At 41.9% G+C, this 241,020-nt stretch overlaps 2 protein-coding genes across 2 annotated transcripts; one reads left to right on the forward strand and one right to left on the reverse strand.

Annotated features, from left to right (window-relative positions):
- Positions 1-5,220: 5,220 nt before the first annotated feature.
- klf5b (Kruppel-like factor 5b) lies at positions 5,221-21,017 on the forward strand. The gene is made up of 4 exons (XM_034187031.1): positions 5,221-5,537; positions 14,588-15,530; positions 19,315-19,374; positions 19,703-21,017. The coding sequence occupies exons 1-4, from the start codon at positions 5,391-5,393 to the stop codon at positions 19,879-19,881; spliced, it is 1,329 nt and encodes a 442-aa protein (XP_034042922.1). The 5' UTR covers positions 5,221-5,390; the 3' UTR covers positions 19,882-21,017.
- Positions 21,018-34,382: 13,365 nt separating this feature from the next.
- On the reverse strand, positions 34,383-139,381 carry klf12b (Kruppel-like factor 12b). Its single transcript, XM_034187032.1, is given in 7 exon segments — positions 34,383-34,845; positions 38,971-39,063; positions 39,066-39,127; positions 59,129-59,264; positions 69,474-70,014; positions 89,650-89,732; positions 139,288-139,381. Coding segments are annotated over 7 exon segments (1,191 nt in total). The 3' UTR covers positions 34,383-34,663.
- Between the last annotated feature and the right edge of the window lie 101,639 nt (positions 139,382-241,020).

Below are 241,020 nucleotides of genomic sequence, written 5' to 3' on the forward strand. Positions count from 1 at the left end.
GTTAGCTGTGCCCACCACTGTTTGCGGACAACTTGTCGGCAGCTCCTGAATGTAACTTGTAATCTAACTTGGTTATCTTTAAGACTGAGTACTCAGAAAAGTAACTATTAGTTACTTTGCTGATTATTTACTTTGCTGATTACTCAATCTTAAGAGTAACCAAGTTAGATTACGAGTTGCTTTATTAGTTACATTACTTATTAGTTGCATGTTGTCAGCAGCTTCTAATAAAGTAACTGTATAAAGCAACTTAAAAAGTAACTAATAAAGTCACTTTTCAAAGTTACTTTGGCATCGCTGTCCTTGGCTGTCTCCAGTGACTGGAGTCCTCAACACTCAAATCAAATCAAATCAATTTTATTTATATAGCGCCAAATCACAACAAACAGTTGCCCCAAGGCGCTTTATATTGTAAGGCAAAGCCATACAATAATTACGGAAAAACCCCAATGGTCAAAACGACCCCCTGTGAGCAAGCACTTGGCGACAGTGGGAAGGAAAAACTCCCTTTTAACAGGAAGAAACCTCCAGCAGAACCAGGCTCAGGGAGGGGCAGTCTTCTGCTGGGACTAGTTGGGGCTGAGGGAGAGAACCAGGAAAAAGACATGCTGTGGAAGACAGCAGAGATCAATCACTAATGATTAAATGCAGAGTGGTGCCTACAGAGCAAAAAGAGAAAAAAACACTCAGTGCATCATGAGAACCCCCCAGCAGTCTAAATCTATAGCAGCATAACTAAGGGATGGTCCAGGGTCACCTGATCCAGCCCTAACTATAAGCTTTAGCAAAAAGGAAAGTTTTAAGCCTAATCTTAAAAGTAGAGAGGGTGTCTGTCTCCCTGATCCGAATTGGGAGCTGGTTCCACAGGAGAGGAGCCTGAAAGCTGAAGGCTCTGCCTCCCATTCTACTCTTAAAAACCCTAGGAACTACAAGTAAGCCTGCAGTCTGAGAGCGAAGCGCTCTATTGGGGTGATATGGTACTATGAGGTCCCTAAGATAAGATGGGACCTGATTATTCAAAACCTTATAAGTAAGAAGAAGAATTTTAAATTCTATTCTAGAATTAACAGGAAACCAATGAAGAGAAGCCAATACGAGTGAAATATGCTCTCTCCTTCTAGTCCCTGTCAGTACTCTAGCTGCAGCATTTTGAATTAACTGAAGGCTTTTCAGGGAACTTTTAGGACAACCTGATAATAATGAATTACAATAGTCCAGCCTAGAGGAAATAAATGCATGAATTAGTTTTTCAGCATCGCTCTGGGACAAGACCTTTCTAATTTTAGAGATATTGCGCAAATGCAAAAAAGCAGTCCTACATATTTGTTTAATATGCGCATTGAATGACATATCTGATCAAAAATGACTCCAAGATTTCTCACAGTATTACTAGAGGTCAGGGTAATGCCATCCAGAGTAAGGATCTGGTTAGACACCATGTTTCTAAGATTTGTGGGGCCAAGTACAATAACTTCAGTTTTATCTGAGTTTAAAAGCAGGAAATTAGAGGTCATCCATGTCTTTATGTCTGTAAGACAATCCTGCAGTTTAGCTAATTGGTGTGTATCCTCTGGCTTCATGGATAGATAAAGCTGGGTATCATCTGCGTAACAATGAAAATTTAAGCAATGCTGTCTAATAATACTGCCTAAGGGAAGCATGTATAAAGTGAATAAAATTGGTCCTAGCACAGAACCTTGTGGAACTCCATAATTAACCTTAGTCTGTGAAGAAGATTCCCCATTTACATGAACAAATTGTAATCTATTAGATAAATATGATTCAAACCACTGCAGCGCAGTGCCTTTAATACCTATGGCATGCTCTAATCTCTGTAATAAAATTTTATGGTCAACAGTATCAAAAGCAGCACTGAGGTCTAACAGAACAAGCACAGAGATGAGTCCACTGTCTGAGGCCATAAGAAGATCATTTGTAACCTTCACTAATGCTGTTTCTGTACTATGATGAATTCTAAACCCTTACTGAAACTCTTCAAATAGACCATTCCTCTGCAGATGATCAGTTAGCTGTTCTACAACTACCCTTTCAAGAATTTTTGAGAGAAAAGGAAGGCTGGAGATTGGCCTATAATTAGCTAAGATAGCTGGGTCAAGTGATGGCTTTTTAAGTAATGGTTTAATTACTGCCACCTTAAAAGCCTGTGGTACATAGCCAACTAATAAAGATAGATTGATCATATTTAAGACCGAAGCAATAATTAATGGTAGGGCTTCCTTGAGCAGCCTGGTAGGAATGGGGTCTAATAGACATGTTGATGGTTTGGAGGAAGTAACTAATGAAAATAACTCAGACAGAACAATCGGAGAGAAAGAGTCTAACCAAATACCGACATCACTGAAAGCAGCCAAAGAGAACGATACGTCTTTGGGATGGTTATGAGTAATTTTTTCTCTAATAGTTAAAATTTTATTAGCAAAGAAAGTCATGAAGTCATTACTAGTTAAAGTTAAAGGAATACTCGGCTCAATAGAGCTCTGACTCTTTGTCAGCCTGGCTACAGTGCTGAAAAGAAACCTGGGGTTGTTCTTATTTTCTTCAATTAGTGATGAGTAGTAAGATGTCCTAGCTTTACGGAGGGCTTTTTTATAGAGCAACAGACTCTTTTTCCAGGCTAAGTGAAGATCTTCTAAATTAGTGAGATGCCATTTCCTCTCCAACTTACGGGTTATCTGCTTTAAGCTGCGAGTTTGTGAGTTATACCACGGAGTCAGGCACTTCTGATTTAAGGCTCTCTTTTTCAGAGGAGCTACAGCATCCAAAGTTGTCCTCAAAGAGGATATAAAACTACTGACGAGATAATCTATCTCACTCACAGAGTTTAGGTAGCTACTCTGCCCTGTGTTGGTATATGGCATTGGAGAACATGAAGGAATCATATCCTTAAACCTAGTTACAGCGCTTTCTGAAAGACTTCTACTGTAATGAAACTTATTCCCCACTGCTGGGTAGTCCACCAGAGTAAATGTAAATGTTATTAAGAAATGATCAGACAGAAGGGGGTTTTCAGGGAATACTGTTAAGTCTTCAATTTCCATACCATAAGTCAGAACAAGATCTAAGGTATGATTAAAGTGGTGGGTGGACTCATTTACATTTTGAGCAAAGCCAATCGAGTCTAACAATAGATTAAATGCAGTGTTGAGGCTGTCATTCTCAGCATCTGTGTGGATGTTAAAATCACCCACTAAAATTATCTTATCTGAGCTAAGCACTAAGTCAGACAAAAGGTCCGAAAATTCACAGAGAAATGACCAGGTGGACGATAGATAATAACAAATAACAAATAAAACTGTTTTTTGAGACTTCCAATTTGGATGGACAAGACTAAGAGTCAAGCTTTCAAATGAATTAAAGCTCTGTCTGGGTTTTTGATTCATTAATAAACTGGAATGGAAGATTGCTGCTAATCCTCCGCCTCGGCCCGTGCTACAAGCGTTCTGACAGTTAATGTGACTCGGGGGTGTTGACTCATTTAAACTAACATATTCATCCTGCTCATCCTGCCCACTCAGGTACCTGAATGCTGGATCAAGCCCAGAGAAACATGCATCATGTCCAAAATGTGGTACCTGATGCCCCCTCACAATGCAAGTCACTCTCCCTAAGTAACCATTCAGTTTTTCCAGCGGCACCCGAGGATTGAACGAAGAGATTTAGTGCCAAAGACATCCAGATGCCACCTTAGGTCACTGGTTGACATCCAACTTTTAAACCATTGAGTAAGACAGGCTGCTGTCTTGGCCAGGTCACTCTTGGAAAAGAGATGTCAATCTCAATGAGTTTTTTACCTGGGTAAATAAAGGAAATGAAATGACAGGAAGCCTAAGCACCCTGAAGTCTTGGATGTGGGATCACAGATATCTGCATCTCAAATGTCAAAGACCCAGAGAGCTGAATGTCACTGCAGACATAAATGAATATTCAACTCCTTCACATCTTTGAATGTGAAAGATTCTTCAAGACGTATGACAGACTGCACTCTGTTGTTTGTTTGTTTGTTTGTTTGTTTTGGGGGGGTAACGTACTGAAACGGATACAATTTCACATCAAAATTGTATGAAGTTCTCTAAAACAACATACTTTTTCAAATTCAGTGTCACTTTCTACACTGTTAAACCGAACACTCCATTTTAATACAATAATTAAGTTAAAGTTTTGGGGCATTTCAAAAAATCTAATCCAAAATGTCATGCAAATTTTTTAGGCAGAAATTTATTTGTTACATTTTTTTTAATTGAAAAACATACACTAGATTTACATAAGTTTAATTAACAATAAATTCTTAATTTACTAAAACTTTAACAATTAAATTTGTGAAAATGATTTTATTTAAGTTGGGAAACTCAAATGGTTTGAGTTCAACTAACTCACTGTATTTTACAGTGTATGATGTGACTCAGTCACAATGTCAGACACGACAGAAATCATCCAGCTCGTCAAGCGTGAGGAGAAATGTGGATCAGTCTTTACGTATCAGCCGCCTAGTCCTGTCTTATTCGCATGTAATGACAGAACAAAATTTGGACCCATGTGGATTAAAATACAGCAACAAGACACGTGTTGTGTGATGACGTCATAGATGGTGGTGTGCTACACATGGCAGTGTTAACGTCATGGAGCCCAGGAAAGCGGCTGTCCTTTATTTACAACTGAAATAAAAAAAAAAAGAAAGGGAAAATGAGAAAGAACATCTTAAGATATTGTTATAAAAAATAATGACGTGATTTTAATGGCATTCTGAGCAGGTACTTGTGTTGTGTCAGGTTTTAGTAAATTTGGTAATATTTTATCAACTTTTGTCACTTTATGCATTTTAAAATTGTCCAATAAGTTTTCATGTTATTTGTTTTTAAACGCATTCTCATTTTATGACATCACAAAGACCTGTCTCTTCAGTTGGATTTTTGAGTCCTCGGGTGCTCCTCTCGTTCGATTATCGAGAATTAATCAACAAATAAATATTTCAAACATGCTCCCCCACCTTTGTTGACGCTTTTATTTATTGTGTGTCAAAGTAAATTGTTTCAGAGGTGAGAAAAAAAAGTGATTCGTGCGTCAGAAGTACAAATCATGCCTGAGTGAACTTCTTTAACCCCTTGTGGTTTCTGGATTTTTTTTTTTTTTTTTTTTTACACCCACGCTGTTAATTCCACTGGTGTTTATATTTTGGACACGCTCAGCCCCGCCCTGCTGGCGCGCGCGCTGCTCTCTCGCCGTTGCGTAATTTGACGAGCGGCGCAAAATGAGCAGAACGGCCGCCTGACAGCTGCCCGCGCGCTTGTGCACTTTGCATGCAAACAAAAATATACATGTTATGGTGACGTTATTTTTTTCTTGACACTTTCCCGACAGTTCCGTCTGCGTTTATGGCCGCTGCCGCCGTGAAGAATCGCGCGTGGGTCGCCCCGGCGCAGGACGCGCAGCTCCTCCACAGAGCGGACGGCGCGAGAGGCGAAGATCAGGTGCTGAGAGATGCCGTCCAGGGAAGTCCGTCCTCACACGACTACAGTCTGGTAGGACACTTCACTTCAGATTAGTGTTGCGTTGACGCCTTGGTTTTACGCGCGAGGCTTTGTCTCCACCACGCGTGGCGTGACTGAGGCTTTGAGCTGATGTTGACATTGTCTTCAGGCGTTGGCACAACGTTGGCGAAACGCTGCAGCCGCAACACAAACTTGTGAGGAAGGATGCGTGGCGCTGCACAGCAACTGGATGTTCCAATTTCAGCCACGCGTTTCCAAATAGCGCGCAAGAGGGGGGAGGGGCACATCCGTGATGCGCAGCGTGCACGAGTGCAGGACCCCCCTCTGATTCCAAATTTATGTGCACAGTTTAGGTTTGTGCTTGTTCCCCTCCATGGTATGATGCCTCAGAATATGAGTAGGTCCTCTGCAGGATCTGATTTTTGGATACGCACATTAAGGTATTTTCCCTTGTAGACCCAGACTTGCATCGGGAAGGCATCCGAAATAAAATGTGTCCAATTAATATGTGCATCATAAAATCAGAATTACATACCAGACCATGTGAGATGGAGTATGATTGGTTCTGGCAACAGAGTCTTTGTCCATAAAGTTCTCTTTTTTTAACCCTGCTCACAAAATATGGTCTGGAAGCATGTTTGTCACCATCCTGCTCTTACACTGACCATTGGGCAAGAATTGGAGAGTGCCTACGTCATCACTGCGATATTGAAGATGAGGATAAAACCAGACTCCATCACCAGTAAAAGAGTTTCAGCACTAACTCTCTGAGGTGTTTTTAGATTTGACCATACTTTCAGTAATTCCCATTTTAAGGAACTTTTTTAGTATAATGCCCACGTGTGTCATATCAAAATGTTCACAACAATCTCAGCTTTCAAAATATGTGTCACATTTTTGTCAAGAACACTGTATGTAGAAATATTTTGGTTCTAAATCTAAAAAGTCAAAAGCATTTTTTAAAAAGTCTTCAAAACTTTATTGAAGAAGCACCTTTTATTCATGTGGATGAACTGTTTTGGTTTAGAAACTGGTTCAAAGTCTTTAGCTCACAATAGTGTAATATATGAAGAAAATTGTATATATGGGTATATAAATGAAATAATAAAATTACTCACCATTTTCAGTTAGATGATTTCTTTCTTTATTCTATCCAGAAATGTCCATAACTATCAGTCATAGGGATGGGTATTGATAAGGTTTTATCGATACCGATGCCATTATCGATTCTGCTTATCGATCCGATTCCTTATCGATTCCCTTATCGATACCTCGTGAATTTTGTACTAAAAGTAGGCTTTACAGGTTTTCTATGTATTTCCTTGAGTCTTAAAGTAAATAAATATGAGATTAGTCACTGTATCCTTGATCTCTGGACATAAATAAAAATAAACAAAACTGTGTTTTGCTTTGAAGTTATTAATTTAGACTGAATTTCTATCGTTCTATCTTGACTTGTCAGAGAGCCGCGCAACGTTTGGAGCTGTGTGAACAGAACGGAGGACGATTCTCGTTTCTTTCTCGCAACGAGACAGGAGTCCCAGTTAGTAACTTTAATCCGCACAAAAGTGAATCACAACTCATATTCAGGGATGAAAGTGGTGAAAAACAAAAAAAAGCTGAAACCCAAAATTACCCCCCAACACCACCTGCACGAAAATGTTTGAACTCTAGAAGCTCTGAAATGCAATCTGGGACTATTCCAGACAATAAACTGGAGTGAGTGCTAAATCCATTTACGTGAGAAAAAACAAATACAACTTTCCTTATTCAAATTCATTCCAGTAGTATTCTGCTCTTACTAGGATGCAGCAGTTTTCTAGTTTGGCAGATAGTTCTGGAGGAAATCACTGAAGAAATTAACACATTGAAAATATGGTTTGACCGAAACAAACTGTCATTAAACTTAAATAAGACAAGGATGAAATGGAGGTGTGAGAGTCACTAGGTGTTCACAGGAAACATTTATTTCTGTATTTATTTATTTATGTTCATTGTTAATTGCTGTTATATATTTTCTGTTGTGTTTCTATTCATGTTCTTTTTGTCTCTTTCTCTAAAATTGTATATAATAATCATTAGATTATTAATATATAAGCAAAAAATAAATTTAAGGAATATTACAATTTGAAAACAAATGCACCCGAACGTGATGACGGCTGCAATTGCTAAATGCTAACTTTTAACATTGAAAATGCCATAGACATGCTAACGCGTTAGCATCGCTCCCGTTTTTAAGTCATAAAATACATCTATCAACTGTTTCAGAATACGATAACAGGTCGGTTTAACATAGAAAAGGTAAATAATACTCACAGGCGTATGCTCTTTAGGGTTTTAGCGGGGGAAAATTAAGCAAAAGAAAGAAATAAACGAAGCAATCGACCGAAGCATTGCTTCAATCTGCGAACCACGCTTCGATTGGTTCAAGGTTCAAAGCAAAGCCGCGCTGCAGAAAAGTTGATTAAGGACCCGCTGCAGGGTCTGTAATCAATGTAGAGAAATGATCATTTTCCTGACAAACACCCCCCCAAAACAACAGCCACTCTGAAGGACCGATAACAGAATCGTCAAGCACAAAGCTTATTGATGTCGGTGGATCGAATCATTTCTTAACGATACCCGAAAGGAACCGGTTCTCGATACCCATCCCTAATCAGTCATTGGATGAAAAGTGGAAAGTCCGTCACAGGGGAAAAAAATAAAACAAAAACAAACCACCCACTTGCTCCATTAGGGACCGCTTTGGGAGACGTGTAGATTTTAGAAATAGAAAATTGCTCAAGGACTAAATAAAAGTAAAAAGTGTTTTCAGTCTGACAGAAATATATTTATAGCATTTATGAGGGGGGGAGAGAGAGAGAGAGAGAGACCGTCTCTGGGCTCTAGGAATAATTTGAGGCAATGATTGTCTAGAACAGGGATTGAAACTGGAGGTGACACTCTGTAGTTTCTGGAAGTGGTCGAATGTGGTGTTCTGTCACTGATTTATTCATAAGGAAATGAGATGAATGTGCCGGTGCATCCATAGCTCTCCAAGGGTTTTAAATGAGAACATTTTGTGGAACAAAATTGAAATTTTCAGGATAGGTCCAGAAAAAAATGTGCAGAAACACACAACCCAGTCTCATGTTTTTGTTTTTGTGACAGGATTTTTTTTTTTTTAGCTCACTATTACTAGCCCTACTCCTTCCTCCAACCCCAACCATAACCACCCCTGATCCCCCACTTCACTTTTAATTCTGTGCAGCTGTCACTGAATGTATTAGAATGAATTTGTGCTCCCGTGACGAAAATGTGATGCTTTTCGTGACAATATCACGATCCAATAGATTAATGTATATTTCGTGCTGCTGAATCATGACATGCCGTGAGATATGGTAGGAAACACACACTAAAAGTCTTAGAAAATCCTAATTGTTGCTTTTTATTTATTTACTTTTTTATTTATTTGCCATTTTTGAGCTAATGCTCTTGTACTACATCAAAGACCATATGATTTGATTTGGATTTTCATCTGCAGCATTACAATTTTCTTCCTTATTTACATGAAGGAGTCACACTCTTTTATTGCCAGTATGATCAGATTCACCTTGTCTAGAAACAGTTAAGGATTTTAGCCCATGTGGGTTAAAATACAGTGGCAGGAAGCAATGACAGTCTTATCATGGTGACAAATTGGGAGTCAAGTTGCACTGCTATGCTGTTAGCATCATAGGGACAAATATACACAATAACCCATCAATTGTAACTAAAAGTGCTCAAAAAACATAAAAAAAACTGATGGAAACACATGCACTAAATAGATGATGACTGTTTTGCAGGAGGGCAGCACGGTGGCTTAGTGGTTAGCACTGTTGCCTCACAGCAAGAAGGTCATGGGTTGAATTCCCACCTGTGGCCTTTGTGTGGTGTTTATGTGGATTCTATCTGGGAGCTCTGGCTTCCCCCCACATCCAAAGACACGCAGGTTAGGTGTATTGGAAACTAAATTGTCCATAGGTGTGTGTGTGCGTGGGTGTGAATGTGTTTGTTTGTGTGTATGTGGCCCTGTGACAAACTGGCGTCCTGTCCAGGGTGAACCCCGCCTCATGCTCTGTGACTGCTGGGATAGGCTCCAGCCCCTCGCGACCCTTAATTGGACTAAGCGATTGAAGATGAGAGTGAGTGTGTTTTGAGGGATATTTGCTGGACAGTTAACAAAAAAAACTTTTAAAGGTCAACTATGTGAGTTGTCAGTGGTAATGTTAGTTAGGAACATTTTAATCCTCTGGGATCTGAGGGCATTTTTTGGACAGTTTACTCACCTGGCATAAGTGTTTTATTATTGCTGTTAACAGCTCTCCCTGCATCCCGCAATCAAGTTTTATGTCTCTTTTTTCAGGCCAACCTGTGCTTTCAGAATATACGAGGTCTATTAAACAATAAACCGACCCTTTTATTTTTTTTTAACTATATGGATTTGAATGACATGCGATTACACCAATCATGCTTGAACCCTCGTGCGCATGCGTGAGTTTTTTCACGCGTGTCGGTGACGTCATTTCCCTGTAGGCAGGCCTTGAGTGAGATGTGGTCCAGCCCTCTCGGCTGAATTCCTTTGTTTCACACGCTGCTCCAGACGGCACGCGGTTGCTTTATCAAAATTTTTTCTGGACCTGTGAGGAATATCCGAGTGGATACTATTCGAGAAATTAAACTGGTTTTCGGTGAAAAGTTTAACAGCTGATGAGAGATTATGGGGTGTTTCTGTCACTGTAAGGACTTCCCACAGAGCGGGACGTCCTGCAGCGCTTCCAGGCGCCGTCGTCGGCCTGTTTTGACCTGAAAACATCCTAATTTAAGGCTTAATTCACCCAGGACATCGTGAGAGAACAGAGAAGATTCAGAAGAGGCCGGCATGAGGACTTTATGCGGACATTCCACTGTTTAAGGACATTTTTTAATGAAAGACCTACGTGCAAATTCGCCGAGTCATTTCCGTGATGACTCGGCGAATCTGTGTGCGCCGCGACAGGAAAAACACCTCCGCGTTGAAAACCATTTGTAAAATTCAGGCGGCTTTTGATGGCTTTCAACAAGTGAGTAACTGAGAAATTGCTTAACAGCTTGGGCATGTTCCAACTTGCCCCTTAAGGTTTCCAACAGAGGTGTTTTTCCTGTCGCGACCCCCTGCGGTCGGGTCCGGCCCGACATGCGACTCTGTCCGCACATTCTTTCATTACAAAATGTCTGTTAACAATGGAATGTCCAAATAAACTCCTCATGCCGACTTCTTCTGAAAGTTCTCTGTTCTCTGACGACTTCCTGGGTCAACAGAGCCTGAAATGTGGAAGTTTTCAACTTGAAACGGCGAGACGCTGCCGCCTCGAAGCGCAGATCGCCGTCAGGCGCAGTGGGCTGTCCTTACGGCGACACTACCAGACCAAAATCTCTCATCAGCCGTTAAAATTTTTACCGAAAACCAGCTGAATTTATCGAATGGTGTCCACTCAGTTGTGCCTTACAGTTTTGAAAAAAGTTTGATCAAACAAAGCAGCAGTCTCTGAGCCATTCCTAAACAATGAAAAAAACGACGAGAGGGTGGGCGACTCCTCACTCAAAGACTGCCCACAGGCGAATGACGTAACCGACAGGCGTGAAAAAACTCTCGCATGCCCACGAGGGTTCAAGCATGTCTGATGTAATCACACGTGATTCAAATCCATATGGTTTTTGAAAAAAATAATAAGGTCGGATACTTTTCTAATAGACCTCGTATATGTTTTTGTTGTGTTTTATAAGTGTAATAAAGGTTTACAATCAAAAATAGGCAAGGAAAAAATAAAGCGAAAAATAATTTTCCACACACATTTATTCAAAACACACAGCAAACTATAATAAACAACTGTTTTGACACTTTATAAAGGTAATTTGAGGTTTTGTGTGAAAGACTGTACAACAAAAAGGTTCAAACAATAAACACAAATGCACATTTTGAACAATATATACAAAATAGTCTATGCGTTTTGTTGTCCATTGATATGGTAAACAGTGGTTTACACAGAGAAAGCAACAGAGTTATCCAGTAACATTCACATGCAAACTCGTGGAGCAATCCTGATAGTTACACACTCTTTGTTTGAGCACGTGAGATTGTCATCAGAGGCTCGCCGTCTGCTCCTGCTTTCACTGATCACTGTGCGTAATGGCGCAGGGCACACTATGTACTAATAGTATGTACTCATTGGAGCACACAGGGGGCTATTCAAAAGGGCCAACTAGTAACATATCACTCTCGAAAACGATCACTGGCATTTCACGTGAGGTGAATCTGCCCTACGATTGGATTTTGAAAAACCATGTGACGGTGAACCAATTCCGATTGGACACTCACATTGCGCATGTCATCACACAGCTTCTATGAGGAGTACAAAGATGGCCGATGGCTGGTTCGATAGTCCGCGGAGTTAACTTTTCAGCAAAAAAGTACGTTTCTATCTCATATCATTAAAAGTTATTTATAATTTAGTAAAGCTTGGTCTTAGCCATCGTATACAACGGCGTCGGCCCCAGAGGGTTAATGTGAGTGGGTGAGTGATACCAGTTTAAAGCCATGCTAGCAGCTAAAGGCCATATTCACGGTAATAACAAAGTAAAAAAAGAGAATACAAAACCAACCTTAAAACAACTGCACAGAAACAAATAACAGGTAAAAGTCAAAGGTAAAAGCATTAAAGTTGGCCAAAAAAGTAGCCACAGCTGAAACTGTTTAAACAGACCATCTATCCAGCAAACGCCCCAAAACATATTTTAAAGCCCAGGTTACACATAGACGGTTTTGTCGCCGGGCAGTACGTAGACCGAAGTTCGCGGTAGTTCCGGCTGTTTTCGCGGTGGAAAGGGGCGGAGCATTTCGCCGGTGTTTTGAGCGCTGTACTAGCCGCAAATACGCGGATAAAACACCACTAAATTCGCAGAATAAAGTGGAGTTTTGACGCCGTAGCATCCGGCACACGTCAGGCAACGGGGGTTAATACCCAGTTCTATCCTTTACACTCGCAGGTTAAGACACGTGTGAGAACGGCGGTGTTCTGCTGCCGCCGATAATGCCCTGTGTACCGCTGGATTTATCCAGGCAAATCCTGCGTTACTCCAGGAACTTTTGCATATAGGCACCGCCCCCAGAGTATAATAGGCTGAAGCAGCTGTCTTCTGAAGGAGCTTCTCTCCTTTTCCCCTCCTCAACGTATTGCTCCGTCTCCACTACAGGGCTACCCTCTGCTTCTGAACCAGACCTCTTGGTAAGTCCTTGCCGCTGCCAGTTTTATTTTAGGAGGCATACTGGAGCTTCTCTGCAAAAATATCTGGAGCTGGCCGCGAGTGAGAGACCTGCATGCAGCGCGCTAGCGTTTTTATACTGACCGCCACCTATCGGCCGTTTGGAATGCCGTTAACCGGGAGGTGGCGTTTAGAACAGCATACTGTCCGCTAGCGCCGCCGTTTTGTCTGCCTTTGTCGCAGGTTAAAATGCCTTTGAGGATGCCGATGTGGGCTCTATCGCCGTTTTACACGCCGTTGGTTAGGGATACAACGCCGGCCGCCAATTACGGCGGTGTAAACTGCGGCACTACAGGAAGGGGCGGGATGACACGGCGATTAAAAAGTATCAAACGCCGTTGTTCGCGTTGTCTCCGTCGTCAGGCCACTTCTCCGGGAGCGCTCCCGGAATTATTCGCCATGTTGAATAATTTTTTCGACGATTCCCGATGAAGCCGGAACCAAACCACGCCCCCGTGCGCCGGTGTTAACTACGGCGTTTGATCCTTAAGATGGCCCGGAGGGGGCAAAATCTCTGCCGGGACACTTCCGGGAGAGTTTACCGTCTATGTGTAAACGGGGCTTAACTATAAAGATAGCTGTAATTTTGCAATCTACTACAGGAATAAAAGTACTTTATAACAACTCTATTTCAACACGAAGCAAATTTTGCCTTTTTTGTGAAAAATTTAAATGAACTACACTTTTTTATTATTTGCACTCTCCAGTTTGGACATGTGTGTAAATTATACTGGTTTTTAACTGTTTACTGGTCTAACTGCTTTAACACTGACAGAGGATTTAAGAACCTGGATGTGACACAGCTAGCTAACATGAAAGTTACTTCCACTGAGAACTTTGTTTACTTCAGGTTTTGTGAACAGTGGTTTTGAAGTTCAAATGGTGTGGCTCTGGGTGTCGCGATATTGGCAGTGCTAAAGCTAACAGGTTAACCTTGGTTCTGATGTTTTTATTAAAGCATATTTTTAGACTACACAGTGGTTTTCGTAGCAGGTGGCTTGGATGTGGACATAAAAAATTCTTACCTAATACCTCAGTAACAGTGGAGCTAACGTCACAAAGCTAACCGACACCTGCTAATGCTGCTAAGATACAAATTAAATGACATAAAAATTACACTTGACAGAAATACTGGAGCACAGGCTTCTTAGATGGTAAGTTAGTTCAATTAACCGCACCCTAAGACATTTATTTGCAGATATTTGTAATAAAATGTTGATCCACAACAGCTAGCAGTCCCTGCTAGTGGTGCTCTGGACTCTTTTCAGCATTACACACTACCGGTCACTCAAAGCGACCCCGTCTCTAGTTATTATTCATAACTTTATGTCTTTAAAATATCTTTAACCGAAGAGTTACAGAATAATTCCCCACACACCCCTTACAGGTGGTCATAAAAAGGGAAACAAGCTGTAGAGACAAAAAGGCTCTTTTTTTTGTACCAAACTCTAAACATTTGTTTGTGCTTTGAAGTTGGACATTTTAACATTGGGGTGTATGGGAAGTGACAACCTTTCAAAACCAGGCTCAAGTGGGCAGTCAAGGAATGCAAGATTTGCTGTTTCAGTCATTGCTTCATTTAACCAGACTGGGGGGTCTTGAATGTGAATCACCGTTAGAGTTAAAATTTGCGACCGAAATGCTACCATGACTAAAGCCCTGCCGTGCTTTTATTTATTTATTTATTTTGCATTTTGGTTGCCATACATTAAAAAAAACATACATCTGACCTGATAAATCTGCTGTCTTTTTACTTTCAGGGTAAATCGGAGCTGGACTGCTACCTGTGTCCACACCCACCGGAAGTACTGATTTCCAAAATGCTGTGTAAAGACGTTCCTTTGCTGGAGCCAAATTTCAGCGAGGACTTGGCCTCACCTTACAGTTTAAACATGGGCGCGCTCTTTCCTGATGACACGCACACGGACCCTGGTCTCTGCAGCCCATTGAGGCCATTCAGGACCGAAGCCACCCATTCTCTGATGTGCCACACCCGTCAGGACAGCGGTGAACCACCAAGACTCCCAGAATACCCAGGTGGTGGTTGTAGGCCAGCAGAAAAACCTACTACTAATGTTTTCATCAAACAAGAAATCCCACCTGTAGGTTACCAGGATGTTCCCCTGTTTCAGCTTTTGAACTCTGATTCAGAGCAGCTTGTTATTGGTCCACAGATGAACTCAGATTTCTGCAGCAGCATCCCGGTGGCACCATTAAGTCTTCCAGGCCATGCACAGAATTCAGCTAAGCCTGTTTACAGGCCTCAGAACGGATGTTTCCCATTTACTCATCAACTGAACCATCGTTGGAAGCCAGTTTATTTGCCACCTTCTCCACCTAATTCTGAGCCCCCCAGTCCAGACAGGCGGAAGGACCTTTTTCACAACGTCTCTCCACCACCATCATATGAAGCCAGCATCGCTTCTAAATTAACATTTCAGATCTGCAATCCTGATCCGAAACAGATTCCCAGTCTGAATGAAATCCAAAACCCAGATCAGGGCTCTAATGAGAATTCTGTTGTTAGATCAGTGCAGAACCCAAGTCCTGGGCCAGTCCAGCGTCCAAGTCTGACACCACTTCAGTCAACACTGAGTACTGGCCCATTGTCCCCAGTGTTGGCACAGCCGGCTACTTCAAAAAATAATCGAAGGAATAATCCTGATCTGGAAAGACGGAGGATTCACCACTGCCATGTCCTTGGTGAGTTTTTGCTAAAAGTGAGGCTAAAACTGAATGAAGAAATCAGTAGCAAGTGAAGTGAATAATTCCTATTGACTGATCTTAATGGGTTTTGTCCAGTTAGGGTAGATGTTCTTCTCTTTACCATTTTAATGTGGTCACAGATGTAATGTCTTTCGGGTCCTCGTAGTGCATGATTTATGCCGATGACTTTGTTTTATGCCACACCAGAAAGATCAATTAAATACAACAACATGATCACAGACTGCTTCAAGTCTATCCTCTGATTTGGTCTGATCTGAAAGTGTCACGGACATTCAGTCTTCCAGAGTTGCCGCAGTCCAACTATCATAATCCAGAGGATCACTGTGGCTCTGAGCCTTGCTGGTTTGAATGTCTGCATGGTCATGTGTGAACCAAACATTCTGCCTCTGTGCAGCTGTAGAGGCAACAAATATCCCTTGGAATAGTGCCCCCCTCCACCACCACCACCCACCCCCAGCTGGGACAGACCACAGAACTAAACCTTCGGTTCCAAAGAAAGTGCACAAACTTAGGCTTTTGTTAAGAAAAAATGCTTATATAACCAGAATTTACAAAATAGCGCAAAGTACCATGTAGAGTTTCTGTTAAACAAGAAGTTCATTTTTTTGCAAAAATCCAGTTATATTAAAACATTATTTGTGGTCAAGCCCACTTGTGTTGTACGCTCCTGTGAAAGTTGTCACAGAAATCCCATTTTAAAACAAATGCTAAAAAGTTAATAGACGAAATGGGCAGTAGTGTTCTAAATCAACTCATTACTGTACTTTCTGAATTTTTTAAATTGCATAATATAGTTATTAATGTATTCTTGCATTTATAATTACTTAAAAATATATAGCTGGTAGTTTCTATATTTACTATAGGCCACATTTGCAGTAAACAAACTAACCGTAGCTAACTTTGGCAACTAAAGCACGGTTGATAAAAGTCAATATATTAGCAACAACACACTAAGCTTTGGTTTGAGTTGTGATTTGATAAATAACTGGAATTGAAGGTGGCCATATTTCTTTGAGTGTTGTATGACTAACATAATAATAATTGTCACAAAATAGGATGCTAACACTATTGAAGCGCCTTGAGGCAAACCTGTTGTGATTTGGCGCATTATAAATTAAAATTAATTGAAATTGAAATAAATTGTAATTATTGTATGATTTTTAAACATGGTGGATTTTTAACTATGTGAATGTCCCGTTGATTCTCAATCACTAATCATCAAACAGGAGTAGAGCACTTAGGCCTCATCACTAGTAATGGCATCGTAAATGTTTGTAAATAGTTTGTACAAGTCCTTTAAGAGAATCTCTCCATTCACAAATTTTATTTATTTATTTTGTAGGTATGAGCAAAATGTAAGCATCCTAGGACTCATGCAGTTATTCTGCTATTTTCCAAACCTAATAACTGATTAAATATTTTAGTAATTTAAAGCAGTTTTAGTCAGCCCAGTCTCACGCTTTTTTTTCGTGCCCTTGTCACGAAAATTGGGTGCTTTTCATGATGCGTTTTTTTTATTTTGCTATTTATAATCCTCCCCCTTCTCCTAACTCTAACCATAACGTAAGTGTCTCCTTTCCCCTAACCCTAACCATAGCCCCCCCAGCACCCCCATCACGCCCTGCATTTTGTGGCCCTGTCATGAAAAGCACCCCATTTTCGTGATGATATCATGAACCCATCGATTAATGGACTTTTTGTAATGCCATCGTGAGCTGTCGTGAGACTAGGTTGGTTTTAGTTTGAAAATCCTACATAAATGACATGTCATAATTTTAAATGTAGTATTATTCTAAATTCATTCATATAGCTTCGTAATACGGTTGATTTAAGATATGTCAATATGACATATTCCTTTTTTAGTCCTAGTACAAGGAAAGATGCCGTAATTACAAAGTTTACTCTGAGCACCCCCTGGAAGAGGGTGGAGAGTTTGGTACTCGGAGGTACGCGGGTCAGACAGGCTGTAGTCCAATCTGTCACTCGCAGAAGAGATGTTTCGAACAGACATGTATAGGAAACCCCCCCCCCCCACCACTGGACCCCAAATTAATCCAAACATCGCACACTGCGAAACTGCTAATGCCACATAATAAGTCATTCATCTCCCAGATGGACATTTATTCGTGACCCTCTTCCATGGAAAACCATGACAGTCTTGGTATAACTTTCATGTCAAACAATTTCCTTGTTGCGATGGAACAAGGATGGAATCTGGTTCTCAGGGGATTCAACAGTGACTGCACTCGTTATTTTCCCCCATTAGCAGATCACTTAATTCCTTTGTGTTTCTCTGATAAAAGTATGGTATCTCCAGTCCCAGTGATCTGATTGGACACCTTATGTGTAGATGGATGGATGGATGGATGGATGGATGGATAGCTTGATTATCATTGTCATTACAACAACGAGATTGCCACACTCACATTCCACAGACAAACAGCAATTAATCCACAATTCATACTTGTTTACCGTAATAATGGCACACATCAGAATTAAGACAACACATATACATTTGACATTGTTTATGTGCACTAAACTTGAACCAGTCCATTTTCCAAACTGAGGCGATGTGAGTGTGTGGTAGCCGCTGTAACTGGAGTCGCTGCCACCAGCTTGGGAAGAACGGGGGCCTGCCACGGGGGGGGGGGGGGGGGGGGGCAGGAAGAGAGGTAAAGGGAAAAACTGGAGCATGCTTCAGTCCATGTGTAAGTGTGTCAGTTTATTGTCTTTGTGAGTTGAGATAAGAATGGAGCCGAATAATATCACCAAGGCCTGAATAAATTCCTCTGGAGGTAAACAGTGGGCAATTTGTCCTTGAGGCTAGATAAGCCTGGAATGTTGTAGCTGAGCAGTGAAAAACACTTTTAACCGTTCCACTTGAACAACCAAATCCCAATTATGAATTAAGAATATCCACCGGCCTCTGAAACCTTCAGCTTCAACTGCAAGGCACGCATCAGCTCCAAGGTGTCATTCAATTTGTGTCTGAGTTCAGTCTGAGAATGCACTGCCTTGCCAACCTTGTTAATTATCATGACGGACAAGCGAGGGCCCGTGGTTCTTGATGCCGCCGTCTTGCCAATTTTCCGGTAGATCAGGGCAGCACATAAGCCAAAAAGTACCAGCCCTGCTGCCATGAGACCAAAAATGAATAAATCCTTGATGTCCTCAATGGAGAAAGGCACCAAGCATGCATCATGCCAAGATCCCCAGGAGTCGAGGACATAGCCCGCAGGATATGTTCCATCTGGGCAGGTAGGATCCCCCGGTCCTGACCTTCTTGTAGAAAAAATGGTGTCAATAGCGTTCAGAGACCAGCTGATCAATTCCATGGTTAATCCAATAGTAGTCCAATAGATCCAGAATCCAATATAGTTTTGAGGAATTCATAGTCTGGTGAAGTAGGGACTTGAAGGTTAAAGGCAGAGATAAGGGAGAGTGGAGGAGATGCGACTGCCCTCGTCGGAGTCCCAAGCTTTTTAGGCGGGGTACATAGCCTTATTTGGTGTTTTTGGAGGCTTTATTTATGCAAATTCACTGTTCTTGTGAACATGTGGTGATTTACGTAAAGGCCGCAGGTTTACACGTGTTATTTACTCAATTCTCTGGATTTATGATTGTTTGCTGAATCTGGTGTGCACACTCATGAAAAAAGTACAAGAAATTTGAGGTGACTTCACTTGACTACATTAGTTAAAAATAATATTACATGAACTTATAGTTTCCTGATCTCAAGGTCCCTTCTTGTGTTTTGCAGGATGCAAGAAAGTGTACACAAAGTCTTCTCATTTAAAAGCTCATCTACGGACCCACACAGGTAAAAGCTCCCGCACATTTAAACGAAGAGTTTGTGAAGATGCACCTTTTATTTTGGGGGTTTGAAGTTCTTATGTTACTGGGCAGAAGAATGTACTTGGCTTGGAGATGCATTCTATCTGCTGGCAGGCCCCGCCCACATCTCTGCTGTCAAATCACATAACCCCTGTAGCTGTCATAAAGGCCGCAGTGACACATACAATAGAAAGCCGACTGATTAATGGCTCTCAGTTTAGACACACGTGACTCGTTTGACGACCTTTTTATAGAAAATATTAAGTATTTACTGCACACTGTTGAGCTAAGCTTGTTTTTGTGTTGTGCCGCAGGAGAAAAGCCGTACGAGTGCTCATGGGAAGGATGCGAGTGGCGCTTCGCTCGTTCTGATGAGCTGACTCGCCATTTCAGGAAACACACGGGGGTGAAGCCTTTCCAGTGTGGAGTGTGTAACCGCTGTTTCTCCCGCTCCGATCATCTGGCCTTACACATGAAAAGACACCAGAGCTAGAAAATACTTTGTCTAATTCCACTTCATTTGGAAAAAAAAAAAGAGGCACTACTTAAGCATATTTTTAAAAAAATAATTGTTGAAGCTCTTATAGTAGATATGAGGTTTTTGTTTTTGTTTTGTTTTTTTGTTTGTTTATTTTTTTGGTGAGTTAGGCACCCTTTGGATGTATTGTTAACACTACTGACCCACAGCCACATTCGTGTTATTTTTAAAACATAAAGATGTTACAATTTCATTATTTATGCCCAAATGTTTGATTTTTTTTTTTATTTTTTTTTTTGTCAAATGTAAATATTGAATTTATTCAAGACTATATATTTTCCTTACATTTGATAAATATATTGGGGTTTTTTGTTGGTTTCTTACCAAAACCAGTTTTTACAAAACTTGGTAAAAAGGTTATTTCTGACTTAGAATAGAAACTGCTACATTACAAGGAAATTCTTTACAAAGAATGGAGCCTGGAATGTTCACTTAAAGTGATTATCAAGGAACATGGGTTTGATTTTCTTTTCTAATTAACACATTTAACTAACTATCACTTTGTTCTTATAGCAATAATTTTAGTCTTTTAAATTTCATCAAAGTATGAAGACTTCAGTTTCATAACCTGTTTATTCGAGGAACAGTGGAAGGTTTTTTGTTTGTTTTTTTATTGTCTTCATTGTGTTTGTTTGTTTTTGTTTTCCCCCCAATACTCATTAAATGCTGTTAAAGGACTTTGAATTGTATAATTCAGTAGTTAAAATTCCTATAAAAAAATAAAAATTGTTCTTATGACCTGTAAATGTCATTGACAATATCTCATTTTAATGTCATTATAAAAGAAGTGATCAGAAATTTTTAAAACTTTCTTGAAGCTGTATTTGAAAAACAGACTGTAGATTTTCATCATTGGGTTTTCCTGAAAAAAAGTCGACTAGCATGTTTTGGGGTTTTGTTGTCTTGAGTTGAGCACCTGTTGTTCTGATTTCGGTTTCATGTGATAGTCATATCCATGTGCTCATCAACCTTCTGAAAGTGCCTTTAACTTTTCTTTTTCTTTTAATGAATAAAAGCTAAGCTGCCTTTTGGATGTTTCATGAGGTAGTCTGCAAAAGTACTCTGCTCGTAAACTTCTGTCAATACGACAATTTCTGCCTAATAAAATTATTTTATTTTTGACCAAATTTCTTTGTAATTTGAGTTTTATTTCCGCAGAATTATTTCAACTATACATAACATGTTACACTGAAAAAAGAGAATCAGTGGACCATCAAGTGCTTCAGTTAGGGCCCCTTCACACACAGTGCGAAGTCTGGACGAAGTGCACACTTAGTGCACATGATGCAGGAATCGTGTGCATACCATGTAATGTCATCCCTGCCGCCAACGCCTTGTACACCTGTTGCTACAACTATTTTCGCACACAAGTGCCTGAAAGACAAAGTGTACACTGTGTGAACCCATCGCACCCTCTCACGGCAGGTACCGGCCAAATTCCAGGTGACACGCATGAACTTCTAACACCACTTGCATGGCACTTATGCATGAACTTCTAACACCGCTTGCATGGCACAAATGTGTGGCCAGTGTTCACACAACAACAGACTGCAGACAATCACTGTCGTACTGCTGTGAAATTTGTCTAAGTTCACCATGAGTGTGACTTTGCAAACACACACACTGACACGTGGGTGTGTGCGCTCCACTCACGGAAGGTGTGGCTTCCGACAGAAGCAGCTGTGGAGATCTGTCATTCTGGATATTCCAACTACACAACACCTGCTGTGTTTGGACAGTCATGGACTAACAACTGTCCACTGTGAGGCGCGTGTGATTGCTGTATTTACATGGACATAAATAAAAATATATCGCCGTGGTAGCGACAAGCTGCAGCAAGTGAGTGCGTGCAGTGAGTGGACACTGACAGCCCCCCAGGTTGAAACAGACCATCAGATCAGAACACGCAGCAAGAGAGCTGATTGTCACGACACCCACGTGAGCTCTGTTCCACATGACGCAGTGTCTGCTGTGGTACGCTGTCCACAAGACATGCATGTCATGCAGAACACATGCGGCTGACTGGACTCACCTGACCAGTAGATGTGGACATGATCAGAGCACACTGCTCTCATTCATGTCATTTCATGACAGTATGTCTGTGACCATGGGTCATCACCAGAGGAACAGACAGATCATATTCGCATTGCTTGTTTGATAAATGTGGTGTTTTTATATGGTGTGGGATTTACATTTTTTTTGTAATACTTCCATGTCCTTCCTGACATGAGGCAGCTTCCCGTAGCTTTCAAAGAACAGCTCTGTAACTTAGTCATAAAATCTCTGACTGGTAATCAGAGATTTTGAAAGGCATGAGTTCGCGTCCCAGGTGGTGTTTTTTTTTTTCCTTTTTATTATTTCACATAAGCAGTGCCAAGTGGTGCACCTGGCACTGTTCCTGCTCGATGGACACCGGTGCGTGCACGAACTCTCGCAGCAAGTTCGTGCACACCTGCCCATCGGCACAATGGTTCGTGCGCTAATTTCGAACTGTTTTGCGCTGTTTCGCTGTTTTCATCCAAACACCATCCAAACTTCGCAGTATGTGTGAAGGGGCCATTAGCAACACTCAAATGAATTAAGTTGTTCCAAATTTACATAACTATTATTGGACAAACTTAAATCATTATATATGTACACTGGACCAAATCTTTACCTTGGCCTGTTACATTGACTTTTAACTGTTTCCGCCACCCTCCAGAATAAAATCACTTTGTACTTGGCTGACCCTCAGTCATTCCACCAAGTTTGGTCCATACCAGATTAAAACTCTTCAAATCCTTATTCACATACAGACCAAAACCAATACTCCACATGCTCTGTGCACCAGCATAAAAAACAAACAAAAATAAATTGTGTCAGAGGAGCTGCCAAAAGGTGACAAACCACAGAAAGTGATTCAACTTGTTCTACCAGAAGACTCAGCTTCTTGAACAAAAGGAATTAATTATATAATGTTATAATGTACAATGTTCATTTTGGCCTTGGTCCCCATTGCGGAGTGGGATGAGCACAATGTCACTCGAATCCCGCTGATGGGGGAGGGGGGGGAGCCCATCCTCCCCAGCAGACAGGGAGCAACTGGTAGCGCTGGGGAGGTGGTGGGAGCGTTGGACAGCAACTGCAAAACAGAAGGAAGTAAAATGAGGAGCTTTTAATGGTGAAGCCTGCACCATATTGGTTCCCTGATGTTAATCTGAGGCATCTGTTTCGGATTAAAGTGCGCAGCTGGATTCAATTAGCTAAATTAGTAAGGAGCTGATTTGAGTTTTCTGCCAGAACAAATGTTAGGCTTCATTTCTCTTTCTGAGGAATTTCCTTGTTTCAATTGTAAAAGTTGTTGTAATGTCCCTTTTTGATTTGCTTTTCTTCTTCTTGCTCTGGTTGTGCAGTCACAGCTACAGTGTTGACTTTCTTAAGTGATAAGTCAACAAAGTAAAATATTTTACATAGCTGAGACTGAAGCGTTTTTTTGTTGTTGTTGTATTAATTATTTGCTGTTGGACATAAATGTGTATAAAGTATATGTGGAGTTTTTTGTTATTATCTTACTAGCGTGGTGTGAAAGTGCACACTTAGAAAAAATAAGATGTCATTTGACATTTAAGCGTAAACAGCCATGGGATTTCTGATACTGCTCATTGAAATTGTAGAAATTATTTATGTATTTTAACATGTAATTGTTCTGGGGAGGTGGGTAAGGTTAGACCTAACCCTTGTGAAGTACATGGAGGTAACTTATGATTTGGCACTATATATGGGCCCCTTCATACGTAACACAAAAGACGCAGAAACCGGAAGAAAATCCACAAACTAAACACGAAATGGGGAACCACGAAACATTCCACCTGCTGTTGTGAGGGATGCACGTTCGCATAGGTGTACACAGCACACCAGCAGCAGTTTCGTGCACGAAAACAGTATGAGCAGTTGGAACATGTTGCACCACATCGCGCCGCCGTTGTGGAGAAGAAAAAATAAAAACCACACACCATAAAAAAAACCACAGCATTTTATTGAATCCCACTTATCGAGTGGACAATACAAGTATGATCCGTCTGTTCCTCTGTAGATGACCCATGGTCATAGACGTACAGTCATGACATGACATGAATGAAGCAGTGCACTCTTATCATGTCCACATCTGCTGGCCCAGCGCGTGTCCTGTGGGTGGTGCGGTGAGGGCAGACACCGTGTCATGTGGAACAGAGCTCACGTGGGTGACGTGACAGTCAGGTCACCCGCTGCGTGTTCACATGATCTGACAGTCTGTTTCACCTGGGACAACCTGTTAATGTGCATGCCGTGCGCTTGCTCACTGCTGCCCATCGCAACAGCGATATGTTTTTATGTATGTCCACATTAGGCCAGCAAGCACACACACACACTCGCATCACAGTGGACAGTTGTAAGGCCATGTCTGTCGAAACACGGTAACACGGTGTTTCCCAGCCTGTGACATCCAGAACCAGAGATCTCAACAGCTGCTGCTGTCAGCGGTCACGCCCTCTGTCCATTCAGCGCACATACCAACGTCTCACACTCTGTTTCTGTTATGTGATAATTTTTTTTTAGTTATTTGTTATGAAATTGTATATGTAGTTATTGTAGTACTTATTAATATACCTATCTTGGCTGTGGTCTCTGTTTTTAATGTGACAGGTCGTATGCACTGAGCCGTCATTTGCAGCTGTCAGTGAGTCTCTGGTCAGTGATCAGCTGGGAGGCGGCTCGCTGTGCTGTGTGCGCTCAGACGTGGCTGGCCAGTCCCCATCTCTACATACATTTCAGCATTCCATGCAAGTGTCCCCCCACCCCCGGCACGCCACATGTGTTGCGGAGGACGGGGGCATGCGAAACACATGTACAGCACGTGTTGTGGGGGGGAGCGGGGGGCGGAACACACATGCGATACACACACATGGCACAGGTGTTGCTTTTTGCAACACCAGACTCATGGGGGCACTTAGACAAATTTAACATCCAGCTCGAAAGTGGTCATCTGCTAACTATTTTTCATGCTAACAGCGCGAATGGCCACACATTTTCTAAGTGTCCAGCGAGCGGTGTTGGATGTTCATGTGTGTCACCTGGAATTTGGCTGGCACCTGCTGTGAGAGGAATCGAATGGGCTCTCACAGGGCACTCTCTGCCTTTCAGCCGCTGGTGTGCGCAAATAGTTGTAGCGACAGGTGTATGAGGCGTTAGAGGCAGCTCTGATTTTTCATGAATGGGATGCAATTTCTCCTTCGTGCGCTAGTCGGCTTCAATCGTTGTTATATGTGAAGGGGCCCTTAATAAATGGAATTGAAATTAAACTATATGATCATTTGAAACCTGTTCCGACGCCTGAAATTTTCTGAGCAGTTACACATCACACAGTCCCTGATAGGTTCTGAATTAACTTTATGGGGAAAAGACCGGATGAGGACAAACAAGATGACAGAATTCTCCTTTCCCTCCAAGAATTCCTGTTTTGGCTTTAGTTTATGATTAGTCTGACAGTTAGCTAGCTGTTAGACAATTACCTTTGATTTTTACCCGATGGCCCAACATCGGAAGACTTTGCATCCGTCCATCTGTCCGTCTCTCTTTGCTCAGCATAACTCCATTCCTATTGCTGCCAGGTTCTTCAAATTCACAGGGAACATTCTTGGGGCACAGATCTTGGACAAGTTCAAAGATGGCTAACCTTGACCTAGTCTAATGGGTCAAAAGGTCACATTCTTTCTACACACTCTTTAATTGATTGCATGCTCATACAGCCGAGGGTATTTTAGCATTGCATTATATATAGACAAGGTTGGGTAGGATTACTTTCTTTCAAAGTAATCCTACCCAACCTTGATTATAGATTACCTTCAACTTTTGTGTATGCAGTTTTTTTAGCTTGCATATAGACTCTTGTCCGGCTTTAGTTTATGGTTTGACAATTTCTTGACAATTATCTTGCCATTAGACATTTATCTATCCTTTTTAATTATGGATTAGTTGTACCTTGTTTAGGTTGTGACTAAACTATTTGCTGGCGTGCTCAATCAGTCAATTACTGTCGACTAGTCGATCGCATGAAAAAAAAATCTCATGTGGTTCTTTCTATCTCCGCATGCGCATTGCCAAAAGGGCACAAGAAGCTGCAGTGGAGTGAGTGGATACCACAGTGATGGAAGCTAAAAAAATCTGAGACATCAAATTCATTCAGAGTGGGAGAAGGATTATTTTTTCATTTATTTGAATGCCAAGTCTATCTGTCTTTTCTGCAGTGCAAATGTGGCTTTACTGAAGAAAGGGAATTGGGAGCGGCATTTCAAAAGCTATGATGCAAACTTCCCGGCTAAATCAACTCTGTGCACCTGAATTATCCAGGAATTGAAAAGTCGGCTCGCAGCACAATGGTCCATTAAGATGTGATGGATGTGGCTAACAAGACTGCGTGTTCTTTTTGGGCCAGGAGTCGGAGGAGGTGATTATTCCATGTGCAGCTGGAGGAGATGTGCAGAACACACAGATCTACTGCTGTACAAACAGGTAAATTTCTGGAACGGTTTTCTGAGTTGTTGGCCCAATTTAAAGAATTTCTGAAGCATTCAAACTATGCTGACTATGCACAGCTAGAAGACAGTCAGTGGCTCTTGGATTTAGCCTTTATTACTGATCTGACTGACAATATCAAGGACAAACACATCACAAACATGATCAGCTCCATGAACACGTTGAAAAGCAAGTTACACCTGCTATCAAAAGTGTGACCTGCAGAAATTTTCACACATGGACATAGAAACTAAGACTGTGCAGAGCTTGAGAGTGCACATTATGATGATCAAGTGCAGAGCATCTTGTCATAATTTAACAGGCGCTTTACTGACTTTGCATCCATTGAGCCTTTTGTCAGTTTTCTCTGTTTTCCATTTGGGGAAATACAGATGTGGATCGTATAACGTCCAAAGTGGCATCACTCTTCAACCTGGATATCGGTGCTATTGAGAATGAGATCCTCACACTGAAAAATGATATTGAGCTGAAATCCAGAGCAACACCTGAAATGAATGTCCAATTCTGGAATCTAATGCAGAAAGAGAAGCACCCCGACCTCAGACAAACTGCACAGAATTTGACTGCACTTTTTGGATCAACATATTTGTGTGAAAATATATGAAAATCATCAAGTCAAAATACAGATCCGCTATGACTGACGATCACCTTGCAGCCTGCTTACAGCTGGAACTCAGCTCTTACTGTCCGGACTAACAGAGACTAACTGCCTCCTCTCAGTGCTAGAAGTCCCACTGAGGTAGGGAACAACTTTTCCAACTTGAATTAGGCAATTGTATTATCTGGGTTGTTTGGTGTTGTGTTGTTATGGGCCAGTCCAAGGCGTACTTGTGCTTCTTCTTTGCACCATGCACATTTACTTCAATAATGTATTATTATTGCTAAAACTTTATCTTTGTGCTAGAAAACTGTATTATTATATTGGTGCACAATAAATTGTGGCTACACTATGGCTTTCGACATGGCTTGGTAATCTCAAAACACTGTCAACTTTTAAAGTAGATCTTGGTTCAAAAAAAGCACCCCTGAGCTAGCCAGTAGATATTTATCTTTTTAATTATAGATTAGTTGCAACTTGTTTAGTTTTTGGCTAGGCTATTTGCTGAGAACTAGCTAGCCATTAAACATTAATCTTTGCTTTTAATTATAGATTAGTTGCAACTTTTGCATTGGTAACTGTTTATTTTGAGATGAGACAATTCCTTGAGAATTTGCTAACTATTAGACATTTACCTTTGCTTTTACAGATTAACATCAACTTTTGCATAAACTCTTGTTTAGTTAGTGACCGGTCTATTTACTCAGAATTAGTTGTCTGCTAAACATTTCTCTTTGATTTTATGGTTTACCTTCAACTTATTTGGGCACCTGTCTTTGGCTTTAGTTTGCAACTCGACTGTTTAGCTAGCCACTAAATAATTACACTATGTAACACAATTTTTGTTCTAAGTGTTATATTTCAATGGCTTATGTCTAAAGTCTATGGAAAAATGACTACATTCAGCACAAACTTTGATTTTTATTTTTTTTAATGTTCTAGAAAGTTCTAAAAGTTTCTTGAAATTTCTAGATAATTCTGGAAACTTCTAGAAAATTCTGGACAGTTCTAGCAGTTCAAGAATATTCTAGAAGACTACTCAGTAGTAGTGAAGGTGAATCGAGAATATTCTTGAAAACAGACAAATTGCAAAATATCATTGTCCTGATCACAGAAGCAAAGTTTCTGTGGAATAACAGCTATTTTCTATTTATTGAAGGCATAACAGGTTAGGAAAACACACTGTGTACCCAGGAACAAAATAAAAATAAAAATTTGTTACATAGTGTTATTTTAGACTTTTGTTGCGCATTACCTTCCATTTTTGTGTCTACTCGCGTTTGTCTTTAACTACTAAGACTCTTTTTTTTCAGATGTAATTTCCTAAGTACACAAAATAAATGTGACAACTAAAATGAATAACACTGGTCAGTTTCCTGTCTGTTATAACCCAGTTACAGCTGCACACCCCCACTGTATGTGCAACTATCCTGTAAAATGTCTCTGCTAATACCAAGATAAGGTTTCGGAATGCTGGCGAATCCGAGTCCAGTACTCGGATGTCTACGGGACATCGAAACCACATGCCATCCATTTCATAGACAGTAACCAACTCCATACCGGACTGTTACATACAAAATGCAACTTTATTAACCTTCATGCCTCCATTCATTTTATTATACATGTATATGTTTCAACTTATTTTAATTTCACAGCTCCATTCATATGAAAAATACAGAGAAAAAGGCAAAACACTGACTGGATACTTAAACAGCTCTTGGAGAAAAAAAAGAAAACCATAACGGGGAAAAAGGACACCTGTTCTCCAACTTTTGAAAAATACCAGAATCTCAAAATTTCTTTTGCAGAATGTGGAATTCCATGAGCAGAATCTCCCTTTTGAAGCAATCACATTATTTATTTATTTATTTTTAAACGGTAAGAATGAAAAGATCCAAATATATTTACACTACACTCACTTTACATAAATACAGGAACAACAATTACTGTACGGAATATCATCAAACTTGAAACTTAGGCATTGGCTTCACTACTCAAAATTTCAAACCTGGGAAATCAAAAGCAGATGTTACACAGAAAACTAAATAGATACTTTAATAAAGGCGTCACTAAACACAGTATTATCAGCGAAAACACTGTGCTGAAGCGGAATCACCACCAGGCCTTCGGAACTCACTTTTGCATCCCTTTAAAGGGAACGATTTATTGCAAGCAAAATAATAAACCAGAATGTTATGGAAGGATGCTGCGTTTGACACAATGGCATAAGGCTCAGTGCAAAAAAAAAAAAAAAAGTTAGAGGTCAGACTTGCATAATGTTGTCTGTGCTTTTCCAAGATTCATGATTTCTCATTTGAAATGTATTAATTTGAGCACACATGTTGAAATCGAGACGCTGCATGGAGCAGCTGGTATTACAAGTGTGTGACACGAGGCACTATTCATCATTATTATTATTATTATTATTATGATTATTATTATTATTGCATAACTTTGACCCTGGTTACCGTTACAAAATTATGCTTTAAAAGGAGAGGAAAAAGATGCTGGAGGGGAAATACAATACACTCAAACTTCAAGTCCTAAGTCTCGAATTGTTCCAGAAATTGTTGAGTTAAGGCATGCAGAGTCATACTGTCGATACGTGGGTTGTTGATATGTGCTTGATCGATTCTTCTCCAGGTAGTAAAATAGCAAATACAGGGAGTCGAGTACCTTAATACAGTCAGTGTATATAAATAATTTGTTGATTATATCAAACACTGGTTCAGCCTTGTGAAGAAAACAAATCAAAAATTAAAAAAAAAAAAATTTGAACACAAACCGAAAGAAGCAAAATGTTATATGATCATTTACAGAGTGAACACTTTCAGCCCCATTTTTGCCGTATATCAAATTAGATAAATTACAGTCTCTGAAAAAGACTTTACATGTATAAATGTATCTCCTGCATCTACTAATCAAAAGCCCTATTTTTCCAATGTATATACAAGCTGTAGAACTTTGTAATAAGTTTCATCTTCACTATCACATATATTACAACATTTCAAAAGATCTTTTTTTTTACAGACAAAAACGTTATATGCAATAATGAAGTGCCCCTCAATCATAAAACATTTGTATACATTTATACGGATGATAAAATACACTGATGAGTATTTGTTTATAAATTGACATCTGAAATAAAATAATTTGAAAATCACACTAAAATAAACAAACAAGGTGCTGATATGCCAAAATGGTAATACGACTGGGCATAATGACATGTGCACAAATAATATATTTAAATATGAAAAACATACATAGTCATTCTTCATGACGTCACATACGTGTGTGTGGTGCGCGAGAGGAAACCACTTACTGGGTTTGGCTACTTACCGAAAGCGAGGATGGTGTGTGTGTGTGTGTGTGTGTGTGTGTGTGTGTGTGTGTGTGTGTGTGTGTGTGTGTGTGTGTGTGTGTGTGTGTGTGCCAATATCAGAAATGTCACCATATCTTTTACTGAGCTTGCCCCCCCTCAACAAAAACCCTCAAAAAAAAAAAAAAAACTGCATTCAGCAGCAACACAAATAATACGGTTTTTGCTTTTGGGTTTATGCCCACAGAGTTTGTGAAAAATGTATCAACAAATGTCTAAAAATTAATTTCAAATGTAACATCTTAATTTAATTTTTAGCAAATATACCAAGATATATAGCCAGGCCCATAAGTAGTTGAACAGTGACAGTTTTTGTAATGTTGCATCTGTACTCCAGTTATAGGTTTTTGTAGCTGTGATTAGAGAAGGTGTGCAGTGTAAGTGTTGTTTGTTGCATCACCGGTTATATGACTTTGTGGAGGAGTGACACAGAGAAGGCCTTTATCAAAAAGAAAGCAAAATTTCAGACTTGGAAAAACAGAATTGAGCCTAGATTTGATTGGCTTTCTTGTACAAAAATGTTTCTCTGTGCTACTCCACCATGAAACTGTAACTGGTGAATTCAACCGATGAAAGTCTCTCCAATCTCAGACCCTGAAGCCTGTAACTCCTTCAGGGTGGTCATGGGTGTCTGTTTGAATTAATGATCGATGTAAATGAAGTCCAAGACACATTAAAAGTGACTTGGAAACATTCTTGCGTCCATCCGCTGACTTGTTTGAAGAAAAATGGTTGTAAAAGTGATGTTTTGTATTAAAAATAATTATTGTATTTAGTTTGTCCAATGACCTGCGGACACTGAAAATGGAGGGACTTGGCATAAAAATGGCTTTAATGATTCCTAAAGGCTAATGGGATATTTTTGTTCAGTCCCTTGAGTTAAAGCTAAAACTCTACATGACAAACACATCTTGATTGTTTGCTTTCAACTTTGTTATGGTGGTGTGTAGAAACAAAATTACAAAGATAGTAACTGTCCAAATACTTATGGACCTTACTTTAAGATAATTGTATGTCTCTAGCAGTATTAAAAAATTAAAAAATAAAATTCTAGAATTTGTTTGTGCCTGAATGTTTTGTATTCCCAATGATGGATCAAATATAAATAAATTATTTCATATGTATGCTGATGATTCATTGCTGTACTGTAGTGTCTTTGTCCACTGAACGTGTTAATAACTTTAATATGAAGTGACACTCCTTCACAGTGATCCAAGCACAAAACAGTGATATATAATCTTTGCTTTTAGTTATCTTAGCTTCGGTTGAAAGGTTTTCAAGTGGTTTAAACCAGTTTTGTTACATGATGTCTTGAAAAAAAGAAAAAACAATCACAGCTGTTCCATTGAGGTGCATCAGATTTAATTTATGCCTCTGCAACAAAGTTCAGTCAAGTTCAACAATTAATGGTTGTTCTGCAACGCTGATCATTTTCAGATCAGACTCAAAATCATTTCACCATGCATGATTTTATAACTGCAATATGGCCCTAAATGTAAAAATGATGTAATATTGCATCATTACATTTTTATGCTGTGGCATAAAATTATATATATATATATATATATATATATAATTTTATGCCACAGCTTATAGCAGCCATGTAGCAACAAATACACTGACACCATTTTGTAGAATCGGATTTAAGACCCAGTTTATACTATAATTTAAATCACACCCACAACATTATACATATGACTGTTATGAAGACAGAGATATTAAATTATTGGGTGAATTCTTTGAAAATCTGCTGCAGATGTTTATTGCGTAGTCGTGTAATCATGCAGTCCAGCAAAATAAATATCCCTGTTATTATCAAAATTGCAAGTAGAATAAAAATAATTTTCCACGACACATTTTAAATTATCTTCTCAACAGTCAGAAATATATTTGTTAGCTTTAATATTCTATTATTATTGTATTCATATTCATTATTATTATTATTAACTGCTATTATTTTTGTTTGTTTATATACCACTACATTTACAAAGTACTCAGCATAATAAAACAACATCCTACATCCACAAGAACAGTTAAAATTAAATTATGAAGTACAAATAAAAATTTAGACAAGCAGGAATAATTAAGGGGTTTTTTTTTAAAACTAATAACAGAAAATAAGTACTTTGAACCTGAAATGGACTCTCTAATGTCAACAGGAAAACTGCATGTTTGTAACAGAAGAATACAATCCAGCTTCCTCTGAGATATTAAAGTAGATATTTTGTGTGTGTGTGTGTGTGTGTGTGTGTGTGTGTGTGTGTGTGTGTGTGTGTGTGTGTGTGTGTGTGTGTGTGTGTGTGTGTGTGTGTGTGTGTGTGTGTGTGTGTGTGTGTGTGTGTGTGTGTGTGTGTGTGTGTGTAGAAATTTCTACACTGGCACAATGTACTATTTTCCAAGAAAAATTCTAAAATTGTAGGTACTGCATGAGACTGTATGGAAAACATAGATTCATATACTTAAATTTAATTCAGAGGGGGCGCTGTTTTTCGCATGCTGTGAAGGAGTGTCACCTTTTTTAATAATAATAATAATAATAATAATAATAACAAAAATTTGGAACAAGTAATATTCTAATTTAGAGACTATGTTGGTGTTGTAAATGACATTTTAAAAAAAGGAAAATCAGATTTTTGCAGAGGTGTGGGTCAAAAACTGATATCAGGACATTTTTCTGGATAAAAAATTTTGACATAGTTATCAATTTAAACTTTCATCCACGTGTGTGTGTGTGTGTGTGTGTGTGTGTGTGTGTGTGTGTGTGTGTGTGTGTGTGTGTGTGTGTGTGTGTGTGTGTGTGTGTGTGTGTGTGTGTGTGTGTGTTTCAGCAACTTTATAACCAAATAAATCAGATAAACATCTGCTGAGAACAATTCAAGTGATTATCTATAGCTGAGACCAATAAATTCAAAATCATTTTGGAATAAATCAAACTCATGTTGCAGCTCGCAGGTGCAAAATCGCAGCCCGGAGCCACAATCTGATCCGGATCAGACAGACTCATGGTAGAAAAAGGTGAGAATGTTCCAATAAAAAAAAAAGCCCCTGTGTTGACATCAGCAAACGGAACAAAGAGGAGTTTTGCGTTTCCTTCTCGGGCCTTTTGTTCAGGATGTATTGCTCTTCTGTAACACTGCAGCCGGGGTCAACGTCAGCGTTAATCGAGTGCTGCTGCTGTGCAAAAACCACAAAGCAAGAATTCCTTTTACCGTCCAAACCAGCTGAGGAAACGGGAATAAGAAAGCGGGACAGAAAGCGTGAAGTCTGTAAGGTGCCTCTGTTGTTTTCACAGACTGGAAATCTCCACTGATTGTTTTGACTGTTTGGGACAGTGACAGGTGGCGTCTTTCCAAACCGAAGCAGAGCAGGCATAAACAATAACAAGATTCAACAAAAAGTCCTCAAATTATATTCATTGTTTCAGATTGCACTTTACTGATTGCTAATCACAGCACAAAATCCACCAAAGATTTTCTTTTTAATTATTTTTTTCTTTTTTTTTTCTTTTTTTAACAAAATGCTTCCAAGAGGCTCAACATAAAGGATAGCACTGATGAAACCGCGGGTTGTTCAACCCGTAAATGATGTATTTCTGTGTTTGCTGGTGTGATGAGATGCGGTTTGAAGTAAAGCGATGAGGAGGTGAAACAGGCAGGTTGTGCTGCATCCAGGAGGTTGTGGATCTGCATTTGAAATCCAGCCTTCTGATGAAGAAAACTATCCATGAGGAGGCAGCGACCTCTGCTGGTCAACATTCAGACTTGCAGGGAGGCAGAGCTCAGATCCAAAAAAAAAGGCTTCCTGTAGCTCCACCTGGGACCAACTCCTCTCCTCGGAAAATCCATCCAGACCGGGGTCTTTCACATTATGAATGCCTGAAAAGCAGCTGCTTTAATGAAAAGATACCAAAAAGAGTTGCTATTGCATTTTTTTTTCTTCTTTTGTGTCCAAATGATTTTATCTTAAAAATCTAAGTGGAACATTTACAAACAGTGCTGTAAAGGACAGTTCCCAATGACAATAAGAGATCCTGCCGTCTGTTCTTTCGAACCCGATGAGGATCCAGAAGTGACCCTGTTTTGTGCTCGCCTTGCCTTGTGACGCCCTTGTGAATGTGTGAATGGTCGTGTCCAGGCCAGCTGAATTTAACATTCATAGGGGAGATCCCGCTCCCCGCCGCCCTGGCGGCTTGCCCCCAACGCTCCGTCTCAGACCAGCATGTGTCTCCGCCGGTGCAGGGCCAAGTGGTCGGACCGGGAGAAGCTGCGGTCACAATCTGCGCACTTGAAGGGTTTGACGCCCGTGTGTTTCCTGTAATGCCTTGTCAGCTCGTCAGAGCGGGCAAACTTCCACGTGCAGCCGTCCCATGTGCATTTGTATGGCTTTTCCCCTGCAGAGGAAACAAAACAAATACAGAATAAACTCATTAGAAAATGACAGATTAAAGAGAGAGAAATGATGAAGGCTGGACGATTTAAGTCCAGTTGTGAGTCTTTATGGTGCTTTCTGTCTTACGGTATGATTATGAGACTTGGACACTAACCAGTTATCTAAGAGGATGACAAGATGTCTTTAACCCAGAGGGTTAAAGACAGTTTTAAAAAACTGTTTAATTTGCCTTGTTTAGTGTCCTTTTTTCAGCACAACTTCACCTGTGTGACTTTACAGTTTTGTTTTGTTTTGTTTTGTTTCATTCTGACATTCTATATTAACACAGTGAAACTAAATCCACACAAAAACATAAAATCCGAATAGGAAAAAAGTGAATTTACAGACTGGTGTTGCGGTCTGATTGGTCCCCCCATGTGATTGCTCCCCCCTGCCTTCACTGCACATGCGTCATTTTGGAGCATCTGCAGAGATTAACCGATTATTGCCTTGTTTCTGCTTAAAAAGGCACTTTAGAGGTTTTACTTTGTCATCTGATCTGTAGTTAGTAAATTCACTGTGTAGTGCAGCAGATAAGAGAATATTTAGAGTGGAATCCTGCAAATGGTGATTAAAAGCATCAAATTCGGCAGAAATACTCCTCAGACAATCCTCTTTTGAAAAAACCGATTGGCCACTTGAATTTTCAATCGGTGGTCAGGTAGGGGTCAATTGAAGAATTACACAGAGGTCAAAATTAAAAGATGGTCCAATGATATTGAAAAATATTCCACATTATTTGCCTGATTATTAAGATTCCAAAAAGGTATAGTTTGGACTATCTGTGACTGAATTCTATGGAGTTACAGGATAAAAACAGCAAGAATAGTGACAACGGTCAGTTTCATTTTGTACAGGGGTCAAAAGTTAAAGTTGCTCCAATTTTGGTAAAACATGATGTAAATGACTAGTTGAGTTAACACGGTTTTAAAAAGGAATAGTTTGGACCATGTATCATCCTTACTTATCACGTTATGGGGTAACATATGTCACATGTCACAGAATCCAATAAACATAGACCTTGTTTGACCTTTATTTTGGAGACCAAACATTCAACACTGTCAACACTATTCCATTTATTAGTCCTATTAGCTCAACCATTAATTTGCATCACTTTTTACCAAAACTGGAGCAACTTTAACTTTTGACCCCTGTACAAAATGACACTGACCTTTGTCACCATTCTTGCTGTTTTTATCCCGTAACTCCATAGAATTCAGTCACAGATAGTCCAAACTATACCTTTTTAGAGTCTTTATGATCAGGTAAATAATGTGGAATATTTTTCAGTATGATTCGAGCATCTTTTAATTTTAACCTCTGTGTAATTCTTCAATTGACCCCTACCTGACCACCGACTGAAAAGTCAAGTGGCCAATCGTTTTTTTCAAAAGAGGAGTGTCTAAGGAGTATTTCTGCCAAATTTGATGCTTTTATCACCATTTTCATGCTTGTTTCAGTTATCTGCTGCACTAGTGAGCCAGCTATTCTCTCTCTCTGACACTGTTCTCCATCCTGTGTTCTATGGCTATTACGCTTGAGAGCGCCCCCTGCAGGTTTGTAGCACTTCTGTTTATAGTGAGTGGTTATGCAGAATTTTTCATTTGCATGTGTTTTCTTGGTCCCCACCATTTGTGCTTTGCATCATTTATCTATTTGCAGCGCATTTGAGGATGATACATTTGTTTTTGTTTCCTCAACATATTTTTTGTTTTTTCATTTGCACCACCTTCCTCTTTTTGTAACTCATTTAGACTTGTGTTTGAGTTTGTGCTCTTTTCTCTATCTGAGATGCATTTGGCCGTTGCAGTGCGTTTGGCCCTTGTTGGCCACCGTAGGATACACCATCTGAAACCCAGAGACAGATTTTCATATTTAAACAGAGCATCTGAAGCTAAGACGTGCAGAGGGATAATGTGCGGGGAAACGAGTGAGGGTGTCACACACCTTGTGTATGCACCTCAGAGTGTGACAGTCGATTCAGGATACAGCAGGTGTGGAAGTATTGAGACTATTAAAAGAGACTTTGCTCATCGAGCATTATTGGTTGTAGATATCCAACGTGTGTTTTCAGAGTATGGTGATGGACTGTCATGATGTTTTAGTGATGTCATCATGATGTCACTCATACCACATAATGACAGTGATTAGCTGATTTGATATATGCTGCGTTTGATAGCAGGTCGGAAGTCATTCATCCTGAGTCTGTATTTCCGGCGTCCAGCCTAAATGCGCTCCAGTGGATCTGCTTGAGAAAAGGACATGGAGCTTCTTTATGTGATATTTTTGGTCTCCATCTTGAGAGGAGGATTGTCACGAGTTTGTGACCCAGTGCTGTATGGACATCATCAAGATCCACAACTCGTCAGGACCTGTCACATATGTTTACTGCATAATCCCATCAAACACTGCATACAAGTAAATATAACACAATGCTAAAATATCCTTGGCACATATGAGCATAAAAATGGGAAACAGAATGTGACCTTTTGACCTCTAAAAATAGGTCATGGTTAACCATCTTTGAACTTGACCAAGGTCTGTGTCCTGAGAAGGCTCCCTGTGAATTTGAAGACCCTGGCAGTAATAAGACTGGAGTTATGTTGAGCACAGACAGACGGATGGACAGACTATTCTGTTTACCACTCACTGTGTGCACCACTACATTGCTATGACATTATATTGACGACCTGTTTTCAGAAATCAAGTCCCAGTTTCGAACTTGGAATTCCAATATCACTGTATATTGTTGATGACCTCGACCACTAAACTTCACACCCAGCTGGGTTGGGAATGTATTTGTTATTTCTACCCGGTTCTTCCCCTTACCAAAAACCAAACCATTGTATTCCTCATTTTGAGTTTATTAAAGGTCACGTTAGAAACCAAGCCTGGGACCCTCACAGACAGTGTCCATCTTGTGAAAGGCCCCTAAAATGAGTCATACAACATTTTTTATATCTTGTGGGTGTTAACAATGGGTGTGGTTTAGTCTCACATTTCTAATGTTACTGACTCTCACCAACAGGGGGAGATCTCCTTGTGTGTGAAACTTGGACACATGATAAAGTAAAACTTAACTTATATTTCTCAGAACTTCCAAACAAACACCAATACTTGATTGCTAACATAAAACAAAGAATTAGCACAGATATTATCTAACATATTCACACACAAACACACAGAGGTGTTGCTTTATTCTCTGTACACACCACCATTCCACCACCAAGTCTTTACACAGAAAATATTTGTTGGCTGCTGTATTAATGTTTTAAAATTTCAAACATATGGTAAAAGGACTGCATTTATATAGCACCTTTCTATCTGCATCAGCTGCTCAAAGTGCTTTACAACAATGCCTCACATTCACCCCAGTGTTTGGCTGCTGCCATAGAAGGCGCTCACTACACACCAGGAGCAACTAGGGGATTAAGGACCTTGCCCAAGGGCCCTTAATGATTTTCCAATCAGGCTGGGATGTGAACCGAGGATCCTCTGGACTCAAGCCCAACACGTAACCACTAGACCATCACCTCCCCATATCACATAATATATCACATTAAAGTTGCACTTTACAGCTCAGTTTCTGCTGCAGCATCTTGGTACATGAATTATTGTCCAATCTGCATGTGCACGTGCTGTCAGGCGTCAATTAAACCAGATTTGGTGTATTTGAGCTTGTATCTTCTCCTTCTGCATTTTTCTTTGCTGCTATTGTGTTGTTGTTTTTTAACATTAATCATAGAGTGTGAATTCATGCCAGAACAAGAGGATGATGAGGAGCAGCCTTTCGTCCTCAAACGTAGAGATAATGTGGCTACATTTCAGATAAACCCTTTCCAACTGATTTTAAGAAAAATATTTAAGTTTGAATCCCCCCACCGACAAATTTATTTATTTATTTTACAAAATGTTACTTGAATACATTTTTTTTCTTCAAAACTGTAATTCACTTTTGTTAAAACAATCAACTGATTGATGGATTGATTGATTGATTATGATTGTGCCCTTAATTAAAACCATAATTAGAATCAAACCCCCTGGATTCGACCGATCACAGCGTATGAACACACAACCTCAGACTGACCTGTGTGCGTCCTCCGATGTGCTTTTAGGTGGGAGCTTTTGGTGTACACCTTATTGCAGCCATCAAAGTCACACCTGTGGATTCTTCTCTTTTGGAATCCGGAGACTCCGACCTCCGGGGGCGTCGTATGCTGTCAATACTGAACGGGGATATGGAACTGCAAGAAAAGAGTAAAAATCAAAACAGGACATCATTATTATGAACTTTTACCCCCTTTTGTTTTCATGTGAAATACACAGTGACAAGATTAATCTGGCAAATGCCAGGATTTATGGCAGTAAAGCAGTTTTACCAGCAGGTGGCACTGCAGCCCTGCTTTTGAGGAAGAAGGCCGAGGTAAAGAAGAGGATCCCAGAATTTCATCAACCAAACTGAGACTGTTCTATTTCTTCATGTTGTTTGAGTTGAACGGCTGCCAACTTATTGGGGTCATCGATAAAAGATGACGCGACTTTTCCTCTCTGATAAATTGTCAATATGACCGTGGATTGTGTAATTTGTCACCACTGACACACACACACACATACGCACGTACGCCCTGTGGGAAAGTGTTCATGTTTGTGCGCACAATTGCAGTTTTGTGAAGTCTGACTTTTGGACTTTTGATGTGTTTTCTGAAAACAAAGTACACTAACAGGAAGAAACAAAACCAAAAATACAAATAGGGTAATAAGGTCTTAATGTCAGTGAGTCTCATAAGTGTGAAGCATTTTGTGTACAGATGTGAACGTGTGAATATTTTATGAGCAATGATGTGACAAAGAGTTTAGGCAGAGAACATGAACATTTCTATTTTTGCAAAATGAGAGTTTCCCAGACTTTGGGTCTGTACACCAAAGCACCGAAAACTGACCTAAAACATCCCAAACCATGTGACCAACCAAAACTAGCAGCAAAAAATTCCTACTTAACAAGGGAAGAAATTTTATTTCACTGCTTTGTTTTGTGTGTGTGTGTGTGTGTGTGTGTGTGTGTGTGTGTGTGTGTGTGTGTGTGTGTGTGTGTGTGTGTGTGTGTGTGTGTGTGTGTGTGTGTGTGTGTGTGTGTGTGTGAAATGTAATAAATGTGATGTGCAATGATGATACAAGTTCTTGTCGTTTAATTGGAAATTGAATTATTGATCACGTTGCACTCTGATCCACAGCAACATCTGGTGCTTGTGCAAGGCATAGATGATGTACTCCATTATTTGTAACTAACTTCAGGGTGAACATGTAAAAAAAAAAAAAAAAAAAGTTTTTATACATAATGAAGAATTCATCTTTGCATCGTCAGTAAAACTCAACATAAAGGTCAAAATAAGTTCTAAACGCAGAACACATCACTGATGTTTGTTTACAAAGATATACTAAGTACAACAATTCTCATGTGGTGGTGGTTGGGGCGGAGGGTCATGCCCTTGCCCCCACCCCCCACCCAAGGATATCCGCCTATGCAACTGAAAGTGCATGACAAACTTTTGACATATGTGACAATGCAACATGAAAACGGAACCCAGTTTTGCGTGGAGCGCTGCTTTAACATGGCTTTGTCAGCAGTGTGGCAACGCTTTTGGTGGATGTAGAAAAACAGCCTGACATTGAAGAAGGGATGTGGGGAAGGAAGAGAGGAAGGAACAGTTCCCTCAGAGGAGCAGAAGCTGTCTGAGAAGCCCTTCAGTGGATTGTCTCCATCACACAAAACCCACTTCCAGTCTCCTTTTCTCTCACTCTCTTCCATCGAAGCTCAAGTTGCCAGACGCACATTCACAAACACGCACACATCATCTGCATACGGACGTGTACAGGCTGCACAAACACAGAAAAACGCGCACGCTGATCACCTGTTGCTCTTGGCCCTTTGCCAATCTGAAGCTGTACAGGAAATGAGCACATGGGTCAGAAATGAAATGAACTCCAGCTCCCCTCTTGTTTCTCCCGCTCTCTGTTTCCCTCGTTCTCTTGTTTCAGAAAATAGCACACAGCCGCGCAATGTCAAAACTCAATGTTTTCTACAAAGAAGTACACTCATGGTGCTGAAGGTGCACAATCAATCAATCAATCAATCAATTTTTTTATATAGCGCCAAATCACAACAAACAGTTGCCCCAAGGCGCACAGAAAGGTTATGTCTGAAAGGACTGATGGAATTATTGGGGCATCTACTCTTCCAAAGCCTTTTTTTCTGACAGCCAGCCTGGAACATCCTCTAGGGTTATCTAGGGTTGGGCTTCAGTGGCAGCAGGATAAGTAAGGTAGCAAGGCCAGTCCTTTCCACAGCCACATCCTCCATCTTTTCCTGGGGAATCCAAGGTGTTCCTATGCAAGATCAAATATATATCCATCCAGCATAATCTCTGTTAAACCCGAGGTCTCGGTCCAAGTGGATAGGTCAACGTGCACATCAATGTGGTAGCCTAATCAGATGTCTGAACCACCTCACTGGTTCATTTCTACAATGAAAAGTGGAGGTTCTACACTGAGATCCATCCACCCTGTCATGAGGGGTGAGTCTTGCTCATTGCAGATGATTATACTTGCAATTTTATTCTGTTGGTCACTAAACAAAGTTCATGGCCTCAGGCAAATCTAAGAGCATAGCTCGACTGGTAAATTTTGACATCTGTTTTCTCGCTTAGTGGCCTCTTCAACACAATGGTCTGAAGCAACACCCCCATTGTGCTGACGCTGACCCAATCTCCTTGTCAAATTTGCCACTCCATTTTGTGGAAAAGGCCCCAAGATACTGTATTTTTACTGGCTCCAAACCCGGAGGGACTAATTGAGCTGTTTCCGTCGAAGTGCCATGGTCTCCAAATTGGAGTTGCTGATTCTCATCCCGACTACAGCTGCTAACCTTCCCCAGTGAACACAGTTCCATTCAGCTGGTTCATTATCACATCCTCACAGTTTCCTAATTCCAGTTTCAAACCAATTACTAACAATTTTAAAAAGCTGAATTTGGTTTTAACATCTCGGAAAGAATCTACCCTAACTCCTGACTGCTGCTTCTAAATGTCACTTTCTAGCCCAGTCAAAAATATCTTACGTAGGTGTGTTGTAACACCGTGTGTGCCTTACTAGCATTGTGGCTACAATTATGGAGACTTAAGCCATGAAGGAACCTTGGAATATAGGTCCCAGAAGCAAAATGACCAGGACAAATCTTATGGAAAATTACTTGAGGTCTTTGGTACGCTGGAGATCAAACTGGGTGCAAAATGACGGCAGAAAGGACACGCCTGAATGCCGGAGCCTGAGTCTGAGGCGTGTGAGTTTGTGTCGAGGGGAGTGGAGACGAAAGGCAGGATTTACTGTGGAAAGAATCTGAACTCAGACATCGAACAGATCAGTCGGATGTTTACGTACTGACTTCATCCTTGAAGTTACTCCATGATTATGATGTAATTTAGAAAGGACTGAGTACAGCAGGTTCTCAAACATAGAATGAACAGTGAGTTGTTCATCATCGCAAATTAGTCCATTTTCTACTGTGGAACTGAATTTCTTCCACAGCTGGTCCTTTGGTGGTCATTAGTGCTCTCTGTTCCAACACCCAGTTCTACCGTTGGTTCAAAAGACTTTAAGGTGACTCTCTCTAGACAACTGATACATGCTTCCAATTACTGATATTCAGTCCTTATTGAGACATACTGAAATAAACACCTCTATTAAGTCCAGATTGCCTTCACTGAGTAATGGGGTTGTATTTCAATATTGCTTTTCCATCTGATGCAGATGTTCCAACTGCTTTGCAATGATGCCTTACATTCACCCATTCACACTCGGCAATTAAGCACATGCAGGAACTTGTGGTTTGAGAACCTTGCTCAAGGAAACTGAGTGATTTTCCTGTCTAATGGGAATCAAAACCAAGGATCCTCTGATGAAAAGCTCACCTCTTTAGCCTCTAGACCATCACCTCCCCAAGTGTGGTGTATAAACAGCAAAAATTGTTGAGGTCCACACCAGAGTGAACATTCCTACATATGCTGATGATTCAGTACTGTAAGTAGACAAAAGCAACACCCGATGGCAGCGCCAATAAACACTGTCATCAGCAACAAACAACAGAAGAAGATGCAAACTGTCTGGAGTTCATTGATGAGGAAAACGTACCTCTCTGATCATTAAATATGCTCCTAAACTATGAAGGCACCAAATACACATCCATGACTAATGTTGGAGATGAGCCACACACTAACCTTGACCTACAGCTACCCTGAATCTAACAACACAACCCTAAATATAATCTTAATCTAATCATACACTTAAAACAGTGTTGGTATTAAACAGAGTTTGGTTGGTTGGTTTTTAGAAAAACAAAATATTTGTCAGGATTGAAAAAACTAAAGTTTGAATCAAGAATCAAACTCCTGTTTTAAAAATAATCATTTCTTTACAGAACGGCTGAGCCAGTACAAGAGATTATTCAGGGTTTTCATGTATACCATAACCCCTTTCGCGCCAGAGAGTCGCTGCAGTCAAAACAACATAGAGAATCCACATGATGACAATTGTAATTGAATATTATACTACAAAAATGTAATTTTTTTATAGTTTTCATCACGGTAATAAGAGACTGCATGCATGATACCCTGAAAACTTGCTAAAACAATTATAACAAATAATCCATGTCTGCTACGTTTAATCTGCGTGGAATTTAATAAATGGAAACTGAATTTCAGACACATTATATATATATTAGTCTGGAACAAAGAGGACAAACAGTGTTGTAAAGAACAATAATCAAGACGTTAAAGAGCAAACTTCACTTTCTCCCAGAGCGTAGCTCACAGCAGCTCCCATTGAAAATAACGGAGAGACAGACTGTGATTCTCGCATGTTTACATAAAATAAATGCAATAACAACATCTATAAACCCAGAGAATATATTCATGAGAGTTTTAGCCACAATATAAAAATAGTTTTATGTTGCGATGTTAATGGTGTTGGCCGTGTGCAGCGGTTAAAGTGCAGCCCAATCAGAGCGTCTCAATGCAGTTCTCAATGTTACTGAGATCTCGCAGCACAGCAACCTCTCCAAAGTTTTGCGGGATTTGAAACCTGAAAAGGGTGGACAGCGTAAAGTTGGACACGTGATGTCTGTAAACACATTAATCCTCGTGGAATTTCGATAAAGCACATGGTTAAGTGATGTGGAATTGCCAATTAATTACGTCTGTTGCATTCAAGTCAGCTGCTGAGCTAGCTAGCTAGAGTATCCAAATATACAACTTTTAAACATATGTCAAATCATAATTCATACAGTAATTTAGCTCAGTAGTTATCCTGAATAGCACAAATACATAGCCTTCAATTGAATGATAAATAATTTTTCAGGTAGCTAACAAGCTAACTAGCTAAGTCAAGCAGTACAAAAACATGTGCTTCAATTAAATGTTAAATAATTTTTCAGGTGGTGGCCAAGCTAGCTAGCTAGCTAGGTTGGGTAGTACAAATCCATATCCTTAAATTAAATGTTAACTCAGAGGTAGGAGCTTGAGTACCTACCTTCTTAGCTTAGCCTAGCCAGCTGCAACACTAGCTCACCAAGCTAGCTTGGCTAGTTAGCATATTGTTATGATGAGCTTGGACTTCTCAGAATCACTAAAAACGTGAAGAGTGTTTGAACTAAAATTGTATTACTGAGAAACAAAGCTGTAATTGCTAATTGGTTTAAAGAACTGACATTTGAGACCAAAATATAGAACATCACACATATTAATAATGCCAACTGCAAGTGTTCTGTTGAGTTTTTACAGGGAAATGGTTTGACTATAATACAGCACTTTCTTGAGTTTGTGGTCAGTTTGCTGTGAAACCTTTATGAATTGTAGCTGTTGTGTGAACATTGACGGGATGATGTTTCTCGTGTGAGGCCAGGGGTCAATTCACATGGCCATAAACCCTGTGTCACCCTGGCATCACGACTGTGTGAATGAGTCTGTTTGTGTCTCCAAAAGCAGCAGAACAAAATAGGAAGTGCAGCTGAAAAGGATTTCAAACAGATTTGACCTCTGTTTTGGTCAGTTTGTTCCCCCTTTTTTCAAGCGAGAGAGAGAGAGAGAGAGAGAGAGAGAGAGAGAGAGAGAGAGAGAGAGAGAGAGAGAGAGAGAGAAAAGGGGTTTCCCACAATTCTGATACAATACTACACACATATTTTTCTAACTTCTCAGAGGAAATTGGGTTACAACAACAGGCTGTTTCAGCACAACATATTATGGACCTAATAGTGAAATTATAAGAAAACAGGAAAGTGTGAACTCTGTTATGTTGAATGTTGTGCCACAGACCCACGATTAATGGGCCTTTCGATGGGAACTATGAGCCCTTGGTTCCTGTCAAACAGCAACTTACAGTGCTGGGAAACTATACCAATGTGGAAGTGCCAACACCTGCAATTCCTTAAATGGCCACTTGAGGCTGTCTCCAAAAGTAAGTCAATTCCTACAGAAACCCATATTAAAAAATACAACTTTAAAGTGGAAATAGACATGTTTACAACCAGAGCTTTTCTTCGTTCATGGCAACTGTACGGGGGTGAATTTTTACAGAACTCACCCATTTCAGCCATAGACATATGAATAATTATGGGCCTGGTCATTCTGAATGACAGCTGGTGTGCTGGATCGAGGGCGGAACTGGCAAGAGTTGCTAGTTGCTGCAGGACTTAACTGTGTTTGTCCTTTCTGAGAATTTTATTACAATGATTTTAGATAAGATGGCTTGCTGTGCTGTTAATTGTACTAATGGACCACCTAAGAAGTCTATACTCCAGTATTTCCATTGAGTGAAATTTTGATATAATTTCATCTGTATGTTAGCACCATTAGCAGTAATTAACAGGAATCAATACCTGGTGATATTGTTACAGTGATAGTGCCAGGGTTACAGAGGCAATATGCTGACCGTAATTTTAATTAGGGATGTACTGAACCACATTTTTTTCCACTTCCAATCTGATCCCGATACCTGAATTTGGATATCTGCCGATACCAATACTATTCCAATACCGGAGCTCTGTTTGCTTTATTATTATTATTATCATTATTGTTGATTTTATGAGGATATTTTGTATCCCCAGTTATACAGCTTAATGATGAAGTGGTATAGAGGAAGATTTTCTTAAAAACAATACCTGAAAGTTCAACTACAATTTGCCAGAAGTCATGCCAGTCTTGCCCACAATCCACCTTTTTACCCATTTATGCATTAGCTGGGAGTTAGGTGAAGTCAGACACTGCCAAGATGCCAACATATGAGTTTCAAACCCCCTCTGTGGGTGACGTCACGATGGGTTTGTCTTTATCCAGTTTATGGTTCCCATATTATAATCTGTTCTACTTATCTTAGAAATTCTGATATTGGTCTACTAAAAAAAATATACAGAGCCTCTTCAAATTTGTATCCCAGTGATTATTATACAATTTGTTAATGAAATTAAAATATATGTGTGCACTGAAAAAGAGCCTGCCGGGCATTCCTGTACCTTTCCAAGAATGTTACCTAACCCTCGCCCCAACTTCCTCCACCTGGTCTGGTCCACAACCCAAACACCCCGGGGACCAGCTACACTTCTGCCCCAGCACACATACACACATCTACCTCCTCTTGCTCTTGTCTTTCTAGCTCGCTCACTGTCTTCCCACCGCCTTCACTTTGCTCTCCCACAATAGCCTATCCAGCAGTCCTCAGGGAAACGCATGAATATGGAAGAGGCTGCCCAACTAGCACATGACTCTCTCTCTCTCTCTCTCTCTCTCGCTCTCTTTTCACTCTTTTATTCATACCTGGATTGGACGCTGTAGGCACTCCCGTCCTCCACCCACACTTGACCGACAACAGCCTGATGACTGCTTGTGTAAATGTGAATGACAAATTTACATCTAGCTGTTCGTTATATGCAGATGATGTGCATGTTTAAATTCACAGTGAAATGTAAAATACACTGTTCATGTTGTTGTCTTGTTTTTATTTTTTTTTTAAATCTTCTTCTTGAAAATGTATATTTAAAAAAAATTGATTACGCATCCTTGTCCATAAATATTTGGACACAAACAAAGCTCAAGTTATTTTAGCTGTGTACGACAACAAGCAGCTGAGAGCAAATAATGAACAGACATCAGCCTTAATGTGAAGGTTTTGCATCCATTTTGGGTGAACATGTAGAATTTATTTTTTGTGAGGGATGCTCCTTTGCGACAGACCAAAAATAACTGGACAAATGGCTGTTTCATAGTCAAATGTGCATTATTTCATTTCATTGTCAACAGAACAAACAAACTTGACTTGTAAGTGTTGCCATTTGTGTGGCCTTTGTGCAGTCCTACTAGTATTAACTCAGTAGTGCCACGCAGTAATTACCCATGACACAGGAGATCTCATGTGATTTTCACAACTAACAAAAGTTCCATGAAAATAGAGAGAATTTTACATTGTTAGAGATTTTTACAAAACCTCTCATGAAGTAGTAACAATCCAATCCCTTGTTTATCACCCCATGGCACCACTGGGGTCTGTTGGAGCATCAACGTATGAAAGCTATTCTTGGAGTAGTTCCTCCTTATTAGGGATGTCCCGATCCGATCACATGATCGGAAATCGGGCCCGATCACATGGTTTCAGACTTGATCGAAATCGGATGTTGCATCCCGATCAGGAATCCAATATAGATTTTATCCCCATTATTTTGATCGGCGCTATTTCAAGCTCATTATTGTAGATTAATGAGCCTTTCACGCGTCAGAAGCATCAGAGGCGTCATGAGATGCATTGCTTGAGGCGTCAGAAGCGTTGCGTCAAAAGCCGAGCTAAAGCAACGCTTCTGACGGGAGTGCGCATTGCCGCTTGTCGGCAGGCTGACACGGTCAAAGTTCAACCACAATCTTTTTTTTATTATTATTTTATTAAATTTATTTTTTTTTATTGAACAAAAGAAAAAAACATAAGTTCAACCCAATCCAACTTTCGACGCTCTGAGCTGTGACGTAGCTTAGCGCTGTCCAATAGCAATGACGCATCGGGGCAAAACACGGAAGACTAGTGGCAGAAACCACTGATCTGTACAAAACAGAAACGTGTTACAGGACTGCTCATTTATAGAGCAGTTTTCTGAAGAAAAATCCTTGGAAATGTTTTGTTGTTCTTGTTGTTTGTTACCTCAAAATTTCTGATTACTGTTTAAAAAAAGTTTAGAACACTTGTACTTAAAATAGCTAAATCAATAAATGGTTCTTTAGAAACCTTTCATCTGTAAATTAAAACCACCTGTTATTTCAGATTAGATAATTTCTTGTTTAACATAAGGAACATTGGACATTTATTTTTAGACAAATAAAATAACATGGAAATTTGTACATTTTTTTAAGTCTGGTAGATTATTACTTGAGTGTTCAAGCTACCTTAAGGAGACGTGCACTGTTTAAGTGATAAATAATAAAATAAGGTGATTAAAATGAAATATTATATATTTAGCATTTGTTCATTGTTCATTCACCTTTTTAAAGTATTGGATTGGGACTCGGTATCGGCAGATACGCAAAAATCTGATCGGGACATCCCTACTCCTTATCTGTCTACATACATACAAAAGTAAATGAGTCCACCCACCACTTTAATCATATCTTAGATCTTGTTCTGACTGATGGTATGGAAATAGAAGACTTAACAGTATTCCCTGAAAACTCCCTTCTGTCTGATCATTTCTTAATAACATTTACATTTACTCTGATGGACTACCCAGCAGTGGGGAATAAGTTTCATTACACTAGAAGTCTTTCAGAAAGCGCTGTAACTAGGTTTAAGGATATGATTCCTTCTTTATGTTCTCTAATGCCATATACCAACACAGTGCAGAGTAGCTACCTAAACTCTGTAAGGGAGATAGAGTATCTCGTCAATAGTTTTACATCCTCATTGAAGACAACTTTGGATGCTGTAGCTCCTCTGAAAAAGAGAGCTTTAAATCAGAAGTGTCTGACTCCGTGGTATAACTCACAAACTCGTAGCTTAAAGCAGATAACCCGTAAGTTGGACAGGAATGGCGTCTCACTAATTTAGAAGATCTTCACTTAGCCTGGAAAAAGAGTCTGTTGCTCTATAAAAAAGCCCTCCGTAAAGCTAGGACATCTTTCTACTCATCACTAATTGAAGAAAATAAGAACAACCCCAGGTTTCTTTTCAGCACTGTAGCCAGGCTGACAAAGAGTCAGAGCTCTATTGAGCTGAGTATTCCATTAACTTTAACTAGTAATGACTTCATGACTTTCTTTGCTAACAAAATTTTAACTATTAGAGAAAAAATTACTCATAACCATCCCAAAGACGTATCGTTATCTTGGCTGCTTTCAGTGATGCCGGTATTTGGTTAGACTCTTTCTCTCCGATTGTTCTGTCTGAGTTATTTTCATTAGTTACTTCATCCAAACCATCAACATGTTTATTAGACCCCATTCCTACCAGGCTGCTCAAGGAAGCCCTACCATTATTTAATGCTTCGATCTTAAATATGATCAATCTATCTTTGTTAGTTGGCTATGTACCACAGGCTTTAAGGTGGCAGTAATTAAACCATTACTTAAAAAGCCATCACTTGACCCAGCTATCTTAGCTAATATAGGCCAATCTCCAACCTTCCTTTTCTCTCAAAAATTCTTGAAAGGGTAGTTGTAAAACAGCTAACTGATCATCTGCAGAGGAATGGTCTATTTGAAGAGTTTCAGTCAGGTTTTAGAATTCATCATAGTACAGAAACAGCATTAGTGAAGGTTACAAATGATCTTCTTATGGCCTCGGACAGTGGACTCATCTCTGTGCTTGTTCTGTTAGACCTCAGTGCTGCTTTGATACTGTTGACCATAAAATTTTATTACAGAGATTAGAGCATGCCATAGGTATTAAAGGCACTGCGCTGCGGTGGTTTGAATCATATTTGTCTAATAGATTACAATTTGTTCATGTAAATGGGGAATCTTCTTCACAGACTAAAGTTAATTATGGAGTTCCACAAGGTTCTGTGCTAGGACCAATTTTATTCACTTTATACATGCTTCCCTTAGGCAGTATTATTAGACGGTATTGCTTAAATTTTCATTGTTACGCAGATGATACCCAGCTTTATCTATCCATGAAGCCAGAGGACACACACCAATTAGCTAAACTGCAGGATTGTCTTACAGACATAAAGACATGGATGACCTCTAATTTCCTGCTTTTAAACTCAGATAAAACTGAAGTTATTGTACTTGGCCCCACAAATCTTAGAAACATGGTGTCTAACCAGATCCTTACTCTGGATGGCATTACCCTGACCTCTAGTAATACTGTGAGAAATCTTGGAGTCATTTTTGATCAGGATATGTCATTCAAAGCGTATATTAAACAAATATGTAGGACTGCTTTTTTGCATTTATGCAATATCTCTAAAATCAGAAAGGTCTTGTCTCAGAGTGATGCTGAAAAACTAATTCATGCATTTATTTCCTCTAGGCTGGACTATTGTAATTCATTATTATCAGGTTGTCCTAAAAGTTCCCTAAAAAGCCTTCAGTTAATTCAAAATGCTGCAGCTAGAGTACTGACGGGGACTAGAAGGAGAGAGCATATCTCACCCATATTGGCCTCTCTTCATTGGCTTCCTGTTAATTCTAGAATAGAATTTAAAATTCTTCTTCTTACTTATAAGGTTTTGAATAATCAGGTCCCATCTTATCTTAGGGACCTCGTAGTACCATATCACCCCAATAGAGCGCTTCGCTCTCAGACTGCAGGCTTACTTGTAGTTCCTAGGGTTTGTAAGAGTAGAATGGGAGGCAGAGCCTTCAGCTTTCAGGCTCCTCTCCTGTGGAACCAGCTCCCAATTCAGATCAGGGAGACAGACACCCTCTCTACTTTTAAGATTAGGCTTAAAACTTCCTTTTGCTAAAGCTTATAGTTAGGGCTGGATCAGGTGACCCTGAACCATCCCTTAGTTATGCTGCTATAGACGTAGACTGCTGGGGGGTTCCCATGATGCACTGTTTCTTTCTCTTTTTGCTCTGTATGCACCACTCTGCATTTAATCATTAGTGATCGATCTCTGCTCCCCTCCACAGCATGTCTTTTTCCTGGTTCTCTCCCTCAGCCCCAACCAGTCCCAGCAGAAGACTGCCCCTCCCTGAGCCTGGTTCTGCTGGAGGTTTCTTCCTGTTAAAAGGGAGTTTTTCCTTCCCACTGTAGCCAAGTGCTTGCTCACAGGGGGTCGTTTTGACCGTTGGGGTTTTACATAATTATTGTATGGCCTTGCCTTACAATATAAAGCGCCTTGGGGCAACTGTTTGTTGTGATTTGGCGCTATATAAAAAAAAAAAAATTGATTGATACATGTGTAGAACCCAACATCTATATGGCCTTCACTCTCATTCTATTCTACAGTTGATGGAAAAATGCTTTTAAATATGCTGTTTCTTCCACATCCAATAACTTACAGACTGAACTGAAATTGTCAGAACTGATCGAGTTTAAATCTATCATGAAGGATCAAGAGGAAAACTCCTTTGGTCAGTGACTGCTTTTAAATGTTTTTATGATGGTATTTTAGAAACTGTACCTGTATCCCATGCTGGCTGGATGCTGTGCTTTTATTTTATAATCCAGCAGGATTGAAACAAGTCATACAATTAATTTGACAAATTTCAGTAACAACTAATCATCAACGCAAGTGAGATATGACTCCAAATGTGTTGACTGTAGTTATGTTGGAAGATTTAGTAAAAGCTGACATGATGAACATCCATAAAAATTGATTAGAAACCGCTCACGCAACAACATATTATGTTCTCCACTCAGATTGCAATAGCCAATCACGGATTAGCCTTTCTGTCCATCATTTACCTGTATTTTGGCATGCTTGGCGCCAGAAAGTTATGTTGGATCCAAAAGGATCCAAAAAGGCTAGGACCCAAAGTTATATTGGATCGGTTCTCACTGACCAATACCGTAAGAGCTTACTGCCAACAGCTAGCCAGTCAGAGCACGGCATACGAAGGTCAGGAACTAGCTGACAGACACTGGTTGAAAAAACGGCAACAAACATGTCAACAATAGCAGAAAATCGTCTGCCAGCGAGGTTTGCTGAGTTCACAGAGGAGGAACTGGTGGAAATATTGAACTCCAAGGATGCCAAAAACACTAAGAAGGTAGACAAGCACGCTACTGATGTTTTAGAAGCATTCATACGACGTGTAGCCGAGTCCAATATAACTTTTCTGAATCCAATATTATTTGTATAAAGATTAGTCATATTTTGCATGGTTAAATACACTAACTCTGTAATTTGTAGCTAATGTTAGCAGAGAAAATTAGCAGTTAGCCAGATGAAAAGGAGAGTAGTGTGTTTAACCAGACTTTAGCATATTTTTGATGACGACTGGAGCACTGGAGATGTGGATCATTAAACTGCACAGTCTAATCCTTTTAAAATAATCAAGCAGCTGTGAAAACAAGTAAAAATATCCCATTTTTGAGAATTCTGTTGGTAGTACTCCACATCACATTATCCTCTGCTTTCCTCTTGTAAATGATGAGATACAGCAATACAATCATCTCACAGTGGTACTGTAGGCTTCTGTTCCCCTGCAGATGTCCAGAGAGCGCATGTGTTGTGTCAAAACAGAACGCACGTTCTTCCTCTGTGTGGCCAAACCAGCATGTAACTCAAGAAAACTACAGACTGCTTTGTTTTTCACGGACAAACATGCAAGTCTGTGTTCCTGTTGACAATGGCTGACCTCCTTCTACAACCAGCTGTTCGGTCCACTGTGCCGGAACACGTGCGTGCACATGGCGCAAATACATGCACGCACACACCGGCGTGTGTATTCTCATGCGCACACAGGTGCACACACACATTGGTTTCCACACAGCTCAGAGTGCACTTTCCACGCGGAGAAAGTGAGTGTGTGGGAAGGCCCTGGCGGGGCATTGCTGAGCCTGGCTGGCGATTTATCTCCACAGTGAAAGCTCGGCCAGTGGAAGGTTGAATCCTGCCAACCCCTGTTCTCCTCTGACCACCCGGAGCCCACGTGTGGCACTCAGGGGTGCGCCTGTCCCTTTCAATAACCTGCACCGAAACCTGAGTCCTCCTGCTTGTGTGTGTGTGTGTGTGTGTGTGTGTGTGTGTGTGTGTGTGTGTGTGTGTGTGTGTGTGTGTGGTGTGTGTGTGTGTGTGTGTGTGTGTGTGTGTGTGTGTGTGTGTGTGTGTGTGTGTGTGTGTGTGTGTGTGTGTGTGTGACACACACTTCCCTAGAGCACAGTGACCTCAGGGGCGGTGCAGGATTTACTAATTTAAGTAGAGTGCTGTGACCAGTTTTTATCGCAGAGGCACCCCTGCAAAAATACTGATTGAGTACTACATAGTACATACATTATATAATACATACGTAATTATAAGTTAACTATGAGGATGCATTTCAGGGATCTGTGTCTGTCACTGATTGTTGTGTGCAGCTCTACACAACATGCAGCAGAAACTGGTGTGACAGCAACCACACTCTGAATAGTGAGTTTGCACTCGGGGTGGCCACAGTAGATCCAAGGTGGATCTGCATATTTGATTTGGCATAAGTTTTACCCTTCCAGACACAACTCCATGTTACATGGAGAAATGTGGCAGGGATGGGGTTTGATTGATTTTTCTTTCAGTGGCATTACTGGTAGCGCACTCTCTGGCATTTTTTTGTTTGTTTGTTGTTGTTGTTGTTGTTGTTGTTGTGTGTGTGTGTGTGTTCAAAAAGTTGTGTGCCCCCCTCCCTGTTTTTCTGTTATTTTGTGCTTTCAAAAATTCATTTTATTTATACAGAGCCAAATCATAAGATGAGTCGCCACAAAGCGAAACCTTTCCTAACCCCGAGCAACCACATTTTCCAACAGTGGCAAAGAAAACTCCCTCAGGTAGTTTTTTTGTTTTGTTTTTTTAAATGTAATATATTCTTATAATATAATAACAACCCTCAAGCAGACCAAACTTGATGGGGTGAACATCTGCTTTGGCCAAACTAACAAAACAATATTCATTCTCAAGGCATGTTTTGTTTTGCATGATATACTACAAAAAGTTAAGCATTTCATGCATATTCCTATAAATTCCTGTGTACATGCACAAGAGAATATTCAGAAATGGGCATTTGCATTTTAATTAAGGTTAGAGATAGGTTTGGGGTTGAAAAGAAAAAGAAAACTTACTACTAAGATATCTCAAACAAGAGCAAACTGAGATTTCTGACATGCACCAGTCTGGATCCGGATCACCTCCCAAATTCAGCTGAGTCTTCCATGGCCCAATATCTATCTGTGGTGCAAATTTGGTGAGAATCCGTGAAGTATTTCTGTGAAGGCTCTCAGTTGTCCAGGTGGTTTCCATTGTAGAGTAGTTTGAATCTTCAACTGGACTGGGTTGCTTGATGCAAGGACATTTTGCTTCTAATCGCAGAAGCTTCCTCAGCTAAATTTCTTGCTCTGGTAGTCTGACTTCTGTGTTGACTGGAGTTGAAAAAATTTCGTCTCCAGCTTTTGCTGGCTTCTGTTTTTCTTCTCTACAAGAGTCAAGACAGAAGTCAGACTACCAGAGAAAGAAATTTAGCTGAGGAAGCTTCTGCGATTAGAAGCGAAACGTCCTCGCGTCAAGCAACCCAGTCCAGTCGAAGATTCAAGCTTCTCTACAATCCGTGAAGTAGTTTTCACATAATCCTTCAAAGCAGGGGTGGGCAATCATGTGCCATAAAGGGCCGAGACACTGCAGGTTTTCCGTGCAACCAGTCACCTCAGCAGGTGATTTCATTAATGATCAGGTGTCTCAGCAGGTGATTTCATTGACAACCAGGTGTTTATGTTCAGAGGAGAAGCTCATCAGCAACCCACCTGCTGAGGTGAATGGTTGCATGGAAAACCTGCAGTGTCCCGGCCCTCGATGCCCACCCCTGCTTCAAAGCCTATATAAAGTGAAATCTTGATCCATAATCTGGATCCGGATCACCTCCAAAATTCAGTTGAGTCTTCCATGCCCTAATATCTATCTGTGGTGAAAACTTCATCAAAATCTGTGCAGCAGGTTTGACATAATCCTGCTAACAGACAGACAAATAAATAAACGGTGGACGTAATCATCTGCATCTTAGTGTCTGTGGCACCATTTTTTCCCACGATTTTCCTATGAATTTTGTGTGAGAACAGGCTGGACAAAAATGAAACAATAAGATGAAGCAAAGCTACAAGGAACTGTCAAACATGCAGAGAAAGACAGCAGCAAGATACATATGGAGCCCAGAGATCACAAAGACCAGTGGCTCAAAAGACAAAGGAGATGAAGAAAGAGCCCCAAGAAAATGGGCTACAAATGATTAGTCAGGTGTTTGCATGTCATTACAGGGTTTTTTTTTTTTTTTTTTAACCACATGATGGTCCCTTAATCCACACTCGACACACTCTGCATGTCAAGCATCCCCCACATAGACCCAAATAAACAAATATTTTTAGGATTCTGTAGAAATAAAACTCCAGAGTGATGAAATAGGTTAAGGACAGAACAAGATCTTTTCAAGCACAGTTTGACTGAAGGCTCTTGTAGAAGACACTTTCTTAATTCTTGGCCCTTTAAAATGAGGGGAAAAGTACAAAATATTCAGTTCCAGAAAATTCTGAAAAGTGTACATCTATGGAGACATCCATATCTACTGCAAACAGTACAATCTTTGATCTACACTAGCTGCCACGTGCACTGCACTGAACCAGGCTGAAGATACGTACAACCCTTAATTTCAATTTTGGCAAGTTGGAATAGTTAAAATAGCAATCTTCTGTCTGTCTTTGTATCATTTGCATTGGAGATCAAGAGGCACCCAGAAAGCGCTCATGAAGTCACTGGACAGCATGGTGTGACGATTCCAATGCCTTTGCAAGAGAACGACCATCCAAGTCTTTTGGGTCATGGTCCTGCCTGTCTTATTGTGTGGTTGAAACTTAGACCTTCACCAGTGGCCTGAGGCAAAAACTGGATGTCTTTGGAGCAAGGTCTCTTTGAAAGCTCCATCTGGTACACCTGGAACGATTTAGTGTCAAATGAGCAGTAACTTATGGAGACTGAGGAGTAGATCCAACGAGTGGCACCATGACCCAACCAACCCCCCGATGGTGGACTGGACACCTGCGTGGACTCTCATCAATTGTTGTTGTGTTGTGTTCTCTATTGTAAACCTTTTTGGTAGAATGGCCTAAGCAGAGGGTTACCCCTTTGAGTCTGTTCTGCTTGAGGTTTCTTCCTCAGTATCATCAGAGGGAGTTTTTCATTACCACTATCACCTGTGTGCTTGCTCTATGGGTTGGTAAGGTTAGACTTTACTTATGTGAAGCACCTTGAGGCAACTTTGTTGTGATTTGGTGCTATTTAAACTAAATAAATTGAATTGAAATTGAGTATCTCTTACACTGCGAAGGAACGTTGGCCACCACATTTTGGCTATGTGGCACATTTCAATGAGCATGACCCAGCCACATAGGTGCTTCATTTTTGAGGACTCCAGTGGCTGAGATGGCTCATATTTCACCTCAGTGCGGCCGAGATATGCTTACTTTCAAAATACTGGGGTGGACCAGCTGTGTGCCTGGAGGGTTGCCATCCATGACCCAAGAAGGCTCTGTGGTGTGGTGAAAGGCAATGCAGCTCATGTGTTGGAAAGGACCACTGCAAAGATGCACAGTAACATTCTTTTCCAACACAGTAGAACTTCATATAGTCTAATAAGCAGAACACAAAACCCTGTAAGCTGTACTTTAACAACCAAAACACAGCCAGATTGTGTCACTACTGTGCAGACCAACCTTGTTAATGCTGGTACATGATTAGGAGCATTCTTGCACACAAGCAGGGTCCTGGAATAGTTTCCTAGCTGTTAGTCTAAATAATAGTCCTATGGGCATTAACTTGAGTCTGGCCAGGCTGCTCGTTCTGACTGTTCTTGCTTTATGGGAAGTACAGGAGGAGGCCAAATATTTCCCTGCATTTGTGCTTCTGATCAGAACATGCTGTCATCCACTGCAGAAGGAAATCTCTACACTCAACACACACACACAGCAGCAGCAGAGGACTTGGGAGGTCTTTAAACCGAACGAAGCATCCAGAGTGTTGGCGACGTACGCAGTTGGACTCATACATGCACCCGCACAGATGGAGAATCTGGGGCGGATCAAGCGTCGGGGTGGCCTGTGATCACTGGAGTGATCCGACGGCACGCTCCCCCAGAAAATCTAACAAATCTATGGCCTTTTTCCTGCATTTTAATGCAATATGTGAAGCTAAATATTGTCTCTCTGGTCATCATTTTTGATACAGAATATTAATGTTAAACACTGGAAATCTTCTTATTCTGCTGCAGCAGCATCCATCAATCAGCATTTGTTTATGTAAGATCTTTCCTATATTTACACCTTTGGTCAGTGGCTCAAGGAGGAGTTTCAACCCCCCCACCTCCAAATCCACTACATATCTACCTGATGGATTCATCAACATTTTAGTAAATCTCAAAAATATTTTTGGAACAAGTAACTGCATGCATGTGTATTTTTCTGACATTTCTGAGTGATGCAGTCAGTTTGTACCTGCATCATAAAATCTGCCTATTAACTTTTTATTACCCACCCACCCCCACTCTTCCTCAAATTGTAATCTTGAAATTGTATTTTAATACCTGATGGCTCACTTGGCTGGGTTTGCTGATTGAAGGAAAGAAAATTCACCAGGACTGTCTAGAAAAGAAAACAATCCCATCATATAGAATTTCATGACACAAAGTGTGTATTTTTACCAGGTATTGCAATATTTACTGGTGTTTATCGAAAAACTAAGGAACCCATTATCACCAAAATAATGAAATGCCATGTTCGCCATCACCCATGCGTTTGTTTCACCCGCTGTCGCTCTCCCATCTGCGGTTCTCTTCCCAGTACCCGGTCTCACCTGTTTCTAATCACCTGTAATCAGTTTGCAGCAGTCGTACGGCTCCTCAGCCTTCAGTCATCACCAGACTGCTTCATCCCGCCCTGTCAAACTCTCCAGCCAGCTGTTATCCAGACCAGAATCACATGAATGATCTCAAGCTGCCTTTGGACCGCCGTCTCATTTGCTTGCTCCTGGTTGGGTTTATCTGCCTTGTCCTTTGCCTGCCTCTGGTTCCAGAACCTTTGCCTGACTAACATTGCCTGCCTGCTCCCTGTCTGTTGGACTGACTTGTCAATACTGAACCATGGCTGTCTCCTCTTCCACTGATTGATCTTCTGCCTCCCTGAACTCATCGGTGTCCTTTCACTGCAGTTGGTGCTGAAAGCTGAGTCTCCCACAGAGGACTCCACACTTCCTCACCCCTGCTTGGGGTCTAATGGATTCCTGCTCTCATCTGTGGTGATGCCAGTGGTGACAACTAAAGCTAAGTTGAGTCCATGCTGATCAGTATTAGGATGTACACCACATTGAGAAGACCTGTAGAGAAGTCCCTGTATCTGATGGTTGTGAAATGCAAATTTCACATCTCCACAATCTCCTTTATGGGGTTTAACTTCTTGCAAGGAAGCATCTAGGTGGACCCAATCAAAGCATCTACAGTTGCCAAGAATTATTACTTATTAAATTCATATTTACATAATTATTGAAAAAATATTGGAGTGATTTTTTTTTTTTTTTTACTTGGTGAAAATCCCATTAACGTTTGGGGACGATCCACAGAAAGGACCAAATTCAACCATTCTTGAAATAATTTTTAGCATTGTAAGATCTGGCTGGACTTATATGTATGAATGACTGTTTGGAGGTATGAAGTCTTATAAGTGCATGCTTCCCCCCCCAAAAAAAAGAATCCCTCCAGTGCAGCTCCAGTGATATCTTATCTTACTTTGGAAAAGCAACCGTTTAAAGAAAATATTGCTTTTTAGAAGAATACAGTTCCAACACAGTGAGGGGCGCTGAACCTCCCAGAACACTAAAATTACCATCAGCCAATAATAATGAGTCAGTGTGAACAGCAGACTGCCTTCTCAGTCCTGTGAAAGACCGAGAGCACAAATCACAGCTTACGACAGACAGCGTGACTTTGTTATGAGACCACATGTAGGATGCGTAAAAGGAAGACAAATTAAACACACATTGTGATACTCACTCTTGCACAGCTCGGGCTATAGACAACGCCGTGGAGCCGGTCTCATTAACACTGTCCAAGGTCACGTTTGGCAGGTCGTCGTCATCGCTCTCACTTTTTATGTGCCTTGGCGACAGGCCGTTGGGGTCTGTGTGTGCTGCGGGGAGGGGACACCAGAGTCAGACACATGATACGGCGGCATGGAAACCTACGAGGCACGTTGAATCATGTTGGGTGCACTGGAAAGTGCATCCACACGTAATTTGACTTGTTCACCTTCATATGTTTCAACCATCTGCCTCTAGGTGGGTTTCAAAACAAGATATTTTAGTTTTAGGTTTGTCACTTATGTAGACAGTTGGTTGTCAGGAGCTGCCAGTCAAACTGTGCTCATCTGAAGGGCAGGATATCCTGGGCAAAGTCGAAAGCAAACAGGCGCACACCTATTTTTACTCCTTATCATCCTCCAGCCAACACCTTAGTGATAAGGAGCAGGGCGGAGCTTTGTTTTTGGTACTGTAACCATCACTGTTAGTACGGACGCTTCCTCGCAGGAGGTTAACAGGATTTTATTTATTTTTTTATTAGTTTTATTAAATGAGCTGTGTCTGCTTGCCTGTTTGCTTTGCGAGCTGCGTGAGGAAGCTACATCTATTCTACAAGTTGTGACAACTTCTCCCTTGGTCACCTCATTGGTTATATTGGCAGAGCCCGCAGCCATTCTGTCCTCTCGGTCTCCATGGACACAGGCCACGTGCATCTCAGATAACTCAAGGGATGAGTGTCAAAAAAATAAAGACCTGCCTGACACGGCATGTCAGAAAGAAGTCATTGGCAATTCCCTGGAATAAATTTAAAGAAATTATCTCCACCATGGAGGCTGTGGATTTTTTTGCCTCTATTTGCCTGTTTAATTTTAACTCCACAAATTGTGGTGTTTGTCTTTACGCAGGATTGTTCAAATTTCAGATAATCAAATCAAAAACAAATAATCCATTTTATGAAGCAGAACCCATTAAATTATGGGAATCATTTGTCAACATTGTAGAGAAAAACTTCTAAATCTGTAGAGACAAAAAATAGAATTTTTGCACACACAGATGTGTGGTTTATCAAATTTAATTTAATTAATTAATTTAATATAATTAGCTTATAATGCGCCAAATCACAGCAAAAGCCCTCTCAAGGCGCCTAACATAAAACAAGTCAACATAAAATTGAATAATTAAAAATGAATAAAAAAATTCAAATACATAAATAAAAACAGAAGTAAAAGAATAAAACAAATAAAAATAAAAACTATGCATAAGAAAGAGAATAAAAATAGGTTTTGAGTCTTGACTTAAGAATGTCCACAGACTCAGACTGCCTCACGGTCGCAGGAAGACTGTTCCACAGGGTGGGTGCACGATACGAAAAGGCTCTTTGACCTGCTGACTTCTTCTTCACCCTGGGAACACAGAGAAGTCCCGCATCCTGCGAGCGCAAAGCCGGGGCCGGCACATAGAGTTCCACCAGATCAGCCAGATAAGATGGCGCCAGTCCATGAACAACCTTATAAGTTAATAACAAAACCTTAAAATCTGCTCTCACAGAGACAGGGAGCCAGTGCAAAGATGCCAAAATGGGTGTGATATGTTCAGACCTTCTGCTATGTGTCAGAAGTCTGACGGCAGTGTTCTGAACCAGCTGAAGACCCCTAATGCTGGACTGTGGTAACCCTGAAAATAGAACATTACAATAATCTAGTCTAGAAGAAACAAAAGCATGAATCAGGGTCTCAGCATCAGCCATGGACAGGATGGGGCGGATCCTCGCTATATTTCTCAGATGGAAAAAAGCAGTCCTAGTAACATCCCTGATGTGGAGGTCAAAATGTGCCTACTTTATACCTTGATAAATTAGAAGAAAGAAAAAAAAAGAAAGAAAGAAGTCCTACATATGCCCTGATGCCAGCTGGTACCAGTGCCTACTCCCAGATTCCATAGTGTGAAGTGAATGAAAGTCTGCCACACCTCCAGATAGGACACCAGTCTGACACAGGTTACCATATTTACTGGAGTATAAATCAAACATTTTTGTTTGTTTGTTTGTTTGTTTCATTTCTTTATTTCTTTATTTGTATATGGTACTCACTTTTTAACAAAGTGTTTAACAAAGTGTTTCCCTGGGAGTGAATTTAACAATAATGGACAGGAACTGAGTAGTGCTTGTGCACCCCACAGCGTGTGCTGTTATTTGACATAAGGAAGCAAGATGTAAAAATAAACATGGTGTATATAAATATGGGTATTTATTCTTTTATTATTTGAGTTTATTTTGTTTAGTGCATTGATTCCGGGGAAAGCCTTGTTTAAATTGTTATCATCATTATTATTATTATTATTATTGTTGTTAATGAATGCATGATTTATTTATTTTTTTCCACATATATGTCACACCAGAGAAAAAGTTACAGGACCTCCCAAATTAATAATAATTAAAAAATCTGGGATTTCTACTCCTGACAATACAGTATTTTTCCAGGCAGACTTGGTACCCATTTACCACTGGGTGGACTAAGACAGTGCAGATCAAGTGTCTTGTCCAGTGGCACAAACAGGGAGTCTGTCTGGGAATCAACCTGCTTAATACCCTGTGACAAAGTGGGTATATAAAATGGATGGATTGTTAAGGTTGGAGTGTGTGATTAGAGTTTGTGATATTTTGTACCAAAGTTGTGGGGTTTGAAAAATGAAACGAAAAAAATGGAATTCTCCGATACCTCCACCTGATCTTTACACAGCTCTAGCTGCAAGCATCAAGGAGGAAGAAAAGCAGTGGACAAATATGATACAAACTACAGTTACAATTTTGGATTTTCAGGTATGTGTGTGTGTGTGTGTGTGTGTGTGTGTGTGTGTGTGTGTGTGTGTGTGTGTGTGTGTGTGTGTGTGTGTGTGTGTGTGTGTGTGTGTGTACATACGAGGTCTGTTAGAAAAGTATCGGACCTTTTTATTTTTTGCAAAAACCTGATGGATTTGAATCACGTGTGCTTGCATGAGCAAACCTTGAACCTTTGTGCGCATGCGTGAACTTTTTCACGCCTGTCAATTGCATCATTTTCTGGTAAGCAGCCTTTGTGTGGGACGTGTGCTGTGCGCTCGGCGGATTTTCATTTCAACGAAAAAGACGGAACGACTGGAGCAGCGCCACATCACATTTTGCCAGAAACTGGGCGACAGCCAGGTGGAAACCATTCGGAAGATTCAGACGGCAAAATTTGATGTGGCGCTGCTCCAGTCGTTCCGATACTTTTCTATCAGACCTCGTATAGAAGTATGCATGCATAGTGAACCCCTTTATGTAGGTGCGTCTGAGTATTGCAAGCTTTACGTAAAAAATACTCTACAGTTGACTTTTGACCTGGATTTTTGGTGGTCTGTAATGCAACTGCTTTCTGCTGCCACAAAAAATTAGTGCACATGGACTCATTATTTAAAGGGCTATGGATATAACATTTGAATCAGTTTTTCTGAATGTTTTTAGCTGATCTCCAGGACACTTGGTGGAATGGTAATCGTTGCTGACAGGGAAGACCTGAGGTTGGAAGATTTATTGATTTGAGCATTTATTAAAAGCTCAAATAAACTTTTCTAAAATGAACATATATATCAGTTGTAGTGTTGTGCACATCCGACACAAGTCAATAAAGTGAAATTTCATGTACACCCAAATCGAGATATGTTGCAGAGTTTATGTTAATGACATTTGAAAAAGGGGCAGCGGGTGTTGTTGTTGTTTTGTTTGTTTGTTTTTTTAATACATACATGCAATAATATTTGGTTAAATGCAAAATTATGCAATTGTTCATCCTGGTGGAGGAATGAAACAATACTTCAAAATCAAAGAAAATTTTATTTATTTTTATTAAAATGACAGTTTAAAAAAAATATTGGATGCCTTGAGTATCACTTTCTCTGTCATTGCAACATCAGGCACCTTTGGAATTTGCTCAGGAACTCCAGATTGTCATATCTGGATTTTGAGTGCGTGTACATTGCATTTTGGATCTTGCCTGAAATCCAGATTTGTCAGATTGCATGCACTTGAATGTCTGCTGTTCTGTTTGGTATGGCACACCACAAAGACTGCACGACGTGGACTTGACATGTCTCAGATCTTGTGATATTCTTGTTTCTTCAAGAGGAAATTGTCAGAAACACCGGCTCTATTGTCAGATAGTTTTCTGCAGCTCTTTGCAGCATCCCCCCCGTACGCCTGGTGCTTTTTGAAAGCCATCAGGATGCCACCTCCTCTGCCTTCTCAGCCGAGACCGTGGTCATAATGGTCCATAATAAGGGTCTAGAGAGCAGACATGGTGTTATTACTGGGGGGGACACACAGATAATGCTGCAACTCTGCTGGAGCTCATGCTTTTAAATGTTCTAAGCTGCTGTCGCGGCGCAGCACATGCAGAGCGGTGACCAGCTCGCCTACCCCACCAAAAACCTGTAATTAGTCAGAAATGCACTATATGTTGCAAAGGGGTATTTTGAGCGAGTGGCACAAAGGAGGAGTGGTGGAGAGGTGGGCAGAGCACCGGATTTCTTTCTTTCTCTCCTGTTGTTTCCAGTCAAGCCCTGTTTCCATGGCAACCTCCTGCCGGAGACAGAAGTGAAAGGAAGGATGCCCGCCCTCTCTTCAAGAGGATGGCCACCCTGCATGTGTGCGTGTTTACACTGTGTGCGCGTGAAAGTGTTTGTGGGTTAACGGCCGAATGTGATTCTGCACTTGTATTAAAAGTCCTTAAAACAAATGTCTAATTGATTATTTCCTGGAGCTTTCGAAGCATTTTTTACGTCGCGACTCCTACTTGAAATTTTGCACAAAAGCAAAAGTGTTGCCACTTTGGGGCGGGTGAGGCGAATCGGTTGTTGACTCTGTGATTCTTTGTTTGGTTTTGAAGCTTTTACACTCAAAAAACAAGATGAAGAAATGAGACAAAACTGGTTTTGCTGCATAAAAATACCAAATATTTGTGTTCGGGTCACGATTTCTGAAAGTCCATTTAAGTGCTTTTTAAAGTGACAGTGTGTGCAATTTAGTGCCACCTAGTGGTGAGCTTGTAAAATGCATGATTTTGCACAGTCTGTTTTCAATGCACTTTCATTGCACTGCTTCATGTCTGTATTGTGATGATGAGGGCTTTTTGGCGGGGGGGAAGGGTGGGACTTGCACCCCCACTTCAAACCACAAAAAGTAAAGGTCAAAACTGAAGAGTTACATTTTTATGTAAAATGTGCAGAAAAGGATTAACTTAAACACACAGAAATAAGATGCAGTACTGTCTTGTACAGTGTATGACACTGCCCCCAGTGGTGAACAAAAGGAAAGCAGGCACACATTTGTCGAAATGCTAAATTGCAGCAGCAGCGTAGTCGTAGAAATTTGAAGAAGATCCAGTCTGAATGATAGATTTATTCTGTTTTTTAGCCCTTTATGATATGTGGATGTTTACACTAAAATTTATACACCGAAAAATAATACCAGTTTGTACTAGTAATACTAGTTTCTAACACTAGTTTCAAATTCAACAAAGTCCTGTTAATGGCTTTTCATCAGCTAAAATATACAAAATATAGATCAAAAGGGGTTTTCAATGTTAAAATCACATATCCGCTAAATTCGCAATACTGATCAGATGCGGATCAAAGTTAGTCTATTCATTGAGAGTGCCAGTGTGCACCACATTATCACAAATGAGAGTGATTGAGACACATTTGACTGAGATATAATGCAAAATGTACATCAAATGGGCTTTTCAATATTAAATTCAAATGTCCACAAAATCCACAATCCAGATCAGATCCAGATCAAATGTTGTTAGGTGATAGTGAGTGCCAGTCTGCATCTCACTTTCAAATATGAGAGTGATCAGGGCACATTTAAGATATAATGTAAAATATACAATAAATTGGGTTTTTAATGTTAAATGGTCACAAAATCTGTAATCTGGATCAGATCCGGATTAAACATTGTCAGTTGATAAAGGATGCCATCCTAAATAATGCTCTCAAATATGAAAGAAATTTGATCTTTTTTGACAAAGTTATGAATTTTTGAAAATTAATTCAATATTGAATATAGGGATTTTTCCAATTTGCCAAGATTTTTCCTGACTTTGTCCTTTGACCTATGACCTTGAAAATTGAATGACTTCTCGTCCATCAGGATATGAATCCTCTGTAATAATTTCATAATGATATATGGAAAAAAATTGTGGGTTCCAGGCTGTTCACACACAAACAAACAGAGGCGAAAACACAGCCTCCTCCAATGTCATTGGAATGAGCCATTTACTGTGTAATATACAAGAAAACCTTTTACAATATCAGAAAAATATCAAGTTTAGACAACCTGGGATTTTTTTTTTTATGATTTTAAACATATTCAGGCAGACAGAGGAGTTTATTTCAGGTTATATATTTTTCATAAGTATTAGATTAAAAAAAAACAACAAGCCCAAACCCCCAGGATTAACTTTAAGTCAATAAATATGTCAACTCTACTTGCAGAAATAGTTTGAATTATTTAACAAACTGAAAAAAGTTTTTGGAATGTGGCATCATTGTTGGCTGTTTTGGCACAAAATGAATGTAGTGTGTATTTCTAGTAAAATCATGTTTCGCAGAAAACCAAAACATAAGTACAAATTCACTGTTTTTCCCACAGGAGGGCGGGGTGGGGGGTGGGGGGTGGCTACTGATTGATCGACAAGCGTATCAATCAGATTCTCTGCTAGTTGACCACTGAATTACTACAGAGAAGGACTTTAAATTTGAAGTCCTCCCAAATGTGAAATCACCAGGAAGTAAGAACACTACATTTCAAGGCAGAGGCTATCTTGTGTTTTTATTGGTTTATATCAAGAACGTAACACAGGGGAGGTGGTCAAGTGGTTAGTGGGCTTGGTTTCAGTGCTGAAGGTTGCCGGTTCAAACCCCACCCCTGCCTCATTTCTCCATGTAATGTGGCGTTGTGTCAGGAAGATCATCCGGCGTAAAACTTGTGCCAATTCAACATGCAGATCCACCTTGGACCTGCTGTGGCGACCCCGGGTGCAAACAAGGGAGCAGCCGAAGGGTCTTACTTACTCACTCTATATATCGATAACGTAGTATTACACACTGTTGTCTTTGGGCTCATTTTGTTCTGGAGAAGGTAATTTTCCATTGATATGCATACGTTACTACTTTGATGGAAAATACCATTTATACAAAACAGCAAACATGGTTTATAGGGTGCTCAGCCCGCCCCCAGGCCGCCCTGGTTTAAAGCAGTTAAAATAATGATACACCAGACTACCACCAGACAGTCAAATAGACCATCCATCTATCCATTTTCTATACCTGCTTACTCCAATCAAGGGTCACGGGGGGGTGGCTAGAGCTTATCCCAGTAGTCACCCTAGACAGGATGCCAGCCTATTGTAGGACCACATATAGACTTAAACTGTACCATGATGTGGATTTTTGGCCACACCCCCAACGAATTACAATAAATATACTTACACCTACTGAGGCACCCAATGTCCCCACAAAAATTATATCTGCCAAGTTGAGTAATCCTTGTGACAATTTGTTATTATTTTTATGACCCATTTCTTATTGTCCCACCAACAAAAATATATTCTGTCCACTGATTCTGAATTTTTATCCCAACATACACTAAATCCTGGAAATTTGTAGATATTATCATTATAAATGGGCCTGATTTTTTTTAAATAAAATTAATGAATATAAAAATTAATGATTTTTTTTTTTTTTTATGCCCATCTTGCAGTGTAAAAGAAAGTGGGGAAATCCTGGATGTGCCTCTTGATCCAGAGCTGCTTAAAAATTTGAAGTGATCTTTAACCCCTGCTCCACCCTTCAAAAAAGTTTCATGAAATCTATCCTGGTAATTTTTGCACGATGCTTCTGAGATTCAAACAGATTTAAACCCTCCTTGGCAGCTGCAGTGATGTTCAGCGTGACGCGCATTTAGTTGTGTTTATGTGCCGTTTGCTATCTATCCTTAGATTGTCTGTTCTGACCACACCCAGCGTGCACTCTGGCTCCTTTGTGCTCAATGCCTCCAGCGCCGGGCAGAGCTGATGCTGTACTATGAATATCTGTGTGTGTGTGTGTGTGTGTGTGTGTGTGTGTGTGTGTGTGTGTGTGTGTGTGTGTGTGTGTGTGTGTGTGTGTGTGTGTGTGTGTGTGTGTGTGCCACCCAGCCCGTGTCCATCCACACCCTCTTATGCAACGAGTCTTGTTTTTCCCATCCTTCCTCCCCTCGTGTCCTCAGGCGCAAACGCCCAGACTTTAAAAGGGCCCATTCTGAGGGCCACCACACCCATCAGGCTGCAGCACATGTTCTAATTACACCTCCCGTTTCAGCATGTACACACAGCACACACACACACGGGTGTGTGTCGAGTGTCGATCATTAAGTGTTTCTCTCTTGGCAGACAGAAAAAAAAACAAGACGCAGCGACTTTTACAGCCAACTCAGAGTTTCACCGCGGTGAACGGGTTCAACGACTGTCGCCTCGCTCCTGGTGGCCGGCAGTTAAACTGCGCCGACACAGAGATCCGTATAAAACAGGAGAAATGGGTCTGTTAGTCAAACTGGGCAAAGATAGTGAGTATCCGGCCTCAGACGTCTGGATGTCTGATCCAGATTGAAAGTAGCCTCTTTGTCGAGCTCATCTTCACTTTGACAAAAGCTGTCACCAAATTTCACCTGCACAAACAGCATGGGTTGACGGTGGGTTCATGCCACTCTGATTTTGATGCTTCCTGATCTTTACCACCCCACAACTGCAGGTGGCGCCATACACTGTTCTTCTTTGCACCTATTACTAAACAATACTAGCATGCAAGCATCATTCAAGTCATTAGCTTGATGACATTCACTGCTTATTTCTGATTTTTGTAGTGGTATTTGGAAAAATGCAATACCTCTGGTGCTTGCGTTTTATACTTTAGCATCAACCATGGGTTAAATTACTGGAGGTACGGGGGTCTGAAACTCCCCCTTCCCCCCCAAACTGACGGCGGCGCGACTCAGGGTTGCTGCGAGACCTTCACCCACTTGCCTCAATTCGGATAACGGACTTCTTCAAATTTAGTGCACATAAACAATGTCAAATGTTTATGTGCTGTCTTTAATTGTGATGTGTCCCATTATTAAAGTAAACAAGTAATAATTGTGGACTAATTGCTGTCTGAGGTAATTGGAGTGTAAACATAATTTCTCCACTGTGAGATCAATAAAGTATTATATCTCAGACTCTAAATAAGACAGTTTGAGGCTTTCAAAACAATTTTATATCCTTACCTGTAATTATAAACATTACAGTATTTAACATATTCGTGTCTGGAAAAATCATAAGATTTCAGACACCCATAACATGTACTGTACCATTTCGTAAAGTTAGGTGAACGTCTCGTGTGCTTGATTCACTTTCATAATTACAGTGGGTTATTTAAATCTAAGATCTAGTGGCTAGTGCTACCCAAAGATTAGTTTAAAATAGGTTAACGTAAGTAGCTAGCTAGCTTCTTTAATACACTTTGCTTTCTTACATTCTGAGGTACAGAATTAGATCAAGCGTTAAGTGTTGACTAATGAATGTTAATGTTCTAACTTTGGGCTTAAATTACATTTTGGTTAATGTGTATTATCTAGATAAAGCTAATGTTTAGCTAACTTATATTAGCTAATAACCCACCCACCCCTGGATTGTCACTGTTTGATCCACACACTGATCTCAACAGAAACTATAGCGGTTTTCCTGCCAGTATGTAGACCAAGGGGTAACTTTGAGGTAGCTGAAATTTCACATCTATTTAATTCAATAAATCCTCCCCTGTTTCACTGCATTATGACACAGACAAAAGTTGCACTAAGTCACAGCTGCAGAAGCCTGTATCTCCTTTAGAGTTGTCATGGGTGTCTTGGTGGCTTCCCTCACTGTGGTTACTCAGTTTTTTTTAGAACTGTCAACTCCAGACAGACTTATCATGCTGTTTGTATTTCTTAATAAATGATCTCTAAGTGAAGCCCAAGACGTAATTAGCAACTTGGAAATATTCATGGAAACAAAACTGTCTGAAAAAGCGATGATTTGTATTAAAAAATTATTTTTTTATTTAATTTGTCTGATTACTCGTGGGTTCTGTCTCCTGAGATTAGAGGGACTGAGTGTAAACGCGGCTGTGATTCCTCAGTGGTGAATGTGACATTGTTCTTAAACCCTTTGAATTAAAGCTGTCCAAATACTTATGGACCAGACTGTAGATCAGGCTGGTTAAAGTGCGAGGCAGACGAGTCTCACCTTTGCCGTGGTTTTTGGCTTTGTCCAGCAGAGGTAGCATGAGGGCGTTGTTGAGGCTGGAGGGCGATCGCACCGCAGTGGTGTACATGAGGGGCAGTGACTGCACCACGACTGGGATCCGGTGAACATGGCTGGTTAGTTTCCCGGCTCCCTGCAGGCTCAGAGGGCTGGACGGAGGTGGCGGCACAGAGTGCAGGATGTGCAAATACGGCTGACCTCTGACCCCTGAGCCGGGGGCAACCAAAGGGCCTGACGTAAGCACCGAGGAGGCTGAGGTGATAACCGATGGCGAGGAAGAGGAGGAGGATGATGACGACAAGGAGGACGGGGAGAAAGTGGATCTGAGAGGGGAGGAGGAGGTGGTCACGGAGGTGATTGATGACGATGAGGGGCGGGGCTTGTTGATTGACAGGTCGACTGGCTCGGTCTGCGTGTGGAAGTGCGGGTCATGAGCGAGCAGGTCTTCTGGAGGTTCGGGTTTAACTCGGCTGAGAAAGAAGGGGACGCTGTCCATCGCAGGATAACGGCGGACTTTAGGTGACTGTGGGAGAAAAAGAAGCACCCAGGTCAGACTTCACCTCCAAAAATTCATTTTCACTACTAGAGCAGTGCTTGTTAGAAATCTGTGCATCATTCCAATGAATGGAAAGCCAACTGCTAAAATTGCCAAAGGTGCCTCAAGAGGGAGCCACCTGCCATGTATGGTAACAACTGAAGAGACCATAGTTTCAGGAAAATATGTATTTCCACATTTTTGACATTATTATTTTTTGGATAAGTTACACATCATACATTTACCACCCCCGGTCCAAAAATTGCATAATGACAGCTGATGCATACCAAAAGATTCCTGGCAAAAATAGATTGGATAAGGAGAGATGTGAACAGACAGAAGGTCGGATAGACAGAAGCTCCACAGAATTTCATCATACAGGCATCAAATGTCAAGACAAGTACCCACTTTACATTTTGCCAAGATGTTACCATGTCATATGGGGGTTTTATTCCATAAAATGCACAAGTTTTCAGTCTTCCAGCCACACAAGAGTCAACACGGAGAGCAGCCATATTTTTTTTTGTTTTTACTCCCCACATTGGGAACAGTTGGGGCTGTTTGAGTTCACTATCATGCACAATGTGTAGACTCATGTACACACACTCACATGGTCACATGGTTTTGTAATACACAATACTGTACTTGCATTATAACGTATGAGGGGCGATTGAGAAGTTTTGAACCTGACCCAGAAAAAGTAAGGTGTGGTTCTCCATCTGTACCATTCTGAAAAACAAACATTTCTTGAGAATATGTGAAGTTTTTGACTCATTGGGTGCAATGTTGAGAAATGTCTGTTTTTAACTTTATCATTAAAAGGGAACTGCTTAATGCAAAATACTTGTATTAAAAAGGTCAAATGGAAAGTTCATAAACATTTCCCAGGTTAAAGTTTAAATTCTGCCATTTTTCAAAGTGCATATTTACCTTACAAAATACAAATTAATTTTTAAGATGAAATAATGATGATTATACAGTCAGTCACTGACCTTAGCCATGCCATCATCCAGTAGTACTGCTCGCCACTGCGTCATTATGTGGGGCTCAGTCTTACTGAAGGAGCCATTTACCTTCATAGAGATCTTCTCCACCCTAAAACACACTTTTAATGATATTTTTGCCTGTTCAGTTGCGAAAAGAAACTATTTCCTTTACACATGTTTAGCTTGCGACATCCAATATTATTGCTGCAACAATGTATTTGGAATCCATTTTGCACTGACTAATTTTATTTTTGTCACCGGTTAAAGGATGAACCATCAGTTCCCCTTTAATTATGAAGTATATGTTGACAACATTTCTAGTAATTATGTTGACAACATTTCTAGTAATCATGTTAAAATCAGTCATCCAGCGGTCTATCTAGTCAATATCGTGAAACGTGTATTACTGAATTTATAACCACTTAAATGATGTTATTACATCACTTTAAATGTTCCTGCCCAAACTGATGCTTCTGTTTTTCTCTGCAATTTGTTGCAGTGTTACTCAAACCAAATTTTTATGAAAGAATCCTTTAAATTTTGGTAATGATCTAAATCCAGATCCGGGATTTAATCATCCCATTCTCTGACTGTGCGACATGCACCGAGTGTCCAAATAAGATAATTTGCATGTTTTTTTTTTCAATTAGAAACACAAGAAGAGTACCCTATTTGGACACATTCTGATCATGGACAACCAATGTACATATTTAAATCATGTAAATAAAACAAACCTTCTTTTTTTTCCATATTGGAGACTTTTGGTTCTTGACAGAGGTTTGTGCTCTCCTTTGAGATTTTTTTTTTTTTTTTTTTTTTAATATGTGCTATCAAAATAGTACCCCCTATGAGTCATTGTCAGCCCAAGCTTTTGTTTAAACTACCAAAATAAGGGGAGGCTGTGGTTTAATGTTGTCAGTCCTTGCGGCGAGGGGGGGCCCTGCTGGCCTTGGGGGCCCAAGCAGTAGCCTGCCTCGCCTTTTGGCAAGTGGTGCCTCTGTTAGATCCAAAAGGTGGAAAGTTGAAACATCTGCATCAAAACTTGCCTTATTGACTTCAGAACCCAGACAGAGAGCACTGCTCTTTGTTTAGCATGACAGCACGGGCAGATGAAACACAGGAGCAAACATCTCGCCTTTTTCTCTTGCTTTCCATCGCTCCCACCAAAGCTCAGCTCTCTTGGCTCTCCGTGCATGTCTCCTAAATCTCTTTTGTGATGGTGGAAAAACATCATATGGGCTCAATTTCCTCTGTGTCGCTCAGCTCGGGGCCTCCTAAGGCTAACGCTGGTGGCTTGGCGTATCCCTCAACACATCTTTCACTTTACACCGCGTCGACTGTAACTCAGCCGCTCCATCTGTCTGTCTGCACACGTTTCAGGAACCTGTTTACTCGGAAAGCGATAATGCAGAACATACACAGAATGACACTGTTTGTCCAAACTCCAAACCTTTGGACTTTCTTTGAGATGAAATCTTTACCATAATGTCAGCTGAACTTTGTTACATGGCATAGGCAGCTCTATGGTGGGGGAGGGTGGGGATGAATTACAATACCCCAACATTATCCTCACCAGAAAATTAACATTTACTATTTCAAATCTGATATTTCAGCCTACTTTCTTCCAGTATAACTGTGTCTCCTGAAAATTAGACTTACACCAAAATACACAACTTCACGGACTGCCACGTTTATGAAGGGCAGGATTCATTCATGTATTTATTTATAATAGAAGGTGAACAATGGGTAACAATGGGTTGTTACTCTCTGTTGCATTTTTACAAATCTTGTTGTAAACAACCACTCGGTCAACACGTTGGCAAGATTAAGAGTTTTGCCTTCTGGAAAGAAAGTCCATCTGGAAAAACTGTGCATGGTGCAGCTTTTCTCTGTTGCATCTCCAGTTGCACAGTAAGCAGCTTTACAGTAGAGAGTCACAGAGAAGGATTTTCTAAAAAAAGATGTGAAATTTCAAGTACATTTTGCCAGAAGGCACATGGGAGACTGAAGCCTAGATTTGATGAGTTTATCCTAATCTGAAAAACCTTCTCTGTTCCACCCGAACAGAAGGTGGTGACTGATGGTGCAACTGATCATCTCATCACGGTCACAGAAGCCTGTACCTCCTTCAGAGTTGTCATGAGAGTCTTGGTGGCTTCCCTCAGTAGTTTCCGTTTTGCAGTTGCCTACTCCGCTCAGAATAACCCCAATGTTTGTCAGTGATTCATGCAAATGAAGTCCAAGTCCTATTCAATAACTTAGAAATGCGGATCCAAGCATACAGCGCCAGCTGGATGTGCACGACCCGTTTGTGTTTGTCAGGATTTATTTGTTTGATTCCGACCATCGAAATGGTGAAAGATATTTTCTAAACTGTTTGAAAATCTGAATGATTGCATTCCTATTCCCGTCACAGGAACCTCTGAGAAGCCTTTGGGGATTTACCCATCAAAAAAGTTCTGTATGTGCAGAAAGCACACACAGAAAGTTTCACTTGTGTTTAAAATTGATTTTACGAACTGATGATCTGATGAACATGATGATCTGAGGAGCCATGGTCGGCCAGTTTGCATTGTTTATTCTCCTCAATGTGCTTTTATTAGCATTATTTTCAAATAAAAAACGTTTCTTGAATAGAAACAGATTTGTTTTTCAGAAAGTATTTCAGGGCCGTCTTATACTCGGTCCAAAACTGTAGTAGGCAACATGGCATCGAGTCAAAAACACCAAAGCAATCTGGTGCCCCGGGTACAAAAAGAAGACGATAAGAGGAGGGGAAAATGGAAATTTTTCACCAAACTACTCCAAAATCTAATCACCTCTAGATATCTATTCAAATAAAAGTCCCACTAAGTTTGATTGATCTAGGCTTTTTTTGGTTATTGTGCTATCCAAATAAAGCTGTTTTCTCTGACTATATTTTCCTTGAACTTGACATTTGACCTTTAATCAAATAACTCCAAAATCTAATCACCTTTAGATATCTAGACAAGTAATATTCCCACCAAATTTGAAGGAAACCCATCCAGATGTTTTTGATTTATCTTGTCCACAGACACACACACGCACGCGAGGTGTGAAAAGAAGACCCTGCTCGCCGCTTAGCCAATTCACAGGGTAACAATATGGTAACTTTTGTCTCTGGCACAAAAATATACATTTGACTTTTGAACTTAACCTTTTAAAAATTGTAAAAATTTTAGTTTATGTCAAAAATGTCACTATATATTGTAAATTCTAAATACAATTATTGTATTTAGAATTTCAATTGACACTTTTTATTATGCTTTTCATCATTATGCGTTTGTTTGTTTATAATATAAAGAAAACATCAAAGATACAAGCTACACCTTTTCTGTGTGCCCATATGAACACAGTCAATAAATCCTCACAGACATTAAGGAAAAATATCTACTCGATGGCACTGTGGACAGTTTTGAAGGTTTCTGACAACATCAGACAAGGTGACATTTGAAGTATTAAAAAGCGTAGGCAGTGGTGTAGATGGAGGTGGTCTGTGGGGCCATCAAGTACTTCATAACAACATTATGTATAGAGGTCTTGTCCAAGTAGGCCACCAATGTTAATGGGTTTCTGTGTGTAGTTTTGGTTTAAAGTTATATCTCTCTTGAACTTTGGTGACGTGATCCCACGATTACCGGAGGTGTTGCTGTGTTTGTGCTATATCTGTTAGCTTTCAGAAAAGGGACATAAATATGGACAAAGTGAAAGCAGAGCAGAGAGAGAAGCAGAGTGTCCTGTGAGCATAAATGAGCCTGAACACATACGTTATGTGCATTAGACAAACTGAATGTGACGGCGTGGCTGAACTACTTTCTCAACAAAGCAAAGACCTAACGTTCAATGCAACGTAATAAACCATCTACAAGTAGTTTGCACAAATCCTAACAAGTCCTCCAGATTGCAGCACCTCTCTGTCGCCATGGGTAGAGATGTGGGCGATACCGGGAATTTTGGTATTGATCCAATACCAAGTAAATACAGGCTCAGTATCACCAGTATCGATACTGATACCAATACTTTTTCATATTTAAGCTTCATAGATCCAAAGGATCCAAAAGACCTAGGATAGAATTTCGCCAAACATTGTACGTGACAACAAAATACTTTGTTTATCACAATCAACATTTTTGTTTAAAAAATATCACTCAACACAACTTAAAACAAAATGTCCTGAGTTATAGGGCTGACCGGAGGAGAACACTGAGTGGGCGGGCCAGGCTGAGCCTACCTGCATGGCTGATGGCTGGCACCGCTGAGCCACGTGACAGCGCAACAACAAAAGACCAGAGGGGGGAGGGTGCGCTGCTCTGTGTTGTGTGACACAGTGCAGCACTGCTCTTACAGACAGAGAGTAGACTTTGATGAATCTGTGTGCGCAGCAGTCAGTGCGTGTGGGAGAGAAAATAAAGCTTGAGTATCGATCTTTTTACACGAGGATCGTTCAATATCAATACCAGTGTTGGCATCGATATTATCGATATTAGGATCAATCCGCCCACCTCTAGCCACGGGCTAATTGTTCAACTTCACTTGACACCATCAGTATCTTGTCTGGTTCTTGAGATGTGGTCATTAATGTATTTTAGACATTGACCTCTGATTTAACCTTGATCTTACACCGATGACCATGCATTGTGAGAAGACAATGCTCTTTGTGTTTTGAAGATATCGCCGCCAGACGTGGCCATTACAATACACTTTTTGTGCTTCACATCAAGGCTAAAAATCACATTTTTTTAAAAGTGTTTAGTATCAGATTTAGTATCAGACTGGTATCAGCCATCAGCCGATGCTCAGGTGTGTCTTAAAAGAGGCAAAAATGGGACTGGTATTGTACTTCCTTGTTCCTGTATCTTGAATTCTCATCCTCACTTTTGTTAAGACACATTTCTCTCCTCTTACGTAATGTTGGCTCAGAGTCCATGTGTGGTGAATTACAATTTGTTGCATGTGTGTGTGTTCATCTCTGTAGTATCACACTATTTTTACTATAGACTTTACAGGCACTCATTTTTCAGCCTGCAGGGAAATGTTATGATCCCATGAATCAAAGCTCCTCCTTTGCCAAAAAACAAACCCTGACCTATGAAATGTCACCTCTGTTGACCCCTGGACCTTTGTGGGGTTCAACTTAGAGTCGCTGGACTGAGGTCGAGGTTCAAGGCATATTATAGGCTCACTCATTCTCCTACCCACAGAGAATTCTCACTGGGATTTTCTGCACAGTCTCACTTTGTGTGGGAAAAAAATAATCCATTTGGAGAAAACTTTTACAAGAAATGTGTTGAGATTAGGACCAGAAATATTTGGACAATCATTGTTGTATGGCTGGGGGGGCCTGGCTGCCTTTTTGTTTCTGTCTTTTGTCCTGTCTTTTGTTTTTCCTTCCAGGTGGTGCGCATTTGGGACTGAGTGGCTGTGTAGCTGAGTTTATCAGGACCTCACCCTGATCACCTGAGGCTGATCACCTGCGGCTCGTCAGGACTCACAGCTGTGGTGCATCTACATGGATTGGAACATGGTGGCATTTAAGTCTGGAGTACACAGTGTGTATTTGCCAGAGACTCGACCTTGTGACCAGACGGGTGAGATCGTCGTCTCGGGAGCCATCTCATCATCAGTGGATGCAGAGAACGTCCAGGTTTGATGCAGGGTCTGTGAAAGAGGAGGGGGTGAGGTCTCACGCTCGTCAGCACACTTCCTGAGGTACGTTAGATTTTGTGACTAACATTTATAGTCAGTAAATGTGATGTCCCTCACACCTTATTATATTGAGCTGTATGTTGGTCGTGTAATCAGCTTCCACTGCAGTGGAGTTTTGTGAACTGGGTGTTCCATGCCTGCAGGGTGGGAAGCTGATTAGTAATTAAGCCAGGAAGTGTTTGCTGTTTGTGCACCTTTGAGCGTTCTCTCTGTGTGTAGAGTGTGGACTCACATAATGATTCCTTCTTTCACAGACTCGGTTTGTCGCGGCCACCTGGGGGGTGTCGGCGGGGTCCTTGGGTCCGAATTGGTTCTGGCTCCAGACCGTTGGCACTGCTGGGAGCGCACCGCAAAACCACCACGCCAGACCGCGCACTTTTATATTTTTTCACAGCACTGTTATGTTCATTAAACTCTGTTATCCTTTGTACCGTGCTCTGCTTATTTTATACTGAGTCCTTCAAACGCTGGTCGGTTCTCCGGGCTGCGTCCGACACATAACAATCATAAATGTATTGGAGCTATAGCTTTTTCTCTCTTTGATCTTTAGTTTAGGAGATAGGCTGAGCGGTATATGAATTACATTAATTTTTTTATTATTATTTTCAATCTGGTTCCCACAGTCTTTACATTTCACTTAAGTAGAAAGGTGTCTAAAAGTGTTGAATTTGGATTTGGAATCTGTTGCTGTTGAGTGTCGACATGAAGCCCGAGTTCTCACTGCCAGTGAAACAAGCTGCCATTGGGCTGAAAAACCAAATCAAATCAGAGAAATAGCAAAACATGGGGTCTGGCCAAATCAAGTATTTAGTACAGTTTTAAAAAGAAACATTTTAATGGAGGAAGTGCAAAGTGCAAATCAAACTATGAGTATCGGGTTGGAGGGGGTCTTATCTATCTGGTTGGTACTTAGCTAACATTAATTAGCTAATGTTCAGTAAATGTTAGCTTTAGTTAGCTAATGTTACATTATTAAATATGTAAAGCAGAACACTGGTATTTTACAACTTAATCTCCATTTTTAGACATTGCGGGGATCCGTTTATTTATTTGTCTGTCTGTTAGCAGGATTATGTCAAACCTGCTGCACAGATTTTGATGAAGTTTTCACCACAGATATTAGGGCATGGAAGACTCAACTGAATTTTGGAGGTGATCCGGATCCAGATTATGGATCAAGATTTCACTTTATATAGGCTTTGAAGGATTATGTGAAAACTACTTCACGGATTGTAGAGAAGCTTGAATCTTTGACTAGACTGGGTTGTTTGACGCGGGGACGTTTCGTTTCAAATCGCAGAAGCTTCCTCAGCTAAACCAGAGCAAGAAATTTAGCTGAGGAAGCTTCTGCGATTTAAAACGAAACGTCCTCGCGTCAAACAACCTAGTCCAGTCGAAGATTCAAGCTTCTCTAACAAGCTAGCTAGTTACTGTCACTGACCAGCAGCCGTATCCTATGGTTTGTGCCATTCTGGACCATAGATATAAATAACACATTTTAAAAATTAGAGTGTTTACATTTACAAGAAGGATTAATACACACTTTAACACAACGACCTCTAACTGTTGTTTTTACATCTTTTGAGGGGTCCAAGTCTTTAATGGGGGGGAGCACTCCCTGTAATTTGAATGTGTGTGTGTGGGGGGGGGGGGGGCCTTCCTAACAGCTGGCCAGATCAAGAACACTCTTTTGAGAGTCAATCAATAGACTTTGGCAGAGCAAAATTGGTTTTAACTGCATGTGATAAACAAGCTCTTCAAAAAAATTTTGTTTTCTAGTGTCGTTTTGTCAAAACAAATCATTTGAACATGCATATGTAAACAGACTAAAATACCAACGATAGAAAACAATTATTAAGATGAATAATAACTGCCCACTCACTCACTCATCTTCAACCGCTTTGGGTGGGTGGAGGCTGAAGCCCATCCCAGCAGTCACAGGGGATGAGGCAGGGTTCACCCTGGACAGGATGCTGTCACAGGGCCAATAATAATAATAATAATAATAATAATAATAATAATATGAGCATCAATCAATTATGAATATGACTGTAAGTGTGGTAACCAGATCTGCTTTGGTTTCCCAGATACTCCATGTTCGCCAAGTCTTGCCCACTTTGAAATAATCAATAATCTTGCATATATTCTGTTTTTACTAGAAATGCATCACAAAATTCCATGACACTACAACTATAGATGACTCTATGTGCAAATCTGACATTTAATGTTTCGGATTTCAATTGTGTTATGATACCAGTGACTCATTTGCCAGAACGGCGCTTGTGGTTGGTGTACGTAACACCATATTTTGTCAGTTATTTGTTTTTCACTTGTGTTCTGCCACCAGTAGAAGAAATTTTCTGTCGTGCAGAACTTTAGCCAAGCAGATGCACTTTAGAAGCACTTAGTGAGAAAGATTTCCAAAACACAGAAATCAGCCTCAGCGCAGCAACTGGCTTCAAAGCCTTCAGGCGGCGTAGCTCCGGGCAGCCCGTGACACTGACATTCTATAGAGAGCAGGCAAACGGCGAGCTCTTGCACAAACGCAACTGGATGATTGCCCGAGGGTCTGCCAAAAAAGGCTACAACAGGGCCTGATAAGAGGGAATTACAGCGAGCGTTTGATAGTATGAACGCGATAAGGCAATAATTATTTATGAAATGTTTTTCATCAGGAAGTATTTCCCAACAGATGAAATATATCCACTATACATCAGATATCCCAGAACAAAATCCAACGATAAGAACCATGAAAGAGGCCTGACCTCTGCTAACAAGGGGGGTTAACAGAGGGGTTATCTCCAGGAAATCTAAAGACAAATATGTTCCTGCGCAGTCATCAGGATATGAACTCAACTAACTCATTCACAACACAGTATACAAGAGTATTTATACAAGTCTGCAGCAATTAGATTTACAATTTATCAATCAATTCAAGAGCAACAGCATATGTGTCTCAAAACTACACACTAATAAACTGTGATCAAGATGGTCTTGGAACTTTCTTTTCTTGTTAACTCTTAAAGCACTGTAACCAAGAAGTAACATCTGGAAACAATGGTAAAATTGTGTAAATGCTCAAATTAGCTCAAATTATCTTGACGCTACACAAATAGTATATTCTACAATGGCTGTATTTTCAGATTACCTTGACATAGCCTCCAACTATGCAAATAGTTGAATTATAATGTTTATGAAACCATTTCATTTTCATTGCTGATATTTATTGTTTTTATTTATTATTTACTTTTTAGGCACTTGGTGCGTATTGGATTGTGGTGACATAAATCAAGTTGTAATTTAATTTAATAGATAAATACTGAGTGGGGTGGGGGAGTTTATCATATTTTTTCATGGATTTTTCCTTTTTGTATTTTCTTTGTTTGAAATAAATTCATTTGTTTGTTCATTCATTCATTCATTCATTAAATATTTTCAAGTTGGTGCATGCACTATATTATTTTAGTGTTTTGAATAAACTTACTAAATAACTGGATCCAGATCTGATTCAGATTAAAGCTACAGTGTGTAGGATTTAGGGGCGTTTATTAGCACAAATACAATATAGCACTTATAAACATCTCTTCATTAGCATATAATGAATGCAATGATTTGGTGTGTTTTTAGAAGTTTAGAATGAACCTTTCACATCCAAAAGAGCAGGCCTCCACGGTCAGAATAGTAAAGAAAAAGAAAGTAACCAGTGGCTGCTCCCCTATAGACTGTCTATGGGTACCTAGTGCAGGCTAACGAGTTTGAGAAAAGTAATTTTTGTGAAATGGAGGATCATACATATTACTCATCACAAGTGATGTCAAGGGAGCATGAAACCCCATCACAAAAAGAACGAAACCATGAAGGGACCCTTCATGTGGTGATCTTCAAAAGCTTATCCGGGATCAGGTCACGGGGGCAACTGCTCCAGTAGGGGACTACAAACTTCCCTTTCCTGGGCCACATTAACCACCACTGATGGGGGGATACTGAGGCATTTCAAGGCCATGGTGGACATATAATCTCTCCACCTAGTCCTGGGTCTTCCCCAGCATCTCTGTGCAGCTGGATGTGCCTGGAACACCTTCCTAGGGAGGTGCCCACAGGGCATCCTTACCAGATGCACGAATCACCTCAGCTGGCTCGTTCCAATGCGAAGAGGCAGCGACTCTACTCCGAGCTCCCCATGGATGACCGAGCTTCTCACCTTATCTCTAAGGGAGACAACAACCACCCTCCTAAGGAAACCCATTTTGGCCGCTTGTACCCGCGATCCAGTTCTTTCAGTCATGACCCAACCCTCATGACCATAGGCAAGAGTAGGATGAAGACTGACTAGTAGATCGAGAGCTTTTGGCACAGATTGCTGTTTGTCACAACAGTACATCAGAGCAAATGCATACCGTCCCTAATCTCACGCTCCATTGTCCCTCACTGGTGAACAAGACCCTGAGGTACTTGAACTCCTTCACCTGGGGCAAGACCCCATTCCCTACTCGGAGTAGGCAAGCCATCGGTTTCCTGCTGAGAACCATGGCCTCAGATATAGAGGTGCTGATCCTCATCCCAGAACTTAATACAAACTTATGACCAGCAATTGCATGATGCAACCTCACCACTAGATGACAGTAAATTGTACACACTGTAGTTTTAACATAAAAGATGTTCGAGACATGTTTGATTATAAGCATCAAGTTAGTTTACAAACATTTTCTGTATGGAACAAATGACCTGAGCATTTGGGCACAGAAATCTAGAGTAGTTTAATGTTGTTAGTTTTAAAGATGTAATTCACTGTGACCTGGTGATTCTGGAATCATTCCTTGATTCCAGTACTGGTGAGGAGTGCTGATCAGGCTAATAGTCTGTGGCACTGGAAGTGATCCAGAGGTTGAGTAGTAAAGGATAGGAGTGCTCGGCTGACTCTCCGGCCAAGGAGAGGCGTCTGTCCCAGAATTGTCTGTCCCAGAATTGTCTGTCCCAGAACTGCCAGCAGCCTCAGTTGATGTTTGCCAGGAACTCAGTCTATGTGGCAGCACAGTGTCAGATGGGGTAGCCAGCATTTGCTATATCTTGCCAGTGGACCAGGTCAACAGAGAGTTCCATGAAAGGTGGGAATTGGTTAGGCCATTCCATGGACTAGTTGGCTTTTGATCAAGGTCTTGCTTCTACAGTCAAGGAAAACCTCAATGACAAAATCCCCTTAACATCCTGATTTGACAGCAGCTAACTTGTGCTACAGTAAATAAATAAATAAATAAATAAATACATATCAAATTTCATTTATTTGAAACAGGCTTAATCACCCTGATGGGTAAAAAGGCCTATATTATACCTTAGATCCACTTGTCTGTGTGCTTGTCTCTGTGGAGCTAGCTCCCAGTGAATGTTGTCGTCCCTCATATTTTGATTGATATTGGTCCCTTTTCATGTCAAAACTTGATCTTTTCACCGCACTGGTAACAGTATGGCCATCAGGGCTTGTAGAGCAAAAATGCAGGTAAAAAAGCAGGTCATGAAGCTGAACTCTTTACACGGTGGTTGACTTCAAAAAAGCTAATATTAAAAAAAAGTTTTTGCCCATGTACGAGTAGTATCCTTGAGACATGTCTGCCACCTGTTGGATGCATTGCCTGCTTTAATGCAGCTAAAAAATAAAGCTAGCAACCACGGGGAGAGACACTATGCACACTAGGTGACCAAATACAGGATGGAAATTTATATCAAAATGGGAAAATAAAAGTGGAATTAAATAATGGATAGAATGTATGGCTAGGGATGATAGCAAATTATTGATGGCAAACTTGAAATACAGTTCTGCAATCTTTCAAAACCTTTGCAACACCATCCATACTGAACACTGTCACCTGCCTGAGAGGACAAGAATGTACCATATGTCCATATCAAATTATGAATTACAAATTGAAAGGCTACATTCGGTGCAGAGTTTGTGCATGCACTAGCACATATGTTGCTAGTGTACAAGTAAAACTCTGAAACTCTTTGGCGAAAATCCGCTTGTGACTAGCCGTCCCCACTATAATGTGCAGCATAATATAATTATTTATGGAGTGCCTATACGCCCAACCCTTGGTTCAATAAAGTAAATATGCGAGCATATACGCCCAACCACAACCTACCAAGGAGCGCACTTGTCAGTTCACTTCCGGTTTCACCACAGGGAAAAAGGGCAGATATTTTCTCACCGGCTGCAGGAGGGTTCGCAGCCCGCGGCGGGGCTGTGATCTAAAGCGGTTCTGTTTGGCTCATCACTCCCAGGGAACTGTGTCAAACTAACACCACCTTGCAGGTAACAAGCAGCATTTTATTCATGAAAACTGTTTCGTCGTTGTTAACAGGCTTCCGTTCAAAATACTTATGAAGTTTGTCTGCTTTCATCCATTGCTGTGTTTTTTCGCATTAATTAAGGACATCGCTGTTAAATGTGTCAAACATACGCCGCTTTCACACCGCAATAGAGCCTTAAAAAAGTAGTGTAAAAAAACTAGTTTAGATGCACAAAATGTGTCAAATGCACAGTCACGGTTGGGCGAATAAGGTAAGCCAATATATATTCGGCTGGGCGAATAGCCTTTGCCAATTTTTTAGAGAGTGGCCACACAACTCGTTTATGTCCAGGAATAATTACATTTTCATGTTATAAATGTTGAAGGAGACATTTAATGCTCTCTGTTGGCTGCATGCAATGGTGGACACAACTAACCTAAAAGTTAGCTTAGATAACTGCTAATCAGTTAACTCAAACAAAACTGTATATAAACCCACATAGATCTGTGGGTTTTGTGAATTGTTCTGTAATTTATGTCTGTAGCATGGCCCAGGCAGAGGGTCACCCCTTTGAGTCTGGTCTGCTTGAGGTTTCTTCCTCACCACTGCTGCTCTTGGGTTAGTAAGGTTAGACCTTACTTGTGTGAAGCGCCTTGAGGCAACTCTGTTGTGATTTGGCGCTATATAAATGAAAAAAAATTGAAATTGAAAAATATATGTAACAATACCCATATGGAAAAGAAATAGAAAAAACTTACAAGAAGTTACATCATTTCCAGTAATAAATTTTTATGTTTCGTATGTGTTGTGCTTATAATATAATATATGTCTGTTTGATATTACACATATCTACTAAGGATTCTTTATGTGGAATTACTGTCATATATTGTTCTTTTAAGTTCCCAATTTATATAAGTAACATATTGTACAAATTTACTAAGGCTCTTATATCTGATTTGACTGTCACATGTATTACTTACAAGTTCCAGTTGGAACAGATACAAACTTTATAAAATTTATCTATATCTTTTCCATATGGGTAGTTAGCTGAAAAGCTAATCCACTCATAAAATAGTTAGCTTCACTAATTAGCTGTTAGCTGAGCTGTGCCAGTTATTCAGAAAACTATTAGCTGGCTTTAAGACAGCTTCCACTAAATTTAGTTAACCTAATTGGACTGCTAATTGTTTTCAAAGTTACTTGAAAAGCTATTTCACTCAGGAAAAAGTTAGCTTCACTAATTAGCTGTTAGCTGAGCTGTTAGCGCCACTGCAGGTATGAAACTGTGTCATTTACTGGTTCCTTTAATGCTCCAAGTGGGAAATGTGAATCAGCTTCAACATATTCAGATCTCTGATAGTCTTACTGAGGAATTTAGTCCGTGTCAACATGTCAAATTGTCCAACTCTCTGCAGCTGCACACGTGAAAAGGAAAACATCTGAATGGAAAAAGTCAAAATTATGTGCTCAAAAACACAAAACAAACAAAGGTATTTGCATATTGGGCTTCAGTTCCCATGCATTTCTCAAGCAGCAGCAGTGGAAAAGTTAAACCACCCCCACTCTCATTTTGACAGATACCAACACACATACGTGCACAAACCTACAGATACTGAAACACGAGGACACGCTCCACCCCGGCCTGCCTCTGCCATTGTCTTTATTAGGGGATACTGGTTAGCAGGGCAGATTTTCCAGCCCCTTGCGGGTGAATTGTCTAACGAGGCGGACCATTTCCAGCAAGCCCTTGGCCCCCCGCCACCCAAATGAAGACCACATTTCTGCAGCAGCCTAAACTATCTGTCTGCTGTCTGAAAGGGAAGCTCAGTCAGTTATAGCGAGCTCGGATCTCGGCGCACTTCAAAGCTGTGTGGGCTGCAGCGTTCACATCCTGTCTGTGACTGACATCACTGCACGTATGGAGAACGCCTGCAGACCTCAGCCAATCGGTAGCTGCACCAGGGCGCAAACTTTAGAGTCACACGGGGAGAAATAACAGCCTACGACCTCCCTGCCTTTGTGCCAGATTCTGGAGAAAGATAGGATTTGGTTTTTATCAAGCACCTTCAGCGCCAAACAATTCCAAAAGAACCTGACAGGTTAGCGGTAGCTGCTGCTTCTCATATCCATCCAGCACGAACGTTCTGGGGTTCTTCTCGAAACAAACTGCTCTCTTCTTCTCCCGTAAAGATCGAGCAGTGATTCATCACAGCGCAAAACAATTATTGATACGCAAGGATTGGAAATCAATAAAAACTGAACTCCAGTTCATCACGACTATAAATATTAAGTGGCTTAAACCCACTGTGCACACAACTGTGGCACTAGCACAAAGCGCTAGTAACCTAGCAACAGACTCCACAACAAGACCACTTTATTTGTGTGTACGTCGGACCAGAGTGTACTTTCATGTGGGCAGGGAATGCATCAGGTACAAGAAGTCCATTTTCCAGGAAATAATCATCACTGAAATGAGTATTAATAATGTAAGTGACATAAATGAAATGTACTGCAAATCCAGAGCATCACTCACCTCCTCCTAACAGATACTACAACTCAGTATTACAGTTATGCCACACACTAAGGATAATTACCATACACTTTTAAAATAATGGACAAACCCTTTGTGACATCACCTGTGGTTTTTCTGAAGAGCTGGTTGTCGCCATTTTATAGCAATCCCTGACACTGCCTATCTCCAATCAATCCATACATGGGTAAAGGGGTGGAACTTGGAAAAGATGGCTGTGGTCTGGGTGGGATGAACATAGCCCAAATATGTCCACTTATTTCAAAGCTACCAAGCTAGCTAAGGCTATCAAGCTCAGTAACCTTGTGTTGGGTGATTGATTGACATATTTTTGAGGACTGAACGGTGGATCTAATAATGGCTGACCTGGATGAGAATATTAAAAACTATGACCATCATATACGATACGATCATATACGATCGATAACGATCAGTGTAGCTAACATGACCTACGTATGCTTGCTAAATAGTGCTAATGGAGCTAACATACAAATTTAAAAAAATGGTCAAAGTAACTGACTAAATGGAACCCTTTGTGCCCTGTGCCTTACTTTGCACTCAGATTGCATGCGGTCTAAATAAATTGAAGCAAGGCACACCCCAAATTCACTTGGGCCATGCACTCCAGATAAGCTATTCTCAAACTTATGCAACATGGCAGCCTTCCTGAAGGGTTCCACTGCCATGTGGAGGGCTTGTTCGAAACTCATGACAACGTGTTGATTAATAGTTGCAGGTAATTATACACTAATGAATAGATGGTTTTGAATGCTACATTTAAATTTTGCTAATAACCGTTCAAAACCCTGTACGCCGTCGCTTTAAGAGTGCCACGGCCCACTTTTAAATCCAAATGCCCATGCAAACATTTAATCACAATATTGCTTGCCCACCCACTGCCAACGACGAACTGTTCTGTCAACTATGATTCCCAACCAGTGACAATAAGTAAGATATGGTTAGGTGTTGACGTGATTAGTTTTATTAATTCTGATTATCCATCCACCAATTTTCTAAATCCGCTTGCTCCAAATTAAGGGTCATACTCTGATTTTGTTTGATTTAGGTGTATGTCATGAACCATCCATCAATTTTCCACACCTGCTCATTCCAATTAAGGGTCATGGGGGTCTGGAGCCTCTCCTAGTGATCATTGGGTGAGCAGTAGGGTACACCCTGGACTGGCCACCAGTCTGTTGCAGGATCAACACACATATAGACAGACTAACTCAGGCACACTCACACCTATGTTCAATTTAGAATTCAATTTAGAATAACCTATTGCCATTTTTTTAATCTCGCCCAATTGCAATAGCTTAAAGATATTAAAGTTGGTTATGAACATTCACTGCTGGTGTCCTCATTTTAAACTTAATAATAGCATCACAATTCAGTGTATTTTTTATTTAATATATATTTCACTAGGCAAAACATTAAGAACAGTTTCTTATTTACAATGTTGACCTGAAATGTTGTCCAAAATAAGCATAATTTTAGCTTATTTTGCAGTTACATTCAAATCATCAGAAGCTAGTGACCACTGCTCATAATTTTTGCTCAGCTGTTTAGATTTTGAATTTACTACCATGGTATATAGTAAGGTGGGATGACTAATGAAAATAATCCGTCGACTAGTCGGGTACCATTAGTCACGGACTAGTCGGTGACTAAAATTGACATTGAATGAATTAAGCCAATTTTGAATCTTCAAGGTAAAAATCAAATGTGACTTTTATTTGAACAAATATAAGCACACAATCACAAATACAAAGAAAAACAGCATTAGCACAAAGACAATACCTGCATTCATTTACTAGCCATTTGACTACCCATTTGAGCTGACTAATTCACCTGCCAAAATTCACACACTTTCTTCACTGAGTGAAGGAAGTGATGGCAGCTCCAACAGGTCTATTCTTTTAAGGGATAATGAACTTAATAAATGGTTTTGACTAATAAAGAAAGTGGACTAATCGGATGCTAACTAGTTGCAGTCGACTATTATGACTAGACATTACATCCCTAATAAATAGTGTACAGTAAACTCTATCTCCTCTCTTTTCTACCCCAGTGCCAGATTGTCTTTTGCCCGTGCAAAGCTCTCCAGCCATCCTCAAATCCAAAGGAAAAAAAAGAAAACTATTTGATGAAGTCCACTCCTCTCCATAGTGAGTACATTTTACACATTACTAAGTTCAGATGAACAATTCATACATTTATTTGCCTGTCAAAATAAGCTAACTTTGTCAAGAGTCATATATTCAGTGAATAAAAGTGAAATGCGATAGGTATCTTGTTTCAACAGGGTGGCTCATATCAACACATGTAACTGTTGATTTACGCCACAGGTAGTTCAACTTGACGAGGTAGCTCATCTCAACAGAACACCGGTCCCAAGTCCAGATAAATAAGCAGGGTAGAAGGAAGCAGGGCGTTAACCTTAAAGTTTGTCAAATCTCAGCCATGCGGGGTGTGCAGTCAGTACACTCTGAGTGCCAGTCCCAAGCCCGGATAAATGAGTAGGGTTGCATCACAAAGGGCATCTGATGTAAAACAAGCCAAAACAAAAATGCAGAGTACAAATCGAATTTCCATGCCGGATCGGGCGAGGCACAGGTACTGTTGCCCAACAGGGTGCTGGCAGAAATTGGGCCTCTGTTGGATGAAGAAAAAGAAGAGGAGGAGAACATGTCCACAGACAGCAGGAGAAGAGGAAGGAAGAATCTGAACTTTTAATGTTGGCAGTATGACTGGTAAAGGGACAGAGCTGGCTGACATGGTGGAGAGGAGAAAGGTAGACGTATTGTGTGTGCAAGAGACCAAGTAGCAGAGAAGTAAGAGCAGGAGCTAAGCAGGGGGTTCAAGTTGTTGCATCATGGTGTGGATAGGAAGAGGAATGGTGTCTGTGTCATTTAAAGGAAGAGTATGTTAAGAGAGTGTTGGAGGTTAAGTGAGTGTCTAACAGGGTTGAGTGTGAAGTTGGCAATTGAAGGGGTGATGATGAATATCATCAGTGCATATGTCCCACGGGTAGGTTGTGAGACAAAGGAGAAAGAAGATTTCTAGAGTGAGTTAGATGAGGTGGTGGAGAGTGTGCCCCAGCATGAAAGAGTGGTGATAAGTACAGACTTCAATGGGCATGTTGGCGAAGGGAACAGAGGTGATGAGGAAGTAATGGGTAGATATGGTATCAAGCACAGGAATGTGAAAGGGCAGATGGTAGTTGATTTTGCAAAAAGGATGGAAATGGCTGTTGTGAATATTTACTTTAGGAAAAGGGAGGAACACAGGGTGACATATAACAGTGGAAGAAGCGCACACAGGTGGACTACAGTCTTTGTAGGAGATGCAAGTTAAAAAAAATTGGAGACTGTAAGGTGGTGGCAGGACACAGTATAGCTAGACAGCATAGGATGATGGCTTGCAGTATGACTCTAGAGGTGAAGAGGAGGAAGAGAGTCAGAGCTCAACAAAGGAATATCTAAGAAGAAGATATATGGGCAGATGCACACAAAAACATAAAGAACATCCTCTGGCAGGATGAGTATTACGGGAAATCACTTGTGTTGCAAGTGCAACGTGTACGAGATCTGTGGTGATCTGTGGTGACATTTAACTTGAGTTTTGTTGATAACTTACAGACCATTTAAATGGGACATGGAGGTGACGGGGAGCGCTGCTGCACAGCGGGTGCATGCACGCGTTGGAGCGGCAGAGGAGGAGCACACGGTGACTCTGAGGGGACGAAGAAGAGAAACTGAAAGAACACACACAAGTAGATAAGATTTTCCCATGTGGCCTTCATCCCCAGAGCACTGACGACATCTGTGCACTCGCACCCAGCCGGCGCCCGCTGCACTCACCCAAAGCCCCCCAAATGCGTTCCTGCTCCAGCTGTGGCTCTCCTCCCCGTCTCCTCTGGGTCCTTCTTTTTCCTCCTCTCGCTTACTACCATGCTCTCCGACCACTCCTCTTAGCCCCATGCTCGCTCACTAACTCACTCATACGGGCCTGGGAGTGATTATCTGCCCATAGCCAGGAAGAGGAAAGAAGTGGGGGGGGAAAAGGGAATTGTCTGGAAAACAACTGCTCTCTTACCCCTTGTTCCGATTCCAGGGGCTCGGCTTTGACTCGGACTGCAGGCATTCCGTCAAGCATTAACATCCTGTTTGTTGGGCTGCCTGTGAAGGAACACAGAGGAGGTGTAAGGCGCCTGTTTTCGAATGACTAAGCAGGTACACATACCGATAATTAAGCATGCAACATCCTGCGAACATTTTTAAATAGACACAAAATCATATTGATGAGCCACAACGAAATGACAAACAAAACAAGCACATGTGCAGTGGCTTAGAACCACAGTCCGTCTCCATCTTCTGCTTTACTGATGACGCCTCATAATCTCACACTGAAACTGAAGTGATGCTTTTTAAAATAAATCTGTTTCCACATCTGTAAGAAATGACCCGTTTCTTTAAATGACAAGGAGCTGGTTGCCACGCCCTCTCTTCCTCACTCGGTAGGGCGTGTCTCAAAGCGGGAGTCCCAGGCTAGATACAAATTACACTCACCTCCAATGTGTGAGAATATCTACATAGGAGTTGGACACAACAGACTAGTGACACACAAGCCCCAACCTCTGGCAATCTGAAATGAAGCCTAACCAGAAGAAGTAAAAATTTCATTTCCGTGAATGCCTGCTTGAGGCTGGCTCCAAAACCAAGTTATTTCCCATAGAAGCCCATGTTAAAATGTCCAACATTATAGCAGAAATAAATGTTTACAGCCTAATGCAAAATCACCATCACCGTTTTGGACTCTATCGCTAGTTTCTCTCACCATGGGGGGTTGGACATGAATGATATGGCTTGTTGTGCAGTTAGCTGGCCTAACAGATCATCTATGAAGTTATCAAAGAAAGAAAATCAGTCCCAGGCCGATATGAATGAGTTACCATGGCGGCTAAGAGGAGTGATCAATTAGCTGTGCTAGGGGATCATCGAAGAGTCAGGTTTAGACCATATCCACCCTATGAGTATTCACACTGGCAACAATCAACCATCTATCGGCTGCAGTCAGTTAAAACGTGATCACCTTGTCCAGTCATTGAGCCCTCAACACTGAGGCACATACGTGCTGAATGATGCATAGAGAAATGCACTGCATGGACAAAATGTCGAAACTGATGTTCCCTCACCATGCAAGTGATAGCCCCCATCTTAGTCTCCTCAATTAACACAAACTCATTCCAGAGGTTCCCCAGGGATCCTCTGAAGAGATGAGAGTTTGTCGCAAGGAAAAACTCAGCTTTTATTTATTTTTTTTTTTTATTATTAAAAGGAGAAATGTTAAGCAGACCAGGCTCAGTGTGTGGTGACCATTTGCTTTTGTTTGACCAACACGGCAAAGCAAAAACAGAAGCTTGTCAGAACATGCAGTGACTTAAATGTTATAGCTATGAAACCATAGCAACCAGTGTTTTCAATGACGGATGGCTTGTGTTGATCAGAGTCCCAGTAGGATAGACTGGATTAGAAATTTAGTGATTTGTATTAATGTCAGATTAGTGATTGAAGCAGGACATTACGCAGTTCTCACCCCAACCCAATGCACCTCCAAACCTCCCACAAGATGCCACCACAACCCTCAAGTTCAAAGGTTCCAATCTCAATGCAGTACAGTCCCATTCAGCTGTGATGTAGCAAGATCTTACTCACACCTATTCATTATTTTCTGCTGCTTATCCGGGTCCGGGTCACGGTGGTAGCAGACCAAGACACATCCAACCAAAACACAAGCAGCATAGCATTTTCTTATCCTCACACACATCCTCTAGCTCTTCCTGGGGGATCCCAAAGCATTCCCAATACAGTTGGGAAATAATCCACCCAGTGTGTTCTTGGTCTTCCCCAGGACCTCCTCCCGGTTGGATGTGCCTGGAAGACCTCCCTATGGAGACAGTCAAGGGGCATTGTCACCAGATACCCAAATCGCCTCTGCTGGCTCCTTTAGAAGAGAAGAAGCAATGCATCAACTCTAAGTCCCTCCCGGACAGTTGATCTTCTGTTTCTGACTGTAAGACCAGATGTTTCTGACGCTTGTTTCCGACACCTTGTTCTTTCAGTCATTATCCAAACTCCTTGACCATAGGAGAGGATAGGAGCATAAATCGACTGGTAAGTCTAGATTCTTGCTTTGCTTCTGGCTAAGCTCTTGCTTCAGCACACAGGTCCAGAACAGCGTATGCAAAAATTCAGGTGCAGCCCCAATCCACCTATTGATCTCACACTTGAGCTTACCCCCACTCATGAACAAGACAACGAGATACTTCTTTACATTCCCTAATTCTTCCAGGGCTGATGCTCATTAGTGTGCCCCACAAATTCCAGTTACGAATGTGCTAAATGACAAAAAATACCTTTGTAACAGCTGGCCAGATGAAGAACACCCTCAAGAAGGTAAAAACATCTGGGCTAACTTCAAAAGTCAAGAAAAAAAACATCAAGAGTAAATACAGAGGGCTTACCACAGAACACTACAAACTATTGAAGAATCTCAAAAACGGGAATGCGAAACAGGAGAAATGGCACGTTGTTTTTATCATGTTGATGAAAGCGTAAAAATAACTGCTTGGATCTGCCCCTGATTCCAGGTCATGGATCCCATGTTATGGGTTCTTTTGTTGATCTGTGCCCCGTCAGTCTAAAGGCTTTTTGAGTAACACACTAACAGACGAACGAGCAGCGTGCCACTGTGAGGTGGCACCCGTTCCCGGCTCCTCTGCTCTGCGCTGCCACTTTACCACTGATACTCAGGCAGCGCCAATGACAACAATGCATGTTCCGTATCCCTCGGTTGGAACTGACCTGAGGTAACCCTCCCTCTTATTATTTTAACAGCAGTACATGGAGGAATGCAAACGCGGCAAATAGACTCTAAACATCTCTATTACTCTCCACAGCTGGCACCAGCAGCAGGATGTGCGGCCCGATCCTGTAGCCAGCAGCGCCGCCGCCGCCATCGTGACCACACGGCCTGTTATCATTCTTTAACGTGAAATCCAGCCAAGATATATGTGCTTCAGTCAAACCTTTCAATGCCACATATTGTTGCGCTGCCTCCTAGATACTCAGGCTGATCCTGCGTTTGTGTGCGAGCGTGGAACAGAAAGAAGGAGGGAGGATTTACTCCCCCCCTCAATTTCCAACCCCCCCGCCAGATCTCGCCTCTCAGGTCTAAGTCCCTCAGGTACCCTGGCTGTGCCGCTATTGTGTTGTTGTCCAGGATGTCCTTCGGCTTCAGGTCTTGGTAGGCCCAGATAGCGTTACCATAGCAACCATTGGGCGGGTGGAGCTGCAGCCCGAGTCCAGCCTGAAGCCATGTGTGGAAGAAAAGAAGACAGAGAAGCAGGAGGTTTGTCTTCTTCTTCTTCTTGATGACCACCATTCTGTCAGAAACATCCACTCCACCTCGGAGGAGAAAATTCACTCTTTCAAACAAAAATGTCAAGAAGAGCCAAAAACAAAGCCTCCATTCAAAAACTTCATCCAAAGTCAACCTCTATGCTAAATGCACGTTATTACTGAAAAGGTGGGGAGGAACCTTTGGTTATCCATGGCACGGTGAGGGAAGGAGGAAAGAACAACTTTTCAGGAAGCGGCAGACTTTCCAGATGTGAAGGAGTCCAGATAATCTGGCAGTTTGTGAACATGTTCTTAATAAACCGGCGTGCAGGCGACTCGTCATTGGAAATCAATAGCAAGGGCACCATTGTGAATGCTGAGTTAACGAGCTAACACAGCGGATTTATGCGCCGAGGAGGTCAAGCTGAAAAACTCGGACCAAAGTCGAGGGTTAAATGCGTTTGCTGGCATGAAAAATATTTCGACCGGTCCAGGACTTCAATCTGAAAGGATTAATTACATGCTTAAAGATGAAGAAGAATACGAACGGAGTCGTCATTTCAGTCAATCAGCAATAAAAAAAGTCTGATTATTCTCATGAAACGATTGGCGGAAAATGTACAAAACGTAATGCAAAATAATCCATATATAACCCACGGAATCATCAGCTGGAAAGATCTTATCACATGATTTTTGTTTTTGTCTTTGTTTTTAAGATGGCGGATCTTGTGACCAAAAAAAGGGGCAGGGAATTTTTTTTCTTTTGTTTTTAATTCTAACCCTAACTCTAACCATTGTTTCTGAACAATTATGATGAAATGCAGTTTGCACATGCGTGTGAAAATTTGTAGGATTACACAAAAATGATTATGCATAACTTTTTGTGACATATCATATGAACCACTTCATGAGAATGTGTTCTCATGTGCAGCTTCTCAGGGTGCTTTCACACAAAGATCATCTTCTCTCCACAAACTGTAGCATGAGTGGGATTCAAACCCAGGCAGACTAGCTCCTTATCCACTGAGCTACCTGCTCTACATGCTTAAAATCGTGATTCCCTAATAAGTGTTTTGTTGTTTTAACATTTCTTTTGTAGCATTTTCTGCCAGTGTTCATCGATATAAAGACCAGTTGGTCCACGTGGGACAGATCACCGGTGTGTCTCAGGGCTAACACATCACAACACACAGGTCACCATTATTTATACATATTTATTGGTGATATTACTGGACATTTTATACACTAAGAATCGATAATAAAAATAATCATTGGCTGCAGTTGAAGCCAACACATTTTCTATCACTGAATTTGATGTGCTGGTGGGAGGTGTGCGGCGGCATGCTGTCCATCAGCATTATGAGACTGTGTGTGTGGGAGATGGAGTGAAGGGGGCGGGGGGGAGGTTGGAGGGAAACAGGGTAGATTAAGATCACCTTTCCATTTGCTGCACTCTGAAATGAAATGGCCATCCCAGGTGTGAGGAGGAGATGGAAGGAGGGAGGAGGGTGGAGGAGTATTGAGGCATCTCATTCCTCCCACCTAACCGCCCGCCTGCCCGTCCCCGCCAAAAAAAACCCCACAAAGAAAAGGAGCAGGTGAAGAATGAGGCCGGATCCAGCAGCAGAAGTACTTGAAATATACATTATTCTCTCTCCGCTCTTCTCTTTGCATGTCTGTCTGAGTGGTACGCCCGCGCGCCCGCTAATGCATTTCTGGTTATGAAGTGAAACTCCCACCACATATCACTGTCTGTGACCTCGGCACTGCTAACTCACAGCTCGCTGACGCCTATCAGCTCTGTGCTGACGGAAGCAACAGCAACTCCAGACTGACAAGCCCCAATCACACCTGCTGGATCAATACCAGGTGACAAGCCTGTGTCCAATAGCCTCCTCTCAATCCTCATTTACCAGCAATCACACCTACGCACGACGATGCACACAAAAAAATTCAAAAGGACAATGTGAAAATTCAGCACCAAGAAAACCTTTCTGGCTCTTCTTGGTGCACCGTAACGTAGGTGCCAGAATTCAGAGGTGCTAATGTTGATAATGATGTGTTCCCTTTGTTAAGCATCATTCAGTTCTAATTACAAAGTGTTTTCACAGCTTTAAGTACGAGTAATTTAATTGGAAAGGATGTTAAAAAGTGTGTTGAGTGGGTGCGAACAAGGTTTGTTCTACCGCAAAGAGTTACTTTCTGTTTTGGGAAGGAAGCGTACATGGTTCATTTTGGAAGTAAAACAGATGGGGGTTTTAAGCCTGGTTCACGCTTTGCAGAAGAAAGAAGAAAGTAGAAGGGTACTTGGAGAGTCTAGATCTTTAACAACAAAAGGTCACCACCCACAATCAAAAGCGGATTTTGTTTGACTAGATCTGAACTTTAATCCATGCACGCATTAAATCCTAAACACTGATTGATATTATTAACAAGAAGTAAGTCCAGTATACGAGGCCCTGACGCTTATTGGTGCAGCTGAGAGTCGACGGCTCCACCTGAGTGGGGCTTCAGTCCAGCGGAGATTATTTCTGCAACCAAGTCCAGTACCAGTGGGCACGACCGGGATCAAACTCAGGTCTACATATTGGTAACCCAAGTACAGATTTTGAAAAGATCATGTAGTACTAAATCCTATATAGGTCCTAAATAGTACTTATATATCGTCACCTTCCTAAATGGCCTAACTCCTAAGTCATATTTTCCAAAACATGGCATTATTTTAGGAAGGTGACGATATTGAAAAATCACAAGTGTGTGTGTGTGTGTGTGTGTGTGTGTGTGTGTGTGTGTGTGTGTGTGTGTGTGTGTGTGTGTGTGTGTGTGTGTGTGTGTGTGTGTGTGTGTGTGCGTGTGCGTGTGTGTGCGTGTGTGTGTGCTACACCTCTTGGCAAAATTCTATTGTACCTGCATTAATGTTAAATGTCCACCAGATGGAGATATTGCTCTATTTCAAGAACCCTGGGACATGATGACCTGTTGCTTATAGAAGTTCATATATGAAAAAATATTAATACTCATGACATTGCAAAATTTAATTTTATGATATTAGAATACATTTTTAAAAATCCAGAATCAATAACATTCAAATTCAGCTGCTGGATGAAACAAAGTTGAATTGCAGTACTGCTTTCATTCAGCAGTATTTTATGACATCACCTCCATTTCAAATGGACAAAAGAAAAAAAAATGGCAGAGAAGTTTGAGCAATGAAATTGAGCACTTGACGGGGTGCAAAAAATTAAGGATGGGGAGAGTCTTTACTGGTATTTTTAAAAGCTGAGGTGCACGTGACATTCACGAAATGTATGGAGCAGCTGTGGCACTGTCGCTCTCTGCCGGCTGCTCAGCTCAGAGTCAGATGCACAACACAGCATGCGGTTTTCACTTTCAAAAAAAATTAACCCAACACAGCAAAAAGACTTCCTGGCATGATGTGCCGTGGCAGACACGGAGATATTCCCATTAAATAGACGTTACCCAACCCTGAAACTATTTTTACCACTTTTTATGCCGCCAAGTCTGTGGTTCAACATACACTGGCTGACAGGTAGTTTACTTCAAAAGGTGTTTTAATTATTTAATTACCAACTATGCAGTATGGTTCCTGCGGTGCCAGTAGAGGTGGGGGTGGGACTATCAGCTCAAAAATGTGATGTGCGTTGTTTTTTTAAGAAGGTCCCAGGTTCACTTCCAAACCTGGTCCTTTCTGTGTAGAGTTTGCATGTTCTCCCCGTGGTTGCATGAGTCCCCCCCGGGTGCTCTGGCTTCAACTCACTTCCAAAAACTTGCAGGTTACTGTCTGTGTTGGCGCTGCGATAGACTGGCAGCCTGTCCAAGGTCTACCCCGCCTCTCACCCTATGAACATTGGGATGGGTTCCAGCCCCGTGACCCTTGTACAAGTAGTGCAATTTGATATTACAATACATTGTGATTTATGTTTGGATCAATCTATTTTCTGCTACCTGTACAACTGAATATCTTGTGTTTTGTGTTACACATCAAATTGACATCCAAGTATTGTGCTACGTATCATATCTGCAGATAAGAGTCTTATCCCAGGATCTTATACCCGAGAATCAAACCTAAGCCTTCAAAATATGCCATCATCCTTAGTGTTGATGGATTACCATGATAATTGCTTGGACATTTTAACGTGGATGGCGATTAACTGGTAAATATCTAAAGGATGCCCACTGTTCACCTGTCTGCAGCATATGGATAGCTCCGTTTGAGAAGTGGGGTTGGTGGGGTTGGTCTGCATTAATCAGGACCCAGGATGGTTCCATCAAATGGTCAATGCAGTGACGCACAGCACCAGTGCATGTTCCAGAAGATGACCTGGAATAAAACCACACGTTTGGACTCATAAAGCTGATTGTCTTTCAAGCCTGCTGGAAACAGCATGCAGGAGTTCAGCCTGCAGCCAGGATCCAGTCCTCATACCAGTAATGAGGTAATGAGGAACTAGTTAGTGTGGTGGAAAAAGACTTCATGTAAATCAGTGTTCTCTCAGCACGTGCAACAGTGAAGACAAATTCAAATGAACTCAGTCTTTGCGTGCTAACTCGCAAACTGGGGAGATGATTTGCTAATGGCATTAAGGGAACTCATAAAAAGCTGTTTCTGCAGCTCTGCTGTTTCTCGTTCTTACTTTTCCTTGCATGTATTTGCACGTGTATGGATCCACTCTGAAACACGTGGTAACAAACCGGCTCCACCAATGCTTTGTTCCCATGTAGAGCGCCCAGAGCAACTGGGTGCATCTGTGCCACAGAGGCCGGACCTGCTGCCGCGGGCTGGGCTAGGACTGAGCGCAGGGGGGAGGGGACGCTGATACGGGAGACACATGAAGAAGGATTTCGGAAGGTGATAGCAAGAGAAGCGGGGTGGGGTGGGAGGGGTTGTACGCTGAGGAACACAGTGGAGTTACTGGTAGCAGCAGTGGTTCATGGAAAAAAAAGCAAGGGGACTTGAAGGGGTTGAGGCAGGGGACATTGGGTGGTTAGTGGAGACGAAGGAGGAAGGGTGGGAGTCAGAGAAGCGAGAGGCGGTACAGAGGGGATATGGAGCCCAGCCAAGGCCCGGTCGAGCGCAAAGCACACAGAGCAAGAATGCCAACAGACCCCCTCTCTCCTCGTCCTCCACCCACAGGAGGACAGAAAAGCCAAACGAGAAAGAACTGGACGGCTGCAGAATGATTAACTCCTCTGGTGCCGCGAGTGCAAAGGTGTTTCTTCAAAAACAGGACTGTGGGATCATCCTGTCATGGCCTCTGCCCGTGCGGTTTTCACTGGCGTGTTTGCTGCAGCTCACGTCCCTCTTCGGCACCCCCCCCCGTCCCGGTCAACCCCGCTCACAGCACATACTGGCCTGATAACAACACTGCTACACTTCTGCTCTTTTGACTAATCAACTCCAGGTGCAGCGCTGAGAGAGCTGCAGAGCGTGCGCAGACCTCGCACCCTCGCAAAACACCAAATAACGCTGATTGGGGTAACCTCAGATATTAAAGGTCTTTGGTGTTAAGTAAGAGATTTATTTTGTCTGATCGCAGTCTCAAAACAACCACGTAACAGCAGCTGAATCAGAGATGATCGTTAACCTCAACCTCAGTGTGTTTCATGTTAAGTCATGTCTGGTCACGACCTAATCTCATTGTACTCCTTCTGGTCTTGAGAACACTGTTTCAAATAGTTCCCCGCAGGGGTATCATTTAAGAGGAGTAAGTGTATCGCCCCAAAAATGGCTGCATAAAAGCTCCCACATTAGGCTTCTTATTCCATCCAGAAAAAAGAAAGAAAGGAAAAAATCCCACTAAGAATGCAAACAAAAAGGCTTAAATCTTCTGACACTCCAATTAAACCTTGCACAGGTAATATTCCTGCTGCTTGTCGTCTGTCAGCTCCATTTCTGTATGGACTAAGATGGACAGAGTCTTTTTTCAAATCATCCCTGGCACTCGGCGAATGGTCTCAGAATTTCCATTTCATAAGCCGTATTTTCCTTGGCAGCAAGTAAAGTCTTTGGGATGTTCTGGGACATTTTTGAACAAAGCTCAAGAGAGCAGAGTGCCACTACCTCGTAGACTTTGCAAACCCTGGACAATCACGGGCAGCTCACAAAAAAAAAAAAAAAAACACATTTTATGCATGCTGTCCTTTAAAGAAAGGTTCCCTTTAGGGTTAAAAAGCCCTTAGAGATGTACTCAGCTGATGCACTTTACCTTCAAACGCCCTGCCCTTTTCTACTGGGAATACATCATCTCCACAGAGGGACAAGAATACAGCTGGACACTGCTATTATTAGATGGAATAAATGCCTCGCGTCTCGGTTGTTTTCATGTCGGCCCAACGTGAGGAACTTGTTGGTTCTCAACAGTTTGCACTGAATCTGATAATCTGTGTCTGTTTTTGTGGATCAGCTGATCTTAATGTTCATAAGTGACCAATTCAGGCATGTAGAGAAGAACTCCAAATCCATCTACTGGTTCGGTCGCTTCAAAAACAACCTTGCCCAATAAAAATAAAGCAGAATTAGGTAAATGTGAATGAAATTACCATAGCTTCCAGAGTATAACCTTTGACACACACAAACACACATGCCGATGAAAACAATACCTTGCTGTCGCCACTTCGCCAACACACTGGGTAATTAGAAGATTTACAGTGTTTAAAACAAAAAGGTGACTACGGAGTAAGTATTTAGCTTCCCAGGATGACAAAGTAGTCCTGCACCCTGAGAACGAAAATACAGCTGTATTTTCTAAACTGCAGCAACTACATTTTTTTCCAAGGTATTGAAAATGTTCAGAATGACCGGTGCATGTTTAGAAGGGTCATAGAAGAGTGTAAAATTTAGAATTTTGATATTTTTAAAGAAAACCACTTGAAAACATTAGGTCAGACGACCTACATACAGTCCGGAATTGCCACATATTTAGTAACTTAAACTTTCTGGGCTTCTAAACACATCACCTCCAAAATTTAATGGGAGTCTTTCAAGGCCTAACACCAATGTGTGGTGAAAATGTCTTGAAATTCCGTTAAGTAGTTTTGACGTAATTCTCAAAAATCGACAAAGTGAAGCATACAAATTGAAATCCTGATCTAGAATCCAGGTCCGAATCACCTCCAAAATTCAGTGGAGTCTTCATATGTATCTGTGGTGCAAATTTGATGAGAATCCGTGAAGTACTTTTGACGTAATCCTTAAAAGGTTAAATAAAGTGACATATTGATCCAAAATCTGGATCTAGATCACCTCCAAAATTCAGTGGAGTCTTCCATGACTTAATATGTATCTGTGGTGCAAATTTTGTGAGAATCCATGAAGTAGGGTTTTTTTTTTTTTTACATAATCCTTCAAAGCCTACAAGTAAAATCTTGATCCAGAATCCGGGTCCCAATTCAGATCACCTCCAAAATTGAATGGAGTCTTCTGTGGCCTAATATCCATCTGTGGTTAAAATTTATTCAAAATCCATTTAGTAGTTTTGACGTAATCCTGCTAACAGACATAAATAAATAAATGTCGATGATTTTATTACATCCTTGAAAGACATAATAATGATGAATCTCCATCTTTAAGGCATCTTTAGACATATTTCTGACGAAGCAGATGAGCTGAGGTTCTGATTCTTCTTGTTTTGTGGATTTTTTTTCTCTGAGAACCTTCACTGGTATATGGAAAGAATTTATGTTGCAAAAGACCCTGCAAACAATGGATTGAGCTCGAGTTTTTTCAGAGGGTGAATGGAGACACTAAAGGCTGAATATTGATTTGATTGTTCAGAATAAAAACACGGCTCTGCAGTACGGAATAGAGCCTCGGTGCACATTCATGAAAGAGTTTTAGAGATGGTCCATCTTTGATTTTGATATTTTAAAAAATACATATATTTTATAACAGTTCTCAGTCAGTTAGTAGGTGGAGCGTTTTTGTCGGATGTGGAATGTGTGTCATGGTGGGCTAAAGGAGCTTACACACGGAAAACGGCTCAGCAACAACATGGTCTGCCAAAGTTTTTATCCCTGTAACGTGACCTTATTAGGTAAGTTCTTGTTCATATGTTAAAAAATACTCTTCTTAAAAAATCCAGAAGTGAATTTTCACCATAGCAACCAAAGGATCCGTCAGAGATTTGAGAAATACTCCCAAAATCATTTCAAATTAGCAGGATGATACTTATTAGAATGACACCAGATCCAGACGTCCCACTGGATCCAACTCTCTTCTTGCTGTTTGATGGATTTTAGTGGTTATTTTTTGGTGTAACGTTTTCTTTTCATTCATACGTGTCAAACACCAATACTTGTTCAGAGCTCTTTGGCATCACTATACATGTTCTAAGACATTCATTCAGTGACATCTGATTGGTTTTCTACACTGTTGCATGTCTTCTTCATCTCTGGCCGACACAGAGAAGGAAAGACACTTATTAGCATTGTGTCGTAGCAATTAGCGCACTTGCTTCCTAGCAAGAAGGTCCCAGGTTCAGGTGGTGCATTCAGAACCTTCGGACATTGAAAGACGCTTTTTAGCATTGATTGTGTCATAGCAGTTAGCACACTCGCTTCCTAGCAAGAAGGTCTCAGGTTCAGGTGGTGCGTTCAGAACCTTTGGACATTGAAAGACGCTTATTAGCATTGATTGTGTCATAGCAGTTAGCACACTCGCTTCCTAGCAAGATGTTCCCGGGTTCAGGTGATGCATTCAGAGCCTTCGGATATTTACTTAACATTTTTTAAAAAGCCTTTCTTTTGGAAAAAGTGCATTCATGAAACACTCTGTAATTTGAGTCCTCAACTACTTACCACAGTAGAGCTAGGCTAACATTATCTTTTGGGCTAAATTAAATTGTCAAAGACATTTTTGCTGATCTGTGGTGCTTTTAACTTAACTAATTGTGTATAGAATGTGAAAATATTACATATAGCAGTAATGTATTGTTAAAAATTCATTTAAAGATGCATTTTCAACATTAGTAACAATATTGTTGCAACAGCCGCAAAGGGGCCACCGTGGCTATGCCGTTAACTCGGGTACCTCCAAGCACAAATTCCACCCCGACATTGTGTTCAAGGTATTTTTCCCCAAGCTAGAGGTTAGAATCTTGAAATTCCAAGGGTTCTGAACGCAGCAAAAGCCCACCGTGATGTCCATTTTCCCTGTACATCTGGAGGGGGGCATCCTATGAAAAACTTGTGCCAAATCAACTTGCTGATCCATTTTCCTGAACAAATGGGAGAAGCCAAAGAAATCAGTAAAGGCTGTAGAGGCTGTTAGCAGTACGTCATCTCCGCTACACATCAAAAGGAACCGAGGAACCGAGTTGAGTTTATTGCAGCGGTCAGGCGTCAGAACAAAGCAGACAGATGAACATGGACAAATTCAAGTTCACAGGAAGCCTGGATATATATTTTTTTTTTTATGACAGCATGTTGTGCTAGGCTAGGCTAATAGGGTGAAAGCTAAATGGACTATATTTATATAGTGCTTTTTCATCTACATCAGAAGCTCAAAGCACTTTGCAAATTATGCCTCACATTCACCCGTTCACACAGACACACTCACACACCGATGTCAGGGTGCTGCCATACAAGGAGCTTACTACACACCGGGAGCAACGCAGGGATTAAGCACCTTTCCCAAGGGCCCTTAGTGATTTTCCGATCTGGCTGGGTTTTTGAACTGAGGATCCTCTGGTCTGAAGCCCAACACTTAATCACTAGACCATCACCTCCGCTGTTGTTTTCACTTCATCAGTTCTACTGCCTCCAGTGGCCACTGACAATGTAATGTGGGGAAACAGACATGCTATGGATGAAAATTCATAAGATTTTACTGATATCAATTCTAGTTATGGTACACAGTAAATTTTGCAGAGTAAAATTTATTCTGCTGGAATAACATTTGGTCCCAGACCAAATAGAGATAAATCAACTCTATCACAGTGTTAAATCAACTCTTATTGGAGTAGAAACACTTGATTTGACAAAACGGTATGGCTGATTTCATTCTATAATAGAGTGTATTTTACTCTATTTAGACTGGGACCAAATGCCATCCTGGCAGAGTATATTTTACTCTGCAAAATTTACTGTGTGCGATTTTCTGTATGGAAAGTATCGGCCTACACAGGACTTATGCATTTATGCAGGATGTTTGCTTTGTTGCTCGATGCAGTTTGATGTGTGTTTTTTGCAAAGTGGAAATGTCAGAAAAACATGCAAACATTGAAGACTTGAGTTGAGATATATATATATATATATATATATATATATACGAGAGAGAGAGAGAGAGAGAGAGAGAGAGAGAGAGAGAGAGAGAGAGAGAGAGAGAGAGAGATAGGTAGGTAGATAGATAGAAAATTCAAAATGGTACCTTCTCTTTATGGGAAAAAAATAGTTTTAAAAAAAATTGGGATCGGAACCCATATCGGGCTTATTATAGCTCCTACAAATAGAGGTTGTAACAGGACAGGGGTTTATTTTGTCTATCCTTGAGTATATGTGCGTGTGAAAGAGCAGTGTTGCCAAAAAATTTTAAACCTCACCAGAAGTCACTACTGGCTCTCTGAAATGTTGCTAAATGTTTCTAGATTACGTGGTGATGTAATTGCTTGTGTTTTGCATGTGGCGGGAAGCTGAATAACATTCTGTTCTCTTGAAGGTTGAATTTTTTATTTTAGTAGCTTGATTGATTGATTGATTGATTGGTTGATTGATTGGGGGAAATGGGTGTGGACGTTATGGCTGTAATTTATTTATTTTGCTGTTTATGTAATTTTATTATAGTAACTAACTATTTACAAACTTACCGGTTTGTGTGGATTAAAAGCTGCCAGATGTGTCAGTATTTGCCGGATAGGATTTTTAGTCCGTAGGTTAAAAAGTCACTAAATCTACCAACAAAGTCACAAATTTGGCAACACGGTGAGAGAGTGAGATAGAGAGAGCCGTGATCTCATGTCCTTTGTGTCGGAGCCTCTGAACTCAGCACCTGGGAGGAAACCCGCAACATTTACAGAGCTAATACTCATGTAAATACACAAAAAACACACTGTATCACAAAAACACTCACACACACGCAAGGCCAACACAAGTTCCTATATTCTGCTGGATTGCCCTTGGGTCCGATTGTTATTTCCTGCGCGGTGCAGGGGGATCCTGTGTCAGTAATCCAGTCGGGTTAAGGGGGGGATGAGGTTGCCGGATGCAGCTGAAGTCCGCCGCCTTCACTGGCTCACGTACAGACTCACAAGAAAATAACTTGCAGAAACAATCTGCTGAGTGGGCACTGCACTGAGACAGTATGTTCACCCAAACAAACATACAGTTTCTAATAAAAGACACTTCGACAGAGTAGGCAGGAGGGCTTCATATACTGTGTGAGGTTACTAAATAATTAGCAATTTTACGCACATGAGATTCACCCCAAATGGATGAGTTCACCGGGGTCATGATGTGCAAAATCCCTGCTTGATCTACCTTTTACAAACTTTCATGTTAAACACCTTCAAAGTCCCACAGTTTTGCACCTTTCTGTGCAGAAAACCTCCTGCTATAAGCAGGTTACTCTTCTCCAGCCAAGCTGCTCATTTACTGCCAGTTGGACTGGAATAAAATACAGATGAAATGCTTGGTTCAAGGACCCAGACTGCACCTGGAATCAAACCCCAGTCTGTGTACTGATAGTCGGACTCCGACAACACACAGCCACCTGCTCTGCCAACATTAATTGGTCATGTCAGGTCCAGGAGCATTCATTGATGCCACATGTCGCCACATCCACCGCACCATGAAACGGCCCCGGGTCCTGGATAATAACCATTCAGTGGTGATCACTTCTGAAAGTAGCCATATGTCTGCTGTAGTCAGATAAAAGGTGGGCATCCCCCTTGTCCTTTTCCAGTTGCTGGGTTTCTCATCCCTGAGGAACCTATGTACCTGTTCATGCCCAGAGAAAGGTGCCACATTACCACAATGACATATCTGATGTTCCCTCTCAAAGCAAGGGATAAACCTCCTCTGAGTATCCCAAAGTAACCACTCAGAGTCACTGCATTGGTACCCAAGGATCGTTTGAAGAAACCTAGCACCAAAGACATCCAGTTAGAACGTTAGAATATTGGACAGCACCAAAGTCTCACAGCCAGACAGGAAGCACCAGAGCCCTAAAGAACTTGGAATTTCATTCTCCCACGAAGATATCACCATCAGAAAAACCTCTGTTCAGCAACTTCATGACTCCATGAGATGTTCCCAGGAGTTGCTTGACGTCAGTGGCCGCCCATCTACACTTATAGATAAGCTATTTTCCCCTTCGTGTTTATCCCTCTGGCAATGATTTGTAAATTGTCAGCCAAATCTGGGTCCAGACTTAAATTTGTCATTTCTTTTCAAGGAAAATTTTGTTCACAAATTAAGCTATTTGAAATATAATGGTCTCTGTGATGGACGTATGATCGAGTTAGAATGTTTAAGGAAATCATTGTGCATATTTGATCCAAGAACAGCCAGAATGCAGTAGAACGTGTGCAGATAGTGATTTTTTTAGGAGTCCGATATCAATACAGATATTAGAGAGTAAAAAATTTACAATACTGACACAGCTACCGACATATACATAAAAAATGCCAGTGATTCCTAATGTTTCGTTATTAAACCCTTATGACAAATAAATGTATTTGAGGCTTGATGTTTTACAGTTTAAACATTAACTTTGTTATAAATAAGTATAATACAACCAATAATTAACCAATGTATATCATTCTGCCATCACATTGCCTTCACTTGGATTAGCATGTGCCATTTTGCGTTTCTCATCATTTGCATAAAATAGACTTCTCTTCTATTGTGGCCCCGTCGAGGTAAGAACATAGTGACCACTTGTCTCTTGTCACTGTAAAATGCCCACTCTGATTGAAAATGAATGGCGGCTGGTCACTGTTGGGCACAGCTCAGATAATCCGATAACAGATAATTATCGAAGCTAATGTTTTTGCTAGCAGATTAGCTTTTCAGATAAGTTTTAAAACCATCATCGGACCAATTATCTTCTGACGAATTTAGTTCCGATAACTTTTAGTGTGATAACATTTTTTTTTTTTTTTGCTGGTAAAGTGAGCAAAGTTTAACGCTCAAAAATGTTTGTAAACCCTAAAATCAAACATTTTAGTCCGTCTGTTGTGTATTTGTGGCAGACTGGCTGTCTGTTGCTTGCTGATGACGTCATCATTAAGCGCAAAATGTGATTGGCCGGTCTACGCAAGGAGCTTTGTGGGTAGTTTAGTTCCGGTTCACTTTGGACGTTACACTGTTACCATCCACTCGACACAAACAAAACGGCCTCATTTTAGCATTATTTTATTTTATTTCTTTGTGGCTGACGGGATAATTTAATTGCCAAGACTCGGTGGGAGACAGGAGCTCTCACAGTGCAGCTGTGTACAGAGGGACTTTTCTTCACCATTTAGACACTGTTTTGGTTTTTAAAAAAAGATGTTTTATTTCTTCAGATGAATCCCACTGAAACTAACAGGTAAATTACTATGTGTATTTTACTCTGCCAATCAATACATTAATGGACTTATTTCGGTTGTTTAAGCCGCAGGGTTGAAAGCGTGTGGAAAATGCAGCAGCTTTTTAGTTTGTAAATGATGGTGTATCTAATACAGAGATAAACTGTGACTTCTAATACTGTGTTTTACTGCTCTTAAAAGATGATGACAGTGTTTGGGGTTTTATTTTTTTATTCATTCATTTTTTGTGTGTTCTTATGTTTGTGATCCTTGAATTTACCCAGCAGTGAAAAGTGAAAGTGAAACTGGTTTATCAAAAGCCGACAGTGTAATCTGATGTGACCGTGTCTGAATCTATACTAAAAGTTATCAGTTATCTGTAATAAAGATAATTTTTTAGCAGCTTATCAGTTTAGCGTCATAAAAGATAACTTTTCAGTTATTGGATTAATGGTTATCAAAGCTAACTTTTTGGTTAGCTGTGCCCACCACTGTGGCTGGTTGCTTTGCCTCTGTCTCTTAATGTGACTAAGGGGTGATGGGGGTCCCAGCTATACTTGACAGCTTTGTTAAAAAAAAACCTTTCCTTCACCCTCTGCTGGACAGACCACACAATAACACTTTTTCCAACAGCCAAAGTGTGTTTTTTTTGTGTGTGTGTATTGTTTATTTTGTAAAATAAAAGTTTTCATATCAGCAAAAATAAAATAAAAATAATAAAACAGATACTGAAGGGCTCGTACCGCCTGATCTTATCAGCCAACCGATATCAATCAGGCTGTGGAATGCAGACAGATGGGACTATTTTAAATATACTGACTCCTTTCTATGGTGATATGATTAATCCCACAATTTAAAAAGTGACTTTTTGTTCACTGGTGTTTACTGAACTGTATGAATTAACCTGAAACAAACTATTCTTCTGGATCTACTGTGGGGAAAATATGAGTTTCTGTCTGTTTTGAAATCTGATTGCTTTTGCTGTTAAGCATGGAAATCGGTAAATTTTCAGAATTTCAGAAGTTGTGTGAAACCATGACTGGAACCTTTGACCACAGAAATGTAAAACAAATGCAAAATATAAACATCTTGATGGCAGGAATGGGTTTTTTTTGTTTTTCACCTTCTGTTCTGTGATTTTTTTTTTTTTTTTCCCTCGTTGTGAAAGCTCCCCACCTCCGCCATCTCCGCCTCTGTCCTCTTTCAGGTCTTGCGAAACTGCGGTAAATGAAGAAGCTATTTATTCCGAGAGGAAACACTCAGAGTGAAAAGAAGAGTCAGTCGCTGTCTGGTTTGTCAGTGTCTCCGTCTGCGTGTCGAACATAATTCTTCTAAAAACGACTTCCTGAGCCCCGGCTCTGTTCTCAAGTGTCACAAAACCTTGTGACCTCTGCCTGTACCCACAATGCAGGGTTTTATCTCACATTTAGAGGCCGAAGCGCGCTCGCAAATGAAAGAAGAACACGCTACATGCCCATTCAGTGAAACATCCACCCACACCTACAGCACACACACAAACACACAGTGCTCCAAAATGCTTTCAGGGAGAGGTAAACAGAGGACTCTGACATCCGATTGCATCATGTGCCTCAAATGCTGCAGAGAAACAGCCAAACAAGCCGTGAGCGTGACAGCTCTAAACTGAGGTGGCATTACCCAAGAGAGATTGGACGTAGAAGTCAAAACAATTTGTGACACCATTATAGACCGTTTATTTCCAATTGAAGATCGTTTTGATGTAATCACGACAAAGAGTAAGTTAAATATTCTGTGAGAGCGCTGGATAAAGGAGCTGCAAACGGTTCCGACGCAACAGTCCAACAAAATCCTCACCTCCTCTCTCCGCCAGCAGAGTCAGATTTGACAGGATTGCAGTGTCTTTTTTTTTTTTCAGGTTTACGTAGGTCGGTAAAGAATGTGTGCAAGAGAGGTTAGCTGTGATAGATCAATAGAAAAAGCACTCAGAGACTCGCTTATTTACTCTGAATGAGCAGGTCCTGGACTGAGGTGACCATAGTGCAGCCGGTAATGATCATCTCCAACTGACGGAGCATCGTGTGGACACTCTCACTCCTACACAGGCTTCAGACATTCGAAAGGAAATGGAGATTTTAAAATTAAAGTTGAAGCCTGACCAATCTTGTAAATGTCTTGTGTATTAATTGATCAGCTGTGCAGTGGCATCAGAAGACTTGGTAAGTAGGGGTGTGTTCATCCTCACTTCTTTGTTGGTTTATTTGTTAGACAGATTACACAAAACTGATTAAGTAAATTCAATATAAGTGGGTGGAGGCAAGGACCCAAAAGAAATCCAATGAATTTTGATGTCAATCTGGAATAAGGGACTGACCTAGAAAAAGTGGAATAGAGAGAGAGAGAAATGGTAAATGAACTGCATTTATATAGCGCTTTTCCATCTGCATCAGACGCTCAAAGCACTTTACAATTATGCCTCACATTCACCCCAATGTCAGGGGTGAATGTGAGGTACCCCTGACCCCGATACCCCGATCTCAGATATATTCTGAGATAAAGTATTTTCTAATCAAATCAGCAACCAGGATCAAAGCACAGTAATAAGGATGAAAGGCGATTGAGCAGGATCAAAGATAATCAACCAGTGCCAAAGGACAGCATCCTGAAGAAACTAGTATCAAAGGTCAGCAGCCAGGCTCAAAGGACAGCAATAAGGAGCAATGGCCATTCATCAAGACCAAAGCTATAATACGAGGATCAAAGGACATCAATCTAGAGAAACTGGGTAAAAGGTTAGCAACCTAAATCAAATGTCAGCAATTAGAATCAAAGGGCAACACTCAAGATCAAATTCATTGATCAGGATCAAAGATCATCAGTTAGGATAAGAACAGAGCAGTCTAGATCAAAGGTCAGCAACCAGAACCAAGATAAGCATTCAGGATGCACTCTTTTGGAGATCTTCTCCAAGTGAGCGTTTGGTTTTTGTTTTCAAGATATTTTCAAAGTTCAAAAGAAACTGTGAATCTAAAATTAGAACCTTCCAAATAAGCTCCCTCCCCAACTTACTATAAACTGAAGAAGTCATGTGAATGAACAGTAAAACATCCTGAATATCAAAAGAAGTGTATTTGTTTTTGAATTTTCATAAATTCATTGAATGATCTGTCACATGTTTAACACAGAATTAAAGTTCAGGTTTAGATTTGAGAGCAGGTAAGCACTAACTCAAAAACAATAAATTATATAATCTGTTAACTTTCTGAAATAAAAAGCACATAATGAAATTGCAATCAAGAAAAAGCATCTGTGTTTTGGCGATCATTTTAAAAAAATAGAATACAGTGGGAAAAAGATTTTTTTCCTCAGGTATTTCAGAAAGTAGAAATGTTATATACTGTAGACATTACATATTGTAAAATGTTTCAAGCATTTATTTGAGCTTAATTTAGATAATTATGGCAGACAAATCCAAAAAGGAGAAAATGCATATCCCAAATTATTGGAATATTTCAGTTTAAATCAAACTTTATGCAGTAAAGATGCCATGAATCTCTCAGTTTGGTTCAGTACACACAACCATGATCATGAGTAAGACTGCTGACTTGATATCTGTCCAGATGACACTCATTGACACCCTGCACAAGGAGGGTAAGATACAGAAGGTCATTGCTGAAAGGGCTGACTGTTTGCCGTATCAAAGCATATTCACAGAAAGTTGACTGGAAGGGAAACGTGTGGTAGGTAAAGAACAACAAGCAACAGGGATGACTGCAGTTCAGAGCAAAGTCCATTCAAAAACCTGGGGAAAGTTCACATGGAGTGGACTGAGGCTGGAGTGTTTCATTCCTGGTGTTAAGCCACTCCGGAACCACAGACACTGTCAGCAGTGTCTTACATGAGTTTAGGAGAAAAAGATCTGGACTGTTGCTCACTGGCCCAAAGTCCTCGTTTCAGATGAAAATAAATTTTGCATTCCATTTGGAAATCAAGGTCCCACAGTCTGGAGGAAGTGTGAAGAGGCACAGAATTAAAGTTGCTTGAAGTCCAGTGTGAAGTTTCCACAGTCAGTGATGATTCAGGGTACCATGCCATCTGCTTTTGTTTGGTGTTCTGCTGACAAGCTTCATGGAGATGCAGATTTCTTTTAACAACAGGACTTGGCGCCTCCTCATCGTGTCAAATCTACTAGTAACTTTGCTGCCTGTGGCATTATTACACTTGATTGGCCCCACAGACAGTCAGTACCTAATTGATGGTCTGTGGTATATTGCCAAGAGGAAGACGAGAGACACCAGACTCAACAATCCAGATGAGCTGAAGGCCACGATCAAAGCAACCTGGGCTTACATAACACCTGAGCAGTGCCACAGGCTCATCACCAGAATTTAAGAATGGATAGAATGCGTGGCTGGGGATAACCAAACATTTTTACTGGCACTGCAAATTAGTGATGGTAAACTCAAAACACTACTCTAGAACTTTTCAAAACCCATATTTCAGAACATTGTTCCACAGTCCATGTCTCAAGGGAGACAATACAGCTTCAGTATGTCATTAACACATTCAGTGTGTATGCACCAGCATGTGTGTTGCTTGTTTTTATATGAATGCTGCAAACAAGTCATTTGCTGCAACTGAAGGTTAGAGTTGAGCTTCATAGAGTGGAGTGGAGGTGGGAGGATGCATTGGAGCAACATCCACACAACAATTTGTACATTTCCATCACCACCACCTAAGATCTCTGTCTTCCCTGAGGGATGACTGCACCCTGCTGCCTTATTCGGAGGGATCCTTTGAGTGTATTTCGTTTGCATATATGTGCATGTTTCTCAGTGACCTCCTCCCCGACCCCCCCAGCATATGTATGTGCATAGTCTATTCATGGTCGTTTGTCTAATGCATGCAGCAAAGCACACGTACACACTCACATGTTGTATTCAGAGCCTGACCTCAGTGTTTGACAATAGCTTTGCATGTACTGACTCATCTACAGTATTGACTCACAGGGCGGGGGGGTATTCTCAATGCTGCCGTGCAAATGCACATACATGCATTGCCTACATGTTGAACACAGTCCGAACGGTCTCACTCTGACACTCTGTCAGCCCAGCTTGGTGCTGACACGACCAAATCCACCAGAGCACACTTCACGGGGAAATAGACAAAAAAAAACAGCCCAACCAAAACATTCCAGAGCACTGATGCTCGTTACAATGGCTATTATTGCTCACCAACTTTTTCCCCAGTTTGACCTATTCCAGAGCTCTAACAGCAGAAGAAATAAATAAATAAAAACTCACCAGCTGTGTTTTTCTCTAAAAATCATCTGTTCACGCCTTCAACTTTGATTATTGAGCCTCAGGGGAGAAGCGACATGTGATCACCTCATGTCTTTCGCTGTTAATAGGACAAAAACTATTTTTATTTTTATCTTGAGTGAGGTTTTGGAGCTCAAAACAGATCATTTGATTTTGGGGGAGTGTCTTCCTCGAGGGCATATCGTCCCGTTCTCTATCACCTGAACAACAGTCGCCCCTCAGAAAATTAAACATCTATTTTCATCACTTATCAAGGAACTAATTCAACCAATTTCATGCTCTTCTGGACTCTCGGAAACAGCAATAGGTTCTTACCCCAATTTTCTGACATGTTAGGGACAGAGCAGTATGTCCTATGTAGTTCCAAGTTTGTTTCATCACATCACCTCAGCAGGTTATTAAAATGATGAGCATCACATTGAGCTGAGGAGAGGACCGCTAGAAACGGCACTGTTACACTACATATGATAGTGTTAGCATCAACTTTGACTGACTGCGACAAACGCGTAAAATAAAGAAGAAAAAAAAACCGATGGACACAGCTAACAAACATCAGCCACCAGAGATCCTGTTGGGAAGAATCTTCACATAAAATCTGGACAAATTTTGCATGAAGGTTTTGTTGGATAACTGCTAGACAGGTAAGACACCACACACAAAGACCTACTGTGTCAGTAGAACACCTTTGCTTTTTTGGTTGGGTACTGTCAAGACCTTGCTCGTTTGTAGCACCTTGAGATGGCTTATGTTGTGATTTGGCACTGTATAAATTGAATTCTAATCCAATTACATTTTTCCACAAATCTGATTGGTAATCGTATGAGATTTCAGACGGTATAATATCGGGGTAACGGTGGCAAAATATTCGACTGTTTCACATTTGGATGTATTACTCTGCGCCTTGACAGGTGTTCTGACAAGATGTCATTCCTGTCGAACGTCATTCCTGTCCTCCGCGCAACTGCGCATGCACACACATGCACAATATTGGCGGGACGTGGAACTGTGGATTTATGCAACGAGACACACAATTCGACAGAACACCGGCTGCGAGCTGTTAGCGCTGTTAGCTGAGAGCAAGAGAACATCGCGTACTACCACCGCTGCCAAAATGGGTGAATTTAAGCTACCATACGAAAGTATTGATGTGGATTCTGACACAGAATTATTGTTTCACATTTGATGGATTTGATGGATTTTCACATTTGATGGATTACTCCGCGCCCTGACCGCTGTTGGAGCCACGCTGCCTCACGGTAAGCCTCGCCAACCAAATTACCTACAGAAAAATAAACTGTGCAAATGATGGAATTGGATTAGAATAATAACCCCCTTGTGTCTGATGATTTGCTGATGTTCATGCTGTGTTACAGTCGCAAATATCCGTTTAACTGGCTCCGCTAACGTGTCGCTGTAGAACTCCTTTTTACTGGCTCCACTGACGCGTCGGCAGTAAAGCTCAATTTGTGACCAATAACCAGCTTTATTCTACTCTATTCGGTGTTTCGCAGTTGTGAATCTCGCGTTGTCTGTCGACCAGCGACTCGCGCAAGAGATCAGTTTCAGCAGAGTTCCGGTGTCGACAACTGAACGGTCCCCCCTAAAAATCAGTCTGCCCTGCCTTCACTGCGCATGCATCATCAGCCGCGGTTCATGGATTATCACCTCGTTTCTGCTTAAAACTGCACTCCAGTCATCATCTGTCTCAGCGAGAGATATTTAAAGCTTTAATGCAACAATCATTTTCAGGAAGGCAGGCTGACTGGGTGACTGTGAGGAGGAAGCGTAGCCCTAAACAGAAGCCCCGTGTACACCGTCAACCCGTTCACATCTCTAACCGTTTTTCCCCACTCGACGATACACTCGCCGAGGATCAAACTCTGGTTATTGGCGACTCTGTTTTGAGAAATGTGAAGTTAGCGACACCAGCAACCATAGTCAATTGTCTTCCGGGGGCCAGAGCAGGCGACATCGAAGGACATTTGAAATTGCTGGCTAAGGCTAAGCGTAAATTTGGTAAGATTGTAATTCACGTCGGCAGTAATGACACTCGGTTACGCCAATCGGAGGTCACTAAAATTAACATTGAATCGGTGTGTAACTTTGCAAAAACAATGTCGGACTCTGTTGTTTTCTCTGGGCCCCTCCCCAATCAGACCGGGAGTGACATGTTTAGCCGCATGTTCTCCTTGAATTGCTGGCTGTCTGAGTGGTGTCCAAAAAATGAGGTGGGCTTCATTGATAATTGGCAAAGCTTCTGGGGAAAACCTGGTCTTGTTAGGAGAGACGGCATCCATCCCACTTTAGAGGGAGCAGCTCTCATTTCTAGAAATCTGGCCAATTTTTTGGGATCCTCCAAACTGTGACTGTCTAGCGTTGGGACCAGGAGGCAGAGCTGTGGTCTTATACACCTCTCTGCAGCTTCTCTCCCCCTGCCATCCCCCTATTACCCCATCCCCGTAGAGACGGTGCCTGCTCCCAGACCACCAATAACTAGCAAAAATCTATTTAAGCATAAAAATTCAAAAAGAAAAAATAATATAGCACCTTCAATTGCACCACAGACTAAAACAGTTAAATGTGGTCTATTAAACATTAGGTCTCTTTCTTCTAAGTCCCTGTTGGTAAATGATATAATAATTGATCAACGTATTGATTTATTCTGCCTAACAGAAACTTGGTTACAGCAGGATGAATATGTTAGTTTAAATGAGTCAACACCCCCGAGTCACACTAACTGTCAGAATGCTCGTAGCACGGGCCGGGGCGGAGGATTAGCAGCAATCTTCCATTCCAGCTTATTAATTAATCAAAAACCTAGACAGAGCTTTAATTCATTTGAAAGCTTGTCTCTTAGTCTTGTCCATCCAAATTGGAAGTCCCAAAAACCAGTTTTATTTGTTATTATCTATCGTCCACCTGGTCGTTACTGTGAGTTTCTCTGTGAATTTTCAGACCTTTTGTCTGAGTTAGTGCTTAGCTCAGATAAGATAATTATAGTGGGCGATTTTAACATCCACACAGATGCTGAGAATGACAGCCTCAACACTGCATTTAATCTATTATTAGACTCTATCGGCTTTGCTCAAAAAGTAAATGAGTCCACCCACCACTTTAATCATATTTTAGATCTTGTTCTGACTTATGGTATGGAAATAGAAGACTTAACAGTATTCCCTGAAAACTCCCTTTTGTCTGATCATTTTTTAATAACATTTACATTTACCCTGATGGACTACCCTGCAGTGGGGAATAAGTTTCATTACACTAGAAGTCTTTCAGAAAGCGCTGTAACTAGGTTTAAGGATATGATTCCTTCTTTATGTTCTCTAATGTCATATACCAACACAGAGCAGAGTAGCTACCTAAACTCTGTAAGTCAGATAGAGTATCTCGTCAATAGTTTTACATCCTCATTGAAGACAACTTTGGATGCTGTAGCTCCTCTGAAAAAGAGAGCTTTAAATCAGAAGTGTCTGACTCCGTGGTATAACTCACAAACTCGTAGCTTAAAGCAGATAACCCGTAAGTTGGAGAGGAAATGGCGTCTCACTAATTTAGAAGATCTTCACTTAGCCTGGAAAAAGAGTTTGTTGCTCTATAAGAAAGCCCTTCGTGAAGCTAGGACATCTTTCTACTCATCACTAATTGAAGAAAATAAGAACAACCCCAGGTTTCTTTTCAGCACTGTAGCCAGGCTGACAAAGAGTCAGAGCTCTATTGAGCTGAGTATTCCATTAACTTTAACTAGTAATGACTTCATGACTTTCTTTGCTAACAAAATTTTGACTATTAGAGAAAAAATTACTCATAACCATCCCAAAGATGTATCGTTATCTTTGGCTGCTTTCAGTGATGCCGGTATTTGGTTAGACTCTTTCTCTCCGATTGTTCTGTCTGAGTTATTTTCATTAGTTACTTCATCCAAACCATCAACATGCTTATTAGACCCCATTCCTGCCAGGCTGCTCAAGGAAGTCCTACCATTATTTAATGCTTCAATCTTAAATATGATCAATCTATCTTTGTTAGTTGGTTATGTACCACAGGCCTTTAAGGTGGCAGTAATTAAACCATTACTTAAAAAGCCATCACTTGACCCAGCTATCTTAGCTAATTATAGGCCAATCTCCAACCTTCCTTTTCTCTCAAAGATTCTTGAGAGGGTAGTTGTAAAACAGCTAACTGATCACCTGCAGAGGAATGGTCTATTTGAAGAGTTTCAGTCAGGTTTTAGAATTCATCATAGTACAGAAACAGCATTAGTGAAGGTTACAAATGATCTTCTTATGGCTTCGGACAGTGGACTTATCTCTGTGCTTGTTCTGTTGGACCTCAGTGCTGCTTTTGATACTGTTGACCATAAAATTTTATTACAGAAATTAGAGCATGTCATAGGTATTAAAGGCATTGCGCTGCGGTGGTTTGAATCATATTTGTCTAATAGATTACAGTTTGTTCATGTAAATGGGGAATCTTCTTCACAGACTAAAGTTAATTATGGAGTTCCACAAGGTTCTGTGCTAGGACCAGTTTTATTCACTTTATACATGCTTCCCTTGAGCAGTATTATTAGACGGTATTGCTTAAATTTTCATTGTTACGCAGATGATACCCAGCTTTATCTATCCATGAAGCCAGAGGATACGCACCAATTAGCTAAACTGCAGGATTGTCTTACAGACATAAAGACATGGATGACCTCTAATTTCCTGCTTTTAAACTCAGATAAAACTGAAGTTATTGTACTTGGCCCCACAAATCTTAGAAGCATGGTGTCTAACCAGATCGTTACTCTGGATGGCATTTCCCTGATCTCTAGTAATACTGTGAGAAATCTTGGAGTTATTTTTGATCAGGATATGTCATTCAAAGCGCATATTAAACAAATATGTAGGACTGCCTTTTTGCATTTACGCAATATCTCTAAAATCAGAAAGGTCTTGTCTCAGAGTGATGCTGAAAAACTAATTCATGCATTTATTTCCTCTAGGCTGGACTATTGTAATTCATTATTATCAGGTTGTCCTAAAAGTTCCCTAAAAAGCCTTCAGTTGGTTCAGAATGCTGCAGCTAGAGTACTGACGGGGACTAGCAGGAGAGAGCATATCTCACCCGTGTTGGCCTCCCTTCATTGGCTTCCTGTTAATGCTAGAATAGAATTTAAAATTCTTCTTCTTACTTATAAGGTTTTGAATAATCAGGTCCCATCTTATCTTAGGGACCTCGTAGTACCATATTACCCCATTAGAGCGCTTCGCTCTCAGACTGCGGGCTTACTTGTAGTTCCTAGGGTTTGTAAGAGTAGAATGGGAGGCAGAGCCTTCAGCTTTCAGGCTCCTCTCCTGTGGAACCAGCTCCCAATTCAGATCAGGGAGACAGATACCCTCTCTACTTTTAAGATTAGGCTTAAAACTTTCCTTTTCGCTAAGGCTTATAGTTAGGGCTGGATCGGGTGACCCTGGACCATCCCTTGGTTATGTTGCTTTAGACGTAGACTGTGTTTCATAATTATTGTATGGCCTTGCCTTGCAATGTGGAGCGCCTTGGGGCAACTGTTTGTTGTGATTTGGCGCTATACAAGAAAAAAGTTGATTGATTGATTGATTAATGCAACAATCATTTTCACATAAATTCAGCACTATTTCATCATAAAAGATGGAGGAAGTGATCAGAGTGTCGCAGCTACACGGGCTGCTAGCTGATGCGTTCACATCAAAGCGTTGATCATTTCAAAGGGTCCGCGAATATCGCCTCTTTTCTGCTTAAAACAGCCTTGTTTCTGCATAAAACTGACTTTAGAATGATTTAAGAGGTTTTACCTTATCTGATGGTTAATAATCACATTAATCCATTTGATCTCATTGCGTGGAGAGACTCTTTCTCAGACAAGCTGTTGACGCTCCGAAATTACGCATGCGCAGTGGAGGCAGGGTGGACCAATTTTTAGGGGGGACCGTTCGGTCTGCGACACCAGGGCACAAACATTGTCAAGTATGGACAACAAGACAACATCGGGGCACAGCAGAAGTTCATCACAGGTGTTACCTCCTCTAGCTAACCCTCTCAACTTGAGAGAACGTGTCATCATCATAATCACCCGTGAATTCGCTGAATCAACGGCGTCCACATCCTCGTTATCATTTGTTTACATGCGCTGTGAGATGCCGGAACTCTGCTGGCACCGCGGTGTATTCTGGGAAGCGCAGGGGGCCGCCATGAGAAACATTAAAGTACCGAATGCTATATGCATTTTTCCTAGTTGTAATTCAGAAACTCAGAGTTTCCAGTTTCCTGCTAATGCAGCATGAACTTCAAAACTTGCACATGCACACACGCGCTTCCTCCTCCATGTCATCTGCAAGATCTCACTGCACAAACTCATTATTTTTGCCATGGAGTTCCCCCCTTCCCACGATCAAAAATACTTTACCACCAATAAAATTAAATGGATTTTTGCAATATACCACAGAAATAATTATACTTTATAATAACTCTATTTCAACGCAAAGTAAATTTTGTCGACTTTGTGGAAAATCAGAAAGAACTACACTATTAAGCAACTGGAGCTAGTCTGAGATCTGATTAATTTGAAAATTTGACACAATGTAGGGTGTCATGATGGATCACATCTCCTCCGGGATCTGGGCCAAGATCCCATACAAGGTCTCAAAGAGCAGCTAACAGCTAACTGAGAAGAACTGCAGTCTGTAGCATGAAGCTACATTAGCATGACTGGCTGTGTGGCTGAATGAATTCCACATGTTGCTCACATCATTTCCTCTCCTCAGAGTTAACTTACAGCACAACACAAAAACAAAGATGTTAGTGATCCGTACACGATCTTCACACACAGACTGAAGCACGCCTGCTAAAGGCGCCAGGTGCTACAGTGATGTTAAACCATCTTCCTGTGTGCCTCAAAAAAGGTCAAGAAGCTGTTATTAAATGTTCTACTATTCAGTTTTCACTAGTTCTTCTTTTGCTGCTTCCTCCTGTGTAAAGATTTAAAATTAGCTAGTAGTGCAACTATAGATGCATCAAACTGATACAAGATTCAAGGAAGAAGCTCAATACCAGTCTGATAAATGCATAAAAGCTCTACAAAGTGCACAGTTTAGTCGATTAGCACCATTAGATTTTTTTCTGTAATGACACCATCTAGTCTCTGTAAAGTTAGGCTGCTGAACTTTAGCTACTAGCTTTTAGCATGTCAGCTAGCAAATGACTCAGGTCTCTGTTTTTATTTTGCCTGCTTTGACACACATGTAATCTGTAATGGACCTGCTGTGTTTCAATACATCTTTCAAGCAAACCTTGCTAATAAGATTTGTCTTTTTTTTTCCTTTTATCTTTAAAGAAAGCTTTCTGATGTAATGTTTTATTGAATTAGCTTCAGAGCATTCCTATCTCGGCATTTAGGGTTGCCAACCATCCCTTGAAAAACGGAATCGTCCCTTATTTGGAAATAAAAGTGTGCGTTCCGTATTGACCTGAAACGGGACGCAGTTTGTTCCGTATTTCTGTGAGAATCAAAAAGTCTGTAAAATGTCAATGGAATTGACTGGCGCTTTATATGGAAACTTGCGGTAAATTTGTTCCCAGCCTCTCTCCTGCTCTTCACCAATGAGCTGACAGACACGAGCTGACAATACAGAATCACTCTTATCTCATTGGTCGAGGGACATCTGCTCGCAAGAAGATCCCGGACGAGAATCATGAGCCGACGATAGTCGTCGGACGACCATAGCAGCATGGCTGATACCGACACAGACACCGACACTGGCATTGCAGATACGCCTACGAACATCAATGTCTGTAACGTCGAAAAAAACAAAACAAAAAAGAACGCAAAAATACATGGACAAATGGGAAAAGGTGCGCGACAACAGCTATAAGTATTGTTTACTTTTTCAGACTTTCACTGTTACATTGTTTTGGATTCTATTTTTTTTTTTTTTTTTTTTTGTTAATTTATACACTTTTATAACAATAACACGACAGAGAAAGATTTATTTTTTAAAGACATTTTTTTTATACTTTGAAGCAGGACAGGATGCTCATATTGAAATTGTAAGTGAAAATTTATTTTGCACTAAAAATAAATTGCTAAATAATAATTTGTTTTCCGCATGTTCATATCATAACAAATGCATGTGTACATCTACTTAAATTCAGGGTCAAGTCAATAGTCAAATGGTTAAAAATCGTTTCACACACACGCTGGGAAGGGTGAAGGCAGTGGTCAGTTGGCCGGTCCATGGAAATAGAGACTGGAATGGATGTCACGTGACTAGCGGCGTGCCCCACGGCGGCCATTACTGAGGGTGGAGAGAGACCTTGATCCTGTTAAACAGAAGCAGCCAGTGCTTCATCATCAACTGCACAAACCACAAAAACAAATTCTCCAATGCTAAAATGAACCGTACAAGAGCCTTAATGTAATTATGTAAAACAAATGTCTATTTTAAAGTCGTTATGCCGCAATTTAATGTCAATATACTGAGACTATATTTCGTATGAGATGAACTCAAAGATCTAAAACTTTTTCCACATACACAATATCACCATCTCCCTCAAATATTGTTCACAAACCAGTCTAAATCTGTGATAGTGAGCACTTCTCCTTTGCTGAGATAATCCATCCCACCTCACAGGTGTGCCATATCAAGATGCTGATTAGACACCATGATTAGTGCACAGGTGTGCCTTAGACTGCCCACAATAAAAGGCCACTCTGAAAGGTGCAGTTTTATCACACAGCACAATGCCACAGATGTTGCAAGATTTGAGGGAGCGTGCAGTTGGCATGCTGACAGCAGGAATGTCAACCAGAGCTGTTGCTCGTGTATTGAATGTTCATTTCTCTACCATAAGCCATCTCCAAAGGCGTTTCAGAGAATTTGGCAGTACATCCAACCAGCCTCACAACCGCAGACCACAGGTAACCACACCAGCCCAGGACCTCCACATCCAGCATGTTCACCTCCAAGATCGTCTGAGACCAGCCACTCGGACAGCTGCTGAAACAATCGGTTTGCATAACCAAAGAATTTCTGCACAAACTGTCAGAAACTGTCTCAGGGAAGCTCATCTGCATGCTCGTCATCCTCATCGGGGTCTCGACCTGACTCCAGTTCGTCGTCATAACCGATTTGAGTGGGCAAATGCTCACATTCGCTGCCATTTGGCACGTTGGAGAGGTATTCTCTTCACGGATGATGCGAAGAAGATGTGTTGCACTGCATGAGGCAAATGGTGGTCACACCAGATACTGACTGGTATCCCCCCCCCAATAAAACAAAACTGCACCTTTCAGAGTGGCCTTTTATTGTGGGCAGTCTAAGGCACACCTGTGCACTAATCATGGTGTCTAATCAGCATCTTGATATGGCACACCTGTGAGGTGGGATGGATTATCTCAGCAAAGGAGAAGTGCTCACTATCACAGATTTAGACTGGTTTGTGAACAATATTTGAGGGAAATGGTGATATTGTGTATGTGGAAAAAGTTTTAGATCTTTGAGTTCATCTCATACAAAATGGGAGCAAAACCAAAAGTGTTGCGTTTATATTTTTGTTGAGTATATATATACTGAAGAGATAATTTACAGGTGACTGCCAGCCCCATTTCCACCAAGTGGTTCGGTTCTGTGCTGCACTGTCAAAATCGTTCATTCTCACCGGCAGATTCTTTTTGATTGGCAGGTGGAACACTTATATTGATGAGCGTGCACGCACGGTGTCTGCGGCTTCTCCACTCCACACGGAAGCAAAACTGAGTATTTTCACATTATTTTATTGTTTTGTGGATTATGGGATCATTTCATCGTGTGCAGACTGAGACATTATGAGCAGATGAGGTGCTGCAAATCTTTCAACTTGCGGCACAAAGCGGACCGCGGTGGAACAAGAGGAGGCTCCGTTAACAGCAGCGACTCGAAACATCATGGACTTTTCTTCAGCCAGGACAACAAATTAAATTATTTTCAGACGTTTTCATCAGACTAAAGATGATCTCACTGAAACGGACTATATTACGACTACATTATTTATTCCTTGTGTGATTAGTTTTAATATTTAATAATAATGTGTTACGCTACTAACGTAAAGAACACTAACTGTATTTCAGAAGAAAACAATATTATTTTAAATATAGCTGATATTTTCAGTCCCTCGTGACCTTTTCCAGATTTGAATTGTAGGTACCCGTTTCTCAGAGAAAAAACATAAATAAAAAATCCACACTTCCTCGTCACTTTTTTTCTGATGTCACAAATACTAAAACTATATATACGTATATGTTTTTTTTTTAAATCAGTTGATTACAACCAAAGAGCTGACAAAAAATAAAAAGTTTATCATCTTCACCTGCATGCCGAAATCGCCTGCATTATTTATTTATTTTATAATCACCATTCTGTGTTCTGAACTCTGAAGGTTTTCCTCCAAGGTTGAGTCTTCGTCACTGTGGTCTAAATAAGGTTCAAAACCATAAGGCTGTGCTCCCCACTGCTGCTTCAGAAAAACCTTCAGACTGTACAAAAAAAAAAAGCTCCACACTTGGAAAAAAAAATCATCCGAAAACAGCTCGACCTCCGCCGTGTTTACAATTGATTTGGGCTTGACTCAGCAGGTCCCATTCTGGTGATGACATAGCAACAATATGGCCGCGGCTGAGGGCTGAAATAGAGCGCGGGCTTCCGACAGTGCTTGTTTATCCTTCACTTGTGCACTTATCGGCGACTTTTATTGTTCAGGATTTTTTAAAATATCAACATTTCGTAATTTTTAGTGATTGTGTGTGCACATTTATTTGGCGTCACCTACACTTTAAATGTTTTCATGCAAGTACTATGTGCATACATACTCAGCCTGTAAAACTGATTCAGTTTTACTGACTGCACTAACTTCAGAAGGACAGACACACAGACACACAGCCATTCCAACAGCCTCTTTTTACTTTGGGGCAATGATAAGAATATAAATTATGGTATAATTATAAAACTTTCTAAAAGGAGTATCTGGTTTTAAACCGGTCAAACCTGATTTATTGGCAATAAAACAAAAATCAGACATCTGAGTGTCTGGAATAGATGATTAACTCTTATCACAACAGTTGTTTATCTTTCCCTTTTTTTTTTTTTTTACTGATGGAGTAATCCACAAAAAATCCACCGTATGTGGATAATGAACACAAAGTAGAAAAGGAAAATTTCCTCCCACAGAGTTTCATTTCTTTTCCTTCTATCCTCTTTCCATTCTTGCGTGGAAACAACCTTAAATCAGGGTTTGGGGGCAAACTCCCATAAATGAGTCACTTCCAGTCAGCACTGAGTGTCCAACTTTAAGGATGGTGTCATTTCACAAAAAGAAAAAGGGAAAAACAGAGTTGGATCAGTATCCTGGTCAGGAAACAGCCTCCCTGACGTCTATTGTTTGATATCTTTCTTTTAATCCAATCTATTAGCTGTCAGAGGTTGTTTCAGCCGTAACAAAGTTGCGATAAGTTGGAAACACAGCAATGCAAAAAGAAGACCAGTGATACTCACGTTGTTGTTTGACATGCTGTAATAATCACTGGTAGATTGCACTGTTTTTGTCTTGAGTCCAGTGTTTGGATTATCTGCCTCAGACTTGCTGGATGTTGCACAATCCTTTCTGTGCTCTCTCAGTTGCGCGCAGATGCTCACTCAGTCACAAGCACACGTGTCTCAGTACTCCATGTACACTGATTTTGGTAAACATATGTGGGTTGGACTCTGGGGGTCAAAGGTTGATTCCACAAAAGAAAAAACCCACACAGGGAGGGAACATTGTGTCATCTTTGGACACAATGAAGTGACAGCACAGGCAGATTTGTTCACTTCCAAAAGTCAATGGATATAAAAGGAAAAATAATAAAAAATTCCAAAGCATGCAATCCAGAATGACACAAGTCTAAAACTAGAACTGTGTAAAATAAACACTGAGGAAATTTTAAACTTCTTGTCCCATTTATGTGGCTGCTGTCCAACAATATATTGTAATCCAGAATGTCTAGACCTCAAAATTGCACTTGTCGTGCAGCTCACTTGAGCTCCTATTTTTGCCAACATTTGGTTTGCGTTTTGGTTTTTGAGTTGTTTGGAAAATGTGTGTTATTTTTTATTTAAAAAATGGCAATATTAATAAAATGAAGAGTGGCAGGAGTGATTTGTGATACAAGGGTATCTACAAGTGTGAAAGGGAACATTTACAGGGCTGCAGTGAGACCAGGTATGTTGTATGGGTGAGAGGTGATGGCGCTGACAAAAAGGAGGCGGAGCTGAAGATGTTGTGGGGACGAGAATGGACGGGATTAGGAACAAGCATATCAGAGGAACAGCAAAGGAAGGACAGGTTGGAGACAAACTCTGAGTGTTTGAGAATGAGCCAAAAGAAGAAGACAAAGTAAAATCAGTAAAATCGGAATTACTTTGGATCCCCCCACCCCACCCTACATGCCCCTGTCTGCTTGGATCAGCAAATTTATAATTCTGTTTTATTTATCAGCTGTATTACCGGTTATTTATTAGCTTTATCCCTTAAATCAAATCAAATCAAATCAATTTTATTTATATAGCGTCAAATCACAACAAACAGTTGCCCCAAGGCGCTTTATATTGTAAGGCAAAGCCATACAATAATTACGGAAAAACCCCAACGGTCAAAACGACCCCCTGTGAGCAAGCACTTGGCAACAGTGGGAAGGAAAAACTCCCTTTTAACAGGAAGAAACCTCCAGCAGAACCAGGCTCAGGGAGGGGCAGTCTTCTGCTGGGACTGGTTGGGGCTGAGGGAGAGAACCAGGAAAAAGACATGCTGTGGAGGGGAGCAGAGATCAATCACTAATGATTAAATGCAGAGTGGTGCATCCAGAGCAAAAAGAGAAAGAAACACTCAGTGCATCATGGGAAACCCCCAGCAGTCTAAGTCTATAGCAGCATAACTAAGGGATGGTTCAGGGTCACCTGATCCAGCCCTAACTATAAGCTTTAGCAAAAAGGAAAGTTTTAAGCCTAATCTTAAAAGTAGAGAGGGTGTCTGTCTCCCTGATCTGAACTGGGAGCTGGTTCCAGAGGAGAGGAGCCTGAAAGCTGAAGGCTCTGCCTCCCATTCTACTCTTACAAACCCTAGGAACTACAAGTAAGCCTGCAGTATGAGAGTAAAGTGCTCTATTGGGGTGATATGGTACTATGAGGTCCCTAAGATAAGATGGGACCTGATTATTCAAAACCTTATAAGTAAGAAGAAGAATTTTAAATTCTATTCTAGAATTAACAGGAAGCCAATGAAGAGAGGCCAATATGGGTGAGATATGCTCTCTCCTTCTAGTCCCTGTCAGTACTCTAGCTGCAGCATTTTGAATTAACTGAAGGCTTTTCAGGGAACTTTTAGGACAACCTGATAATAATGAATTACAATAGTCCAGCCTAGAGGAAATAAATGCATGAATTAGTTTTTCAGCATCACTCTGAGACAAGACCTTTCTAATTTTAGAGATATTGTGCAAATGCAAAAAAGCAGTCCTACATATTTGTTTAATATGCGCAATGAATGACATATCCTGATCAAAAATGACTCCAAGATTTCTCACAGTATTACTAAAGGTCAGGGTAATGTCATCCAGAGTAAGGATCTGGTTAGACACCATGTTTCTAAGATTTGTGGGGCCAAGTACAATAACTTCAGTTTTATCTGAGTTTAAAAGCAGGAAATTAGAGGTCATCCATGTCTTTATGTCTGTAAGACAATCCTGCAGTTTAGCTAATTGGTGTGTGTCCTCTGGCTTCATGGATAGATAAAGCTGGGTATCATCTGCGTAACAATGAAAATTTAAGCAATGCTGTCTAATAATACTGCCTAAGGGAAACATGTATAAAGTGAATAAAATTGGTCCTAGCACAGAACCTTGTGGAACTCCATAATTAACCTTAGTCTGTGAAGAAGATTCCCCATTTACATGAACAAATTGTAATCTATTAGATAAATATGATTCAAACCACCGCAGCGCAGTGCCTTTAATACCTATGGCATGCTCTAATCTCTGTAATAAAATGTTATGGTCAACAGTATCAAAAGCAGCACTGAGGTTCTAATGGTTTAATTACTGCCACCTTAAAAGCCTGTGGTACATAGCCAACTAATAAAGATAGATTGATCATATTTAAGATCAAAGCATTAATTAATGGTAGGGCTTCCTTGAGCAGCCTGGTAGGAATGGGGTCTAATAGACATGTTGATGGTTTGGAGGAAGTAACTAATGAAAATAACTCAGAACAATCGGGGAGAAAGAGTCTAACCAAATACCGGCATCACTGAAAGCAGCCAAAGATAACGATACGTCTTTGGGATGGTTATGAGTAATTTTTTTTTTTCTCAAAACAGAGTCGCCAATAACCAGAGTTTGTTCCTCGGCGGGTGTGTCGCCGAGTGGGGAAAAACAGTTAGAGATGTGAACGGGTTGGCGGTGTACATGGGGCTTCTGTTTAGGACTATGCTTCCTCCTCACAGTCACCCAGTCGGCCTGCTTTCCCGGCTGCTCGGGATCTGCTGGAGGGGAACAAACGGCGGCTAAGCTACCTTGGTCTGCACCGACTACAGGGACCTGGCTAGCTGTAGGATTTTCCAAGGTGCGGAGCCGAGTCTCCAATTCGCCCAGCCTGGCCTCCAAAGCTACGAATAAGCTACACTTATTACAAGTACCATTACTGCTAAAGGAGGCCGAGGAATAACTAAACATTTCACACCCAGAGCAGAAAAGTGCGGGAGAGACAGGAGAAGCTGCCATGCTAAACCGGCTAAGAGCTAGTAGCTGCGCTAAGCTAGCAGATTTCTAAAAACACACAAAGTGAATAATGTGTAAATAATTTAGAGGTGATACAGCAGAGGGAGTGCTTTAGTTAAGGCACGTGAAGATTACACTGTGAAACAAATCGTTATCTAGGTAACTAGATCAATCTAACTGCGCAGATTAAACAGCTAACAGATACAGCAAAACATCGTTGTGCTCCAGAACAGGAAGTGATACAATACCGCAGTGAGAGCCAACCACCAGTTAAAGAAAGGGTGAGAAACTCGGCCATTCATGGGGAGGATCTGGTAAGGATGGCCCCCGGGCATCTCCCTAGGCAGGTGTTCCAGGCACGTCCAGCTTGGAGAAGACCCCAGGGAAGACCCAGGACTAGGTGGAGAGATTATATCTCCACACTGGCCTGGGAACACCTCGGTATCCTCCAGTCAGAGACTGCCCCAAGCGGTTAAACACCAACGCCCGCCCCCTAGAAACTGGGCTTAGGGTGGGCCAAGACATTCACGTGGGGCATACACATATTTCCACACGACTCCCAGTTACACTCCTGAGCGGGGATTTAACCCTTCAAGCCCCAGCACTGGTGGACACGGGGTCAGAAGGGAATCTGCTAGACAGCAGATGGGCTAGGGAGGTAAGGCTCCCTCTGGTGGCGCTCCCTTCACCATTGCAGGTGTGGGCACTAGATGGCACCCTTCTCCCTTTCATCACACACAAGACACAACCAGTAACTCTGGTGGTGTCTGGAAATCATCGGGAGGAGATCGAGTTTTTTGTGACTCCTACCTCCCGCATGATTTTGGGCTTCCCTTGGATGTTAAAACACAATCCCCGGATTGATTGGCCGTCTGGGGTGGTGGTTCAGTGGAGCGAAACCTGCCATCGGGTGTGTTTAGGATCCTTGGTTCCTCCCGGTTTACAGGCTAAGGAGGAGGTCAAAGTCCCTCCCAATCTGACGGCAGTGCCGGTTGAGTACCACGATCTTGCTGACGTCTTCAGCAAGGATCTGGCACTCACCCTTCCCCCACACCGTCCGTATGATTGTGCCATTGATTTGATTCCGGGCGTTGAGTTTCCGTCCAGCAGGCTGTACAATCTCTCACGACCTGAGCGCGAATCAATGGAGACCTACATCCGGGACTCATTAGCTGCCGGGCTGATCCGGAATTCCACCTCCCCGATGGGTGCAGGTTTCTTTTTTGTGGGCAAGAAAGATGGCGGACTCCATCCATGCATTGATTACAGGGGGCTGAATGAGATTACGGTTCGCAATCGATACCCGTTGCCCTGTTAGATTCAGTGTTCACGCCCCTGCATGGAGCCAAAATCTTCACCAAGTTGGATCAGTCAGGTGTCTTCTGCCACCGGCCTCTCCCCGTTTGGGGTGTCTGGGGTACCAGCCCCCGTTGTTTCCCGTGGTGGAGGGAGAGGTCGGTGTGCCCTCGGTCCAGGCCCACCTGCAGAGGTGCCGTCGGGTGTGGCGCACCGCCCGTTCTGCCTTATTGAAGGCCCGGATGAGGGCTAAGATCCATGCAGACCGCCGGCGGTCCCCGGCCCCTGCATACCAGCCCGGGCAGGAGGTGTGGTTATCTACTAAGGACATTCCCCTGCAGGTGGACTCACCCAAACTTATGGACAGATTCATTGGACCCTTCAAGATCATCAAAATCCTCAGTCCTGCTGCAGTGAAGCTCCAACTCCCGGCTTCACTGCGGATCCACCCTGTTTTTCATGTCTCCCGGATTAAACCACACCTCACCTCACCTCTCTGTGCTCCCGGTCCAGCACCGCCTCCTGCCCGGATCATCGACGGGGAGCCGGCTTGGACAGTGCGCCAGCTCCTGGACGTCCGTCGAATGGGCCGGGGGTTCCAGTATTTGGTGGACTGGGAGGTGTATGGACCCGAAGAACGCTCCTGGGTAAAGAGGAGCTTCATCCTGGACCCAGCCCTCCTGGCCGATTTCTACCGCCGTTACACGGACAAGCCTGGTCGGGTGCCAGGAGGCGCCCGTTGAGGGGGGGGTCCTGTTGTGTGGGCCGCCAGAAGAGGAGGTACTGCTGGCCCACCACCAGAGGGCGCCCTGCCTGAAGTGCGGGCTTCAGGCACGAGAGGGTGCTGCCGCCACGGACACAGCTGGGGGTGACAGCTGTCACCCCTGTTGTGGGTCCGTGTCACTACACTTTCCCAACAATCATATCTGCTTTGGATGCAGGAGGGATCCAGGTGCTGCAACACTGCTTGCAGAGGTTCGTGGAAACTCATTCCAGAAGGGCATTGTAGTTAGACTCAAACATTTCCAAAGACCCTCATATATAAAGTCTATATGGCATTACAGTCAAGGTCTCTCTGCAGACGCAGCCACAGAGTGCACTGCAGTAAATGTGTGGTCCCTACTGAAACTGTCTCTGCTGAAACTGTCTCTGCAACATACAGCTGAATCGGAGGTCAGTCGGTAAACCAATGGGTAACTCAGCTGATTAGGCGCTGTATAGGCTATGAAATAGTGAGCAAACATGTTGGTTAATGTGCATACTACAGCGTGGCAACTTCCCCTCAAAGATTCAATCTGTCATCAGGCACCCAATTTGAGTGTTGTGATCTGTGGCAGACAGATGATGTTTCTCGTGGGGGAATCCTGCTGAGCAATTAAACCTGCTGAGCCGAGCTGTGATGATGGACAGAAAGAGTCTGTCCACTGGTGATTGGCTTTTTAATTGAGTCCCCCACCTGCACTGATCACTATCATAAGCCCTTGGTTCTGTGTCTGGAGGTTGGGGGTTGCAACACTGAAGGAATTGAAGTGGCAGCGAGTGTTTGATGCATCTGTGAGTGATTGTACTGATTTGGACTCTGACCTCGGGAATTATTCATGTATTCTTGCAATGTCGGTTTTGTATAATTCTCATGGAGCTGCAACAAACAAGTGTGTATAACTAATTGATGCATAAAACAACTTTTCCATTGGTTGAGACATTTTAAAATATGTTAAAATTTGTTAGTTTTTATGTAAATCATTCTTAAAACACATTTAAATAACAAACATGGGAAAAACCGCTCTATGTAATGTGCTCACATGAGCTCACATGAGATACGTTACAGTTTACAGACTCTTTTTTGGTCAGTGAGCAACTGGAACATATATATATATATATATATATATATATATATATATATATATATATATATAATTATTATTATTATTATTAGCCCTATTTATGCATGTTTTTATATGTTAGAGACTAATGACCCTTTTTAAGAAAGTCGTTGAAAGAATTTTTATGTCACAAATTTTAGTCAACGACCATAACGATTTTATGTATTTTAGATCTACTATGTTACTCCTTATTTTGTTTCTTTTTGTATCTTGAATTATTTCTTTTTTTTATTCGGAAGACGACAACAGAAATGAGTTTTTTTTTTGTTTTTTTTTATTGCTTTATTGTGCTATCGTCATCAATGGTTCTTTTATGTATTTAATGCATGTACTTTTATTGGCAAATTAATCTAATCAGTGATGACAGATAGATAGATATCACAGTTAACAAAATAAAATAAAAGGCAATCTCCACCATATTATCAAAAATAAACAATTTACTCGCTCGCTCACTCACTCGCTTGCTCACTCATGGACATGTAGCGCTGACATTTTTCTCCACATTCATTATTCTTTTTCAGTTTTTCTGCATTAAATATGTAGTGTTGTATTCTGTTTTACTTTTTTGTCACGTATTCTTTAAAAGTACAATGTAAGTAAAAAAAAAAAAAAATCTAAAACGTATTTAGCTAGCTAGATATGTGGACTCTAAATGTAACTTCATTTCCCATCAGGCTTGTAAATTTTACCAAATCCCGTATGTGCCGACTCATTGGTCCATATAACCGTTCCATTTGCATTCTGGGATTTTGAGTTAGCATTGCTGCTACTGAGTTTATGTGTCACGAAATACATAAATCACTTAATCAAAAGAGATCTCTTGGTCGCGTCAAGCTTGATAGTAATGTCTAGTAGTAGTGTTTGTGTATTCCTGTTGATCAAATATAAGCTCAGCAATAAGTTTTGTTTTTTTAGATGACGTCCATCTACGGCAGCAAACTACAACCTCCCTGTTAGCTGCGCAAGCTAACGTTTGAAGAAATACAGGTAAAAAGTGGACTTTATGTTTTTCCTCCTTGAAAAACCTCAGCTATATTGTGGTTAATGTTGTTTGTTTTTGACATATAAAAATGTGGTTTCTGTCTTTTCACTACCCTTTACTGAAACAAAATCTTTCATTTTCTGAACATTGTGGTATTTTTAAAACATTGAAAAGCAGTTTTCAGATATGCTTGAAGACAATGTTGCTGTTATCGATTTTTCTGTACATTTTACAGTTAATTGTTGTAGTTGGGATTGTTTCTCTAATATCCTTGAGTTTGCAGTGTTCTATATCTGTGCAGGTAGAAACACTCACTTTAAGTAAAAATTTTGGCCTGAAATGGCTTTTTGACATCACTTCCATACGTCATAGAAGTCCATATTTTCACTAATGAGACACGCCCACAGGACTAGTTTTTCTTGTCCATGACACAACTCAGCTGTTTTTTTTATCTTCAAAGAGGGTGTGTGGTGGGCAGAAGCCATGTAGTGCAGTGGCTAAGAGAATATTTAGAGCAAAATCGTGCAAATGGTGATACAAGCACCAAAGTTGGCACAAATACTCCTTAGACATTACTCTTTTGAACAAACCGACTGGCCACTTGAATTTTCAATAGGGGGCCAGGTAGGGGTCAATTGAAGAATTACACAGGAGCCGAAATTAAAAATGCTGAAATCATTTTGAAAACTACACCACATTATTTGTCTGATTGTAAAGATTCCAAAAAGGTATAGTTTTGACTATCTATGCCTGAATGATCAGAACTTATGGGGTAAAAACAGCAAAAATGGTGACAAAGGTCAGGGTCAGTTTGTACAGGGGTCAAAAGTTAAAGTTGCTCTAATTTTGGTAAAAAGTGATACAAATTATTGGTTGAGCTAATAGGATTAATAAATAGAATAGCTTTAATTGTGTTGAATGTTTGGTCTCCAAAGTAAAGGTCAAACAAGGTCAACGTCCATTGGATTCTATGACATGTGACATATGTTACCCTGTAACATAACTAAGCATGATACATGGTGAAAACTATTTCTTTTTAAAACCCTGTTACCTCAACTAATAATTTGCATCATTTTTTACCAAAACTGGACGAACTTTAACTTTTGACCCCTGTACAAACTGAAACTGACCTTTGTCACCATTGTTGCTGTTTTTACCCCATAACTCCTAATCATTCAGTCATAGATAGCCCAATCTATACCTTTTTGGAATCTTTACGATCACACAAATAACGTGGTGTAGTTTTCAAAATTATTTCAGCATTTTTAATTTTGACCCCTGTGTAATTCTTAAGTTGACCCCTACCTGGCCACCTACTGAAAATTCAAGTGGCCAGTCGGTTTGTTCAAAAAAGCAATGTCTAAAGAGTATTTGTGCGAACCTTTGTGCTTGTATCACCATTTGCACGATTGTTTCAGTTATCTGCTGCACTAATGTGCCTTCCTCCACATTGAACCTAATAACACAGTGCACCTTTGTGTACATGAATGGCGTTACAGGAAGTGGAAGGTGGCTTTTGGTCACCCCAAGTAGGTCAACTCACAGGTACTTTGTGCCATTTGACTTCCAGTTATTGGAACTGTTGTCCAAACCACAACCCTTTCATCATCTGCTGTGAGACAGTGTCAGGTCAGCATTGGTAGGTTTGCTGCATGGAACCACTTTGGGTTTCTGGGTGGCAACCACTCAAGCAGACAACCAGTCCAAACATACCTCTTGAAAGTAACCAATTTGCTGCAACCACATAAAGCATGAGTGTCCCCATAGCCTTCTCAAGCCACTGTTCTTCAACACTCATGCATAGAAATGTGCCACGTGGCCAAAATGTTGTAGCTGACTTTGCCTCACAATGCAAGTGATGCTCTTCATCTCAGTCTCTCTGAGTAAACATTTGTTTGACACAAAGTCATTCCAGTGGTGTCCAAGGATCATCAGAAAACGCCTCGTACGAAAGACATCCAGTCATCACCTTAGGTCAACAAATCTCACTTTTGGACTGACGCAGATTTATTAGCGCTGCGTGTGCTGAGACAGCACACAGGAATCCTGAACACATGATGTTTTAGATTTTTTTCCATATATCACCATTGGTGCGAGTTCGATCTTTCGGTCTTACATTGATCTCTATATATTACTGGATAGCTCATTGAAGCAAACCGGCCACCATATTACCACGCCGATGTCCCACTCACGAACACTCTTTTCTATTGATCTTTAATGACGCATGCAACTAATTTTGTTAAAAAACACCTTCACAAACTGCACAAATCGCCAGACTGTAGGCTGTGGATGAACATTTCACCAGTGAGTATGATTGAAATGGGAAGTAATGAACAATAATTTGAAGAGTTCTATCCCTTATTCCAGCATATAGGCAAAGATGATAATAATAAGTGGCTTATTAACTCAACATGTGTAGCCACATGCTGAGTTTTGTGTTGGACGAGCTATTTTAAGACATTTATTAAGTCTACTTGTGCATAGTTTTGGAGCTTATGCGTTGTTGCTACGAGCTTTATTACTTAAATTAGGCTGAAGCTCATAGAGCTGTGTGTAATAAATGTTGTCATTGCAGGGAAAACTAACTCTACTGTAGCTAGTTAAGTGGCGTTTTATTCTTTTAGTGCAACTGTTTAAAAAAATCCACTATTTCTGTGTTATCCATCCACTTTTGTTCATGATATGGTACCAATACACACACACACACACACACACATATATATATATATATATATATATATATATATATATATATATATATATATATATATATATATATATATATATATATATATATATATATATATATATATATATATACATACACTCAACAAAAATATAAACGCAACACTTTTGGTTTTGCTCCCATTTTGTATGAGATGAACTCAAAAATCTAAAACGTATTCCACATACACAATATCACCATTTCCCTCAAATATTGTTCACAAACCAGACTAAATCTGTGATAGTGAGCACTTCTCCTTTGCTGAGATAATCCATCTCACCTCACAGGTGTGCCATACCAAGATGCTGACCGACTTGAGTGGGCAAATGCTCACATTCGCTGGTGTCTGGCACGTTGGAGAGGTGTTCTCTTCAACTCTATGCGAAGGAGATGTGTTGCACTGCATGAGGCAAATGGTGGTCACACCAGATACTGACTAGTCCCCCCCCCCCCCCCCCCCCAATAAAACAAAACTGCACCTTTCAGAGTGGCCTTTTATTGTGGACAGTCTAAGGCTCACCTGTGCACTAATCATGGTGTCTAATCAGCATCTTGATATGGCACACCTGTGAGGTGGGATGGATTATCTCAGCAACGGAGAAGTGCTCACTATCACAGATTTAGACTGGTTTGTGAACAATATTTGAGGGAAATGGTGATATTGTGTATGTGGAAAAAGTTTTAGATCTTTGAGTTCATCTCATACAAAATGGGAGCAAAACCAAAAGTGTTGCGTTTATATTTTTGTTGAGTATATATATACACAAGCTTGCTGGTGATTCCATAACACTTGTATAACTTTGGTTAAAGATTGATAATTTTTAGAATTGAGTATTTGTCCCAGTGAGATATGAGTAAGTGAGAATAGAAGGGAAGAAATTGTCAAAGTAATAAAAGAAAGAAAATAAATCAGATAGCTAATCATGACAGACATGGATTAGGAGGGATCAATATTACATTATCCGAAGAACAAAAATAAGTAAATGAGAGAATCAGCTCCGTTTTTACTTGAAATTGTTGACGGTCTAATAAGCCGTCTATGTGCGGTCTGCATAATTTAGGAGTGGCAAGATGGCTGCCAGTTTGCTTCAGCGGATTGTATGGAGTGTGTGTGTGGGCCAATGAGCGATCCAGTAATATTTAGAGATCAGTGGTCTTTCACTCCACATGAAAGTGGAGCTTCCTTAACACTCTTCTTCTCTGGCTTTCTATACATCATTTTCCGACACTGCCACCCAGTGGATGCATTAAGACCGGTACACCTTTGAAATGGAATCAATCAGACTTTTTCTTTATGTTGCCTGTGCACATCTGCATGTGCAGACAGTCGGAGGAGTCTGCAAAGCTCATTTTGCGTGTTCATGCAGTGAGAAGGCTCCGCGGTAAATGGATTTCAGTGAGAGTTTAAATGGGCACTAATCTCACTCGCTGAACATGCTGCAGCTGCAGGGGGTCTCACCACATATCCCCCTCCTCTTCCCCACTCTCTTTTTTTTTTTCCATCCTTGTTTGTCTGAACACACACATATCCAAACACACACCCTACGGGTGTCACATGGTTAAAGGCAGTGAAGGGCCCCTCCACATTGCAGGGGAAAAGTCACAGAGGTCAGTGTTCAGTTTCCACATCAAACCCAGGAGCAGAGGCTGGCCAGAGACTCACCAGCCCCCCCTCACAAGTTTCCTCACCTCACCGACCCCCACGTGCTCCCCTCCTCCTCACCCTCTTTGGATGTACGAATGCCTTTGCTGTCAGCTCTGCCCCGGTCCCCAGTAATTGAAAATAACAGCCAAGGGCCGGCCCCTGGCCGCTCTGCCCCTACAGCCTGGTGGCTCTGTGCCTCTCTGACAGCTACCCATCAATACCAATGACTATTACCGTGGAAGTGAGAGTGCTGCCGATGACATCCAAGACACCACCCCTGCAACACTCCCACACACATACACCTCCCACACCTACCGCCCCCCCTTCGGTGTCCTTCCTCCGCTACCCGAGCCTCCTAATGTTTAACCCATTGCTAACAGTGTTTGTGTCTCTATGCTGCAACATGAGGCAAAGAACACGGTCTCACACACAAATGACTAAAAAACACTTGTGCAGTGGCACTAAATATTGTGGTATTTCTGATCATTATGATTAAAAATGTCTTAGATAGACATTGTTTGGATGCTATATTGGAAATCACAAATCTGTTGTAAGTCACATTCAGTGAAGTAGAACTGAGGGCATGTGGGTGTTCTTCATTTCTGGAGAGTGCATATGTGTGTGTGTGAGAGAGAGAGATGTAATGCAAAGTTCATGAATCAGACATGTTTATTGCCTGTTTTCCTTGCATGAAGCTGAAGGATTTGAAAGTTTATCCACCAGAGGGCAAATTAGAGCTGAATTATCTCTGGCAAACAGTAGAATGTCATGCTGTACAACTGACTTTACCAGCAAACACAGTTTCTGTTCATAATTTACTGTTGTTTTTGTTTTGTTGTTGTTCCATCTATGTTTTCAATCTTTGTACTACCTTGTACTGCATACCTCCCACAGTTACACTGTTTCCCCAGTTATACTGCCCTCACAGTTGACACTGGAATTGGATTTCGTGTTTCTATTGCATGAACTTAAAAGAAGGCAGGATATGTTTTAATCACACGTGCTTCGTCGTGGTTAAGTATGTTAGAGGTTGAAGTCTACAGGTTGAGGTAGAGCCAATTTCTTGGTGCTTTGACCATTGTATTACTACAGCTATTGTTTTTTTCTATTGTGCTATTAATATATTTTACGGTGTTAGAATTTGGTCAGACTGAAAAGAAAAGCTTCATTGTACTGGTGGGTAAAGTCACTCAGTTAAAGGATTCTGTGATCTTTATTCGGGGTATTTACACTTTCGTGGTTTGCATGTCCACGGAATTCAGATAATTTTGACTTTTTATGCCCCGCGCGGCGCTTGGTGGGGCATATACCATTTGGGTTGTCCGTCTGTCCATCTGTCCGGCCGCAATTCGTTCACCGCAACATAGCTCGGCACCTATTGCTCATAAAAACTTCATGTTTGGTGGGTACATGCCTTGGAGGAGTACTTCGCATGGGTTTGAAGGCCGGTGACCTTGACCTACTTTTTAAAAATTACCAATAGTTGCATTTGTTCGAAGGCTACCAACTTTTTATGGTCACTGTTGGCCACATCCTCGAAATAAATATAATGTCAGTCTCGAATTTTTCCACTGTGTATCCCAGTTTACATTAAACACATGAGGGTTCAACCAAATACCTACCCCACACATGTACATATTACTGCACTTTACGTGGAAAATAGTACTGTGCGCGGGGCACTTCGTGGCGAATGTCTCTAGTTTACTTTAATTTATTATGACTTCACAGTCCTGCTGCTTCTATTTTACTGTGGTTGTGACCTTTGGATGCCAACCAGTGGTCAAAGATGATGACTAGACATCTTTAGTACTACTAGGTCTCTTCAGCGGATCCTTGGGCACTGCTCAAATGACTTTGTGTTAATCGAATCTACTCTGTTTACTTAAGAAGACTCAAATGAGTAGTGTCACCGGCATTGTGAGTGAGCATTGGCTGGTGGCAAACAGTGTTGAAGACCTCATAAACTTGGAAAGAGCAAGGGAACACCAAGTTTTATGTGACTGCGGCAGTTAGATGGCTGCTTTCAGGAGGTGAGGATAGATCGGTGGTTGTCATCCAGGACCCAAGGCGGTTCCATGGTATGATGGATTTGGCAACACGACGCAGCAGTGCATGTTTCCAGACCTGGCCAGTTTGTGACAGATCAGCTCATTTAGAGATGTTGCTTTTCCTTATTTCCATAAAGAACTGCCAATGCCACGATCAGCAGCGAAGCGGTTTATCTAATTTAGTGTGCTGGTTAAAGATACTGTAAATAAATATGTAGCTGTACGTGAGAACACAAATGACTGAATAAGTTGGACTGAACATTAAAAGGACTTTATCCTGCCAGTTCCCTCAGACAACATCTGTGTAATGTCTGATTGAGTCCATATGGGAGTTGCGCAGATCATTGTCTAGAGGATTCACAGTGAGAGAGTGGGCGGGTTGATGATGTTTGTATCATGTGATTGGTACAAAACTGGAAAAACACAAATAGTTTAGGGGGAAGAAGAAGGACCATTTACATGAAAGTGCCAATTAAAACATCATCAAACTAGAGAGATGATGAGAGTCACTAATGTCTGTCAGTCAGGGTTATTGCTGAAAGTGTCAGAAGAGCTCAAGTGCTGGTAGGAGCGCTTTATGTGATGGATTTTGCATCATGCACTTCCTATGATATGGCTGTATCCTATGAAGGTCTGGCCTTTCAAGACTTCAGAGGTCGGATCAGCTGTTGTGAAATGCTCATGAAGTATATTGCTATTATGTCCCTAGCTTTTCCTGCCCCCTCCCCTGGTATGCTTCAAAGCTGCAAGCGACAGGCTAGCGTAGCAGGCATAACACGTAGTTCAGTATGTTATATTATCATTAATTATTTACAGTAGCACATGTGGCATTCAAAATTGTACTTTTTAAAAATTTACCAACAAGTTTGTCTTGAGGGGAAAAAGTTAGTGGATTGTTTGGGGGAACAAACACTGCATTCAAGGACCCTTCGAGATGAGACAGACTAGTTACGCCACTGACGACGGAGCAGCCTATTTGCCGTACTGAATTATTTGTATACTGTTGATTCACCGCACGCCTCATCCCCGGCTATTTCCTGTATGTGGCTTAGCTCCCTTTTGGTTCATTTTGACTAATCCCATGGAGTGTTCATCATGACTTCCTGCTGTTTTTGCACTGCTGTTCCCTCTGCATTTGCTCAAATTATTTATTTTACTTCTATAAAGAAATTACAAGGCAAAAACAAGAAAACAAACATGGTTCTGTTTACATGTTGTGTGTGAATATTGGAATTCAGACAAACAATGATTTGATCTTTTCATGCAAATATATATATATATATATATATATATATATATATATATATATATCCTGCAAGATTCCATCAGTCACAAACAAGATATTACAATCCTTTTTACATGCTGGTGTTCAGACAGATCTCAGTTAAATTTACCACTTTGATTATGCCCCCCCATGCCACCTCATATAAAATTTTCTGCTGCCGCCCCTGGATTTGCAGAAAACTCTGACAAGCAGCGAACTTTCTTCCACTAAGAAGCGCTGAGAGAGGGAGCATGGTGCGACGCTGCCTCAGTGCTCGCTCTCACATTTGCAGGCATTCCGCCAATTATTCTACAACTAAGCTGGCATGTTTTGAAGTTGCTTTAAAGGTAAATAGTGATAGATGAGCGATTTGAATCGCTGCAGCCTGGATGCTGCTGGTGACTGCAGGCACTCTGTGGACAATCACTTTCTCCTCTTGTCATGACAGCTTCTGAATGTACATTTTAGACCGGTCTAGTCATCAGCGGCATGCGGTGACAGACAGCAAACACAATGCCACAGTGTGCCATAGGTGATCTGAGGTGTCATCTGCTTTAACGGAGCAATGACAGCTGGAGAGAGGAACACGGAACACAAACACAAAGCTGAAATAAGCACCGGAGGAAGAGGAAAATGCACAGACCTTGTCAGAAGCTGCAGAGCCGTGGAGACTATAGGACTCCTGTGCGTCTCCTCTCTGCTCCTCTCTCCCTCTGTGTGTGTGTGAGTGTGTGTGTGTATGTGTGTGTGTGTGTGTGTGAGCTCCCTCCCCTCCTGCCTCTCAGCTGCTCGGCTCAGGCAGTTCTCAGGAAATGAATGGAAGCTCACAGAGAACTGTTGTACTTGCAAATGACTTACCCCCAGTCACATGATCTGCTAAATGTAGGGTGGGCCAGTGGGTGGAGGCTTCATAAGCAAAGAGAAGACAATATACTCTAAGCTTTAACAGCATGCATCGAATTACACGGGGCCCCTCGGGGGAGGTTTTCGACGAGTCCGTTCTTCAGCCAGCCAGCCCGAGCGCGTTGTCTGACCCCTCCCGGAGCAGAGAGCCCCGGGCTGGGGGGTGAGTACCGGAGCGCCTCCCTGTTTAAAGAGGACAGAGACGAAGGTGTGCAGCCGATACAGTACTGGAACATACAGTCTTCGATACTCAGTCATTAATATTTTTTATCACATCCTCTTCTCCATTAACTTTAAAATAAATTGCATTTTGATGATATAAAAACTCAGTCGGGAACAAATGTGTAACCAGGGGTGTCCAGGTAAGGCCCCTCACCGACGCATTAATAAAGTCTACCACTGCAGTGGGTGTTGGGGCCAAAAACCCCATCATGGTTTATTTTAAACATCTGGTGTAGGAGTGGGTGGGACACCGGTGTCATCATCACCACTGGTGTAATAGTGTGTCACAGTATGGATTGTATAATAATGTCAACGCCATGAGAAATGGGGACAAGAAGAACCCCCACATTGATTGATTGACTGGTTGAATTTATTTAGTGTGTCAGTGTGCGTACCAAAGTATGTACATCAAACATACATGGATAACTCAATAAAGTGAAAACACTTATTTCCATTGTGGTCCACCAGCCCTTAAGTTTTCTTTTATTTTCGTAATGCTAACAAAATAATGAAATATAATGACAAATATCCACCAATTTGGGAATCGGTAATGTCATCAGCAGCTTGGATCAGTGCTGCTGCACTTTGGCTGTGATGATGATAGCACCTGATTGTGTTTTTATTCTTTTGTTCCTACTGAGCTTCACACATGAGTCAAAGAATACCTATTAAATTCTTTTCTTATCGATGTAACTGGCTATAAAGTCATTTTTAAGAAAACATAAATTAGCCATTATGGAAATACTGGGCACCACAATGGATTAGCGGTTAGCACTGTTGCCTCACAGCGAGAAGGGTATGGGTTCAATTCCCGCCTGTGGCCTTTCTGTGTGGAGTTTGCATGTTCTCCCTGTGTTTGTGTGGGTTTACTCCGGGTGCTCCAGTTTCCTCCCACATCCAAAGACATGCAGGTTATGTAGATTGGAAACCTTAAATTGTCTGTAGGTGTGCGAGTGGGTGTGAATGTGTTATATGGCTGGGGGGGGCCTGGCTGCCGGTTTGTTTCTGTTTTTTGGTTTTCCTCCCAGGTGGCGTGCATTTGGGACTGAGTGGCTGTGTGGCTGAGGCTGTCAGGACCTCACCCTGATCACCTGCGACTCGTCAGGACTCACAGCTGTGGTGCATCTGGATGGATTGGAACATGTTGGCATTTAAGACTGGAGTGCACAGTGTGTATTTGCCAGAGACTCGACCTTGTGACCAGACGGGTGAGATCGTCGTCTTGGGAGCCATCTCATCAACAGCGGATGCTGAGAACGTCCAGGTTTGATGCACAGTCTGTGAAAGAGGAGGGGGTGAGGTCTCACGCTCGTCAGCACACTTCCTGAGGTACGTTAGATTTTGTGACTAACAGTTATACAGTCAGTAAATGTGGTGTCCCTCACACCTTATTGTATTGAGCTGTTTGTTAGTCATGTATCAGCTTCCACTGCGGTGGAGTTTTGTGAACTGGATGTTCCATGCCTGCAGGTTGGGAAGCTGATCAGTAATCAAGCCAGGAAGTGTTTGCTGTTTGTACACCTTTAAGTGTTCTGTGTGTAGAGTGTGGACTCACATAATGGTTCCTTCTTTCACAGACTCGGTTGTTGCGGCCACCTGGGGGGTGTCGGCGGGGTCCTTGGGTCCGAACAGCTTCTGGCTCCGGACCGTTAGCGCTGCTGGGAGCGCACCACGCCAGGACGCGCCTTTTTGTTATTATATTATCACTGTTATGTATTAAATTCAGTTAGCCTTTGTACCGTGCTCTGCTTATTTCATACTGGGTCCTTCAAACGCTGGTCGGTTCTCCGAGCTGCGTCCGACACATAACAGAATGTGTTTGTTTGTCTGTATGTAGCCCTGTGACAGACTGGTGTCCTGTCCTGGGTGTAACCCACCTCATGCTCTATGACTGCTGGGATAGGCTCCAGCCCCCTGCGACCCTTAATTGGACTAAGCGGTAGAAGATGGATGGATGGATGGATGGATTTGAAAATGAAAACAGTCCCATTTAAACTCGTGCTCTTAGATTCTGATTATTATTTTTAAAGGGGGTCACATGGTGCAAAACAAGTAATAGTGACATAATCATGTTACTGTAAAAAAAAAAAAGTATTAATTTGAGGTATACTTGTGTGTGTGTGTGCAGGTGTTTTAAGCTGGTGAGCCTTTCAGCTCACCAGCTGTTTGCCACTGAGGCAGTGTGACATACAGTACCAGAAAGTGCAGAAGAAAACCAATTCAATTTGATTTATTTACTGTATTTTCCAGAGTGTAAGTCACAGTGGAGTATAAGTCATGAATTTTTCCTGTATTAAAGGATTGTTACCTGACTGTGAGGACTGTACAGGGAAATATCAGACTGACGTGTTGTCTGAAAAACACAGAGGTCTGATATCCCCATACAGACCAAGCATGTGAGGTTAATAATTCATTTAACATATGGCTATTATATACACATGTAAACTTCCAGTATCACCCGAATATGAAAGCTGCTGACGGCTCATAGTCCGACTTGTTCGCTTGACCTCCATGAAGAACTTGCTAACAGATGGTCCGGTCGTTAGCTGGTTAGCTTTCAATCTGTGTGTTTTTTCAGATGCTGTTTAGATATTTCTGGAGTACGTTCATGTCCGACTTGCTTTTTCTAATCGCACTTCTGGTTTGTAAAGAAAATACGCGTTTCGGACAGATTGTCATGGAAACTGGTTTAAATAAAGTCCAAGACATATTCAGTGTCTTGGAAATGTTCATGTATCCATCCCCTGACTTGTCTGAAAAAACTGGCAATAAAATTTATTTTTATCAAGTTGTAGAGATTTGTTTTCAGTTTGAGTTTAAGGGACATAATTTTACAAATTTTTATATTGAGAAACCTGATTTACTTTTTGTATTTGAAATGGCATAAATAAATTAAAATGCATGAAATACCAAGGGGCCAAATACTTTTTCAAGCCACTGTAAGCTCTAGTGTTCTTAATGATGGGATACTCGACAAGAAGAGTTATTTATTTGGTACACGAGTATCCGAAATCACAGTAATGCAGTCACAAGATGTCAGTACAACTGTGGGAATAGTATGAAGAAGTGCAAAGATGTTATACAGCTGGGGAAACAAACCCTCAAAGACTGAAAGTGTTTGACCATTTTTATGATAAACTATTTGAGTTTGTCCACAATCAACTGTTTGAAAGAAGGCGCCGCCTCCTTTCCCACAGGGCAGTGTGTGACATACTAACAGTGTTTACTACGAAGCTTTTTGATGGACTTATCCACTAGCATCCAACTTAATTACTGACATTGTTCAGCACAAAGCAAAAATATTAACATCATTGACTGACAGCCTGAGACAAAAATAATAGCTTCCCATTGAGTTGTTGATTTTGTTTTTGTATTATCTCACCTGTCAATCAAATGACAGCAGATTCTATTATTGTGTTGCTAAATAAACTTAATTGAACCGGGTTGTAGCAATTCTGCAAATACGGTGGCTATAAACAGTACACACACACACACACACACACACACGAGTGTGCACACACTTTTAAAGTGACATCCAATCAAAATAGTGGTGACTTCAGTTCAGCTGGTAGAGCAGGTTGCCCACGAAACAAAGGGTCATGGATTTGATTCCAGATTATAACTGACTGTTAAATTGCCACAAAGCAACACAATTTTTGTTGACAAAACAAATACACATATTAGTATCAAAACATTGAGGCTGAGCCCGACCGAGTCCCGCGGGAGTAGACCCGGCCACTAGGCACTCGTCTGTGAGCTCCCCAGGAGGAGCTATCTCTGTTCGGGGTGAGGTGACTCTATCCCTACTTGTGCCCATCATACATGGTCATAAAGATGGCCCTTTGCCTGTCTCTTTACCTGGGGCCAATTTGCCAAGGGTGGCCCTACAAGGAGTTAATGCTCCAGACACCACAGCTCAACCCAAACTCCTCCACTACCATAAGGCGGCCATCCAGGGAGTTAATTCAGTCATTAAAAAATGGCTGACCATGGTAAAGCTCTTGAAATGTATGAAATCTAAAGGCCCGGTCACACAGTGATAGCTGAACGAAGGAAAAAGTCACAAATTGTCAAGAAAAAGTGGACGAATGAGACTGTGAGTCCAGAGTGCATAAAAAAAACGAAACAAAACCGAAACTAACAAAAGAAAAATGAAGCGAACGTCAACCTTGATACTTTAAACAAAATCAAAACAAAACATTGATGATGCTGTGACTTGATAGTGGGTATCAGACCGAGCGCCAGCCTGTGATCATTTCTGCAGCCAATGTGCGCCCTCCACAGCACCTGTAGGTGCGAGAGTTGTCTTGACAACAGGTCTTCTTCACAAAAACAATGTGCGCACAGCCATTTGTGGTGCACAGCCGTGTGTGTGTGTGTGTGTTTGTGTGTGTGTGTGTGCGCGCACAGCCTCTCCAAGCCACAGACGGCATATCAACTTGCGCACAGCCATTTGTGGCGCACATCCGTTTGTGTGTGTGTGTGTGTGTGTGTGTGTGTATGTGTCTGTGTGTGTGTGTGTACAGCCTCTCCAAGCCACAGATGGCATGCGAACGTGCGCACAGCCATTTGTGGCGCACAACCTTTTGTGTGTGTGCACACATCCTTCCAGCCACAAACAGCTGGAACGTGTGTAAATAGTTAAAGTAGTTGATAAAACATTCTTGCTGCTATTGTTTCTGTATGACAACGTTGCTTTTCATCCCACACATGGACGAGTCACGTTAAGCTCGTCAGATCTTTACTTATTGATCTGTTCAGATATTATCAATGTTCGTGAAAGACATTGGATTTGGGAGGGTGGACGAAGTTGGACGACAGTCAAATGGAACGCTGATGGTACGGGAACTACGCAAACGATGAGGAACCGTCAAGACAGAAAGTAAAACGGAATACGGACGAATTGAAGTTGTCGTCGGGATTTGTTCACATTTTTCAACAGTTTGAAAATTCTGACGAAGCGCCAGCTACAGGTACGAAGCTGGACGACGGTTAAACGATGTCTCCGGAAGTCAACGTAAGTCCAGATTTCTTGTTTCATTGTGGCTTTGGTGTTCTTCGTTAGTGCCATGTAACGGGAGCTTAAGGTTTAGTCCAAATTATTGATAGAAAACTCAACACGTCTCCTTTTTTGTACCACTCTGTCATAAAGCTGTGAGAAGCACAGCAGTCGTTGTTGACTGCACAATCTCTTCAATCACAGTTGTAACTCCTTCAGTTGTCATTGTTATCTTGGTGGCTTCCTTCACTTGTTTCCTTTGTAGATGGTCACTATATATAGATTTATCATAGTGTGTCATACTTGTGCATAGACACATCATGATTGGTTTGATTGAATACTAAAATGAACTCTCGCAGTATATCGGTGCGCTTGTATCCATCTGTCTAAGAACTGTAAAAGTCATGAAAGGACACGAGCATTTATATAAAATATCTTTATTTAAATTTAAGCAATTTTGTAGAGTTTTTTTCACATTCACAGTTAAAGAACATCAAAAAAACTTACAAAGTAGCTGTAATAAATTTTTACACGGATTTAGATTATTACTATGAATAGCATTTGAATTACACACACACACATACACATACATATACTCCAATGTAAGTGTATCCCCAGTTCTCCATATTGAATCATAATTTCATTAAAAAGAAAACACCAATTTGGAATTCTCTGTCTTAAAATTTCTAGAATTATGCCCTTCAAACTCACTGTGACAAAGTGGCAGAAATTAATTCAAAGAAGGCGCTGATGGTCAAGCTTCCCCCGCTGGATGTAACTGAAACATTCATATGTAACTCATAATCCAGAAAAGGACGGACACATGCATACACAGATGCAGCACGATTCCATTTGGCCTAAAAGTTCACGCTGTGAGGAAACCTAGTATATGATGATGACATAAATGAATTTTGGAATCAGCTGGATGGAGGTTCGCTACACTGTATAGCTCTGATATAATGTATAGAGTCCACAGTGTTTTAAGTGCCTCTGTTGTAAAAATCCTGACTGATAGATGGTCCAAAACGTAATAGTGTGAGGAAACATGGTGTATGATGAGTCAGATCAGTTTGGGAACAAACTGGATAAGGTGTCCATAAGTTATAGTGTTGAAAATGTGATGCACAGATGGAGTGGTAAGGGGTTGGAAAGGTTAGACCTTAGTCATGTGAAGCACCTTGAGGCAGCTTTGTTGTGATTTGATGCTGTATAAAAGAAATAAACTGAGTGTAATTCCGTATCCCCTGTTCTGACATGATGCACACATGGAAGGACACATGCACGTGCAAACAAAGTGCGATTATCCCACTTCCCAGTGTGGCCGGAGGAGGATAATAGCAAAGCAGAAGTAATGGAATGCATATACGTATGGGCACCCTTTGGTGCTACGTGTGTCTGTCCAGAACAGTTCCTCTCTATGTGCATGAGTAGTAGTTCTGATATTTGCTCTGTTGCTGTTGAGGATTTCTATCCCTGAAATGAAACGCTCTCCATTTTGCCGTGGAGATGGTAACTTTGAATAACGCGCAGGAATGTTTCCTCACGACGAGTGCTCTTAAATTCCGCTCTGTATAATGCCTGAACCTCTGTACCTGTATCGGTTTTCCTCCTGGTGTTTTCAGGCTTGATAAAAGGCGTCTGTGTGGTATGAGAGGCTGATGCTGCTCGGCGCCCACAGACGATCCCCCGGGAGCTCTAATTAAGGTGAAGGAAGCAGGACTCATCTGCATGGCTGATGGAGCTCATCACACTTTACATGGTGGAGGCTTAGCGTGGAGCTGGAGAACCCTGATTACACAGAGCCGAGAAGGGGAGGGGGACGGGCACGACTATTTACAGTAGTACAGTGAGTTCAGTCCACCTGCTACCCACTTAATATTCATGCTGTTTCACTTCAGATATGTCTTCTGTTTGCCATGAATGGAGGATAAAACAGTCGGGTGGAGATGAGAGGATGGAATGGAGGGAAAGAAAGACTAGATTAATAGGCTTGTCTGAAGAGATGGAGGGCTGAGTGATTGTATGAAGGATGTGCATTATGATGTGGGAGTGGATGGTGGTGCACACTGTGGGAGGAAGAAGATGGATGGATAGACAGATGATGGATTCATGACGATGGATGATTGACGGAGAGATGATATGGATGTTATATCTTAGATTCCTGGATGAATGGATACCTGATAAATGAATGAATAGGTGATAGATGGATGAATAACTCCAGACTTGTAGCTTCATTCAGTTGTGGGCAAATGACTTAAATGGTGGTTTTAAACTTTTCCGGCCAGTCATGTCATGAATTTTGCAAAGAGGCAGATTTTTTTCTTTACTTTTATCCTATGTTGATCATCCATTCCATCCACTGTCTATACCTGCATACTCCAGTTAAATGGGGGGAGGGGGGGGTGGAGCCTATCCTAGCAGTCATAGGGCATGAGGTAGGTTACACTCTGGACAGGAACCAGTCTATTGCAGGGCCACATATACGAGGGCTGTCAATAAAGTATAGGTCCTTTTTATTTTTTTCAAAAACTATATGGATTTCATTCATATGTTTTTACGTCAGACATGCTTGAACCCTCGTGCGCATGCGTGAGTTTTTCCACGCCTGTCGGTGACGTCATTCGCCTGTGAGCACTCCTTGTGGGAGGAGTCGTCCAGCCCCTCGTCGGAATTCCTTTGTCTGAGAAGTTGCTGAGAGACTGGCACCTTGTTTGATCAAAATTTTTTCTAAACCTGTGAGACACATCGAAGTGGACACGGTTCGAAAAATTAAGCTGGTTTTCAGTGAAAATTTTAACGGCTGATGAGAGATTTTGAGGTGATACTGTCGCTTTAAGGACTTCCCACGGTGCGAGATGTCGCGCAGCGGTCCCAGGCGCCGTCGTCAGCCTGTTTCAAGCTGAAAACCTGCACATTTCAGGCTCTATTGATCCAGGACGTCGTGAGAGAACAGAGAAGTTTCAGAAGAAGTCGGTTTCAGCATTTTATCCGGATATTCCACTGTTATAGGAGATTTTTTTTAATGAAAGACATGTGGACGGGTCCGCGCGTCGGGACGCAGCCGGCGCGGTGCGGCGGCACAGGAAAAACACCTCCGTGTTGATAACCATTTGTAAAATCCAGGCGGCTTTTGATGGCTTTCAGTGGAGTGAGTATATGAGAAATTGTTTAACAGCTGGACATGTTCCAACTTGTCCTTAAGGCTTCCAACAGAGGTGTGTTTCCTGTGGCGGAGCATCGCGGCGGCTGCGAGCCGACGCTGCAATCCATCCGCACGTCTTTCATTAAAAAAAATCTCCTTTAACAATGGAATATCCGGATAAAATGCTGAAACCGACTTCTTCTGAAACTTCTCTGTTCTCTCACGACGTCCTGGATCAATAGAGCCTGAAATGTGGAGGTTTTCAGCTTGAAACAGGCTGACGATGGCGCCTGAGAGCGCTGCGCGACGTCTCGCACCGTGGGAAGTCCTTAAAGCGACAGTATCACCTCAAAATCTCTCATCAGCCGTTAAAATTTTCACCGAAAACCAGCTTAATTTTTCGAACTGTGTCCACTTCGATGTGTCTCACAGGTTTAGAAAAAATTTTGATCAAACAAAGCGCCAGTCTCTCAGCAACTTCTCAGACAAAGGAATTCCGACGAGGGGCTGGACGACTCCTCCCACAAGGAGTGCTCACAGGCGAATGACATCACCGACAGGCGTGGAAAAACTCACGCATGCGCACGAGGGTTCAAGCATGTCTGACGTAAAAACATATGAATGAAATCCATATAGTTTTTTAAAAAAATAAAAAGGACCTATACTTTATTGACAGACCTCGCAGATAAGCCAACATATTCATACCTCCATGCACGCTTACAGACAATACCTACGGAGAAAGCTGGCGCACCCAGGGAGAACCCACACAAACACAGGGAGAACATGCAAACTCCACACAGAAAGGCCACAGGTGGGAAGTGAGCCCACGACCTTCTTGCTGTGAGGCAACAGTGCTAACCACTAAGCTACTGTGCTCAACTTATGTCCAATGTAGAGTATAGTTATTTATGGATATTGGTTCAAAATTTCATGAAGGATCCTCATCATATAAAAACTGTACCGAGTTCTCAATATAATAATGATGTTTGAACTTTCTTTGACATTGCGGACTCTAGTGTTAGGCAGATGTATAAATTGGACCCAAAATGCAGACACAGACACTGAACTTTTAGTAAAAATGATGAAGTAATTTATTTTACAGAAAAGTGCAAAGTTCGGGGTGGCCCAGTGTTGGTTATAAGCAGAGTGATGGTGAAGAGCAAAATTATCTTTGAAGGCCAGCGGGTCTGAAGGCTCGCTGTGTGCAAAACAGGTGGCGAGGCTGAGCCTGACCGGCTTCGCAAAAACAGGACACAGAGATAAATTCAGTCTCAAAGAAATGTTGAATGTTAAGAGAACTAAGAACTAGAAGCAAGTGTACCACAGGAGGTAAGACGATGAACTAGCGAGGAGTGGATGAATGAGCCAATCTTTTAAACTGCACTGGCAGGTCAGCCATGCCCAATCTAAGGCCACCTTGACACTTGCATGAATTTAATCCCCGCACTACCGGGCAATTCGTCGTGCCAGTGCAACACGATTTGTCCCGCTGAATGCTGCGCTTTGTGCCGCTGGATACCGTGTTGTATAAAATAATTTTTTTGTAGCGGATAATACATTTGCTCTTGGAATTTCACTGATGAAACCATCTTTTATCGCTCCTGGAATCGCAGAGAACTTATCTGCAGCTTCAGTTTATCTCTTGCACATTGTGTGGTGGAAAACGCATTTGGAAGGATCTCAAAGGTAATTATTTGTAATATTCATATTGTAATGGCTTGATAAAACAGTTGCATTGTCATTCCTTCTTATGAGTTTGATAATGTATCTGTAAAATTGTGTTTATTGTGGATGGAACATCTCGTCATAATTGTTCAGATGTGCTGTGGCAGTGAGACACATTGACTCGCAGTGTCACACAGTGTTTTTGAATAGATTGTGTAGTTCACAAAATTAATGTGTGCCAGAGATTTTGAACATTTCAAAATTTTCTTTGCAGGCTTGCATGCAGCCACGCACAGCTCACACATAGTTTACAACAGTTTACAATGAGTGTGCTCTCTGGCACCCCAGATTGTGTGCCAGTGTGGGGATCAAATTCGTCCAAGGGTCAAGGTACCTTAAGACTCAGAAGACAGACATGCAGGGGGAGAACAGCAGAGGATAAATCCAAAATCCAAAGAATTTGGACATTCATATAATCAGTTACATTCCACTGCGGACTCTACAGGTTGACTCCTCCTTCTTCTTCTTCTTTCGACCGCCCCCGTCAGGGGTCGCTACAGCAGATTAGTCATTTCCATCTCACCCTGTCCTCTATCTTCCTCTGTCACACCAAACACCTGCATGTCCTCCCTCAGCACATCCACAAACCTTCTCCTCTTTGACCTCCCTCTTCGTGTCTTGTGTGGTGGCTCCATCCTCAGCATCCTTCTCCCTGTATACCCTGGGTCCCTCCTCTGCACATGTCCAAAACATCTCAATCTTGCCTCTCTTATTTTGTCTCCAAACCGTCCCACCTGAGCTGTCCTTCTGATATGTTCATTCCTAATCCTGTCCATTCTCGTCACTCCCAAAGAGAATCGCAACAGCTTCAGCTCTTCCATCTGTCTTTTTGTTAGTGCCACCGTCTCTAAGCTGTAAAACATAGCTGGTTTCATACTGTCTTGTAGACTTTCCCCCCTCAATCTTGCAGATACGCTTCAGTCACTCTGCATCTTTATTTTGGCTTGTTTTACACCAGATGTCCTTCCTGACACAACTCTCCTCATTTATCCGGGCTTGGGACCAGCACTTGGAATGTACTGGCTGCACACTCCATGTGGCTTAGTTACTCTACAGGCTGACTATGGCTACCATTTACTGTTCTGTTTTTTTCATAATTTTATTAACTTAAGGTGTCAATATGAATTTTATTCAAACCAGAAAAAAAAACACTCAGAATGCAAAAATCTATATATTAAAAGCCAAGTGGTCTCTGTACGTGTGCATGCAACTGGGGAGAGCTGAAATTGGCCTTTTGGTATGCTTATGTATTTTCGGTCAAGTATGAACGCCACCGAAACGGAAGGGTTGATAGCACGAATATTTTTGGAGAAATTAGGGATATTAGGTAACAACAGTGAACAATGAACGTTGATATCATCATTAATTAGTCCCTGGTAACCAAATAAGCTCTGAACAAAGGAAATATCTCAACCTTGCCACTTTTTGAGTGTGACAAAAGGCACCCTAAACTCTTACCTTAATCCCAAGGCAAATATTTTGTTGTATATTTTATTTAGCTAGTGCAAATAAAAAGAAAAGATTATCTTCGCCAAGGAGGGTATGTTTTCACCGGCGTTTGTCTGTTAACAGGATAACTCAAAAAGTTTTGAACACATTTGAACCAAATTTGGTGGAATGATGGGAAATATGTCCAGGATCAATTGATTAAAATTTGGTGATCATCTGGATTAAACTCTGGAATATAGCATAATGTATTAGTTTGCCCTTTTGTGAATCCACATCCTTCGATATTGATATGTGGTGTGGCGGAGCTATACGCTCTATTGCGTGCCCTTTTAGTTTTTAGGTTGCTTGAGATAGTTCAAAAAAAAAAAAAAAAAGAATGTGGGGAGGGGCTGTGTGCTGCCTGTCTGCAGCAGTGCTGTGTGAAGCTGTGTGTTAACTGCAGCATTACCCTAGTATAAGGCCAGGTCAGGTCTGGCGACGTGAACTGCAATTCATCCACCCCACTGTGGAATTATTCTGCATCCTGGATGCCAACCACCCAGGCAAACAACTGGTTCATTCACACCTCCCAAAAATAGCCGTCAATCAGCCTCAACCAGGTGAGTCAATCAATCAATCAATCAACTTTTTTCTTATATAGCGCCAAATCACAACAAACAGTTGCCCCAAGGCCGTATGTTCCCTTTGCCTTTTCCAGGCAACACTGTGAATAATCAACACTGAGGCACATGCATGTTGAAACATGCCCAAAGAAATGCACCACGTGGCCAAAATGTCACTGCCCTGTGACACACATTTACAGGCAAGACTCAAGCTCCAAGTCATGTCAGAGCCAACTTTGACTCAGTCTACAGGTCCTGTTATTGGCTGGAGTCTTAGATTTGTGGATAAATATTTCTGATATCCCTGTTCCCTGTTCCAGGGATTTTAGCAGAGTTACAGGACTTGGCAGAGGATAGGGAAGTGTGGGATGAGCTGTTTGCACTGCTGCCACTGCTACTCAGACTCGAATAAGTGAGTGAAAATGAATGAATGAATAGTTCTGATATCCAAGTGGACCTGAATGGAACTGAGTGAGTTACTGTCATTTTGGATCAGGTCCAGTAATTCCTTGATTTTTTTAAGTGCAGCCCCAGTTCTGGTTGTATTTTTTGTGGTTCCACTTTAAGTTGTTAAATAAAAGCATTTTAGACCAATTTATGGAAGACGCTGGACCTGTGAAGACACCTCAACTGTGTGTTGCTACTATATCTGTGCACAATGTAGCTATTGAAGCCAATCCAGCATTTTATTTTAGTTGCAGAATGTTTTCTATGCAAATGTCTCTCTGCTCAGCCAGGATTTTTAAATTACAGTAACTGTGGTTTAGACTTAAGACTCTGCACAAACCTACAGAATAACCCAAAGTACAGTCAAATTTCACACATAGTTGCTCACGTTATAGGGCTCGTGTGCATTGATAAACAAGAATGCTCCATTAGCGCTACTGACCGTGCTAATCTAAGAGATAATTGAGAAAACAAGTTTTACCTCGTCACTTGTGATTTCATATTCATTCCGATTTACGTGATAAGAGGGTTGGCTGGTTATTAGACAGTTTGAAGGCTGTGCGTCTCAAATGGAATATGAGGAATAAGACCTGGTGATGATCGTGATAATGATGTCCTGAGGAGATCGTACAGATGAAATCCTGAAAACTGTGTAACAAGCTCCACAGGAGTCCTGGCCTTTGTTGACGGGAGGCAGAGTCGAGCACAGACAGGCTCTCAGAGGGAGGGGACAAGACACTTTAAGAGAGCGTGTGGCATAAAGGCAAAGTTATGCTTTCCCTTGTGAGTGTCTCAAAAATTGTAAATTTCATCAACATTTTGCATCACAGATTGGACGCACAGGCTTCTGCGTGGACAGAAACGTGCCTGTAGTTTGCTGTGACCATACAAGTATGCAAGTGCTAGGAAAATTGCACTCAAATGTCAGATTGCATGAAATCAGGAGCAGCATTGTTACAATTAATTTCTGCACGAATACAAAGATGGCCAGTTATGTTCCAGCTCTGGGAATAAATTTCCCAACTGTGTGAAGCCATGACATTGTCTTCTGGCCACCGTCCTGTCTACTTTTCATGGAGTCACAGCCATTATCCCCGTACTTTACATAAAAAAAAAAATTTTTTTTTAGGGCGTTGAACTGTCACGGAAGGGGTACTGAGTCCTGTGTCAGTATGTGGTTTGTCCGGGATTGGGTTTTCCCATGTTGTCAAATTTTTTTTGAATGTGACAAAAGGCACTCTAAATCCCAAGGGCAGTGGTGTACTTCATGTGATAGCTTGCTTGACTTGTCAACAGTGCACTAACACCTCCTGTTTTATGACCAAACAGAATGAAGTCTGTCACCTGATAATATTTGTATCGTCTTGACTCTCAGTTCAATTCAATTTATTTATATAGAACCAAAACACAACAAAGATGCCCCATGGTGCTTCACATTGGTAAGGTCTAATAATACCAACACCCCTGAGCAAGCACATAGGCAACAGTGGTAAGGACAAATTCCCACTGGTGTTTTTTATTTATTTATTTATTTATTTTATTTATTTTTTTTGGGGGGGGAGGAAGAAACCTCAAGCAGACTAGACTCGGAGGGGTGACCCTCTGCTTAGGTCATTCTAACAGTAACAGAGAGCATAAAACGAAGTACAAATTAACAAAATGCAGACAAAAACCACATACAAAACATTCTAAAAAGTCCAAATTTTAAATCAAATAGTATCTTAGTAGCATCCTTCAGGCCAGCTGTCTCAGGCAGATGTGTAGTTGTCTAGTGGTCCAGCAGATTGTGACAAAAACCAGTTTCAGCAACAGCACCTCAGACAGAGAGAGAAATAAAGCAGAATCAGCCAGCCGGAGCTAACTGCACCTAAAGTACTAGTTCCCAGTAGTAAACCAACAGAGAAGCAGAGAGAGCACTAATGTGGTCGCGGCCACCTAACCCTTTGCTTCACTAACACACCCCAGAATTTAGATGTAATGAGGTTGAGACCTGCTCCATTGTTCATAACACAGTTTAAAAGGAGAAGGAAAATGATTTGATACCACACAAGTATGCTAGCCATATGAAAGGGAAAAGAGATGAATCTTGAATCTAGACTTGCATGACTCTAGAGAATCCGACTGTTTTATCTCAGCAGGCAGATTGTTCAACAGAACAGGTGCATGATAAGAGACAGCTCTGTGGTCTGCTGAATTCTTTTTAACCTTAGAGACACATAGTAATCCTGTGTCCTGAGAAGGCAGAACATGAGCCGGCATGTAAGGTTTAATTAGGTAGGGAGACGCTAGTCTGTGAAGGATTTTGTAAGTTAGTAGCAAAACCTTAAAATCAGACCTCTCAGTGACAGGAAACCAGTGAAGGGAGACCAGAATTGGGGCAATATGGTCAAACTTTGTCAAGGTTCTAGCAGCAGCAGCAGCAAGTTGAATCATTTGGTGACTCGGTGTGCAGTGGCATCAGTAGACAGGGCAGTTTCCCCCCTGACACCAGCGTCGAACTGTATTCATAACAGCACAAATGAAAAATGGATCATAATGATGCAAAAATGATCAAACCTTTCCATGAGTGTCCTCATGCTGTATGACTGTGTCCATGAGGAGAGGCTGCATTGTTCTATCCACTGAGTGTGGGCCATTGCTTTTCTGTCCTCTTTCCACACTGATTGAACTCCTGTGCCAACCAATATTAAAATGACAGTAAAACTAGCACAGAGATGTATATACTGATGCCAAAGAACTCTATCGAAACATTAGTATTTAACTGCAATTTAGGCCCCGAATGTTGTTTCTATGGTTACTTGCTATTGTGCTGTTGTTGTTTTCTGCTGTTCTTCTTCAGTGTTGCCACAGCAGGTCATTCATCTCATCTCGCATCCCCTGCATTTTCCTCTGTCACACCAAGTGCCTGCATGGCTTCTGTCACTGACATTGATAAATCTCCACTTTTGGCCTTGTTCTTCTGTTGCCTGATGACTCCATCCTCAGCATCCCTGTATCGATATACCGTGCATGTGCCCAAACCATCTCAGTCTCACCTCTCTCACTTTGTCTGCAAACTATCCTACTTCCACTGTCCTGATTCTTCACCAGCCACTCCACCCTGCCTGCACTCACTTTTTCACCTCTCAGCAACACTCGTAATTAAGCTACCTTGACACTCGCACGAATTGGATCCCGGCAGTGTCCCGCAGTCTTGCATGCCAGTGAGTAAACTCTTTGTAAACTGTTGTAAGCTGTGCGAGGTCCTGCGGGCAATGACACACATTGGCAAGCAGTGACACTCAGTGTTTGCTAATAAGATGTGCAATGTTCAGTAGTTCATGCAAGCAGCACGAAATTTATGCATGCCAGAAATTTTAAACATTTCAAAATTTTCTTTGCACACTACCACACAGCCTCGCACAGTTTACGACGAGTTTGCTCATTGGCACGCAAGATTGTGTGCCAATGCGGGGATCAAATTCGCGCAAGTGTCAAGGTGGCTTTACTTTGAACAGATGACCTCAAGTATTTAAAGTTATCCACTTTCACAGAACTCACAAAAACATACAGATTGTGCACTTTATGCATAATACCCTCAGAATTACCCCTTCATGTTTTGTTTTGCAAGTGAAAAATACCCTTTAAAATCAGCGTTCAGGGATGAAGATATCCCTTAAACAAATACCAGCAAATTTTGTCCTCTATGCCAGTTATTACATGGTCATTACCACAGTAGCTTTGTGTATGCCACAAAGCATGCAAAGCATATAAACTGTGCAAGCAGAATTTTAGTTCTGCTTTTGGCATGTCTGGTTATATTATAGCGCTCTGCCAGGATGCATGTTTGTGACTACATCATGCATCAGTGCAAGGATGTGAATCAGAAATGGGGTGCCCAATCACCACTTATTCTGCCACCCTCTGATTCATTCCCCTTCTCTCCAGTGTGTACCTCCACTTGTTGAAGCTTGGCTTGATCTGCTCCCTACTGTCACTACAGATCACAGTGTCATCGACAAACACCGTAATCCATGAAGACTCCTTGTGTGTCAGTCTGTTGTTCACTGTTGCAAACATGAAAGAGCTCACAGCAGTTCCTTGATGCACTTCTGCCTCCACCTTTACCAGTCCGTGTATACCTTACTACTGCCAGTCACACTGTCCGTCTGTGTTGGTCTGTTCTTTGGTTACATTGTAGACACTGAACTATGGATGTGTGGAACATACCGACCCAGCAGTCATCAACATTGAGTAAAATCACAAATGTGTGCACATCCTCTGGCTCATCTTCATCCTCTACCGTGTGTTGTGGCCATTTTGAAATAAAATCAAGGTTTGAGACAGAGAGGAGGTCACATTAAGGATTGATCCAATATGCCAGGGTTAATTAAACATCATATACATACAAGGCGCTACACCAATTGCATACAGGTTCCAAATGAACCGCCCTGGGCTGTGAGCAGTTCAAAGCCCACGTGGGTGTTTGGGGGATCATTCAGCGAGATGCATTGCATCACCTCACTTACTGTAACATTTCGATGTAAGTCTAACTCATTGCGTTGATGAGTTGCGGACACTTCTGTGCAAACGAAGCCTTTATTTAACTTGGCAAGAAAAGCGTGCACGTTGTGGAATGCTGAGTGTGCGACGTGATGCTCCCCGCCTGTTGTCTCTGGCTGAACTTTAGACTCAAAAGTGAAAGAACAGACATACTAGACGAGGAAGTAGGGCACAGAGAAGCTAAACGCAACCTGTTACTGCTCAGTCAGCGGGAACGGGGCGCAAACTGACGAAGAAAAACACAGGAAATGCAATATTTGATCTTACTGCTTGATTATACCAGAAAAACATGACATACAAATATGCATTTAATTACATTTGTCATTTGAGAAAGAAGAACACTGGGTTTATGGAGGGGGAAAAAAGAAGACATATTTAAAGCTTTTTTTGTAATAAGAAAAAGAAAGGGAGAGAGATAAAATTGGTAGGAACCAAACAGAAAAGAGAGAGTGAAGAGTCATTTTGAAACCTTGAAAGCAGAGCGGACAGGGATAAATTCATACTGTGAGAAAGCCCTGGTTTCTAGACAATAAATAGCTCACCACTGGAGCGTCTCTTCATCCCCTGCACTCCCACTCTGTTCCCACTGTGAATACCCCACACAATAGGGCCACACAGAGAAAATGAGTGCTTGCTCTCAGCTTCACATCTTTTTTTTTTTTTTTTTAATACATAAGTGGAATTGATAGATTGGCTGCAGTCTGTGTGTCCTTCTGTTATGTACAGTATCTTCAATATCATGATGTGAAATTTGGCAAATGGGACATTTTGCAGTCCAAATTGCAGTGATTACACCGATGAAGGTAGTATAACGCACTGTGCATTCTGCGTACGCTGTACACCAAAAACCTTTTTGTTTGTTTTTTAATTTGATGCTGTACACCAAAAACCTTTTTGTTTGTTTTTTAATTTGATGCATGGTGTGTCTTCACTGATGCAGCCTGCATGAACCGTAGCACGTGGTGCATTGCACACCTGCATGCAGTTTACTTTTCTTACGCACTTGTGATACACACTTATATTACAATTATTGCTGACTGACTGACTGACGAAGAGTCATCAGGCTTGTTTTCTTACAAAGTTCGCCATTCGCCTGTCTAGCTTCCACGTAAAATCGACCGAGTACTCCGTCAAGCATCCGTCTGTCATAAGTTTCAAAGTTGGGCGCATGTTCCTTTTCAGTGACGTACTTGCAAAACAGGTTGGCTGCTGACTGTGTATTTCTGCGGGTGTTCTTTGCATCTTTTTCCTGTAAAATTCATTTTAATTCAGCATCGCTAACAGACGCAAACCTGTCTTCTGCCATCTTGTCAACAAGCTGACAGCCAAAGTAGGTGTTGTATCGCATTATCTGATTGGTCGTTATCGATAGAAGGTGTCGCTCGATTAGCTAGCGCTACGCTGCACGCGAGGTGTACTCGTTTCGCACACGCGATCTACTCGGCTCCATCAGCGGTCAACTCGGCATGTGGTACAGCTCCGAAAGTGGCGAATGGGCCAATCAGAAGTTGACAAAATCTCAAACCATATAATAATTCCTGATATTAACCTGTTTATGATATTTTTTATATTAGCAGAAACAGGTGCATTAGTACCTTTAATATTTTTTTTATTGTGAGTAGAAAATGACAGTGATACACTTTGGCAACAATTGTTGCCAGTGGGGCAAAACGGGTTAATTGCAAACAATGATTTTTCACCATCAGTGTGTGTTTTTGTTTTGTTTTTTGACAAATTGATCAAAACTATTTATTTATTTATTTATTATTTATAACTGATTTTGACACAGGTTATTTTTTTATTTATTGATATGATCCATATTGAATTTCAATTTTTCAATTTAATTTCAATTTCAGTTTCAATATATTTTCATTTATATTGCGCCAAATCACAACAGAGTTGCCTCAAGGCACTTCACACAAGTAATGTCTAACCTTACTAACCTCCAGAACAGCAGCAGTAAGGAAAAACTCCCTCTGAGGAAGAAACCTCAAGCAGACCAGACTCAAAGGGGTGACCCTCTGCCTGGGCCATGCTACAGACATAAATTACAGAAAAATTCACAAAACGAAAATACAGGAAATGCTGTTTGTTTACAGGACAGGAGGGTCTCCAGCACAAATGCCACACCCATCTCTGGATGGAGCTGCACCTTTAAACAGATTCACTGTTTTCATCACTGAATTTTTTTTTATTTTTTTTTTATTTTTGTTTTTTATCGAAAGCTAAGTAGGGATTTTTTCCTGACACCCGAACTCTGTCCTTTGGGCAGAAACCTCTTTTTTATGTTGCTCTTGCAACATAAAAAAGAGGTTTTATGTTTTATGTTGCAACCAGTCCCAGCAGAAGACTGCCCCTCCCTGAGCCTGGTTCTGCTGGAGGTTTCTTCCTGTTAAAAGGGAGTTTTTCCTTCCCACTGTCACCAAGTGCTTGCTCACAGGGGGTCGTTTTGACCGTTGGGGTTTTTACGTAATTATTGTATGGCCTTGCCTTACAATATAAAGCGCCTTGGGGCAACTGTTTGTTGTGATTTGGCGCTATATAAATAAAATTGATTGATTGATTGACTGTTGTGTTTTTCACTCGCATGCAATGCAATGTGAGTCTCTGTAATGAGTGATCCGTCTGCCGTCGTCGTTATGCACGTGAACCCTACGTCAGGCACTATAGTTTCACTAAGTCTGAATATAAAGATTCATATGTGGCAGCATATTTTGTTTGGATGATTACTAAGTGATGCATTATTATCCTATGCCCATGCGTATTTTTGGGGTAAAAACCTGATTTTTGACTAAAAACTTTGACATTGGCTGTACTTTAATACTTTATGCAATACAGTTTTCATATTCACTGAAAGTATATTATTCAGTTATGGTCCTGTGATGATGAGGGCCTTGGATGTGATAGGGATGATACATAGTAATAAGTTTGTTACATGATATGACACGAGATATGACATGGTGATCCTGGATTAGTGACTTTGGGGGGGAAGTCTATTTTGAGAACTTTGATTTCACACTTTGAACATGTCATTCTGTGGAAGACAATTTAGAATCCAGTTATACCAATATTATTGTACCAATAACCATCAATAGCCACCCATGATTCAGATGTACCTCAGTTGAATGAATGAATGAATTTATTTATTCGGCGCACACAGACTCAAAAATAGCAACAACAACAAAAAAAAGCTCATAAAGAAAACAAATTAACAACATACCCATGTGCCTAAAAGGGTGTAGGCAGAAACAAAAGCTTATAAATACCCATCCCTTTAACCATAAAAATAAAAAAAGTATACATATGTATATATAATTATATGTATACCCATGATAACACAGCACACCTCTTTCACACGGTACACTTACGGACTAAATGCCATTGATGTAGATGATGAAATGGGTGGAAGGTTTAGTAATACAAACAAAAAATAAAAACCTTTTGAACTTATTCCATTTTAGAGGGATTTTTACCGTGATCCCGCCACTTTTTTCCAAGTGTATGTCGTCTTTTCCTGCGCTGCAGTAGATGCCGAGGGACTGCTTCTGGTACGATGTAATACAACCCCTGGCAAAAATTATGGAATCACCGGCCTCGGAGGATGTTCATTCAGTTGTTTAATTTTGTAGAAAAAAAGCAGATCACAGACATGACACAAAACTAAAGTCATTTCAAATGGCAACTTTCTGGCTTTAAGAAACACTATAAGAAATCAGGAAAAAAAAATTGTGGCAGTCAGTAACGGTTACTTTTTTAGACCAAGCAAAGGGAAAAAATATGGAATCACTCAATTCTGAGGAAAAAATTATGTAATCATGAAAAACAAAAGAACGCTCCAACACATCACTAGTATTTTGTTGCACCACCTCTGGCTTTTATAACAGCTTGCAGTCTCTGAGGCATGGACTTAATGAGTGACAAACAGTACTCTTCATCAATCTGGTTCCAACTTTCTCTGATTGCTATTGCCAGATCAGCTTTGCAGGCTGGAGCCTTGTCATGGACCATTTTCTGCAACTTCCACCAAAGATTTTCAATTGGATTAAGATCCGGACTATTTGCAGGCCATGACATTGACCCTATGTGTCTTTTTGCAAGGAATGTTTTCACAGTTTTTGCTCAATGGCAAGATGCATTATCATCTTGAAAAATGATTTCATCATCCCCAAACATCCTTTCAATTGATGGGATAAGAAAAGTGTCCAAAATATCAACGTAAACTTGTGCATTTATTGATGCCTTTACCTGACATGCAGCCCCATATCATCAATGACTGTGGAAATTTACATGTTCTCTTCAGGCAGTCATCTTTATAAATCTCATTGGAACGGCACCAAACAAAAGTTCCAGCATCATCACCTTGCCCAATGCAGATTCGAGATTCATCACTGAATATGACTTTCATCCAGTCATCCACAGTCCACGATTGCTTTTCCTTAGCCCATTGTAACCTTGTTTTTTTCTGTTTAGGTGTTAATGATGGCTTTCGTTTAGCTTTTCTGTATGTAAATCCCATTTCCTTTAGGCGGTTTCTTACAGGTCGGTCACAGACGTTGACTCCAGTTTCCTCCCATTCGTTCCTCATTTGTTTTGTTGTGCATTTTCGATTTTTGAGACATACTGCTTTAAGTTTTCTGTCTTGATGCTTTGATGTCTTCCTTGGTCTACCAGTATGTTTGCCTTTAACAACCTTCCCATGTTGTTTGTATTTGGTCCAGAGTTTAGACACAGCTGACTATGAACAACCAACATCTTTTACAACATTGCATGATGATTTACCCTCTTTTAAGAGTTTGATAATCCTCTCCTTTGTTTGAATTGACATCTCTCGTGTTGGAGCCATGATTCATGTCAGTCCACTTGGTGCAACAGCTCTCCAAGGTGTGATCACTCCTTTTTAGATGCAGACTAACGAGCAGATCTGATTTGATGCAGGTGTTAGGTTTGGGGCTGAAAATTTACAGGGTGATTCCATAATTTATTCCTCAGAATTGAGTGATTCCATATTTTTTTTTTCCCCTCTGCTTGGTCTAAAAAAGTAACCGTTACTGACTGCCACAATTTTTTTTCCTGATTTCTTATAGTGTTTCTTAAAGCCAGAAAGTTGCCATTTGAAATGACTTTAGTTTTGTGTCATGTCTGTGATCTGCTTTTTTTCTACAAAATTAAACAACTGAATGAACATCCTCCGAGGCCAGTGATTCCATAATTATTGCCAGGGGTTGTACTACGGCCACTGTAAAAGTAACCAAACTGAGTTTTGACTTTGAGTGTACGACATAAAGTCTACGATGACTGACACCAACCGGGGAGCTTTAAGTTCATAACTCCGTTGGGACGTGAACTCCGGATGTCACTGCATTCTTCAGTGAATGCTGGAGAACGATGAGAGTTAAAGTGCTGATCTCTACACAGATTTCTGTATGTACTTATTTTTGTCCATCTGTTGTTAAACTATAAATGAGTCATGATCTGATACATTAAAGCAGAGAAAAAAAAAACACAAGTACTTGACGTGTGTCTGTGTTTAGAAATGTAAAACTAGAAGGGGGCTATTGTTTAAAGCATGACATTTTAAAATTTATTTGGTAAAACATGCTTCATAACAACGTATATTAACGACTGGAGTCAAAATTCTAAATGAACAAACTGCAGTGACATTTCAGTTGATCAAAACTCAAGTAACAGGGTTGTTTGTGCAGCTTCCAAAAGGACATGATGATGTCTTAAACATGGGCAGCTCTAAAGTGAGGTTTGCTTGTTTCCCCAAGAATTTCATCACCAATACAAAAAAAATCCTCTGGAACCCCCACTAATCTAAAATTATTCTGCTGTAAGTAGCTGCATTGCATTTTTATTTATTAAAATATGTTTAAAATGAGGCATTTTATACAGTCCAGCATCTTGCTAGAAGACTTCATTTTAAATCATCCTACAGTTTATCAATGCATCACGTTAGAAAAGCATCTGCAAATGCAATAACATCCAAGAGACATCTGCTTCCTCCGGGGTCCTCCGCTGGTCCAGCGGTGTGCATGTGTGTTTGTCCAGTCGTCTGTACACCTGCACAGACTGAGTGGGTTGGCGTGGATCTCTGTGGGTCCCCCTCCAGGCCTGATCTCTGTCAGGACCTGCCAAGGTCAGCCTCCTGGTGTGTGTGTGTGTGTGTGTGTGTGTGTGTGTGTGTGTGTGTGTGGTGGTGGTGGTGGGGGGGGGGGGGGTTAGGGTTAGGGGGTTGGAGGATGCATGCTGTGTTTAATAGCAACCGCAAAGCTTTTGCTCCAACAGCCACATTCCGAGAATGAACTTTTTACAGTGGAGCACAAATAAAAGAAGCACAGACACATTTAGGAGGGGGGGCAGTATGCCAAAAAGACAAATGGTTTGGAATTCATCCACATAGTAATGATAACATGATCTTCAACGAGTGATGGGGTAGTTTCGAAAGTAACAAGGAGACCTGTGTGTCTTAAAACTGCTGCTTTCATTATTGTGTCCATTCCACAGCTATCCATTACCTGTATCGCTTTACTGGGTGGCTAAAGTCAGGGTGGAACCTACGACACTCAAGCCATGCAGAAATGCATGAGTCACTTATCTGCACAGGGACTGGGCTGGAAGTTAAAGAGCTTCGGAAAATATCAGAAAGCTTAGACGCTGAATTGAACTGTTCCTCGCTCGCTTTAACCAAACTTTTCATCCTCATCAACCCCCCCAGTGGGAACAAACATTTACTTTAAAAAAATAAAATATGTTTCATGTGTCCATAAACTGATACACTTGCTCTTAGTTTTCAAACTGGCTTGTTTACTAATCTGCTATTACCTTAATGTCTTTACATACTATATACAGTTGCATGCAAAAGTTTGGGCACCCCTGATGATTTCCATTATTTTTCTTTATAAATCATTGGTTGTCTGGATCAGAGATTTCAGTTAAATATATCATATAGCAGACGAACACACTGATATTTGAGAAGTGAAATTAAGTTTCTAGGATTTACAGAAAGTGTGCAATAATTATTTAAACAAAATTGGGCAGGTGCATAAATTTGGGCACCCTTGTCATTTTATTGATTTGAATACATTTAGCACTAAATTATTCAAACACAAAATTGGTTTGGTAAGCTCATTAACACTTGACCTCCTTACACAGGTAAATTCAATCATGAGAAAGGGTATTTAAGGTGGCCATTTGCAAATGTTTCCCCTTGTTGCATCTCTTCTAATGAGTGGCAACATGGAAGCCTCTGAACAACTCTCAAAGGACCAGAAAACAAAGATTGTTCAACATCATGGTTTAGGGGAAGGATACAAAAAGTATCTCAGAGATTTCAGCTCAGTTTCCACTGTGAGGAACATAGTGAGGAAATGGAAGATCACAGGCACAGTACTAGTAAAGGCCCGAAGTGGCAGGCCAAGAAAAGTCTCAGATAAGCTGAAGCGAAGGATGGTGAGAACAATCATAGTCAACGCACAGACCCGCTCCAAAGACCTACAACATGAGCTTGCTGCAGATAGTGTCTCTGTGCATCGTTCAACTTATACAGCGCACTTTGCACAAAGAGATGCTATATGATGCTGTAATGCAGAGGAAGCCTTTTCTGCGTACACGCCACAAACAGTCACTTAAGGTATGCTAAAGTACATTTGGAAAACCAGCTTCATCTTGAAATAAGGTGCTGTGGACTGATGAAACTAAAATTCAGTTATTTGGCATAACAAGGGGCGGTATGCATGGCTGAAAAATAACAGCATTCCAAGAAAAACTCTTGCTACCTTCTGTAAAATTTGGAGGCAGCTCCATCATGCTATGGGGCTGTGTGGCCAGTGCAGGTACTGGGAATCTTGTTAAAGTTGAGGGTCGCATGGATTCCAGTCAATATCAGCAGATTCTTGAAAACAATGTTCATGAATCAGTGACAAAGTTGAAGTTGTGCCGGGGCCGGATCACTCAACAAGACAACAACCCTAAACACTGCTCAAAATCTACTAAGGCATTCATGCAGAGGAACAAGTACAGCGTTCTGGAATGGCCATCTCAGTCCCCAGACCTGAATATTATTGAAAATCTGTGGTGTGATTTTAAGCAGGCTGTCCATGCTCAGAAACCAACAAACCTCAGATGTTTTGTAAAGAAGAATGGTCCAAAATACCTTCAACCAGAATCCAGACTCTCACTGGAAGCTATAGGAAGCGTTTAGAGACTGTTATTTCTGCAAAAGGAGGATTTACTAAATATTAATGTATTTTTTTCTGTTGGGGTGCCCAAATTTATGCACCTGCCTAATTTTGTTCAAAGAATTATTGCACACTTTCTGCAAATCCTACAAACTTCATTTCACTTCTCAAATATCACTGTTTGTCTGCTATATGATACAATGAGGAAAATAACTATTTGAACACCCTACAGTTTTGCAAGTTCTCCCACTTAGAAATCATGGAGGGGTCTTAAATTTTCATCTTAGGTGCATGTTCACTGTAAGGGACATAATCTAAAAAAAAAAAAAAAAAATCCAGAAATCACATTGTACGATTTTTTTTTTTTTTTTTTATCTCTGCCAAGGAGGTTATGTTTTCGGTCGCATTTGTTTGTTTGTCTGTTTGTCAGCAGGATAACTCAAAAAGTTTTGAACGGATTTTGATGAAATTTTGTCGAGTGGTTTGAAATGACAAGAGGAACAAGTGATTCAATTTTAGTGGTGATCCGGATCACGATCCGGATCCCGATGCTAACGTGTTAGCATGTCTTTGTGCAAATATTTGCTCTTTTTGAAATGGATACCTGCAGCATGTTTCCAAAAAGCTGGGACAGTGGTATGTTTACCACTGTGTGTTACATCACCTTTCCTTCTAACAACACTCAATAAGCATTTGGGAACTGAGGACACTAATTGCTGAAGCTTTGTAGGTGGAATTCTTTCCCATTCTTGCTTGATGTACGATTTCAGTTGTTCAACAGTCCGGGGTCTCCGTTGTCGTATTTTGTGTTTCATAATGCTCCACACATTTTCAATGGTCGACAGGTCTGGACTGCAGGCAGGCCAATCTAGTACCTGCATTCTTTTACTACAAACCCACGCTCTTGTAACACGTGCAGAATGTGGCTTGGCATTGTCTTACTGAAATAAGCAGGGACGTCCCTTAAAAAGACGTTGCTTGGATGGCAGCATATGCTGCTCCAAAACCTGGATGTACCTTTCAGCATTGATGGTGCAACTTACACACCCCAATACCATCACAAATGCTGGCTTTTGAACTTTGCACTGGTAACAGTCTGGATGGTCTTTTTCCTCTTTTGTCCGGAGGACACGATGTCCATGATTTTCAAAAACAATTTGAAATGTGGACTTATTCCAATTTTGCTTCTGTCCATTTCATATGAGCTCGGGCCCAGAGAAGGTGGCGGCATTTCTGGATGTTGTTGATGTTTGGCTTTCACTTTGCATGGTAGAGTTTTAACTTGCACTTGTAGTTGTAGCGACAAACTGTGTTAACTGACAACGGTTTTCTGAAGTGTTCCTGAGCCCACGCGGTAAGAGCCTTTACACAATGATGTCGGTTTTTAATGCAGTGCCGCCTGAGGGATCGAAGGTCACAGACATTCATTGTTGGTTTTCGACTTGCTGCTTACGTGTAGAAAGTTCTCCAGATTCTCTGAATCTTCTGATTATATTATGGACTATAGATGATGGAATCCCTAAATTCCTTGCAATTGAACATTGAGAAACATTGTTCTTAAACTGTTGGACTATTTTTTTCACACAGTTGTTCACAAAGTGGTGTTCCTCACCCCATCTTTGCTTGTGAACAGCTGAGACTTTTGGGGATGCTCCTTTTATACCCAGTCATGACACTCACCTGCTTCCAATTAACCTGTTCACCTGTGGAATGTTCCAAACAGGTGTTCTTTGAACATTGATGATGTAACACAGTGGTAAACACAAACATAATTTGTGTCTAGCTTGGCCCAAGCAGAGGGTCACCCCGTTGAGTCTGGTCTGCTTGAGGTTTCTTCCTCATAGGGAGTTTTCCTTACCACTGTTGCTCTGGGGGTTGGTAAGGTTTGACCTTACTTGTGTGAGATGCCTTGAGGGAACCTTGTTGTGATTTGGCGCTATATAAATGAAATAAGTTGAAATTGAAGAGTGGTAAGGAAAAATTCACTCCGACATTTTGTGATTGGTGGAAGGACACAACACGTCAGTGCCACACACACAGGATTCAAACCCATGACGATCCAATTTCTCTGTTGTAAAATTTTGGTACCACCCAGCATGGCCTGTTGAGGACACAGCGAACAGCAGCAGACAGATTAGCCTCCTCACATGTATTGTAATGTGGACACCTGAACAGCATAGCGGCATGGAAACAATTATGTGCTGCCACTCCTCCACAGCTGTCAAGCCTGTCAGATACTCTGGTGTTTGTGGAGCCGGGGCTCATCTGACACCAGAGCCCCCCAGAGTTGCTCTTTTTGTTGCTCTTTTCCCAGCCAGCAGCCCTTTGGTTTTGTGGAAGAGAGACCTCATGGCTGCTCCACCCCTCCCGGCCTCCTCCATCTCTGCCCCCCCACCCCCACCTCTTTCTCCCCTCACCTCCCAGGCGCTGGGTAGAGATGGAACAGCCAGTGCTCAACAAATACAAGGAGTGAAGCTGCCAGCGAGTCGTCATGGCAACAGCTTCTCTCTCGCTCGTCACTTCCCTGCTTGGTAAAAGAGTGTGGAGAATCATAGCCCCCCCCCCCCAACTCTCTCTCTTGCTCTCTCACAGCCCAAATTAGATGGGTCACAGTGTTTTTCTGGCACCCGTTTAAATAATCACAGAGACGGATGTATGTAGCGAGAGAGGGAGGAAGAAAAGGAGGTGAGGCAGGGGCATACCAAGGAAGTAGAATTGGGGGGGGGGGGGGTATTAATGGAAAAGACCCAGAGTGCCGCTCAACAAACTTTTATTTCGCCGCACATCAGGCTGTGGTGGGCGGAGACGAGGATGCTAGAGATACATGGCGACTTATCTCCATGAGCAGGAGCGCAGGCTCATGTCGTAATGATCTCGACGGCGTGCCAGCCGGAGAGGATGTGTGTCTCTGGGAGACGAGCTGTTGATGCGATTTCCTGATCGTCCTCTGCAACTTCTAATTTAGTGTCTGAACCATGGACACAAAGTACATGAACAGTAGTTTATCACACGTGGTTGCTGGCAGATGAGCTCTAGCACACTTTTTATGTTTCTATAAACTTCTGCGGCAGGCTGATGTAAAGCGCTTCCTCTGCGCCTGACAGTTTATGTAGCTTCCGAGAGGCGCCGATACTAAGAACAAGAAACAGCACAACGGAAATAGCTGAAATGTTTTCTTTTCTTGAGCTACAGCCACGGGCCTGCTCTGGCTTAATAGCACACTGGCTATTGAAAATTATTTAACCCTGCTTATTTTCTACTTGATTTACGCTGCGCGGGCCTTCCCTCATCAGGCCAGGGTTTGATATTTGGCCAAAATAAATCAGTTTCTCCTTTGAGCGATGTGTTGAGCCTGCAGCAGCAGCGAAAAAGAACAGCGGCAGGATTACATCACAGCTAAACTGTCTATTTTTACCCTGGCTAACGTTTTTCTTACTTTCAGGAATTTCCAAAACAGGATATAGCTGAAAGATTAAGCACATTGTTGACTAAACTGAGTTATGATGGAGTCATAAAGGTACAGTCAAAACAGGGACTTAAAGTGGTCTAAGTGTTTGAGTTACAACCTTCAGTAACGTAATCCTTGTAAAGGGAACTGCTTGGATGATTCTGATTGAATAAAGGATTTACTCATATCAGTGCCCCTGTAAATCTAAATATGGATATACTCGGATATTCTTCACATGCAACATAACTTGAAACATCTCTGATTTTGGTCGTACAGATGCTTTACTGTCTTTCCTTTGAAAAGAGTGTCGCGTCAAATTGTGAACCATTCAGGGTTTTCAGTTCAGTTTATGTACAGAACCAAATAACAACATAACCCACCCGAGATGCTTCACAAAATGGTAAATGGACTGCATTTATATAGCGCTTTTCCATCTGCATCAGACGCTCAAAGCGCTTTACAATAATGCCTCTCATTCACCCCGATGTGAGGGCGCTGCCATACAAGGGGCCCACTACACACCGGGAACAACTAGGGGATTAAGGACCTTGCCCAAGGGCCCTTAGTGATTTTCCAGTCAGACTGGAATTTGAACCAAGGATCCTCTGGTCTCAAACCTAACGCTTAACCACTAGGCCATCACCTCCACAAGAGTAAGGTTTAACCTTACTCACCTCTTGAGAAAGCACATTGGTACCATTTGTAAAGAAAAGCTCCCTCAGGCATCTTTTGTTTACAGGAAGAAACCTCAAGCAGACCGAACTCAGTGGGGTACCATCTGCTTTGACATCCTAGCAATGGAAAAATGTCAAATAAGCAAAGTGCAGATGTCAAACATGCAAAGACACCGGTGTCCCCCTCCCACCCTCCAAAACCCCCCAACCATTCATTCATTCATTCATTTTCTGCACCCACTTACACCAGTCAAGGGTCAAGGAGGTGGGGGGTGTCTGGAGCCTATCCCAGCAGTCGTAAGGCGTGAGGCAGAGCGCACCCTGTACAGTACGTCAATTTCATCCCAGGACCACATATAGACCGACGAGCACATTTAAACTCACATTTAAAATTCCCAATTCACCTAACAAATGTGGAGGAAGCCAGAGCACCCGGGGGGAACCCACATAAACATGGAGAGAACAGGCAAACACCATACAGAGAGGCGGAGGCAGGAAGCAATCCCATGACCTTCTTGTTGTGAGGCGAGTGCCGCCCAACCCCCAACCAGTCAAAAGCAAAGGTGTTCCTGTATTGATGTTTACAGGTGAAACAATTTGCAGATTTAGTGTCTTGGAACTGTGTTGTCCAGGCTTGAGGAGAAGCAAGTTGCAGAGGCCAGTGAACACCAAATCAAACAAATTTCACTGATGTGCCAAATGTGTGTCGTCATGAGGTCGCTAGACACATAGATGCCAATATCATTTCAGCAAAATGAAGATCTTAAGTCTTTAAAATAAGATATTCCTTTATTAGTCCCACATGGGACTAATTAGGGTCCTGCATAGAGTCCAGGACTTGAATTTAGGGTCCTGGTGCTTCCTGTCTTACCTACACGCTCAACTCATCACATTTTTATGCTCGTCAGTGCCCGTTTGCATTGCGCTGTGACCCGTTACGTAGCCCCTTTGTGTCATTTAGTGGCACGTGGAGAAACCTGAAGGGACGACCCAACTACTGCCATCACAAGGTGTCTGTCCACAGTTCAGGAAAGTTGTATCCCCTCCCTCAGTTTTCCACAGATTTCAGTTCTGATTGTTTTGATTGGAAGATCTAACATGGTCATTATTTGGGGAAATTTCCACAAATGAGCTTGTAATTAAGTTGATTTAACCAGTTTTTGATGCCTGTCACAAGAACTGTAACTCCTTCCTCAATTCTCTCTAGATTTCAGTTCTGATTGATACTTTAGGTAGCACTCCCCCTCAGGAACAAAACTTGGTCATTTGTTTGTTAATTTTCATGTTGTAAACACATTGTTTACAGCTTTATTTTCTGCAAAACTGTATCTCCTCCCTCAATTTTCATCTCCTTACTTGATTGTCATTTAGTGCGATTTTCTTTAACATGTCATTAAGGTAATTAGATTGATTTTATGATATTTTATGTGCAAGACCTCATGGGCCAGGATGAGCTACTACATCATTTGATGTTCCAGTGAGACATTAAGTCATAACCTAAGGCAACACCTAGTGTCACCAGTGTATGGAAGTAAATCTGTGCCATCAGTTTGAATTTTAATTTTTAAGGTTGAATTTTTTAGCATCAAAATCAGAGTTTGAAGTTGAATTTCTAAGGTTGAATTTGTTTAGGATCAAAATATTCAGCCTCAACCTCAACTTCAACCTAAAAAAACATTCAACCCCCCAAAAAAATTCAACCTCAATTATTCAACCTAAAAAATCAACCTCAAAAAATAGAAAAGCAGGGAGAAACAATTGATCACTGTCTCAATCATTCAACATTTAGCCAATCACATTTTGCTCCATTGGTCATGTGACACCGAAGCCAAATGGAAAGAAGACAACGTGATAAATTGCTGAACATTGGGTGATTGAGACAGGAATCAATTGCTTCTCCCTGTTTTTCTATTTTATGAGGTTGAATTTTTTTTTTTTTTTTTTTTTTTTTAGGTTGAATTTTTCAGGTTGAATTTTTTTTTTTAAGTTGAATTTTTTTAGGTTGAATTTTTTTGAAGTTGAATATTTTGATGCTAAAAAAAAATCAACCTTAGAAATTCAACTTCAAACTCTGATGGCACAGATTTACTTCCATACCAGTGCATGCTCACAGACCTGTTCCTCTCCACAAACAAGATACAATCTCCAGGAATTTTACATATAGAACAGATTGAGACCCAACATGTCCCCAAGAGCAAGCAGAAGACAATGAAAACAAGCAGTGGTGATGAAAGACTCCCTTTTAACAGGAAGAAAACTCCAGTGGAACCAGGCTCTGTGGAGGAGCCATGTGCTGAAACTGGTCAGGTGTTTTTGTGCAGTTTGCGAAATGTCTTCTCAGTAAGTAATGGAAGTTAACAGACGACTTTAAAATGATATCAAAGTAGCAAAACAACACAGTTGAACCTGAGGTGATGCATTCTTACAAAAAAAAAAAATGAGTTCATGCTTCTGCATCTGTTGTTTTAAACAGAAACACCCCTCTCTGAAGGGAGAAGTGCAAAGACATGATGTATGTTTTGAGTTGGGGTGGTGGCCAAGTGGTTAATGTGCTTGGTTTCTGTGCGGAACAGTACCGGTTCAAACCTGCACCCTTGCCACCTTTCTCTATGTGTAATGCGTCAGGAAGGGCATCCGGCATAAAACCTGTGCCAGATCCACCTTGGATCTTCTGTGGCGACCCCAAGTGCAAACAAGGGAGCAGCCGTTTAAAAAAAATAATTCAATTGCGGTGGAAGACGATGCAATGACTGAACAATCTGACGCTCTTCCACTGGCAGTGTGGGCGTGTCACACAAAACAAACAAGAATCACAACTACATATTGATCATTTCATTTCAACCCCTTTTATTGTGATGTTGAGAAGCAAAATTCCAAAACAATGACTTATGGAGCTGAGAAAATACAAATACAAATGTTAACTGTTCAACATGGCTGGAACCATTTAGATCTTTAACTGTCAGTATGAGCGAGTGGTGTAATCCAGGATAAGATGAAAACAATGAAACGTTCCATGAAGAAAACTGCTGAAGGTGCCGTTGGTCCAGTCACAGTCTGGTGGAAACACAGAACAGTTGTTCCATAACTGAGAACTGGCCCCGTACCAACCAGACACCAGCATCACAATGCTTCGAAGGAAACTCTTTAACAACAAATTCACTTATTATCAGCTGTTTTTGTTTTATGCTGTCAAACGAGACAGGGTGTGGGGAGTTTTATGTGTGTGTATGCAGGTGGGGCGGGGTGTGTGTGTGTAACAAAACAAGAAGTCCATTATATCACCGCAAAGATATTTTATGACTCCACCGGAGTAAATGACTCTGCATCAGCCAAGCAACAGACAGCTGCGTGTTTGCCGTTTGTGTCCAAATGGAAAAGGTGCGAAAGGTGACGTCTCCGGAGTATCTCACTTTGGGGAGGTGGGTATTGTGTTCGGGACTCTGAATGAGAGGTCACTGACTGCGTGTTCACAGGCTGGCCTGAACCTCACATTGTGTGTGTGTGTGTGTGTGTGTGTGTGTGTGTGTGTGTGTGTGTGTGTGTGTGTGTGTGTGTGTGTGTGTGTGTGTGTGTGTGTGTGTGTGTGTGTGTGTGTGTGTGTGTGTGTGTGTGTGTGTGTGTGTGTGTGTGTGCAGTTACTTGACTTGCCCACATTGATACCAGATGGCCCTTCCCATCATGGCCGATGGAGGAATTCAGCTGGCAGGACCCCTTCTTGTTCACGGTCACTTTGTGTGTGTGTGTGTGTGTGTGTGTGTGTGTGTGTGTGTGTGTGTGTGTGTGTGTGTGTGTGTGTGTCCCTCCCTTTGCTCTGCCTCTCCCACCACACTGACCTATTTGTGTTCTGGGCAGAGCAGATGAGGCTCCAGGCCCGCTGCCCCGCTCCCCCGTCCCCTCGGGAGGGCATCTGTGAGCCTGCACTGGACAGATAGGGCAGAACCATCATGGCAGCACTTTAAAGACCACCTCACTGCTCCGCAGAGACGGGCAGTGTTTGGATTTGTCCGCACGCTGTTACAGCAGCTCCCGCTCCGGGTCTTTGTTTCTGTTTGTGAACTCACCTGACTCGACTGCGGATCTGAGAACATTTGGACTTTAACTTTTCCATGAAATGTCTTGAAGGAAGATTTAAAAAACAATTGGCACTCAATAGAGTGCATGTTACACATATTGTCTTGCAGAAGGAATTTTTATTTTGCGTCCCATGTTGGTTAGCCAGTTTGTTTGTCAATCAGTATGCGTGTATATTTCTGATTAATTCACAAACTGATTTTCATAAAAGTTGGAGGAGGCGTTGGGCAGCGCCAAATCTATGGGTAGCTCCACTCTTTTTAATTTTTTCTAAGTATTGTAAAATGGGGGCCTTTTTAAGCATTTCCATCATTTTCTCTTAAAATAATGCATGTGAAAATATTTCAGAACTAGAGATTTGTAATATGATGCCTCTGCATAGCTATGCTAGTTGCTTGCATTGTATTTGTGAAGAAACACCTGATTAACAAACTGGTCAACCTCTGTACATCTCATTGACAAATATTATGTATTTTAAAAAAAATGTAAGCAACAAAAGTCCAACATTGAGTAGTGACAATATACTTGAGTATTTAAAACTAGCAAAAGTAAGCTATCTCTTTCAATGCAGTCATTAAAAATCTGCTGTTTAATGTGCGCTGTTGATGATAAATTCCTGAATAGTGTCTCTCGATGTCCAGCAGCACCACTGCCTGTGTTTGAAAATGCTATAAAGATAATAACAGAAACAATCATGGGACATATTTATCAATCTTGGCCATGTATGAATTGACGCAACAATCGTAGAGAAGCTTGAGTCTTGGACTGGACTGGGTTGCTTGACGCGAGGATGTTTCGCTTCTAAACGCAGAAGCTTCCTCAGCTAAAATTCTTGCTCTGATAGTCTGCCTTCTGTCTTGACTCTTGTAGAGAAGAAAAGTATTTTTCTTCACGAAACGTCCTTGTGTCAAGCAACCCAGTCCAGTGGAAGATTCAAGCGTCTCTACTATGGAAACCACCTGAACAACTGAGAGCCTTCACAGAAACAAAGATGCAACAGTCGTTAGTCAAGCGTAGAACTTCCTCTCCCCAACCCACGGCCACTGCAGGCCGCTCTGCTGATTGTCCCCCATACTCCAGCTCACCACACTCTGAAGAAGTTGCTTAAAAGAAAGAAAGCAGTCTGCAATGTATTTTAACTTTATCTTAAACTGTAGCCTGGCACCAAAATAACTGAGCAGCCAGTTATTAGTTTGGTTCACTAACCAATAACTAGTTTGTTCACATTTTGACATCATACTGAAAATATTAAATAACCTTTTACTGAACTTTCTATACCTGGGGAAAAACCTGCACACATTCATTCATTTCCAGAAACAGTTTATTCCAATTAAGGGCCACTGGCGAGAACATGCAAACTCCAAACAGAAAGCACCAGGATGGAAGCAAACCTGGGACCTTCCCGCTGTGAGGCAACACTTCTAACCACTAAGCCACCACACTGCCAACGCACACACATGGAAAAAAAAAAAAAAAAAAAAATATATATATATATACACTCAACAAAAATATAAACGCAACACTTTTGGTTTTGCTCCCATTTTGTATGAGATGAACTCAAAGATCTAAAACTTTTTCCACATACACAATATCACCATTTCCCTCAAATATTGTTCACAAACCAGTCTAAATCTGTGATAGTGAGCACTTCTCCTTTGCTGAGATAATCCATCCCACCTCACAGGTGTGCCATACCAAGATGCTGATTAGACACCATGATTAGTGCACAGGTGTGCCTTAGACTGCCCACAATAAAAGGCTACTCTGAAAGGTGCAGTTTTATCACACAGCACAATGCCACAGATGTCGCAAGATTTGAGGGAGCGTGCAATTGGCATGCTGACAGCAGGAATGTCAACCAGAGCTGTTGCTCGTGTATTGAATGTTCATTTCTCTATCATAAGCCGTCTCCAAAGGCGTTTCAGAGAATTTGGCAGTACATCCAACCAGCCTCACAACCGCAGACCACGTGTAACCACACCAGCCCAGGACCTCCACATCCAGCATGTTCACCTCCAAGATCGTCTGAGACCAGCCACTCGGACAGCTGCTGAAACAATTGGTTTGCATAACCAAAGAATTTCTGCACAAACTGTCAGAAACCGTCTCAGGGAAGCTCATCTGCATGCTCGGCGTCCTCATCGAGGTCTCGACCTGACTCCAGTTCGTCGTCGTAACCGACTTGAGTGGGCAAATGCTCACATTCGCTGGCGTTTGGCACGTTGGAGAGGTGTTCTCTTCACGGATGAATCCCGGTTCACACTGTTCAGGGCAGATGGCAGACAGCGTGTGTGGCGTCATGTGGGTAAGCGGTTTTCTGATGTCAATGTTGTGGATCGAGTGGCCCATGGTGGCGGTGGGGTTATGGTATGGGCAGGCGTCTGTTATGGACGAAGAACACAGGTACATTTTATTGATGGCATTTTGAATGCACAGAGATACAGTGACGAGATCTTGAGGCCCATTGTTGTGCCATATATCCAAGAACATCACCTCATGTTGCAGCAGGGTAATGCACGGCCCCATGTTGCAAGGATCTGTACACAATTCTTGGAAGCTGAAAATGTCCCAGTTTGTGCATGGCCGGCATACTCACCGGACATGTCACCCATTGAGCATGTTTGGGATGCTCTGGACTGGCATATACGACAGCGTGTACCAGTTCCTGCCAATATCCAGCAACTTCGCACAGCCAATGAAGAGGAGTGGACCAACATTCCACAGGCCACAATTGACAACCTGATCAACTCTATGCGAAGGAGATGTGTTGCACTGCATGAGGCAAATGGTGGTCACACCAGATACTGACTGGTATCACCCCCAATAAAACAAAACTGCACCTTTCAGAGTGGCCTTTTATTGTGGACAGTCTAAGGCACACCTGTGCATTAATCATGGTGTCTAATCAGCATCTTGGTATGGCACACCTGTGAGGTGGGATGGATTATCTCAGCAAAGGAGAAGTGCTCACTATCACAGATTTAGACTGGTTTGTGAACAATATTTGAGGGAAATGGTGATATTGTGTATGTGGAAAAAGTTTTAGATCTTTGAGTTCATCTCATACAAAATGGGAGCAAAACCAAAAGTGTTGTGTTTATATTTTTGTTGAGTGTATATATACACACACACACACACACACACACACACACACAATTTAATGAAACCCATTTCAGCAGCTGAAAAATATATCTTAGAAATGAAACCCTGAATCTTCAATTGTCCCAGTCTCTTAGTGCTGGTTGTGTTGTTCTCATCCATGCTGTCTTGTTTTTTTTTATCATTGTTATTGTTACTGTTCCATTTGGAGGCTTTGGGATTCTGTCTCGTAGCATCCATGATCCATCATGCCAACATGTTGATCACCAGACCTTTAGCAAGTGAAGGGACTATTACAGTACACTTGAACTTTGTGCGGATAATGTATGCATAACCCAAGTCTGGCCAAGGTGTGTTGCAAAATGACTTGTATGAAATGTCTAATCTTCCCTTGTGAGTGCAAAACTAACCTTATTTGCATGGTGTAGTCAAAAATCAATATTGTTGGGGTGGAAGATCTGAGATATTACATAGGCCAGAGAGTATGCACTGGTGTCGCACCCTCGAATTGGGTCCTGAATGGCAGACAACTGATTCATCGCCACCACTAAGAAACCCCATGTATCTTTATAATTAAATTGTGGGTGATCTTCCTTTCACAAATGATGCTTTGCAGAATCAATGGATACCATAATTTCACCACTTGAGAAGCTGAGTGAGGAATCAGAGTGTCGGGGTTCAGATTCAGGTTATATCTGTTTATGTTGAAAGTGAGGTTCACGTATCTCGTCAGTGACATACATGTCTCTGGGTCCTTTTTCTTTGAGATCGAGAGCTGCTTTGGAAGAGTTTATGGTGGCGTGAGGTTGGTAGATAGAGATTTTTAGTGATGTCGACAATGTTGCAGGAGAACGAAGGGCCAAGCCTTTAGGATCCTGGTCGTATTGTATGTTTGTGAAATTTGCATGCTAACCAGTGACCTAAGGAGATGACTGGATGTGTTGGTGGTAGGTCTCTTTGGAGGATCCTTGTGTATCTTGAGAATGACTTTGTGTCAAGTGAACAGTTACTTAGACTGAGATGAGGATCATCACCTGCGTTGTGAGGGAGCGTCAGCTGCAACATTTTGGCCATGTGGTATCTTTCTCTGTGCATGATCCAGAACACAGGTGCCTCACTGTTGAGGGTCCCAGTGGCTGGAGAAGACCAAGGGGATGCCGACGTTTGATGGATGATTTTTATTGGCAAGTGGGGACGGACCGGTTGTCTGTTTGGGCTGTTGTCGTCCAAAAAAGTGGTTCTGTTGTGTGGTAGATGCGGCAACATGCAGCACAGGCTCATGCACCCAGCCTTGACTTGATTGGCCAGGAATTAATGAGACCTTAAATGGGCATTCCCGCTGTGAACAGGTATTAACAAATATATCAGTTTAATTGGTATACTGCACACGTCACTAATGTTGGTCTGAGACGGTGCACGGTCAGCCCATGTGGGGTTTTTTGTGCATGTTTCTCATCAAACTTGGGGGTGTGCCTCATTTAAATTTACTCTAGCACCTCTGATAGACCTCTATATTTACCCCCTGTGCACCCCCCCCCACAGTCACCCTACAAACATTATTTGTTGACTTGAAGTTGTACACACTCGGAAACCCGCACGCACACAGAGGGTGGCGAGCCATAAAGGAATGCAGAGCAGTATAATCACAGCATCATCAGCTCCGTCCTCTGAGAGAGCGCTCCAATAATGCCTCTCTAATTGAATAACTTATCCACAGCTATTTCCCAGGGGGCCGAGTTGCAAGGCACAGTCGCGAAGAGAGGGGGCAGATGGCGCTGAACAGAACAGATCAGCATCTTCCAAAGAAAGGTGGAGCTATAGTCAAACATGTACAGTATCTTCACCCTGTGCACTACTTTTCCATTCCAGCAAAATGCAAGAATTAAACTTTTTTGTTCTCTTAATCTCATATTTCCATAAATTGACACATAAACCAACAATAGGCGATACACAGATTATGTACGCACTACATATCACTGCTAGTGTATCTGCTGAATAACCGAGCCCTGAAATCCTCTCCATAAAAGCACACAGCTCGGTCTTTGTTTCCTTAGTCTTTCAGCATTGTTGAATGTCTGAGTGTATGTGGATCAGAGCAGGACCGGTGTCTTATGTGAGGCTCAAAATCCTGCTGGATCCTCAGGCCTGAGGGTGAGGATAATTCCCCTTAAGACCTCCTTCTTCTGCCTCCTTGTTCAGCCACCCTTGGGCTCACTACAGGGGGTAACTATACATTCTGTTTCCTTTTCTCCCATCGGAGAGAATACCACACACACACAGGCTGCACAGAAAAGAAAGAACTTGGATCTCTTGATGCTCTTGAGGAAATAAATATCTCCAAAGCAGTGGGAAAGTGGTACACAGTGGGACACTGGTCGGTTATGCTTCAGCCCCTGCTTATGTACATAGTTTGCACTCCGATGATCCCATGTTCACAGCAAGGTCTGTAGGGTGGAACCATTCAAAATACTGTTAAATGAAGTCTACCATCTTGTCAAATCACATGCACATTAAATTTATTGGTGTTGATGAAGTTGATTTAACACTCTAGTCAAGTAGATTTTAAACTGATAGAGTTGATTTAACCATATAGTATATCATATGCGTGTGTCGGAATTCCACCCTCAACCATCTGCCCACTCCCTTTTTTAATGAAAGGTGCTTAAACTCCTCCCCTAATTTAAATTCAATTTTTATTCAAGTTAAACGCCCACCCTAAATTAAATTAAATTTGTGGCCCGACCATATTGTAAAAAGCAAAAAATTGAGTTTTCACAAGGTTTTTTTTTCATCACTTCTGTGTCTCATCTGTGATGATGATACCTGTTTTGTTAATTTTCTGAGTATGATCCCATTTCCACATGCCTCACTGCTGATTCACTCCACAACTGCACCAGGCCAAAGGGGCACACAGGTAACACCTGGCTATGGCAAGCCTGATAGTTGCTGTGTTTTCTTTTTTCTTTTGGGTGGATTTTTTTTCCGACTTGTTGGGCTGGTCCCATGACTTGTATTTCAAAGCACCTTATATCAAAAAATATGCTGCATTATAATCTATGTCCAAAAGATGGCACTATCTACACATGGGACAAGCTTCTGTAAACAGAAAGAGGATATGAAGGGTGCGGAAATGCTGGGTCTTAGAAAACAGGAAAAATCAATAAATCATGTCCTCAAACTGAAAAACAGTGATGTGAAATAAAGATAAAGAATAACCTTCACACTGTCTTGAATAAAAACAGAGAATAACTTTCATACTATTTGCCACTACACTTGTCTACATTTTATGGGACAGCCAGAACTGCAATGTGTATGATGGCTTGGCGAAGGTAATGCTGCATTTACACATAGGCAGGACGCATTACGAATGTCATTTTTCTGTCATTTGTGGGACATTCCTGACATTCTTAATGCATCTGAATAGGTTTCTTAACAGTGCGTGATATTCATGGAGCATGTGTTTGGCTGTCAGAAAATCTTCCACAAATGTCACGCACCACCCTCATTTCGCCTCATGTCGTGGAGCTCGCAACTGAGCGTGTTGATGCGTCTTGATTAGCAGTGATCCTTAATAGAGCATGACAGCAGTCATAGTGGTTCCTGTGATGGTTCTTGGAGCCCAAACTGTTACGTGTTGTTGCGAATTGACATGGAAACTGTTATACATGCCGATAACTGCTGGTAATCTCGTTCACATTAAATCCTTAGAAGATTGCCTTGCATCAGTGAGAAGTTGGATGTCTAAAAGTTTCCTACTTTTAAACTCTGATAAGACTAAAATGATGGTTCTTGGTCCAGTGAGACATCGGCATCAGTTTGACCAGTTAATGCTCAGCCTAGGCTCATGTGTCATACATCACACTGACAAAGTGAGGAACCTTGGGGTAATTTTTGATCCTACATTGTCCTTTAACCTCCACATTAGAAATATTACTAGGACTGCTTTCTTCCACCTGCAATATATAGTGAAGATTCGTCCCATCCTGTCTATGGCTGATGCTGAGACCCTGATCCATGTATTTATCTCTTCTAGATTGGACTACTGCAATGTTCTATTTTCTGGTTTACCACGGTCTAGCATTAGGGGTCTCTAATGGGTTCAAAATGCTGCAGCCAGACTTTTGACACGAAGCAGAAAGTTCGACCACATTACACCCATTTTAGTATCCTTTCACTGACTTCCTGTCCCAGTGAGATCAGATTTTAAGGTTCTGCTACTAGTCTATAAAATTGTTCACGGACTGGCACCTCCCTACCTAGCTGTCCTAATTAAACCTTACGTACCGGCCTGGGCTTTGCGTTCTCAGGGTGCAGGACTACTTTGTGTCCCTAGGGTGAATAAGAAGTCTACGGGACATAGAGCTTTCTCTTATCGTGCCCCTGTTCTGTGGAATGATCTTCCTGCGTCAATAAAACAGTCAGATTCTGTGGAGACTTAGTCTTAGGTCTCTGGTCTAAGTCTGGACTTAAGTCCAGACTTAAGACTCACTTATTGTCCCTTTTGTGTGGCTAGCATATTGGTATAGTTTTGTTTTACACTTTTTACTCTTCTAATTCATTTTATTAATAAAAGGAGCGTGTCGCGGCCTCAACTTGACCTAAATTCTGGGTTTCTTAGTGAAGTTTAGGGCTAGTGGCCGGCGAGCACCTTCGTATTTCTTCTGTTTTTCTTGTTGATTAATGCAAACAAATTATACAGTATTTCTTGTCTTTCTGATGCCTGATTCTGTTTTTTCTTTCTGTTTAAGGTGCAGCTCCCTGTCCTCCTGTCCTGTGCACCAACAGCATTTCCTGTATATTAATTTTGGGAATTGTTCTGTTTCTGTGAATTGTTCTGTAATTTGTGTCTGTAGCATGGCCCAAGCAGAGGGTCACCCCTTTGAGTCTGGTCTGCTTGAGGTTTCTTCCTCAGAGGGAGTTTTTCCTTACCACTGTTGCTCTCGGGGTTAGGAAGGTTAGACCTTACTTGTGTGAAGTGCCTTGAGGCAACTCTCTTGTGATTTGGCACTATATAAACGAAAATAAATTTAAAATTGAAATTGAATTGAAACTGTCAAGTTTTGACATGAATTGTAACGTGGCATCACATTTCAGTGCACACCACTACGAATCACTTCTCTCACGTGCACACAATTAAACCCTGCTGCACCACAAGAAGGACAGTGACGCCAAGTCGTCTAAGTCTCGTTCTAATGCTCCTCGGTGCTATCCTGCAGGTGTTCCACCCACTGTTGTGCCTGATGTTCGGGAGAAGGAGTATGAGCCAGAGGAGAGCCGTGTGCAACCAGACATCTGGCTCTCTCCGTCTCCTCCTCCTCCTTTCTGCACCACTCCACGGCACAGAGCCCAACTTAGCATGCAATCACAAAGTTCTTCTGTTGTGGATTCATCTGGCAACTCTGTTTTGAGAAATGTGAAGTTAGCGACACCAGCAACCATAGTCAATTGTCTTCCGGGGGCCAGAGCAGGCGACATTGAAGGAAATTTGAAACTGCTGGCTAAGGCTAAGCGTAAATTTGGTAAGATTGTAATTCACGTCGGCAGTAATGACACCCGGTTACGCCAATCGGAGGTCACTAAAATTAACATTGAATCGGTGTGTAACTTTGCAAAAACAATGTCGGACTCTGTAGTTTTCTCTGGGCCCCTCCCCAATCGGACCGGGAGTGACATGTTTAGCCGCATGCTCTCCTTGAATTGCTGGCTGTCTGAGTGGTGTCCAAAAAATGAGGTGGGCTTCATAGATAATTGGCAAAGCTTCTGGGGAAAACCTGGTCTTGTTAGGAGAGACGGCATCCATCCCACTTTGGATGGAGCAGCTCTCATTTCTATTAATCTGGCCAATTTTCTTAAATCCTCCAAACCGTGACTATCCAGGGTTGGGACCAGGAAGCAGAGTTGTAGTCTTACACACCTCTCTGCAGCTTCTCTCCCCCTGCCATCGCCTCATTACCCCATCCCCGTAGAGACGGTGCCTGCTCCCAGACCACCAATAACCAGTAAAAATCTATTTAAGCATAAAAATTAAAAAAGAAAAAATAATATAGCACCTTCAGCTGCACCACAGACTAAAACAGTTAAATGTGGTCTATTAAACATTAAGTCCCTGTTAGTAAATGATATAATAATTGATCAACATATTGATTTATTCTGCCTTGCAGAAACCTGGTTACAGCAGGATGAATATGTTAGTTTAAATGAGTCAACACCCCCGAGTCACACTAACTGCCAGAATGCTCGTAGCACGGGCCGAGGCGGAGGATTAGCAGCAATCTTCCATTCCAGCTTATTAATTAATCAAAAACCCAGACAGAGCTTTAATTCATTTGAAAGCTTGACTCTTAGTCTTGTCCATCCAAATTGGAAGTCCCAAAAACCAGTTTTATTTGTTATTATCTATCGTCCACCTGGTAGGTTACTGTGAGTTTCTCTGTGAATTTTCAGACCTTTTGTCTGACTTAGTGCTTAGCTCAGATAAGATAATTATAGTGGGCGATTTTAACATCCACACAGATGCTGAGAATGACAGCCTCAACACTGCATTTAATCTATTATTAGACTCAATTGGCTTTGCTCAAAATGTAAATGAGTCCACCCACCACTTTAATCATATCTTAGATCTTGTTCTGACTTATGGTATGGAAATTGAAGACTTAACAGTATTCCCTGAAAACTCCCTTCTGTCTGATCATTTCCTAATAACATTTACATTTACTCTGATGGACTACCCAGCAGTGAGGAATAAGTTTCATTACACTAGAAGTCTTTCAGAAAGCACTGTAACTAGGTTTAAGGATATGATTCCTTCTTTATGTTCTCTAATGCCATATACCAACACAGTGCAGAGTAGCTACCTAAACTCTGTAAGTGAGATAGAGTATCTCGTCAATAGTTTTACATCCTCATTGAAGACAACTTTGGATGCTGTAGCTCCTCTGAAAAAGAGAGCTTTAAATCAGAAGTGCCTGACTCCGTGGTATAGCTCACAAACTCGCAGCTTAAAGCAGATAACCCGTACGTTCGAGAGGAAATGGCGTCTCACTAATTTAGAAGATCTTCACTTAGCCTGGAAAAAGATTCTGTTGCTCTATAAAAAAAAAAGCCCTCCGTAAAGCTAGGACATCTTTCTACTCATCACTAATTGAAGAAAATAAGAACAACCCCAGGTTTCTTTTCAGCACTGTAGCCAGGCTGACAAAGAGTCAGAGCTCTATTGAGCCGAGTATTCCTTTAACTTTAACTAGTAATGACTTCATGACTTTCTTTGCTAATAACATTTTAACTATTAGAGAAAAAATTACTCATAACCATCCCAAAGACGTATCGTTATCTTTGGCTGCTTTCAGTGATGTTGGTATTTGGTTAGACTCTCTCTCCGATTGTTCTGAGTTATTTTCATTAGTTAGTTCCTCCAAACCATCAACATGTCTATTAGACCCCATTCCTACCAGGCTGCTCAAGGAAGCCCTACCATTAATTAATGCTTTGATCTTAAATATGATCAATCTATCTTTATTAGTTGGCTGTGTACCACAGGCTTTTAAGGTGGCAGTAATTAAACCATTACTTAAAAAGCCATCACTTGACCCAGCTATCTTTGCTAGTTATAGGCCAATCTCCAGCCTTCCTTTTCTCTCAAAAAGTCTTGAAAGGGTAGTTGTAAAACAGCTAACTGATCATCTGCAGAGGAATGGTCTATTTGAAGAGTTTTAGTCAGGTTTTAGAATTCATCATAGTACAGAAACAGCATTAGTGAAGGTTACCCATATTGGCCTCTCTTCATTGGCTTCCTGTTAATTCTAGAATAGAATTTAAAATTCTTCTTCTTACTTATAAGGTTTTGAATAATCAGGTCCCATCTTATCTTAGGGACCTCATAGTACCATATCACCCCAATAGAGCGCTTCGCTCTCAGACTGCAGGCTTACTTGTAGTTCGTAGGGTTTTTAAGAGTAGAATGGGAGGCAGAGCCTTCAGCTTTCAGGCTCCTCTCCTGTGGAACCAGCTCCCAGTTCAGATCAGGGAGACAGACACCCTCTCTACTTTTAAGATTAGGCTTAAAACTTTCCTTTTGGTAAAGCTTATAGTTAGGGCTGGATCAGGTGACCCTGAACCATCCTTTAGTTATGCTGCTATAGACTTAGACTGCTGGGGGGTTCCCATGATGCACTGAGTGTTTCTTTCTCTTTTTGCTCTGTATGCACCACTCTGCATTTAATCATTAGTGATTGATCTCTGCTCCCCTCCACAGCATGTCTTTTTCCTGGTTCTCTCCCTCAGCCCCAGCCAGTCCCAGCAGAAGACTGCCCCTCCCTGAGCCTGGTTCTGCTGGAGGTTTCTTCCTGTTAAAAGGGAGTTTTTCCTTCCCACTGTTGCCAAGTGCTTGCTCACAGGGGGTCGTTTTGACCGTTGGGGTTTTTCCGTAATTATTGTATGGCCTTGCCTTACAATATAAAGCGCCTTGGGGCAATTGTTTGTTGTGATTTGGCGCTATATAAATAAAATTGATTTGATTTGATCTTGATGTCCTGGGTGAGTGATGGTGATTCCCAGGCACTGGAAGAACTCCACAATAGTGACTGGGGAGTCACTCAGGGTAATGGGGGTGGCAAGGGATGGGTTCTTTCTGAAGTTAAAATCATCTCCACTGTCTTGAGGGCATTGATCTCCGGGTTGTTTTGTCTGCACCAGGACACCAGGTTGTCGATCTCACATCTATAGGCAGACTCGTCCCCCTCAGAGATGAGTCCGATGAGGGTTGTTCATAATCTTCAGAAATTTCAGACTGATGATTGGAGGTGCAGCTCTTGCAAGGAGAAGAGTAGAGGAGAAAGAACACAGTCTTAGGGGGAACCAATGCTGATGGACCATGTGTTGGAGACGTGCCCTCCCAGCTTCACATGCTGCCTCCTGTCGGACAGGAAGTCAGTGATCCACCTGCAGGTGGAGTCAGGCAAGCCAATCTGAGAGAGCTTGTCCTGCAGCAGGGCTGAGATGATCGTATTGAATTCAGAGCTGAAGTCCACAAACAGACTCCTTGTGTAGGTTCCTGGGGAGTCCAGATGCTGGAGGATGACATGGAAGTGCGTGTTGACAGCGTCATCTACAGACTGTTGGCTCTGTAGGTGAACTGCAGAGGATCCAGGAACGTTCTGACTGCATTTGAGGTGAATTCGTAGAGCATTTGAGCCACCTTCCAACCAGACTTTGGGTGGTAATCGGGCAGCAATCGAACCACACTCATACTGCATTCGGAGTACATTCTTAATATTCCTACTGCATTCCGACAGCATTCTGGGTGTTACTGCTGTGTTCCAACTACATTTGAACTGCATTCAAAGGCTGGTACACATGGCATTCTTACAAAACTACATGAATTTCTGTCTGTTTGAAATTCCCACCTCAATGTAGCACGAGTTTTAATTATTTTTTATTCCGGCTGATTCTGCTTGATTCCTGCTAATTCAGAATAAGTGTGCCGGGGGGTATTACTGCTGGTCCTCACATTGTTAATATTCAACATCAGTCAACGACTCTGAAGTAACAGTGATAAAAATTGCAAGGTGCCCACACATATATATGTGTGTGTGTGTGTGTGTGTGTGCATGTGCGTGTGTGCCATATCAACAGCTGTCTACAAATGGAATCTGATCCACATGTGCAACCAGATCTAGATCTGATAGACTTTGCATTCCAATGACTGTCCTGCTATTGTCTAATTTGTAAACTACAAAATGTGTCTAAATGTTTGTTCTTTTATCTTTAACGAGTATAAAAGACAAACAACAGTCAGATACATTATTTAAATTATTTCCTCCACCAGTGAAGTTGGAGGAGATAATGTTTTTGCCCCTGTTTTTGCCTGGAGCTCAGTTTTTCATATATCGTTATGAAAACTTTTACTGAAGATTCATATCCTGATAGGCAAGAACTGATTCAATTTACAAGGTCAGAGGTCAAAGTCAGGAAAAGCTCATAAAGCGCAAACCTCCGCGAACAATGGCTTCCAATTCCACAAAATTTGACCTTGGTAAAAATTTCAAGGTCAAAGTCCTAAGTCAAAGTAGCTAAATTAGATGTGATCAAGTGCCAAGAGTATGCATTTACTTCATGCACTTGAATCCAAGTACGTAATTCTTTTCCAGATAATTTGCACAGAACATTGGTTATCTCTGCTCTGCACAATTTCTCATTGCTTTTGGGCACTTGGTTTTCAACTGATAACTGGAAGATAGACAAACAGGCATACAATTGGGATCACTATCTAATTTTGGTGGTGTGAAAATGAGAGTGATTGAGGCACTTTTGATTGAGATATAATGCAAAATGTACACCAAATGGGCTTTTCAATATTAAATTCAAATGTCCACAAAATCCACAATCTGGATAAGATCTGAATCAGACTTTGTCAGGTGATAGTGAGTGCCAGTCTGCACCTCACATTCAAACATGAGAGTGATTGGGGCACGTTTGTTTAAGATATAATGTAAAATACACATTAAATAGGGTTTTCAATGTCAAATTTAAGTGGCAGCAAAATCTGTAATGATCTGGATCAGATCTGGATCAAACTTTGTCAGGCGATAAAGGATGCCATCCTACATAATGCTGTCATATATGAAAGAAATGTGATCTTTTTGGACAGAGTTATGAATTTTTGAATATTCATTCAATGTTAAAGGATAGGGATTTTGCCAATTTTTCAAGATTTTTCCTGACTTTGACCTTGAAAATTTAATCAGTTCTTGCCTATCAGGATATGAATCCTCTGTAAAAATTCCAGAATGATATATGAAAAATTTGGAGTTGCAGGTGATTCACAAAAACAAACAGGTGATAACATAACATCCGCCCAACTTCGTTGGTGGCAGTAGTAAGTTATTGTAAAAGTTTAAATATATTCCCGCCAGTATTCAGTCAGCCATCTGATGTATCTTCAGCATTCTGCACATGATGAAAATAAATCTCATTTGATCCACCAAAACAAAAAAAAAGAGAAAAGAAGCATAATAATGATCTGAATAAATGCAGTGTTTTTAAAGAAGTCCATCAATGTTTGTTTGTTTGCGTTTCTCGGCGTGACACATGGGACAACAACGCTTTGTCCCGTCAAGAGCAACCGAAATACATGACAGGCAAGACTGAACCTCATGGGGTTTCTTCTTCTATCAAGCTTATTGGTGGCTTGCAAACAGACATGGTGCAATACCGCCACCTGCTGTTTGGGTGTGGAGCATTAATGGAGTCTGACATCCTTACTGGGTCATTGCAAACAGAAACCATTCCAAGAATGACAACGATAACAGTACTACCTGGTTACCATTATTTGAAATAAAAGGTTCTGTTCAAGAACATAAAAAAAATCAAGTTTCTGGTTTTGTTTTTGTTCCACGAGCTGGTTCAAGTACAGGTGTGAAAACCACCTTAAATGAACAACTCTGGTCCGAACACGACACTGAAATCTGTGTTATGATTCAGTCTGGTAGATGTCAGCGTTATAGGAACCGGTGCCATAATGGGACCGGATGTTTTGCTGCCAAAACCTCTTCAGAAATAACTTTTAACAATGTTAGACTGGGTGTCGTATAAATTAAAACATAAAAGGTTCTGTCCAACCCTAAACAGAAACCGTGACGTTTAGAGGCAGAATTTCAATTCATGCCAATAAAGATCCTGGCACCCAAAATTGGAACAATGACTGATAAATTTATTTTTGTGTTGCATTGCTTCAGGAGTCATACAGCAATTGTGGCTGAAGCGTGGAGTTTTTACGAGGACGAGGGAAAAGAGAAACGTCATCTATTCTTCATCAGGTCGTTCTTCGACAGTCCGAACCACTTTATCTTTTTGGAGATGACAGTGGTCTCCTCAGTCTGCTCCTCACTTTAAAATCCCAAAATGTTGAGCTCGAGAGCAAAAATAAAGAAGACGGCTGAGTTGGAAAAAGTGGAAGAGTGGAGGCAAAAGTACACAGAGAGAGAGAGAGGTAATGAGGCCAGTGACTGGCTTTACACCTTGTCTCTGTGGAAACTAATTGGGAGAGAGCTGCAGGGCACTAATTTGAGCACTCTGCTGGGTAAATGTAGTGCAACGAACTATGAAGGGTAAATCAATGTAGTACCTCTCTATACACCTTGCTTTCTCGCTTTCTCCACCTCATGCCCCCCATTATTATTTCCTAATAAAAATTCCATTGACTTCAACTATGCTTGTGGGCATAAAGGTATCGACCCGTGCAGATATCGTGTGCTGATGAGGTACGGCTCACCAGAGACAAACTCAGCTAGTTAGTTTAAAAAAAAAACAAAACAAAACAATAGAATCACCATGACTGGAGATACATGTGATGCTTACAACATGCAGCTTTGTCATGAGCCATTGTTCTTGCAGAAGAAATACAACTGAGCACCATATGGTTTGGTACTTAAACTACTATGTTGGGTCTCAGCTGGTGACCTCCCAGATGGTCCTGAGGTCCAATATTTTCCTCAGAAAGTACCTGTTTTTCTGGACTATTTGTTGCACCAAAGTCTTAGTTGCATCTGTCAAAAAAAAAAAAAAAAAATCACAAATATGAAAAAAAAAAACATATAGTAAGTCGCATTGATCTTTAAGTTGCATTTATTTTTTAAACGTGGTGCTACCTCTTCATGCAACAACAACCAAAATTTAATTGGCACACTTATCTATTTCTAATGAAACCAATGTGTCAGAAAGCAGAAACTAATAGGCTATTTAATGTTACCGCACGAGGCACAAACACCTGAAGAGTGAACGGCTTCCTGTTAGAAAAGAAAAGAAGCTGAATGTGTGCATATTTACTGCACTAAATAGAAATAAACTTGAAAAAAATGACGATACATTTTTAAACAATTATAGCAGCCTTATGCTGCGTTTACACATAATGACGACAAGTCACAAATGCCATGAAGTATACATTCTTGATGATTTGGGGCAGAGGCATCAGGTGTCCTCAGATCAGGGTTAGGGGGCAAAAAATAAATAAAAAACCTGGCAACCCTACTAGTCTGCTAGTTCACTCCACTACTGTTTTGTATGTCTTGTCATATTATAAAAGTTGTGCACTTGGGTTTCCTGTTGGGAAAGTGTAGGAACACGGACCCACAACAGGGGGCGCAAATGAACGGACAATGGAGGAAGTCAAATAACAACACTTTACTGTTGTGAATAAGCACAACAAACACAGCAGATTACAATAATAGTCAATGAAGTCAATTCACAAAAATGTGTCGCGTGGGCAGGCTCGAAGATAAGAGATGTCTGTCCAAAGCAGAACCGGAACCACACGATTTCCTCCGCCACCGAACCCCGGGAATACTGGAGCCGCCAAGTCCCGAACTCCCAGGTGGCCACTGCCTCCACTTGTCAGATCTGGTACTGCTGGCGAGGAACAAAAACAGTTAGATGTGGGTGCGTCTGCACCCAGCAACACGTATGGTGGAAAACCACCTCCACCTCTCGTCGGAAAAAAGGAAACAAAATATCTGCTATCCAACACACAAAGTAACAGGTATTCTTGTCAGGAAGACAACAAAGTCGGCTGAGTACGTTACCTCCTCGGTAGAGCGATATCTCGGCAAAGAGGTGGAGATGTCGTCTTGCTGATATACCACTGCTGATCAGATGATTGGTGACAGCTGTCGTAGGCGATAAATGACAGCTGTCACCCCGGCTGCTCCTGTGAGGCGGCAGCGCCCTCTGGTGCCTGGAGCCCGCACTCCAGACAGGGCGCCCTCTGGTGGTGGTGGGCCAGCAGTACCTCCTCTTCAGCGGCCCACACAACAGGACCCCCCCCTCAACGGGCGCCTCTTGGCGCCCGACCAGGCTTGTCCGGGTGGCGGCGGTAGAAATCAGCCAGGAGGGCCGGGTCCAGGATGAAGCTCCTCTTCACCCAGGAGCGTTCTTCGGGTCCGTACCCCTCCCAGTCCACCAAATACTGGAAGCCCCGGCCCATCCTACGGACATCCAAGAGCCGGCGCACAGTCCAAGCCGGCTCGCCGTCGATGATCCGGGCAGGAGGCGGCGCCGGACCCGGAGCACAGAGGGGTGAGGTGTGATGCGGCTTTATGCGGGACACATGGAAAACAGGATGGATCCGCAGTGAGGCCGGAAGCTGAAGCTGAAGCTGGACTGATGACCTTAAGGATTCTGAAGGGACTGATGTAATGGTCCTGTAGTTTAGGGGAGTCCACTTTCAGGGGAATGTCCTTTGTGGACAACCACACCTCCTGCCCTGGCCGATACGCTGGGGCCGGGGTCCGCCGACGGTCTGCATGGGCTTTTGCCCTCGTCCGGGCCTTTAGCAAAGCAGAACGGGCAGCGCGCCACACCCGACGGCACTTCCGCAGGTGGGCCTGGACCGAGGGCACACCGACCTCTCCCTCAACCACCGGAAACAACGGGGGCTGATACCCCAGACACACCTCAAAAGGGGAGAGGCCGGTGGCTGAAGACACCTGGCTGTTATGGGCATACTCGATCCAGGCCAAATGGGTACTCCAGGCCGCCGGGTGCGCGGCCGTCACGCAGCGCAGGGCCTGTTCCACCTCCTGATTGACCCGTTCTGCTTGCCCGTTGGTCTGAGGATGATACCCGGACGAGAGACTCACCGTGGCCCCCAGTTCCCGGCAGAAGCTCCTCCAGACTTGCGTCGGAGACAATGTCTGTTGGAATCCCATGCAGCCGGACGACGTGGTGGACCAGGAGGTCCGCTGTCTCCTGGGCAGTTGGGAGCTTCGGGAGGGCCACGAAGTGGGCCGCCTTGGAGAATCGGTCCACTATCGTGAGGATGGTGGTGTTGCCCTGGGACGGCGGGAGGCCCGTGACAAAATCCAGGCCGATGTGGGACCAGGGGCGATGAGGCACAGGCAGCGGCTGGAGCAGTCCCGATGCCCTGCGGTGGTCAGCCTTGCCCCTGGCGCAGGTGGTGCAGGCCTGGATATAATCCCGGACGTCGGCCTCCAGGGACGCCCACCAGAAGCGCTGCCGGACAACTGCCACGGTCCTACGCACCCCTGGATGACAGGAGAACTTGGAGCCATGACAGAAGTCCAGGACTGCAGCCCTGGCCTCTGGTGGGATGTAAAGTTTGTTCTTCGGCCCAGTTCCGGGATCCGGGCTCTGTGCCAGGGCCTCCCGGACGGTTTTCTCTACGTCCCAGGTGAGGGTGGCCACGATAGCGGACTCCGGGATGATAGGTTCCGGTGGATCCGACAACTCCGTTTTGACTTCGTCTTCATGCACCCGGGACAAGGCATCCGATCTCTGGTTTTTGGTCCCGGGGCGGTAGGTGATCCGGAAGTCAAAACGGCCGAAGAACAGTGACCATCGGGCTTGCCTGGGGTTCGGCCGCTTGGCGGTCCTGATATACTCCAGGTTCCGGTGGTCAGTGAAAACCGTGAATGGCACGGACGTTCCCTCCAACAGATGTCTCCACTCTTCAAGAGCCTCTTTCACCGCAAGGAGTTCTTGATTGCCGACGTCATAGTTCCGTTCAGCCGGAGTCAACCTGCGTGAAAAGTAGGCACACGGGTGAAGTACCTTATCGGTCTCTCCGCTCTGGGACAGCACGGCTCCTATCCCTGAGTCAGAGGCGTCCACCTCAACCATGAACTGGCGGCTAGGGTCGGGCTGCACCAAAACTGGCGCAGTAGAGAACCGTCGTTTCAACTCCTTGAACGCGGCTTCGCACCGATCCGACCAGGTGAAGGGGACTTTTGGAGAGGTCAGGGCTGTCAGGGGGCTAACTACCTGACTGTAGCCCTTAATGAACCTCCTATAGAAATTAGCGAAGCCGAGGAACTGTTGCAGCTTCCTACGGCTTGTTGGTTGGGGCCAGTCTCTCACCGCCGCAACCTTGGCCGGATCAGGGGCGACAGAGTTAGAGGAGATGATAAACCCCAGGAAGGACAAAGACGTGCGGTGAAACTCGCACTTCTCGCCCTTCACAAACAGTCGGTTCTCTAACAACCGCTGCAGGACCTGACGTACATGCTGGACATGGGTCTCAGGATCCGGAGAAAAGATGAGAATATTGTCCAGATATACGAAGACGAATCGGTGCAGGAAGTCCCGCAAGACGTCGTTAACCAAGGCTTGGAACGTCGCGGGGGCGTTGGTGAGGCCGAACGGCATGACCAGGTACTCAAAGTGACCTAATGGGGTGTTAAATGCCGTCTTCCATTCGTCTCCCTTCCGGATCCGAACCAGGTGATACGCATTTCTAAGATCCAGCTTAGTAAAGATTTTGGCTCCATGCAGGGGGGTGAACACGGAATCTAACAATGGCAACGGGTATCGGTTGCGAACCGTAATCTCATTCAGCCCCCTGTAATCAATACATGGATGAAGTCCGCCATCTTTCTTGCCCACAAAAAAGAAACCTGCCCCCATCGGGGAGGTGGAGTTCCGGATCAGCCCGGCAGCTAATGAGTCCCGGATGTAGGTCTCCATTGATTCGCGCTCAGGTCGTGAGAGGTTGTACAGCCTGCTGGACGGGAACTCAGCGCCTGGAACCAAATCAATGGCACAATCGTACGGACGGTGCGGGGGAAGGGTGAGTGCCAGATCCTTACTGAAGACGTCAGCAAGATCGTGGTACTCAACCGGCACTGCCGTCAGATTGGGAGGGACTTTGACCTCCTCCTTAGCCTGTGAACCGGGAGGAACCGAGGATCCTAAACACCCCCGATGGCAGGTTTCGCTCCACTGAACCACCCCAGACGGCCAATCAATCCGGGGATTGTGCTTCAACATCCATGGGATGCCCAAAATCACGCGGGAGGTAGAAGGAGTTACAAAAAACTCAATCTCCTCCCGGTGGTTTCCAGACACCACCAGAGTTACTGGTGGTGTCTTGTGTGTGAGTAAAGGGAGGAGGGTGCCATCTAGTGCCCGCACCTGCAACGGCAAAGGAAGCGCCACCAGAGGGAGCCCTACCTTCCTTGCCCATCTGCTGTCTAGCAGATTCCCTTCTGACCCCGTGTCCACCAGTGCTCGGGCTTGAAGGGTTAAATCCCCGCTCAGGATTGTGGCTGGGAGTCGTGTGGAAATTTGTGTGTGTCTCACTTGAATGTTTTGACCCCGCCCTTAGCCCAGTCTCTAAGGGCGAGTGTTGTCGTTTTGGCCGTTTGGGGCAGTTTCTCTGTGTGTGCTCAGTTGAGCTGCAGAGAAAACACTCTCCACGGATCAGCCTCCCCATTTTGGCCCTGTGCGTTTCCTAACAACGTCAGCAGGGGGAGCTGTTGCCCCACAAAGCGCTGCGGCTGTGGAGCGTCGGGAGGGCGGCCCCTTTTCGAACCCGGAAGGGAGAGGGGCGGCGTGTATCTGGTCACGTCCTTCGCCTCGCTCCCGACGGCGTTCCTCCAACCGATTGTCTAACCGTATAACGAGATCGATAAGCCCATCTAAATCCCGCGGTTCCTCCTTAGCTACCAGCTGCTCCTTCAGAACCAACGACAGTCCGTTTATGAAGGCGGTGCGGAGCGCAACGTTATTCCAGCCGGACCTCGCAGCCGCGATGCGGAAGTTGACTGCATAAGCGGCTGCGCTCTCGCATCCCTGTCTCATTGACAGCAGCACAGTTGAGGCGGTCTCTCCTCTGTTAGGGTGATCAAACACTGTTCTGAACTCCCCCACAAACCCAGTGTATGCTGATAACAACCGTGAGTTCTGTTCCCAGAGCGCCGTAGCCCAGGCGCGTGCTTTACCCACGAAGCAGAGCAATCACATAAGCTATTTTACTAGCATCTGATGCGTACATGACGGGACGTTGTGCGAAGACGAGCGAACACTGCATAAGAAAATCCGCGCACGTCTCCACACAACCTCCGTACGGCTCAGGAGGGCTTATGTATGCTTCAGGGGATGGTGGGAGGGGTTGTTGAACCACCACTGGAACGTTTATATCCTGCACAGGGTCGGCAGGAGGACGAGCTGCAGCAGCGCCCTGAGCGCTCGCCGCCATCTGTGCGGAGAGAGCCTCCACTCTGCGGTTCAGGAGGATGTTTTGCTCAGTCATTTGATCCAACCGAGCCGTAAAGGCGGTGAGAATGTGCTGCAGCTCACCAATCACGTCTCCTGCAGACGCCTGCGCTCCCTGCTCTCCCATTGGTCGTTCAACAGCCGGGTGACGCCCCTCGGAGTCCGTGACGCTGGCCGAGATATCCTGTTGGGAAAGTGTAGGAACACGGACAACAACAGGGGGCGCAAATGAACGGACAATGGAGGAAGTCAAATAACAACACTTTACTGTTGTGAATAAGCACAACAAACACAGCAGATTACAATAATAGTCAATGAAGTCAATTCACAAAAATGTGTCGCGTGGGCAGGCTCGAAGATAAGAGACGTCTGTCCAAAGCAGAACCGGAACCACACGATTTCCTCCGCCACCGAACCCCGGGAATACTGGAGCCGCCAAGTCCTGAACTCCCAGGTGGCCACTGCCTCCACTTGTCGGATCTGGTACTGCTGGCGAGGAACAAAAACAGTTAGATGTGGGTGCGTCTGCACCCAGCAACACGTATGGTAGAAAACCACCTCCACCTCTCGTCGGAAAAAAGGAAACAAAATATCTGCTATCCAACACACAAAGTAACAGGTATTCCTGTCAGGAAGACAACAAAGTCGGCTGAGTACGTTACCTCCTCGGTAGAGCGATATCTCGGCAAAGAGGTGGAGATGTCGTCTTGCTGATATACCACTGCTGATCAGATGATTGGTGACAGCTGTCGTAGGCGATAAGTGACAGCTGTCACCCCGGCTGCTCCTGTGAGGCGGCAGCGCCCTCTGGTGCCTGGAGCCCGCACTCCAGACAGGGCGCCCTCTGGTGGTGGTGGGCCAGCAGTACCTCCTCTTCAGCGGCCCACACAACATTTCCAGTAACTTGCTGGATTTAACTGTTCAAACAATGGATTTATTGAAACGTGTCCATTATGTTCATCTAACTCAACAATGGTGGAATGCAACTAACTACATTACTAGGTTACTTTATGTGTACTTTGACTGGACTGTCACATTTCATTACACCAGCTGGCAAGTAGCTCAAAAAGGACTATCAAACTTTTATCCAACCACCAAAACACCATTTTTTCATCTTTGTGAAAAAATGACTTGACTTTGTGGTTAGGTGGTCAATTGTGTGTCATTTAACCAGCACAATATTTATAGAAAATGTATGTTGTATCACTCTGTTGTTTACACTGTAAAAAATGGTAGTAGTCATGCAGCGCCTTTCACCCAGATCTCTTTACATGTTTGAAATGTTTTTGGAAATTTGCTGGAGTTTTGGGGAACTTCTTTCATGGCCTTGTTATCACCAAATGTGATCTGTGTGTTAGGTAGGTAATATTGACCCCAAGAAGTCTATTGGCTTTGGGGTCAAAAGGTCAAGATTACTGCTTTGTATTTTGTAAAACACTTGAGTGCAATAACTTCTTTCCTAATTGCCTGATTGTCACCAAACTCGGTATATGTGTTTGGCATCATGACCCCAAGAAGCCTAATAGTTAGGGGGTCAAAAGGTCAAAGGTCAAACCACTGAACTGTACTTTGTAAGTGTTCTGCAGGAAAGTGTCACTTATCAACATTCAGCCAGGGTGCTGTGGGTTAGTGCGGATTATGTGCTTGTTAGACTTTTGATGCTGCTGTTTTTGTCATAATTATAAGAACACAGATTTTACTGAACAAGGTCTCTGAAAATCCTTGACGGGGGGGAACTGTACAGTTTGATTTTCAAATTCTGTGGAGCCCAAGGTGAAAATCCCAAATTGACTGTTGAAAACAAAGAAGGTGTTTTGAAGCGTTTAATTTGATTTGACACGTCACCCAGCCTGACCTCACGCAGACGGGTAACGGAGATGCAAAACTGGATTTGTATATGAAAATGCTGCACACTTGCAGTTTCCTCACATTAGTGTAGACAGAATTTCTTTCCACAAATACTAACATTATGGTGAGTGCACTCGAGGTAATATATTCTTGGCCTTGGAAGAGATAAATTTTGCTTGCAGGAAAACAAACACCTTTTTCTCCACGACAGCCCCCCCCCCCGGTCTTGGTGCAGAATCCTGGAGAGAATCTGGGTGAGGTGTCAGGACAGTGTAGTGCCTGCAAACAAAAGCCGCCCTGTCCACCCCAGACCCAGATGTTCCCTATTGATCCCCCTGTGGATTTGACTGAATGTAACCGCTCCAACGTTGCACGCTTTTCTTGTAAAAGCAGAGAATGAGCTTTTTTTTTTTTTTCCTGTGCATACATGTCCAAAGCTGTAAGTGTTGTTTTGCCTGTGAAGTTGCAAAGCAGCAGCCAGGAGTTTGGGCCTGTAATCACCCCCTGACTCGCTCCCTCTCTCTGTCTCGCTCTCTCCCTTCTGTCCATGATCCTGTCCTCCACGGAGCCCCTCTCGGCTGTTTCTGGTTAATAATGTAGCATGCTTCGCTGTCTGATGTTGCACTGGGTTGCTGTGGCACCGGAGAGAGGCTGACTACCTTTCAGGGAGACGCTGCAACTGGTTGCCAAGGAGTTGGTTTCAGGGAGGAGGGAGAGTGTAAAGTAGAGGTCTGGCACAGGCGGAGAAAGAGAAACAAAGAGAGTGAGAGAAATAGACCGGGAGGGAGTGAAAGAAAAGAACACGGAGAAACATGAGCCAGTCGTTCGCTCTAAACAGCCTGCAATGTTGAACAGCTTGTTCACGATGATAAAAGGAAGCAGGACAGCACTTGGTGGAGTGCACGTCTGCACGGCACTTCAACATTTAACCAGTCTGCTCAGGCTACGTACAAAGTACCGACTTGAAATGACCAGAATCCTTTTTTTTTTTTCTCATACTGATGTGTTCTTTGCTGTTTTTTTTTTTTTTTTCTAGATTGCATCATATTTTGGCCACTTGCTCATAATATTTTAATATTTTATGATTTATTTATTGATCACATTACATTTTTAACCTTTTATCATATTTTTATATTTGTAATATTTTTATCATCATTATCAACATCAATCACTCAATTTTTAATTTTAATGCTTGGTTGCTGTTGTTGTCTTTTATTGGTTATTTGTTATCAGTACTGGTGAGCTACGAGATACCTGAATTTCCCCTAGGGGATTAATAAACTAGTATGTCTGTCTGTCTAACTATTCATTTGTTTACTTAATATCTCATGTCTGACCACAGGTGCTATTGGTCCCTTTCACACTTGGACCAAAAGACACATGTCCTCTTGCAATATTCTGTTTTTGGTTTTTAAGTAAAAGCTGATCAAACCACTTCCAACCTTGTACCAAATCTAGAATACTTCTTATGCAGGAATTAATTATTGGCATCGTCCGCAGCATGTATCATTATAAATGCTATAATAATTAGCCTTATTCTAAAATGGATAAGTAAGTCCCTTCGGCTGCTCCCTTGTTTACACTCGGGGTCAACACGGCCAAGGTGGATCTGCACGTTGAATTCGCACAGGTTTTGCGCCAGATGCCCTTCCTGACGTAACTCCACGTTACATGGAGAAATGTGGCAGGGGTGGGATTTGAACCGGGAACCTTCCGCACTGAAGCCAAGCGCACTAACTACTTGGCCACCACCCCTGCACCTTATTCTAGAATGGATGAAATTAATTTTTTTCCTCAAACCTCTACACACAATACCCCATAATGACAATGTGAAAAGGGCATTGTTTTATTTTTGCAAATTTAAAAATACAAAAACAAAACAAAAACCTAAGAAATCACATGTACATAAGTATTCACACCCTTTGCCATGAAGCTCAAAATTGAACTCAAGTGCATCCCATTTCCATTGATCGTCCTTGAGATCTTTCTACAGCTTAATTTGAGTCAACCTGTGATAAATTCAGTTGATTGGACATGATTTGGAACATCCCACAGTTTACAGTGCATGTCAGAGCACAAACCAAGCATGAAGTCAAAGGAATTGTCTGTAGACCTCTGAGACCGGATTGTCTGGAGGCACGAATCTGGGGAAGGGTACAGAAACATTTTTGCTGCTTTGAATGTAAATGTTAAATGATAAATGGACCACATTTATATCGCGCTTTTCCATTTGCATCAGAAGCTCAAAGCACTTTACAAATTATGCCTCACATTCACGAGTTCACACAGACACACACACACACACGCTGATGTTAGGGTGCTGTCGTGTAAGGCGGTCACTACACCCCGGGAGCAGCTAGGGTATTAAGGACCTTGCCCAAGGGCCCTTAGTGATTTTCCAGTGTGGCTGGTTTTTGAACCAGCCACACTGGCTGACACTCAACACTTAACCACTAGACCGTCACCTCCCCACAAGGTCCCAATGAGCACAGGGGCCTCCATCATCTGTAAATGGAAGACGTTCTGATCCACCAGGACTCTTCCTCGAGCTGGCCACCGGTCTAAACTGAGTGATCAGGGGAGAAGGGCCTTAGTCAGGCAGGTGACCAAAAACCCGATGGTCACTCTGTCAGAGCTCCAGCATTCCTCTGTGGAGAGAGGAGAACCTTCCAGAAGGACAACCATCTCTGCAGCAATCCACCAATCAGGCCTGTATGGTAGAGTGGGCAGACGGAAGCCACTCTTTAGTAAAAGGTACATGGCAGCTCACCTGGAGTTTGACAAAAGGCACCTGAAGGACTCTCAGTCCATGAGAAACAAAATTCTCTGGTCTGATGAGACAAAGATTGAACTCTTTGGTGTGAATGCCAGGCATCATGTTTGGCGGAAACCAGGTACCATCCCTACAGTGAAGCATGGTGGTGGCAGCATCATGCTGTGGGGATGTTTTTCAGCAGCAGGAACTGGGAGACTAGTCAGGATTGAGGGAAAGATGAATGCAGCAATGTACAGAGACATCCTGGATGAAAACCTGCTCCAGAGTGCTCTTGACCTCAGACTGGGGTGATGGTTCATCTTTCAGCAGGACAATGACCCTCAGCACACAGTCAAGATATCAAAGGAGTGGCTTCAGGCTAACTTTGTGAATGTCCTTGAGTGGTCCAGCCAGAGCCCAGACCTGAATCTGATTAAACATTTCTGGAGAGATCTGAAAATATCTGTGCACTGACGCTCCCCATCCAACCTGATGGAGCCTGAGAGGTGCTGCAAAGAGGAATGGACAAAACTGCCCAAAGATAGGTGCACCAAGCTTGTGGCATCATATTCAAGAAGAACTGAGGCTGTAATTGCTGCCAAAGGGAAAGTATTGAGCAAAGGGTGTGAATACTTATGTATGTGCCATTTCTTTGTTTTGTTTTTTTGTTTGTTTTTTTAGTAAATTTGCAAAAAAATAAATAAATTTCATGTTATTATGGGGTGTTTTGAGCAGAATTTTGAAGGAAAAATTAATTTACTCCATTTTGAAATAAGGCTGTTACATAACACAATGTGGAAAAAGTGAAGTGCTGTAAATTAGCGGAGGTGATGGTCTAGTGGTTAAAGCGTTGGGCTTGAGACCAGAGGATCCTCGGTTCAAATCCCAGCCTGACCGGAAAATCACTAAGGGACCTTGGGCAAGGTCCTTAATTCCCTGACATCAGTGTGTATCTGTGTGAACTCGTGAATGTGAGGCATTATTGTAAAGAGCTTTGAGCGTCTGATGCAGATGGAAAAGCGCTATATAAATGCAGTCCATTTACCATTTAATACTTTCTGGATGTTCTGTATTTGCCCATAGCTCAGAAGTTTCAAACACAGTTAAGTTTGTGGTAACTTTCTTCATGTTGATGTGGTGGTAAAGATGTTGGAGGTATGTGTAGAGCTTGAAAAGAGCTTTAAGATGACACCATAACTAGCTCTGTAGCTTCTTTATCTTCTGAAATATGGACATTTAATACCACGAGGGTGTGCTAATAGTTGAAACTTTGCCGCTGTGTATCTCACTAAGTGAGATGACATGAGCAAAAATAAGTGTGTTCTAGGCATTACTCATGAGTTTGTCATCCCACAAAGATTTACAAAATTCTGAGAGACGTCAGCGGATTTTTCGTTTATTTTGACACAGAATGACCCAGTTTTACAAAATAACTAAATTCTGTTTTTAAAAACCAGCATTCAGGACACACGGTGCGGAGATGTTTCCGATTGCAGCGTGGGGGTAACATGTCATTCATACACAGGCTACAGAGAGCACGTTGATGTAATTACAAGCAAAGACATGGTTCCTGGAGGAATTGATGGTTTGAGCTGCTTGTCACTGTCTCAGTTAAAGGTATTTCCCAGGTTTATGCTGAAAACTGAGCACACGCTCTGACACGCGATTATTGAGTGATATGCTCGGATGTACATTTAAAAAAAAAAAGGCCCTACACCTTCAATATAACCACCATATTTTTTGCGCTAGTTAATCTGATTCTAAAGCAAGGCTAAGGCAGGCAGCGCTGTGTCAGAGACGTCTCTGTTTTTTTTTTTGTTTTTGTTTTTTTTTACCAGGGAACGGCTCCTACATCAATGAGATTGCCTTTATCTGCCTGCTTGCAGCTTGGGCTCAGATTCTGCCCTCTGTATACCGGCGCTGGGTCGTAGGAGGTATATGTGGGCGAAGGTGCATGGCATCCAGCCTAATGCACAGCCTGGAGAGAAATACTAACACTTCATATTCACTGTGACTTCAACGCCGCCACAGTTGAGGCTCTCACATTTGGAAAGAGATTTTCAGTAAATGAGTCACAGGTTTGAAAGATCTTCCATGGGACATGGTCTTCCAACTTAGCTGTGGTGTGAAATAAAAAGAATAGTATGAAGGCTGATTGAGAGCGTTTATCATGCAGAATTCAGGGACGAGCATCATCTGCGTTTTAATTTATTATTCTATTTTTTTTATGTTGTCGCACAGTGTTTCTCCACAACCCCCAGAACTGCCTCGTGTTGGACTCAGGATATTCCCCGCTGTACCACATTCCACTGTTATTCCGTTATTTTGGACCAGGTCCCTGCCTCTTCCTGCCAAAATGTTCCAATAAACACACGTCCAGCCCCGAAGTCCTCGACTCTGTGGGGGGCATTCCAGACTTGTGAGCTCCCAGAGTCATTCAGGGATGCACGCACGTATAGGCGAACCCGCGGCTGCCCGTGCACTACAAACACTTTAAAGAGTGTTTATAAAACCATAACCAGCCGTCAGACCGGTATTATTGCCCAGATGTGGTTCATGCTGGAGTTCAGTTGCTCCCAAACAGCTTGGAAGTTCCCCCGCCAGGGGTTTTAAAACGATTGTCAGGAAGGAGAGATGGAATGATTACTAAGATCTGAGCTCACACCCCTTCCCTTGAGGACTACTTTGAAAAGTTTACTCTTATGGATTGGGCCAGATTGAAGATCATCATGGATGGGTTTGGGTTTTTGTTTTTTTTTACCTTCATGGACATCATCTCAAAGTGGAATGTGTGTGTGCGCGCACTCGCTCAGGAACCTTTGTTTAGAGCCAGTTCTTTGATCCAGGATCTGAAACAAAACCTAACATGGATTTCCTTTTATTGCTTTCTAACTCTTTCATTAACTGACTATATGACATCACAAATATGGCATTCAGAATATTGACTTCAATCTCAGTCTGCCTTATGATGTCACTCAAATTTCTTAATTCATTGATTCATTGTCATGTCATTTTTTTTCTCCTGGCAACAGAGAAACGGCGATAGCACAGGTGCATGAATGGGTGAGTGGATCAAAGTGGGTGAACCCACCGCCACCACCACCTTAAAGGTTCACATCTGAAGACATTTTAAAGACATTTTTCACATAATAATAATAAGAAGAATTAATGTATTTTGACAAGTAAAACATTGTTTACTGTGATAGTGCAGCACTACAGTAGTAAAACTAGGACTAAGTGGGGTTGATCAATATAAATAAATCAGTTAAAAAAATTCTAAATAAATAAATGAATTGCTTTTTATGCGAAGATTACACCCGAGGGCCCAAATTTGTGTCAATATTTAAACTTTTTCCTGGGGGCTAAGTGTGACACTAATCACTTGATTTCTTATAAACTTGAGGAAACAGACAGCTGCAGGTCCATTTGCAATAACCTCTTCCCGCCCTCGATCATCATTAGGAGCAGCAGTGAGGAATCAGAATGTTTCAGTGCTTCATTTCTTCACATTCTGCGGTCGACAGTTGAAAAGCTGGAAAACTTATCACTTTTTTTGTCATGTGTGCCGGAGCTCTTGGTGGCCAGTGTGGGTTCAGTTAAACTTTTGAGGTTTTCTGGAGTGAACTCCACACATCAATTATTCAGTCCCATCACCTTGTGTCCTCTGCATCCGTCTCAGCCCTTTTACCTGGTTTTTGCTGTAGAGCCAGTCGGAACGGAGGCGGCAGCTCTGTAGATCGGCTGACTGGAGCCAGGAGAGGGCTGGAACTCCAGCATTCATTAAAGTCGGCCCAAGAGTGCAGGCATAGGAGCAGATAATAAGACCCTAGGGTGGCTGGTGTGGGCCCTCACTCCTTAAAAACCACAAATGTATTCGCCTTCATCCAGACCAGTTCAGAGCTGAATATGTCAGCAAAAAGTACACCCACACAGACATCTACTGTTGACGGAACACCGATGGACTCTTCACTTTTTGTTTTACCTGCATGCAACTTTGAGTAAGAGTTGAAAGATACATTTTACAACCCGATCCTGATTCTGGTCACCAGTCTGTTTGTAATGTTAATGTGCAGTTTGTCTGCACCAAGAGCAGACGGTGTCGTGATGTGAAAATGCTGCGAATGCAGAGAGAGGAGCACAGATCTCTTATTTTGAAGTTCCAAAAAGAAAAAAGTGAATGAAACTGGTATTTGCAGGTCACTACATACGTACTCCTCACTCCTTGAATCACACACACGAGTGATGGTGCAGCTCTTCTCCCAGAACTTTCAGGTGGATTTTGTGGACATTACAATGCATGCATGACGTGCCGTGAGGCAGTGAAGTAGGACTGGCGGTGTCTGATTGAAGCCTGGTTTTTGTGCACAGATGGTTCTGTGTCTTCTTGCCTAAACTGGGACAGTGCTATGTGCCAGTACCAGAAAACTATGAGACAATGCCTTCAAACAAGCCCAAAGTGTAACGGATAGAAGCTGTTTGTATATTATCTCTCACTAGAGGATATCAGAAAGAAAAGGAATTACCTGGACTTCCTGTGTGCTGAAATTCATCAAATTCTTGATCTTTGATATACACATCAAGCTCCTTTAAGTGGTTCATAGTCAGGTTCTTCAGCGTTCAGTATAGATGCCACACTGTTGAGCGTTGGCGAGGCTGCATGTCGGCTCATTAATAAAATCCTGTTTCTCATACCCACAATTCTTTTCTCTGCATTGGCCAGTGTCATCACATGCATGCAGCAGTAAGCCCACCTCAAGCAGGAGGTAGGAAGAACATTTTTCAGGTGGTAGAGGTCTCTATCTCCATAGTGACATTTCTTGTCTCCAAGTTCCTGGCCATTCCTGAGAAGAGCTTTTTGGAGTCACGAGGTGTTTAGTGATGCTGATATCTCTGCAGGACAGCGAAGGTCCAAGTCTTTAGGATCCTGGTGCTTCCTGTCTTACTGTATGGTTGTGAGACTCTGTTGCTGCCTAAGGTGACCATTAGATGACTTTTGAGCTATAGATCCTTAACTATGCTGGAATGACTTTGTGTCAATCAAACCGTTGCTTATAGAGACTTAGTGGAGACCTACCACTTGCATTGTGAAGGAACGTCAGCTGTGCATTTTGGCACGGTGGGCATGATCCTGCACACAGACACAGGTGCCTCAGTGTTGAGAAGCACAGCAGCTGCAGAAAGTCAAGGGACCATCCACATTTCACCTGGCTGCAGCAGAGAGATAATTTCTTGTAAGAGGTGGGGGTGGACGGCTTGTTTGTTTGGCTTCTATCCAGGGTGGTTCTGTAATGCGCCAGCATGGGCCACCCATGCATGTTCCCGCGCATGACCTTCTGAGGTGATGTGACAGCTGCATGTGATATGCATATTGCTGCATGGGTGTGTCTTGTTGGCTGCCTGAACTTGTGTTCATGTGCTCACACTCTTTTTCACATTCTAATTTGTTGTTAGTTAATGGTTTAGTGTTGACCTCTGACCTTACTGCAAAGCAGGTGGTTTTGTTGGATTGGAGTTGACCTGCCAACATGTAGACCAGGATTCGATTCCAGGCTACCATTATCTGTGTTGTCCCAGTCCACCCAGCTGTAAATACGACATGGTTGGGGACGGAGCCTGCAGTGGGCTGGTGTCCCATTCAGGGCCAGTCATGAACTCATTCGCTTCATGCTGCGATGTCCAGAGATCCAGTGGGGCTCTGGGCCTGTACACTCTGACACATGTGAAGATTATAAACTTAGGTTTTCATTCTTGTCTGTCAAAAAGGTGCACATAGAAGACAAACACGTTACAGAGGACGGAGTGGAGTTGCAATGGCAGAAATCTCCCCAACAGGCAAACCCCAACAGTTTGCAAGTTCAAAAAATTAGAAATAGAGATTATAGACTTGGACCAAAACTTAGTGTTCACTTGTTTTGCCAGAGTTGATTTCTGCAGTATAACAGCATGGTAGTCAAAAATCAAGCAGTTCTAATGTAGTCAAAGTGTGAACGCTTTAGCGTTTGGTTGCAGGATATTCCAATAACTCTCACCTCCACATACTGAGCAGCCGCATTTTAGAGAACCATAACTAACTAAAGGACTCCTAAGGGAGCTCCATCTGGCTGACATATGTGTCTCTGGGGTCTCTGAGCTCAAACTGCACAGGGCTGTTGTTCTCCCTCGTCTCCCCGTCTGGCCTTTTGGGCCCCATAACAGGGGTTTCCAGAAAGACCCCCAAGCGATGCTGCTTTTCCGCAGGCTGAGCAGTAAGCTGAAATTAAAGCTGTTTCTCTGCGGTTAGTTAAATAGTTGGACAGTGAGAACATGGGGTGGCCTGAAATCAAGGCTAAGGCTGTCTCTGCAAGAGAGTGGAAATCTCAAAAAAAAAAAAAAAAAAAGTTAAGGCAGGGGCCATGCAAAATCAGTGTTGCCACAGTTACTTTGAAAAAGTAATCCAATTACTGATTACTGATTACTCCTTGAAAAAGTAACTTAGTTACTTTACTGATTACTCAATTGTAAAAGTAACTAAGTTAGATTACTAGTTACTTTTTTAGTTACTTTCCCCAGCTGCCGACAACATCCCATGTCAACATGACAATGATACCTGTTTTGCCAAAACTCACTTTATAGTCACCCTTTCTAACATTTAAATTCTCTCTAAACATTTTACTTGTCGAAATTATTATTATTTTAAGCAATATTAGTAGTTGTAGTAAAAAACGGCTTCAAAACTGGACCTTTAATCTAGGGCTGTTGTGGGGGGGCACATCCCTCCCCCACGCCCCCATCCCACCTGGATTCGCCCCTGCTTTGGCATTTGAGCACAAAGAATGGATAACATTTATTTATGCAGAAAACAGGACCAGATTTACAGGTAAGAAAGTTTTATTGCGTTTTCACATCATGTGGCCCTCAGAAAGAGAGTTTAGGTGCATTTGAGTGGAAAATAGTGTTAGTTGTTGACGCGTCGCCGAGGATCAGCTGTTTTTAACGAGACGATACGGAGCAGCTCAGCTCAGAATTCTAAATAAAGGAGGAAAAAAGTATAAAAATGTCTTCGTAAAGCTCAGTGCAGGTGTGCTGATCACCGCCCTTTAAGAGGTGAGGACGAGTCGAGCAGCTGCAAAAAACCGCGGATGAAAAGCTCACAGCTCGCTTAAAGTGGGACGTTCAGTCGAACCCCGACCCCCTGCCCACAGACCAAGTTTAATGCTGCTATCGACCCACAATGAAAAATTATAGTAACACACAGTGACATGGAGAAGTAACTTTAATCTGATTACTGACTTGGAAAGATTAACGCGTTAGATTACTCGTTACTAAAAGAAGTGGTCAGATTAGAGTAACGCGTTACTAAGTAACGCGTTACCGGCATCACTGTGCAAAATACAGGATTAAAGGAAACTCTTGCAGAAACGGTTTAAGTCTGGTTCTAGACTGAAATGCCCTTTAAACCCAAATTAATGCATTTTCCTTGTTAAGTCATATATCAAAATAGTGCTACGTTTGATTTAATGTAGTTTAATGAGCAGCAGTGGTTTTGTAATTTCAAACGACATGTAATTTCAGTCACACATATGTTATGAAGCAGCACCTGCTCCTAATTTCCATCTTGCATGTGGTTAAAGCACAGACAGATGTGGTAGATTAAATAATATTTTGCCTTTTCTGTTCATCTCACCCATAAACATTCATCAAATCGTAATCTGGTTATCCTCATTGTATGCCCTCCTAATGGTGGGACTTGAGTATGATCTCTTTTATTGCTTTGAGTTATTGTCCTAACAATTAGTAGAGGAATTGATAGTCACTCACTGCATTTTACAGGGCACATGCTTATTGTTGTGCAAAAGCCAAGAGGAAAATTACCTGATGTCAAAGTGGAAGATCAGTGGCAGTCCAGGAATAAATTGGCATTTAAATGAAATCTATATGGGGGCAGGTTTAACTTTGTCAAGTTGTTTTTCAACGAAAGCAGCATGGATTACTTCAACTACATAAATGATCACCACAAACACAACAAAACAGATGACTGCTTGCTGACTGGAGTCACCCAGTGCTTCATCTTGATAACATTAAATTTGTAGATCTTTTTCAGAATGCACTGGAAATAATTTGTCGTTTGGCACAAAAGTGCTTCCTTTGAGATCCAGAAACACCTGGGAAGATGAAGACCTTATGAAGTTGCTGGATGGAGGCATTTGGCATTACCAGTATCTTTGCAGGACCTCTGGGTCCTGGTGCATCCAGTTGTGCAGTTACTTACAGAGCTCAGATGAGGAGTATCACTTGCATTGTGAGAGAACATCAGTTATGACATTTTGTCCATATATTGCATGATCCAACACATAGGTCCCTCAGTGTGGGCAAGACCAAGACATGTCCAGGTTTGCTTGACTGCATGGCCACTTTCAAGAGGTGGTGATGAACTGGTTGTATGTCTAGGTGGTTGCCATCCAGAACCCAAGGTGACTCCATGGTTGCAGCAACACGTGGCACCAGCGCAGGCTCCCAGACGTGACCTTGGTTTTGCAGATGACACTGTGATCTCTGGGTTCTTGAGAAGCTGAATGAGGAGATCGTGGTGAAGATCTGCATTAACACCGATAAAGTGGGACTCATTCACAATACCAGGCGCAAGCCGAAGCATGCCACAGTTTGAAATCCAGTGCTTTAAATATTTTCTGAATCGCTCTATATTTAGTTGGCATTAATGTGTTTGAAAATGCTGATCATGTGGTTGTCTGAGAGCTAAATGGCCTGTGGCCGGACTTCAACGACAGAGCTGGAAATGTTTATTGGATTACATAACCGTTGGGCAGAAATCTGGGCTAAGGAGCAAGGGGTGGGATCGTATGAGGTCCTTCTGCTCCCCCCAATGACTAGCTGGGTTTGACCGCAAGTTCGGCCCACATTCTTCAACCTCGGCACGTGGAGTTTTGAGGCGTGCTGTTCGCCGCCGCGCGAAATGAATCACACCACACCGAACCTGTCGCCAGCCAGTTTCCTCACAGATGATTTCATCTCCTCGTTCTCTCATCCAGAGCACATGTTGAAAGTATCAAGCACCATCATAATTTTTCTTTTTTTTTTTTAAGCGCAGGTTATTTTCTATTTTTATGCCTGTTGGATGTTTTACAAGAGACACATTCTGCCGAATGTTTTTTGAGCTGCCATACATAGAGACTGGAAACGAGGAGTGGGAATTCAAACGCCAAGTTCCTTCAAATCCACAGGGGGTTTCGAGCAGACTGGATCAGTTCTCCACAAGGAACAGAAGCCAAGACATCTGTGTGACTAGCAGAGACTGATCCCCTCGACCAGAACACCGGGATTATCTGGTCACATTGCATATCATGGTCATATACTCAACAAAAATATAAACGCAACACTTTTGGTTTTGCTCCCATTTTGTATGAGATGAACTCAAAGATCTAAAACTTTTTCCACATACACAATATCACCATTTCCCTCAAATATTGTTCACAAACCAGTCTAAATCTGTGATAGTGAGCACTTCTCCTTTGCTGAGATAATCCATCCCACCTCACAGGTGTGCCATACCAAGATGCTGATTAGACACCATGATTAGTGCACAGGTGTGCCTTAGACTGCCCACAATAAAGGCCCATTGTTGTGCCATACATCCAAGAACATCACCTCATGTTGCAGCAGGATAATGCACGGCCCCATGTTGCAAGGATCTGTACACAATTCTTGGAAGCTGAAAATGTCCCAGTTCTTGCATGGCCGGCATACTCACCGGACATGTCACCCATTGAGCATGTTTGGGATGCTCTGGACCGGCGTATACAACAGCGTGTACCAGTTCCTGCCAATATCCAGCAACTTCGCACAGCCATTGAAGAGGAGTGGACCAACATTCCACAGGCCACAATTGACAACCTGATCAACTCTATGCGAAGGAGATGTGTTGCACTGCATGAGGCAAATGGTGGTCACACCAGATACTGACTGGTATCCCCCCCAATAAAACAAAACTGCACCTTTCAGAGTGGCCTTTTATATATATTTTTGTTGAGTGTATATTCTGTCTACCCGACCACATCCCGACCCATAATGTGCTTTGTGTTGAATTCATTATGCAGTTTGAATAATGCGCCCCCTCCCACCCCCCATTAACATGTGCCGCAACACGCGAAGCACATATTTGTGGAGTGGAACTCGTTTGTGGACAAGCATCCCTAATTTCATCCCAAAAAAAAAAAACTGGAGCAAAGGAACCACACAGTGGAAATGCATCTTTCTCGGCGCTAATCTAACCTACATGGAGATTTTCATTACCCATGATGCACTGTGTTCACATACAGAGGGGTCTCTGTGCCCGGCGAAGAGTTCCCTGGCCTGAGGGTGAAAGGATGATGATGGGGATGATGGGAGTGCAGGGCTTAACCATTTGAATGCATTATACTGTACGCTTGCAATAATGCTGTAAAAGTGGAGATTATTTCATCACCGTGATATTATTCATGCCTGTAATTTGACTTTGTAGGTTTAGTAAATCCCATTTTTGCAACGATTGATGTTTGTTTGATGGGGGAAATGCCTAATTAGACTTCAAACAATGACATTCAGTAGTACAATTGATTAAACAGATATTTCTGATGTCTTGTTACACGTGTCATCGATATTTACATCCACTAAAAATGTTTCAACCTGTTGCTCAATGGCTTGTCTGATGATTATTTTTCTTAAATTGGATGAATACATTGGATCACACCTAGGAATGAAAGAAAAAAGAATGAATATTCCTAAACTTGTTGAAAATTAGAAACTTAATTTGAAATACGATCTATAAAATGTTAAAGCTACAGTGTGTAGGTTTTAGTGTCATCTTGTGATGTTGCAGATTGCGTTATGTCACCACCGGTCATAATTTTGTTTCACATTTCCACTTGTATAGCGATGTGGGTTCCTTGCTCCCTTGCCTTGTCTTGTAATAAGCAGTATTTGTGATTCTCCATTTCAAAAATGTGTGCATTCTCAAACTCATTAGCCTGCACTAGCAACCAGTAGACAGTCTATCGGGGAGCAACCACTGGTTCCTCTGTTTTGTTCTTCAGTCTTCACTTTGCACTGCAAAGTGCGTAAATTGGAGTAAATATGTCCCTTTGGGGCTGCTGTATCAACATGGCATCACAACATGGGGGCCTCCATGAGGGGGCTTGCTCCTATGCAGATATGAAGCTCTCTAATCTTATGAAAATACATCGATTCATTGTTGGAGGTAATTATGCACTAATGAACAGATGGTTATCAATGCTAGATTCTGTGTTAGCTAATACCACCTTTAAATCCAACTTCACACTCTTGGCAATCCCTCAGTGGCAAGAAAAATCCTCTCTTGGTCAATTACCGAATGGGATACAGTTGTATGCAAAAGTTTGGACACCCCTGATCATTTTCGTGATTTTCCTTTATAAATCATTGGTTGTCTGGATCAGAAATTTCAGTTAAATATATCATACAGCAGATGAACACACTGAAATTTGAGAAGTGAAATGAACTTTCTAGTATTTGCAGAAAGTGTGCAATAGTTAATTAAACAAAATTAGCCAGATGCTTAAATTTGGGCACCATTGTCATGTTATTGATTTGAATACATTTAGCACTAATTATTGGAACACAAAATTGGTTTGGTAAGCTCATTGACCTTTGACCTCCTTACACAAGTGAATCCAATCATGAGAAAGGGTATTTAAGGTGGCCATTTGCAAATGTTTCCCCTCTTTGAATCTCTTCTAATGAGTGGCAACATGGGAGCCTCTAAACAACTCTCAAAGGACCTGAAAACAAAGATAGTTCAACATCATGGTTTAGGGGAAGGATACAAAAAGCTATCTCAGAGATTTCAGCTGTCAGTTTCTACTGTGAGGAACATAATGAGGAAATGGAAGACCACAGGCACAGTACTAGTTAAGGCCTGAAATGGCAGGCCAAGAAAAAGCTCAGATAAGCTTAGGGATGGGTATCGAGAACCGGTTCCTTTCGGGTATCGTTAAGAAATGATTCAATCCACCGACATCAATAAGCTTTGTGCTTAACGTTTCTGTTATCGGTCCTTCAGAGTGGCCGTTGTTTTGGTGGGTGTTTGTCAGGAAAATGATCATTTCTCTACATTGATTACAGACCCTGCAGCGGGTCCTTAATCAACTTTTCTGTAGCGTGGCTTTGCTTTGAACCTTGAACCAATCGAAGCGTGGTTCGCAGATTGAAGCAATGCTTCGGTCGATTGCTTCGTTTATTTCTTTGTTTCGCTTAATTTTCCCCCGCTAAAACCCTAAAGAGCATACGTCTGTGAGTATTATTTACCTTTTCTGTGTTAAACCCACCTGTTATGGTCTTCTGAAACAGTTGATAGATATATTTTATAACTTAAAAACGGGAGCGATGCTAACGCGTTAGCATGTCTATGGTATTTTCAATGTTAAAAGTTAGCATTTAGCAATTGCAGCCATCATCACGTTTGGGTGCATTTGTTTTCAAATTGTAATATTCCTTAAATTTATTTTTGCTTATATATTAATAATCTAATGATTATTATATACAATTTTAGAGAAAGAGACAAAAAGAACCTGAATAGAAACACAACAGAAAATATATAATAGCAACTAACATAAATAAATAAATACATACAGAAATAAATGTTTCCTGTGAACACCTAGTGACTCTCACACCTCCATTTCATCCCTGTCTTATTTAAGTTTAATGACAGTTTGTTTCAGTCAAACCATATTTTCAGTTTGTTAATTTCGTCAGTGATTTCCTCCAGAACTATCTGCCAAACTAGAAAACTGCTGCATCCTAGTAAGAGCAGAATACTACTGGAATGAATTTGAATAAGGAAAGTTGTATTTTTTTTCTCACCTAAATGGATTCAGCACTCACTCCAGTTTATTGTCTGGAATAGTCCCAGATTGCATTTCAGAGCTTCTAGAATTTTGTGCAGGTGATGTTGGGGGGTAATTTTGGGTTTCAGCTTTTTTTTTGTTTTTCACCACTTTCATCCCTGAATATGAGTTGTGATTCACTTTTGTACGGATTAAAGTTACTAACTGGGACTCCCGTCTTGTTGCGAGAAAGAAACGAGAATCATCCTCCATTCTGTTCACACAGCTCCAAACGTTGCATGGCTCTCTGACAAGTCAAGATAGAATGATAGAATTCAGTCTGAATTAATAACTTCAAAGCGAAACACAGTTTTGTTTATTTTTATTTATGTCCAGAGATCAAGGATACAGTGACTAATTTCATAATTATTTACTTTAAGACCCAAGGAAATACATAGAAAACCTGTAAAGCCTACTTTTAGTACAAAATTCACGAGGTATCGATAAGGGAATCGATAAGGAATCGGATCGATAAGCAGAATCGATAATGGCATCGATATCGATAAAACCTTATCAATACCCATCCCTAGATAAGCTGAAGTGAAGGATGGTGAGAACAGTCATAGTCAACCCACAGACCTGCTCCAAAGACCTACAACATGATCTTGCTGCAGATAGTGTCTGTGCATCATTCAACGACACAGCGCACTTTGCACAAGGAAATGCTGTATGGGAGACTAATGCAGAGGAAGCCTTTTCTGCGTACACGCCACAAACAGAGTCGCTTGAGGTATGCTAAAGCACATTTGGACAAGCCAACTTCATTTTGGAATAAGGTGCTGTGGATTGATGAAACTAAAATTCAGATATTTGGACATAACAAGGGGCAGAAAAAGAACACAGCATTCCAAGAAAAACACTTGCTACTACAGTAAAATTTGGAGGTGGTTGCATCATGCTGTGGGGCTATGTGGCCAGTGCAGGTACTGGGAATGTTGTTAAAGTTGAAGGTCACATGGATTCCCAACCCAGTCTCATGGCAAGTCATGATTCAATGGCATGAAATATACATTAATCTATTGGTTCGTGATATTGTGACGAAAAGCGCCTAATTTTTGTCACGGCAGCACGAATTCATTCTAATTCATTCCATCATGGCTGCACGAAATTAAAAGTGTAGCGGGGGCCGGGGGTGGTTATGGTTAGGGTGGGGAGAAGGAGTAGGATTAGGTTATGGTTAAGGTTAGGGTTGCAGGTAGGAGTAGGGTTACTAATAGTGAGTTAAAAAAAAAACCCTGTCATGAAAATTTGACTCATTTTGTGAAGGAGCACGAAAAAAAAAAATGTGACACTGGGCTGGGATTCCAGTCAATATCAGCAGATTCTTGAGAACAATGTTCAAGACCCAGTGACAAAGTTGAAGTTGCGCTGGGGCTGGATCTTTCAACCAGTCAACGACCCTAAACACTGCTCAAAATCTACTACCCGGGGTACTGATGAGGCGTTTAGCAGGCTGACATCATTAAATAGGTGGCTGGTGCAGTTTTGTAGACAGCAAGGCTTTAGCTTTATTGATAACTGGCCTTCGTTCTGGGGCCACCGTGGCTTGCTGATGCCGGATGGCCTCCACCCTACTGGGGAAGGTGACACCATCTTGTCTGCGAACATAGATAGAGCTCTACAGGGAGGGTAACATTAGGAATCTACAGCAGGCCACGGAGAAGGTGATTAGAGACCCTGCAAGGCTTATGACAAATATGGGTGTGGAATCCATTAGCTTAGCGGGAAATTTAGTGCAGAAAATCCACTATGGTGATAGTGCAGTTTATTTGCCAGGGAGGGAATTTCAACAAGTTGAGACTGTGGCCTGCTTCCGTAGTTGTGTCCGTAAAAATCATAGAGGGATATGTTTTCCAAACTTAATACCCATTACTATATTGGATGATGTTGAAATTGAGGATGGCCCAGTGGTTGTTCCAGCAATAGCAAAGATTTCGTGTCTGCTACCTACAACGCGCGTGGAATGTCTCAAACCCAAACCTACTTCTAGGCATCTTATATATGCTACTCTGGAACCACCCCTAAACCCAAACAGTTCAACTGTCAACCCCACTGAGGTCCTTAGACTGGGTCTCATTAACATAAGATCACTGTCCTCAAAATCATTGTTGATCAATGATCTATTTATTGATCATCACTTAGATATGATTGGGCTATGTGAAACCTGGCTTAAACCTACAGCTGTCCTCCCCTTAAATGAGGCCTGCCCACCAGCATATACCTTTAGTCACATCCCTCGTGATGCGAAGCAAGGCGGGGGTGTTACTCATTTATAAATCTAGGTTTAGCTTATTAGCTGTTGGGGGATACAAATATCACTCATTTGAGCATCTGCTTCTCCGCTCTGCTCAGGATATTACACATTGCCAAGGTCAGAAGAATAAAAATCAGTCGTATTACTTTGTCACTGTATATAGGCCTCCTGGCCCATATTCTGAATTCTTAGATGAATTTGGTGCGTTCATCTCTAACTTGTCAACTAGTGTAGATAACATTCTGATCATTGGTGACTTTAACATATAAATAAGCCTTCTGATCTCCTCTGCAAATCATTTATGGAAATTGTGGATGCATTAGGATTTCAGCAATGCATTCGGGATTCGAGGCACATTAGTGGAAATACCCTGGATCTGGTTCTCACACATGGTATTGCTGTCATGAATATTCACATCATGCCTCTTACATCAGTGGTGTCTGATCACTCACTTATTAAGTTTACAGTTTTGCTGCCGTGTTTAGTGGAACAACAACCTTATATATCTTTACGGCGATGCATCAACTTCTCAACTAAGACTGAACTCGAAGCTAGACTGCCTGATGTCTTAGCTTCACATCTGACAAATACCCAGTCAGTAGACAGACTTGTGGATAGTTTAAACTCAGTGCACAAAACTACACTCGACATGATTGCACCACCTGTGTTAAAAGCGCGCTCCCCCAAATCACAGTCACCTTGGTTCAATGATTATCTGCGTGACCTCAAGCATAAAGCAAGAGGTCTAGAACAGAAATGGCGTCGTTCAAAATTAGAAGTATTTCACCTTGCGTGGCGTGATGCTATCTTAGACTATAAGCATGCATTATTGGCTACAAAGCGGACTTACTACTCTGATTTGATCAACATAAACAAGCATAACTCAAAGTTCTTGTTCAACACGGTGGCAACACTTTTGCATGGACAACCACCTGTAGTTCGCTCTCCTTTTACAGCACAAGTTTTCCTGGATTACTTTGGGAAGAAAATAGAAGACATCAGGTTAAACATATCCCGGCATGCCTTAATCCAGCCACTACACCCTGCTATTGAGGTGGGCGCCACTACTGAGGTATTACCTAGATTTACAGAATTTGACAGTATCTCACTAGACATGCTGACAAAACTCATAATGTCGAGGTTGGCGCCATGTTTTTAGTTTTTGTGGAAGTGACGACAAGAAAATAAGGCTCCTGATTGGATAGAATTTGAATCAGTACCGCCACCCAAAGGTTTGGCAGACTAATTACAACACATTTATACAGTTCGTTGTGGATGGATTTTTTCTTTTTTTTTAACGACGTAGTGTGGATGAAGTTTTTTTCCCCAGACTGAAAGGGTAAGATATTCGGTTTTATAAATACCCTACAACATGTGTACATGGCCTTATGTCTGTGAAAGACACTATATAAATAAATTTACTTACTTACTTACTAATATTGAGTGCACGTTTTACAACATCATAAAAGTTTTAAAACATGCAATTGTGATGACACTTCCAGGGCTCTGTAAAAATGGCTGTTTTTACAAATAAAAATGGAATATTTTACAAAAGCACATTTATCTTTAAACCAACACACGACACACGTCACATTGACGTGTTGGTTTACATAATGGATTACTGAACCAATCACTGTTTAGCACTTTTACCCAGAATGCTTTGCGGTCTGTGTTTGTTACAAAACCTCAGAATTAGTGCCTTATTCAACATTAAAAGATATATGTTATATTTTAACTTTGTACAAATGACAGAATTGACATTAATGGAGTTATTCTATCAGTATTTTCAAAAAACCATGTTAGTATGACTTTATTTTTCAAGACCTCCGCCTGACCGGAGTGTTGAAATTGATAGGGAGTTGGCCTTATGGCTGCTCTTGGTGTTCCTCTGTGGTGGAAGTGCTGTTGTAAACAAGAGCTTTCAGCAGAGGCAGAATGTTGAAAAAAAGAAATGATTATGATTAGTAAAGAGTTGATTTCGTGGGTGCTCTCAGGATTTGTCTGTGCTGCTTCCTGCAGGGGGCAGCATGGTCAAACATTCTTGCTTATTCTTTAGGTCTTTTACCGCTTTTGATGCTTTCAAAAGCGATCGTGTTAAAAATCAATTTCAGCTCTTTAGTAAGTTCAAATGTCCCATAAACAACACCGGAATTTATCGGTTATCGATTATCTGTAACCTCCGATACATGTTTGGGTGGTTTATTGGTTTATCTTTATCAAAGATAACTTTTCAGTTATCTTATTATCTGTTATCGAAGTTAATTTTTTGGTTATCTGTGCCCACCACTGGTCCAGTGAGACATCGGCATCAATTTGACCAGTTAACGCTCAGCCTCGGCTCGTGTGTCATACTACATCACTCTGACAAAGTGAGGAACCTTGGGGTAATTTTTGATCCTTCGTTGTCCTTTGGCCTCCACATTAGAAATATTACTAGGACTGCTTTCTTCCACCTGCGAAATATAGCAAAGATTCGTCCCATCCTGTCTATGGCTGATGCTGAGACCCTGATCCATGCATTTATCTCTTCTAGATTGGACTACTGCAATGTTCTATTTTCTGGTTTACTGCAGTCTAGCATTAGGGGTCAAAATGCTGCAGCCAGACTTTTGACACGAAGCAGAAGGTTCAACCACATTACACCCATTTTGGCATCCCTTCACTGGCTTCCTGTCCCAGTGAGATCAGATTTTAAGGTTCTGCTACTAACCTATAAAATTATTCATGGACTGGCACCCTCCTACCTAGCTGACCTAATTAAACCTTACGTACCGGCCCGGGCTTTACGTTCTCAGGGTGCAGGACTACTTTGTGTCCCTAAGGTGAATAAGAAGTCTGCGGGTCACAGAGCTTTCTCTTATCGTACCCCTGTTCTGTGGAATGATCTCCCTGCGTCAATAAAACAGTCAGATTCTGTGGAGACTTTCAAGTCCAGACCTAAGACGCACTTATTTTCCCTTTCATATGGCTAGCATACTGGTACAGTTTTGTTTTACGCTTTTTACTCTTTTAATTCATTTTATTAGTAATTGGAGCAGGCTGCGGCCTCAACTTTACCTAAATTCTGGGTCTTTTAGTGAAGTTTAGGGCTAGTGGCTGGCGATCACCTTAGTATTTCTTGTTGTTTAATGCTGAAAAATTATACAGTATTTCTTGTCTTTCTGATGCCTGATTCTGTTTTTTCTCTCTATTTAAGATGCAGCTCCATCCAGAGATGGGAGTTGTGTTTGTGTTGGCGATCCTCCTGTCCTGTGCGCCAACAGCAATTCTTGTATATTTGTCCGTGAATTGTTCTGTGAATTGTTCTATAATTTATGTTTTGTAGCATGGCCCAAGCAGAGGGTCACCCCTTTGAGTCTGGTCTGCTTGAGGTTTCTTCCTCAGAGGGAGTTTTTCCTTACCACTGTTGCTCTGGGGGTTGGTAAGGTTAGACCTTACCTGTGTGAAGCGCTTTGAGGCAACTCTGTTGTGATTTGGCGCTATATAAATGAAAATAAATTGAAAAAAAAAATTGAAATTGAAATCCAACTTTATAGCAGAAATAAACATGTTTACAGCCTAGTACAAAAATCTGTTTCAGTTTCTATAGTTGGTTTCCCTGTTCATGACTGTAGGTGAATTTATATATATATATATATATATATATATAAAATTTTCACCGAAAGCCAGATAAATTTTTCGAATGGTTTCCAGGTGCCAGTCTCGAACAGCTTCTGAAAAAATTCTGATGGAAAAAAACCCCAAATCATTCAGCCATTTCCAGACAATGAAAATCCGACGACGGGGCGGGACCACTCCTTCCACAAGGTGTGCTCACAGGCGAATGACGTCACCGACAGGCGTGGAAAAACTCACGCATGCGCATGAGGGTTCAAGCATGTCTGACGTGAAAACATATGAATCAAATCCATATAGTTTAAAAAAAATAAAAAGGTATAATACTTTATGGACAGACCTCGTGTGTGTGTGTATATATATATATATATATATATATATATATATATATATAAAACTCATCAATTTAAGTTGTTTCAAGCTATAACATTATGAATAATTGGGGGCATGGTTACTTTGAGTGACAGCTGTGTGCTGGAGTCTGGGCCAGGCTAACAATGGACATAAGCCAATGTTGAGTATTTCTTTTGAGCGAAATTACAGTACGATTTTGTATGTTATCACCATTAGCACCAAGTTATAACTAATTAGCAGCTAGCTTGGTGACATTAGGGACACTAACGATGGTTACTAAGGCAACATGCAAGTCAGGCATTTTAATATTTGCACCCAATCACCACTCATTACACAAAAATATGCATTAATCAAACACCCAAACTAAAGCTAGTCTGTTAGCACTCACATTGCTTGTTTGGTGATTACAGGATGGTGGCGTGCTCGGGCTTCATTTATCCCGCCCAGGTTACCAGGTTAACGTTAGTCTTATCAATCCTCCACTTCTTTAAACATTGATGGGTTTCCTCGGAGTCGGGTGGAGCCAGGCACTGTCAAGATGGCAAAATTTGGTGCCGCCCCATTTGAGCTTCAAAGTGGCTCTATACAAAACCTTTAAGTGATGTCACAGAGGGTTTGTCCAATGTTTGTGCATTCTGTAGTAATTCACTCCAATCAGCACTGGATGGTGGAGGGAATTTTCTGTTGGGCCAGTTCGGGCCGAGGGCTGGTACTTTGACACCACTGATCTATACCGTTATATAGCTGATGACTGACTGCACATACAGCACAAGTGTGTATTCGCACACGTGACCTCCTGTGTCCTAAAGTGGCACCTCCACCCAACCACACCCCCCACCCCCTCCCAGCTACACACACACACACACATTCCACCCTAGACAGGCCGGGTTGCCAGAGCTACACAAACTCCCACCCATTAGCGCCAGGATTCCAGGATAACCATGGCAACCAGTCTCTCACCCCCAGGGAGACGAGCAGTAGAACTGAAAGCCTCCATTCAATTTCCACATCCCAGCACTGCACACACAAGCGGACACTCACGCACACTCTTCCTTCAGCCTGGCACAAACAACGGTTTTGGTCTCTGTAGCTGCTTTCCTGTTTCAGGATGCCTATTGTGACCACCATGTACGTGATAACACCACAAGGTGCACATAGATTGTGATGAAACTTCCTGCAGTAGATTATACTTGCTAAAATCTTGCATAAATTCAAGGTTGGGATCTACAGTGCAGATCCAGTTCATCCAGAGATCCAGAAATGTGTAAAAGTGATGTTTGAATTATGTTATATTCCAGGATGTTTCTGTGTAGGCTCTCAGTTGTCCAGGTGGTTTCTTCTCTACAAGAGTCAAGACAGAAGTCAGACCACCAGAGCAAGAATTTTAGCTGAGGAAGCTTCTGCGATTTGAAGCGAAACGTCCTCGCGTCAAACAACCCAGTCCAGTCGAAGATTCAAGCTTCTCTACTATATTCCAGGATATTTACTTTGCATCAAATAAATAAATTCACTGAGAAACATCATATTTTAAATAATGCTCAGTATGGATTCAGAACAAAACATTCGACAGCTATGGCAATTATGGAATTAATAGAGAAAATATCAACAACAATAGAAAATAAGGATTATTTTGTAAGTATTTTTATTGACTTGAAAAAAGCTTTTGATGTTATTGACCACTCAAGATTGCTTCACAAGTTACAACAATATGGAATAAGAGGTATTGCACATCAGTGGGTAAAAAGCTACTTAGAAAACAGAAAACAGTTTGTTCAGATAAATAATATCAAATCAGAATTGTGTAATATTGCTTATGGAGTACCACAAGGATCAGTACTTGGACCCAAACTGTTTATTTTGTATATCAATGATTTTGTGAATGTATCTAATGTGCTTGGTAGCATTTTATTTGCTGATGATACAACGCTGTTTTACTCTGGATCAGATATACAGGAAGTAGCACAAGTGATAAAAACAGAATTGGAAAAGGTTAAGCATTGGTTTGATATAAACAGACTGTCACTAAATATTAATAAGACAAATTTCATATTGTTTAATGACAGAGCAAAAAAAAATAACGTGTCATTACAAATAGATGGAATGGATATACAAAGGGTAAAAGAAATGAAATTTTTAGGAGTCATAATTGATGAAGATCTTACATGGAAGTCACACATAAATTACATAAAAGGAAAAATAGCGAAAGCCATTGCTGTTTTGCATAAAGTAAAATATTCATTAAATAGTTATGGTTTATTAACATTGTACAATTCATTGATTTTCCCATATTTAACTTATTGTGTAGAAATCTGGGGATCAACATATACAACTTATATACAACCTTTGTTTATTCTGGAGAAAAGGGCTTTAAGGGTGATTAGCAACAGTGGTTTTAGAGATCCATCTAATCTATTGTTCATTAAGTACAGGGTACTTAAATTTCGTGATTTGGTTGATTTGAAAATATTACAAACAATGTACCAAGCAAATAAAAATACTTTACCAACAAACATTCAAAATATGTTTGAGAAAAGAGTAAGTAGTTATAAATTGAAAGGAATAGAAGTCTTTAGAAAACCAAGATACAGAACCAGAGTAAAAGAACAGAGTATTGCAGTAAATGGTGTAAAATTATGGAACAATCTCAACAAAGAAATTAAAGAATTAAGGTCGCTTAAATTATTTAAAAAACGTATTAAACTAGATGTATTAAGTAAGTATGAAACTATAAAATAAGTTAGTGGGCTGTAAGGGAGTTAAAAAAAAATGTAATTTGTTAATAATGTATAAAATGTTTTAAGTTTAAAAAAGTAACCTGTCAGAGATGTAATCTATTTAATAATGGTCATAATTATGAAATAAGTCAGTGGTATGTGACAAGTTAAAGAAATACAATCTGTTAAATAATGTTTAAAAATGACGCTGGATATTGAAAGATTGTATTGTAAAAAGGGGCAGAAAATATAAGACTTGTTCTTCTCTCTGCTCCTTTTCATTGTGGTAATGGAGATGCTTTATTTCTGCTTTTCTGTTTTTTTTTTTTGTTTGTTTGTTTTTTTTTTGTTTTTTTTTTCTTTTAAATGAATGAATGAAATAAATGAATGAAATTGTAGAGTTTTGTTTTCACCACTGGATCAACAACATCTGAAATTTTTAAGCAACAAAGCCGGTATTTATATGTGTCTATAAAATATAATGAAAATGTGAACTCCAGCTGGGTTGAAAGCAAACCAGAAACCACCTCTAATTCATAAAGTGGCCAGCTTTTTTGGAAAACTTTCACATTTAGTCAGGGTGTGCACCTCTGCCTTTTAAAATGATACTATGCGTATCTAGATATGTGGGCTGTGATATTATTCAGGAGACATACACTTTATCATGGTTCTTGCTTGCCTCTACTGGTGGTTGGCTCTCACTGCGGTATTGTATCACTTCCTGTTCCGGAGCACAGCGGTGTTTTTCTGTATCTGTTAGCTGTTTAATCTGCGCAGTTAGATTGATCTAGTTATCTAGATTACGATTTGTTTCCCAGTGTAATCTTTACGTGCCTTAACTAAAGCACTCCTTCTGCTGAATCACCTCTAAATTATTTACACATTATTCACTTTGCGTGTTTTTAGGAATCCGCTAGCTTAGTGTAGCTACTAGCTCTTAGCCGGTTTAGCATGGCGGCTTCTCCTGTCTCTCCCGCACTTTTCTGCTCTGGGTGTGAAATGTTTAGTTATTCCTCGGCCTCCTTTAGCAGTAATGGTACTTGTAATAAGTGTAGCTTATTCGTAGCTTTGGAGGCCAGGCTGGGCGAATTGGAGACTCGGCTCCGCACCGTGGAAAATTCTACAGCTAGCCAGGCCCCTGTAGTCGGTGCGGACCAAGGTAGCTTAGCCGCCGTTAGTTACCCCCTGGCAGATCCCGAGCAGCCGGGAAAGCAGGCCGACTGGGTGACTGTGAGGAGGAAGCGTAGCCCTAAACAGAAGCCCCGTGTACACCGCCAACCCGTTCACATCTCTAACCGTTTTTCCCCACTCGACGACACACCCGCCGAGGATCAAACTCTGGTTATTGGCGACTCTGTTTTGAGAAATGTGAAGTTAGCGACACCAGCAACCATAGTCAATTGTCTTCCGGGGGCCAGAGCAGGCGACATTGAAGGAAATTTGAAACTGCTGGCTAAGGCTAAGCGTAAATTTGGTAAGATTGTAATTCACGTCGGCAGTAATGACACCCGGTTACGCCAATCGGAGGTCACTAAAATTAACATTAAATCGGTGTGTAACTTTGCAAAAACAATGTCGGACTCTGTAGTTTTCTCTGGGCCCCTCCCCAATCGGACCGGGAGTGACATGTTTAGCCGCATGTTCTCCTTGAATTGCTGGCTGTCTGAGTGGTGTCCAAAAAATGAGGTGGGCTTCATAGATAATTGGCAAAGCTTCTGGGGAAAACCTGGTCTTGTTAGGAGAGACGGCATCTATCCCACTTTGGATGGAGCAGCTCTCATTTCTAGAAATCTGGCCAATTTTCTTAAATCCTCCAAACCGTGACTATCCAGGGTTGGGACCAGGAAGCAGAGTTGTAGTCTTACACACCTCTCTGCAGCTTCTCTCCCCCTGCCATCCCCTCATTACCCCATCCCCGTAGAGACGGTGCCTGCTCCCAGACTACCAATAACCAGCAAAAATCTATTTAAGCATAAAAATTCAAAAAGAAAAAATAATATAGCACCTTCAACTGCACCACAGACTAAAACAGTTAAATGTGGTCTATTAAACATTAGGTCTCTCGCTTCTAAGTCCCTGTTGGTAAATGATATAATAATTGATCAACATATTGATTTATTCTGCCTAACAGAAACCTGGTTACAGCAGGATGAATATGTTAGTTTAAATGAGTCAACACCCCCGAGTCACACTAACTGTCAGAATGCTCGTAGCACGGGCCGGGGCGGAGGATTAGCAGCAATCTTCCATCCCAGCTTATTAATTAATCAAAAACCCAGACAGAGCTTTAATTCATTTGAAAGCTTGTCTCTTAGTCTTGTCCATCCAAATTGGAAGTCCCAAAAACCAGTTTTATTTGTTATTATCTATCGTCCACCTGGTCGTTACTGTGAGTTTCTCTGTGAATTTTCAGACCTTTGTCTGACTTAGTGCTTAGCTCAGATAAGATAATTATAGTGGGCGATTTTAACATCCACACAGATGCTGAGAATGACAGCCTCAACACTGCATTTAATCTATTATTAGACTCTATTGGCTTTGCTCAAAAAGTAAATGAGTCCACCCACCACTTTAATCATATCTTAGATCTTGTTCTGACTTATGGTATGGAAATAGAAGACTTAACAGTATTCCCTGAAAACTCCCTTCTGTCTGATCATTTCTTAATAACATTTACATTTACTCTGATGGACTACCCAGCAGTGGGGAATAAGTTTCATTACACTAGAAGTCTTTCAGAAAGCGCTGTAACTAGGTTTAAGGATATGATTCCTTCTTTATCTTCTCTAATGCCATATACCAACACAGTGCAGAGTAGCTACCTAAACTCTGTAAGGGAGATAGAGTATCTCGTCAATAGTTTTACATCCTCATTGAAGACAACTTTGGATGCTGTAGCTCCTCTGAAAAAGAGAGCTTTAAATCAGAAGTGTCTGACTCCGTGGTATAACTCACAAACTCATAGCTTAAAGCAGATAACCCGTAAGTTGGAGAGGAAATGGCGTCTCACTAATTTAGAAGATCTTCACTTAGCCTGGAAAAAGAGTCTGTTGCTCTATAAAAAAGCCCTCCATAAAGCTAGGACATCTTTCTACTCATCACTAATTGAAGAAAATAAGAACAACCCCAGGTTTCTTTTCAGCACTGTAGCCAGGCTGACGAAGAGTCAGAGCTCTATTGAGTATTCCATTAACTTTAACTAGTAATGACTTCATGACTTTCTTTGCTAACAAAATTTTAACTATTAGAGAAAAAATTACTCATAACCATCCCAAAGACGTATCGTTATCTTTGGCTGCTTTCAGTGATGCCTGTATTTGGTTAGACTCTTTCTCTCCGATTGTTCTGTCTGAGTTATTTTCATTAGTTACTTCATCCAAACCATCAACATGTTTATTAGACCCCATTCCTACCAGGCTGCTCAAGGAAGCCCTACCATTATTTAATGCTTCGATCTTAAATATGATCAATCTATCTTTGTTAGTTGGCTATGTACCACAGGCTTTTAAGGTGGCAGTAATTAAACCATTACTTAAAAAGCCATCACTTGACCCAGCTATCTTAGCTAATTATAGGCCAATCTCCAACCTTCCTTTTCTCTCAAAAATTCTTGAAAGGGTAGTTGTAAAACAGCTAACTGATCATCTGCAGAGGAATGGTCTATTTGAAGAGTTTCAGTCAGGTTTTAGAATTCATCATAGTACAGAAACAGCATTAGTGAAGGTTACAAATGATCTTCTTATGGCCTCGGACAGTGGACTCATCTCTGTGCTTGTTCTGTTAGACCTCAGTGCTGCTTTTGATACTGTTGACCATAAAATTTTATTACAGAGATTAGAGCATGCCATAGGTATTAAAGGCACTGCGCTGCGGTGGTTTGAATCATATTTGTCTAATAGATTACAATTTGTTCATGTAAATGGGAAATCTTCTTCACAGACTAAAGTTAATTATGGAGTTCCACAAGGTTCTGTGCTAGGACCAATTTTATTCACTTTATACATGCTTCCCTTAGGCAGTATTATTAGACGGTATTGCTTAAATTTTCATTGTTACGCAGATGATACCCAGCTTTATCTATCCATGAAGCCAGAGGACACACACCAATTAGCTAAACTGCAGGATTGTCTTACAGACATAAAGACATGGATGACCTCTAATTTCCTGCTTTTAAACTCAGATAAAACTGAAGTTATTGTACTTGGCCCCACAAATCTTAGAAACATGGTGTCTAACCAGATCCTTACTCTGGATGGCATTACCCTGACCTCTAGTAATACTGTGAGAAATCTTGGAGTCATTTTTGATCAGGATATGTCATTCAAAGCGCATATTAAACAAATATGTAGGACTGCTTTTTTGCATTTACGCAATATCTCTAAAATCAGAAAGGTCTTGTCTCAGAGTGATGCTGAAAAACTAATTCATGCATTTATTTCCTCTAGGCTGGACTATTGTAATTCATTATTATCAGGTTGTCCTAAAAGTTCCCTAAAAAGCCTTCAGTTAATTCAAAATGCTGCAGCTAGAGTACTGACGGGGACTAGAAGGAGAGAGCATATCTCACCCATCTTGGCTTCTCTTCATTGGCTTCCTGTTAATTCTAGAATAGAATTTAAAATTCTTCTTCTTACTTATAAGGTTTTGAATAATCAGGTCCCATCTTATCTTAGGGACCTCGTAGTACCATATCACCCCAATAGAGCGCTTCGCTCTCAGACTGCAGGCTTACTTGTAGTTCCTAGGGTTTGTAAGAGTACAATGGGAGGCAGAGCCTTCAGCTTTCAGGCTCCTCTCCTGTGGAACCAGCTCCCAATTCAGATCAGGGAGACAGACACCCTCTCTACTTTTAAGATTAGGCTTAAAACTTTCCTTTTTGCTAAAGCTTATAGTTAGGGCTGGATCAGGTGACCCTGAACCATCCCTTAGTTATGCTGCTATAGACGTAGACTGCTGGGGGGTTCCCATGATGCACTGTTTCTTTCTCTTTTTGCTCTGTATGCACCACTCTGCATTTAATCATTAGTGATCGATCTCTGCTCCCCTCCACAGCATGTCTTTTTCCTGGTTCTCTCCCTCAGCCCCAACCAGTCCCAGCAGAAGACTGCCCCTCCCTGAGCCTGGTTCTGCTGAAGGTTTCTTCCTGTTAAAAGGGAGTTTTTCCTTCCCACTGTAGCCAAGTGCTTGCTCACAGGGGGTCGTTTTGACCGTTGGGGTTTTACATAATTATTGTATGGCCTTGCCTTACAATATAAAGCGCCTTGGGGCAACTGTTTGTTGTGATTTGGCGCTATATAAAAAAATTGATTGATTGATTGATTGATTGAAGAGTTTGATTGTGTGATTTGCTATGGTGCGATGCTATCTGATACAGTTCTTTGTTTAATGTACATGTTCATTCTCCACAATAAATTATAATAAGCCACAAGTAGTGTTGCTTAAAATAAGACAAGATCAACTTTATTGATCCCACAGGGGGGAAATCAGTTGTTGTAGCACCAAGAGTCGTACAGTAGTAAAGAAAAATATTTTCATTTAAGAAAGGTGAGTAAAGTATTTGCGATGTTTGCTGGTGGGTGCATAAATACTGATGTGAACATATGTGAAAAATAGAATATAGTTAGTATAATATGTACAGATATGGTAAAATTATTGCACAGCATAAATTGCACAGTTGTGCATGTCATAAAGCTCAAAAGGTGGTGGCAAATGTAGTACCATCAAATACATATTTCATGAAAAACCAGGGACCTTGTTCAGGTTTTTGCTACTGTGCAAAAAGGATTAGTTCTGCCACTGGTTGTCATTTGTTCACCACTGGGGGCGGCACCACATACAGTAGCAGTAAGCACATCTTGGAGAAAGCCCAGAGCAAGACGTCAGCTGCTGTTAGCTTAGCATGAATAGCGTCAGGTAACCTTCCTCTTCTAAACCCTTATGGCAGTATTAACAAATTGTGAACTGAACATAAAGTGCAAACTGGGGCATTTATCCGTTATACTGCGTAATGATATTAGACATGTTGCTTTGTTTAGACTTTGGAAATTTAAACTTCATCTGAACTTTTATACATTTATACTTTTACACATTTCTGGATCTCTGGATGAACTGGATCTGCATCCAGATCACACTGACCATATGAGAACATCACACTGACCTTTGAACTTTTATGAGTTTAAAGACTATAGACTATATATACGCGACAGGCTGCACAACATCACCCATAGGTTTTCTATAGAGACCCAGAACATCCTGATATGAAGCCCATGCTGGCAGCGCTGACTTTGGTTACGTCATGACGAACCCATAAATGGACAAGGAGGTGGAGTGTGGGTAGCTCTGTTGGCTGATGAAAGCAACCTGAATACGCCCCTATCTTCGAGTTTGAACCAGCTGTGCTAACAGGCTAACCTCGGTTCGGGTGTTTATGAAATCATATTTTTGGGGACAGTGCAGTGGTTCTCATAAAGATTTGCTTTGGTGTGAGCATAAAAAGTTGTGAACCGCTTATTATCTCAGTAATCGTCAAATGGACCTAATTCATCAGGCTACCAAAAGCTGCTTAAAAGTGCTAATGCATTAGCATACAACATTAAACGTTAAATAAGATGAAAGTTTCAATCAGCATGAATATCACAGCAGGGACATATTAGAAGATCTGTTGGGATGTTTCACCACACAACAAGCCATATTATTCCAGGTGTTTCTAGTAAAATGCTTAAAATGACAGACACAGCAACAACATTACTGAGCTACGGTCACCATGAGAAACAAAGCTGTCACTCAAAGAGACCACGCCCCCAGTTATAGAGACCTTTATGGTTTAAAACATCTTAAACTAAGAAGTTAGAAAAAAAAAATTTATCCCCGTACAGCTGTCATGGAGGCAGAAACTATCTGTCGAGGCCGAAACAGTTTTTGTGTCAGGCTGTAAACATGTTTATTCTGCTCCAAAGTTGGACATTTTAACATGGACTTGAACGAGAACCTGCTCCCTTTTGGAGCCAGCCTCAAGTGGCCAATCAGCTGCAACTGTTTCAAAGCACACCGCTTGTTGAAGACACAGCAAAACCAGATTAATTCAACGGATTTTATAATGTTAACATCAAGCCATCAGCCAGTTTGTAGTGCATTTAGATCAGTTGAAATTGATTTTTGATCTGTATCAGTTAGCTGTTACGCCCCTCCAATTTAGGAATGGATATAAGACTAAAAATACAGTTTTGTAGCATGTTTTCTTTAAAGGTGATCTTGATAGTTGAGTGGAGAGATGGTAGGTTGTGTTAAACATTGAGAACATATTGCTGGACCTTTTGGGTTTTAGTCTGGGAGCTTTGGCTGAACTACAGGTCAGGTTATGATCAAAAAACAAAATAAAAAAAACCTCAGGCATTTTTGTAATTTTTTCTTTTCAAAGAAGAAAGTTGGGGTCAAAGGTCAACCATGCATTTTTGTGCGTGGGACTCAGTGTATTAGTGCTACATTGATACTAAATAACGATTGCAGTCACCTCCTTAGTGGTGTTTGCCAACTCTGACAGTAACGAGGAGGTATGGAGAGAAAAGTTATAACAGACTGATGAAACTCAGAAGGAGGGATGGTGTCGATCATCTCATCACCACATCGTGCTCCAAACAGAACATCATGTATGATTCAACTTGGAAATCATCTATTCAGGAGTATTTTAGTGGCACACACATTCAGAACAACACAAGACTTTTTTTTTAATTTTTATTTTTTTTAATGCTGGAGGCAGATAGAGGAGAGGATGGGGGCATGCGAGGGTGCGGTGTTTGTTTAGATGGATGGACAGGTGGAGAGAGTGGCAGAAATAAGGTCAGCGAGTCATTTATAAGAGGGTGTGGTGCTGTTTGGGGAAACAATGTGGGACAGATTGAGGGAGGAGAGAGAGAGAGAGAGATGTGGAATAAGAGCGAGGGATGGAGGATGAGTGGAGTTGGGCTGGCACTAATGATGAGTGTGCCCAGGGCCACAGAAGTACAGCTGTCTCCCCTCCCGACTTCAGCGGTGTCAGATCAGCATAATAAAACCCAGTGTGTTCGTGTGGACTCGCGGGAACAGCTGGGCGTAGGATGTGCGGGAAAAAGGAACATGAACAAGAGAATTGTGCATCGCCAAATCCGATCTTGTCTGCCTCAAGCTTGTGGAGTTTCTTGAATTAATCCCAGAGAGGTGCAATGAGACTGTGAGGTAAAAAAAAAAAGAGAGAAAGAAAGGTGGGGTGGGGAGGGGGGTTAAATGTGGACACTTCTTGCACAAATCACTTTGGCTTCATGGAGTATCTAGAGGCTGACGTCACCACGTGTCCACGTATGAGTCACACACATGTAGGCCCGGCCTGCCACCTCCTCTGTGTTTGTGGCCTTGTGAACAGGATGTGATGTCAGAGTATCTCACTCATCCCGCCTCACGCCCAGAGTCCTTATCACTGATATCATACACCGAGAGCTGGAAGGGCTTAACCCTGACCGCGCACGCACCGCCCACGGACCGTATTCATGTTAAAAACCAAGTGGTAACCGCAACCACAGCGTTTGTGACATTTATTGGCTGGACCTCGCTGTGGGAGGATATCTGTCTTTCTGACTCACTTCTTGTCTGTCTGACCACCCTTTCTTCCAGCTCGCCCAGCACTCTTTGTCTCGCTCATCTGTTCCTTTCCTGCCTGTGTTTTTTTGTCCACGTTTCACTGTGGCCACAGATTGTATCTGCACAGCCTGGTGCCGTGGAGATCCAACTGGAAGGTTGATGGTGTCGGTTCCTCCTATATCCAGTATCAACCTGCTATATGTTAAATGGACTGCAGCTTTTTCCATCTGATGCAGGCTTTACAGTGATGCCTCACATTCACCCATTCACACACACTGATGTTAGTATGCTGCCACGCGAGTTGCTCAGCTGTACACCGGGAGCATCTTGAGGATTGGACCTTGTCCAGGGAGTGATTTTCCTCCCTTACGGGGAATAGTACAGAGGATCCTGTAGTCAGAGCCAACCTATAGTCCAACCTGGAGTGTATGGAGTGTATGGTAGAGGTAGTACCTCTGTTGGGGGGACATGTCGTGCTCTTCGGAGTAGTTCGCCCATCTTGGTCCTCACCATGCACTCAGCTCTCCCCTGTGGCTCCTAGCAGCTGTTAGCATGCAACAGTGGCCACACCCCGGGAAACGGCTTCGACTGGCCGGCTGAACCAGGCGGAGGGTAGCTGACGGGTCTAAAACCCTCAGTGAATTCGGGCTTGTCTACCCTTGCATGCGAAGACTGGATCCGGCGGACTGTGCGGAGGAAACCAACTGATTGGTTCAACAGGCAGAAAGGCGGACCCAGCAAAGCGCTGTGGAGCGCGAACAGGGCACAGTGAGACACTAAGGACACTGTTGGCCATCCACTGCATCCCGAGCCATCTCCAGCCGTCCTGACTATGTCTTGCCACTGGACACAGATGGGCTGGGATAAGAGAGTGAGGCTGACGACTGTGCGCAACTCTCCCTCACTTAAATCCAAGTCACGCGCAGGTCATGACTCCACCGTCCACACACCACCACACACCCACCACCATAATAATAATAATAATAAAAAAAACACAAGTCCTGTGGCGATGGGCGAGTGGCGAAGCAGCAGGTGCGGATACACTGGGAGCTGTAATCACAAACCTGCACACAGGCGGCCCAGGGCATAGGGTCGCTCTCTACTGGGCTGAAGTAGCAGTGGAGTTCGGCAGCTCCCTGGGCGACTGAGCAGCCCTGTTTAAGATCGCTCTGCTCACCTCCACGGAGGAAGGGGCTAGAAAAGGTGCCTCAAACATAGCCTGCTTCAAAGTCACCCTGGTAAGCATACCATGGCTTGCGGGGATCCCACTCAGCGGTCGTAACTCAGCAAAAAAGAAAGTGAAGGTATTAAATCTTGGCACATGGAACGTGCGAACCCTGCTGGATAACATCAAAGCAGACAGGCCAGAAAGAAGAACGGCGCTAGTGGCCAGGGAACTAGCTCGCTACAACGTGGACATAGCGGCACTCAGCGAAACACGCCTTGCGGACAAGGGCCAGCTCACAGAGCAAGGTGGCGGATACACATTCTTCTGGAGCGGTCGCAGCAGTGCTGAACGGCGAGAAGCAGGAGTTGGCTTTGCCATCAAGTCCCATCTCGCAAGGAAACTTGCCAAGCTTCCAGAGGGTATCAATGAATGACTGATGATTCTTCAGCTCCCGCTGGGGGGGAAGAAGAATGCGACTCTGATTAGCGCATATGCCCCCACCATGACAAACCCTGAAGACATCAAGGACAAGTTCTACGAAGAACTCGACACCCTTATTGCAGCAGTCCCACAGTCCGAGAAACTTTTTGTCCTCGGGGCCTTCAATGCTAGAGTAGGGGTCGACCACCAGACCTGGGATGGAGCCATTGGAAGACATGGCATTGGCAAGTGCAACAGCAACGGACTGCTGCTTCTCAAAACCTGTGCTGTACACGACCTCATTATCACCAATACCCTGTTCCGCCTCCCCATCTGCAACAAGACATCTTGGATGCATCCGCGTTCCAGGCACTGGCATCTGATCGATTATGTCATCACCAGGAAGAGGGATAGGCAGGACATGCAGGTGACCAAGTCGATGTGCGGCGCCGAGTGCTGGACTGACCACCGGCTCATCGTCTCTAAGTGCAAACTTCGCATCCAACCAGCAAGAAGACCCCAGGGTCAGAAGGCTGTTAAGAGGCTCAATGTCTCGAAGCTGAAGAAGGTCGCTGACCAACTCTCCAGTGACTTGGATGACAGGCTGTCCGACACGCTGAACGACCAGGACAGCATTGAGGAACAGTGGGCTGCGTTCAGAGATACTGTCTACTCCACGGCTCTCGAACACCTCGGACCAACCATACGTAAAAACCAGGACTGGTTCGACAAGAATGAGGAAGAGATTCAGTCCCTGCTGACAGAGAAACACCAGCTGTTCCAAGTCCACCAGAACGACCCCTCCTCACAAGCAAAGAAAGATGCTTTCACCAACACCAGGCAGAGGAAGATACGCGAGATGCAAGATGCCTGGTTTAGCAAGAAGGTCGATGAAATCCAGGGCTATGCGGACAGTCACAACACCAAGCGCTTCTATGACTCACTGAAGGCTGTCTACGGACCTCAGTCCTCAGGCTCCTCCCCCCTCCTCAGTGCAGATGGGACCCAACTGCTGACAGAGAAGAAGCAGATACTGGAGAGATGGGCTGAACATTTCAACCAGGTCCTCAACCGCCCTGCCGTAATCAACGAAGAGGCCATTGCTCACCTACCTCAAGTGGAGGTCAACGAAGACCTCGATACTCCTCCCACAGAAGATGAAGTCAGACAGGCCATCAAACAGCTCTCCTGTGGCAAAGCTCCAGGATCAGATGCTATCCCTGCTGAAGTGTACAAGGCAGGCGGCCCAGCATTGCTGCAAAGACTGACCAAACTCTTCCAGTCATTGTGGAGTGCAGGTGAGATCCCCCAACAGTTGAAGGACGCCAGTATCATCCACATCTACAAGAGGAAAGGCAACCGCCAGCAATGCGACAACCACAGAGGCATCTCCCTTCTGTCCATCGTAGGGAAAATCCTGGCTCGAGTCCTGCTCAACCGCCTACTACAACACCTTGAGCAGGGCCTCCTTCCAGAAAGTCAATGCGGATTCCGTGCCGGACGTGGAACTGTGGACATATTTGCTGCGTGCCAACTTCAGGAAAAGTGCCAGGAGCAACACAGCGACCTCTTTGTGACCTTTGTCGATCTGACGAAGGCCTTCGATACGGTCAGCAGAGAAGTCCTGTGGAAAATCATGGAGAAGTTTGGCTGCCCCAGCAGGTTCATCACAATGGTGCGACAGTTTCATGACGGCATGATGGTGAAAGTTCTGCATGATGGTGACGAGTCAGAGGCCTTCCCAGTCACCAACGGCGTAATGCAGGTCTGCGTTCTTGCCCCGACACTGTTCAGCATGGTCTTTTCCGCCATGCTGACCGACGCTTTCCAGGACAGCCAGGATGGCATTCGCCTCAGATACAGGACTGACGGCGGGCTGTTCAACCTCAGGCGCCTCCAGGCTGTCACCAAGGTGACAGAGACCGTCATCAGAGATCTATTGTTTGCTGATGATTGCGCGCTCAACGCAGCTACAGAACAGAAGATGCAGCATGAAATGGACTGCTTCTCGAGAGCATGCGACAACTTCGGTCTCACCATCAGCACCAAAAAGACAGAAGTTATGTACCAACCAGCACCCGGAAAACTATACCAAGAACCCTACATCACAGTGACAGGACAGAATCTGCAGGCGGTCGACAACTTTACATACCTGGGTAGCACCCTTTCTCGCGCAGTCAACATCGATGCAGAAATCAACAACAGGGTTGCAAAAGCCAGCGCCTCATTTGGAAGGCTCCGTGAGAATGTCTGGGAACGGAGAGGACTTAGTATTACCTCCAAGCTGAAGGTCTACCGTGCAGTGGTTCTAACCACCCTGCTCTATGCCAGTGAGACCTGGACTGTCTACAGCAGACATCCCAAGCAGCTCAACCACTTCCATATGAGCTGCCTCCGTCGCCTCCTCCACATCAGGTGGCAGGACAAAGTCCCGGACACGGAGGTCCTTGAGCGAGCCGGCCTCCCCAACATCTACACCCTCCTGCAGAAGACGCAAGTCAGATGGACTGGCCACGTAATCAGAATGCCTGACACTCGACTGCCAAAGCAGCTCCTGTATGGAGAACTGTGCCAGGGCAAGCGCTCTGTCGGGGGCAGAAGAAGCGCTACAAAGACTGTCTCAAAGCGTCCCTGAAAAACCTGGGCTTTGAGCTCACCTCTTGGGAAACGCTTGCCCACAACCACCCTCAGTGGCACAGCAAGACCACCAGTGGCACCCGCGCAGCAGAGACCAGACGGATCGCGGACGCCAAAACAAAACGAGCCGCACGCAAGGCCCGAGCTACCTCTACCTCCACCGCAGCACCTACCCATGTGTGTCCCGCATGTGGGCGCACCTTTCAAGCCCGGATTGGCCTCATCAGCCACCTCCGGACGCACCGTCACTGATTACCCACCTAGTGGAGCCATGGTCATCTTCGACCTGGAAGGACGAACAACACATAGTCCAACCTATAGACCATCATCTCCTCATTGCATGGACCAACTATATCATAAAGTTACAGAGCTGCAGTTAAATGCAATAGAATTCCTTCTGGCTTTCTTTGGGCTGTTCTCATGATTTTTTTTTTTTTTTTGCTTGAGTCACCACACCTGGTTTAGCATGGATCCACATGTTGTGGTTGCATCAATTTTTATGCCAGATGTCCTTCCTGATGCAACTGCAGGTGTACATGGAGGTTGGGACTCAGGTAGCCTTGAACTGAGGACAAGACACAAGTGCACAGCATCTGTGCCAACATGCAACTTTTGCAGAATTACCTTTTTTTTTTTTTTTAAGTATAAGACATGATTTTTGAAGTTTGGGGGATCCTGTAACTTATACTCCTGTGTGACTTATATACTCAAAAATTACGCTTTAGTTAATACTACTACTACTACTAATAATAATAGCTATTTATATAGGGCATTTCCAGGAATCAAACCACTAAACAAAATAAACTCCAATAATAAAATAAAGAACAGTAGTAAAGTACACTACAACAATGTACAAGAATCCTAAATTAAATAAATAAATAAATAAATAAATAAATAAAATCTACTCACGTTTTTGTTGTTGTCTTTCCAACGCTGTGAGCCAGCGACCCGTGTGAATTAGAGGTGGGCGGATCGATCCTAATATCGATAATATGGATACCAACGCTGGTATTGATATTGAACGATCCTCATGTAAAAAGATCGATACTCAAGCTTTTTTCTCTCCCGCACGCACTGACTGCTGCACACGCAGATTCATCAAAGTCTACTCTCTGTCTGTAAGAGCAGCACTGCACTGTGTCACACAACACGGAGCAGCGCACCCTTGTATTGTGGTTTGTCAGCCCTCTACCTCAGGAGATTTCGTTTTAAGTTGTGTTGATATTTTTTTAAACAAAAATGCTGATTGTGATAATAAAGTATTTTGTTGTCACGTACAGTGTTTGGCAAAATTCTATCCTAGGTCTTTGGATCTATGAAGCTTAAATATGAAAAGGTATCAGTATCGATATCGGTGATACTGGGCCTGTATTTACTTGGTATTGGATCAGTACCAAAATTCCCGGTATCGCCCACCTCTAGTGTGAATCTGAGAATTTCTTTTCGCCAAACTCTGTCAAATAACATCTGAAATGTTTTCCATCGCATGTTTGTTTGTCCATTTTGCTTACATGATTAGAATTTAACCGTCATTATATTACACACCACAAGCAGAGGGCTTCCTGCATAAATCCACTGTTCATGTCTCCGTGTTGCTGTGATCCAGCAGTTTTTGTGCATCTGAGATTTTCTTTTGTCGAGAGTGCATCAAATAGCATCCAGTATGTTGTCCATTGCACTTTTATTATATTACTGAGTTTTTCTTTGTTCTTAAACATGCCCCCAGACTGCCTGGGGCATGTTTCTGCCTGGTGGGCACAGTTCTGCTAACTGCTAATTAGAAATGCTAACTTTTCTGTTAGCAGATTAGCTTTTCAGCTAACTTCAAAAAACATCAGCAGACCAATTAGCTTCTGATAGATTTAATTCTGATAACTTTTAGACCGCTAATGTTTTTTTTGCATAGTTAGTAATGGTGAAAAACATTTTTAAACCCCGTTGGCTCCTGTCTGCTATGTATTTTGCAGCAGTGAGCCAGGTGAGAGGAGCTGAGCTCAACTCTACCTCAGCAGAAGGGGCCTGGCTGCCAGGCTGCCACACAAAAAATAAATAAATAAATAAATAGTCATTATCCTTAACAGCATACCACAGTCCAGCCATGAGGCAGATGTCTTGAAAAGGAAAGCAGGTTTGACTTATGGTTTTGTTTTTATAAATCAAATGAATCTGGATAGAATAACTACATTGATGTCAACTTTGTCATTTGTACAAAGTGAAAATAAAACACATATCTTTTCATTTTAAAATAATGCACAAATTCTGAAGTTTTGAACATAACACACACACACACAGATGCCCAAAGGGATTGTGGGTAGACCGAGCCTCCGCTCACATTGGTTGATTCATTCATTCTATTTAAAAACCAACACAGGTTAATGTAACGGGTGTGTTTGTGTTTAAAAATAAATGTGCTTTTGTCATTTTTTCCATTTGTGTAAAATAAAAAAAAAGGCATTTGCAAAACCTGTAAAGTCTGTTTAAGTTGTGATTTAGGTCGACAACTGTGTGCCATACCCTACTCATTGGCTATGTTAGGGTTTGTGATCGCCTTTTATTCAATCAGAAGTGTTGGCAGTGTTAAAACTCAAAATCGGCTTATTAGCTGAGTGTGTACCGGAGATAATACTTAAAGTTATCAATTGGTGGTTTGCTGTACTTTCCAATAAATGTTTTGGTGGTTTATCAGTTTAGCATTATAAAAGATAACTTTTCAGTTAGCTGATTAGCAGTTATCCAAGCTAACGTTTTGGTTAGCTGTGCCCACCACTGACCTCAGGGAAGTGCTGCATTAAAACTGAGTTACACATACAAGAAAGAAGGTGCAACTTATTCTCCAGTGCAACTTATATATATTTTTGGTTTTTCGTTTCCCTCTTCAAAAAGCATTTTTTGACAGATGCGACTTATACTCTGGAAAATGTAGTACTTATTGGTGTGTAAGCAAGCACAGTACACTATCAATTCAACTACATGGTAACAAGCCAGGCTAGTGGGCTTGAGTTGACTTTGTAGTGACTGAGACAGACTTGCCAGCTTTCTAGCTAACACCATTGGTGTATTTGGAGCATCAAGGCTTTTACTGCTTGCTGGATATATTGATCTGTTTTTGAAACAGTTTCCACACTGCAGGATTTTATAAAGTTATATTATGTAACAGCTGGCTGGTGTTTCAACCATGTCCATTTTAGACATAGTTTACTTTCCTTGTCTCAGAGACCAGCAATACAAAGACACTGAAGCAATGATGCAAATTTACTTGTCAGATTAAAAAAAAAAAAATGTTATGATCGAAGACTTTGCATGGATTCAAGCAATAATAATAATAATAATAAAATTAAATTGTCCTGAAATGTTGCTGCAAAAACACAAACGAAATGAAAATGCAAAAGTATTAGAACAACTAGGCCAGTTTATTTGTTTTTACTATTCCTTGAAGACCCAAGTTTGAGATCAGAAGTTAAATATAAGAAGAAAGTTTAGGATTCCAGCTTTTCTTTCTTGGTTTTCACATCTAGATGTGTTAAATTGCATCAAATAAATAATGCAAATGCTAAACTTATGTCTGTCCTATGTAGTTTGCTGAGCAGTTGATGATGAGTCTGCTTTTTCCTCCACATGTATGAATCAAACTGCTTCACCAGCAACCTGTTTGAACTGTAGAATACAGGCCAAAGCTCATATTTCAACAATGAGCATGGGAAAGCAGTCGAAATAATTTATAACTTTCTGGCTCTAACAATTCAGCAGCTGTACCAGCGTTTTGTTTTGTTTTTTCCTCCTTTGAAATCTGTATTTAGTCACACTATTTATTCTGTGAACCTACAGGAGTTTGCAACATGAATACAACAATTAAAAGATCACAGTGATGAGGAACATTCTCAAACTTGTCCCCCAAGACCCTCTTGTAGGCCTGGGTTCAATTCCTGGTCATATGACCTGTCTGTGGAATTGGAGAAGACACTTCATGTTGTGGAATCTGGGGATAATCACTGGCACCACTAGGACTAATATGGAAAATTATGGAAATAAAAAAGTAATCCTTACATTTGGTTTAATGGTTAAGGAGGCTAGTGGCGGAAGCCACCAGACAACTCTGAAGGAGTTATAGGCTTCTGTGGTTGGAGAAACTGTGTGAAGTGTAACTTTTGTCTGCTGCATCACCATTTATACAGCTTAATAATGAAGTGGTATAAATGAAGATTTTCTTAAAAAGAAGATGCAAAATTTCAGCTGTCACTTGCCAGAAGGCACATGGGAAACCAGAGCCCATGGACCTATGTGTTACAGTCCTCTACTCCACTCCAACATGAAGTGGTGAACAGGGATGCAGTAGGCAAGTTTACCATTTGCACATCCACCATAGAAACTTTTAACGCCTTCAGAGTTGTCTGGGTACCTTGGTGGCTTCCCTCACTAGTCTCCTTCCAGCATGCTCACTCAATTTTTGGGTACTGCCTACTTCACACAGAATTACTATATAGTGCCATACTGTATGGCATATTGCAAGACATGTTCAGTGACTTGGAAATGTTTATGTATCCATCCCCTGACTTGCCTCAAGAAACTGGCTGTAAAAGTGATGATATAATCCTTGTATTTGGAACAAATTGCCCCTGTCCCAACCTTTTTTTTCCCCTTTTTTTTGGGGGGGGGGGGGGGGGGGGGGTTGGAATGTGTTGCAGGCCTGAAATGCAGGAATGGATGTAGATTTTAAAAATAAGACAGAAATGATGGTTCTTGATCCAGTGAGGCATCGGCATCAATTTGATCGGCTAGCGCTTAGCTTGGGTTCGTGTGTTATACATCATACGGACAAAGTGTGGAATCTTGGGGTAATTTTTGATCCAATGTAGTCTTTTGACCTCCACATTAGGGACATTATGAAGACTGCTTTCTTCCATCTGTAAAATATAGCAAAGATTCGTCCCATCCTGTCTGTGGCTGATGCTGAGACCCTGATTCATGCTTTTGTTTCTTATAAATTGGATTATTGCAATGTCTTATTTTCAGGGTTACCGCAGTCCAGCATTAGGGGTCTCCAACTGGTTCAGAATGCTGCTGCCAGACTTTTGACACCAACCAGGAAATTTGACCACATTACACCCATTCTGGCGTCTCTTCACTGGCTGCCTGTTTCTCTCTCTCTCTTATCATGCCCCCTTTCTGTGGAACAGTCTTCCAGCGTTTATGAAGCAGTCAGATTCTGTGGACACTTTCAAAGCCAGATTGAGTCAGAGCTCTATTGAGCCGAGTATTCCTTTAACTTTAACTAGTAATGACTTCATGACTTTCTTTGCTAATAAAATTTTAACTATTAGAGAAAAAAATACTCATAACCATCCCAAAGACGTATCGTTCTCTTTGGCTGCTTTCAGTGATGCCAGTATTTGGTTAGACTCTTTCTCTCTGATTGTTCTGAGTTATTTTCATTAGTTACTTCCTCCAAACCATCAACATGTCTATTAGACCCCATTCCTACCAGGCTGCTCAAGGAAGCCCTACCATTAATTAATGCTTCGGTCTTAAATATGATCAATCTATCTTTGTTAGTTGGCTATGTACCACAGGCTTTTAAGGTGGTAGTAATTAAACCATTACTTAAAAAGCCATCACTTGACCCAGCTATCTTAGCTAATTATAGGCCAATCTCCAACCTTCCTTTTCTCTCAAAAATTCTTGAAAGGGTAGTTGTAAAACAGCTAACTGATCATCTGCAGAGGAATGGTCTATTTGAAGAGTTTCAGTCAGGTTTTAGAATTCATCATAGTACAGAAACAGCATTAGTGAAGGTTACAAATGATCTTCTTATGGCCTCGGACAGTGGACTCATCTCTGTGCTTGTTCTGTTAGACCTCAGTGCTGCTTTTGATACTGTTGACCATAAAATTTTATTACAGAGATTAGAGCATGCCATAGGTATTAAAGGCACTGCGCTGCCGTGGTTTGAATCATATTTATCTAATAGATTACAATTTGTTCATGTAAATGGGGAATCTTCTTCACAGACTAAGGTTAATTATGGAGTTCCACAAGGTTCTGTGCTAGGACCAATTTTATTCACTTTATACATGCTTCCCTTAGGCAGTATTATTAGACAGCATTGCTTAAATTTTCATTTTTACGCAGATGATACCCAGCTTTATCTATCCATGAAGCCAGAGGACACACACCAATTAGCTAAACTGCAGGATTGTCTTACAGACATAAAGACATGGATGACCTCTAATTTCCTGCTTTTAAACTCAGATAAAACTGAAGTTATTGTACTTGGCCCCACAAATCTTAGAAACATGGTGTCTAACCAGATCCTTACTCTGGATGGCATTACCCTGACCTCTAGTAATACTGTGAGAAATCTTGGAGTCATTTTTGATCAGGATATGTCATTCAGTGCGCATATTAAACAAATATGTAGGACTGCTTTTTTGCATTTACGCAATATCTCTAAAATCAGAAAGGTCTTGTCTCAGAGTGATGCTGAAAAACTAATTCATGCATTTATTTCCTCTAGGCTGGACTATTGTAATTCATTATTATCAGGTTGTCCTAAAAGTTCCCTGAAAAGCCTTCAGTTAATTCAAAATGCTGCAGCTAGAGTACTGACAGGGACTAGAAGGAGAGAGCATATCTCACCCATATTGGCTTCTCTTCATTGGCTTCCTGTTAATTCTAGAATAGAATTTAAAATTCTTCTTCTTACTTATAAGGTTTTGAATAATCAGGTCCCATCTTATCTTAGGGACCTCATAGTACCATATCACCCCAATAGAGCACTTCGCTCTCAGACTGCAGGCTTACTTGTAGTTCCTAGGGTTTTTAAGAGTAGAATGGGAGGCAGAGCCTTCAGCTTTCAGGCTCCTCTCCTGTGGAACCAGCTCCCAATTCAGATCAATCAATTCAATCAATTTTTTTTTTATATAGCGCCAAATCACAACAAACAGTTGCCCCAAGGCGCTTTATTTTGTAAGGCAAGGCCATACAATAATGATGTAAAACCCCAACGGTCAAAACGACCCCCTGTGAGCAAGCACTTGGCTACAGTGGGAAGGAAAAACTCCCTTTTAACAGGAAGAAACCTCCAGCAGAACCAGGCTCAGGGAGGGGCAGTCTTCTGCTGGGACTGGTTGAGGCTGAGGGAGAGAACCAGGAAAAAGACATGCTGTGGAGGGGAGCAGAGATCGATCACTAATGATTAAATGCAGAGTGGTGCATACAGAGCAAAAAGAGAAAGAAACAGTGCATCATGGGAACCCCCCAGCAGTCTACGTCTATAGCAGCATAACTAAGGGATGGTTCAGGGTCACCTGATCCAGCCCTAACTATAAGCTTTAGCAAAAAGGAAAGTTTTAAGCCTAATCTTAAAAGTAGAGAGGGTGTCTGTCTCCCTGATCTGAATCTACAACTACCCTTTCAAGAATTTTTGAGAGAAAAGGAAGGTTGGAGATTGGCCTATAATTAGCTAAGATAGCTGGGTCAAGTGATGGCTTTTTAAGTAATGGTTTAATTACTGCCACCTTAAAAGCCTGTGGTACATAGCCAACTAACAAAGATAGATTGATCATATTTAAGATCGAAGCATTAAATAATGGTAGGGCTTCCTTGAGCAGCCTGGTAGGAATGGGGTCTAATAAACATGTTGATGGTTTGGATGAAGTAACTAATGAAAATAACTCAGACAGAACAATCGGAGAGAAAGAGTCTAACCAAATACCGGCATCACTGAAAGCAGCCAAAGATAACGATACGTCTTTGGGATGGTTATGAGTAATTTTTTCTCTAATAGTTAAAATTTTGTTAGCAAAGAAAGTCATGAACTC

The sequence above is a fragment of the Thalassophryne amazonica genome, chromosome 14 (genome assembly GCF_902500255.1).
Source record: "Thalassophryne amazonica chromosome 14, fThaAma1.1, whole genome shotgun sequence".
In the NCBI taxonomy this organism is placed as follows: Eukaryota; Metazoa; Chordata; class Actinopteri; order Batrachoidiformes; family Batrachoididae; genus Thalassophryne; species Thalassophryne amazonica.

Bases quoted from the DNA above. Each gene is read 5' to 3' on its own strand.
- klf5b (XM_034187031.1), top strand. From the start codon at position 5,391: ATGGCCGCTGCCGCCGTGAAGAATCGCGCGTGGGTCGCCCCGGCGCAG. The intron at 5,538-14,587 runs GTAGGACACTTC...TTTTACTTTCAG, and splicing joins CCTCACACGACTACAGTCTG to GGTAAATCGGAGCTGGACTG. The intron at 15,531-19,314 runs GTGAGTTTTTGC...TGTGTTTTGCAG, and splicing joins TCACCACTGCCATGTCCTTG to GATGCAAGAAAGTGTACACA.